The sequence below is a fragment of the Cololabis saira genome, chromosome 15 (genome assembly GCF_033807715.1).
Source record: "Cololabis saira isolate AMF1-May2022 chromosome 15, fColSai1.1, whole genome shotgun sequence".
NCBI classification, from domain to species: domain Eukaryota; kingdom Metazoa; phylum Chordata; class Actinopteri; order Beloniformes; family Belonidae; genus Cololabis; species Cololabis saira.
In genome coordinates, this window is record NC_084601.1 from 22,403,240 (window position 1) to 22,691,597 (window position 288,358).

The window sequence follows — 288,358 nt, forward strand, 5'->3', positions numbered from 1 at the left end:
ATTTCAAGATTGCCACAGCCATCAGATTTTGTTCTAACAGGTAAAAATCATCAAAAACTAACAAAAGAGTCACTTTTTTTGCTGCTTTTGAATTCAAAACTTGGCCAAAGCCCTAAAATCGAACAATAAAACCTTTACACGGTGAGCAGATATTATATTCAACACGTTGTTCTTCAAACCAGTTATAAAAATAGATTTGGCATTTTCAAATACATATTTACAGTATTAAACATGAATCGTCGGGATCAGAGCAGTTAATGGACAGAAAGGGAAAAAACAGCTGCCGCTGCTGTCAGTTTCTGCTGTGTGGATTTGTGAGCAAATGTGTGTGTGCGTGTGTGTGATATATAGTGTGTATATATATATGAGAGAGAGAGAGAGAGAGAAAGAGAGAGAGAGAGAGAGAGAGAGAGAGAGAGAGAGAGAGAGAGAGAGAGAGAGAGAGAGAGAGAGAGAGAGAGAGAGAGAGAGAGAGAGAGAGAGAGAGATTGTATCTGTCAGGAGAAACAAAGAATAAAGCCCTGTTAAACCGACCTCAAAGCAGCGACGGAACACCAGTCAGAAATGTGCGAGCTGCACCTTTAACTGTGGGAATTCAAACAACTGGACAGGTCACTGCACACACGGAATTCTAGGAAACAAAAGTGCACCCACATTGATGGGCTTAGCAGGATCTGAACAGCATCAGTAAACATTCTTTAACCTTTCTTCACACACTTAACATGAGCAAATAATCCGATTCTGTGGAACTGTCAGTACCACTTTTGACCACATGGGGGCACAGACAGGAAGTCATTTCAGACTTGGCAACCATAACAACATCTGAAACTACTGTCTGAGCTGGAACACGGACTGATGGAACATCACCGATCTGATGAAGCACCACTGCGACCCTCGACAAACACAGAGTCGGATCCCATTTGGCTCCACGGGGCTCTGTCTATGTCCTGTAATGCCAACTAGTGTTATCCTACTTTCATTCTGATCAAATTGGTTCACGCATGCTCGTTTCAGATATTGCCATGAAAACATCTGAAAAGAGCAGTGCTGGAGCAGAAATGAGGGCTGGCGGATTTACACAAACCCGCATAAATACGCTGTTAAGAGGTGCGATGAGCAGCCAAACCTACAGTGTAACGAGAAGCATAAAGTCATGCTAGCCAATCGGAATCCTGGAAGAAACATCAACTAATGACACGTGGCCAAACAAATTGTAAACAAAGGTCGCACACATGATGCTGGTAACGTTTCTGTCGCATAATGTGACGTTCTGAAGCCGAAATGTCCGTTTCCATCTGTTTACAAGCAAACGCGTGAAGACAGAGTTTTTGGAAATCCCCACTTTGGCCGGAGTTTTCAGGAATGATCGTTTTTTGTGACTTTGAGCTTCGTTTTCGTGTAAACGAATGGCCAAAACGCATGAAAACACCACCGTTTTTGCTACGTGTAAACGGGGCATAAGTAGCAGCTTTCACCATGGACTTAACGTAGCTCCTTTCTGCTGCTTAGCTAAGCTTCATTCTTGGACCCTTAACGACCGACGCAGAACTGGAAGGTCTGTTAGTCTGTTAGTAAAACTAAAAACACAGCAAAATCCATTATCTTAACAAATATTAATTATTATGTTCTGTCAGGTATTTAGTCACAGGTCAGACGTCAATACAGTGCTAAGTAGCTAAAGTGATGGCAGCTAGCCAGTAATCATAGCCATCCGTCAGTCAAAAGACCATGCCCCTAATTATACACAATTAAGTGGTTTTATATAATTTTACCAGCTGGTGTTTATAAAAACTATGGACACCAAGACTTGTTGGACAAGCCAGACATTTTATCATGGAGGTCAATGGAGATTAACTCGCTGTTGGATTCAGACCCTAGTGGTCAGAAGAGGGACTGCAGGTCTGGATCCAGCTCACAACAGCAAAGGTTTGGCACGCTATAACAAGTTTAAGGCCGGATATCCTATCGCTCCCCCTATTTGGTCAGATGGTCAGAGAAAACTTTTAACCTCATTAATATATGTGGCCTTTACGGAAGAGTATTAGGGCCAGGCAGGAGAAAAATAAAAATAATATTTTAGAGGAGGAAGATTTTTTTTTCATTATGCACTTCGAGAAAAAAGTCAAAATGTGGAGAAAAAAGTTGAAATGTCGAGATTAATGTTCAAGTAGAATTTTGGGAAAAAAGTCGAAATGTTGAGAATAATGTTGAAGTACAATTTCAAGAAAAAAGGTGAAATGTATTTTAACTTTATTTTCGAAATTTTGACTTTATTCTTGAAATTGTATTTCAACATTATTCTCGACATTTCAACTTTTTCAACTTTTTTCTCCCGCCCTTTCACCAACCCCACCCAGGGTGTGCGCGCCGAAGTCATGGGGGAACTTAACACGCACTCAGCACCCACAGCGTCCCCGGCGGGAATTGAACCCAGATTTCGAGGATTTGAGTGAACTTTCACATGTGTTAGTCTGTGTCAAAAACTCCACCGAAGCCAAAGAGCAATATAAACTTTGATTGGATAACTGCCTTGTGCTCGATGCCCCTATTTGCATAAAGCCGAGCAACGCTCAACTTTTCGACGTGCTGCGCAGATGCCCTGGAGCTCCGCTAGCCCTAGTTTCAGTGCTGGCAGCACTTGTTTTAGATGTAACTTCAGTAGTGGCACTTGAAATGAGGCTGTTTGGACAGATTTGATCAGATGATCAGATAATTGACATGAGATGGGCGTGTTCCAGTGAGCTTCCAGCAATGAGGAAAAAGAGGCTTGAAAAGCCTTCTTTAGGGACCTGTCACTGAGTATCAGTAAGATACAGTTAATGTGTCAGACATTTGAGTTGTTCTTGTGATATGCTGCCCCCACATGGTCAGTGGTGGTATTGTTACATAGAGTGGCTTTTATTTAGCTGTGCCCTCAGACTGCATGTACTTGTTTTAATAAAAACTCACCATAAGAATAAAACAACAGAACAAGACATTAAATAAACCACCTTGTGGTGAGAGGTTCCCATCAGTGTCAGAGAACATAAATAAATAAATAAGGATAAATATCAAAAAAAAAAAAGCAGGCCAGCTTTAAAAGCTGGCCTCACTTCTGTACAGAGCAACAAACATGACAGCAGGATCATGTTCCCAAGGACGACATCCTGTGGCATGATGGAAAAAGTGCACAAAGAAAACAGGAGAAAATAAAAAACACGAGGAGGAGCAGCAGCATTCGTCTGCCTGTAACATCATTGGGTGTGAAGAATAGCAGGCTGGAACTGGTGATAATAGAACACCTTTGTGAAGGCGGGCTCCTGGTCCTCTAGTTCCTCCCACCTGGGAAGCTCTGCCATCCTCAGCTGCCGAAATAAATGCTCCATCTTCACTAATGACTGCAGAAATAGTTCCTGTCCATCACAACATACATTGTAGGGAACATTTACCCAAACTAATCCAGACAGAAGCAGCCAGGTCGCAGAAGAGCATCACAAAGTCTCCCTGCTGCTCCCTGCCGCTCGCTTCCTTGGAGACTCTTTGAAAAAGGGAAGAAGGAATGAAGGAAGGCATGAGGACGTGAGGGAAGGAGGAGGAGTGCAGTCAGCTGAAAGACATGCTCATCTTTCCTCGTTGTAGAAGAGACCTCCCCTCTTCTCCAACCCCGTCCATCTGCACACCTGTACACCTGCGCGGGTGGGCGGTAGCAGCTCGAGTCCAGGTGAGTCCTCCGCTCAGACCTGCACACCGCGGCCATGCATCTGGATGACCTGGGCTCTGAGAGTCTGGATGGCAGCAAGGATCAGCTTCTGGTGCTCCAGGGAGGTGATGCCGAGGCTCAGGACGTCCCTGCAGACACAAATGTGCAAATTCAACATCAAATGGGACATTCTCCAAACTGCAGAGCGAGCATGTCCTGAGTTAGCTAATGACGCTTTTCCACTAGTACCTACTCAGCTCCATTTATCTCAACTTGGCTCAACTCAACTTTTGCCTAGTTTCTTTTCCACTACAATCCAGTACCTGGAGCAGATAAGCGGTTGGAGCGAAGCTGCTATGACGTACTTTTGAGTGTGTGACACAAACGAAGAAGAAGACAACAACACTAAAGATGTAGAACCTGGAGGAGATGATATATGTGCTGCTGGGTCTGTGACTTGTGTTTGATACCAAGTTAAAAAAATGAGAGTGAGAGAAGCTTCAAGAGGCGACGCTTTTTAATTTTTTTTTCAGCTCGTCTCGGCGCTGCTGAAAAGTCTGTTGATAGCCACGAGCAGCTATGGACTGAGAAAGCTTCTGGTAGATCTTTTCATTCCTCATCGCCCGTCCAGATCCCTTTGACTTCTCTCCTCAGCCACCAGGTTTATGAACATCTGCACCTCAGAGTTGGATCACGGAGCAGACTCTGACGTCTGACTCCAACCCCCCGACCAATCGGTGGCCTGTAGTGTGATGATGTCAGATACAGCCGACTCAGCCGCTTAGAACCTCAGCAGAGTAGTTACAGAAAAAGTATCTACTCGGCACGTTAGACCCCTAGTGGGAAAGAACCAAACCGAGGCGAGTCGAGTCGAGCGGGCTGAGTAGGTACTAGTGGAAAAGCGCCATTGAACACGGAATATTAAAGAGCATGTGAAATGAGTTCTGCCAGGAACAGCAGTGCTCTGCTTGGACCCACAGTTGTCAAACAGGGTTAGAACTGTTACAATCAGGCAAGTCTACTGGCATGAAGTCCTTGCAACGGATGCACTACCCCCCAGTGCTAATTAGAGGAACTGCAACTTTTGCGATTCTGCACTGAACTTACCCTGCGTTCACACTGAAAGCATCAAAAATCGCCTGACGCCAGCATCTCGCTGCTTGGTGCGTTCACACTGAAAGCTTCATGTACTGTCGACGGCTGCAGTGGGCGGGGCTTGAAGCTGCGCTGCAGAACTGGAGGGAACAGTGGAACAGCCTACACATATAGGGCCTGATTTACTAAAGGTTTGCTTGTGTAAAAACGTGTGCAAACTTGACATCACCCGCAAACCAAAGTGCCAGCTGATCTACCAACAGCGTGCAAAGAGGACTGCGCCTCTCAAATGCGCAAAATAGCACACGCAATTCATTTAGTACTTTTGCCCTGATGAATAATCAATATGGGGCGTACCCGCCAGAAATCGCTAAATACTGGGAGGGGAAGATGCAAATATCTCCATTTACCACGCGCAATGAGATTTACCAAGCCTGAAAGTAATTGCGGGGATTGTGATTGCGTCTGTATTTAATACGTTCGAAAGGAAGGGGCTAATCTCCACATGCAAAAGGAGAAATATTTTATTTGAATGTTAAATCGAGTATTATTCAGCAAAAGGTTGCCACAGGAGGCACATTCATTTTTTTTATTTGTGATAATAAATAAATCACGTGTTTTCATGGAGAAAAAAGTGTTTCTTATTGTGCGCCTATACTTGTTCTGCATTTGTCATACCCCGGTGTTGTGCCGTATTCAGCACCCCTGCCGTGAAAAGCACCCCCTCGTCTGACAAAAATGATATTCTCATTCCGTGTCACGTTCTGTTTAGCGTCCAGTTTTGTGTTAATGATTCATGTTTAAATGCGCTCATGGATTCCACAATAGTCATACTTTCCCACAATCATCCATCCATCCAGACTCTCCATGGCGCAAAGTTTGCGCCGCAAACCGTAAGACGCGCAACACCTCATTTAAATACTGAGGTTTGCACCTGTTATCAATTGCGCACGCAATCTTAGTTGATCACCCGCAAAACACACAACAACAGCACGCGCAAACCTTTTCAGTGCACACGCAATTTAGTACTCTTTATTTAGGATCTTAGTAAATCGGGCCCATAGTGTACACATCTTCAGTTTCGTATTTTACCATAGATCACACTTTGGAAACCTTCTTTATATTTTAGCGTTATTTCCGCGTACATAAGAGTGAGTTTGATGCTCCTTAACAAGTTCGGTCCGCGGATCAACATCAACCGCCAGAGCCCACTCCCGGTGAACCATGAATCCACCTAGGCTGATTTATGGTTCCGCGTCACACCAACGCAGAACCGACGGCGTAGGGTACGCGGCGACGCACACCGCACGGTGCGCGTCACCGCGTACCCTACGCTGTCGATTTAACGCGGAACCATAAAACCATAAATCAGGCTAAGCTGCAGCCTGTCTGCGCTGATCACTGACACACCGGGTCGGAGTGGATTTGTTCATGATGTTTAAACTGTGTTTTGTGATTAATAAGCACTGTTTTGAATTATTTTGCGTTGGATCAATGTAGCAAATAAAATCGTTGGGACCATCCAGCTCCTCAACCATCAGTTATTGTTTCACATGAGCAGTTCAGGTAAAAACGGCAGTCAAATCAGCAAAAATGTCAGTTTGCTGGATGAAATATATTAATTCCTGATAAAATAAGTTTGTTAGTGCACAGCTCTGCTCATGTGTGCATGTGAATGAGTGTACATTTGTGTGTACACGAAAGTACAATCTGCATTGAGGGTTCTTGCTTCGGGAATCCTGGTCTGTGATTGGACGCTGCCTCGGCGTCGCTGCTGCTCATTTGCATAAAGTTCAGATTTTTCAACTTCAAATTGATGCGCTGCTCCGGCTGCTCCCGACGCCTCCGCTGCCTCCGCTGCTCTCGCTGCTCCCGCTGCCTCTCGACGCGTGTTTTCATAGACAATGAATGGCAGCTGGCTGCCTATGACGCCCGTGACGCTTTCAGTGTGAACGCAGGGTAAGCCTGGAACCTGGAGCGTTGCCTCTTGAAGCAGTTATGGTACTCATGTGACCGGCTTCAGGTTGTGCCATAGTGTAGTCTCTTTAATGGTGGCATACTACATACTACGCACATTTAGTATGTACATACTGTGTACTACTTTGTGTGTGGTTTTTTTTGTCATAGCCCACAAGTACTTAGTACTCCAAGGTCATACAGTGTGCATTTTAAATGACGGAGTCTAAAGTCTTGGAACTAAAGATCATCTGAAATAATTCTGACCTAATCTCCGGACCAGCCAGTAAAGGTGATCCACCTTGTCTCGCTGATCGTGACTGGTATCACAATTTTCTCATTTGCTTCTTTTTTTCATTAAGTATTTCTGGCTAAAAAGAAAAGTTATAAATGAACTGCAGCTTTTTTTGTTATGCTTATTGTTGATTGTTAACTGTCACCATATGTTGCTACGCTATTCTACTTCCATCGTAAGTGCCTTCATGTTTATAAAATGTATCATGTATAATGTTTATCTCAGGTGTGGTGGTGGAAGTGTCATGACTGAGGGGCACATAGGATTGCCAACATGATTTTTTTTTTCTTTTTGGCTTTATTTTTTGTTCAAACAGGAAAAAATGATGCAGTGAAAGAACTCCATCTTGTTGTTTGTCTGAGGTTGTATTTGCCTGATACCCCCGACCAACAACTTTATTCTGGTTTTTCTTACTTTTGAACATGACTGTTCATGAATCGAAGTGGTTCTCCTGAGTCTTGAAGCGTGACGGCTAAAATAAAGGGTTTTTAACAATATAACAAAAGTGCTCAGACCTGAACAACAGTCTGAACCTGTCCGTCACGGACACATAGGTTTATTCCATGTAATAGTCAATCCACTAACTTTTCTACTTAGAAAATCTTTTTTTTTAATTAAGGGAATTGCAAAATTAAATCAATTAACTTTCCATTAATTATTTTGCTTTAAAAATGTATATAGTGACGATGAACCCCATTGATAATCCTGAAATCACCTCATGCAGTTTGTATGCAGCTGAGGTGGCATCTGGTTGACAGCAAAAACACCAGTAAGTAATTTTGATATAATTGTAAATCTATTTAGGCAGTAAAGGGTTAAAGAAAATCATTAAAGCTATGATTCTCATAAATCTTCAGTTATTTTCAATTGTGAATAAACAACGTGAGCATTTTTTGCTTCCTGAAAACCTTTTTTTTTTTAAGTTTGATATCAAAGATACAGACCAAAACTTAGGCCACACCCACAATTTTTTCTGCACATAACTTTGAAACAGATTTTCTTATAAACATTAAGTCAACTACTTGTCACCAGTATTGTCTGTAGATTAATTATATTACGTTTTTTGAGAACTGGACAAAACTCATTAGACTAGTTTATTTTACTTTCACTTTATTGAAAGTGGCAAAAAAAAAATTATGGAGAAAATAGCACAAAAAATTGGGATTAATCTGAGACACTTCACAGAATCAGAGGAAAGAAGAACTTTTTAATCCAGCCTATGCGATTCTTGAGATACGACACAAAACATACATTTTCGTACAGCGCCACCTGCTTGCCGGACGGTTTTCAAACGTGTCCACCTACGATCATGCCCCCTGTAGGAGCTACTCACTGTACAGTCATCCGCGCTACTGACTCCAGGTAGCAATATCCAGCCGCCGTGAAGTTGTCCTTGTATCGGCCCATGTCCACGGCGTCCAGCCACTCGCCCACCGAGTTGAAGGATGGGAACGTGGGCAGCGGCCGTTCTGCCAGGGTGATCGATGAGCTTAGAGTTCTGCAGGAGAAATAACCGAAGTTAACGCAGAGCCGGCCCAAGGCATAAGTGAACTAAGCGGCTGCTTAGGACCCCGTGAGGGTTAGAAAAAAGAATTATATTTAAAACCAAAACTAAAGTAGATAACGTGTTTACAGTAAATGGTTTATAAATGATCTATTTGATTATTTTGTTTCTTTTAGTAGGCCTACACTGTAGATGACACTCAGTATCACACTTAGTACAATATCACTTTAAATATTAAGGGCCAAATCCACAAAAGGATTGCGCGGCTTTTGCGGCCGCTAAACCGGTGCAAATGAGACAAAAAGAGAGCGTCTAATTCACAAAGCACCCGCAAATGGTGAATTGCTCCACAAACTGCGCTGCCAAGCAAATAGTGGCAGTCTGCGCCGGTGCCATTTGCATGCATGCAAATTAGGTAATATTCATACATTCGGCGCAAAATTGCCCCCTTTCTATGCAAATAAGCCTCATTGCAAAAAGCGCCTAATTCACAAAGGCCAGCGCTATTTGCCACACGCAAAAATAGTGGAGCAAATACCGTGTTTCAGAAGCGTGTATTAAACTGCGCGCAAACTCCTCACTCCCCGTCTGTCTCTGTTTCTCTCTCTCTTCAATGTCATTCAAGCCTGTGTGATACTGAATGATATTAAAGGTGAAATCTACAGTCAGACATGACTGTAAACAGTCAGATCAAGTGGGGTTGTGGACTTATCTCAGATTTGAAAATAAAAATAACAGGACGGAGCTCAGGATTCATCCATACAGTAAGGGGCTGCTTTATTACAAACAATTCCACCATATAAACATAATCTAGAATGTGTGTGTTTAACAGCTGACCTGTAGGTGTGTGTAGCAAAACACAGAACATGAATTACCGTCAGATCCTTATCTGGGACCTCATCTATAAAGCTTGCTTGCGCACAAAAAGGGCCTGAAAGATGCAGCGACGCGCACTGCATGTTGCGCGTCGCCGCGTAACCTACGCCGTATGCTCTGCGTCGATTTAACGCGGAACCATAAATCAGCCTTGAGCAGCACTGAGGGAGGAGGGAGGAGGGGGAGCGGGGCTCCCGTCCCCTCTTCGCACAGTGTCTTGAGGATTTACAGGCTGAGCCTACCGTTAGTTCTTAAACTGTAAAAAAAAAAAAAAAAACTGGGGGAGAGAGACAAAAGCATGAGTTTGAAAAGTGGGGGGGCATGTCCCCCCTGTTCCCAGTAGAAATTGCGCCCTTGCGCCTCACGGCGTTTTATTTTCACTCGCTTTATTTTTTATTTCTGCAGTTTTCATTATGGACCAATCTGTGTGCTGAAATATGGAGAACACTGGAAACGGCTCCGCTCGACTCAGACAAGTGCAAATTGCACTCAGCTCCAAAACTTTATGGGCGTGTTTGCGCTGGTATATCATTAGAGCAAAATCTTTTGTGAATAGGACCTTAAAGCGGGGCAAATTGCGGGCGCAGATGCAGCGCACTTCACAGCGCTATTTGCGGGCGCAATCTATTCTTTGTGGATTTGGCCCTAAGTGTAAATGAACCCCAGGCTGCTCTTGTAGCTGAATTTGCTACCATTTCAGATTAAAAATCATAGATGGGTAAAAACATGCCGGGCTGACAATAGGATGATGGAAACAACACTGCTGCAACTTTGCAGCTCTGTGACGTTTTATCTATTGCTTCTTTCTGTGGCCAGTAAGGGCAGTTGCTGAAAATATTAAATGAAAGATTTTTCTGCAAATTTGTTAATCTGTTGTCTGCTTCCATGGTCTAAATCACTGTGGATTACAATCTAACTACAACAAAAAGTTCTTACATCCAGTTTTACAAGTGTAAGAGAAGGGGGAAGAACATGAAATAAGTTTACTGTGGGTGTGTGAATGATAAATAATCAGGATTATTGGCAATAATAGAGGGCCCCAAAATCTAATTTTGCTTCCCCATGGAGGCTTGGGCCGGCCGTGGGTTAACGGGACTGAGTGCGCCCAGACCTCTGTTTTTTAAACTGTCTCTCCACCGTACCGGCGAGCCAGCGTGGACGACCCGATGCCATCTGGCGAGCGGATGCTCTTGCTGAGCGCGGAGTGGATCTGGCTGAAGCTGGGCCTCTCCGTCCGGTCCTTCTGCCAGCAGTCCAGCATCAGCTGGTGGAGGTGCGGAGGGCAGTTAACCGGGGCTGGCAGCCTGAAGCCGTCCTCGATGGCCTTGATGATCTGCACACACAATGACGTGAGTGAATCACGTGAGAGCCTGAACATGTGACTTGTGCAGGATGAATAAAGATACTGTGAACAAAAAAAGTAAGTGAACCACCCTTGTGATTAATTGATTTTCTGCATTCATTTGCCATAAAGTTTGATCTGCACAATATCAGACAAACACAATTCAGCAGGTACTTTCAGATCACTCAGAGCACTTTCACACTGGTTGACTAATGGCGCTTTTCCACTAGTACCTACTCAGCTCGACTCGCCTCGGTTTGTCACTTTTCCACCAGGGGTCTAACATGCCGAGTAGATACTTTTTCTGTAACTACTCTGCCGAGGTTCTAAGCGGCTAAGACGGCTGCATCTGAAGTCATCACACTACAGGCCACCGATTGGTCGGGGGGTTGGAGTCAGACGTCTGAGTCAGGAGGCGGAAATCAGAGAAAGAGCGACTCGCAATCACACAATCAAATACGTCACAGCAGCTTCGCTCCAACCTTCCTACTTCTGATCTGGGTATTGAAAAGAAACGAGGGCAAGGCGAGTCGAGGAGTGGCAAGTCGAGTCGGGCTGAGTAGGTACTAGTGGAAAAGCGCCATTAGTTGTGGAGCACATCAAGGCTCCATTTTGGGGCCCCATTCTCTTTTCATTGAATTAAATATGGAAGAGGGAAAAGTTAACAGATAGAAGTGAGACCTCATTTTCTCTGAGTTTGGAGACAACAGCCCTAACTAAGAGACAGAAAGCCGAGCTAGGCTTAGGACCGATGAAGATGTGATGAGCATGAATAGGATGGAGAGGATGTACATCATAGGATTAGCAGGATTAAACGTCTTGAAGGTAAAGTCAGAGTCTAGAGTGAGATGGTTTGGACACATAAAGAGAAAGGAAAGTGGATATGCTGGTGGAAGGAAATGGAGCTACCAGCTAGGAGAAAAAGACACAACAGGAGGTTTCAGGATGTGGAAAAGAGGAAATCTTCTCTTTTCCGTGAACAGGTGTGAAGTTAAAAGAGGCATGTTTTAATGAATATGCGCTGAGCAGGACGGTGTTTCCTCTCAGCCTGTGTCTGATTACCTACCTTTCCTACTGAGAGATCAGGAGGTGAGAGGTCAGGCTCCTAGATTGGCAGGAATATTATCCCACTTTAAACTGATAGATTACACCATAACGGGATTGTTGGCAGGCCTATCCACCTGCGATCCAATGTGCCCTTTCCCCACCGGCTCTGATTAAATGGAAAATGTCAAACGCTGAGAAGCATTTACGAATGCTCTTTAGTGAGATAGAAGCTGAAGGGCCTGGAGGCTGGGAGTGGGGGGGGGGGTTATGAAATAATGCTGCTGATGGATGTCATTTCTGTGATTGTACTCCAACTCTAATGCTTCCTTTCAGGAGATTGTATTTCTTAGAGTGGCTAATATACATATTTACATGACATGTTTCTGTGTTCTTTTGACAGAAAGTCTCCTGTGAGCTGTTACACCAAACACTTTCTAAATGGAGACAACATTAGTTTGATGCAGCAGAACACAAAAGATATCTGGATTTAGGAGGATTTTTAGTGGGTCAGGTTCTGCTGGGGCCTTTATCGTCATAGTCGCTTTGTTTCGGCTCTTATAGACCTGATGGGAAAACGCTGCGTCCAAGTATCACAGAATAACAGGACGTGTCGTCGTAGGTGTGCTGGATAAAAAGGCTGGAGTCGAGTTCGGAGGTGGTTACGACCCGTTTCAACCGACTAACCTGCAGTTGCAGCACCAGTGTGTCACCGAACACCACAGTCACTCAGAGGATCTGATCACTTTCATGCTTGAGTATCTGAAAGCTACGGAAGAGTATAAAGGCCATGCAGGAGAAAAAATATTTGAGAGGGGAAGATTTTTTTTTATTTTGCACTTCGAGAAAAAAGTTGAAATGTCGAGAAAAAAGTCGAAATGTAGAGATTAATGTTGAAATACAATTTCAAGAATAAAGTCGAAATTTCAACATTAATCTTGACATTTGACATTGTCGAAATGTCGATAAAAAAGTTGAAGTGTAGAGATTAATGTTGAAATACAATTTCGATAAAAAAGTTGAAATGTGGAGATTAAAGGGATTGTGACATGAAAAACAAATTTTTCTTGATTTTTTGTGTTTTGTTGGGTGTCTTGACATCAATTACACCCAAAAAACAACGAACTTTTAACATTCAGTGTATTGTGTGCTTTCTGGGATTTTCCGCATAACTATGCAAAAACGGCGCATGTGGTTTGGTGGCGGATCGTTACGTAACGATCCGCTAAATCACCGCCCCCTCCACCCAGCTCCCTGTCTCCTCTCCTCTCCAGCGCACCACAAAGGCTGATTTATGGTTCCGCGTTACACCGACGCAGACCCTACGGCGTAGGGTTACGCGGCGACGCGCAACATACGCTGAACCCTACGGCGTAGGCTCTGCGTCGATTTAACACGGAACCATAAATGAGGCTTAACACGCCTCTTTTGTTCTAATCCCCGGAGGAAAACTGCTAAGAAGACCCGCGGCCACTGACTGGACTTAAGATAAGGGGACAGTGCTGCTTGCATGCCTTTATTTTTATGATTGTTTGCTGTGGTTCGCCCTCCTGCTTTTCCGTGCATGCTTCGCCTGTCGCTCCGACGCCGCTGTGAGCGTATGGCTGGAGGAGGAGGAGGTTTGGAGGAGGAGCGGAGCAATGATTGACAGGAAAGGGGGGAAAGGAAGCATTTTTCACGGCGCAAAAAAACACTGTAATAAAAAGCCAGGAAAAGATTACTAGAGTGAAGTTTTTCTTGTTACACTCTTTTAGACACATTTGAGGGATGTTGCCCAAGACTTTTAATAGTGTTAAAAGCATGTTTAAAATGATGTCACAATACCTTTAATGTTGAAATACAATTTCAAGAATAAAGTCTGGGAATAAAGTCAAAATTTCAACATTAATCTCGACATTTCGACTTTTTTCTCGACATTTCGACTTTTTTCTCGAAGTGCATAATGAAAAAAAGATCTTCCTACTCTAAAATATATATTTTTATTTTTCTCCTGCCTGGGCCTAATACTATAATAATAAAAAAAGCTGTACACACTTGATAGGAGAAATAAACATCACTTCTGCTAAATTTGTCTCCAAAATTTGTCTCCAACATGGGAGACAAATCCTGTTTGGGTTAAGGAAGCTGATGGGTCACATGATTTTCTGCTATACCGGAAGTGTAGAATTCATTTCAATTCTGCATCACTGTATTGATCTTAAGACACTGTTCCAGAATCTCTGCATTGTGAAGCGAACTTCGCAAAGCAGAGGCAAAATAGTCAGTCTTTTCCTCTTACTACAAATACAATTCATAAATAGGTTGGGAAAAAAATGTTGGGGGGGCTCAACTGGGGCTCAAATCTGATTGGTTCAGACATGAACAGGCGTGAAAAGTGAAAAACAAGGAGGCGAAGCGTAAGTAAAAGACATAAAAGGAAAGTAAAAGAGTTTAGGACAAAAGAAAATACATCACATTAAAGACATTGTACAAATAACTAAATAAAATAAAAAATACATCAAAAAACCACAAACATTGAATTAAGAAGAAACTATATGGTCATTCCTTTGTGGCTTTTTGGTTTTCTGGACTTCTGGTAAATAAGAAAAAGTCATATTGATCCGATCGAAGAAAAGGAAAAAAGGAAGCTGGTGAAGGGATAAAAAAAGAGAAAAAGAGGCTTTTGAACAGATAAGTAAATAAAGAAAAAGCAGGCCGGTGAACTGATGAAAAAAGAGAAAAAAGATAAGAGTGAACTGATGAAAAATAAAGAAAACAGGCGGGGGAACTGATGGAGAAAGAAAAAACAGGCTGATGGTCCTGGTGATGGATGCAGGACTCCTGCTAGCTCACCAGGCTCTCTAATATAAACTAATTTGAATCTTTTGAAAGAAGTTCGATTTTCCAGAAGGGCTTAATCGAGAAGTATGGCAGGAGAGGACAATCGTTGGCCTCATGAAGGAGGTCAACGTGTCCTTAAACGGCAACAGGATTGGTCACGCAGCTGCTGCAGACTTATGGTAGGGGGTTAAACCCTGCAGAAGCTCTCACATGCACTGAGGCTCTGCTTTAATGAGATCCATGCTGGGTGGGTCTGCATGGAGAGCTCAGTGATGCAGGGGATCAGGGAGGCTGGTAAAGTATAGATGTTAATTTAAAAAAGAAAGGGAGTGAAGATTACTAAAGAGTAAGAAAACTCACATCCTGGTTGCCCATGTCCCAGTAGGGCCTCTCCCCGTAGGACATCACCTCCCACATGACGATGCCGAAGCTCCAGACGTCAGAGGCGGAGGAGAAGCGGTGGTACTGGATGGCTTCCGGAGCAGTCCACAGAACCACGCTCTTCCCACCGTGCTGCATGAGAGGAGAGGCGAGGAGTTAGAGCCTTAATATCCTCTTTGAAAAGTAAAGAGCACATTTCAGTTGATCAGGGGGAGGATTCCCCTGGAGGGAAAGAACATAATGGTCATTATTTCTACCAGAGAGCCTGATTTAACAATCACCACTTTCACGACTCCCGTTATTTCTTTGTGGGTCATTAAACTGGCCAAAATTCAGCTCATTTTTAGCTCATTTTAATCTGTGCTAGACCAAACGTTTACACAACAAAAGGTACTTGAGATTCATATTACTGATACGGAACAGGTTTCATCCAAGAAGAATGTACAAGATTCACATGATGGCCACTCAGTATGCTAACAGAAATAGTCCAGGGTTCAACTATGATTCAGCTCCAAAACACTCCAATGGACTGTAGTAGAGTCCAATGGCCTCTAATGGCGCTTTTCCACTAGCACCTACTCAGCCCGCTCGACTTGACTCGCCTCGGTTTGGTTCTTTCCCACTAGGGGTCTAACTTGCCGAGTAGATACTTTTTCTGTAACTACTCTGCCGAGGTTCTAAGCTGCTGAGTCGGGCTGTATCACACTACAGGCCACCGATTGGTCGGGGGGTTGGAGTCAGACGTCAGATGCTGAATTGTTATGGAAAAGAAACTTGGCCGAGTTGAGTTGAGCTGAGTTGAGTAGAGCTGAGTAGGTACTAGTGGAAAAGCGCCATAAGTGGTCTCCAACAGGCTCTAAAAGATTTAAACAGACTATAGTGTACTCCAGTGGGCCCTAAAGGACTCTGATGGGCCCCAACAGAGTCCAACAGACAAGTAGACTCCAGTGGGCACTGATGTACTTCATTGTACTTCCAACTAGGGCTGGGAATTGAGAACCGTTCCCAGTAATTCCATTCCGTGGAATCGTTAACCCGTCTGCATAACCATTCCTTTAACGGTTCTGCCAACGTCTGATGAATTTGCTTGATGACGTCATGTATATACGCTTTGTATTTTGGCTCAGAATGTTTACAACATTGCATGGAAGCAGAAACACACCAAAGTTGGTTAGATTTCACAAAGAAGGACAATACTAGGGCCAGGTGCAACCCTAGACCAATGGATGAAGCTTTTGGTCATGTGACCCATTGGTTTCTGAATATCTCGATACACCGTTTGATATATTGACTCGACGGTAAAATCAAAAATGATCATCCCATTTACTGGTTTCATACAAATGGATAGTTGCTTCGTGAAGGGCTGTAGCTCGACAATTACAGTTAAGGTAGTGATGACGGCCAGCGTTTGGCTGAGCCAACTGCCAATGTTGAAACAGTGTTGGGAAATACCTCCAACACTGAAACATTTTCTGCATAAAAACTGTTAATGTCCAAAAGTTGATAATTGCGATTGTATTTATGTCACAATGTTCATTTGAAAAGGTTCATGTTTTTCAGCTTAAGCCAGCTTTGATTTAAATGAAGTTGAGTGCAAATTAAATTGTTAATGTAACCAAAGTAATTTGTAATATATTTGTACCGTATATAACTGGATGACAACCGATAAGATAATCGATAAGGAACCGAATCGATAAGCGGTATCGATAATGGAACTGGAATGGGTAAATTCTCAACAATTCCCATCCCTACTCCCAGCAGACTTCAAAGGACACCAATGAACTCCAGCCCAACCAACCTACTATCCTCCAGATGCTATTGGACTGGACTGTAACAGACTGAAGTGGGCTCCAACTTCCAAAAGACTCAAATGAACTCTAGTAGACACTAGTCAACTCTGTCAGACTCCAGTGGGCTACAACAGGCTCCAAAAGGACATCAGCAGACTGCACTAGATTTCAGTCGGGTCTAACACACTTCAGTAGGCTTGAACAAACTCCAAAGGTCTCCAAACAACTCTAGTAGAGCTCACTTTTATTCCACACATAAAGAATATTACGAAAATAGGTTTTTACCATCTTAAGAACATAGCCAGAGTCCGCCCGTTTCTCTCTCAGGCCAGCACGGAGGTGCTGATGCATGCTTTTATCTCTAGTCGTTTAGATTATTGTAATGCCCTGCTCTCTGGTCTTCCTAAAAAGAGTATTAAGAACTTACAATTACTACAGAACTCAGCAGCTCACGTGCTGACGAGGACCAGAGGGCGGGAGCACATTACACCTGTTTTAAAATCGCTGCATTGGCTCCCCGTCCGTTTCAGGATTGATTTTAAGGTTCTTTTACTGGTTTTTAAGTGTCTTAACGGTCTTGGGCCATCTTATTTATCTGATCTGCTTTTACTGTATCAACCCTCACGGACCCTGAGGTCCTCTGGCACCAGCCTTTTAACCATTCCCCGAACCGCGACCAAAACCCACGGTGAGGCTGCATTCAGCCATTATGGCCCCGCTTTATGGAACAGCCTGCCAGAGAACCTCAGGACCGCAGAGAATGTTGATATTTTTAAAAGGAGGCTCAAGACACACCTTTTTAGTTTGGCTTTTATCTGATCTCATTTACCTATTGTTTTTAGCTATGTATTGTGTCTACTTCTTTAGCTGTTTTATCATCTCTAAAACTTTAATCCATTTTAGTGACTTTTTACTTTATGTTATTTATTATTCATCTTAAGTTTTATATAGATTTCTCTAAAATTTTACACTTTTAGGCATTTCTTACTTTCTTTTAATCTTTTAGTTTTTAGCTCCAGTGTTTCCTCAGGGGGGTCGTTCACACTGGGAGGTGTGCCTGCTCCGCCCATGGGGGTGTCGTCATGGGGATCCCTCAGGCCTGGGTAGCTGGGGGAGGGCTCCACCTTCTGTGTGGGGTCTGCCCCGGTCTGTCCGGGTTGGGGGGGTCTCTGTGGCGATGCTTCTGGTGGTCGTGGTCGGTGGAGCTTCTCAGTGTGGACGGCCACCCATAGGTAGTGTTTTCCTCACCTGGATCGTTAGTGCTAAGCCATGTCACCAGTCCACTTATTGTGTGTGTGTGTGTGGGTGTGGGCGTGTGAGTGTGTGCACATGTATATGAGTGTGAGTGAGTGTGTGTGTACGCGTGGGGGGTGGGGTCGTATGGAATGTTTTAAATTGTGTTTTTTATTGTTATTTTATTCTGCATGTAAAGCACCATGTGTTGCATTTTATATTGTATGATATGGCGCTATACAAATAAATAAAGTTTAAGTTTAAGTTTAGTAGAGTCCAATGGGCTCCATAAGAATCCAGCTGGTTCTAATGGTCTTAAGCAGACTTCAATGGACTCCAGACAACCTCAGAAGACCCACATTTAACAGTGCCCAGTCCTTTTTAAAGTTATGCTGAAAGTTTGGTCCTGACAACTAACCTGATCTCCTGAGCCGCGGTCAAAACATACTTGGTTGTTGCTGCACAGACAAAACCTTCTGCTTTTAAAATGATCCCTGATGCTCCTTCTCTTGTGGATGAGAACTGCCCTAACTCTATGATGTCATAGAGGGCTTATTTGAGAAATAAACTCTCCAGAAGGAAGTGTTCTAAGAACGCTAAAATCTGTGCATTCTGTACATAGAAGTAGCTACTAAACGTGGTAGTCTAGTGGCTACAGAGTCTACTGACTTGAATCTAAAGGATCCCAGGTTCAAGCCCCGGAATGGCAACCAAGATGAACCATTTTGGGCCCCTGAGCAAGGCCCTTAACCCTAATTGCTCCACAAATGGTGTGTTCTCTCAGATGTAAGTCGCTTTGGATAAAAGTGTCTTCTAAAGGACAGTAGTAGTAGTAATAGTAAACATGTTATCATGTTTTTATAAGGCAGTGGTCACATCTAAGATTAACATTCTTCCTAATAATAGAGTAGATGTTTCAGAAAACATAGAAAAACTGAATAAGGCCACTTTAACAAACAGTCCTGTGAGTAGGAGTAAATGGCAGTGAGGAAGAGAATCACGTTCAGGTCCCAATGATCTCACCAGGGTGGTGTAGATGGCCTCTATCTTGTCCTCCTGAAGTGGTCTGAAGCCAGACACCTTACAGCTCAGATTGGAGTTCACCAGCACCTGAGATAAAGAACACAAACTGATCATCATATGTGGAGGTGAAACAATGTTCCATCTTGTTGGGAGAGGTTCTAGTCCCTCTAGGGAAAAGCAACTGCTGATGAGAACAAATGCCCATCAATTTCTGGGCAGACGTATATTACTTTTGGGGGGATCCTATAGAAGATTTGTAAAACTCTTCTGACCACATGGGGAAAAAGTATTCCAAGGGAGCTCAAACAACAGCCTTGTGCTTCTGACAGAGCCTTTCGTAGTGGAACTAAGTGCAAGACCATCTCCACTCATTAGTACACTGACGGGTATCTGCCGGCACAGCAGATCCCATATGCCCCCATGTGGTCAGAAGTGGTATTGTTACAACGAATGTTTTTAAGATGATCTGTGATGATGTGTTAATTATGGAGGTAGATTTGTGTCTTAATTATTCAATCAAAAAAAAGATTGCTTCAATCAAAAATATATATTTTCAATAAAAATAATTTCTCTTCAATAAAAACAAAATTTTAATCAAAGAAAAAAAAGTGTTTGAATGCAAATAAATATTTGAGACTCAAAAAAATGCATTTGAACACTGTTTTTCTTTGATTGGAAATGTTTTCTTTGATAGAAGTGAAGCTTTTTTGTTTGAAGTAACTTTTTTGATTGAAGTAGTGTTGTTTTGTGTTTGGGCCATATTATGGGTAGGACATTTGTGTCTTTATAATTTAATCAAAAAAGGAGTTGCTTAAAAAAAAAAGATTTACAATCAAAGAAAAAAAGTGTTTGAATGCAAAAAAATATTTGAGATCCCAAAAATTGCATTTGAACACTTTTTTTGGATTGAAAATGTTTTCTTTGATTGAAGTGAAGTTTTTTTTATTAAAAATATATTTTTTTATTGAAGCAATCTTTTTTTTTATTGAATAATTAAGACACAAATCTATCTCCACAGTTACACTCTAAGAAGGAAGAAAAAACTCAAAGAAGCATGTAAAACTTCATGAATACAAACTAAAAATTGTGAATAATAAAAATGATGAAAGTGTTAATTTATAAGCTTGAAAATTCATACTTTTTATAAACTCAGGTTTTCAAGAAAAAAAACCCGAAAATGGAAAAACTCTGACTTGATCTAAAGAAATGTATGAATTACATGATTAAATTACATGGCTACTTTAACTTCAACTTTGTGGTAAAGGCTAAAATCTGTTATTTAATCAATCAAAAATTCTCCCCTTTTTTATAGAATACTTTTTTTTAGAAAAAAATAAAATATTGCGACCTCATCAAATTAGAAGTCCGAAAACAAATCTTACAATGTATAACTTAACAAACTTATAATAAATTAGAAAAAATAACTTTGAAATCGTGAATTAGTTAGACCTATGAAATTCTGACTTTATAGAAGTTTTCAAGAGAAATAGTGAAAAAAAAAATACAAACTCTGACTTGATAAACTCCTGTCCTGGCTTTTAGTGAAGCAAAGAATAATCTGATGAAAATGAGTTGGAATCAGACGGTGGCATTGAAGTAAATACCTGCAGATTCTGATACCAGCATTTCCAATACTGATATCAGAGTCTGAACAAGTCTTGATTTTGGACATTTTAGCAGCAATATCTGGATTCTGCTCCTCTGTAAACAATGCAGCCATGTTTCATCTTCTCCTAACGATCAAACCAGCAGTGAAGTGTTGAGACTGGCTTCCTTTACTTCAACATACAAGAAATACTGCTTTTTTCGGAGCCTGTCTCACCTTGTGTGCAGCCAGTCGTCTGTGGACGAAGCCCATCTCGGTGAGGTACTTCATCCCTGACGCCACGCCGGCCAGCATGTCTATCAGCTGCATCATGCTCAGCTGGCCTTCATGTTTCTGTGGAGAAAAAAAAAAAGAGATCTCACATCTGTTTTGACAGAAGTGTGGCCGCTCAGCTGTAAGATTTTATTTGGAGCATTAATTCACATCATTACAGTGCAGGAGCAGTTAGCAGCAAAAACTCTTCATTATGTAAAGTCTTATTACTGTAATGAGCAGAAGCGCCGCTGCTGCCCTCCCACTGCATAATTTGCAGAGACTTTCACTTATTACAACAAAAAGCCTTGCTGGTGAAAACTGGAGGTCATTATGGGCTTTAATTTTCTCAGATAACGAGCAAACTAATCTCCATATACATTCAAGCCCAGAGATGTAGCCCCACATACCCGGAGGAAAGAGTCCAGGGCTCCGTTAGACATGCACTCCACGATGATCATCATGGTGTTTCCTGCAGAGAGAACCACAGACGGAGTCATGAGACTCGGACAGGACTGCAGGAGCACAGGAAGGCAGGTGTTATCTGCCTCTTACAGATGCAAACATCTCCTGCACAGTTGCATCGTGAGGAGGACATCCTTCCTGGAGGTTGGCATGGAGGGACCTGGGGACAGCAGTACCTCACTTGCAGCAAAGTGTTAAGACTGCTGTACATCCGAGCTAGAAGCCGCTGCCACTGCCTGCTGTGGTCCTGGTACCTGCCCCCCCCCGGAAGTTACCAGACAGAAACATAACTAATCTAATGGCGCTTTTTTTTCCACTAGTACAAACTCAGCCCGACTCGACTCACCTCGCCTTTGCGCTTTTCCAGTAGGGGTCTAACGGGCCGAGTAGATACTTTTCTGTACTCTGCCGAGGTTCTAAGCGGCTGAGTCGGCTGCATCTGACATCATCACACTACAGACCACGGATTGATCGGGGGGTTGGGAGTCAGACGTCTGAGTCAGGATGTGACATCAGCGAAAGAGACTCTGACGGCGGCTTCTTGTTCATTTTATTCGACAGGCAACGGCAGCACAAAAGTCTGTTTGGTGATCCAACTCTGAGGTGCAGATGTTCATAAACCTGGTGGCTGAGGAGAGAATTAAAAAGGGATCTAGACGGGCGATGAGGAACGACCAGATCTACCAGGAGGTCTGTCACTTCATAGCTGCTCGCTGCTCCCAACGGACTTTTCAGCAGCGCAGAGACAAACTAAAAAAAATTAAAAAGCGTTGCCCAGCAGCACATATATAATCTCCTCCAGGTTCTACATCTTTAGTGTTGTCTTCTTCGTTTAGATCACACAATCAATTACGTCACAGCAGCTTCGCTCCAACCTCCTACTTCTGCTCCAGGTGCTGAATTGTTATGGAAAATAAACCAGGCTGAGTTCAGTCGAGCTGAGCTGAGATGAGTAGAGCCCAGTAGGTCCTAGCGGAAAAGCGCCATAACAGACCTCTGTGAGTGGTTCTGGTTTGGTGTGGACCATTATGAACCTTAGTTCATAATAACTTCTTTGACGTTTTTGTCCATCCGTCTGTCTACACGTCCCTTGCAGGTGTAGCTGGTGAACGGCCCTGATCTGAACAGAAGCTGGTTGATCTGCCTCTGTCTATCTTCTGTTCTGCATCTCAACTTCCGTCTTTCCTGGTCAGCTGATGTTCCCCTACCTCCCTCCATCCTCTCGCCCCTTCCCACTCACCGGTGGTGACCACGCCCTCCAGCCGAATGATGTTGGCGTGGTCGAACTGTCCCAGGATGCCAGCCTCACTGAGGACGGAGCGCCGCTGCTTGTCGGAGCAGCCGGCTCTCAGCGTCTTGATGGCCACCGGCAGCTCCCTCTTGCTAGGCAGCTTCAGGCAGCCGCGACACACCTCTCCGAAGTCCCCTGGAGGAAGAGGAGAGGACACTGCAGGTGAACTGCTGGCCAAACTGAGAAATCCTGAGAAGCTGAGATGATGAAATCTAAGACACTCAAGACAGCCAGACATCAAATCAAATCAAATCATCCATCCATCCATTGTCTATACCCACTTTATCCTTTGCAGGGTCACGGGGGTCTGCTGGAGCCTATCCCAGCTCATTACAGGCGAGAGGCAGGGGTTCACCCAGGACAGGTCGCCAGTCCATCACAGAGCCACATATATACACAGACAACCAGACATACTCACAGTCACACCAACGGGCAATTTAGAATCACCAATTAACCTACTAGCATGTTTTTGGACTGTAGGAGGAAACTGGAGTAACCGGAAGTAACCCACGCAAGCACGGGGAGAGCATGCAAACTCCACACAGAAAGACCCCCACCGGGCCTGGGAGTTGAACCCGGAACCTTCTTGCTGTGAGGCAACAGTGCTAACCACCAAGCCACCGTGCTGCCAAATCAAAAATCCAATCAAATCAAGCTTTATTCATATAGGACTTTTCATACAATGCTAACGCATTGTATGAAGAACTGACCAGTGGTTAAAAACACACATCAGGTCATTTACACGCACATCCTCACATTGATACCCACACAGCAGGGCCGCCGCAAGGGGTGTGCGAACCGTGCGACCGCACGGGGCCTCGCGCCCCAAGGGGCCTCGCGCTATGGGCCGTTTTTTTCTTTGTTTTTTTTTCCGTTTTTTTCTCCTTCTTTCCATTATAAATATCAACCGTCACGTTCCATTACAGACCTGAATGTGTACTAGTCTGTGCATATCAATAAATATATGTGCAATGATGCGCGTGTCTGTTGTTCAATACAACTGCGTCCGACCAAGCGCATTGACACAAGCTGCTCTGATCCAGACGTTGGAGTTGGAACAAACTGTCACACAATGTCGAGAGAACGAGACAGATTCAGGAAATTTCCATCAGGGAATGAAAAAAGAAAAAACTAAAGGAAGAGTTTAATGCCTCTCTGAAAGGCTCGTTTGATAAATTTGTTACAAAAATCACCGATCTGACCGGGTCTCAAGCAGCCGTGGGGCCCCGCGTCGAAGCAAGAGATGATGATGATGAGGCAGGGGAAGGTATCCAGTATTTTGCTAATTGGAGAGTTAAAATTGCGCATATAGACACCCGATCCGACCTGAAAAAACCGGCTGTTCCATAGATGAGGTTCTCTGGCCGGCTGTTCCACAGGTGAAGTTGTCTGGTCGGCTGTTCCATAGATGAGGTTCTCTGGTCAGCTGTTCCACAGGTGAGGTTGTCTGGTCGACTGTTCCACAGATGAGGTTCTCTGGTCAGCTGTTCCACAGGTGAAGTTGTCTGGTCGGCTGTTCCATAGATGAGGTTCTCTGGTCAGCTGTTCCACAGGTGAGGTTGTCTGGTCGGCTGTTCCACAGATGAGGTTCTCTGGTCAGCTGTTCCACAGGTGAGGTTGTCTGGTCGACTGTTCCACAGATGAGGTTCTCTGGTCAACTGTTCCACAGGTGAAGTTGTCTGGTCGGCTGTTCCATAGGTGAGGTTCTCTGGTCGGCTGTTCCATAGATGAGGTTCTCTGCTCAGCTGTTCCATAGATGAGGTTCTCTGGTCAGCTGTTCCACAGGTGAAGTTCTCTGGTCGGCTGTTCCATAGATGAGGTTCTCTGGTCGGCTGTTCCACAGATGAGGTTCTCTGGTTTGTTGTTCCACAGGTGAGGTTCTCTGGTTTTCTGTTCCACAGATGAGGTTTTGGGTCAGCTGTTCCACAGGTGAAGTTGTCTGGTCGACTGTTCCACAGATGAGGTTCTTGGGTCGGCTGTTCCACAGGTGAAGTTGTCTAGTCGGCTGTTCCATAGATGAGGTTCTCTGGTCAGCTGTTCCATAGATAAGGTTCTCTGGTCGGCTGTTCCATAGATGAGGTTCTCTGCTCGGCTGTTCCATAGATGAGGTTCTCTGGTCGGCTGTTCCATAGATGAGGTTCTCTGGTCGGCTGTTCCATAGATGAGGTTCTCTGGTCGGCTGTTCCACAGATGAGGTTCTCTGGTTTGTTGTTCCACAGATGAGGTTCTTGGGTCGGCTGTTCCACAGGTGAACTTGTCTGGTCGGCTGTTCCATAGATGAAGTTGTCTGGTCGACTGTTCCACAGATTAGGTTCTCTGGTCGGCTGTTCCATAGATGAGGTTCTCGGGTCAGCTGTTCCACAGATGAGGTTCTTGGGTCGGCTGTTCCACGGGTGAGGTTCTCTGGTCGGCTGTTCCATATATGATGTTGTCTAGTCGGCTGTTCCATAGATGAGGTTCTCTGGTAGGCTGTTCCGCAGATGAGGTTCTCTGGTCAGCTGTTCCACAGATGAGGTTCTCTGGTCAGCTGTTCCATAGATGAGGTTCTCTGGTCAGCTGTTCCACAGATGAGGTTCTCTGGTCAGCTGTTCCACAGATGAGGTTCTCTGGTCAGCTGTTCCATAGATGAGGTTCTCTGGTCAGCTGTTCCACAGGTGAGGTTCTCTGGTCGGCTGTTCCATATATGATGTTCTCTGGTCGGCTGTTCCACAGATGATGTTGTCTTGTCTGCTTTTCCATAGATGAGGTTCTCGGGTCGGCTGTTTCACAGATTAGGTTCTCTGGTAGGCTGTTCCACAGATGAGGTTCTCTGGTAGGCTGTTCCATATATGATGATGTCTAGTCGGCTGTTCCACAGATGAGGATCTCTGGTAGGCTGTTCCACAGGTGAGGATCTCTGGTAGGCTGTTCCACAGATGAGGATCTCTGGTAGGCTGTTCCACAGATGAGGATCTCTGGTCGGCTGTTCCACAGATGAGGATCTCTGGTAGGCTGTTCCATAGGTGAGGTTCTCTGGTTGGCTCTTCCACAGATGAGGATCTCTGGTAGGCTGTTCCACAGATGAGGATCTCTGGTAGGCTGTTCCATAGGTGAGGTTCTCTGGTTGGCTGTTCCATATATGAGGTTCTCTGGTAGGCTGTTCCATATATGATGTCTGGCCGGCTGTTCCACAGATGAGGAAGTAGTGGAACGAGTTCTCACCAAAGGTTTTTGCTCTAACTTTAGGAACAGTTAAAAGGCTGGTACCAGAGGACCTCAGTGTCCACGAAGGCTCATAATTTAAAAGCAGATAAGATAAATAATAAGGCCCAAGACCATGAAGACATTTATAAACTAATAAAAGAACCTTGGAAAAAGAGAAAAAAGATGAAACATCAAGAAGAGACGAGGTCAGTCCGAGGTCAGATCAGGAGACTCTGACAAACATTGATATGCAGATCAGTTTTATTTAGAAAGAAAGAGAATGCATTGTGAAACTACTGATGGCACATACCTGTGTGCACAATCCTCTCGATCTTGATGCTCTGGTTGTCCAACTCTTTAGCGAAGGCGTGCACTGCCTGCAGCAGGTCCTCGCATGTCTCTGGGTCGATGTACGTCCTCCGAGTTGGGATCTTAACTGGAATGAAGTACAGACCCACATAAAACAGAATGCTGCTGCCCGACCATAAGACCACATGATTTAAAGGACACGTGTCTGATCGTAGGAACGTGGGACGAGCGTTTGTGTGCGACACCAACTCAGATACTATTAAAGAAGCCACATTATGAGAGAATTATGATTTGTGACTCCCAAACTTTGAGATAACGCAACTGTCATTGTGACTGCAAACCGTCTGACTATGGAAGGATCTTGGAAAACCTAGATGGGGGCTCCACTGAAGTTTCCAACTGTCCCAACTGCTGCCAGGATAATCATCCCAAGACCTATAAGCTGTCCTCCAGTTCGTCCAGGCAGCAGCCTTTTACTGTGGTCTTTCACTTTACAAGGACTGCCAGAATGGCCCTCTGACACCAGGAGGACAGCCAAGGCTGGTCCACCTTTACACCTGGACCCTTCCAGAGCCACCAAGTTCACACCTGGATCCTTCCAGACCGACTAAGATCACACCTGGATCCTTCCAGAGCCGCCAAGTTCACATCTGGACCCTTCCAGAGCCACCAAGTTCACATCTGGACCCTTCCAGACCGATCAAGTTCACATCTGGATCCTTCCAGACAGACCAAGGTCACATCTGGACCCTTCCAGAGCCACCAAGTTCACACCTGGACCCTTCCAGACCGATCAAGTTCACACCTGGACCCTTCCAGAGCCACCAAGTTCAGACCTGGGCCCTTCCAGACTGACCAAGTTCACACCTGGACCCTTCCAGAGCCACCAAGTTCAGACCTGGACGCTTCCAGATCCTTACAGACTGACATATCCAGTCATGGTATGTTCATATTTTTTGCCTGGTATTGTGTATGTGTCAGTTGTCGTCTCTGTTTGCAGATTTAACCCCCCGCTGCACAGCTCTGGCTCATTATTCACCACTCTCAGTGCTCCAAACCTCTCCATTGAGCTCGGCATGCTGGGAGATTAAAGTACGCAAACAGATACACACGCAGACCTGACAAAAGTGTGTTTGCTGACATGAACAGGAAAACCGTGAAGACAAAGAAAGAATCCAGCAGGAGGAGGAACATTAAACTCCACTCTGTTGCCGTCAAACAAAGATCCCACAGAGATTTGAGAGCAGAGGCTGAAAAAAGAAGCATTTACGAGCTTGTAGAACACGATCGACGGCATTCAGCATCCTGTTGTTGACACATAAACTCTCCTGTTGTCTCATTTTCGACTGATCAGTGATCACTTACACTGGAAGTAGAGTTCCTCGTCTCCCTCCTGGGAGGCTTTGCTGTAGCCGCATTGTCTGGAAAAGAGAGAGAAAAGCTTCAGACTTCAATCAGAAGTGTTTCCTCCACATTCGACACCCTCCAGCCACACACTCTTGCAGGGGAACTACACAACTGTTTTCTTCTGAATGAGCAGCTGAATTATAGATGTCATGACCAACAGCCCACAGAGAGTGCTGGTCAATAACATTTTCCCTGACGTCTCTGTCACCTCTGACACTCAAAACTGCTCTCCACCCTTTCCACTGATGAGTGCAGGTCCACCCACCCGGACTATCTTCAGGTTAAGTATACGGACGACACTGTCCTCTCATCCCTGCTCTCAGGCCCCTCTCATCCCCACAGCTGAGCAGTCTAATGATTGGGGAGTGGTGCAAAATATCTTCCCTGGAGCTCAACGTAGAGAAAACCCAGGAGATGGTGGTTCCCATCTCATCATGAAAAGGGAGAGGCCAGAACACCTGCCACTACAATCCAATAGAGCACAGAAGAGACACTGGAGGGGTAAAGCTACTGTACCTGGGTACTACGTTTGAAAACTCCTTCACATTTACCTTGGAAGAGCCCCTCAGAAGATGCCACCAGCGGCCGGATCTACTGAGGAAGCTCAACTCCTTTATGACCTACCATAGAACAAGTCCTATTTTTACATTTTTGCATGCTATACTGCCATTTTAGTATTTAGTATTTAGTATTTATTTTTGTTATGCATCAAAGCAATCAAAGCATTAATAATCTGTGTGTTACAAGTCCATACTAACGAAATAAACTGCTAAAAAGTGCAAATAACTACCAAAAAAATCTGAATCGTTTTATAAATTTTACACATATTTTTCTAAATACAGAAATCCAATAGCTAGATCCCTCAAAATTGTCAATGGAAAAAAGTGACACAGAAGCCTTTCAAACCACAAGAAATGTATTTAGAACGAATTAATACTTTAGTTTTTGAAATATATCATTATATATATATTTTATATATTAGATATCGCGTCTGCCCCCTCCTTTTCTCTTCTGTACATGTTTGCAGGCCAGAGCTTCCAGAGCTGCAGCCTGACCTACAGTCATCCCTCTGACCACCTCAGTGTCTGCTATGTAGTTGTATCTGTAGTACACCATCTAACCAGGTATCAGTCATGTGTACATAGAACTCTTAGTTATCCTGCTAACAGATAATTATTATTATAATATCTTGTCTTTTCTACCTTTGACAACATATGTGTGCCTCTTCTCTCTCTATTCTTGATTCTCTCTCTCCTATCTCCCTTTTCCTGTTCTACCTGGCTAGTCTTAAGTAGGAGGGTCCCCCCTTATGAGCCAGGTCCTGTTCAAGGTTTCTTCCCTCGTAAAGAGGATTTTCTCCCACAAGGGAAGGTTGTTTCTTTTTAAAAAAAATATGTTTATTAATTTTCAGTATAGAGGAAAAAAAGAGACAACAATAAAGCAACAATTAGTAAAATGTATGTCCAGTTCCAGTAGGTCACTTAGAATTCCAGATTTTGATGGTTAATTGAACAGTTGGAGCTGTGGTGTTGCTGAAAGAAGCCCTGCTGTCTCAGAAGAGTATGAGCGATGCACTGGAAATAGTAATCTGTCAGTAAGTTTAAGAGTAGTTGACTAAAAATAAGACTGCTTTTGGATCAAAACTCAAGTCTCTTCAGATACACTAAGTCCAGGTATCAGAATTGGTACCCACACTTTTGGATAATGTACCTCCATACCATCAGAATTGCAGACTTTTAAACTAGGGGCTGATGGCAAGCTGGATGGGTCTTGAGATTCCTCCAGATTCTTGAACCTCTGTCCTTCTTTACCTCTGAAACACAGCCTCGCTAAATTATTTTTTAATACTTAATCATGTTACTGACCTGCTGGCAATTAAACTAATAAGCCATAAATGTTCCTCTAGCCTTTCTTCTCCATGACTTCACTTTTTTCGCTGCCATCAAATTAAAACATTTTCTGAAATTTGGGATGTCTTTTTTTTTTTGTCTGGCTCCAGGCTTTGGTCCAAGTAACCCATTTCTGGTCGAAGGACATCAAGTTCTTTGATTAATACTCATGGGGATCCACTGAATCCCGTTAGTCTGGCCCATCCTCCCGGTAAAAGTTCCCTTGGAAACCCCACCAGGGGCAGTTGCCCTGAACAACATGGGGCTCATTCGGGCATGCTAGGCCCTCCACCCAGATTAGACCCAGATAATAATTGTATTCGTTTTCTTCCCCCCTTTTTTTTCATTTTACAGTGTCTAATTTTATAAATGTTTATATGCAATAATTTTACATTTTAATCTGCTGCATACAAATGAGATTAATTAAATATGAAAAAGCAACAAAGCCTTTGAGTCCACAGATGCCCAGGAGCTGAAATAAACTGCTGTTTTTTAATAAAGCAGGCGTTAGTTCTTATGTAAGAGTTGCAGCTCCTCATCTTCTATTCGTGGAAACTAATTAGAGCTGTGAAGTCATGACTGCAGATAACAGACGGCCGTTCTCCTCAGCACTGTTATTAAACCATCCAGGTCCACTGTCAGGGGCGAGAGTGTGATCCTGACTGTCTGATTTCAGCTGTTTTCTCTGCATGCTCTGATCTGTGGATCAATTTCATCTGGATTTTGACGACACATCATGTGACAGGTTCATGTGTGACTGAGTAGATGAGGTGTTTCACATGTTAGCACTCAGACACGCTAGGAGAGGTGAAGAGAAGTGAAATGGAGGGCGGATGGCACGTACCTCCTCCAGATGAGCAGTCCAACTCCCATGGACAGCAGCATGATGAGGGCTGCCACGGAAACGACAACGATGATCACTACCGGACTCTGCTCGCTGGACGCCAGGGCCACTGCACACGCCCCAACGCCAGATCATAAACAAGAGAGAAAAAAGAAGACCACAGCTGGTGTCAGTATCTGACAAATCCAACCTCAGAGGAGGAGCTGAGGAGAGCTGGATAGGAAGAGGAGGAGGAGGAGAAGAAAAACATCTACTCACACTCGCCGAGAGTCTGTAGCTCCAGAGGAGTGCTGTATGCTCCGTAATCAATGGGCGGAGGGGAGGACGAGGAGGAGGAGGAAAGAGAGGAGGAAGATGAAGAGGAGGATGAGGAGAAGGCAGGGGAAGATAAGGATGAGGAGGGGGCTGGTGTTGTGAAAGGACGGATGAGGAAGACGTATGTGGTTCCAGGTTTCAGGTTGTTGACGCTGATCCGTGTAGCTGCGGTCTTCACCGTTGAGTAACTCTGGTCCTTCTGTTCCTATGGAGACAAAGGGAGACAGGTGAGACATAGATTAAAGACAGGTGAGAAGAAGGTTCGAGCTAGACAGGTTAAAAACAGATGAGAAACAGGTGAAAAAAGGGAGGAAACAGGTGACAGACAAGTTATGAGAGACAGGGCAAAAACAGGAAAGACACATGAGAGACACAGATAAGGAATAAGGAAGACACAAGAAACAAACAGGTAAGCAACGGGAGAGACAGGCGACAAACTTGTTAAAGACCAATGGAAACAGGAAAAAAATAGGTGAAAAATAGGGTGATGCAGGTAAGAAATAAGAAGGGGACAGGAGAGGGATAGAGGAGGAAAAGGTGAGACTCAAGAGGCGAACAGTTAAGCAACAGGAGAGACGGTTAACAAACAGGCGAGAGACACATTAGACATACATGAGAGACAGGTTAGAAATAGGCAAGAAACTGAACAGAGACAGGTGGGAAAGAGGAAAGACAGAAAAGAGATGAGTGAGAAACAGGTGACTAATAAAAGAGCAAAAGGAGGGAATCAGGTCAGCCCTAAAGTTAAAGCTGCTTCCCAGTCTTCAGTAAAGATGAAAAAGAGGATGCAAAATGCCACTAAAGAAATATCATTTAAGAGCTGCTGCTCGCAGAAAATGCAGAAAATGACAGGTTTACTGTGAAGACATGGTGTAACATGACAAACATGTTTACGGAGATTCATGATGCTGCCATTTATTACGACACTTATCAGCAAAAAGCAAGAGAAGCAAAGCAGGTTTATTATTTATTGAAGTGGCCATATTTTGCTTTTACGTGTGTTCTGACTTCTTAACAGTGTTATTACGATGGATCTGAGGTTTGAAGATAAATATGTGCCGTAGCAGTCCCATGAACAAATGATTTTTTCAGCGGTGAGATCTGAAGAAAGAGAGAGATGGTTGACAAACATTTCAGAAACAGGAAAGACACAGATGAGGCACAACAAGTGAGAGACAGGTATAAAATAGGGGACACATGGTGAGATGCCGCAAGGACACAGGTAAGCCATGAAAAACAGGAGAGATAGCTGAGGAACAACAGGTGAGACGTGAGAACAGGAGAGTGATTAGTGACAGACATTTGACACTAATCACAAAATAGGAGGAACAGGAAAGACACAGATGAGAAACAGGTAAAACAATATGCAAGACTTGGGTGAGATACAGGGGGACACAGGTGAGCTGTAAAAAATAGGAGAGAGATAGGTTAGAAACAGGAGAGACAGGTAAGATACAGGAGAGACACAGATGAAACCTGAAAAACAGGAAAGAGATGGGTGATAAACATTTGACAAACAGGTGAGACACAATTGAGACTAGGGATGGGCGGTATGGACTAAAAAATGTATCACGATAAATTCTGGCATTCATCCCGATAACGATAAAAATTACGATAAAAAAATACCAATTCAACTCCACCTTTTTTAACTATAAATCTATCCTTCCTTCCTTCCTTCCTTCCTTCCTTCCTTCCTTCCTTCCTTCCTTCCTTCCTTCCTTCCTTCCTTCCTTCCTTCCTTCCTTCCTTCCTTCCTTCCTTCCTTCCTTCCTTCCTTCCTTCCTTCCTTCCTTTCTTCTTTTTTCCCCTTCCTTCCTTCTTTCCTCCTGCTCTCTCCTTCCTTCTCCCCTTTCCTTCCTTCCTTCCTTCCTTCCTTCCTTCCTTCCTTCCTTCCTTCCTTCCTTCTTTTTTCCCTTCCTTCCTCCTTTCCTTGTTTTCTCCCCTTTCCTTCCTTCCTTCCTTCCTTCCTTCCTTCCTTCCTTCCTTCCTTCCTTCCTTCCTTCCTTCCTTCCTTCCTTCCTTCCTTCCTTCCTTCTTTTTTCCCTTCCTTCCTCCTTTCCTTGTTTTCTCCCTTCCTTCTCCCCTTTCCTTCCTTCCTTCCTTCCTTCCTTCTTTTTTCCCCTTCCTTCCTTCTTTCCTCCTGCTCTCTCCTTCCTTCTTCCCTTCCTCTTTCCTTCCTTCCTTCCTTCCTTCCTTCCTTCCTTCCTTCCTTCCTTCCTTCCTTCCTTCCTTCCTTCCTTCCTTCCTTCCTTCCTTCCTTCCTTCCTTCCTTCCTTCCTTCCTTCCTTCCTTCCTTCCTTCCTTCCTTCCTTCCTTCCTTCCTTCCTTCCAAAAATCAGCTTTACACAAAAACGGTCATCAACGGGAATTTATGGTTTTTACCGGGAGATGACAAATTCTTATCGTGAGGAATTTTTTTGACGGTATATCGTGAACGGTAAAATATCGCCCATCCCTAATTGAGACAGATGAAAAATAGGAGAGAGATTGGTGACAAACATTGTGAGAAACAGGATAAAAATAGGAATAAACAGGTTAGAAACAGATCGTATGGTGTGGTCCATTTACCGATGAAGTTTTAGCGTTCTTACACTTGTTTGGTTTGTTATAAATATCGACTGATTCTGTTCTGTGGAAGCAGAAAGCATTAACTCTTCTTCTTTTTCTTTACAAACAGCCAACTATACATCAGTAGTTGATTGTAGGAAATGATGACAAGTCAGTCATCAAAACATCACTAATCAGATAGACATTTCTGTACAAAGTCTTTTTTTAGACACTTTCTGTTCAAAGTTGACAGTTTGTCTGTAGGGGCCTTAGCCACTATCACTGAAGTGGAATGACATGTTTTAATATTGTCAGAGGATTAAAACAGACATCTATCTTGATGTAGCTCCATGTGTCCAACAGTGTAACAAGCTGCTATTTTGCTTCTAATTCTATTCTATCTCAAAACTTCTTCAGTTCACACACTTTTTGGTCAATAACAGTTTACACTCATTACAGAATAACAATAGGCTTGGTGTTGATTCAACTCTAGAATGTTCCTTGAAGACTGAAAACAGCATCCTCATTCATATTTTATATGCGAGTTGTTCTGCTATATATCTTGTCTTTTCCTAGCTTGTCCGCACTGTTTTTCCCCTCCATGTGTCAGGTCAGGTTTTTTGGATTTTGTCATGTTTAGGCGCTTTTGTTTCTTTTTTTTATTCCTGCCCAGCAGCATTTTAAAGGGGACCTATTATGAAAAACACGTTTTTTCTTGCTTTAACATATATAAAGTGGTCTCCCCTCAGCCTGCCAACTCAGAGAAGGAGGAAAGCAACCAAATTCTGCAGTGTCTGTACAGCCGCCCGGATGAGCCGTCCAGTGTGATGTGGCTTCTACAAGCCGTTCAGATTCTGCTCCCGTCGTTACGTAACGACGGGAGCGATTTACATAGGTTGGCCTCTGATGCGTGAAACCACGCCCACAACTAACTCTGCCGGCCGGAGCTTCCGCCATTTTTTCGTAGCGGTGTATCGCGTCATTCAGGCAGCCAATCAGCACAGAGCCTCATTATCATAGCCTCCCCACCCACTCAGAATCGATAGATAATGAGGTTAGAGACTGGGAAGATAAAGACATGGCTCAGAGGCTGAATTTCTAATTTATTTAGCAAAAACAATCAAAAGCTTGTTTTTAAGACATTCAAGGCCGTTTAAAATAGGTATTAGATGCCATAATAGGTCCCCTTTAAGTTAAAATAAATCACATTTTTCTGAACTGCTTAATGAATGTTTAGCTTGCTGCTTGCTTGCTTTTCTGGTTGTGTTCAGGGCTGTTCTGGGCGTGTTTGAGGTGGTTATGGTTCTTGGTCGGGTGGTTCTGTCTGAGGTGGTTTGGGGTGGTTAATGATTGTCAATGAACTTTCGGCCATTTTGCCTGCATTGCATTTTGTGCTGCCACTGGACTGCACATCAAAATAATAATAATAATCTAAATTTTTAAGCTGCTTCCCTGTTTTGCCACAGTGCTAAAATCTTCTGGTACTGATCCTAAAGACAAAAACTCACCTGCTATGACTCAGCAGGAGAAGACAACAGCAGTGAAGACCAAAGGACAGATCTTTTACCTTCTCGTAATACTTGACTTCGTACTCCGTGCGGCTGCTGTTTGGGTATGCAGGCTTCCTCCATGCCAACGTGATGCTTTTCTGCTCGATCTTCTCTGCTCGCAGCTCGCTGATCAGAGATGGTGCTGCTGACGAGGAACAGAGGAGCTCAGGTTAACTTAGACAATCTTAAGAGACAAGGGGTCAACTGTGAGGGGAAAAGTTGAACCACAGTCATGAATTCTGGTTCAGATAACAGGTTCTGATGCACTGCATATATTATGGCACTTTTCTGGAATACTGAAAACATACAGTACATCAGAGTGTCATCTGCTGAAAACTGACATTTATTTGAATTGACATGAGATGAAGCTGAGCATTAGTATGTGAAATTAAAAAATCAGAAGGCCTCATACAAAGCCATGTGGTATTCCTCAGTTAGTATAATATGTTTTCATGCTGGTGGTCCATCCAAAAGGAAATTTAGACATTTTTTAGGTCTGCAACAAAGTACATGTAAGAAAATACTGAAACAGGTTTTCCTGATTAAATTCACTACGTGACTACTTTAATCCTGAAGTAAACTATTTAATTCTGACATAAACCTCTGCTTTAATTCTGTGTTAACAGATGACAGCTTGTACGTGGTGCAATAATCAGTAAGCACCACCTATGTGTGCTCAGCTGCTAATCAAGCCGTTTAATACTACAGTACATGTTTACTACGTGAATATGATTCTGCTGTGGAAATAAATCCAAACTGTTTCTCCACAGAGCAGAAGCCACCCTCAAAGTTCATCACAAAGATACATTACTGCTTCTGGGTTCCACAATGAAACCTTCACAAGACACACCCACAACCGAGTGGGTGCCGGCCTGTAAACTAGAGAGACATGAAAGCCGAAGGTGAGGATTAGATGAAAGGACGCAGCTACAATCTACACGTTCATTCAAGAATGAACAGCTGAAGAAATCAAAAATCTTGGTTGACATTTAGACTAATCAGGATCTGGTTCTGCCATTGTTGGGAGTCTTTGCGGCTCTAAGTTCAGATCTGTGACGACACTCTCACTCAACGGTCCAGAGGCAGAGGTGCGACTGGCATCTCTGTGTCACTATCAAGCCAGACAGGTGGTGGGGGGCTTCTTCAGGGAGTGGTGCTGAACACATCACTGGAGACCCCAAAGGTCCCTCAGAGTCCTTATCAACACAGTTCTCTCTGCTGCGCTGCTCCAGGGGCTCAGTCCTCCCTGCACAAATGTCCGTACGTCGCTGAGATGACATTCATCTTATCGGGAGGAGCTTTATTTTTTTGCGATTCTCCCCGTCTCTGTTGTGTACAGTCCTCCTCTCTCCCAACGTGTCAAACACAGAGATAGTGTGTTCAGAACTTTAATTCTTCTGTTTGGGTTGGAGGTTCTGCCCAGTTATTAACAGGTGGTGAGAAACCAATCGGAGAATTGCTGGCTTTGATACAAAGAGTCAGTCTGGTTCCTCTGGATTGGACTTTAAGTTCCAGGGGCAGTGCCAACAGATGCCGAATAAACTACCTCAGGGTGCCATTCGAAAGGCATCCAACCAAATTAGAGAAAAAACGAGGAACCAGGAAAAGGTGATGCGACTGGAGGACTGGAAACTGACTCCACAGCTTTTACACGGAGAACAGGCTTCGACATATGCCTTATCACCTATAGTAAATGACAAAAGAGTTCACATTAGTGATCTAATAATACGAACCATAGCCGGCCGTGGAACAGGTGACAGCTTTGTTGAACAGTCGCTTCATCTCAGTGGCTTTTGGAAACTCTTGTTCTGCGCCTACCTTGTTTTGATTGGTGTGGCACATTTTGTACTGATAATAATAATAATAATAATAATAACAAGGGATGCCTTGAAAAAGGAAAACCAAGGAAGAACAAACAAAACAAAACACCATTGGGACAAAACGACAGGGGGGGGGGCACTAATGGGGAAAAGCCAGGGTGAAAAGGTGGGTTTTGAGATGTGTTTTAAAACTGTCCAGAGAAGGGGAGTCACGGATTACAGCAGGGAGAGAGGCAGCGACACTGAAGGCTCTGCCCCCAAACGTCTTCAGTCTGGTCCGGGGGATGGAGAGCAGACCAGCGTCTGAAGACCGCAGGTTCCGGGAGGGATTGTGGTGATGAAGGAGGTCGGACAGGTACTGGGGGGCCAGAGTGTGAAGGGATTTGTAGGTGAGTAGGAGGAGTTTGTACCGAATGCGGAACTTAACAGGTAGCCAGTGGAGGTGGATGAGGGTGGGGGTGATGTGCTGCCAGGGCTTGGTGTGGGTGAGAACCCTGGCAGCTGAATTCTGCACGTACTGGAGCCTGTCCAGGGTTTTACTTGGAACCCCAGACAGGACTCCATTACAGTAGTCCAGTCGGGAGGTGATGAAAACGTGGATTAGTGTTTCTGCCACAGAGTCAGAGAGTGAGGGACGGAGACGTGCGATGTTCCTGAGGTGGTAGAATGCAGATTTGGTGACCGACTTGATATGTGACTGGAAGGAGAGGGTGGAGTCCAAGATGACGCCCAGATTACGGACCTCGGAGGATGGAGTGATGGTGCAGCCGTCCACCCGGATGAGCAGATCTCCAACCTTCCGGAGCAGTGACTTGGGGGCCACAACCATGAGCTCCGTCTTATTGCTGTTCAGTTTGAGGAAGTTGGTTGTCATCCAAGATTTTATGGCTGAGAGGCAGTTAACCAAAGACTGTGGGGGGAGCTGGGAGGATGGTGAGGTGCTGAGATGGAGCTGGGTATCGTCAGCGTAGCAGTGAAAACTGAGACCATAGTGGCGTATGATCTGGCCAAGGGGGAGCAGGTAGGTGGTGAAGAGGGTTGGACCGAGCACAGAGCCTTGGGGGACACCATGGTTGACTGGGGCAGGGTGGGAGGAGGAGCCAAGGATGGTGACAAACTGAGTTCTGTTGGTGAGGTAAGACTGGAACCAGGATAAAGCAGAGCCAGAGATACCAAGGAGAGCAGACAGGCGTTCGAGGAGGATGGTGTGGGAGATGGTGTCAAAGGCAGCGGAGAGGTCGAGAAGGATGAGGATGCTGATTTTACCATTGTCTGCAGCAGTGAGGAGGTCGTTGGTGATCTTGATGAGAGCGGTCTCAGTACTGTGGTGGGTTCTGTAGGCTGACTGGAAGGGTTCATAGAGCTCATGGTTGGACATATGCTGGTGGAGCTGGGCCGCCACTGCTCTTTCCAGGATCTTACTGAGGAAAGGAAGGTTGGAGATCGGCCGGAAGTTATTGAGGTCCTCAGGGTCCAAACCCGGCTTTTTCAGAATGGGAGTGATGGAGGCGATTTTGAGACTGGGGGGCACTGTACCGGAGCCTATGGAGGAGTTAATTATGTCGGTGATGACGGGACAGAGGGTAGGAAGGCAGGCTTTCACCAAAGCAGTTGGCATGGGGTCCAGAGAGCAGGAGGAAGCTTTGGCTTTGGAGACCAGTTTGGTGACCAGTGCGGTGGTGACAGGGGAGAAAGAAGAGAGAGAGCAGTGGGGGGGGCAGGTTAGCTCCAGGGGCGCACCACTTAGTGAACCGCCGGGGGAGGGAGGGTCAGGTGTGAGGAGTTGCTGGTGAATGGTGTCCACCTTAGCACCGAAGAACTCCAGGAACTTGGAGCAGCGCTCCTGGTCCTCTGTGGTAGGGGGGGCAGCAGGGGGGCGGAGCAGGCGATTGATGGTGGAGAACAGTGTCCTGGGGTGATTTTGTTGAGAGCCAATGAGGGTGGAGTAGTACCTCACCTTGGTTCTGGCTAGTTCGTCCTTGTATGACCTTACATGCTCTTCAAAAGCCAGCCGGTGGACGGTCAGGCCAGTTTTTTTGTGGAGCTGCTCCAACCGGCGACAGGTGGTCTTAGAGATGCGGAGGTCTGAGGTGAACCAGGGGGCTGGACGGGCATAGGAGACAGACCGGTGTTTGAGGGGGGCCAGAGAGTCCAGGCAGCTGGATAGAGCCACGTTGTAGTGGTTGACCAGGTCCTCCGCCGAAGTGTCGGATGGGGCCCGGGCCAAGTGGGCCTCAAGCAGGTCAGACAGAGCTGGTGGACTCACCGACTTGACACTCCTGAAGGAGATGGTCCGTCTGGTATGCAGTGCAGGTGAGGAGACCGGGATGTTGAACAGGACAGCATGATGGTCAGATACTGCCAGATCCAGACACTGCAGATGGGAGGGAGGGGTGCCAGTGGAACACACTAGGTCCAGTGTGTGACCTTTGACATGGGTGGAGCCTCGTACATGCTGGGTGAAGTTAAGACAGTCCAGAACTGACAGGAACTCTGCAGCAAAGCTGCAGTTGGAGGAGTCAACATGAATGTTGAAGTCACCCAGCAGCAGGGTGGATGAAGCCTTGGAGCAAACAGAGGTCAGTAGCTCTGTAAGCTCAGCAATGAAGGTGGTGGAAGCCTTGGGGGGGCGGTAAATGAGGACACACTGTTGTTGTGCAGAACCAGTGAGTGTAAATGTGATACACTCAAAAGAAGTGGTCTTGGGTGTAGGAGTTTCCTTAACCCGGATATCAGCACGGTGGATGACAGCCAGACCCCCGCCCCGGCCAACAGAGCAGGGTTTCTGGAGATAAGTGTAACCAGGGGGAGTAGCTTGGTTCAGAGTCAAAAAATCCTGCTGATTTTGCCAAGTCTCTGTCAAGCACAGAAAATCCAATTTTCGGTCAGTTATGATATCATTAATCAATAATGCTTTGTTATTGAGGGAGCGAGTGTTAAGCAACATGAATGAGGCAGTAGAGGGAGAAGACAGAGTGACAGAACTGACACTGTCAACACAGACCAGTGACCTGAGACAGCCGGCACGCGGCTGCGCGCGCATGTTGTTGTGATGACGTCGCCCCACAACACGGAAGTGCGCCGCGGATGTCAACACCGGGACGGCGTTCATGGCAGTGGGACTAAACTTGTGCCGGGATGCTCTGTGTATGTAGCGGGGGCGCTTTAGGAGACCGAGTGATCGGATGGCATCAAGACAGATGAGAGCCGCGGAGCTTGAAAGCTCCCGCGGAACAAAAGAGTAGGATTTGAGCACCATGTTGATGGAGAGATCTAGCCAGCTAGCCGAGAGCCGGGAGCCGGGAGCAGAGAGCAGAGAGCCCCGCCACGGATAAAGCCAGCCAGCGGTGAATGACCGGAGAAAGGGCACAGGCAGCCCCCTAGGGCGCAATCAGAGTGGCAGGGAGGGAGGAAATCCAATCCGAGACCCGTGAAGATGAGAGAGTCCTCGATCTCCGGAGCGTGAGTAGCACAATAAAAAGACTAAAATGCACAATCTGCAAGTTGTTGTGGCAGGATTGTGGAAACGATGTCAATAAAAACAGCGTTAAAAATAAACGTTAAAATAGAAAATAGAAAATAGACCGGCGGAGAAGCGGCGACATACACGCCAGCGTCCTCTCACACCGGAAGTCAGATAAAAGTAACTGCTAGGGGAAGGGAACCAGATCCTTTTTCTCACAGTGAATGGGTATGGGTGGTCAAGATAACACTATGGGCCCGATTTACTAAGATCCTAAATAAAGAGTACTAAATTGCGTGTGCACTGAAAAAGTTTGCGCGTGCTGTTGTTGTGTGTTTTGCGGGTGATCAACTAAGATTGCGTGCGCAATTGATAACAGGTGCAAACCTCAGTATTTAAATGAGGTGTTGCGCGTCTTACGGTTTGCGGCGCAAACTTTGCACCATGGAGAGTCTGGATGGAAAGCAGGATATAGTCGCAAGCGCAAAATGAAATTTGACGAGTTGGAGTTAGAGATATTAGTGGAAGAGGCAAATTGTTGTGCCGTATTCAGCACCCCTGCCGTGAAAAGCACCCCCTCGTATATTCAATGATAAGTAGACCAAGAAAAAAAACAACACACTGACACTTCAATATATTTATATATACACACTCACACAAACACATACTTAGGAGTTTATATTATATATATTTACAAATATTATGGAAGACAACACAGTAAGCAGGCTATTAATTAATGACATCAATAACCATTTACCCGATTTTTTTTTTTTACCCGAATCCACGAGCGCATTTAAACATGAATCATTAACACAAAACTGGACACTAAACAGAACATGGACAACAGAACATGAACAGAACACGGAATGAGAATATCATTTTTGTCAGACGAGGGGGTGCTTTTCACGGCAGGGGTGCTGAATACGGCACAACACCGGGGTATGACAACTGCAGAACAACTATAGGCGCACAATGAGAAACACTTTTTTCTCCATGAAAACACGTGATTTATTTATTATCACAAATAAAAAAATGAATGTGCCTCCTGTGGCAACCTTTTGCTGAATAATACTCGATTTAACATTCAAATAAAATATTTCTCCTTTTGCATGTGGAGATTAGCACCTTCCTTTCGAACGTATTAAATACAGACGCAATCACAATCCACGCAAAAACTTTCAGGCTTGGTAAATCTCATTGCGTGTGGTAAATGGACCAATTTGCATCTTTCCCTCCCAGTATTTAGCGATTTCTGGCGGGTACGCCCCATATTGATTATTCATCAGGGCAAAAGTACTAAATGGATTGCGTGTGTTATTTTGCGCATTTGAGAGACGCAGTCCTCTTTGCACGCTGTTAGTAGATCAGCTGGCACTTTGGTTTGCGGGTGCTGTCAAGTTTGCACACGTTTTTACACACGCAAACCTTTAGTAAATCGGGCCCTATGTGGCTTAACAGACATTTTGGGATCAGGTCCTGATTCACAGGAACAAGCTCAGAATCAGTCGGTCCGGATGGGAGCAGCAGCCCTTTACCTGCTAGAAGCTAGCCTCTCCAGTTATACCTGTAAACCTCTGGAAGGTTCTCTCTGGGCCTGGACCTCACTGGGTCTGGTAATCCTCCCCTTCACAGCTATTTCCACCAGTACAGAATGTACTGCACGGATCACTACTGGGCGGGGGTTAATGCAGTGACAAGGTCGTCACATCATTCCTCTGATTAGTTAGACGTTTGTCCAATGGTGCCCTGAGGCAGTTTATTTTGTATCTGTTGATACCACCCCTTGGAAATCAAAGTGAGATGTATGAGAGATGACGAGTATCAGGGTTGGTAGCCAGACAACATGGCAGCCGGTTAAACATGCTTTTTCTTACATACAGAAGCTTCTAGTGTTTTCTTACTTCAGTTAGACAACAGAAACGGTGGGTTGTTTTCAGAGCCTGATGTTTCTCCACGGCTGGATCGTGTCATACAGCATGAAGCTCTTTGTCATCTCCGGCGCTCAGGTCTTTATTTCCCTCCTGACTGACACATTCAATCAGACCGACACTGAAGCAGGCTGAAGCCCCGCAACGTATAATTTAGCAGTTTAGATGGAAATGTGGTCTATCCAGGTGTCTCTCGGCACCGTTCTTCCTTCTCACAGACAAAAATAGTTGTTATTGTGCTGCGCCTCTTCTAAATTTATTCCCTCCAGACACGACTCCTACTGCATTCTTCCTACAGTGATATGAGTGACAATAACTTTAAAGAATATCTGCCTCTGAGTGCAGCTGATGACTTCTGACGCCTCGGTGGCTTGCTGTCATCCTTTCTACAATCATTTATTCAAACATTTGTCTCCAGCTTTGGTTATGTTGGTTGGTGCAGTTCGTTTGCTTAACGTTCACCAGAGCCCACCACTGAGCTGCCATCGCTGCTGGGGACAGACAGGTTGTCAGATTCAGAGGAATGATGTAAGTGTGTGTATGTGTGTGTGCAGCATTAGGCAACGAGCTGAACCGTTTTGTTCAGCTATTGTTGCATCAGCGACGAGTGTGATGCCATTCAAACTCTCCAAAACAAACCTAACATTCAAACATGAGGACCATCGAGCTCTCGAGAGCCCCCAGCGAAGTGACCATGAGGCATCAGAGAGGAACCATAAGGAGTAGCATTTGGAAACCTTTCAGCTGTGTTAGAGGTTTAATTGTGTTAGGACAACTTGACCTACTCAGTGTTTCCTCCTACTTTCTATGTTAACGGTGTTGCTCATTCTTTGATCTCAACTTTCATAACTCTAAAGCACGGCTGCTATACTCTAGCAAGCCACTGACCACAAGCCTCTGGCAGACCACTGACCGCTACGCTGTAAAAGACCACTGACCACTACCATTTAGCAGACCATTACACAACATGCCAAAGAGAAACGATTACAGGTCACCACCAGAGTTATTATCGTTCACGAAAACTAACGAAATAACGAAAACTAAAATTGAAAAAACAATTTAGTTAACTGAACTAAATAAAAACGAAAATTAAAAGACATAAAACGATAACAAACTGAAACTATATTGCGTGTTTAGAAAACTAACTAAAACGAACTGAAATTATGGATATAATTTCCTCTGTTTTCGTCCCTGTCAATATTAGTATGATCAATGTATTCTGCTCTGGCCGTTTATCTCCACCTGGCAGCTACGGCACCTGAACGCCTCACGGTCCGTGACGTTAAAACTAAAACTAAAACTAAAACTAATAAAAACTAAACTAAAACTAAAACTAATAAAAACTAAACTAAAACGAAGCATTTTTGAAAATATAAAAACTAATCAAAACTAGCAAACCCACACTAAAAACGATTTAAAACTAACTGAATTGAAGGAGAAAAAGTCAAAACGAAATAAAACTAAACTAAAATGAAAAATTCAAAACTATTATAACCCTGGTCACCACAGAGGTTCAATCTAAACACCTAAAAACCACCAACCAGGCCAGAAATCTGGGTGTGGGGATGGATTCAGACATAAATTTGGAAAAACACATTAAGGCAATAACAAAGTCAGCCTACTACCCTCTTAAGAATATATCAGGGTTAAAAGATCTGATGTCTCAGCAGGACCTGGAGAAACCATGAATTCATCTTTAGTAGCTTGATTATTGTAACAGCATCTTTACAGTCAACCTTAAAAGTCCGTCAGACAACTGCAGCTCATCAGATCTCTGCTGCTCCAGTCCTCACTAAGACCAAAAAAGTGGACCACATCAGTCCGGCTCCGAGGTCTTTACACTGGCTGCCTGTCCATCAGAGGACAGACTTTAAAGTTCTGATGCTGGTCTATAAAGATCTGAATGTTCCTGGACCAGAATACATCAGGGACCTCCTGACCCAGTATGAACCTTCCAGACCCCTCAGGTCATCTGGGTCTGGTTCTTTATCAGTTCCCAGAGTCAGAACCAGACGTGGAGAAGCTGCATTCAGCTCCTATGCTCCACATGTCTGGAACAAACTCCCAGAAAGCCCCAGATCACCTGAAACACTCAGTTATTTAAGTCCAGGGTAAAGACTCAACTGTTCTCAGATGGATTTGAGTAAAGCTTAAATCTGCAGTCTCAAAACTTAATCATGTTTTAACTACTGAGTTGATCAGATTTTTATCTATTGTTCTTATTTCTTTAAATTGTACTCTTTATTTATGTTTTAATGTCTCTATAAAGCACTTTGAATCACCTTGTTGTTGAATTGTACCATAGAAATAAACGTTCCTTCCACTCTAGCAGACCATTGAGCACTATTGTCCAGCTGACCACAGCAGTTTTGCAGACCGCTGGCCATTATGTTTTTTACACGTGCTGGCCAATGAAATTGCAAGGCGTATTATTGCCTCCTAAGTTGAGAGGAGGGAAGCAGCATCAGGACCCATAATCCGTGTAACAATCTAATGTGTTGGTGTGTAGATCACGTGTTATCCCTGCATTGGCAGACAGTGCTGTGCATGAACGTGTTCAATGAACATGTTCAATGAACACATTCAAATGAACGCGTTCAAATGAATGCGTTCATTGAACACGTTAATTTTTGTGAGAACGTTGAACTGAACTGAACATATTTGCAAATAAAGAACTTGAATGTGAAATTTTTCATTCTGCAGATCATGAACTGGAATTTGAACTGTTCAGTTTATGTGAGTTCCAGCTTCACTGTTTGGGTCCAATTACGGAATAATCCTTCTCATTTCACCAGCGCACATTTAAAATACTCGACGAGATGACGACTTCACACTACATTACCCACAATGCAGTGCACACACTAGCATAACAACGTGCACCAGCTCCATGGCAACCGCGGCCTAAGCCCGGTGCAGTCTTTACATGACCAGTGAAGAGAGAAACGTTGTGGACACAGCGTCAGTGAGCCGTCAGATGATGATCCGCTTATCATTATATGCAGGAATTTTACACATTGTCTCCCAAAGAGTCCAACGGTAAAAATCTAACCTTTCTGTGTCCACCTGCGTTGAGAAAAAACAAGTCTGAACGTCTGCCTCGTCAACTTCAAATTTGAAACGTCGTGTGGAGTTAAAGCATCCGTCCCCCAACAGCCCCAAACGACCCCAGTCCCACCTGCAGCCTTCAGGGGTTTGATTTCCCAGCAACAGGGAGACACATTGATAATGGACTACATTGTTGGAGATTTACAGCCTCTGAGTAAAGTTGAAAAGCCACAAGGACAATACATGACTGTGAACAGTTTTAGGATAGGGTGGCGTTTATTCGTACTTCTCACCTAAAAATATTGAAATGAACCGAATTTGAACTAGTTCAAAAGGAAAATGGTGAACTATGAACGTGAACAATTCATTTTTTAACTATTTGAACTGAACTTTGAACTAGTTCATGAGAAGTATGAACTTGCACAACACTGTTGGCAGGATGATGTCCGCTGTCAGTAATTTTCATCTGAGTTAAAGCTGGTGAACGGTGGGGTGGAGAACAGCCCTGTGCTGCTGTTAGACGGTGATGGTGGGCTGTGCTTTAGTGCAGGCCCGTCCATATCCAGTCAAGTTCTGCAAGAGAGTGGATGGGTCTGCAGGTCCAGATGCATGTCACAGAACATATTGCCCAACACGACATTTGTTCGGTCTGCTCCCGTCTGTCAGCCTGCTGTGCTTGTTGTTACTGGGATCAGCTGCTTCCTTCTTCAAGAAACTAACACAGAAATCTCCCCCTGGCTGAGGCGGTCACTCTGAGGTTACATCATCAACAAATCCCACTCAGGACGCAGTGTCCCGTGCCATTGTGTTAACATTAGGCCTGACCCACAATCAAGTGTACCCCCTGAGGCGAGTTATTCGCAGGGCAGCTCAGCACCGACCTAGTGCCCGTTACTGTAAAAGGGACAGGCGACACCCTGGATTCAGTTATTAAACGCAGGCTATCCGCTCATGTAAAAGGGGCTATCAACAACAATCTCCATACTCTGAATAACTCATTGACGTTGAGGCGATAGCTCAGGAAGTGTCCTCTACAACGAGAAAGCAGCTGTAAATCAACACAGACAGAACACACACAGTAAAGACTCTTTGTAGACTCCAATTATAAGCCAAGAGGCAGGCAATTAAAATTCCCATCGCAGGGTGACGGAGCGTCTTAAGTGGCTGGGCCATCGTCCTGAAAAGTAGCTTGATGACTCTATTCATTTGGTGCCTGCTGAAGCCTCACCTTCCCATCACTTCTAATTAAAGGGCCGAAAGGATCCAAACAGCTGTGTGCGGGAGGCTGGAGTTGTGTGTGTGTGTGTGTGTGTGTGCGTGGGGGCACTATTGTATTCCAACCCTTGATGAAGTCATTCAGAAAAGGAAAAAAACGAAGGGTATCAAAAATCAAGGAGTTTTTTTCTGATGACAAACTAATTCAGAGTAGGGCTGTTCGATTTTGCCCAAAAATAAAATCTCGATTTTTTTCTCTCAAAATCCGATTTTCGATTACGATTACGATTATTTTGTGAATTGACAAAAGGAAAAGAAATTATTTCAAATATGCTGTTTTTTTATTGAACATTTGCCCCATTGGGCTTTAAGTGCAAACTTTGCTCTTATTAAACCAAAAATGAATGAATAAAGTGCAAAACTCTGTAAAATAAGTTGAAAAAAAGTTTTAAAAAATATAATAAAATATAAAGTTTTATCTCTGAAAAAAAAAATCAGCAAATCAGCACTTGCAAACATACAGTAAGTTATATTTCCAATTAAATAAAACAAGACATTTTCAAATTAAACTAAACTGGGTCTTTGCATGCTAAATAATAATGCAACCCATGAAGGAGGTAGAGGTGTGGAATGTCAGTCATTACATTTGCTTGTATTGAGAGGTATTTCCATCAATCATTAATATGGTATCAATCATTAATATGTGTGCAGACAAGGTAAAAAAAAAAAAGTGAAAAATCGATTTTACGATTTTCACGTTTTAACATCGTTCTAATTACATAATCGCGATTACGATTTAAAATCGATTAATCGAACAGCCCTAATTCAGAGTTGAATTTGTAAAAGTTTAAACAGAAACCTGAGGATCAGCAGGTCCAGGACCGTCTTTGTCCTGATGAGAATCAACCGCCACTGTTCTCTGGTCTATCAGACATCCTTTTGAACCAGACACACTTAGTACTGTTAGTAAGTTCAGGTTGGACTGAGTTTCTTGTCCTCTGACCCAAGGCTGTTTATTGGTGCAGCTACTCTGAATGGAAACACTCAGCCATCTATCAATGCAGTCAGGAGAGATTTTGAAGCTCAAATATCCATCCATCCATTTTCTATACCCGCATTATCCTTTGCAGGGTCACGGGGGTCTGCTGGAGCCTATCCCAGCTCATTTTCAGGCGAGAGGCAGGGGTCCACCATGGACATCACAGGGCCACATATAGAGACAAACAACCAGACATACTCACACCTACGGGCAATTTAGAACTACCAATTAACCTACTACGCATGTTTTTGGACTGTGGGAGGAAGCCGGAGTACCCGGAGAGAACCCACGCAAACACGGGGAGAACATGCAAACTCCACACAGAAAGACCTTGCTGGGCCTGGGAGTCGAACCGGGGACCTTCTTTGTGTGAGGCAACAGTGCTGACCACCAACCCACCGTCCTGCCCCTCAAATAGCCATTACTGACATTATTGTGATGTCATTATTGATAGCTGAAAGTAGGGCTGCACGATTAATCGTTAAAAAATCGCGATCTCGATTCATGCTTGAACGCAATCTAATTTCCAAATGACGACGATTTAAATTTTTTTTTTTTTTTTTTTTTGGATATTTATTGTTTTTATGTTCAATGTCAGCTGTTACAAAGTTGATGCCAGTCTTTTATCAGGCACCATCATATTTGTATCGGCAGCTTCTTAATAGCAGCAAAAGGCATAATTCATCCCAGCCAGAGGAATAATTTGTTGCCTCAGAACTACAGGATCTGTTACAAGTCCCCTTTCTGAAAGGGTGTTCAACTCAGGGAGGAACAAATATTGTTCAAAATTGTTATTATTGTTTAAATTATTCAAAGGTTTGTGTAAAGAAGAGAAGAGATGTTTATTGTTATTATATTTTTGTTCAGCTGTTGCAAAGTTAAAGTAATAAGTGCAATAAATTTTATATTGTAAAAAAATCGTGAGAGAATCGTGATCTCAATTCTAAGCAAAAAAATCGTGATTCTCATTTTGTCCAGAATCGTGCAGCCCTAGCTGAAAGGCAAGAGGCCAGAAACTCCAACCCGGGCTGGCTGCATCCAGGTGTTTTATGCATACATTAACTTCCTTTTATCCAGGTTCGAGTTGTGACGGCTGCAGTCTCATCAGAGAGTTGCTGACCTCCTTCTCCCTAGCTACCTCCTAAACCTCCTTTGAGAGGACACCAATGCGTCATCCTGAGCTCTGGAGCCTTAATTTTTAGCTCTTCAAGGTATTGTGACGTCTTGCATTTTAGACTCAGCTGGCTCGGGACAACAGCACACGTTCACACTCTATACCGAATCACTGCTGGAAGGAGGTTTATAATCCTGTCATTGTTTCAGCTGACAGCAACATGGTTGGAGCCATGTTTCCTGTCAGTCAGTCAGCAGCGGCAACAGCTCATTAAGTCTGAGAAGAGTCCATTAAAGACTGCACACTCATTTGCATATTCAGACATGTGCAGGTGTTTGTTTAAGAAACACTAATTGATTCTATTTATTTCATGTTCACCGCGTACACATGATTTAATATTATTATTCAACGAAGCTTATAGTTCACATCTACAACACTTAAAAAATACAGTATTGTCTGGTGTTAGCAAGGAGGTGAAAGACAAGAATATCAAAGTTATTTCAAACGGTGGCTGTAATGATAATTTGGTTAAAGAGCAGGACCCAGAAGGGGCTGAATCTTTGAAGAGCAAGATTAAGATCCTTGTGTTATTGAGAGAGGACATCTCTGGAGTCTGAGGCATCTGGGATGGACCATCATCATATACACATGGATCGTAGTCACTGAGGACTTCTGCTTCTTTAACTCCACATGCACGAAATGGTCTCCGTACACCCGGACCAAAGTGGAAAAGAATCAACCAGACTGTTATGAGGAACCAGTCCAGAATCCAGTCTCTGTGGTGGTCAGGGGTTAATGCCTTCAAGACCGCATGTTTCAACAGGGCTACAGCCGTTTTGGACAAAGAGATCTCTGTGTAGGACACAGTACAGATTCACTCTTCTTTCCCCCTCCACTCTCCATGTTTCTGTTACACTTTTCCACAATTTCAGTTCACACAGCATTCATTTCACTATGATATGCTTCTGTTACAAACGCCCAAGGCAGGCAAAAAACAAGACAGTGGTTGATGTTACACCATTTTACTCCTGTGCAATTCACTCAGCAACACTGCATGACATGGTCTGGCGAGAAGAGGGGAGGATATGGAGTGGTCTGACTCCTAACCTGTCCTCAACAGAACCATGGAGCATTCTGAAACCAAAAGTAGTACAAAGACATGTTTGCAGGAAGAATTTAACAAAATAACAACTAAATCTCAGCCAAAACACATCTGAATACATCACAATACAAACTGGCAAAAGCTTTACTGTCCAGCGGTTTTAGTTTTGTTGCAGATCTTCCTTGTTTCCTTTTAGCTGTTCCTTTCAGATGTTGCCACAGCAAATCTATCTAACTATCCTCTGCATCCTCTTCTCTTACACCAACTAACTTCATGTCCTCTTTCATGAAATCCATATACCGTATTTTCTGACTATAAGTTACACCTGTATATAAGCCGCATCCGCTCTATTTAAAAACAAAGATATTTAGCCGCAGATATTTATGTTGTTAGATTAGATATTTACTACATGTACAGAATGATTTTGAACTGTAAATGATGTACATGTTTGTACCTAAATAGATCCTTCCCTAACAGTGTCTTTTAACATGGCAGCAACTTTGCTGATTAAAACGGGACAGAAGCAAGAGAAAATAACCGGTATTTATTTATCTATTTATCTGTTTGAAATCTGCTTCTACCTACTTCTATCTGCTAAAGAAGAAGTAGCATATTCTTCTTTGCATTTATTTTGTCTTAGTTTTTATTCTAATTCCGGTTAGCACTCCCCCTAGCGGTGGAAGAAAAATCCACAGAATAGCCGCACCTTTGTATAAGCTGCATGGTTCAAAACCTATGAAAAAAGTGGCGGCTTATAGTCCAGAAAATACGGTATCTCTTCTTTGCCTTTTCCTCAAGACGTGTCTCCTGGCAGTTCTGATGTCATCATCCTTCCGATATGTTCACTATCTCTCCTCTGTTCATGTCCAAACCATCTAAGTCCGGCCGTGCCGTCTTTCTCTCCAAAACATCTAATATGCCGTCCCCCTGATGTACTCATTCCCGATTCTAGGTTGATCAGGTTCATTTTGTCTTCTATAATACGAAGATTTTTTGTAGTTTTCTTTTCATCTGATAATCAAGGTTATAGAAGACATGGTTCATGCCTGCGACAGTTTCGGCTGTGAACTCAGCTGACCGGTCTGGCAGCCCTGACAAAATTGTGCTGGAGTTCACAGCTGAAACTGTCCTAGGAAAGTAACATTTCTTCTAAAACCTTGATTGTCTAGAGAAAAGAAGCTACAATCCTTCATGATTCTATTGATCCTTGTCACTCTCAAAGACAACCTTGAGATTTTAACCCCTGCTACTTCCATATCTGCCAGCTGTCTTTTCTTCAGCTCTCTTGTAAACATTGACTTTCATTCTTGCTGATACTCTGATTACACATCACCCCTGACACATTTCTCCACCCATTCCAACCTACTTCTTTACCTCTTTTCTATGCTCTCCATTGCTCTGGACTGTTGACCTGACTAACTTAAAATCCTGCACCTTGTACATCTCTGCTGCCTGTAGCCTAACAGTTCCACACGGGATTCCTCTCGACACAATGCAGCTCCCTCTGATCTCTCTGTTCTTCTCCGTCAACATCCTCAAAGTAAATATTGCATCTGTGGTTCTCTTTTTTTTCTGGCATGAAACCATACTACTATTCCCAAATGCTGACTTCCACCCTTATTCTAGCTTCCACAACTCTTTCCCATAACTTCATTGCATGGCTTGTCAACTTTATTCATCTGGAGTTGCCACAACCGCATTGTTTTTAAAAACTAACACCAGCACACTTCTCCTCCATTCCTCAGACATCCTCTCAGTCTCTAGGATATTGTTGAATATACAAGTCAAAAACTCTGCAAGCACCTCTCCGAGAGACTTCCATACCTCCACAGGTATATCGTCGGGACCAACTGCCTTTCCACTCTTCATCCTTTTCAGTGTCCTCATTTAACCCTAACTGATCTTTGCAAGCTCATCTGCAATCTTTATTCTCTTTCATTTTCCTTCTTCATCAACAGTTCTGGCACCAGTTGATATGTTTCCATCTCTATCCTAAATCACCCTCACCTGCTTCATGTCCTTCCCATCCCTGTCTTTCTGGCTCACCATCCTGTAGAACTCATTCTCTTCCTCATTGCTTTCCAAACTAAAATACAAATCATCCCACATCCATTGTTTGGCTTTTACCACCTCTACCTTCACCTTAAGCTGCATCTCCCTGAACTCCTGTCTGCCTTCTTCAGTGTGTCTACTCTGTGTCCCATTTCTTCTTAGCTAGCCTCTTTCCCTGTCGATACTTCTGGACTTCCTCATTCCACCACCGAGTCTCCTTGTCCACGGTCCACACTATTTATGCTCATACACTTCCGGCTGACTGCACTGACGTTAGATGCTAAACTGCATTGTGTTCCTCTGTACTGGTACATGGATAATTACAATAAAGTTGAATACAATTTAATCTAATCAATAGCGGTTGTTGTCAATTGAGGCATGGAACAATCCGGTATGGGGATCATGGGTCTTGTGATGTCCGTGTTTAGTTTGGCAAAGGCTTTATTGCTTTTACATCGGATGCCCTTTCTGACACAAGTGCATTTATCCATTCTTTGGGACCAGCTCAAAAAGACTCTGGCTTGTGACATCATGAGGCTGTAATGTTTTGCAGGTCTAAAATGCCAAAATGGAAACAGAAGAATGTTGCTGAATGAGCATCCTCAGGTCTCTGGAAGTCCATAGGCGCCAGCCATCTAAACCAGGTTTAGTAATCCTCTCAGGATATTGTAATGCCAATCCCTTCCCCTGACCCCCCCCCCCCCATCAATTCCTCGTTACCGTGGCTAAAGGGCCATCGCATTCACAAACATGAGCATTCACACATCTGTAATCCACAGCTGCTTGAGGAGCACCACTGGGTACAACTGATTCTCAATTCTCTTCATGACACTCCTGCTGCTCTCCTCCCTCTTCTCCTATTATCCATCTCTCCCTCCTTGACATGCCACATATAACTCCCCCCATAACCCTGGTGGCCTGGAAGGTCCTGATAAACCCTCATCTGCCCAGGAGGAATGTACTCTTCCGATGCTTTAAAAAAAAAGTCATTTCACGTCCGCTTTACCGTCACAATGTCCTCCACGCTGTTTCTGATGGCTGCGAGAAAGCTCTAAAGACATAAACTGACTCCCGGCAGATCTTTGGGCGCTTCTATGCACTGCTGGGCTCAGACAGAATCCTCCAGGCTTCCTCGGCCCTTGGCTCCCAGTTGACAAAACGACCCATTACTAACGGGCTTACACTGCCCGGAAAAATAAATATAGTCTCAAAAGAAAGTATGGAAAATGAGATGAGGAAGTGGACGGAGGCGATTAGAGACGGTGGAAACAGAGGTGGAGGAGTATATTCATGGGGAGAGCAGAGCAGGATATGGAGGAGGGAAATAAAGGTATAAAAAGAGAAGATGAGGACAGAGAGGAAAGGAGGAGGTGGATAAAAATCACAGAGTAATGTCTAGATGAACAGCAGAGAAAAACTGAAATTGAGAGAGACGGTGTGTTCTCCCTGATGCTTCCGGTATTAGGGTATTGATGACTGTTGTTGTTGGAGGAACCAACACTCTGATGTCTGAGCCGTGTTTCCACCTCACATCTGCATGTTTTCTCCAGTAAGGAGAAACGAGCTAAACATCTGCAAGGCATGGATACGCTGCATTCTGAGCAGATAAGGAAGTGAGTGGAAAACATTCAGGACTGTTTTTAAATCCTCCAGGAGTGGACGTCCCTACAGATTTACTGCAAAAACATCCAGCAGCTCCATCTCCGAGCCTCTAGGCCTCATTGAGCATGTTAGATGTTAAAGCCAATGACGTCAAAACTAGAAGAAGACTTAACCGGTACGGTTCGTTTTGAAAGATTCTCAGGGGAAAACAACTTCTGTATAAAAAGAGAAGCACGACTAAGGTTCACTAAACTGCATCTGAACAAGCCTGCAGATGTCTGGATCAATGTCCTATGGACAATTCAGAATCAGCAGTTAACCAGACATCCATGTTTGAGGACTGTGGGATGAAGCGGTAACTCCAGCTGGTGGGAGTCCAACCATGAACCTTCCAGATGTGAGGCAGCACAGCCATCAAGGAAAAATATTGTTGTTGATAAGACAAGTTACCTGTACTGTAAGTGTGAGATACAATCCTAAAAGCTGCTTCACCATCACTTATGAATTAACTCTAATCAATGTTAAATGTCGGCAGACTCTATATCTACCATATGTGAACCAGTTAATTTAAGTACGTTAATGTGTCATCAATGATCTCAGCTGGAGAGTGGAGGCCTCAGAGACCCTCTTCTTCTTCAGCATCATCACCATCTACTGATCCAAATGTCAGTCCAGAACCAGACCTTCAACAAACCACTTCAAACATTCCAGAAAGGTAAAGGAAACATTTGAATTCGTTTATCAAGGCTGCAAAGGGAAATAACCCAGGTGTCATGATGAACAAAAGTAGAGCTCTGACAGAAAAGCTGCCAATGTACATCTCAGTCTGGACTTCATTACGCAGCTCATTTCCTTAAGATAATATCCAATTAGTGATCCCATTCTCACTTCCTCTGTTTTCTTCCTCCCCTGCTTTGTGGTGCCACCCCTCCATATTTGATCTGCTTCATTATGTTTGTCATTCTGATTTCTCTCAACTTTTTCAGATGAAAGAGTTACAAACAGCCCCGTCTGTCCAGGACTTAGTTATTCTGCAGCCTGATGTTTGTTCAGGTAGAGGTTTGTGAACCACAGTCGAGCTTCAGGACAGAATCAGATTTGTCTCTGTCATGAGCCATGCTAGCGCTGGTGTCTTTAGCATACCATGATGCAAGACTTAGCCTGATTTATGTTAGGGTTATAATGAAGGTTGTTGTGTTGGTGTGGGGAGCAGTGCCACTGGGATGGGATCACTGTTTAGCCTTCTGGAAGTGTCATGGGTCTAACTAAAGAAACACTTGAAGCATACCTCCTTTGTATAATTGTAGCCACCTAGTTACTGGGCTCTCAAAGGAGGTCCCCACTTGAGGACCCCTAAGACATGTCAGCTATTGATGCTCACAGGTGTATTGTCCCATTGTGCCAAGGCCTTCACTAATCCTTCTTTGGAGCACATGTTCATTATGTTTATTTAAACCTACAGTAGCATACTAAGCGAAGACTAGCTTTAGCATGCTAAAACTCATGATCTATTAATAACATCTATAATGCTAATGCTATAATGTTGACTTTAATGTGCTAAAGTTTATGATATAATGTTAGTATCAGCATCCTAACATGCTGTTATTAGTGAATCATTATAATGCATTAGCATCAGTATATTAAAGCTCATTTTATTTCAATAATTTTTACAGAATATAGAAACCTGAGCATCCTTCTTCACAACACAGTTCAGTGAAGGAGCGACATCAGTCAGAGGCTTCTTCAGGTTCACTGCAACACAGATGCTGCAGGACATCCTTCAGACCGCTACATGAGATCCTCCAGACCTCTACAGGAAATCCTCCAGACCTCTACAGGAAATCCTCCAGACCTCTACAGGAAATCCTCCAGACCTCTACAGGAGATCCTCCAGACCTCTACAGGAAATCCTCCAGACCTCTACAGGAGATCCTCCAGACCTCTACAGGAGATCCTCCAGACCTCTACAGGAGATCCTCCAGACCTCTACAGGAGATCTTCCAGACCTCTACAGGAGATACTCCAGACCTCTACAGGAGATCCTCCAGACCTCTACAGGAGATCTTCCAGACCTTTACAGGAAATCCTCCAGACCTCTACAGGAGATCCTCCAGACCTCTACAGGAAATCATCCAGACCTCTACAGGAAATCCTCCAGACCTCTACAGGAGATCCTCCAGACCTCTACAGGAGATCCTCCAGACCTCTACAGGAGATCCTCCAGACCTCTACAGGAGATCCTCCAGACCTCTACAGGAGATCCTTCAGACCTCTACTGGAGATCCTTCAGACCTCTACAGGAGATCCTTCAGACCTCTACTGGAGATCCTTCAGACCTCTACAGGAGATCCTCCAGACCTCTACAGGAGATCCTCCAGACCTCTACAGGAAATCCTCCAGACCTCTACAGGAGATCTTCCAGACCTCTACAGGAAATCCTCCAGACCTCTACAGGAAATCCTCCAGACCTCTACAGGAGATCCTCCAGACCTCTACAGGAGATCTTTCAGACCTCTACAGGATATCCTCCAGACCTCTACAGGAGATTCTTCACACCTCTACAGGAAATCCTCCAGACCTCTACAGGAGATCCTCCAGACCTCTACAGGAGATCTTTCAGACCTCTACAGGATATCCTCCAGACCTCTACAGGAGATTCTTCACACCTCTACAGGAGATCCTCCAGACCTCTACAGGAGATTCTTCACACCTCTACAGGAGATCCTCCAGACCTCTACAGGAGATCTTCCAGACCTCTACAGGAATTCCTCCAGACCTCTACAGGAGATCCTCCAGACCTCTACAGGAGATCTTTCAGACCTCTACAGGAAATCCTCCAGACCTCTACAGGAGATCCCTCCTGCCGAGAGCAAGACACCTCTGCAATGACTCTTTGAAGAGACTTAAGTCATGACTACTGAAACAATTCATGTTCCTTTGCATTCATTTTCTGTAGCATTAACATTGAATTAAATAATGCAGTTCATAGACCTGTATGCAGGACTCACCTGGCAGACTTGTGGACACGTTGACCTGGGTGTAGAACCTCTTGTTGGGCAGCAGCTCCGACACTCCGTTCAGGGCTTCCACGGTGAATGTGTAGTTAGTGTTGGGGAGGAGGTTGACCATTGTCACTGTCTGCTCCGTTAGTCCAACCTGCTGGGGAACGAAGCCCACGCTGGACCCGCAGGGGTCACACTGCAACCCTGCACAGCGCCGGCAGCCCACACTGTATGTCAGGTCCATCCTGCCCCCCGTGTCAGAGGGAGGGGACCACTCGAGGATCAGCGTGGACATCTTCAGGGTGTACTGCAGGTCTCTGGGTGGAGAGGGTGGGCCTGCAGAATGGGAGAGCAGATCATTATTCCTGTTTAATAAATTGGATTTGCGGGTGACCTGCCCAAGGTCTACCACTGCCATTCACCTTAAGAGAACTGAGATGGAGCTATATTGAGCTGGGATTGAGCTGGGTTGACTCTGAGAAGACTCTAGTAAATGGTCAAACAACTCAGGCTGAGAAGCAGCTGCTGTGTGATGATGCTCGTACAGCCAGGGGGGGCTGCTGTTGACCTTAAAGAGGGTTCTTCTAAATCCAACACCTCTTCAACAGAGGGAGCCAAGTTCGTTTACTCTGAAGACGGGGCTGCTTGGTAAGTTGGACCTCATATTCAGGAGCAACACTGTGGGCCCTGGTGACCAGGGGCCTTATGTATGAAGAATTGTGCAGCTTTCATACTAAAAAATGGTGTACGCCCAAATCTGGAGAATGTGTGAATATGTGCGTATACTTGTCCCTGCACACATTTCCTGGATACGTCTCCTCTGACGTGGAATTGAGCGTCAATTTCGTGATCTATCTATCTATCTATCTATCTATCTATCTATGTATGTGTGTGACTAATGCAGGCTTAAAATTATCTGTAGGCCTGCAGTTATTTGTAATAATCACGGAGGACGTGTGATTTTAATCCCGCCCTAATGCGCCATGTCTGTGATTTGTAAAGTAACAATTCCACCGCAAATGACCTACCCTATTTCAGCAAACACAGCGGTCATTATATCATTTTAATCCGGTTGCACGTCAGTGATTTGGTGATTTGCGGGCTGGAATCTTTATTGAAAAAAAAATGTAAAAAGAATAAAAATATCCTCTCTTCGTCCTTTTGCTTCTTTGTGTAATTTTGGCAATTACAGTCCATCGTGAGATATTATATTACACCATCAGCCTATATCCACCCCATTAAGTTTAATCATCTGATATCTTTAGCTGCTAAAGATACAGAATGAATCAACATTAATCTTCATGCCGAGACTTATGAAACAGGACATCCAGATCAGCAGAAGAATGAGCTGAAGGATGCTGGAGTTAACCCGACATTAGGAGGTCCAGGGATGCTGGGGTTAATCTCACATGTGGAGGTCTAGGGATGTCTGAGTTAGGCATAGCCTGTAAAAACAGTGGAGAAAGTATCAGTCATGTGACCCCCAGGTTTGTGCAGCCACGTTGGAAGCTGTTTCTGTGGTGAAATCAAAAGTTATTGCTGAAGCTGGCTTTGTACAAACTGCTGTTGGCTCCCCTTAACTTCATAGCACGACAATTTTTAAAGAGGAAGTGAAAACAGCCAGCCATTGGCTGAGTCGACTGTCAATCAATCATATCCAAAATAAATGTTATGCTATATATAAATTCTCCTGGCCCAGTACAAACAAACTTCAGAGTTGTCATGGGTGTGAAATCAAGACCAAAACGTTTTTTTTTTTTTTTTTTTTTTTTTAACCAGGCTGTAAATATGTCTATTTTTTCTCTAAAGTTGGACATTTTGACTTGGGAGTCAATGGAGATTGACTCTTTTGTGATTGACTCTTCTAGTTGGACCAAAGCTGCCATTGTGAGTGAGAATGACAGTTTATTTTATTTCTACGTCTGTGCACCTCACAACCATCACCCGTGTGTTAACATCTTCACGTGACAGATACATCGTAGCAATCATTTTACGTGAGAAAATGAATTCACAAAGGACTTTGTTTCGCTGTCAGGATGTTAATCGTAAAAGCTCAGATGTGTGATAAAAATATTGTTTTCAACTCGTTCCTGACTTCAGGATATTTTAGTTTCACTAGTTTATAGTCGGTTTAAGTTTATCCTGTTGTTTGTGTGGAACATGACATCCACAACATTTTTAAGGGTATGCAGTGTTTTTATGCCTGTGCACAGTTATGGCGCTTTTCCACTAGTATTTACTCGGCTCGACTCAACTCGGCCAAGTTTCTTTTCCATAACAATTCAGCACCCGGAGCAGAAGTAGAGGGTTGGAGTGAAGCTGCTGTGACGTATTTGATTGTGTATCTAAACGAAGAAGACATCACTAAAGATGTAGAACCTGGAGGAGATGATATTTGTGCTGCAGAGTCTGTGGCTTGTGTTCAATATCAAGTTAAAAAATGAAAGTGAGAGAAGCTTCAAGCAGCAACACTTTTTAATTTTTTTCCCTTATATATTGTTATATTGTTTGTCTCGGCGATGCTGAAAAGTCAGCTAGGAGCCGCGAGCAGCTATGAAGTGACAGAGCTCCTGATAGATCTTGTCGTTCCTTATCGCCCGTCTAGATCCCTTTTTTATTTTCTCCTCTTTTAACATTTGCACCTCAGAGTTGGATCATGAAACAGACTTTAGCGCTGCCATTGCCTGTTGAATAAAATGAACAAGAAGCCACGTGTCGCTCTTTCGCTGATTTCCACCTCCTGACTCAGACGTCTGACTCCAACCCCCCGACCAATCGGTGGCCTGTAGTGTGATGATGTCAGATACAGCCGACTCAGCCGCTTAGAACCTCGGCAGAGTAGTTGCAGAAAAAGTATCTACTCGGCACGTTAGACCCCTAGTGGAAAAGCGTAAAACCAGGGCGAGTCGAGTCGGGCTGATGTAGGTACTAGTGGAAAAGCGTAAAACCAGGGCGAGTCGAGTCGGGCTGATGTAGGTACTAGTGGAAAAGCGCCATTAGTACATGAAGTTAGATTTTCACTCTGACCCCGTCCACACGTAGCCGGGTATTTTTAAAAACGAATATTTCCCCCCTCCGTTTATAAAAAAATTTGCATCCACACATAACCGAAGATCTGCGTTTTCGACCACATTCATAAGCATTCTAACTTGTAGATCATCTGCGCCTCCGCGGCTCCGCGGAGGCGCAGATGTGGGTGTTTCCACTGAGATCCTCCTGCACACACACACCTAACGCACTTCAAATATGTAGGCTATTCTTCTGTTGCTCTTTCATTTGGAGGTAGCGCCCTGCACGGGACTAAATGAGGGTCAATATTAACAAAATGAGCTTGTGGCGTGAGATCCCCACCTCACAATAAAACTGACCTCCATCAGGTTTGAGCAAACGTGCAGGGAGAGAGATGTGTCGTAGTTGTTGCGACGGGGCCGTGGAGTTTCACAAGAGATGTCATGTGTTTAACATCATCTTAAACCTTAATCCTCAGTTTATTTTATGACAGTGCTCCCGGGGAAGCTGCACCTCCGCGGCTCCGCGGGCACTGCGGAGCCGGGCAGTGCCCGCAGGGCAGTGGGCAGTGCCCGCAGGGCAGTGGGCAGTGCCCGCAGAGCCGGCTCCGCGGCTCCGCAGGGTGCGCGTCGCAGCGTACCCTACGGTGTAGCCTCTGCGTCAGTGTAACGCAGTAAACGGTGGTCAAGAGCAGAGACCATTTATTTAATAAATAGCTTGGAGAACAGATGCTGGATCATCTGTAGTAAACAAAAGTCGCACGTCAGAGCAGATTTGTTGTTGTTTTGGAGCATAATGTGACGTTCGAAAACGCAAAACTCCGGTTGTGTCCGTCTACACGCATCTACATAAACGGAGTTTTCAAAAATCTTCACTTTGCCCGGAGTTTTTTTAAAGCTTCGTTTATTTGCGTTTTCGTGTGGATGACAGGTCAAAACGTAGGAAAATATCTCCGGTTTAGCAGATATCCGCAGATATCCGGCTACGTGTGGACGGGGTCTCTGACTCAAGTCCTGCAGGATTCCAGAACTGGCCCTCAGGTGGGTCTGGTTAGGTCAGCCCAAAGCTCCATCATTGGAGAACCAGGAGTTCCACATGTGCTCTGAAGGATCACTGCTCTGTCGCTCTGCTGCATCTCCATACACACTTGCATAACCTCGGAAACATACACACACTTTATCTCCTGAGGTTTATCTCTAATACCCCTGTCAGAGAGGCTCTGATTAAACCGTCACCCTTCAACCTTGTCCACCTGTCTGGTGTGCTCTGCAGCTGCTTCTCCTGCTCATGGTAGCGAGGCTCTCGCGGATCCTACCTGGAATAAAAAGCAGCTGGACATCTTCTGGTTCTGGAAGATGATTGTCCTTCTTATCCTCTGATTTCAGCTCTAAGGCCTTCCCAAGTATATGTTTGGATTTGGAGATGTGACACACTGAATGCTGGCCATTAGCACTCAAACAAAATAGCAAAGTCACGGCATGTTTCACTATTAAAGAACCCAAATCACAAAAAAGTGAAATCCTTGCATTTACTGTACCTGAACTTTAATTTTTTTATAAACGCTATGCAACCAGAAATATTTCCTGTTGGGTTTTTCTCATCAACTTAATTTGATTCATTAATAAACTTCACTTTCACACTGCGGACCTACAACTCATTACCACTCATTTTACCATTTTCATAATGGTAAAAACATTTCCTTCCTTCGCACGAACCTGAAAGTTTGTTCCTGCATTTACGATGCAAAGTGATGAAGAGTTTCAGGTGTTATTTTGTCCTGTTCTTCGTGTCAACAATGGTTGGTTTTCCGGCTTCAGAATCCTGCAACAGGTCAGGACTGGTGGTATCTGACATCATCACACTACAGGCCACCGATTGGTCGGGGGGTTGGAGTCAGATGTCTGAGTCAGGATGTGGAAATCAGCGAAAGAGCGACTCTGACGGATTCTGGTTCATTTTATTCGACAGGCAATGGCAGCGCAAAAGTCTGTTTCATGATCCAACTCTGAGGTGCAGATGTTCATAAACCTGGTGGCTGAGGAGAGAATTAAAAAGGGATGTAGACGGGCGATAAGGAACGACAAGATCTACCAGGAGCTCTGTCACAGCTCTGAAGCTGCAGCTACCAACGGACTTTTAAGCAGCGCAGAGACAAACAAACAAACAAAAAAAGTGTCGCCAAGGCCAAGTTGAGTCGAGCCGAGTTGAGTATAGTCGAGTAGGTGCTAGTGGAAAAGTGCCAGTCTGGCGCTTTTAGAACAGCCCCTCCAGCAGGTGGAAGGCCCACAGGAGTGCAGATCCAAACATTTTGTCCATGCTATGCCCAACACAGCCCCAAGAGTGAAGGCCCGGCTACCAGGCGGTTGAACAAGTCTCTCCCAGAGGCCCGGTTCCAGCATAGGGCACTAGTAACTCATGGCCAGGTGAGGAACGCTGTGCTCCTTCATTTCTCTTGTCAATACAAGTTTGGTGGAATTATTCTTCGTCTGGCCTTTCCTCCAGGACTAATTTGTTTTGGGAAGCCACACCAGGGATGTCTGCTGGACAGAGCTTAAGGCATGGCCAGCCAGGAGGAGGCCCTGAGGCAAACCCAGGACACCCTGGAGAGATTAGATCTCTCAGCTGGCCTGGAAAACAGTGACTACGTTTAAATGCAGTCAAAATTCGGGTTACGGTCAATATGCCGCTTAGTGAAACATTCGGAAAAATCTGTTTACATGCGTGAGCCAACAGGGTTATCCCTGTATCCATGGTCATTGTAATCATTTGGGATATCTGGAATAAATCAGCGACGCACGGAGAACGTCATGACGCAATTCCCGTCATTTCCGCTTCTTCTTTCTGTATCCAAATCCAAAACAACAACAATAACAGCAGCACTATGGATAATGAACAGCTCAGTAGAAGTAGTTTTGTTTCTTAGCCCAGTAGTTCGCCTTTTTCAGCGTCTTCCAGTGGTGCTTGATCTGGTCTGTTGTTCGTAGAAATTCTGCTTCGCGCAACTTTTCGCTCACCTTTTTGTAAATCTGGCTATCCCGGTACTTTCTACTGTCTACAAATGCAGAAATGTTCATATCTTTCATTACATTTATGAAGTGATTAGTCTCCTCCTGGTCTTGCGTTTCTCCATGTTTTATAAGAACTTCCTGGACTCAAAAGACCAGGATTCCTTGCGAAAAGAACATGCGCAGAAAACAAATTCCAGTTCCGTTTGATGGGGATATCCCGTTAGGCTATACATGACCAAATATTCGGGTTAGAAAAGGAGTAACCCTGGGGTCATATTCAGGTTTTTAAAAACCGGAATATGAGCAAATTCCGGTTATTCAAATGGGTTATTGGTGTTTACATGGGCGTGCGCAACTGGGTTATTGCTAATATTCCGGTTAGAAAAGGGTTATTGACTGTCATTGGTGTTCTTCTCCACAAGAGCTGGAGGACGAGGCTGGGAGGAGAGGGAGGTCCGGACTTCTCTGATTATACTGCTGAATTTGCAGGAAGTGGATGGGTACTTTTACCTGATGAGGTACGTTTAAAATTCCCTTGTGCAGTTGTTGTGGATGTGAACACATCGTATGAAGACCAAAACTCTTTCTGTACCAGACTGTAAATATATTTACTTTTGCTGTAAAGCTGAACATTTTAACATGGAGATCAGTGAAGATTAACTCACTATTGAATCCAGACCCTGGTGGTCAGTGGATGAACTGCAGGTTTCTTCGTATTTGAATCGACACCAGACTAGGGAACCTTATCCTCTTGGGGGAATCAGTCATTCGATGGAGGAGTAACAGGCTCCACATCCCATGGTTCCTTTCTAAACCTGAGAAAGTGTCTATTTGTGCATACATATAAGTAAACAGTCATAACAGAAAGTTGTCGTCCTCACTGCGAGAGGTTTAATTGTGGTATTGATGGCAGAGCGCTCTGATCTCTGTGTGATAACACTCACAGCAGCTATTGGCTGCATTCATTACTCTATTGATCCAGTAATTACGATCCTCCCCGTGATCTGGATCATCCTCCTCACAGTACCGACAGAAGTGCACAGAGTCGGAGGACATACAGAGAAGGGAAAGAGATTTTGTTTTCCGGATGAATGAGGCAGCATGATGGCTGTGTAAATAAAGAAAAAAAAACAGGGATTTAATTCCTCACGCTGAAGCGTTTAATACAGTCGGAAGCTTCAGAGTCACAGCTGACAGAACAAATGTCTACGCTTGTGTTCACGCTTCCTGATGCAGCTAATTACCGGTGTTGATGACCCCTGCAGAAAAAAACGGTGCATGACAACCCGTTGTTGATGTTACTGGTCGCCCGAAACAGATGATCGGCAGAACGCCAGAACTGCTGGCGGGAACGCTTGAGCATGAAAGCAGAAAGACTTTAGCCCTTCATTTTCTACAGATGGAAATAAAAGCTGTTCAGAGGCAACAAACTGCATTTGGTTTGAAATTTCTAAAACACTTCATCTGCAAATAAAACTCAATTTAAGTCATTTAAAAGATTTAAAAGAAACACCTGTTAGTGTGAGGTTGGAACAACGTTTTATTCCAACATTTGATTATAATTGGACACGTAGACGTTATATTCATGTCGGTCCTTGGTTGGATACAGGTTGCACCGTTAAAAATGTTAAATAACTAAATATGTAGCACTGCCAAGCATCGATCTGGTCAATGTTAACTTACTATAATTAGACATCAAGCCAACGTTTGGTTTTTAAGCATAACCCCAATTTTCAAATCTGTATCTTAAATCAATTATAATATATAATATAAAATGTTGTAATACAACGTTGTTCCAACCTCACACTAACTTCAGGGGTCCGCTAACGCTGGCAACGATGAACCAATCAGGGAACAGGACGTAGTATGACGCTTATCTCCTCCACTTTTGATTGGTGGATTTGTGAAATGTGAGTGTATTTTTCTGTTTTAGTTACAACTGAATAATATTCTGAGTTATTGTGAAGAGTTGAATAAAGTTCAATTTACCAGACTGTTTTGTTTCGCTTTATATATGTTTTATCGTGAACCGTATAACCCTGTGCCCCTTATGTACGAATATAGACCCGTTCATTGATATTGCTCCTTGTAATGCGGTGCCCCTAATAGTCTGCAAAATACGGTGATTCATTAATTTATTTACTGATCAACTCATCGGACTGATTTGATCAGACCAAATGTAAGATAACAATAGTTAGCAGTAAGTAAGCTATCAAGCAAAAACAGCAAACTGGTGTAAAGTGGGACCGTATAGGAATGTAAGTCTTGCCATTGTAAGAATGAGATGTGTACTTGCTGTACTCTATTGCCCTTATGTTTTAACAACTTGTGGTTTCTATTTTTTTTACCTCTTTTATTATCATTTTATTTCATTTTTTTTGTTATTTACTGTTTAATTGTGTCTTGCCGCTTTTAATGTCAATGTAAAGCACTTTGAATTACCTTGTGTTGAATTGTGCTGTACAAATAAACTTGCCTTGCCCTAAACCCCCCTCCTCTGTTCTATCCCTGATCAGCTGACTTCACTCATAAACTGATGAAAGACAGGAGTTCTGTGCCATCCTTACGTGTGCACGGCGCAGAGGGGCTGTCCAGGGGCGTCCGGAAGTGGTCCTCCTCACACACACACACCACAGACCCCTCCTCATCGGCGATGCTGTTGGCGGGGCACGGAAAACACTCCTGCTGCCTGGACGACATCTTGTAGGAACCGGGTGGACACGCTGCAAGAGAAAAAAACACAAATAATCAGTCCGGATTCAGGCCCAGAAGTCCCGCCGTGTACTCGCCACACATCCCAGAAGACTTCGGGAAGCATCAAACTCTACGGAAACTAAAACCAGAAGATAACTGAGACTTTTCAGAGCTTTTATTAAACAGAAGCAGCGTCCTGAAAGGCTCTTATCTCCTTCTCTGAGAGGGAAAGTAAGATGAATGGAGGAAAAAAGCAGTAAGTGAATCCAAGAGGAAGTATAAAGAGTGGAAGATGGGATTAGTAGAGAAAAAAAGCTTGACTCTGACAAAGACAATTGCCAGATTATGTGTGATCATTCTGCTGCTGGATGGAGGCAGCTGGAAGACAACGAGCTAAAACGATGTGCTGGAACACCGCCGAATGCCCCCAAACTCCAGCTCACTGTCATTTTCCCTTCATCTCCTTTTATTAGATGCTTTTTATTAAATCTCTAGCTTTACAGTCTGGTGTATGGCAACCCTGACAGGACAGAAAATAACACCATGGTGATTTATTTTCTCATTCTGATTTAAGCACATTTCTCCCTGGAGTTAAAAACTTTCTAGTTATTTTTCCCCAAAAAGTATTTATTGACCTATTTATATATTCATGCAATTTGGTCATTTTTGTTTCCCTCCTAAGACAAAAACAACAAACACACACACACACACACACACACACACACACACATTAGGCGGGGGAAGATACACCATATCTGGTGTCTGTCCTGGTGTATAAACATTACCAGGAAAGTAAAATAAAATTCACCTGTTAATAGTTTCCTTAACCATTCCTAGCTTTAAAATAAAACAAAAGTGAAATCGTTTCCTCCTCTGTTTTCTCCTGAGGTTTTGTGTTTCCTACCCTGGCTACATGTTTCCCCCTCTTCCTGCATGTTTCCTCCTCTGCCAGGGTGTTTCCTCCTCTGTTTGCATGTTTTCCCCCTGTTTCCCCCTCAGGTTTTGTGTTTCCCCCTCTGTGTGCGTGTTTCCTCTTCTGGCTGAATGTTCCCTTCTCTGTTTCCTTCTCTGTTTGCATGTTTCTTTCTCTGTTTCCTCCTCCGCCTATGTGTTTTGTCCTCTGTTTCCTCCATAGGTTGTGTGTTTCCTACTCTGGGTGCATATTTCCTTCTCTGTTTCCTCCTCTGTGATACTGTAGTGTTTCCTTCTTTGTTTCCTCCTCTGCAGGTTTCCTCTTCTGGCTGCACGTCTTCTCCTCTGTTTCCTCCTCTGGCTGTGCTTGTTTTACTCTGTTTCGTCCTCAGGTTGTGTGTTTCCTGCTTTGTGATTGTATTTCCTCTTTTGGCTGAGTGTTTCCTTCTTTGTTTTTGTCCTCTGTTTGCATGTTTCCTCCTCTGGCTGCATGTCTTCTCGTCTGTTTCCTCCTTATGAGTGTTTCCTCCTCAGGTTGTGTGTTTCTTCCTCTGCCTGCGTGTTTCCTCATTTGCTTCCTCCTCTGCCTGCATGTTTCCTCATCTGTTTCCCCCCCTAAGGTTGTGTGTTTCCTCCTCTGTTCCACCCCCTTGTTGTGTGTTTCCTCCTCTGTTTCCTCCTCAGGTTGTATGTTTCCTTTTCAGGTTGTGTGCTTCCTCCTCTGCCTGCGTGTTTCCTCATCTGTTTCCCCCCCTAAGGTTGTGTGTTTCCTCCTCTGTTCCACCCCCTTGTTGTGTGTTTCCTCCTCTGTTTCCTCCTCAGGTTGTGTGTTTCCTTTTCAGGTTGTGTGCTTCCTCCTCTGCCTGCGTGTTTCCTCCTCTGTTCTCTCCCCTTGTTGTGTCTAGTAAGAAGCTTGTAATTGACTTTCTAATGTTTGTCATTACAGATAAAAAAGATTCTCGCTCTTAGTTCTCAGTCAAAGCTGAGGACTGACAGCAGAAAACGTGAACACACACACAAATACACAGGTTTGCTACGCTGCAGCAGACTGTCTTTGTTCCTGCCGCTGCCGCCACTCTCCTCCCCCCACCATGCCAACAACATGCAGCGTGAAGAGCTTTGGTCTCTGGAATCAAGGCTGAATTTTACGCTCTCCTACAAGAAACAGAAACGCTCTAAAAGCAGCCGAGTTCCGACCGGGACTTATCTCCTTGCTTCAGTGTGGCGCCACATTTGGCAGGCCCGCCTTGGAGGTGTGTGTCTAATGACAGGGGTGTATCAGACAACATGTGCAGCGCAGATAAAAGGAGCTAGGTTGGCTTGATGGCCGTCAGTGTCGGCAGAGACTGAACACTTGAAGGATGATGCCAGCCAGGGTCAGCCTGACCAATGGGAGGCGGAGAGACCCGAGACTCATTCAGCAGTGACTAAATGAAGAGCATCCAGTCCCCTGTGCTGGTTACCTTCCTGCTAAACAAAGCACTCAGAGAGAGGAGTAGTTTTGGGAGTGTTGAGAGTGACTGCTGGACAGACAAACACCAATAAACTGTTCATGAAGAACTGGACAATCCCTCTCTGATGTCATCTGCATGCTCTCTGAACATCAGGTTGAAGGCTTTTTTTCCCCCAGATGACTAGACAGCACCATGTTGGCAAGAACTGACACCTGACGAATCTTATGGCACTTTTCCACAAGTAACTACTCAGCTCTACTCATCTCAGCTCGGCTCTACTAAACTTTGCCAAGTTTCTTTTCCATAACAATTCAGCACCTGGAGCAGAAGTAGGAGGGTTGGAGTGAAGCTGCTGTGACGTATTTGATTGTGTGATCTAAACGAAGATGACAACAACACTAAAGATGTAGAACCTGGAGGATATGATATTTGTGCTGCTGGGTCTGTGGCTTGTGTTTGATATCAAGTTAAAAAATGAGAGTGAAAGAAGCTTCTTAATTTTTTTTTTACATTTTTTTTAGTTCGTCTCGGCGCTGCTGAAAAGTCAGCTGGGAGCCGTAAGCAGCTATGAAGTGACAGAGCTCCTGGTGGATCTTGCCGTTCTTTATCGCCCGTCTAGATCCCTTTTTAATTCTCTCCTCAGCCACCAGGTTTATGAACATCTGCACCTCAGAGTTGGATCACCAAACAGACTTTTGTGCTGCCATTGCCTGTTGAATAAAATGAACAAGAAGCCGCCGTCAGAGTCGCTCTTTCGCTGATTTCCTCCTCCTGACTCAGACGTCTGACTCCAACCCCCCGACCAATCGGTGGTCTGTAGTGTGATGATGTCAGATACAGCCGACTCAGCCGCTTAGAACCTCGGCAGAGTAGTTACAGAAAAGTATCTACTCGGCACGTTAGACCCCTAGTGGAAAAGAACCAAACCGAGTTGAGGCAAGTCGAGTCGGGCTGAGTAGATACTAGTGGAAAAGCGCCATAAGACACCCGGACACCGACTGCACCTCGCCCATCTTAATTAAGTTCACACAGGTTAGCTAATTTAGCTTGGTTGGCCAGCTCACTCTGACCTGTGATGCTAACTAACGATCCCTTCAATTAGTTTTAATGACATCAGCCCAAACATCTTCATCTTAGAGGAAATCCTAAACAAATGTTGCCACAGTTGAAACAGACACCAGCAGAGCTGCCGTCTGCTGCCATCTAAGGTTGATCGCGCTCGGCCAGCCTTGGCTACACATTGCTCGGTCATCTTGGCTGCTTGGCTTGGAAGACTAGCCTAGTTATCATCCAAGGTCCATGGCCATTCTTCATCCCGGTGGGACATGCCTGGAACACCTCTCCAGCGAGGCGCCAAGGAGGCATCCGATAGAGATGCCCAAGCCACCTCAGCTGACTCCTCTCAACGTGAAGGAGCAGCGGCTCGACTCCGAGCTCCTCCCGGGTGACCGAACTCCTCACCCTATCTCTAAGGGAGCGTCCAGCCACCCTGCGGAGGAAACTCATCTCGGCCGCTTGTATCCGCGATCTTGTCCTTTCGGTCATTACCCAAAGTTCATGACCGTAGGTGAGGGTAGGTGCGTAGATTGACCGGTAAATCGAGAGCTTCGCCTTTCGACTCAGCTCTTTCTTCATCACGGCGGTCCGGTACACCTACAGCATAACTGCGGACGCTGCACCGATCCGTCTGTCAATCTCACGCTCCATCTTTCCTTCACTCGTGAACAAGACCCCGAGATACTTGAACCTCCACCTGAGGCAGGACTTCTCCACCCACCCGGAGAAGGCACGCCACCCTTTCCCGGTGGAGAACCATGGCCTCGGTTTTGGAGGTGCTGATTCTTATCCCTGCCGCATTGCACTCAGCTTCAAACTGCCCCAGCACATGCTGAAGCTCATGCAAACAACCAGATACACAAAAAAACAGAAACATCACCATTACAGTTCCATCCTCTAATGAATAAAAAGTAAAAGGTCAAAGAATGTGAATATCATTGAGTTTCTAGATGACTTTAAAAGACTTTTGCCTTTGTGGGAGGAATCAATTTCCAGTTGGCCCTTCTGTCTTCTGCGCTCCTATCCAGCCTTAAACATGCTCATTAATAAACCATGAGGCACTTAATACAAGAGATGTGAGCAATGGATTGTTTCTTTGCCTCTCTGACAGCGTACGTTAATAAATATTAATAACCCTAAAAGAGCTTTCAGCCTGGAAAACACAGACCACAGATCCAGTCAAACATCGGGACTGTATTTGTTCAGGAAATGCAGAACAAGAAAGAGTCAGAGTGTTGGTGGGGGGGATTCCAGCTGGAAATCAAGACTTAAGGGACGTTTGGTTCCGACTGGTGGTCTCTGTGAAGCTGACTCGCTCAGCATCATTCCCATGTCTGGATCTGAAGGTTCCTCACATAACACTGCCTTCGTGGTCAGGCTAGAGAGAGAAAAAAACACTCTGACTGCTGCATTTCTGCGTCAGCTTGCTTTAAATTACAGCTGCGGTGAGCTTGAGCAAGTCGGACGGGTGGAACCAGTCCCTTCCCACAAGAATCCACTCAGTTGCATGATAAATTGGCTGAAGAGAATTGGATTTGGAGCGCATCCGGCCAGAACAGAAAGTTTCAAAACTCGCTTTCAAATGCAGACAATCTGGTCAAACAACAAATGAAGAAACAATAAGGATTTTCTCCTCTTTTTTTAAACATCAATTATTTATTTTGTCTTGAAACCAAAAAACCAAATGCAGGTTTACACTAGTGGCATTCACTGGACCCCACACACATTTCCAGCCTCAACGACTACAGACCAGTTGCACTCACCCCAGTGGTGATGAAGTGCTTGGAAAAGCTGGTCTGTAGTCACATCACAGCAGCGCTGCCCCGCACCCTTGACCCCCACCAGTTTGCCTACAGAACGAACCGATCCACGGAGGATGCAGTGGCCACAGCACTCCATGCTGCACTAGCCCACCTGGAGCAGCAGGGGAGCTACGTGCGGATGCTCTTTGTGGATTACAGCTCTGCCTTCAACACCATCCTCCCTCACAAACTGATGGTCAAGCTGGGAGACCTGGGGATTCCAGACGACACCTACACCTGGATCAGCAGCTTCCTCTTTGACCGCAGACAGAGAGTCAGGGTGGGCCATCACACATGCACGGCCCTAAGCCTCAGTACCGGCTCCCCCCAAAGTTGTTTGCTGAGTCCCCTGCTCTACTCACTCTACACGCATGACTGCACCCCCGTCCATCATACAACACTACAGTGGTGGGGCTCATCTCGAAGGGGGGGGGTGAGTCTGCATACAGAGACGAGGTTGTGCGGCTGTCGTTGTGGTGCAGAGACAATAACCTCCTCCTGAACACCTCGAAGACCTAAGAGCTGGTAATTGACTATGGGAGGAAAAAGACAGAGATTCCTCCGCTCATCATCAGCAGGGATTGCGTAGAGAGGGTAGCCAACTTCCGGTACCTGGGAGTCCACGTCGAGGAGAACCTGACCTGGAGTGTGAACACCTCTGAGCTGCTGAAAAAGGCCCAGCAGAGACTGTACTTCCTCAGGATCCTCAGGAGGGAGAACATCACACAGAGTCTGCTGGTGTCCTTCTACCGAGCCTCCATCGAGAGCATTATGACGTACTGTATCTGCATCTGGTACAGCAGCTCAGAGAAACGCACTCCAGAGGGTCATCACCGCCGCCCAGAAGATCATGGGCTGCCCTCTCTCCACACTGGAACACCTCCACCACTCCCGTTGTCAGGAAAAAGCCCAAAATATAATAAAAGACACCTCACACCCCGGACACTCACTGTTTGAACTGCTGCCATCTGGGAAACGATACAGACTCATGAAAACAAGGACAAACAGACTCAAACACAGCTTTTATCCAACAGAAATAACCTCTTAACAAAACAGGAGCTAATGTGCAATAACAAAAAAATTATTGTATGTTGATGAAGGTTCTTGTAATGTCCGTATGTTGACGTGTGTGTGGAGGGGTATCTAGATATATATATTTATTTTATTTGTTTTTATTTCATTTTATTGATTTATTTTTCAGTTATTTTATTTTTATATGATGCGCTGACTGGGGAGCACATTTAATTTCGTTGTACATAGTGATAGTGACAATAAAGATCTATCTAACTATAAAAGGAGCACACACCAGGTAGAAGCAGCTGTGACCACAACTGTACAGATGTGTTTACAGAGCTGTACAGATGTGTAACCTTTTTTTATTTCTGTCGCTACTGAAAAGACATCTGAAAAGAGTGCTGCTGAACCTGTAATGAGGACTGGAGGAGCTTTGACCTAGCAGCAGCGGGACCATCGATAGGCCAGCGTTAGACCTTTGGGTTCAACACCAAAAGACCAATCTTTTCAGTTTAAATGGTGCAGACCAGACTACATGGCTCAGCCAGAGGCCCCAGTAGGATAGCAGCTAATAATGGCCCCAGTAAGCATCTTCATCTGCTCAGTGGAACAAAGGTCCATCTGCAAACCCAACAGGAAGTCCAACCTTTTGCAAACCAACCTTTTGGGGAGTTGTATTGCCGATTGCTGTAAGGTGACGAGCAAGATTTGTTGTTCATTATTGTGTGTTGTGGAAGTTAGGAATGGCTGACCTGTGATCAAGGCTGTGAACACGGACAGGCTGCTGCAGATGGACACACCTGAACCTCATCACATCAGTGATAACAATCACCTGGTCTTCCTGCTCCTTATAATGTAGGAGCGAGATACCGGAGGAATAAACAGAAGAGGGCTGTTGTCAATGTCTCATGCCACAAGTGGCCGTGAGGCTCTCCTGTGTCAGTGCCGATTCCCTGCCACTCCTCTTCTCTCAGCGTAATATCGGGTACATGTGTGCAGATGTGAGTGTTGATTGTATTATTCCTTGTGTGTCGAGGATACCTGGCTTGGGTGATGACAGACCAGCAGCAGTGGTCGTGGTGGCGCGATTGGATCGCTGATTGGATCGCATCTGATTGTTTGAAGGGAAGTGACCAAACTTGGAGGCCAGATTGGGAGCGGGACAAGCTGGGCACTGATGCCACCTCACTCCTCTGGCGGCAGAGGTCCTGGCACAGAATTACAGCTCGAGCTGCATCTCGAGCCTTGTGGGACGACAAAGGTGCAAGGGAAAATCCCGAGCCTTTACAGGACCAGGCTGTTATAGTATTCAGAACCTTGCTGCCGAATTGACTGCTTGGACTGGGCTATGGTTTAAAGGTATTTAGCAATAGCACTGTGGTGTGTTTTTTTTTTTTTTTTTTTTTTTTTGGTTTATTTTTTTAATTTAAACCCATTTTAGGAATCCAACTATTTATGTAGGGGAATCAGAGCCAAGTAACAAACAAATCTCAACCTTGTTACAGCAACATTTTACAACCATCTATAAAGGATTCCCCTGAACTCTTTCAGTATTTTTTTTAAATGCGTCTGTAAAGACCTTTTTTTTAATGTAAATCATTGAAGCTTTTGCATGAGTTCAACAGTGTGGGCGTGGCAGCATAATGACATTGCTATTGCATCATCAAACATGAAGCTGATCTATTCTTACATTATCCAAACATCTACAGGTAAGCCTGACTAGATTTGTCCTTATTCTGGCGTAGGAGTGCCCCTATTGGCAAGGTAAAAGGACAGGTTTGACACATTGGCCAACTAGATTCTTATCTGAATTAGGGCTGTTCGATTAATCGATTTTAAATTGTAATCGCGATTATGTAATTAGAACGATGTTAAAACGTGAAACTCGTAAAATCGATTTTTCACTTTTTTTTTTTTTAACCTTGTCTGCACACATATTAATGATTGATACCATATTAATGATTGATGGAAATACCTCTCACTACCTGCGACAAGTGCCCCATGGGAGAGGCTCTTTAGTGTAGGAGGGGGCGTTGTAACATGCCACCGGGTAGACCGGCTCGTGTTCCTTGCAAAAACCTTGCAAATGTGAATAGCAAATGTAATGACTGACATTACACACCTCTACCTCCTTCATGGGTTGCATTATTATTTAGCATGCAAAGACCCAGTTTAGTTTAATTAGAAAATGTCTTGTTTTATTTATTGGAAATATAACTTACTGTATGTTTGCAAGTGCTGATTTGCTGATTTTTTTTCCCAGAGATAAAACTTTATATTTTATTATATTTTTTAAAACTTTTTTTCAACTTATTTTACAGAGCTTTGCACTTTATTCATTCATTTTTGGTTTAATAAGAGCAAAGTTTGCACTTAAAGCCCAATGGGGCAAATGTTCAATAAAAAAAACAGCATATTTGAAATAATTTCTTTGCCTTTTGTCAATTCACAAAATAATCGTAATCGTAATCAAAAATCGGATTTTGAGAGGGAAAAAAATCGAGATTTTATTTTTGGGCAAAATCGAACAGCCCTAATCTGAATTTTGGAAGTTCTCACAGGATGTAGGGGTGTCCATGTGGCGATTTTTGAGTTGGACTGATAAGAGGGAAAAAACACACCCTGAACCCCACAGGAAGTCAAAGCTGCGAGGGTACAATCAGCTGATTGTAGTTTTAATATTGTGATAAGAGTTGTTGTTACATTGATTAGCCACTAGGTGAAACTATGAGCTTTATGGCACATAACACCAACTCATCACCACCAACATTCGTCCTCTGAAATTCTCCCACTATTTTTCAAACCAATGAAGGCCTCTTTTGTGACTATTGTACATATTCTGACCATGCTGTGGAAAATTTGTAAAAAGCGTTTTTATATTGGGCATTCATTATTTCAAATGCCAATCAACCTGGTGGGAGTGGCTAAAACACACTCCAGTTTGTATCTAGTGATGTCATAAATGAAACTTGGTCCTGACAATCACATTTTTACATCTTTAGATTTTTCATCAAAGGGGGTGCTACCACTCACGTGTCAATAAATTAGGACCCAATTCATCTAAAGATCTAAAATGTGGTCTACTTATACACAGATTAATTTATAGATGGGACACGATAAACAGCGGTACAAGTTTCCATCCATCCCCATTCTTGATCATGCAGATCTGCTTGCCCACCTGTCTCAGGGCTAGGTGGACAGCTGACCGTGTCAAGTTTCAGAGAGTGTGAGTTTTTAATGCATGTGAATGAATCATGTCAGGAACTGTTTGAAGTTGGTCATGGCATTTGGAAACAGTGGACAAGAATAAAGCCAACTGGCCAGAAGGGAATGCTGAAAAAGGAACATTTAAGATTTTACCTCTGTTCTTCTATAAATTTTGTCTAAAAAAAAAAAAGTTTTTGAATCACATTTATTTTCCCTCTGTGGCTCTTACAGGGTCTGTTTGATAAAAGTAAAACCATCACCTAGAATTAGCTGCGCGTCATCTCTAAACAGAACTGAAAAGTTATCAAGATAACTGTATTTTTGTCAAACTGTTACAGGTCCATTATAACTGAAAGCTCAGTGGCTGATATGTTAAACCTTTTCTTCCAGACTGATGACAAACATGACTGTGGGAGTCTGTTCTGGCTTCCTCTGGGGAGAAGCCACCTTTGTCTTGCATTTCACACTGTGTCATAACCTGCATGTGTGCACCTCGCTGCTCCTCGCTGCTCTGATGACACGACCAGACCTCGATTTACAGCATAAATCCCTGTTATTAGCTCACAGTAAAGACCTCGTTCACAATCTCACCCGCTGACTGGCTGCTGGCTCACCGGCTAATCGGGAAAGAAGCCGTGAGCCGTGTCGTTCAGGTCAGCGCTCTGCTTCATCATCCTCCTCCTCTGTTCTGCCCTGGTTACCACAGACGGACACCTCACGGAGCTCACAGGAGGATAACTGAGCAACAGCTCAGCGGGGCACCGATGTCAGCAGACATGAACATGAACGGGCTAGATGCTCGAGACATGTCTGGGTCTGCACACTAAGTAAAAACACAACAGGAAACACAGGGGGTACATAGTATTGTGGGGATTCTACCTACAACATCCTTCTGGACATCCGACCAAGGCTACTCCAAAGACACAAGAATCCCAGTGAGGTAAAAAAAAAAAAAAACATAAGTAACAGCTGAAAGGTGGAAGAAATCACTGGAAACATAATTTTTCACATTGAAGTCACTGAACAGGCAGGAGGTTCAAGGAAAACAGCAAAGAGGAAGCTGCTTAAAGTTAGTATCTTGGTAGACGAAAAGAAAAAGCATTTTGTTAAATACCAGAGAGCTTTGCGTCACTTCAAAGGTGGGGCACAGTTGAGGGAGCATCATGTTATGGGCCTGTCTTGCTATCTTGAAGTTGACAGAAGATCTCCATCCATCCGTTTTAGTTTTGCCCAGCTTCAGGTTGTGGATGCAAGAACTGGAAGAGGAGCCACCTCTTCCATACCTCCTGCCCAGGGAGGCATCCAGGACACATCTTTACCAGATGAACCACCTCAACTGGTTCCTCTGGATGTGTAGGAGCAGTCACTCTACTATGAAGCTCTTCTGGATGACAGAACTTCACCTCCACCTCATTTATGCGACTTGTATCCTCCGTCTGGTTCTTTGAGTCACTACCCACAGTTCCATAGGTGAGGGGAGGAACATGGATCCACCAGTAAACCGTCTCAGCTCTCTCGTCACAACAACAGACCAGTACAGAGTCCACATTACTGCGGATGTCAATCTTCTGCTCCATTCCCTCCCTGACTCACAAACAAGACCACAAAATATTTGTACTTCAGAATATCCTCCAGGATAATGACCAGGTGTCTGTACACCATCTGAAGCTCAGTAAAAGCTGGATAATGCACCAGGACAGTGACCCTAAACATGGAAATACATCCATCTTAAGAGTCCAGACCTGAACTTCAGAGATGTTCTGGAATGAGCTGCAGAGAGCTTTTCACACGAGACAAATGTGCCTGACTTGAAATAATACTGAAAGATCCTGTTGAAGTCACTGCTGAATGGGGCTTCAACAAGCTGGTAACTACAAGGAGATGCTTCATTTTTTTAAATGGAAAATGAATGCAGTAAACCACCAATCATTGGTTTCACATGCTTTCTTCTGACTGCAACTCTGTGGATTGTTTGCAATTCTCCAATGGAAGATACCATAAAAAGAGAATGGGACCCCAATATGGAGCCTTGTAGTACTCCAGCCAAAAACCTGAAATGATCGGAACCACCTACATGCTACATGTGTTTGTAGATCAGATTACATTTTATGCCAAATTAATTTAGAAAACCATTCCAATAGGTTCACATTCACACTTTTTACGCTTTTGCATTGATCACTGTCACAAGGCAGATTCTCCTGCGGTCCAATTCAGGGACTTGAAGGTCTTCCAGCACTGGTTTCTGGTCTTAGGTTTCCTTAGAGACCTAAAACCTGTCTGCGAAATCATTATAGTCTGTAGATGTGGAATGACCAGGCAGGATGTTTGAAGCAGCTAACATGAGCAGACACGTGTTGTCAATGTATTTTATACATGTGTGGGAGTAAATATTAACACATGACTCAAAAAAACATCCTGGTTTTATTGCAATATTGAAGGAAACAGATGCACGGTGGAACAGACAGTTGTCTCCAGGATACATATCTGTCTTTAATGTACACAGGCAGAAAACTGCCAGGCTCTTTCTCGTGTTTTATCTTATCTCCTGCAATGATTACTGTGTATGACCCGTTGCCTTAACTTTAGCCCAGGTCTAGGATCCTGGTGCCACTGGCTCAGAGTTCGCAAGCTCATTTCACAAAGTCAGTAGTGACATGAGGATGGTTGGACAGACTCAATTTTAGGTCTAAGCTAAAAATAGCTAAGGTGTGGTGACAGAGGTCAGGTGGGTGTGTTCCAAGCAGCCTCCAGACCTGCCACCTGTCCGTCCATTGCATAATCAAGCCAGATTGGGCAGAGTCAGTTCCTCCAAGATAGCGATGAAAAACAAGCTTCATAATGACTCTTCAGAAATCTTTAGCTTATGTCACAGAAGGTTGTCCAGTTTTCTTTATAGTCTCCGATCGGTACCGCTGCTTGTGTTTTATGCCTGCGCGTTTCCAGTTATCTCCATAATATTTATATCAAACATGCCTCTCTGTGAATGTCAGCCAGTTTCAGGTTTGACTTATGAAAAAAGGAGATTGTGCGAACACCAGCTATTGTGTCCCTTGTGTCACACTTCTAAAGTACTATTCCTCCTTGGAAGCAAGAGTGAGCACGGCTCAGGTAGGAGGGGTGATGCTGATTCGTCATGCTGCTGAAGGTTACACTCATCCCCCTTTTCACCACTCAAATGTAACAGTGTTTTTCTCTGCCAGCAGTGTTTCATGTTAATTTACGCGTATTGTGGACGTCCAGCAGCCACTGAGCCGATTGGGAAATAAAAATGCTGCTCTGGGAGTTTTCTTCTCTATAAAATATCAGAGGATATGGAACTGGCAGCATCAGGGAGAACGTGGACAGTTTTTGTTGACTTGGAGACCTCTGTTTGTGTGTGCTGGAGATGGATATTTACCAGCTTAATCTCCAGCCTGAAGTCTTTAGCATCATGCTGATTACATTTGACTCAAATCTGCATTTGGACTTGAATTACCCTCCCCTTCCACTGACATTCCACTTTCATTTTTGCATCTGTAGCCAAGATAGAGATAAATTGGCCGGATGAATCTGATGTTTCTGTAGTAGGGAGGATAAATGAGCTAGAGCTACATGTCCTTAACTACAGCAGAGAGGGTGGGGGAGTGCCACGTTGTTCATGAGGGAGGAGGGGGAGGTCAAGGGTAATCAGACGGCTCCTCAACCTGGAAGACATGCCTATTAGAGTCACTTAGATAGCTGCTGCAGAGAAAAGTGCATGTTATTCATGTGTAGCAGTGCGTACACAAGGGGTGGAGTTTCACAGCATTTTACTCACTCATGTCAGTCACTGGAGGAAGAGTGTACTCCTTACATCAGCTCAACATTATCACTCATGTGTTTGACGTAAAGAATGTGAGTAAAACTAAAGCTCTCAACAGCAGGAACCTTTAGACAAATTCTAATTTCCTTTGTTTTCCTCAGAACGTGCTAGGAGCACCAAACAGTAAAGAGCAGCAAGAAACAAAAGCAAACTTCTTGGTTTTCTACAATAATTTATCATAAAATGTGATCTGAGCTCCATCTAAGTAACAACAGCTGATAAAAACTCATGCAGGTCAGAGCACTTTAACTCTTTAGTTTCCTAAACGCGGCATACCTCAATGCTCCATGTTGGGGACCCATTTTGTTTCATCACACTTGTTTCGCCTGGAGTGCATTTTAACCTCCAACGGGTTTAAAATGTTTACCGTATTTTCGCGACCATAAGGCGCACATACATTTTTTTTTTTTTTTTTTTTTTTTAAATGTGCCGGGTGCCTTATGAAACGGTGCGCCGTGTCTATTGCCTGAATTACGTTAATGTAAGGCCGGCCAGCATGAGAACGGTAAAAAGAGAAGGGGTCGGGTGAAGCCTTGAGTTGCGGACGTGAATGAGACCATCCACTGAGCTTTTTAATGCGGAAACAGATGATGAAGACTTTTAAGGATTTGCTTGATGTGTAAAGTGAAATAAAATACAATCAAACTAAGTTTTGCTCCTGCTATATTTTTAAATAAGCACACTTGTGTGTGTGTGTTCTGCAGCGCGTGTGTGTTTTGCATGTCGGGAACCGAGGATGCACCTGCCGTGGGGTTGCGGGTCCGATCGCCGCATCCCCGTGGCAGATCCGGCTGAAATGCCGCTGGTCTTTCCCCGGGAGCCCTTGCTACCAGTCCATGTGGGTTCCTCCGGTCCCGGCCGGTCGGAACCGGTCACATTCCCCGGTTAAAGCCGCGGTGATGCGCGCTGCTCCAGCCCGACTTCCTGGTTCCCAAAGCGGGATCCGATCGACCTGGTTCCCGCCCGCTTTGGGAGCAGAAATTTCTGGGGTACGTCCCAGGTCTGATCAGCTTCCCCCTCCGAGATTTTCAGCGAAATCTGTCGGTTACAAACCCGGTACCGGATCTCCGACATGTGCGTGTGTGTGTTTCGCGGCGCAAAACACACACATTCTCATTTATGTTGTGCTTGCCTGCCACGCTGATGGACAGAAACTGTATGGTGATTTTTAAAAGAAAAACTTTGCATAAGACGTTTCCAGCCAGAGTCATTATAAGGGCGAATGAAAAGGGTGACTGGATGAAGGGATGATGATCAAGTGGCCGAGACAGGTCTGGAAATTCGGACTGGCGCAGCTGAATTAGCGGAGCGGAGCTCCTGTCGGATACAAACCCCGGTACCGACATGCGCGTGTGTGTGAGCGGGACCAGCGCGGGGGAGCGGAGCGGGACCCGGGACCCGGGACCCGGGAGAGCGGAGGAGGACCAGCGCGGGGGAGCGGGACCCGGGACCGCCGTGGTCGGGATCCGCAGCACAACGGGGTATGAAAAGTTTATTTACTCTTGTGCTTGCCTGCCACGCTGATGGACAGAAACTGCAGGCTATGGTGATTTTTAAAAGAAAAGCGTTGCCTAAAGAGACTTTTCCAGCCAGAGTGAAATGTAAAGGGCTGGATGGATGATGATCGAGTGGCTGAGACAGGTTTATGTGCGGCGACCCAGTGGTTTTTTTAAATTCTTTAATGCGGAAACAGAAGATGAACCTTTGAAGGGTTTGATTGATGTGAAAAGTGAAATAAAATATCAAACTAAGTTTTGCTCCTGCTCTACTTTTAAATAAGCACTCTTGTGTGTGTGTTCTGCAGAGCGTGTGTGTGTTTTGCAGCGCGCGTGTGTGTGCAGCTCCGTGTCTGTAGACTGCGCCTTTTGGGTCGGTGCGCCGTATGTGTGTTTTAAAACCAAAAATGACACACAAAACTGAGGGTGCGCCTTTTCACACGGTGCGCCGTATGGTCGTGAAAATACGGTAAATACAAATTATTATATTTTTTTCTTTCTTTATTGAACACACGTTTCATTTTCAAAATGGTATTCAGTATTTTATTGTTTCTGATGCAGTTTTTCTTAATAGTTATAGTATATAGTTGTCCCACCTCATCTAAAAGGCTTTCCTAATTTTTTTAGCTGTTTTCAGAAAACAAGTTACATATAGCTTTTCAACATTCAAACACACTTTCATGTCACGATGTTCACATTAAAGGAGATGCCTTCTTTAATAACTAATACAGGTGCTCATGTTTAGTAATAACTGCTTGAAACCAGGCCTCAGGCTGATTAGCAGCGTTTTCCTGCTTAATCATGTGTGTAAGTTGATTAGGTGAACACTTGGAGGATTGAAATCAGATTTGAAAATGTGGTCAGGCTGTGGATACTCCATGTCACTGCTGTTAGAGGAAGACAGCATGATCTGACAGGTGAACAACGTCTGGAGACATCAGCCCAAAAACATCTCAGCATCTCAGGAAGCAGACAGAGGGGGATAGGGCTGGACCATACGGCTGATTAAGTGTTGTGTTGGGGGTGGTCACGACCGGAGACCATGACAGTTTAATTGTTTTCAGAGGTGTGTTAATGTGCGTGTGTGTGTAAGAGAGAGAGAGCCCATGTGATGAGGAACAGTTGGTTGATCAAGGAGATGGATGAGGGGGATGAACCATCAGTCCCCCCAGTCCTTCACCAGCAGGTTTCCCTGTCAAGCATCCAAACATTAATGTACTAGCCTCACACGCATGCAAGTGCACGCACGCACGCACGCACGCACGCACGCACGCACGCACCTCTGACAGAAAATGAATATCTTATCAAAACACAGACAGACATGACAGATATTTTATTATTAATAATAATAATATTTTTTTTTTTTTTTGTTGTTGCTGCTGTTGTTATTATTATAAATTATTACTGTTGTCATTATTATCATAAAAAGCTGTTATTCGTCCATTTTCTACTTTGCAGAGCCGACCTGTCACATAGGTGGTAAACCCAAATGCTGGGGGCCCACGGCATTAACAGGGACGCCCAAAAACTGGGTTATTTTCTTTGCAGACCCGTTTCTTCACATACTATCTACAATCTACCGTTTGAACATCGTATAGGAACCATAATACAATGACTATAAAATCTGTTTATTAGTTTTAGTTTCATCTGCTTCAACCACTATTCATGACACATCATGTTAATCACCTTTAAAGTACAACTTCACAACAGTCTTCTCAATGCAGCTCACATAGAAAAAACAATGAATTTAATCAAATTATGTCCACATTATATTCACTATTCAGCCCAGTTTAGCGTAATTCACTAATATTTCCGATTCCTTTAAACTCGTAATCCCTATTCATTCCTCAGCCTCCAGGAGAACCAGTACCAGGGAGCGGGGACATCTGCCTCAATGTCAGAAGTAGCTGGATGATCTGGAACTATGAGCCCTTTAAGGTCAGAAGGACCTTGGACCTTCAGGATTTGATATGTGAGAAGAAAAAGATCACAACAAATATGGATGCACTGAAATTTAAATCAAGACACAGAAAACCAAAGCTGCTTGGTGCCCATAGAAGAAAAAGGAGGAAAGATAAGGAGGAAAAAACAGCTAAAAGACGGATGTTGCTGTGATTAATAGCTCATGCGATAGAAGACTACCAGTGACTGGAGCAGAAGACTGCGAGTATCTACCTTTCACTCTCACACAAACAATCTGATAGTTTATATTTATTATTGTCATCTTTCATCTATAAGTTGTTCTGCTCATCTGCTGGTAACCCGTTGCTGCGTTGTGGATGCAGCAGCTCCACACAACAGACGTGGGGAAAATTTTCAACGGTTTCCTGCTTGGAGGCAGAACCACGCAGGCCAAGTATCTGATATAACAAAGTAAAAGAGTGAAAGAGTCGTCGGCTCGCTTGGATCGCGGCTGTAACGACCAAACACACAACCACAAACACTCACGCAGACCGGGTCGAATCAAAACACGGGTTTTATTCCCCACTTCGCCAGCTAAACGCAGTTGCTGGCCAGCTCTCTGCGGTGCAATTAACCCCAATCTTCAGATAAAACTAGTTTGTTGAGGAAAAAATATTAACTCTTATTTGTAGCTGCAGAGGAAAAAAATAATCTCACGAGGAAAACAAAAATATTGCTCACGCCTCGGAGCCTCTTCAACATAATATAGCAGTAAAAAAAAAAGAAAAGAGAAGTAAGAGGGATACAAAACATGTACTGTATGTTGTACCATTATACAAATTTATTGAAACACATGGTTCTTCAGTAGGGATTTCATATGGATCCAGACTGTTAATAATCATTATTTTCTCCATATACCGCTCCCTGGCTTCCTTGTTTAAGGTATCCCGGTAAATTCTAGTTCCTTTCCAGCAGTTTAACATCTTTTTTTTTGTGTTCAGTCTGTTCACTTGGTGAAACAGAAAAGCGTCCCGTCTTCTCTCAAAACAAATGCAGCGACAGGACAGGATCTTTCCGGCAGTACGTGCTGGTGCTCATGGGAAACGTAGTGTTCTTTCTGGTAAAGCACTACCGCTTTTGTCCAAAAGATGCCGCCAAACTCAAAAAGCTGAAAGTTACGTTGTGCTGCTTTAAAATAAAGTTGTTGCAAACAGTTTGTGATGTGTGAAGTTGTTAGTATGGGAAGAAAAAAAAGCTATCATTTTCCCTGCATCTTATGGAAAACCCCCAAACCAGGAGTCCTCCATCCTGGACTATATTAAAACTTAGATAATAAAGACTATCTGCAAAGTTTGGTGATGTTTGAAACCTTTAATGTTTGGTCTGTATGGTAACTACCAAAAGCCCAAGAAAACATCCCTCTTTTGTATTTTTACAAATAGAATAAAGACATGATGTGGAAGAAAAAAAAGTGTCTATGGTAACAGTCAGTTTATATGCAGATGAGACTCTCGATTTATTTTTTTGAATCAGTGCTCGAAGTCTTTTCTTTAGAAATTGTGTCTGAGTGCTCCAGACAAAAGAGGGAAAAGGATCATCCAGACCCTTATCAGGAACTAGCCCAGAATCCACACTCTGTGGTGGTCTAGTGGTGGTGCCTTTATGACCACATCTGCTCCAGGAATCTCCAGAATTTTTTTTACAACGTAAAACCACATTCTGGACATGTCATAAAGACATGGCCGAGGAAGACAGGATATAATACTGGACTGGTATGACTGATGGAGGAGAAATTGACAATGATGAAAAATGTCTCACTGGAAGACTTGGATAAAATATAAGACATTGCAAAGTGGTCAAAAATTTGCTGTCACAACTTTCTCTTACTAAGGGTTAGATAAAAGGCTTCAGAGAAAGAGTTCCATAATTAAAAAAATAATAAATAAAATAAAACAATATAGAAACAAACAGTCAATAGGGAAATTACGCACTCGTCAAAAAGCACAGCTTCTTACAACACACTCTGGATGCTGTTTGGACTAACAAACAGGACAATCAGAGACAACATTTAAGCTAGGAGATAAAACGACCTTAACCTTCCTGTGTAATTAACAGACTTCTCTTTTATCAATCCTGCCCGGCATCCTCTCTTCTCGATGTTCCTTCCTTCACTCACTGCCTCCCTCCTTCCTAGCAGCTGTTTAATTACGACCTGCAACCCAGTGTCATGATGAATAACCCTCTTTGGACTCTCCTGTTCCTGAACTTTTTATTTTAAGACTCTGAAATATAATTTTTCCCATGATCCTGTTTCAGATTAGGTTTTTTTCATAGGAACAACCTCTCCTGGATTCTTAAAAAAATGATTTCAGGTTTGCACCGAGAACGTCTGAATCATGACCCATCGCAGATGCAAGAATGCAAGCCTTCTCAACTTGTAACCCAGAAATTACTGGTTACAGATTACTGGTGTGTAGTACAAAAACCTGCAGTTCCACTCACTAATAATACTAATTAATCTCCACTGCCCTTGATGTTGAAATGTCCAACTTTACAGCAGAAATAAATATATTTACAGTCTGGTATGAAAACAGTTTTGGTCTCCACAGGAGACATTTTGATGTACCTCATCAGGTAAAATTATATGTGCTGCAGCTGCCCGAGGAGACGCTGACTCCAACTGTCATAAAATACCATCGACTTAGATATTTTGAGTGGGTTTTTAACTACATATTCCCCACTGTCTGCACAAGAAATGTCAAGCTTCCCTATTTTTAATGCAATATACATTGCTTTAATCTGACAATTTTTTTACTATTTAAACCTTTAAAAAACTAATTTTTGTACTCCATACTGAATTATGATGGTCAGCGGTGTATATGGAAGTGTTCTGGGTAATGTTTAAATGTTTACTAATTATTTCAAAGCCCACAGTCAGAACAGTTCTTATGCCTGATTCTGGCAACTGTTGAGCTGCTCACTGCTTCTGTAGTTCTGCTCAGAAATGCTTTCAACCTGTTTATCACAGTTTCCCCATTGTAAAAGCGTTACATTATTCAGATCGCACAGAAAAGATACAGAGTGGGGCGGGTCTTCATACCTATCCAGAGCACTTAGCCACAGCTCAACCAAACTACCGTTGCCTGGAACTCTGCCAGGACCGAGCTCTGTTTAAACTCTAGGGATCCCCGTCTGATATCGGCTAGTTGAGGGTTGGCTACTCCGGGAGAGCTAGGTCAGGGATCCCCTAGTCTTAGTTTCGGTTCTGCTAGTTCCAGCTCGGTCGCTTGGTGGTTAGCACTGTTGCCTCACAGCAAGAAGGTTCCTGGTTCGACTCCCTTGCCCTGCGGGAGTCTTTCTGTGTGGAGTTTGCATGTTCTCCCCGTGCTTGCATGGGTCCCTCCGGGTACTCCGGCTTCCTTGTGTAGTAGGTTAATTGGTGATTCTAAATTGCCCGTAGGTGTGAGTGTGTCTGGTTGTTTGTATCTACAGTATGTGGCCCTGCGATGGCCTGGTGACCTGTCCAGGGTGAACCCCGGCCTCTCGCCTGAAAATTAGCTGGGATAGACTCCAGCAGACCCCCATGACCCTGCAAAGGATATAGCGGGGAGGGATGGAGGATGGATAGATGGATGGATGGAGCCGGGTTCAGTTCTGCTTGAACTAGTTTCAGCTTGGCTAGTTTAAGCTCTGGTTCCCCTGGTTTCAGTTATAATGTAAGGTAACTTCAGGCAGCATCATAGGTTAGCATAGGCTAAGGCGAGCTAAAACAGCTTTCTGTTAATGAGATAAGGTGGCTGAGTGCAAGTAAGCTTCCCAATCTGCTTCTTCCGCTAATTTCCCCATTTTTTTGGTGGACTAGGGGGGAGTCAGTTTCTCCACTGAGGGATGAATAAAGGACTATCTAATCTAATCTGAACATCTCTCCAATGATCCAGCAACATCCCCTCAATGGTCCTGCCAATGATCTGGCAACACCCCTCCAAGGACCTGGCAACATCCCTCCAATTATCCAGGAACAACATCTCTCCAATGACCTGGAAATATCTGTCCAATGATCCAGCAACATCCCTCCGATGATTCCGCCAATGATCCGGCAAGACCCCTCTAATGATCTGGCAACATACTTCCAATGACCTGGCAACATCCCTCCAATGATCCAGCAACATCTCTCCAATGACCTGGCAACATCCCTCCAATAATCCAGCAACATTTCTCCAATGATCCAGCAACATCCCTGAAATGTTCTAACAATATTCCTTTAATGTTCCAGAACCTTCCAGTAATATGCCAACACTGTAACAGCAACATCCCTTCAATATTCCAGCTTCATTCATACAATGTTTCCGCAATCTGAAATATGCCTACAGCGTACCAGCAATGTTCCTGCACTTTAACAACATTTCTGCAGTGTTCCAGTGCTTGATACTGGCTCTGCTGATATGTGGTGAGTTTTTTGACGGACAACACTGTGTGAACGATGTCCCACACAAGCAAACAAACCTCTCTAGAGCTATACACACCTGTTGATGATTTGTTCATCAATGATGGTGATTAGCAGTACCTTACTCCACCCCTAAAATATCTGGAAGCAGTGAGGAGGGTAACTACACGTTTTGTTTTTTTGCTTTTTGGCTACATTTTTATCAAAATAAATAGTGGTACGATGAAAAATGTGTCCTTTGTTTAATACAAGACCCACCACTGAGCTTTTTTCTTTTTCTTTTTATACAAAACCGGGTACAAATCAGCTAATCAATCAAAGACACTGAAAACACAAAATGTGAGTTCCTTGTAAACAAGAAGCCTCTAAACAGAAAGAAAGTTGACAAAAAAAAACTTGGACTATTAGTTTAAAATTTTGCAAAACAAGAATCAAACTTTTTTTTCCCTTCAGTATAGGATACAAAGAAGACGAGAGGTCATGGAGGCTGCAGCGTTTCCAGCAGCAGCAGCAGCGTGGGAGTCGGTGGGAGTATTGATCTGTCCCTCCCCTGCAGCGCTGCAACTTCACCCCTCCGTTTGCTTTCCCTCCCTCAGTCTTTCCTGTTGGCTGGCACCCTCCTCACTCAGAGCTTTGCACTGTTTGTGTGAGAGCCGGAGGGTCAATACAAGCCTCTCTGGGTTTTAACCAAGCCTGGCAGTGATTACTTCACCGTTCCACCTCTTGTTCTCCATGTGAGGGGAGCTGCAGCAGCATCGATCCCCCAGCACGCCGCTCTGTTTATTCTGAATATTTCTGTACCAAAACCTGCATCAGACACGTGGAGCGGACAATTCATTGTGCTTCTTAACAGATGCTTTTCTAAGTGAAATGGCATCATTTCTCGACACTTGAGGCAGCAAAAATATTTGTCAGAGCTCAGCAGACCGCTCTGATGTTTGCGCTGGACTGCTGTGACATTTATACGGATAGATGGACCAGTCTGAGGATAACCTACATTCATTCTGATCAAACTGGTCCAGCCATCCTCATCTTAGGGTGCTTTCAGACCTGTGGCCCGTTCCTTTTGTTCCGATTCAGGGGCTAAATAGATAGTTGTTTAGTTTTTCCTTTGTGGCGTTTGTGTTCACAAGGCAACTGTCTGTAGCGGTTCAAAGCTGTTAACAAATGCCATGCGCGAACCAACTGTTCTCTCATTGGTCAGAAATGAACGCGGAAGGAGTTTCCTCTTCCTTACCCCGGGAAAAACAACAACTATGCAGCATCGTAAGCGAGTGTGGCTAGTTTGTTTCTGTGTGTTTCTGTGGTTAATGTACCAGGGTTCTGAAACTGAACATATTCAGTTCTACCGGGAATCCAGACTGCGCAAGGAAAATAATATCCTATTGCATTTACTCAGAAGAACTGCCCAAAGAAATTTTCACTTTGAAGCAAATTAATTGACGCAATTTGGAAACATAACGGGCCTCAATATAAATAAACAAATGTATCATTTGCTCCTCTTTTAGAACGGTGCTTGCTGGGTTAAAGACCATGTGAAAAACATTCTACTAGCCGTATTGCATGACCGAACTCATTTATGAATCAGAATAAAGAAAAAGAGCAAGGGGACACACAGGCAGGTTTTTTTCTGCTCAAAACACCCCTTCAAGAATCCTGTATAATGGTCTTACCCTGCGTTCACACTGAAAGCGTCAAAAATCTCCCGACGCCAGCATCTCGCTGCTTGGTGAGTTCACACTGAAAGCGGCATGCACTGTTGACGCCTGCAGTGGGCGGGGCTTAAAGCTGCGCTGCAGAACTGGAGGGAACGTTGGGAACAGTCTACACATCTTCAGTTTCCTATTTCACACTAGATCACAGTTTGGGACGCCTTCTTTATATTTTAGCGTTATTTCCACGTAGATAAGAGTGAGTTTGATGCTCCTTTAACAAGTTTGGTCCGCGGATCAACATCAACCTGCCAGATTCCACTCCCGGTGAACCATAAATCCGCCTAGGCTGATTTATGGTTCCGCGTCACACTAACGCAGAGGGGTAGGGGTCGCGGCGACGCACACCGTACTGCGACCCTACGCCGTCGATTCAACGCGGAACCATAATTCAGACGAAGCTGCAGTCTGTCTGTGCTGATCACTGACACACCGGGTCGGAGCAGATTTGGTCATACAGAAAATCGAACTCTATAACCTGTCTGAAAAAGAAACAGCCAATATTTTAGAGCTCCCCCTAAATTTCACAAAGCAGTCTTTCAGGGGAGCCAATGTCCTTCTTAGGGGAGCTCAGCTCCCCTTAGCTCCCCCCCAATTCGAACACTGATTGAAGCTAGGTCTGCGTGAGCGTCGATCGCGCACCAGAAACGTTCAAGCAACAGCAGTTTGTGGATCCTCAGGGTGTTTCAGAGCTGGGTCCCTGCGGAGGTATGAGCATAACTCATCAGTTCAAAAGGTTCCAATCCAACCACGCAGGTGGCTCAGCTGCCTTCAGCGGTTTCCCATGGTGCATCCATGCAGGGATGAAGCTCGGTCCTCGAACCCTCCAGACCAGCCGTCATCACACAAACAGTCAGGAAAACCCGTGAAATATGAAGGAAGTGGTGCGCGAGCAATATTCTATGTGTTTCAGGGATTTATAAAAATGTTGGTACTTCCAGATGTTTCGTAGATGCAAACTAAATGTCCTTCTGCGTCCAAATGGCATTTGCTGCTGCAAATGAATTTTTAAAATTTTTTAATCTGAACCACCTTACCTTACCGCTTAACATCTCCCATTGGTATTTTACTTTTCTTGACATTATCTATCTGGAAATATCTACAGCCCGAACCCATAATGCAAAACAACAAAATGTTTTATTTTGGTATGGTAGCGGATATTGATATAGACTACCGTGTTGCAGCTATCCTTGTCCAGTTTTTGATATTATTATGTTTTGCCTTTGTTTTACATTGTCCTTTTTCTTGTTTGTTTGTTTTTTATTGTTGTATTATCTTTTTTTTTCCTGTTTTCCTTATTATTAATTATTAATTGTTTTCATCGAATGCTTAGGTCCGAGGGATGGGTTTGGAAGGGGGTGAAAATATGTGTATAATGTTTGTTTGACATCATTGTGGATGCCACCGTTTTTAATAAAAAAAAATGAAATATAAATAAAAACATTTGATCACAAAAAAAATATCTTAATCTGAAGACGTTTCTTAGATTTAATCTTCATTAATGGTATCCTCAAACATCCGCAGGTTGATTGAACAAAATTTACATCCTGACACATGAAACTCATTGGTGACGTCAGGAGGACCAGGTGGCTGTGATTGGACGGTGGCAGCCCCGCCCTTCTCTGTTCAGCCATCAGGTGGCTAAAACAATATTATCTTGTTAGCCATCAAGAGTTTTTGCTCGCAGCCTGGGTACCCGGTACTAGCAAGCTGTTAGCTGGGCTTGTTTCACTTCATTTCTTCATGTTTATGTTAAAAATATTTACAATATTCCAGCTCCAATATTCCTATATTCCAGTTCTTTGATGTTGTTGTTGTTGTTGCGTACTCTTAAATTAGATAGTTATGATTTTTGAAAACCGTGCAAAGTTACACTAGTGATGGATAAGCCCTGAATGCAGGCATTGTGACGTAGAATTGTCAAATTGGTTTAATTCACCGTACAAATTGTTACAGATTACTTTTCTAATACTGTATTTGACCCGGTCTTTGTAAGTTTTGACCGTATAGAAACGTAATTCCTGCCATTGTAAGAATGAGATGTGTACCTGCTGTACTCTGTACTCTGCTGTACAACTGCTTTTTTATTATTTTACCTCTGTTCTTATCATTTTATTTGTTATATACTGTCTAATTGTGTCTTGTCGCTCTTAATGTTGATGTAAAGCACTTTGAATTACCTTGTGTTGAATTGTGCTATACAACTAAACTTGCCTTGCCTTGTCTTGTTTAACCAACTCCGTATCAGTACGATGATGACTTAGTGTAAATAATGCTTTTTCTAATATTTAACCAAATAATAAGAAGTAAAAGCAGAGACTACAGGCTCAGACGGAAGCAGGAACCGCAGGTTTCCTGAACAATGTGATCCGAGGACAGAAGCTGGAGGATGGGCAGATGGCGAACCAAAGTTTCATCATATGATACAAATCAGGATGAGGTTTGACTGCGGGCTGGTTGTTTTGGCCCCCTCCCTCAGCCTCCGCTGACCTCCCCCGCCCACTCCCATCGACTCCTTCACCCCTCCATCCGTCTCAATACGACAAATTCTGGCTCAGTTTCCTCCCAGAGTCTCGGCTGCCTGAGGGAGAAGCAGGCAGCGAGTGGGATCAGGCCGACATCGAGGAAAACGGCCAACATCCAAGCGGAATATGAAAACACGCACACAAGCTGGAAAAGACCCGGCGGCATAAACACCCACTCCCGACTAATAAGCTGCTAACTTTCTGCAAACATGCTCCCAACTCTGGTTGGAAACAGACAATTAACAGGCAGCAGTTTGTTTAATGCCATTTCCTTTCCTCCAGCAAGCAACGTGTTTATTATCACGATGGTCCACGCTGAACTGCAGTTGTCATGGCGATGCATTTAAGAGATTTCAGAGTGACAGGCTTTGATTAATTTCTGCTTCCACAATGATCTCCAGGAGAAACTCGTCTCCTGTTCCTGTTCCCATTACAGAATCATCAGGATAAGAATACATTTCTATTCAGAGTAGGTGATGATTTTTGGGTCAGATGTTGCATTTAACTGGGATTAACTTCTTTTTGGGTTTGCGCACTCTGTATCTATGGTTGTGGAATCAAGACACCTGTTTGGTTTGTTAAGTGTAGCTGCGCGAAAAGCTATTACCAAGAAGTGGCTTGAGCCAGATGCTCCTTCATTAGATGATTGGTACGACATAATAAAATATATTTGTAATGGAGAGGATAACATTCTCTATGAGGCTGCAACAATACAAATTTGAAGCAATCTGGGAAGATTGGAAAAGTCATATTTCCCTGAGACGCCCTACATTTTTTTTAGATGTATTTCATTTACCCATTTGTCTTTATATAAACTTTTTGTTTTTTCTCTCTTTATCTTTATGAAATCACCCCATGTTTATGTTTTTGTTCTTTTTTATGTTTGCAAGAAAAAGAAAAAAGAAAAATGGATTGCAGTAGAGATATAATGTTGGTATGTTAATGCTATGCTGCTGCAATGCTTGTGTGATTCCGAATAATAAAAAAAAAAAAATACAAACTCCAACCCCCTCCCACAACAAGCAGTGAACTGATGCTGCGTTAAGGTGGAAGGACACGCACGTGCACAGACGCGAAGCTTCACTTCTCCTCCCTCCATCTGCCCGCTGGAGCTTCTTTCCCTCTACAAAAGCTGAAACAACAGTGAGTTTTAACTTAGGAACTCGGAGTAAAAGCAGCGAGTATGTGCTCCTGGTGGGCGGAAGACTTTTCAGACCTCAGCTGTTGTTCATTTACATAACTCACCACCACCCACACACTTCCATCAATTCGCAATTTCAGGTTTCCTGCCGCGTTCATGCTCAACAATTAAAGCAATGGAGCCAAATCTGCCTCCATCACTTGAGCTCACAGCAGAAGTGAAGTTAAAACCAGGCTTCGGCGTGAGCTGGGTCTCTTCTGGCGGGCGGTTGGAGTGCTTCCACCGCTCTCACATTAACTCATTTATGCCTCTGATTGAATGGAAATTCATGGTGACCCTGAACGGATGCTTTTTATCCCACTTCTCTACAACCAATCTGTTGAAATTCTGTTTGTCCCCAGACAAACAGAAAAGCAAACAAACACACTCCTCTGCAGCCGTCGGAGCTGCATGGACCCTCAGAACCACTGAAGTTCTACTCAGCCGGCATCTCAATGAGATGGAGGTCAGTTGTGAGCATAGTTGTTACGAGGACGGCTCTCTGTGCTGGCAGCTCTGGTCCCGATGGAGCGATGGGGCCGTAAACGGAACACATTTGACTGTACAAAAAGAACTGGACAAACCCTCTGCAGACAGTGATATATAAATACACTTTATGAAACCAAAATGGAAAAAAAAATCCTGGCGGATCCCACCCATCCTGACCATGGAAAGTTCATGGAAAGTTCACCCTCCCGCCCTCAGGCAGAAGGTTTCTGAGCGACAGGTGCAGGACAGTTTTTTGTCTCGGATAGATGGATGGATGGACGGATGGACGGATGAGTAGTTGGACTGTAGATCCATAACGGAAGCACCTTCAGAGACAGTTTGGGGGACTTGGGTATTTAAATATTTTCAAATCTGTGACATGTGAAGTTCACTCACGGCAAATCTAATAAAAGCAGTTTTGAATTCCCTCGCCTCCATCCTCTGATTCCAGATCAGCTGCCACGGTTCAACCCATCGGTTACTTCTGCTGGGGCGTAAGATCTTTCCTTCATCTTCTGGTCTACGTGGCCATATTTGTCATCTCCTAGTAGCTAGCTCACAGTAGTGGATGGATTTTCGGTTTAGGCCACATGATCAGAGGTGATGCCAAGTCAGGCTAACAGCCCAATGTTTCCACCAGCAGGCGGAGGAGACCCCATGCAGAGCAGACAGACGGGAACTACGCCCGCAGAAGTAGCTTCATGACCGTACGACAAGCACAAATTACAGACGATTCCTCAGAAGAAAACAAGGCTCAATATGTTGCCATGGAGATGGGAGGAGCAGCTGGTCGGCTCCCACACATGACATCACAGTCGTGGCTGAAACTGGAACTGGCAGCGAACACAAACAATTAGCATAAGCTGCAGCGAGCGTGTTGGAGCGAATTACCGCTGACGGGAGACGTGAGCTGATTACAGGCGGCGAGCCGCCGCTCGTACGCCATCAAACAGCCTTCAACAGGTCTCGTGGCAGTTTCAGAGCATGAGTGCATTCTGTAACTGCTGCTGTGATGTTGTTAACTGAAGTTGCTCTTTTCATTTCATGCAGCAGACGTGCCAGGCGGAGCTGCTCTCTGCGCTCCAGCAGCTCCTTCAGGGCACCAGCTCCAGTGTGTGTGTGTGTGTGTGTGTGTGTGTGTGTTATCTTCCTCCAGACACTTGTTGTGTTTCTATGACACCCGCTGAGAGCTGCTGTAATTGGACTTGAATGGGATCTGATGACTCTAAATGGGCTCCGCTGAGCTAAACGGCCACAAAAGCCTGCTGGGTATTCTCTCAAACAAGGGAAGGACCGCTTGGCTGCGATTGGATACAACAGGTAGCAACTCCGTCTCAATTAGTCTGAATGTTTTAAGGCTCACACAGAGACACACACTCCTACAGTGCAGCGCTGGGCATAAAAGATGACTGGAAATAGTCATGGATGTCTATCAGATGGAACTCCTTTATGTTTAACCCAATCAGCTGAAGACATTCCTCCTTTACTTTTCCTTTATTTCGTTGTCCGAATCTCAACTTTTTAGACGCGTGTTGCTGCCGTCAGCATAAAGATCTTTTCATGAAATTTTAAAATGTCTAATTTTAAATGTTTTCTATGTTATACGGCCCTGCGATGGACTGGTGACCTGTCCAGGGTGGATCCCTGTCTTACGCCTGAAATTGGCTGGGATAAGCTCCAACAGACCACCATGACCCTGCAAATGATAGAGCAGGTTTAGAAAATGGATGGATGTTATACCGTGAAAAAATATTGAGTGAATTTGAAATGGTGGTGGTGCATCAATGTTCCAACTAAACAAGAACACACACAGATTGATAAAAGAAAGCATCCAGGGTCCAGGTGATTTGCTGCAGGTGGGTGGAGCTACCAGACCCGCACCACTTGCCAATTCGATAAATAGAGGTTATGCATTGATGTCACTTTCCCACTGGACCACGCCCCCTTACTCGCACTGAGTGGCAAAAATGGCTGCAACTAGTGGAGAGGACGGGATAACAGCTGATTATGGGCTTAAATTAAAGGCAGTTGGACTTGACAGTGAGCCGTACAGTTACCTGAGGAACCAGTGGTCCATGGACATTAATATTTGGCCACGAATCCAGTTTGCTGATATCTATATGTACTTAATTTCTACACCGGGGAAATACACGAAGCAAAGCTTGAAGGCAAACAAAAGTCTTGACGCTTGGTCCTACATCAAGGCAGGATTTCTTGGTGAAATTAAAGTGAATAGGACACCGAACTTCATTATTTGACCATTTAACGTTAGCAACCCAAAAATCCAACATTACCTGATACAAAATGGGAACTGCAAAATCCACATTTCGGTGCCTGGAATCCAGTTGTTTCTGGGATTGTGACATGAAAAACAAATTTTTCTTGATTTTTTGTGTTTTGTTGGGTGTCTTGACATCAATTACACCCAAAAAAAACTAACTTTTAACATTCAGTGTATTGTGTGCTTTCTGGGAGTTTCCGCATAATTATGCAAAAACGGCGCATCTGGTTGGGTGGCGGACCTATACGTATAGGTCCGCTAAATCACCGCCCCCTCCATCCACGGACGGGGCGAAAAGAGCAGCTGCCTGCGGGGCCGGAACGGGTCGAGGAAGGAAACCGGGCCGAAATGCGGTGGGAGGGAGGCCGGGCACCAACACCCCGATGCCGGCGGCTCCAACCGAGGCACCCGCTGGGACCGACAGAGCCGGGAAGCCGAGGATCCCGGCGATCCGGTTCCAAGAGCCCCTTCCTCCGCTGGCGGTTGGGGCTGCTGAAAGAACATCCTTCGGTGTTGCTATGGCAGCGTGAGATGCTGTGAGGAAAAAAACTGAGGAGGAGCGGGGCAATGATTGACAGGAAAGGGGGAAAAGGACGCGTTTTTCACTGCGCAAAAAACACTGTAATAAAAAAGCCAGGCCTGGAGTACTGGAGTGAAGTTTTTCTTGTTACGCCTTTTTAGACACATTTGAGGGATATTGGCCAAGACTTTTAATAGTGTTAAAAGCGATGTTAAAAATTATGTCACAATACCTTTAAGCTTATTTTTCGACAGTCTGTAAAACGATAACTCCGATTTCTTGCTAAATCTATGAGTACAGTTGATCACACGACAGCTCTTTTCCATTTTAGATGTTTTCCATTTGCTCAAACTGAAAGTCTACGTTGCCACTCAGTCTTTCTGCCACTAAGTGGGCGTAACCCGCTGTGAAGTTGCATCTGTGACGCCATGCGCATTCCCTCCATTCTGGAATGATAGGTACAGTAGGTACACAAAAGGTACACAAAGGTTACCATGGCAACAGCTGGCAGGGATTCCTCTGCAGTTAATCTGTTGTGTCTGTCTGACTTTGCAGGAGGTACAGGGCTAGTGTGAACATCTCTCTTTCACTCACACACACACACACACACACACACGCACACACGGACACACACACACCTCAAGAGGTTGACTCACAAACACAGGGCTGTTGATACGATCTGAAAAATTCACACCTAATTGTGTTTGATCCTAGGTTGCTGCCGATCAATACCAGCAGACACCACCCATGCATGTTTAAACACACACAAACACAAGCAAATCCACAGATCAACTTCTTCAACTTATTTTTAAGAAGATGAAGAAAAAACCTTCATTTCAGAATAATGTGTTTCCCTGTGACTGTGGGCGTACGACTTTGTGGGTTTATTAGTTTAGTCATTTGCATTTCTGTGGGTTTTGTTTAAAATATGCAGGAAACCTCCATATATATCTACAGTAGATAAAACTCACTTCCGATGATGTGGAACTGAAAAAAGCAGCAAATAAAAGCAGAAAGCTGAAGTAAACATGGTCATTGTGGCTACAATTCTCAGAGCCGAGGGCACGTGAACCCCCCCCCGTGGTCGTACATAGAGACAACGGATCTGGTTCTGAGCCAGAAACAACTCGTGTCTTCGTTTTTTTCTAGACCAATGGTTCCCAACCTTTTTTGTCTTGTGTACCCCCTGAGCTATTTTGCCATGCCAACTGTACCCCCTCACTAACGCCAGTTAATGATTCTTAAAAATATGTTCATTTAAACTCATTAAATTTAGATAATGAAAATCATTTCAATGAGATAGGTAGGGAGATGCTGAAGAAGACACTGTTGAAATAGTTGGGTAACAATTAGATTTTTTATAGAATTTATAAGTGATTTTATGCTAAATATATATTTCATAATCCAATTAAAAACAATGCTACAGGGGGCACGGTGGCGCAGCAGGTAGTGCAGCCGCCTCACAGCAAGAAGGTCCTGGGTTCGATTCTCGCCAGGGACGCTGTGGGTGCTGAAGTGCGCGTTAGTTCCCCCATGAATTCAGTGCCTTTCTGTGTGGAGTTTTGCATGTTCTCCCTGTTTTCCCTTGGTTAGCAATGTGAGCTACCCTCACAAAAACATGCACACAGTCCTGGGCTACACATGCCCCTCTGGCCAGCCAGGGCGCCAGATGGGGTGGGGAGGATCCGGACGGAATAACATGATCCTTCCACGCGCTACGTCCGGCCAGAGAAACCCCACCCTGTCTGGTGAAAAGATGCGGCCTGCTCACTCCTCAGGTCAAGGAGGAGACCTGAGCTCAGTGCAGGTGACCAGGACTGTCACTTAGGTAGAGCACTGGGTGATGAAAATGGGAAAAAATCGGGGATAAAAGAAAAAAGAAAAAAAAACACAATGCTACAGTGAAAATCATATCAGGGGGGGGGGGGGGGGGCTACTGATGAAGAAACTGTTGAAATTGCTTTATAATATTTAGATTTTAGGCTTTAATGCTTTAACAGACGCTTGAATGCAGCATTAAGACCGGTGCCTTCACTGTACCGTAAGCCCCGTGGTCATCGCGCAGCTAAATTCTAAGTGGGGATAACGCAGCCGTCAATTTCTGAAGTGGAGATGGCATGACGCAGTCGTGTGTGTGTGTGACGACCTCACAGAGTTGTGTAACAGTTGACACCTGATGGGAGAAGTAATTGAGTCGCGCAAATATGTTTTCGTAATCAGTTGATAAAATATTTAATCATTTGTTTTTTGTTTGCATTTTGGAATTTTTTCATGTACCCCCTGAAAGCAGCTGGCGTACCCCCAGGGGTACACGTACCCCCGGTTGGGAAACACTGTTCTAGACAGTTGGTGCTGATGAGACTGATCTCATGATGGATCGGCTGCCTATTCACTCCAAACCAGTTGATGGAGATGACTCTGACAAGCGTTTGAGTATCCTCCTCCTCAGAGGACGTGGTCAGCTGTTGCGTTGGTGCCTCACGCGTCTGGACCAACATTTCTATCCTCCTCCACCTCACGCAAGACCATTCAGCTGTCCTCAGTGGGGGCCGCCGAGCCCCTCGTCCCTCTGCAGCGTTGGGGCAGCAGCTACTCGCCAGCGTTCACAGACACAGCAGCTGGCTGGGTTTCTCATTTATTGTTATTCATTCAATCTTTGGATACAGCCTTGTCCTGTGGTGGTCTGTGGAGCACAGCTGGGGCGGGAGGCCCTCGAGGTTTTTTCTCCCAAGTTAGCAGAAGGATGCTTCATCACAGTGTATCATTGTGTAATGTTGGATGAACTGTTGTCATGGTCTGATCACATTGATAGTACTGTGTCCAAAATGGGAAGAGGCTTAGCAATGATTAGAAAGTGCTCTCCTTATTTGTCATCCTCTATGATCAGTCAGGTAATACAGTCGTTTGTTTTCTGTCATCTGCAATACTGCTCCATTATATGGTCTGCAGCAGCAAAGAAAGAAATACATAAATTGAAACTGGTTGAAAACAGAGCGGCTAGACTGGCACTTCACTGCTCAACACGTACAAATATAGCGGATATGCACTCCCGACTTTCCTGGTTCACAGTTGAAGTTAAACTAAGCTACAACATCCTGATGTTTTTTAGAAACATCATATTAAATCAGACACCTGAATATTTTTCCAACCAATTACTAAATACTAGAGACAGACATAACCATTACACCAGAAATGGCAGCTCTGGATACCTGATGCCTCCAACTCCGAGAACTAATCCACTCAAACACTCAGTTATCTATCATTCAATAATGTCCTGGAACTCTTTACCTCACATATCTCCCTCACACAACACATTTTTCTGCTGTTAGTTCTCTAGAAACAAGCTCCAGATCCCAACAGGACAACACTAACGAGCCTGCAGCCCGTTTATGAACATGTGCAATTCAATGCTCCAAAATCAACTCACCAGACACCTTAAAATCCCTTCCTGCCACCTGAAGTGAGAATATTCCAGAGGAAACCCCCTACTGAACCGCCTTTCTGTCGCACAACAATGTTTTCTTGCTGAATATTCACATTAATCAGGAAAACAAGTGTGAATTGCAGCTGGCACTCAGAGGTTTCCATGGCGACGAGATCTGACTGTCAGTTAAGAGCCAGCGGTCATAACAGTGTGTTATTACTGTGTATTTATAGACTACAAGCCCTAAATGCACAACAGTGTACGTTTAAGCCAAAATAAATAATTAACCGCTTGTGCGCGGCTGACACGGTTAAGCTTTTTATGGTAAATATAATCTTCATATTTGCTGCAGTTTGAGCAGCCAACAGAACAAACCCATATAAGATGTGGTGAGGGAAGAAATCCTGTTTTCGTAGCTCAACAGTCCAGAACTTCAAGACATCTTTTCCTTTTGTTCCAGTAAGAAACCACAACAGTCTCTAAACCAGACCTTAACTTTAACTTGATGGCTTATATCAGATTTAGCCACGTAGCTGAAACTGAAGACTGTGATTAAACGCAGCGAATTTGTGTGGCGGAATATTTTAAACTTTACATCATTAAACATCTTCAGGCCTCGTGGCTGGGTATCTAAAGATGAGGATGAAGACACTCTTAAGCCGAACATGTTACATATAAATGCAGTGAATGAAATGCATTGATATGTAAAATAACACAATTAAAATGAAATGGGGCTTAAGAACAGAGGGGGAAATACACTATACTGCCAAAAGTGCTTGCTCACCTCCCTGACTCACATATGAATTTAAGTTACATCCCATTCTTAATCAATAGGGTTCAATATGACATCGCTCCACCCTTTGCAGATATAACATACAGGGGCCAGTGGCCCAGGTGGTAGAGCGGGTCGTCCAATGACCCAAGGATTGGTGGTTTGAACCCCGCTCCCCCCCGGTCATCTGCCTTTGTGTCTTGGACAAGACACTTCCATTCATCCATCATTAGCCCTCCCTGGAGATCAAAGTTTACCGTGAACATGCCTAATTAATTGTTAACGAAAATAAAAAAAACTTTAACCCCAGCTACTTTTTGCTACCTGCTGTAACCGTCAAAAAATATGTAACAGTTGGTTGTGGTCATGGATACATTGTTGCTTCCCTGATGCGGAATGATAAGCTGTGGTAAGGCTTTAGAATAGAAGCCGTGGTATATGCTCATTATACCACAGTTAACAACCAATCAGATTGCAGGATTTCACCTTTCCATTTTATAATGGTATTTTTATGTCTCAGAGAGAGCAGGGAGTGAGGGACGGGGCAGTTGATGTGTGCATGTGTACGATGTGGCTCTTTGCAGGAACAATGTAACCAATTGTGACTCTTGGCCTCGAACTGGTTGGCCACCCCTGTACTACATTCTTTATTTTCCCCTAAGAGAGGAAGAGCGAAGCTTGTAAAACGTGCAGGAAAGCTGCAGTGTGGAGTCTGTGCGTGTGCATCTGTTTGTTTGGGGGGCTGTGTGTCACCTGCAGCAGGGTCAGATAAGGAGATGGGTGCAACATGAGGGGAGGTTGGAAGATGGAAACGACCTAGAAAGAGAGTAAAGCAGGAGGGAGAAGCAAGACTCATGAATAATTCATTCTCGACCAATGACACACACAAGCACACACAGGCACGCACTCCGGCCGGCCGCTGCTCCTGCGGCAGGTCAGTTCGGATCCAGACGAGGTGCCTGAGGCTCAGAGGAGCAACGGAGCGAGAGAAGACAAAGAGGCAGAGATGGAGGACAGACCTGCTGGAGACACCCGGCAGCTCAGACCGTGACATTTCTCCTCCGTAACCGCATCTTTTGTTGGCTTTTTTCCCTCCCAGCCCTCTAAATCTCGCTCTGATGTCAAGAGCCTTTCTTTTCAACATGAAACGCAGAGATGAGGCGGCGGCGGGGAGAGACGGTGTGATCGTTTTGATGCCGAGCAACAGGCGTCACTTGTAAGGCGCATGTAAGAAACATGAGCGGCGGAGGACGCGAGCGCCTCCTGAACTGCCGCCGTCCGTCACTAACTGCCAGCAAATCTGCCTTTATGCTAATGCAAGGCTGTGGAGGCAGCTGCGGCCTTCATCTTCTCCGTCCAGACGGCAGCGGGCGACCCTGGCTCGGTAAGAGGCGCTCAGATCTGCTACCACTGACGCTTCAGATTCTGAGAGCTACTTGAAAGGAAATGCTGCCACTTCCAAAGATCACTGCCACCTCCCCGGTGTCCCAGCCGGCCTTCATCTCTGAGCGTTACACAGGGCCCTCGCGGTCCCCGCTCTCATCCGTCTCCATACAGCAAATGGATGATAAAGGGTTCATCTGAGTTGATGCTAGAACATGTCCACGCATATGAGCATGGAGGGTGGAGGGAGGAGGCAGCTTTCCTCCCACAAACATTTACATCCATGAGCATGAGCCCAGGAATCTGCTGGAAAACTGGGAACGACAAGGGGTGAAAGTAAGCCGGATCGGTCCGTAACGGGGATCCGGAAAGAAATATAGACCCGGATCGCACAGGAACACGTTTTGAGCAGAGTGGGAGGAGAGAAAAGAGTGGAGGATAGATGATCCACCTGTGTTATTCCGAGCTTAATGATGCTCACAACATGAGCAGAAACTAAGCAAATGTTAACTAGAAGACAAATGTATCCCTTTATCCAACGCTGCCAGTTTGTCCCTCAGATGAGCAAACTACACTAGAGCGGCGTAACGTTACATACACACCGCTGTAACGTAACGAGCAGCCCACACGGGCTCCTGGTGGCAGAACACATGGGAATATACAGTGAACACATACACAGAATTGTCATCAAAATGCAGAGAAAAATTTATGACATACTTAAAGGAGCTTGAGGCAGGATTTATAAAAAAAATTCCTATACGTTTTAAGTTTTCTAGTAATAATGTCAGATGAAGCGTTCCAAACCCAAAAGAATGAGCCCTCTAGTGCAGTGATTCTTAACCATAGGGCCGCGGCCCACACTTGGGCCGCGAGCGCCCCCTAGTGGGCCGCGAAAAAAATTCTGTTTTGTAGGTTTGGGCCGCGGGGGCCGCGGGACTGCATCCCGACCATGTGGTGGCGCTAATGCGTTAGTCAGTTGTTACTGACTGCCAGCCGGTGGAGGAGGGAACCAAGAGGAAGAAGCGGGGGAGCTCTATTCATGGGTTTCAGTCACGTGACATTTTTTGTTGTCACCGCCATCTTGAGGACCGACCGAGGACCTTCACGTCGCGCAGCCAATATGACGTCTCACCTAATAACTCACTTAACTCCCGAAGAACAGCAACGGTATCTACAGAAAATTGACACTTTAGGTTTCGATCCGTATATAATAGCTAATCAATTACTGACTCCACTCCAGTCTGCCAAAAACCTGCCAGATTTGTCGTTTGCGGACATATATACCTGGTCCACAATCCTTCTCCATACACCGGCGAAGCTCCAAGCCGTTTCCCAAATCCAACTCAGCCTGGATCATTTCTCGTGTCCTCTGCTTTTTCCCCACATCTCAGTAATGATCGGACATGCTGACATGTTTGCTGCATTTAACACCACACGCCGCTCATTCCACGCTGTTTGCTGTTTGATTGCGTCACCACACGTAGTTATTAATGCCGCGTTCCATTTACCTCGGAAATCGGAAATCGGAACTGGGAACTGGGAATGGCAGCCATCTTGGAATGGTAACTCGGGGGTGGTGAAGACTCTCCCACTTTCCCAGTAGGAAATCCCACTTCGAGGGGCATTCCAGTTGAAAATTCCCACTGGGAACTGGGAAATTCCGACTTCCGAGGACAAATGGAACGCGGCATTAATGTTGTTTTTTTTCCCCACTTACAGGACCTTTTCTCTCCCTCCCGTCCGATGTTCCGGGACCTATATAATAATAGGATATTATTTCTTTCTGCCACTTTATTGGGGTTTTTGTGGTGAAATGAGGAGGTATCATAGAGATAACTTCTCATGTCAACTAACTGGATCAGCCGTTCCTCATCATGACTGTTTCCTACAGCGCTTTCAACCGGCTTTCAACACGAGTGACAGGAAGAAAATAGAAGAACATTTAAATATCACAATATCCCACGGCCCACTTAAAGCACTGGTAAAAGGTCAATCCCGTTTTTTTAGACTTATTATTGTCGCATCCCACGGCACAACAGATAGACGGCATGTTGGAAGTCGGTCCTCAAGATGGCGCTGCGAGTACTGTGTGACGTCACATGATATCTATGAATAAAAGAGGAGAATAATGCCGCGGCACGTTCCATTTACCTCGGACACTCATCTAGCTGCACGTGTTATATTAAGGCCTGTATTTACGGAGAAGATCCTTTGTTTTGCACAAAATAGGTTTAAATCCGCCAGGATAAGGGATCGTTTACTTGGTCTGCGCTCAGAGTCGGCTTGGATCTGCCAGTATCAGGGATTGATTACTTGGTCTGCGCCCAGCAACGGGGGGAGCGAGCGCGGCGTGATCCTTTATTTTTATATTCTCCATCGTGGCCACAACTAAGCCCAAACGGACTCAGAGCAACGCTGCATGCTACTCTGAGAGTGAGCCTTTCCCCCATTCCACCCAGACTGGACCTGATTGTGTCTCAGAGGCCCAAGTTTCTCATTAAGAGCTGCAGATAAAAAGGAAATTGTATTTTTTTTAAAATATGTATATGAAAGAAAATAAAGATTCTTCTGGTTCTGCTATGCACAAATATAGTTTCATTTGCACTTTATTTCAATTTTATTTACAGTTTATTTAATTTAAAAACATTATTTTAAATGTATTTATTTTACTTTTTATTAATAATAATGGCTTTGTTTTATATAGGGCCCTTCAAGGCACCCAGAGTGCTTTTTACAGAGACCATTATTCATTCCTACACATCCTCACCGGTGGTGGTAGCTACGTTTGTAGCCACAGCTGCCCTGCAGACTGACGGAAGCGTCAGTCGGCCCTTCCGACCACCACCAAACATTCAAAAACATTCACACGGGGCAAGGTGGGTAAGGTGTCTTGCCCAAGGACACTACGACAGCAACTGGGACGGAGCGGGATTCGAACTGCCGACCTTCCGATCATTGGACGACCCGCTCTACTGCCATCCATTGATTGATTTATATGTATATATATTTTTTATTCTGAGTCCTTCCTTTTTTATTTAAGTAAAATCTAATTATTGATCTTTTTTTATTAATAAGCCTGAACTGATTGATTTGTCCTAGTATAAATCAAGCTTGACATGTGCATGTTAACATTGACATGTTTCATAAAAGTCCGTGATGATCATTTTATTTGACAAGGTTTTTACTTGGGCCCTGGGCCGCTCTATACTGAAAAAAATGGGCCTCGAGGTCAGAAAGGTTAAGAACCCCTGCTCTAGTGTATCTCTCTGTTGCCTTGAACAGGCTGTGTGCTGCAAAATGTGCTGCAATTCGGTCCCGAATTTCCCGCGCTGGGCTGCGGATGTGACGTCACATGACGCTGCATGCGCGTTCTCCCCGTTCTCCCGTGCCGGCTTCACTGTTGGCTGCAGTACCCCCGACGGCCGCCGTGGTGAAGGGTGGCGCTAGAGAGTGTCATTTCTTAAAAGGAGCCTCATGCTCCTTTAAGAGAAAAAGGGAGTCTGACTCCAAAGTTAGAGATGAAGAAAAGAGGGAGGAAGCAGCAGCAGAACCAAAAAGATCGGGTAGGGTATTGGCAGAATAAAGGGCCAACTAACTAAATAATGTTAAGCCTAAAATTGTTAAACTTTACTGTCTCAGAACACACACACATAACATTACACTGGAAATTATATAAAAAAAATGTTTTTAAATGTATTTAGATGGGACAATGCATATTGATAGCCAACACAAAGCAGTGTAAATACATCGGATTTAGCATGAACATTTTAATTTATGTAGGCTATTATCTGGCTCTGTGCAGCTCTCATCTAGAACATTACATTTGAGATTAGCCTTTTTACAGTTAGGGTTACTCTAAATTAGGTAAACAAGACTAGTTTTAGTATGCTTATAAATTATAAGCATACTAGTCTTGATTACCTATTGTGAAAAAATCTGAATGATTTGTTCACAAAAAGAGGTTAGTTCCTACAAGAACTTCCTACTTTCACCCCTGGGAGTGACCTGGAAGTTCAGCGGCCGTCCACCCCTGTGAGGAGCTGCGCCATCCGCCCGGGTTCACGTGGAGCAGAGAAGCTCTGAACCACTCACAACGATGTGGAAGCAGACCCAAGGTTTTTGGAAGGATTTTACATGAAAAAATACTGCTTTTAAAATGTATTCATGCATTTATTTGAAATCGATATATAATGAATAAATAAATAAATAAATAAATAAATAAATAATATATACCATTGATCACATTGTCCACGTGTGGAGTGATGGCTTCAACATGTGAAGCAGACTTCATCCCGCCAACGCCGCCATCTACTCACATAACAGTGATGTCAAAGACGGACGGGAGGCAGCCTGCCAGCTGAGACTGAAGTCGTGTCAGAAAACATCACATGTGCATCTGCTTTAATACCGTGGATGAAAGTGAGCCGGTCCAATGAGAAAAATTACATTTTGTACCATTTGAGCTTTTCAGACGTCCAAACACCAGATTTTGGCTGCAGCATGAACAAAACCTTGGAGCATGTTTGCAGAAGGAACATTTGACATGTCACCATAACCATAACCATCTATAGTGTAGCTGATTGATACATGTGATCGGAGACCCCAGTGAAGCTGATTGATACACGTGATTGGAGACCTCAGTGAACCTGATTGATACAAGTGATCAGAGGCTTCTGAGAAGCAGCTTCTCCATCTTCAGGCACGTCTCCTCTGTTTGGCGGCTGAGGTCTGCTGACACTCAGCCGAGCTGACGGCGCTCCGGTCGTCTCGTCGTCCATTAGCAGCCTAGCAAGGACACGAGGACGCGACCGAGCCAGTCATACTTCAGAACAAGACATGTGGCCTCGCGTCTCCGAGAGGCGAGTTACCTTCACAGCTGGATGGCCGAGGATCAAAGTGATGAATGTTTAATGGCCATGATGAGAGTAGAGTGACGTCACACAGCCTTCACACACTAGAGGAACTGTGAGACTGGATCCTGATCCAGGTGGTCAGTCAATCCAGACCCAGGTGGTCAGTAGGTGAACTGTACCAATGGGGTCAATAAAAGGGATGGGAATCGAGAACCGGTTCTTGTTCGGAACCGGTTCACAGTGTTTCAATTCCTTGGAATCGTTTGCAAATTTTTAAAACGATTCCCTTTTCGATTCCAGTGGGCACAAATGACTTCATCATGCACGTTGCGTAAGCCAGCAGTCAATAGCAAGCATGGCGCCCAAGCGATACAGATGCTCGAAAGTCTGGTTACATTTCAGTAAAAAAGACAACAGGTCAACTTGCAATACTTGCCAAGTGAATATTTTGTGAAAGTGAGGAAATACTACCAATATGTAAAAATATTTGTGGACACAACATGCAATAACAATCAACGAATGTCGCATTTTCGATCCGCTCCAGACTAACATCAGTCATTCTCAACCCAGCAGCAGCAACGTTAGCATTTCCTTGGCTAATAATACTGCAGGTAACTAATTAACTAACCAACACTGCCTAAGGGAATCGATGAAGAACCAAATCGTTAAGCAGAATCGAAAATGGAATTGGAACCATAGAAATCTTATCAATTCCCATCCTTAATCAATAAGGAGGAATTCCTCCAGAACGTACACCTCCAACCACAACCTGAGCCTGATGAGGAGCTCTGATGTTGGGATTCCAGCTCAGACAGTGAAGTAAACGTGAACACCAGCCTTCTGCTGAGAGCTCCCTGAGGACAGGGTTCGTACCTGCGATTGTTTATCTAATAACGCTGCGGTGCGACACCAACTCGATCCACTCAGGGGTCACGCTCTGCGTCTCTGGAAAAGCTCAGAGGGACAATTTGCATTGTAAAAGATGTTATTTGAATTGAATGATGGTGTTTGTCCTGATGCTGTGATGAAGGGGAGCTTCAAGGACGCTTGAGCCGAGATAAAGACACGGTGAACGTGACCACTATCCTGGAACGACAGCCATTAACTGACGAGTGTCTTTCAGGGCACAGATTGATGACGAAGGTCTGTGTGTACTGCGCTGCAGGAGGAGATCTGGGGAGGATAACAGACGCTTGCGACGACGGCATGGAACTGCTCAGACACAGCTACGGACACGTCCACGCGATCATGGTGAGTCCAGAATGAGAAAGAAAAGAATGAATGTAATAGAAGGTATGCACTGACTGACGTGAAAAGATGGGTTAACAGCCGATTATCGGCTTAAATTAAAGGCAGTTGGACTTGACAGTGACCCGTACAGTTACCCCAAGATCCAGTGGTCCATTGACATTAATATTTGGCCACGAATCCAGTTTCCTGATATTTATATGTACTTAATTTCTACGTTGGGGAAATACACGAAGCAAAGGTTGAAGGCATACAAAAGTCTTGACGCTTGGTCCTACTTCAAGGCAGGATTTGTTGGCGAAATTAAAGTGATGAGGACACCGAACTTTATGATTTGACCGTTTAATGTTAGCTACCCAAAAATCCAACATTACCTGATACAAAATGGGAACCGCAAATCCACGTTTCGGTGCCTGGAATCCAGTTGTTTCTGTGAATTGCAATGATCCATTTGTCTCTCTTAAGCTTATATTTCGGCAGTCTGTAAAACGATAACTCCGATTTCTTGCTAAATCTATGAGTACAGTCGATCGCACAACAGCTCTTTCCCAATCTAGATGTTTTCCAGTTGCTCAAACTGAAAGTTTAAGCTGCCACTCGGTCTTTCTGCGGGTGTAACCCGCTGTGAAGTCGCATCTGTGACATCATGCACTTTCCCTCTATTAGGAAAGAAATGGAAAGACAAATGAAGAACAGGGAGCTGTTCTAGGTCTGGTGGAGGCCTGCGTCCTCACTCATACCACCAATGGTTGATTGACTTCAAGACCAATGTCCATCAAGAAAAGAGGGACAACACATTTCCATTCATTATTTGACTTTGCAGCAGGTAATTTCTCTTCTACCATTATCAGAACATCGCTCAATTTTTTTCACAAAGTAAAAAATACATAAAATGCAGACTTTGAATTACTTATCCTCCCGCATTTTTAATGGTTAAAAGTGATTTACAGAACTGTTTTTTCATATTTTATGTTATCTTATTGCCTGTTAAGTGGAACACAACTGATGAATTAATCAATAAACATGACCCAGCCTCAAAACATCCGATTTTAGACATTTCTTCATGATGTCAAGATAAACCAGCTTGCAGACCAGAGACTGTACTTAAAAGGAAATAGCCACATGATTTGTTTAAAATGATCCAAACAGGACTCTTTATGGGACAATCACAGATCAAAATCAGTTCAATGCTATTCTGCACCACTAAAGAGATGGATCAAAGCTGGCAGAAGACAACCGGACAGGATGGTGAACCGTCACTGACGGTGATGGACCAGATTAATACCCTGCACAAGCCAGAACCTCTGACATCAAAGCTGTGACTCATGAACTGCAGGATCAAACTAAATTATTTCCAGAGAAGAATAAGAGGAGCATCAGAATGAACCCACATTATCACCATGGCAACACAACCAAGGAACTACAACCGGCTTATGGATTTGAACCAAACCAAGAAATGAATTTAATTGCAGTTCACTTTCTACCCACTGGATCCAGAACCCTAGTGGTCAGTAGAGGAACTGCAGGTCTGGATCCAGACCCTGGTGGTCAGTAGAGGAACTGCAGGTCTGGATCCAGACTCTGGTGGTCAGTAGAGGAACTGCAGGCCTGGATCCAGACCCTGGTGGTCAGTAGAGGAACCGCAGGTTTTTCTTACTGCTGTGTTAATGTTAGACTGGCCACCCGGACGTTTTTCATTGTTCTCTCAGCAAAAATTGCAGCTTAAATTGGAATCTTATCGTCAATATTTTTTGGTTGGCAGTCTGAATGTTTATGAGGCAACCTCTGAGTCCAAGAGTCACTTGAAAGGGAAAGCAACAGGAAGATGGAGAGTAAAAAAGGGAAGGAGAGATATGAGAGTTTTGACAACAGGAGTTATTGTGTTTCTCCTGCTGTGTATTGACTCGGCCTGTGGGGGGGGGGGGGGGGCTTCTCTAAGTTTTGTGGCTGTTAGTTAGTGATCAGCTCCTCGACACAGGGGCACGGAGCAGCGGGAAGCCGGACTATCAGGTGCTCATGTGCTAATTGGACGCTCCTGTGAGTTGAAGCGCAGATCTCAGACAAACAAACACAGAAGTGCATCTGAAGGACGCGAGAGCCTGAGAGAAGCCCAGACGGGCGGAGGACAGTGGGGGGGAAGCATCGGATCGATCAGAGAGATGGAGCGGCTTAAACCAGTGAGAGGAGGAAGGGTCAACAAGAAGATGGAGAGGAACGAGGCGTAATCCCCTCACACAGAGTTTAATGGTTGGACTCAGCGGTCAACGGCACCAGCTGGGTGTCCAGGAAGATGGATCGATCCCAGTCCTCCAACAAGGGGGAAAACTTTTTGTCTCTGAGGGAGGAGACGGTTGGAGGTGGCGATGGGGGGGAGAATAACTCAGAATAACAACTTTTTCTCTTCCTCAAACTTCAACACTCACTCTTCCCAGCAGCCCTTCACCTGTCCTCCCTCCCTCCTTCCCTGGCCCGCAGGGCAGGGCAGGGAAACCCTCCTCTCTGAGGGGGGAGACAAGGACTCAACTGGACACAGTCAGAGCTCACAGCTGTTTCTGTGTCACATGAACGCGATGTCAGTGGTCCTGATGCAACGATGCAACAACAGGCTGCGCCGGTATCCATGTGGGAATGCAAAGTCTATAGAATGTAAAAACTGCAGAAGAAGTGGAGCAGAGCGACGCCAGCAGCCCTGTCGACACTCCAACTCCAGGAAACAGAAAATGGAAAATAAAATAGAATCATCATGGATGCATGCACTTGGTCATATAAAAAGGGAAAAATTAAGAAAAATAAATTAAAAAAACATCACAGAGTCAGGTCAGAGTAGAATTACCCAGCATCCCCATCTCTGCAGAATCACATCATTCCCATTCCAATTTGAAAAACCCAGCGACAAATTTGAATTTTTGGTTGAATTTCATGTTTATTTGTGGGGCGGCAGTAGCTCAGGGGGCAGAGCGGGTCGTCCAATGATCGGAAGGTCGGCGGTTCGAATCCCGCTCTGTCCCAGTTTGCTGTCGTAGTGTCCTTGGGCAAGACACCTTACCCACCTTACCCACCTTGCCCCGTGTGAATGTGTATGAATGTTGGTGGTGGTCGGAGGGGCCGTTAGGCGCGATATGCCAGCCACGCTTCTGTCAGTCTGCCCCAGGGCAGCTGTGGCTACAAAACATAGCTTACCATCACCAGAGAGAATGTGTATGAATGAATAATGATCTCTGTAAAGCGCTCTGGGTGCCTTGAAGGGCGCTATATAAATCCAAGTCATTATTATTCGTTATTATTATTATTGATGATGGAAGCAGCATCTGGGAATCAGCCAGACTTCCTAAACATTTTCCTATTTGATGCAAAAAATTTGTCTGGTTCATCTGGGTCCTCAGTAGGAGACACTAACAGATCCAGAAGAAACCTCTTGAAGCCATCAGACAGAAATCCAACCAATCAGTCAAATAAATTATGTGACGTAGGCAGAGCTAGATTGAGACTAGTATGACTAGAGCAGAAACGCAGGTGAACAACTGTTTTTGGTTTTAAAGTAAAACTAGTAGATCAAAGGTGTTTTTAGTGACTGTGCCTTGACTGTTCTGAATAGTGGGTCTTGGACGCTCCTGTATGTCATCATATGAAGCCTCTGGCTCTACTGGGATTGACTCAGTACATTCTGTACCAGTGGAAATGGCTGTGAATGGGCGGTAACGGAACTGGTTCACCTGAGAGAACATTTGTGAGCTGATTGGATAGGTCGGCTAAGCTAACCTCAGGCTCCACCAGGTGCGCTTCAGAAGCTTCAGTCTCTTCAGTTTATTCAGATAAATTCAAGTTTCTCTAAACCTTTGTGATCATGTGAGAATTACATTGTCACCTTTATTCCTCAACATGTCCCTTTTGTCTAATATTATCTTGATATCAGCTTGAAAGCACACATAAACAACTTGTAGAAGCTACTGTATATTAACAACATTGAATTGAATATTGAGGTGGATATCTTGTGCTTGGGGGAAATCTCCACCATGACCCTCTGAATTTCTTTACCCCTGGTTTCCAAGGGTTGAAATAATGAGCGGAGCAAATGGTCAGTTCTACGTCCCTTAAACCACAACACGACACTTCCTCTTTAGAATAAGAACCATTATGTTCTATTTGGTCTTTAGTCACAGCTCAGTCAAAACAGCTAAAGTCATGGCAGCCTGGCTAGCTGTCAAATCATTCAAATCAAATCGAGTTTATTTATATAGCCCTGTATAACAGCCAGAAGGTTCCCAAAGTGCTTTATATGAAAGTCCTAAAACAAAAGCCTACATAAAAGGGATAATTAAAACTTAAAAATGTGTAAAAATAGTCAAGTAAAAGATCAAATTGGACATACATTTGTGGTTCGATCAAATTTTACTTGACAATAAAATGCACTTCTGTTCAGTTGTCCTGGATGTGCAGGTCATCTTGGCTCAAACTTGGACCCGCAGATGGAGAGTGAGTCAATTTAGTTGCCGACCCCTAGTGGCCAGTAGAGGAACTGCACGGTGCTGCTTTAGCCTCAGCAGCTGGATGAAGCTGGCTTTTCTCTCAGACTTCTTGACATGGATAATAACTAAGATGACACAAAGAATGGCTGTCTGGTCTCTGTATGATCGGAGCAGGAGTTTGGTTCGCATTGCCAGCAGTAAGTCAGACTTGTTCCCGGTGCGTGTTGGACTTCGGCAGGGCTGCCCTTTGTCACTGGTCCTGTTCATAATTTTTATGGACAGGATTTCTAGGTGCAGCCAGGGGCCGGAGGGGATCCGGGAACCACAGGATGTCATCACTGCTTTTGCAGATGATGTTGTCCTGTTGGCTTCATCGGACCGGGACCTTCAGCATGTGCTGGGGCGGTTTGCGGCCGAGTGCAACGCGGCAGGGATGAGAATCAGCACCTCCAAAACCGAGGCCATGGTTCTCCACCGGGAAAGGGTGGCGTGCCTTCTCCGGGTGGGTGGTGAAGTCCTGCCTCAGGTGAAGGAGTAAAAGTATCTCGGGGTCTTGTTCACGAGTGAGGGAAAGATGGAGCATGAGATTGACAGACGGATCGGTGCAGCGTCCGCAGTTATGCGGTCGATGTACCGGACCGTCGTGGTGAAGAAGGAGCTGAGTCGAAAGGCGAAGCTCTCGATTTACCGGTCAATCTACGCACCTACCCTCACCTATGGTCATGAACTTTGGGTAATGACCGAAAGGACAAGATCGCGGATACAAGCGGCCGAGATGAGTTTCCTCCGCAGGGTGGCTGGACGCTCCCTTAGAGATAGGGTGAGGAGTTCGGTCACCCGGGAGGAGCTCGGAGTCGAGCCGCTGCTCCTACACATTGAGAGGATCAGCTGAGGTGGCTTGGGCATCTGTACCGGATCCTCCTGGACGCCTCCCTAGGGAGGTGTTCCAGGCATGTCCCACCGGGAGGAGACCCCGGGGAAGACCCAGGACACGCTGGAGAGACTATGTCTCTCGGCTGGCCTGGGAACGCCTCGGACTCCCCCCGGAGGAGCTGGAGGAAGTGTCTGGGGTGAAGGAAGTCTGGGCATCTCTGCTGAGGCTGCTGCCCCCGTGACCCGGGAATGGATAAGTGGCTGAAAATGGATAGATGGATGGATGACACAAAGTAGTATCGAATGTCCAAGTACGCGTCATTTGGGCAACTGCAAGGAGACTTTTATGACTGAGCCGGTGTTGAGAAACCATGCAATGGTGCTCTAAAACTCTGGTCTTCAATTCTGGTCCTCGTGGGCCGGTGTCCTGCATGTTTTAGATGTTTATCTGCTTCAGCACCGTGATACAAATGACTGTGTCATTATCAGATTTGTGCAGACCTTGATGACATACTCATGACGACCATCAATTACAATCAGGTGTGTTAGAGCAGATAAAACATCTCAAAGGTGCAGGACACCGGCCCACGAGGACCAGAATTGAAGACCAGGGCTCTAAAACATAAACTACATGATTACACAGAGGAGGAACTGGATTCTTCAGGAATTCTGGTCTCAAACCAGTCCAGCACTCCTGCATATCCCCAAAACAGGCCCGTGAATCATTCTGGACTCTGGCCAGCAATATCACTGAAACCCAGTGTACTCTATTAATAATTCAGGTAAAGCGCTCCAATTTTAGCTCTGGCCTCTGCTGTTTCCATGAGTAGAAAGTTTCCCCGCTGAAGTTCAGAGATTTTTTTTAGTAAGTAAGCCTCTGCGGGTGGTTTCTGTTATAGCAGACCTGAGCATCGCCAGGGTTGTCTGCTTTTACAGCCTACAACTTACCTAGCTGTCCATGGAAGAACACCATGAAGCAAGATGAAGTTCATTAAAAAGCACTTCTTTCACCTTGACAACATCCTCAAACTCCTGAACATCTGAAGGTCCCACATACTGTGGCTGCCTTGTGCACGTACATATGTGTGTGTGTGTGTGTGTGTGTGTGTGTGTGTGTGTGTGTGTGTGTGTGTGTTTAGGATTTTTAATCCTGTAGCATTTTGAGAGTTGTTATGAATTAAAAGTACTTTATGAGTTATCATTATTACCATTATCCGGCCAGAGTCCACACCTGAACTTCACAGAGATGCTTTGAAATGACCTCCAGAGAGCATTCCACAAATGCATCTGAGGCAGTTCTGGAAAGAGGAACGGTCCAGAATTCCTCCTGAATGTTGGGCAGCTGTGATTCAAAGATCTTGGAAGATCTTGTTGAAGTCACTGCTGAAGGAGTTTCAACCAGCTGGTAGCTGCAAGGAGACACTGTGTTTGCGATTGGGACTTAGATTAAGTTCAAATCATATTTTGCATTAAATTAACCCAGGAATCCGGTTAATAAAAGGGGTTCACATACTATTATTTGCCACTGTAGGTCAGGATATGTCTCCAGAACGATGAAATTAACTCATTTTGAAGGGTGAGTCTGGAAGGATGCAACAGGAAAAGAAAATGGGGCAACCTTCTTTCCCTTCGACTCCAAAACTAAAAAACAAAAGAGTACAATTCCGTAATAATTAGAACGTCTTCCTGAGGGAATAAGCTCAAGGTTTGCAGCAAGCATGTGGTTATGTTGCTCTAATACCCCGAGCTTTCTTGACAACCCTTTTGTCCCAGAGGGAGGGCATATCTTCCTGCTGCAACCCAGTTATTCTGGAACACACCCTCACAATATTGTTTTTGTTTCTTACACACATGCCATCAAACCAAAAGATTAATGAAAAAGTGAAAAGACTTTCAATAAACGATTTCTAGAACAAGCACTGTATGTTCCTACTTACATTAAAAGAGTTTAGCTTCCTAAGAAGATGGGTCCTTTGCTCTCCTTTCTTGGCAATCACCTCTGCACTGACATCAAATTTTAAAGTCGTGAGTCGAAAACGGTTGCTATGTATTTATGGGACTCTACGAACTCCACTTAAAGTGCTCTGAACCATCTCCAAGACACACTGGATAGTTAGGTGAAGATCACATTTTGCTGTAAATTAATGCAGAAAGCCAGTTAACTCTTAGAAGCTTGCACAGTTTTTCATGACTCTTTAAATCTTTGTATAGTCGGGAGAACAATGACAGGAGATCTTGTTAGATGGACTGCAAAGGAAATGCCTATGTTGAAAAGAGAATGGGGCCTCAACGTGGAGCCTTGAGAGACTCCACAACAAATAAAAAGAAAGGGTTAAAGTGCTGTAATTGACACGCATGGTACATTCTGGTACATGTCTTTTATCTTGACTTAGATGAAGAGCAGCTCTCGTTGTAGCACATTAATGCAGAAAAAGCAGTTCAGTATTCGTGGTTCGGATACTTGTGTTGACACCGAACTGCAGTGTTTTGAAACTAGTTTGTCTTCAGGTGGACGGGTGAAACACTGTTATAATGCAGCAGTGAAAATAAGATCACATTCCCATGGAGGGCAGACACCAAACAAGTGTGAGCTGAGGAGCAGGGGAGGCGCTGCTGGCCGGGTCCTCCTCTGGCTCATGATTCACTGCAAATGAAATGTCACCCTGGCAGCAGAAGCCCCGTCCCCTGCAGCCTAACTGGATTTTACAGCCGCATAAACAAGAGCGAGGCAGCACAGAGACGCAGCCACAACTTATCGATGCTGCTGTTTATAGGCGGAGGCTTGTGATGTGCCATCAGAGAGAGGGGGAAGGGCCTCCAGGGGCCCGTAACACAAAGCACACAGATGGAGGGGATGCCAGCGCAGGCCTGCTGCCAGCATGGCTCCCCCGGGACGGGCGCAGGAAGAAACATCACCGCGACACTAAAACTGAACTTCCTTACAGGTCCCTCCGCTCCGTTTCATCGAAAAGATCAGATTATGTAACTGTCAGGAGAACGGTTCCTGGAAAAGACTCGAGAGCCATTTTTCAGATCACTGCGGGTCAAATAAACAAACAGGAAATCCACTTCTGTGGAGTTAAATTACAGCAATCACCAGCGCTCCTTTAATAAACACTCGGGAGAATTTTATGTTCTGAAATCTGCTTGAGTTTATCTTCAAACCCGCAGCAAGAAAGCACTCGTCGGTGAGTTCTGCGATCAGCATTTCAGAGTAATCTGACCCGGATCTGCTCCTCCTGCTGGCCCAGTAAGATGTGCCGGCCGAGCTTTTTCTGCAGCCGATGGAGACACGGGCCCCAGGGGCCAGGTCAGTCTGTCCCGACAGAGGATGCCTGCGTGACAGCAGACAGGCTGGCGGACTCCAGCTCTGCACAGCAGCAAACCAGTGCAAGTAGCAGGGCCGGGGCTTCTGGGGGGATGGTATTCCCCCAGCCCGGGGCCCAATGGGGCCCGCCCATGAGATTTTTTCTTTTGTTTGTGTTTGTTTTTTTTTGTGGCACCCCTTGGTTTTCATATTAGGTATAAAGCATTGTATAATATGATTTTCACACTCACTTTTAACTAGGGATGTTAACAATTAATCGATTTTCGATTAATTGCCGATATGAAATTACCCGATTAAAATTAACGATTACAATTAATCTATTTATTTATTTATTTTTTTCGTTTAATTTCACCAGCTGGTATTACGCCCGGACCACATTTAATGCGACACAACGCGCTGCGCCGAGCACATAAAGTAGAAGAAAGAGACGGATATGTTTGGTTTTAGTAATATCATGCTCAGGCAATGAGTCTGCAATGGCCCAGACGGGAGACACATGTAGCTCTGTGCTTAACTTTTATTTTTAATCCACTCTATATTCTTCTGGTTGTTCTCCGATAGTCTCCCCTAAAGCCTATGGTTCCGCCTTAAATCGACGCAGAGCCGCCGCCGTAGCCTACAGCGTAGGCTCTGCGTTGTTGTAACGCGGAACCATTAATCAGCCTTCACCCGGTACATACATAGGTTTCTCTAAACATCTGTCCCCGCTACAGTTTTAACTAAAAGAAAATGTGCTCCAATACAGCAGGTCTCATAATTTTATTTTGAACACTGCATAAACTCTAACTTAAAACGTAACTAGAACTTAAAATTTGCTTGACACAAATGACACTATTATGGCTGCTGCTACTACTAATAGCCTTGAAGTGCACTTTATATTATATTCCTTGTGGTACAAAAATGTCTTTTTGTTACTTTTGTATCAAATAAATATTTGATTAAGGAATACATTAAAATGTCCTTTGTATTTTATATAAGCAAAAAAAATTATGTTTGTATCTCAGATGGGGGAAAAACGCAGCTTATCAACTAATCGATGATCGATCGATAAGGTTATCAACTATCAATTAATGAAATAATCGGTAATTTGTAGAGTTGTCCCGATCCGATCACGTGATCGGAAATCGGGGCCGATCACGTGATTGCAGACTCGATCCGGACTCGGACGTTATGAGCCGATCAGGAATCGGATATATATATATCAGGGTTTCCGTTGTCCGGTAATTGCCGGACTTTGTCCGGTAAAATATGCCGAAGTCCGGTATTTTATAATCTCTCCGGTCAAAATGTCCGGTGAAAATACTCACTGACGCCGACATCCACGTGTGCGTTGATTTATGGTTCCGCGTCGCACCGACGCAGAGTCTACAGCGTAGGGTTCGCGGCGACGCGCACCCTACGCCAGACCCTGGACCCTTGGAGCGGCAGCCATCGGTTAGTTTTTTCTTTTTAGATCCGAGGCTTTGCGTAGATGGTGGCTTCCGCAACTTTCAGGCGTTTTTTCTGCGCAAGCAAGCTTTATAGATGAGGCCCCTGGACTGAAGCGGAGCTGCGGCGCCGACATTATGGTTCCGCGTCGCGGAAGGCTCTGCGTTGGTGTGACGCGGGACCATAAATCAACGCACACGTGGAGTAGTGGGCTCGGAGCGGCAGCCATACACCGCATGCGCGCAGAGCACGCCTGTTTGTTTTGAAGCTGAAGCAGCCCTATGCTAAAAAAAAAAAAAAAAAAAGAAAAGAAATTTTTTTTATACTGACCTAAGAATGTTCAAGCTGCCTACCTCCTATGTGCTCAGTTTACAGTACACATGTTAAAATATAATAAAAGGGTCATCCTGCATAATTTTCTTTTCTCTTCTTCATTTTTTATTGTTTTATAAAAGTATCGGATCGGGACTCGGTATCGGCAAGTCCTCAAAATCAAAGGACTCGGACTCGGACTCGGGGGCAAAAAAACCTGATCGGGACATCCCTAGTAATTTGCATCCCTACTTTTAACATTAAAACAAAAATTGCAAGCGAATCTCCAAATGTATTTTGGGTCGTCATCAACAGCCGTCTATCAACGTCATCATCGATCACTTCCTACAGTCCTAACATGAACGGGAGTTATAAACACAAATGTGGAGCGATAAAACGCAAAGAAAAAGAAAAAAGGGAGCAAGAAAAAGCCAAATTGCCCAAGCTATACGCATGTTTTGTCCGCCCTAATCCTCCTCCTGTGGGAGATGAACCTGACGTTAGTGATTCATCCCCGGGCCCGGGCCGCCAAAAGCTGCATCGTGGTCAGGGAGAAGGTTTACAGGTAGCTGCAGTTCTAACAATCACAGACACACACTGGCAGAAGAAAATGTGAGTTTGTGGTAAATTGTTGATAAAGTAGCCTGGCCGCCTAACTTATTTCCTTCTCCATCTCTCGGCTGTAGCGATGATAATAGGGACTCAGCAGCTCCCGGGGAGGTCATGAGACGAGAGGCTCCAGGCTGCAAAGGGGCCCGGTCATATGCTCCGCCCCTCGGCCCGGCTCGGACATGTTACGCTATTGTCAAGTAGGTTTGTCCAAATGCAGCGGAGCCACGATCCAAGCCTGATCACCGTGAAACTGTGGCGCATAGGAATGTGCAAGAGTTACAACCTCCTCTTTTAACCCTTTTTTCAATTCAAATCTTCTGAGGTAATAGGCAGCCTCAGGTAAACATCAACAGATGACTTCTTTCACCATTAAATGCTTTAATGGGTCAAATTCTGACAAAAATGGAGAATTATCACCTCACACATGACGGGGGGAACTCAGGAAAACGAGAAGAAAAAGCAGAGCAGAGGATGTTTAAGAAATGGAAAATAGAACTGTTCGAGAGCTGGCTTCATCTTGTGTATTGTAGAGAACTTCCTTATGAGGTTGTGGTATCCAGGCAGGAAATGTTCCTCCAGCAGTCAGAAGATGCTTGGAGACATGAAGCTGAGTGAACGGCTAACAGAGTCCTGCTTCAGGAAGAATCCTGACATTTCTGGAGCTTTCTCTACTTGTAGTTGTCCTTCTGAAATAATTACAATCTTTTAGAGTTCTATCTGGTGAAGATTTACTCTAGATCAGGGGTCGGCAACCCGCGGCTCTAGAGCCGCATGCGGCTCTTTAGCGCCGCCTTAGTGGCTCCCGGAGCTTTTTCAAAAATGTTTGACCTTTTTTTCCTGTTTTTTCTTCTTTTTTTCCCTTTTTCTCTTCTTTTTTTCTTTTCCTTCTTTTTCTCTTTTTTTCCTTTTTTTCTTCTTTTTCCTTTCCTTTTTTAATCTCAACATTTTGACTTTTTTCTTGAAATTTTGACTTTTTTCTTGAAATTTCAACTTTTTTCTAGAAATTTCAACTTTTTTCTCAACATTTCAACTTTTTTCTCAACATTTTGATTTTTTTCTCGACATTTCGACTTTTTTCTCAAAGTGCAGAATGAAAAAAAAAATTCTTCCCCCAGTTATAACTAATATAGAAACATGCAGCATGTGTTGCCTTCATTCTAAGTCTTATACATACAAGACTTTTCATTTTTTGCGGCTCCAGACATATTTGTTTTTTGTGTTTTTGGTCCAATATCGCTCTTTCAACATTTTGGGTTGCCGACCCCTGCTCTAGATGAACTATGGATACGCATAAGTTGGCGGCGAATTAGCCAAATAACAAAAATGATCAGCCAAACTTCAGTGGAACTGTCTGAATATTGTTTGATAGCCGTTTCCAGATCATTGGAGACCATTGATGATACTTTTCCCTCTTGGCATTATGTTAATATACAGCTTAGACATACCTGCTGATGACAAAGTCCTGAAAACCTGGCTGCAACTCTGAAATAAGCGGGTACTTAGGATTGCCCACAGGATTTTGTTTCTCTCTTTTTTGCTCCATTTTTGTTAAATAAATGATGTCACTTTTAAAATTATTATCAAAAGATACACTGTACCAAGTCTACCACAAACACCTCTGACTTTTATTTTCAAAACTACCCACATGAATGTGCGACATGCAGGATAATCACAGTCTAAAGACTTCAGTGAAGAGACGTAGCCCTGCGAGCCAACGGGAGAATGACAAATCAGTAAAACCTTTGACAAATTCTACCTGACATCGCCGCTCCAGTTGTGAGCGGAGTGAAGCTTATCTAACCAGGGTGGATTTCTTCCCTGTGGAGAACCGAGAGACGAGCAGCAGCCGGCGGGATGTCAGGAGATCCAGGGCCTTCTGACAGCTCCGGCTGGATCTGAGCTGGACTCGGGACTCGTTACTTCGTCAGCTCTGACGATGACGCAGGTCTGTGTCTCATCGGGCTGCGATACATTACAGGAACAGAGGGAATACACTCGTTTAAAGACAAGACTTCAACATCTCTAGGGAAACGGGAAAGTCCAGTTATGAAATGCTGAACTGCATTTCTGAGACATCGAGGACGTCTCTAAAGTAAATACCAGCAAAATAATATTGTTTATCCTGCATGATTTATTCATTGGGGGTCATTGCCATCCCTCCATCCCTCCACCCACCCAACTATCCACCCATCTCCACATTAGGGTTGCCAACTCCCTGAAAAATAAATAAGGGACATCTCATCAGCAGGTCCGACCAACCCGATTGCCTTCACCCTTCAAGGCGTGGTGAATTTTATAGCCCCTTTTTTTGTGAGTGAAACGATTGTTTAACTATTTGACTTGAACCTGAATTGAATTAGATGCATATTTTTGAATGCCATGAACACATGGAAAACAAATTATTATCCAGCAATTCACTTTAATACAAAATAACAAAATGAACTGAATAAAATAAGTATCTTTCTTAAACAGAAACTTGTCCTGCTTAACTTAAAATTGTATAAATTAATATAAAACAATAGAAAGAAAGCAGAACATCCATTCTGTAATAGTGCACATTTTTAGTGCAATAACAAAAGTGCAAACAGAAAGTCTGTAGAAAACTTGTAAACATATTTGTGCCTCAAAGGCCATGACTGTAGGCTACAGTTGTAGTAAAACACAAAAAATAACTTATGAACTCAACAGCTCAATTCCATTTTCCATTGGTATTTAATGACTATTTTTTGACTCTCACAGTAATACAGGACAAAGTGCGTCCCTTTTCAGCTCAATACGGGACGCGTACTTTAGTTTATAAATACGGGACAATTCAGTCTTTCAAGGGACGGTTGACAACCCTACTCCACATCCATATCGGTCTTCCTGAGTTCAGGCTGTGAGAGATGTCCAGACCTCCCTCTCTTCACCTCCATCAGATCTTTGGGTAGTACATTGAGGCTACTTTAGGGACTCCTCCTGGTAAGACATGCCTGAAACACCTCCCTTTGAAGCTTCCAGGAGACATCCTTCAACCTTAAATCACCTTTTGCTCCAACTGCATGAGAAGATCCCAGCGGAGCTGCATTTTGGGAAGCGTTGCGCGTCTGTCTGCTCTCCTCTGCTGCTGCATTCATGCTCCCGTCTTCCACCTGCCAACGCATCCCGTTTACTGCTTTTTGTTCTCCTCGGCTTAAAAATGCATCAGTGAGCCTCTTTCGTCCGTCATCTGTCCCACTTCTGCACATCTTTCCGTCTTTCCAGCCGTCTTTATCTGGCTCACCCAACAGCTGCCTCGTAAACCGCTGTGAGATTTATCCTTGTTCCAAATGAGAATAACGACTTCAGATAGATGCGGAAGGCTGAATGAAGGGACAAATAAACGCATGTGCATGCGTGAGCGCGGTAAATCATGCAGCCATGAGCCATCACTGGCAGGAAAATAAACATCTATCACACGCCTTCACACGCAGCTGATCATCAGCTGCAAGGAGAGCGTGTTTTCAGGCTTGAATGTCTTGGATTGGAAATAAAAATGGAAAAAAACAAGTGAATAATAATAATAATAATAATAATAATAATACATTTTATTCATAATGCACTTTACATTACTGGGAATCTAAAAGTGCTACAGTTTGATAATTAAACAGAAATAATAAAATCAAGATAAGAGATAAAAAGAGATAAAGAGTCAAAACATGGCAGAAAACAGAATAAAATTAAAAACAGCAACTAGGGAAAAAAAAAACAATAGCATTGTTTAGGGATAGGGAAGTGTGTGTTTGTGTGGCGTTCAGGCTCAGCAGGACTTCAGGCCTCCCGGGTCCCTGTGACCTTCCCTCTCAGCAGACAGCCCTGCTGCTCTCATTCCCATCTCTATCCCCAAAGCCCTCCTCCTCCCATCCAGCATCCACCCCTACCTCCACCCCAGCCCTCACCAGCGCTTCATCAGACAGGATGACGCCTGCAGTCCTTGATCCTGAGCTTCATAATCCACCATCCATCAGTGTCGGCAGGGCCGGTTGGAACCTCACAACACACGAACCAGAGAGGTTCAAGTGACCAGACAACATATAATATACACAGTCCCTGAACAGAGGACGTAAAATACGAGACGTCGAAGGATCTGGCACTCAGACTTCACCCGAAAGAGCTCCAGAGATGGCCGAGCGCTCCAGCGCTGGGACACATGAGCTCACAACGAGTCTACGTGAGCTCCATGTGTGTTTAGCGTCACGCATGTGTGAACCCCGTGTTTTCTCTGCATTTGACTTTCCAATCTGTGCAAACACAGCAACGCTTGGCTGCAGCACACGGCCTCTGTGTGGCGTCCTGCGTGACAGATGACAGGAAGTTAAATAACTCCTTCACAAGCAGATCTGAACTGTTCTGGATAGAAAACAACGACATCACAGGAACACGGATAAGTGACACGGAGAGGTTGGACCTGTCGTTTTAATTTTTGAAATGGAATAATATAAACACATCTCCCTCAAATTCTTAGGTTTTCACTGACCATTAGGTTATGCATAAAAAAAGGATAATGAACTCGTAAATCAATCACATCCTCAACCCTCCGTGTAGCAATATCACTTCTGACCAGGGGTGAAAGTAGATTAAAGTTCTTGCTGGTACTACGACCCCAACATTCATGGCTTGTTCTCCTCCCACCACCAGCTTCTTGCATCCCTGAACACGCATTCAATTTTTTAACGCCTGTATGGTGTAGACATTAGAAACACTTGACACTGTGTAGGCCAAGGCAAATTCATTATTTAAATGGTGTAAATAAAGGCCAGTCCGGACCAAGGATTGTCACAGAATAATTTGTAAATGTTGACAAAACTTTCAAAATGGAAAATAACTTCTTAAGCATTTTTTCATCAAAGCAAAACACTTAAAACATTAAAAAAAAAAAACGTTACTTCAACATTTTTGACGCTTTTTTCTTTTTTTCCTGAAACGAGGAATGAGAACCAATCGCAAATATCATATTTGTGATTATTCGGAATGTGATTATTTACCAGCATATTTGAAATATGCTGGTAATGTGTCAGCCAACCACAAAAATCTTTGGAATTTTGGTGGAATCATTTATTTTTTGTCCTTGCCCGGTGCAAATGACATACCGTAAATAAAGTGCGTGGTTTGGTTGTGAAAAAATAAAAAGTAACGTTACGTGAACAATAAATCAAACGCTCCCTTCCATGCAGTGTGTGTGTTTAGGAAGTAAAGACTGGAATACGCTATTCACAAAAATACAAATAGTGGGGTTTTACTAATATTTATATCGTACAAATATTTTAAAAATTACGAAAAAACTGGTCGGGACTCGGTTAGATTATATCGCTATGTTCGTGTCTCCTCACTCAGTCAGTCAAAAGCAGAGCTGAGTCTTGGCTGTGAGGTAGCGTCGCCGTCTTTGGTGTGAGAGATCGAGGGTTTGAGACCTGCTGTATGCGAAGATTATTGTCAGCAGTTCGTGTTTTTTTTCCTGGTACTGCGTACCGGCACAGAATCTTTTGGTGGTACGGAGTACCGGATCGTACCGGCTTACTTTCACCCCTGCTTCTGACCACATGACAGTTCACGTGTCAGCACCAACGACAGCCGCTTTCTGGGGGTCAACAGGAAAGAAAGAAAAGGTGCAGTTCCTCTACTGACCACTGGGGTCTGGATCCAGACCTACAACTTCAAATATCTTCATTTCAACTATATTTGAGAAAAAGTTCTAATTCATCTTGTGCGAGTGAAACAAACCCAGCGAGCTACCAACGTGTATCAAAGGGTAGCTGAGCTAGCATGGTGAACAAGAACACCTGTTATCTTTTAAAATAAGAGTAATTACTTTACTCTCAGCTCAGAAGACAGTGCTAAGTAGCTAAAGTGACGGCAGCTAACCGGTTGATCCATAAGGCCAGGGGTAGGGAACCCACAGGACTGTGGCTTTCGATGACCAGGGTTCCCTACCCCCGCATTAGGCTCTAATGCAGCTGTTACTCATAAAACATAATTATAAACACCTTTTAGCTTTAAAGGGATTGTGACATGAAAAACACATTTTTCTTGATTTTTTGTGTTTTGTTGGGTGTCTTGACATCAATTACACCCAAAAAACAACGAACTTTTAACATTCAGTGTATTGTGTGCTTTCTGGGATTTTCCGCATAACTATGCAAAAACGGCGCATGTGGTTTGGTGGCGGATCGTTACGTAACGATCCGCTAAATCACCGCCCCATCGGAACCATAAATGAGGCTTAACACGCCTCTTTTGTTCTAATCACCGGAGGAAAACTGCTAAGAAGACCCGCGGCCACTGACTGGACATAAGATAAGGGGACAGTGCTGCTTGCATGCCTTTATTTTTATGATTGTTTGCTGTGGTTCGCCCTCCGGCTTTTCCGTGCATGCTTCGCCTGTCGCTCCGACGCCGCTGTGAGCGTATGGCTGGAGGAGGAGGAGGTTTGGAGGAGGAGCGGAGCAATGATTGACAGGAAAGGGGGGAAAGGAAGCATTTTTCACGGCGCAAAAAAACACTGTAATAAAAAGCCAGGAAAAGATTACTAGAGTGAAGTTTTTCTTGTTACACTCTTTTAGACACATTTGAGGGATGTTGGCCAAGACTTTTAATAGTGTTAAAAGCATGTTAAAAATGATGTCACAATACCTTTAAGATGAAGAGGTTCATAAAAATCCCACGTACAGTTGTCATTAATGTGAAATCTAAATACTGAGGTCTAGTGGTCAGTAGAGGAACTGCAGGTCTGGATCCAGACCCTGGTGGTCAGTAGAGGAACTGCAGGTCTGGATCCAGACCCTGGTGGTCAGTAGAGGAACTGCAGGTTTCAGGACTTTCATGTTGATGACAGGCTAGCGTGCTGGATGGGTCAGACTGCACTGCAGGTTTGACCCTGACTTTTCCAGGGCCATCAAGGAGGATTCCAGGGACGACTCGGTCCAGGAATCTAAAGAGAGCGCTTGTGTGTTTGGGAGCTGGTTGTCTCACTAGGTTAGACTGAATATCTAAGCGTTACCTCCAAATTATCCCGTCCTTCCACACAACTAAATTAGCTCCGATCGGATCGTGTCTGCCAATTTATTTGTTGATGAGAACGTCAATAGATGTTGTCATACTTTTGTCCTTGTCCATTAGGTTTCCTTCCCCGCCACGGTGAAAATCATCAAATACACTAAAAATGTCTTTAAAAAGGAAAAACAACCTCAGATAAACCATTAAAACATGACACATTAGACGTGTCACCATTTACTGCACAAAAGGATTTAAAAGTTGCAGCCAGGTGCTGCTGATCCTCATACTTGATGAATTGGTCAATGGATGTACAGACTACATAAAAACAGCAACACAATGCAAAGAGGGAAAGACATCAGCAACGATCAATCAATGTTCGATGACATTATACACCCCCCCCCGTGTTCTCCAACCTGCATCCCACCTCCCGCCTGCTGACTGATAGCGCAGCGGTGGTGCAGGAAACACTGCAAATGTCACCAATAACACTCGCATCGGGACGCCAATCACTGCACCCCCCTCCCATCCCACAGCGCCACCACAGCTGTGTTGTTGTTGATGCATGTGTGTAAACAGAGTATGAAACCTTTATTGACAGTGTGACAATCCGGTCGCATCTCCGCCGGAATAAAAAGTAGATTCAGCCAAAGTTTATCTGCAGATTTGTGCTGGGCGATAACGAGTCCATCTGAGAGGATTATGAGCTGCCGAGTCAATACGATGACTACAGGTGTTTGCGGAGCGACTCCTGATTACACATCAAAACAAAGAAAGAGAGTGTGTGTGTGTGAGAGGTAAACAAGCCCTGTTAGGCATGGAGGCAGAAACAGATGGAGTGCGTTATAGATAAATAACACACAGAAGCCTGCGAGGCTGCGGGTGTGAGCGTGCATACGCTATGGAGCATCACTGGGCGTGCACGTGAGCGTGTGGGTGTGGGTGTACGCATATGTGGAGGTGCATGTGAGGGCGTGTGTGGGGGAGGGTTTTGGAGCGCAGAGGCGCAGGTGTCCCTGGAAGTGCCATCTATTTCAACGTTCTGTGTGTGTGTGTGTGTGTGTGTGTGTGTGTGTGTGTGTGTGTGTGTGTGTGTGTGTGTGTGTGTGTGTGTGTGTGTGTGTGTGAGGTTGTTGATGACAAATGACAACAAAATGAGGGAGGCAGGGGGAGGGGGAGGCAAGCTGGCCAATGTTGGCACGCTGATGGCCCAGAGGAGGGGGAGGGGTGATCTGTCTGCTGATGGCCAATCAGCTGAGCTGTAAATACAGAGGCAACGGCCGGAAAACACAACGCCACGGTAAACGCCACGGCAACGCTTACGGCAACCCAGAAGACCAGCATGTGACGAGACATTTGTTTCTGTAATGGCGCTTTTCCACTAGCTCCTACTCAGCCCGACTTGACTCGCCTCGGTTTGGTTCTTTCCCACTAGGGGTCTAACGTGCCGAGTAGATACTTTTCTGTATCTATTCTGCCGAGGTTCTAAGCGGCTGAGTCGGCTGCATATGACATCATCACACTACAGGCCACCGATTGGTCGGGGGGTTGGAGTCAGACATCTGAGGAGGCGGAAATCAGTGAAAGAGCGACTCTGGTGGCGGCTTCTTGTTCATTTTATTCGACCAGCAATGGCAGCAAAAGTCTGTTTCATGGTCCAACTCTGAGGTGCAGATGTTCATAAACCTGGTGGCTGAGGAGAGAATTAAAAAGGGATCTAGACGGGCGATAAGGAACGGCCAGATCCACCAGGAGCTCTGTCACTTCATAGCTGCTCGCAGCTCCCAGCTGACTTTTCAGCAGCGCCGAGACAAACTAAAGAAAAAAAAAAAAAGCGTAGCCGCTTGAAGCTTCTCTCACTCTCATTTTTTAACTTGGTATCGAACACAAGCCACAGACCCAGCAGCACATATATCATTTCCTGCAGGTTCTACATCTTTAGTGTCGTCTTCTTCGTTTAGATCACACAATCAAATACGTCACAGCAGCTTTGCTCCAACCCTCCTACTTCTGCTCCAGGTGATGAATTGTTATGGAAAAGAAACCAGGCTGAGTTGAGTTGAGCCGAGTAGGTACTAGTGGAAAAGTGCCATAAAAGAGCAGCTGAACAGTCGGCTTAATTCTTCCCTAACGAGGCGTACTCCTGACGATCCTGACATATCAGAAAGTAGCAGGTATTTGTGAACTTGTCTGATAGCTAAACAAAATGAAAACACATGAGGTTCCAGGTGTAAAATTAGGTAGAAATATCATCAGATCTGAGCAAATGAAAACAAACAGCAGAACGCTGACTAACTCTTTCACTTTCCTTTATTGGATTTGTGGAGTTAAAACCTAAACGTCTCACCATTTATTGGACCAAGACTGATGTTCCTGTTGCGGAACACAGTTTTAAGAGATTTTTGAAGAGAAATGTTGAGAAGGACTTCTGCTACCTTTAGTCGGTCCGGTGTTAATGAAGTGTTTCAGGACCCAAACTAGAAAGCTGCATGTGATACATTTATGTCCCCAAATGTATTAATAGAGGGAATGCGCATGACGTCACAGATGCGACTTCAAAGCGGGTTTCGCCCACTGAGTGGCAGAAAGACTGAGTGGCAGTGTAGACTTTCAGTTTGAGCAACTGGAAAACATCTAAAATGGGAAAGAGCTGTTGTGCGATCAACTGTACTCATAGATTTAACAAGAAATTGGAGTTATCGTTTTACAGACTGCCGAAAAATAAGCTTAAGAGAGACAAATGGATCACTGCAATTCTCAGAAACAACTGGATTCCAGGCACCGAAACGTGGATTTGCGGTTCCAATTTGTTGGATTGAATGTTGGATTTTTGGGTAGCTAACGTTAAACGGTCAAATCATAAAGTTTGGTGTCCTCATCACTTTAATTTCGCCAAAAAATCCTGCCTTGAAATAGGACCAAGCGTCAAGACTTTTGTATGCCTTCAAGCTTTGCTTCGTGTATTTCCCCGGCGTAGAAATTAAGTACATATAAATATCAGGAAACTGGATTGGTGGCCAAATATTAATGTCCATGGACCACTGGTTCTTGGGGTAACTGTACGTGTCACTGTCAAGTCCAACTGCCTTTAATTTAAGCCCATAATCGGCTGTTATCCCGTCTTCTCCACTAGTTGCAGCCATTTGTGCTGATGTTTTGCCACTCAGTGCGAGTAAGGGGGTGTGGTCCAGTGGGAAAGTGACGTCAATGCATACCCTCTATTCCATTCAATAAGAACAGTTCTGTATTTGTTTGGATCAGTAACAGTGGTAACGATCAGTGGAGATGGAGAAGCTCTGTGCAGGAGCCGGATCTGGGTGGAGATGGAGCAGCTCTGCGATGGGTTGCTGCTGCCTATGACACCGATGGAGTTTGATGGACAGACACTACAAGACTGCAGACAGATATAGTCCTGCTTTGATTAAACAGAGTCTGGATAATCTCGGGGTAAGGTCATGTGACCTAACGACTCCCGCCTCCTGAGCTTGCTCATCAGCGTGTTTGAGAGCGGCTCTGGAAATCCAGCTCCCTTTGACTCCGACGGATATTTATTCCTTTCTGTGGACTCAGAGACTTAGAGCGCTGCTGCAGTGACGGTGTGTGTGTTTATGCGTGTGTGTGTTATTGTCTGTGTTACGTTCACAGGCGCACGTCTGTCTGAGGTTAAGTGGGGGCACACGGATCCATACACTGATCCTGCATCAATCTTGGACGGATGGAAGTGAATCAGTGGAGTCTGGACGGAGATGGAAAAGGAATTGCAGTGCAGCAGGGTAATTGCTTTGTGTCTCTTCGCAATCTAAAATATTATTTTTTCCTGTGTGTTTGGTATTACTTTTAAAGGCTTGCATCTGTGTGTGTTTCTATGTAATCCCCAGGCTTTCTGTGCTTTCCGCTAGAGGCCAGAAAGAGAGGAAACGTGAAAACCTGATTCCAGCGTCTGACATGAGCGAGCTAGTCTTGCAGCTACACCCTCCCCACCACCACACACACACACACACACACACACACACACACACACACACTCCGGGTGATTCATCATGGATTCATGTGGAGTGATTTGTGGGTTGTCAGAATCTGACGAGTCAGTGAAGGTGTCCAAAACTTAAAATCTCTGCTTCATCCATCATAACCTGTCACTGGAAAGAAACTGCCTTTACTAAGTCTTTGAAATCTGATCGGCTCTGATTCCCAAATCTAACTATTTTGAACTACAGTCACAAGCAAGTGTTGAACCAAAACAGACAACTGCTCTGCAGAAATATGAGACAGAAAGCCATTTTGGAAGCGTTTCAAAGTAAAAGTAACGTATGTGAGATTCCAGCAGAAGTGTAAAATTAAGGAGCAGCAGCAGAAACCTGCCTCACACGTTCACAAATCAACCTTTTATTCAGCTCGCTCTAAAGTTCTCTCAACAAACCTCAAGCTCCCAGGAACCACTGGTCTTGGCTTCTTCCAAAGTCCTTCCTAACCAGGTCTACTTCCAAGATTTCTGGTTTAATACTGTCCAATGAGAATAAAACAAAGAATGAATGTATGTCTGGTAGATGCCAGGACGCTAAAATCCTTCTCATGACACCAGACGTAAATTCCCCTCCACCTCTCCAATGCCTGAACATGGTAAACCAAACATCCCGTAGTTGTTCTGGGTTATTTCAGCCTCGTATCTTTCCTGTCCGACATTTGATAACAGCACAAACTGTCATGGTTTGGTTATTTAGGACCCAAGTGCAGGAGACAGAGGGAGGCTGGAGACAGGAGTTCTCAAAACAAAAAGGATTTAATCCACAAAAAGGCAAAACAAAGCGCTGCAGAGCAGGATGAACAAAAAACCAGGATCATAAAAAGGGTACGAGGAGACATGGAGGAAGACACAGTACGGACCGACAGGGCACAAAGGAATGACAAGACAAGATATACTGTGGGGATAACGAGACATGACGAGACACAGGTGCAGACACAATCAGGGCAGATGGGACACAGGCGGGGCAAGACAGAAACTGAAGGCAGGGGGGAATGTCAACCGTGACAGAACCCCCCCCTCAAGGGACAGATCCCAGATGTCCCAGTCGGCCTAACACCCAGGGCGGGTGGAGGGGGCCTGGAGGAGGGCCCAGGCCAACACACGGCCAACGTTCCGGGGGCCGTCCTGGGGACCGTGCAGACCTGCGAGACAGCTCCGGGGGTCGCCCATGAAGCCGGGCAGACCGGCGAGAACGCTCGGGGGGACGTCCACGAGGCCGACCAGACAGCTCCGGGGGCCGCCCACGAGGCCTAGGCCTGGGTCTTGGCGTGGGGCTTGGCGGTCTTGGCGTGGGGCTTGGCGGTCTTGGCGGTCTTGGCGTGGGGCTTGGCGGTCTTGGCGTGGGGCTTGGCGGTCTTGGCGTTGGGCTTGGCGGTCTTGGCGTGAGGCTTGGCGGTCTTGGCGTGGGGCTTGGCGGTCTTGGCGGTCTTGGCGTGGGGCTAGGCGTGGGGCTTGGCGGTCTTGGCGTGGGGCTTGGCGGTCTTGGCGTGGGGCTTGGCGGTCTTGGCGGTCTTGGCGTGGGGCTTGGCGGTCTTAGCGTGGGGCTTGGCGGTCTTGGCGTGGGGCTTGGCGTGTGGCTTGGCGTGACGGGAACGTGACATGGCTCTGGAACGTGACATGGCTCTGGAACGTGACATGGCTCTGGAACGTGACATGGCTCTGGAACGTGACATGGCTCTGGAACGTGACATGGCTCAGGAACGTGACATGGCTCAGGAACGTGACATGGCTCAGGAACGTGACATGGCTCAGGAACGTGACATGGCTCAGGAACGTGACATGGCTGCGGGGGTGCCCGGGTCCGAGGCGCCGGCTGCGGGGGTACCCGGGTCCGGGGCGCCGGCTGCGGGGGTACCCGGGTCCGGGGCGCCGGCTGCGGGGGTACCCGGGTCCGGGGCGCCGGCTGTGGGGGTACCCGGGTCCGGGGCGCCGGCTGCGGGGGTGCCCGGGTCCTCGGAGCTGGCTGGGGGGGGACACGAGTCCTCGGAGCCGGCTGGGGGGGGACCGGAACCATCACCGGAGGAGGGGCTGATGCGTCCGGGACCACCACAGGAACGTGGGGAGGTGCATCCGAGACCACCACAGGAACATGGGGAGGTGCGTCTGGGACCACCACAGGAACAGGGACAGGTGCAGGAGCTGGAGCCGGAACAGGCTGGGGCTGGCGCTGACGCCGTCGCCGTTGCATCTGCAGGCTCCTGGGTCCACCCAGAGCCAGGCGTGTTCCCCAAAAGGGGTCCCAACACTCACGCACGTTTTTAGCCGCTTCACGGCAAAGGAAGTCCCACATGGTGAGGTACTCTCCCGCTGGGTCCACCTGGTCGGTCCGTTCTGTCATGGTTTGGTTATTTAGGACCCAAGTGCAGGAGACAGAGGGAGGCTGGAGACAGGAGTTCTCAAAACAAAAAGGATTTAATCCACAAAAAGGCAAAACAAAGCGCTGCAGAGCAGGATGAACAAAAAACCAGGATCATAAAAAGGGTACGAGGAGACATGGAGGAAGACACAGTACGGACCGACAGGGCACAAAGGAATGACAAGACAAGATATACTGTGGGGATAACGAGACATGACGAGACACAGGTGCAGACACAATCAGGGCAGATGGGACACAGGCGGGGCAAGACAGAAACTGAAGGCAGGGGGGAATGTCAACCGTGACACAAACAACACATCCAAGTGCATCCTTGGAAACCAGGAGAAAGCCAATCCTCTTAAATGCAACGATCATAAATCAGTTCCTGTACGTGATATAAGTGCATTTATTTTTAATTTGAGTGGTGCTATCTTCTCAACACTGACATTCAACTTTTTGGGGAGGTTAGATCGCAGCCATTAAACATACGTTTTTTATTATGATCATTCAAAAGATAGCAGCAGAGACAAATCCCTTTTGGTTCTTTGGAAATCAACCCTGGGTCTGTTATCAGACGGTCAGGAGGGTAAACTTTCATTAAGAATCAAAGCAATGTGAATTAAAACAGTGCAGATTTAGAAATCTGCAGCAAAATACAGTAGTAATTAAGGTTAGCAGAGAGGGACAGTCTGCATGGGTCGCCTACCAATGTTACACAAACTAACATGGCAAGTCGTAAAAGCACGAGAGTTCCCTCAGCCTGCAACAGTCCACTGTTTGGTCATAAATATCTATGTTCTGATCCAGTTTTATGGAAGCTGAGGACATGAGGGATCCTTAAGGGTCAGCTAGCTTGGGCCTTGAATAACTCATGTAGGTTGGAGTCCCGGGCTTTCACTCTTTGCTCAGTCTTCCCTCTCTCCTTATTCATTTCCTATCCACCTACTTTCCCAATAAAGGCCACAAAATCTTTGGTCAAAGGAGTGTCTGCTGGCGTTAGTTTGTGTATCCTACTGTAGCCTATGTGGTTTCTTGCTTGTGTTGATCTGTAAGTCGCTTTGGATAAAAGTGTCTGCTAAATGAAAGGTAATAGTAGTAATACTACTAGTAGTAGTAGTAGTAGCCTAGTATTAGTAGCAGCAGAAGTGGTAGCGGCAGTAGGAGAAGCAGTAGTCGCAGTAGCAGTAGTAGCAGTAGCAGCAATAGCAGTAGTAGCATTCACAGCTGCAGTAGCAGTAGTAGCAGTAGCAGCAATAGCAGTAGTAGCATTCACGGTTGCAGTAGCAGTAGTAGCAGTAGTATCAGTAGCAGTAGTAGCAGTAGCAGTAGTATCAGTAGTAGCAGTAGCAGCAATAGCAGTAGTAGCATTCACAGCTGCAGTAGCAGTAGTAGCAATAGCAGTAGTATCAGTAGCAGTAGTAGTAGTAGTAGTAGTAGTAGTAGTAGTAGTAGTAGTAGTAGTAGTAGTAGTAGTAGTAGTAGTGTAACATCGGTCAACTTGTATGCTTATAAGAAGCTGACAGGGAGATTCCTGCACAAAGACGTTTTCATCCACTTTCTGTTCACAAAGTTAAACTGTCAAGAGACAAAGTCAACACAGGCATTGAACACGTGTTACAGACGTGGACATTCTGTTTTACTTCAGTTTTCAGATTTTGTTACTCCCTCTTGGGAAGCTTTAACTGAGCGATAAATTGTCAAACTCCTCCATTGTATTTCTTGCTGGGAAAAACATCAACAAATCCCGCAGACCCCACCACCCCCACAACCTCCCAGATCCCTAAGACCTCCCACATTATTAGTATCTTAACTGAAAAAGTATTCTATTCTAACCGAGAACTGCTTCGATTCACGTCGTTTCGGTCATTTTTAATATCCAGCGCCAGAGCTAGGGGTGATTTACTCCTGCAGTGTTGCTTTAAGTAGGTCTCCAACTGAGGAAGATTAAAGACTTGGCAGTGGAGGTTTGCCTGGATGATGTGTTCTCGTTGCAGACCAACATCATGCTGCTCTTTGCTTAGCACTCCGATTTATGCAGTTCACGCCTGGGTGACGTTTCGGGGCCCTGCAGAATCTTTGATCCCAGTTGTGTGACGGTCATAACAGACCGAGGCCGTCACCTCACCAGATTAAAGACAACCCCAACCTTTTCTGGCTCCGACGCGCGTTGCTGATGTTTAATTCATGAGCCTGACGTGGAAGACGAAAGGGAAGATGGAGGACTCATCTTCTCTTGTCTTATTTGATTCTTCTGGTGACATTTTCATCAGTGAAACACTGGATCCAGATCAGGAGGGTCACTTTTTCAAGACTCGCATCTCAACTTCAAGCATGTTTGTTGTATTGTTTGTAAAAGAAACTTTGAAGTAAAACCCTGCATATATTGAATTTTGAGGAACTCTTCCACAAGATGGATTCAGGATTTTTATTTTATTTTTTTTAAGAAGAGGCTGTTTGGATTTGGACGCAGTAAAATACTTAAACACGACAGTTTAAATTAGGACTCCAAACAAGGTGTAAGGTCTTCAAACAAATAGCTCCAAAATCTGTGAGGCTTCTCTTCATGCACTTGGTATCTATGGATACACCAAATAATGAATGTCAAATGTCAGCGCCACCAAGTCTTTTGCAAATATTCTCTTGCAAAACTCTCAAAAACATCAGCTCATTGACTGATGTATGTGAAACGATGTTTACATCTCCTCAGCAGTTCTACAACTTGTCATTTTGAATTCAAATTGTTCCTGGTGTTTATATTAGTGCATTGTTTTGATCACATTAAATGAACGAATAGGTTTATTTGTCATTGAACCAGCATCCCGACACAACAAAATTACCTACCAAATTAAATATTTAAATTAAAGACCATTACAGCATTTCATGAACTTTTTTTTCAGACTCTTTTTTACAGCAGAGCTTTCCCAGACCGTGTTACTAGATCAGTTACACTGAAGTGTTGAAATACTGTGGTTAAAAAATGTGAACCTGTTGGAGTTAACTGTTTTTCTGTATTAATTTGCAATTCATTTGGGCCTACTGTGGTGCAGCAAAATGTGAACCTGTGTTCATCTAAGTGACAAAAACTGATAAACACAGCCCAGCCTACTCATGCAGAGGCAACAACCTTAAAGCACTGACAGTTCTGGAAGTGACACTAGGTGTCTCCTTGTAGATACCAGATGGTAAGGTGGTAGAACCTCCTTCAGCGATAACTTCAACCATATCTTTCAGGGTCAGATTTAATTAATATTCAGGAGGAATTTTGGATCATTCATCTTTCCAGAATTGTTTCAATCACGTTTGTAGAATATCTGGTGTGAGCGGCTCTCCAGAGCTCCACAGCTTCTCTCTGAGCTCAGGTCTGGACTCTGATTGGATCACTCCAGAAGGTAGTTGGATGTCTTCTTTAAACCCTAACAACTTAAACTCTGTTTCTTGACTTTGTCAGCCTATATTAGCCTCAGCTCTTTTAAATCTTATAATTTGTGCATTCATCTGTGTTTTGTACTTACATTTCCACCTCTGTCTTTCTCTATGAAGGTGGAGTGGGGCTGGGGTGAGCATTTCCACCCTAATGCACATTCTTAACAATGCAGTGACACTTGTGGTGCTTGACCAGTGGTTCAAAGAAGCACTTCATATGGATGGGGCTCAGTGCAAGTGGGCGGTAATCACTGAAAAGGAGGGAAACAACCTCTTCAGGTCATCTCCCTTCTCTTCAGGACTGGAAAGATGGTGGTGGGTTTGAGACATGAGGGGACCACCGTTTGAGATGTTGAAGATGCTTGTGAAGACACCCGTGTTCCTCTGTGGAGTCTCTCAGTACATGACAGAACAGTCTGTAATGTGTGTGTATGCATCACACTATTTTTAAAGAGCAAAACAAAATAAAACGCATAAAGTGTTTGTATGATATTGCATTCGTCTAATACTATGACTATGATTTTACGAGAAAAAAAAAAAGTAAATTGGTTTAAGAATGGGTACTAACCTTTGCACATTGCTGTACAGCAGGGAGTAAACCTGAATAAATGAACAAAATAAACCATAAGAGGAGGAAAACAAACCAGACTTGTGCTGGAGGAAGGCGTGAGAGACGGAGTGACTTCAAAAACATACGATCGGCCAACGGAGGCAGATTTGAAGCTCATTCAAACACAGACGTGAACTCTGCAGTCTTCACTGGCAGATTTCCGCCGCCTCACCCTTCTCACCCTGCCACATGGTCCCAGCGGGAGGGCTGGGACCAATCCAAGAAAAAAATGTGTCTACATAATGTCACAGTTTCATAATAATGTGAATTGGTGTCTCTGCCCATTCCCTGTGCACCGGGCTCAAGGCTGAAAATCCACACCGAGAAAGACGGCAAAGGAGGAGTGGCGTTGTGAGCAGAAATCATGGAGCGCTGCAGACATTAGTGAGATGGAAATGAAGGAGCAGAGGGAGGGGCGTGGAGTAAATCACAGCAGGAAGGTGTGGAAAAGGAATGAACATCAGGGTGGTAAATGTGCTGCACACATTCACACAGATAACTACAGGATATGCTGAAGGCATCGGTAATTACTGAGGAAGAGAAGTGTGCTTTAATTAGAGCAGGACGGAGCTCATGAGTGTCTCTCTCACACGCACACATGTGAGATGCAGCATTTGTGAGGTGAGTCATTACATAATTTATCTCCACTCCCAGTGGGTTCCTGCTGGTGGCATTTCAAAATGAGACTGAAAGGACGTGTGCGAGTATGCTGCTCTACATCACCCCGGCCGTCCCGATGGTTAAACGCTTCCCTCTCACAACTGCAGCTGGCGAGATACCATCAGTTAAAAACCATGAGACCGTCTGCTGGACTCAAACCTGCATGTCTTTCAAGAGAAATTTGCAGCCTCATGGAAACCCACAGATCAGAGAAAAAACAAGTAGACACACCCACATGACGACTCTGAATGAGTCAATGTTTTGGGCCAGCTGAAATCGGTGCCGTGAAATCTAACAAAGGAGACCAAAACTGGTTTATAAACCAAGTTAAGAATGTCCTGATCACATTTTTTGGCTTCTGAAAACAAGTCATTTGATTTGGAGTATTGGCTGATACCAAGTCTAGATTCAATACTTTGGAAAAAAACAAACTCCTCTAGCACTGCAAAGGTCATCCAATTGAAATATTTATATTACCATATTTTCTGGACTATAAGCCGCACCTGTATATAAGCCGCATCCGCTCTATTAAAAAAAAAAAGATATGCAAGCCGCAGATATTTATGTTGTTAGATTAGATATTTAGGGTTAAGCTGTGCCCCCTTCTGCCACCACAGGAAATGTAGTCTCTGATATGACTTCTTCACCAGAGAGGAAGTGCGTAGGGCCCAGGACAGACCCACCTGAACCCCTAGGAACTTGGTGCTCTGTACAGTCTGGAAATCCACTGATGTAGACTGACTCATGAGTGGACTGTCTTCTTTCTGAAGTGATTCACCAGTTCTTTTGATTTTATTGAAATTCAGAGCAAGGTTGTTATCACCGCACCAGTCTGCAAAATCTCCACCTCCTTTCTTTAAGTGCTCTCCTGGTTGTTTTGGATTAGAGCCACCAGGGTAGTGTCATCAGCGTGATGTGCTTTGTGTTCCACTTTGCAAAAACAGTCATGGGTCATCAAGGTAAACAGGAAAGGGCTTGGAACGCATCCATGCAGATGTTTTATTCCCTCCCCGTACAAACTGTGAAGAAAATCTAAGATCCTTTGCACAACGGGGTGTTCGGCCAAGCCCACTCAGTTTGTAGATCAGATGCTGAGGGATTATGGTGTTGAATGCTACGCTAAAATTGTCAAACTGCATAGGAGTTCTTTTTCTCCAGATGTGCCAGGCTCAGATGCAGTGGCAGAGCTACAGCGTCCCCTGTAAAGCGGTTTGAGCAGCAGGCAAATTGAAACAGAGGAACGAGCGGGGTGTGATATGCTCCTTGGCTAGTCTTTCAAAACACTTCATAATGATGGATGAAAGTGCTACTGGTCTACAGTCCTCAGGACTCGAAACTCTGGGCTATTTTGTGACTGGCATAACGGCAGAAGTCTTGAAACACAATGGCACAGCGGCTTGGCTAAGGGAGATGTTAAATATGTCTGACCGGACACAAGTTTATCCCCACATCTCACAAGCACAACCCCGGGTAATTCTCATAGCTACTTATAATCAGCTGAGAGTCCAGAACAGTGGTTCCCCACTATGGAGGTTGCAATACATTCAAAACAGCGCTGCCAGGATCCTGATGAGAGTCCGGAAATATGAGCACATAACACCCGTTCTCCACACACTCCACTGGCTCCCTGTCTCAACCCGGATTGAATACAAAGTCTTACTCCTCACCCATAAATGCATAAATGGATATGCACCTCCGTACCTACAAGAACTCATTACTCCCCAAACCTCTACCCGCACCTTCAGATCTACAAACTGCTCACTCCTCCGGGTTCCCAACACCAAGCTCCGCACCATGGGTGACCGGGCCTTCTGCTCAGTAGCGCTCCGCATATGGAACAGTCTCCCTGACTATCTAAGGGCGGCACAGACACCGGACTCTTAAGACTGGCCTAAAAACCTTTTTATTGAGGAAGGTGTTTTTGAGTTGAGTTTTATGACTTATTATTGTTAGTTTTAACTACAGTATGTACTGGCTCTGTGGCACTCTGAGATTCTTGGATTATTGTTATTATAAGTTTATATAACATTATTTGACATTTCAGAAATTATGACAAAAATACTAACCAACTACAACTTTATCTCTTTATAACAACCAAAATGCTGCAAAATCACCAATATCACCTCAACAGGTTTTTACTGTTAAACCCACAATAGTCGTTCTCCAGTTCTCCACTCAGATGATCACACTGAGGAGGGAAGACAAACACACCATCATCAGTTTACACTGCGGTCCTGCAGATTTACATACATTAAGGATCACAGCAGATCTTCAGGCTTATTTTCCAAGCCTACAAGTAAGTGTTTGAGACATCCCAACACACAAACTCCCTTGATGTCACCATCCATTTCCATCAGGCACTCACTACGTCCTCTGTCACGCACGCACGCACGCACGCACGCACGCACGCACGCACGCACGCACGTTGTTTTTTCGGCAGCTCAAGAGGACATGTTTTTAGAATAATCATAAAACCCTCCGACTTCATCCCAACTTTCTGATTTTAGGGACAACCCAAAGAAACACGTTCACCTGAACTCAGAAACCACAAGCTGAAGGAATCGGTCCATCCATCCTCATTTCAAATGTTGCTGCTGAAATGACATCTAAAACAAGTGCTTCTGGAACTGAAACAAGCTCTGCTGGAGCCAGCCGAAACTCACCAAGAGCTCACCCGGAGCTCAACCGGAGCTCACCCGGAGCTCTCCTGGACCCATGACCGCTCAGTCACATATTATCCCTGTGGTGGAAAATTATAGCAGAGTTAGCTACCTTGTGGTTCTTGGTTAAGCTAGTTCAGCTAGTCAGCCCAAATGGTTTCTGTTATGAAAATGTATGTAAATTATCTATGTTTTATGATGTTTGTAACTATCATTATACTCACAGCATTACAACTGGAAAAATCCTGCGACAAGATGAGTGTTGAAAGCAACTTTTGACCTATGGAATTAAACTAGAAGAGTGTTGGAAGAGGCATTTTTGCCCAATTGAATTAACTACAAGACTGCGATTGATTGTCACAGTAGTAGTCATGATTGAATCAGATAAACCTTGCAGACAACTGAATGCTTTCAATATGATTGATTTGTAACTATGGAGTATATATATATGGCTTACATCTGTATTAACTTCAGTAGCCAGGAGGAAGCTGATGCTTATGTTAAGCTGCCTGACTACTCCTTGTACAAGTAACAAGATTGTTGAATCTAACCTCTCTCTCTCGTGTCTCATTCTTGCCGCTGCATAGTTGGAGTGCAGAAACAAATTTCTCCAACAGTTTCTGTAGTGGTTCAGGGTGAAGGTCACCATGGCATTTTAACTGTTGAACCTGGAATGACTGCACCAGAACTGTAGCCTCCACCCATCAACACCTACTCAACCAGGACAGCTTTCTACTACCAGGTGTTTTTACACTTCTCCTGAGTTACCTCTATTTTGATGCCATATTTATTCTGATACACCTTGTAGTTACAGAGATAAATGTGCCTTTAAATTAGTGATAAGTTATTTAAAGCAGGAATCTTAGACGTCTTGTCAGAAAGGAGTTTTCCTGCTCAGCCTAGAACGCTGACGGTTAGGTTAGGGTTTGGCTCGAGAATAGTAAATCTAAGTCAGTAGAATATCCTCACAATGACAGCTATGCTAACGCGCATGTGTTGATAAGCAGTCCCAGCACAATAACCTCAGTTTAGTGGAGCATTTCTGCTGATCAATAGCTGTGGTGCAGAGAGAGATGTCGGGCTGCATATTCATCCCCCTCCAGCGAGAGCCAGAGTGTGTGTGTGTAGGCCACTGTCATGGATAATGAAGTCCTCTGTCATCTGCTGAATCTCTCAGTAGAAGCAGCAGCACGACAGCTCAGGTTTTTGTCAGTTTGACTCCTCGTTTTCTTTGCTTTTAGAAAAGCTCCATCTCAAATGTTCCTGTCCCCCCGAACACACCGCTGCCCTCCTCCGTTGTCTTCGAGTTTTATCATCGGAAAACCTTTGTTGGTACAAAAACCAGATCAAGTAACACTTGATATCAATGAATGTCTTGACAGTCAAACGCTCCTCTGGAGCAGAAACTTTTCAGAGTTGGGAAGGATGAGCTGCGCTGCTGCTTCCATTTTTTTAAACTGAGGAATTTGTTTCAGTCAGATTGTGATCATCAACCAGATATGGCGCGTGTTGGAGGGAGTTTATTCCCATGTAGATAAAAAGAATCTTCGCATAGAAATGAAAAATGTATGAAACTTTCCCCTTCGTGTCTTTGAGAGGTTGCCTCTACCTGGAGGTTTCTCTGCAGACATTTTCTGTCCCTGATGATGTCGTTATTCAACAATAAACAACTTTTAACAGGGATCTGGGGTGCTTTGTCTTACTAGTATTACTAGTACAACTACCAACAATAATAATAATAAAATAAAACTAGAAAGAGGTGTAGAGCTGTCATGTGACCGCAGGCTGGTTTTATTTAGACTGGACTCGTCTACGTCTGACTGAAGCTACATTTCCGTTTCACTGAGCTCCTTTGCACCTCAGTTTACTTTGTTTTTAGACACTTTAATCAAAATCTGCCTGACTACATTGTTCCTGTGAGGTTTGAACTGTCGCAGCTGTAAGTCAGGAATGTAAATGCACTTACAGTTCATTTCAGCCATCCCATCAGCTCGCATTCTGCCGTCAACTCACGGCAACTCCCACGCTGCATTGCACAACAAAACAAGCTGGAGTGTGAACGCTCTCGCAGCATCAGAAGCTGCTGCTGTCGTCTGAGCAACCATGACAGAGACTGCACAACCATTGGCTGCATCATGGATTTGTGTGTGTGTGTGCGTGTGCGTGTGCGTGTGTGTGTGTGCGTGTGTGTGTCTACACCAGCCCGGCTATGGTCATCAAAAGTGTTTTTCACAGATTTAGTCATTTTGTTACCACTCACAGGGCCCAGATGACCAAATGTCTGACGAAGCATGGCACAAGGTGACATCTGACATCACTGATGATGTCTGTAAAAAGTCTAAAATGGAGCTAGAAAACAAGGTTCCAAGTCTCGTAAGCCCATATTTTACACCGAAACAGTGTCAGTTGTTTGAACTGATGAAATGAAGCACAATTCTAACTCTGACCACAGCAACATGTCTCAAACGTGCCTCGAGTCGACCTTGGACAAGAAAGGAGGTAAATAAGCATGTTTTTGTTGTCAAAAAACCTGAGAATGTTGGGACTCAATTAGCCAAAGGAAAATCTGCACCAGCTTGTAAAACCAGGACATCTGAGAGGCATTTCAGCCCTGCCAACTATAGCCAGCACCCTACCCGGACCCACCCAGCAGTGGCGCCACCAGGGGGTGGCCAGGGGTGGACGCGGCCCCCCCTACAAATTTGCTGGCCACCCCACTGGCCTCAATAAAAAAAAAACAAAAAAACTTGCCGGTCACATAGATTCTATCGTCAGTTGTGCATTTCATCCCAAATCATTTGGGCCAAATGCACAGCCAGCCAGGCCCAGGATGCCGCTCTTGATCTGCCATCACTCACAGGAGTACTATTAGTCTATGCACATTAGACCATTAGTAACATCAAATGTAACACAATAAACCTAAGCATATCAGTAGGCGTTTCTTTAAGTATTTCTGAACCTGTATACTACAACAGTATAATAAAATCCTGTAATGATGGCTTTTAGTTTTGGTGTTCACCCCAAGAATTTAAGTGTCTGATGTCCGGCCACCCCTATGAATAATTTTTGGAGGCTCCCCTATCCAGCATCCTTCCATTTCTAATCAGATCGGTTTCATCTGATCCGTCAACTTGTCTGGGGTCCATACCAGAAGTAATCAAACAAGTGACAGCCCTGCAGGAAGAACCCAGACTGCCACCTGGTGTTCAATGGTAGAATTGCAGACACAGACAAGCAACAAATAAACGGCAATGATGAACCTGCACAAACGTAGGGCCACAAGTCAGTTTTACTTGATTCTTTCACTATGTCTTGCCCTTGTTCTGTCCGTATATAGTTTCTTACCTTCACAGCTGCTGTGACCTTCCTCATATCCGGCGCTGCAGCTGCACTTCCCGATCGGCACCAGCCACTCGCCCTCGGCGCTGCAGTGCATCCTGGGAGGACTGTCCATGTCCACCTCAGAATTGTTGACGCAGGAGCCGCGCACCTCCACCAGCGTAGCAAAGGCAGCTTCGGCCACGGTGTCGGGAAACACCGCCAGGTTCTGGACCGTCGCTAGGCAGCGTTTGTAGTAAACCCGTACGGCGACCAGCGCCACGCAGGCGCCCACGTCCTGGAACGCCAGGTGGAAGCCCTTGCGGTTGAGGTGGCCGATCTCGCGCACCTCCGTGTTCAGCTTCATCTTCCTCTCGCCGAGGTCGCCCTGCGTGAAGCTCTCGTCGGCGGCGATGGTGTCAATCTTGGTGTAACGGTCCTCCCGGGTGACGCCGCCGAGGTTGCGATCCGACTCCACGTACAGGAGGTTGAAGGTCTCTTTGCAGGTGCCAGCCACCCCGGGGATGCTGTTGCAGTCCCGCAACGTGAACTGCAGCTCCACGAAGATGCGCTGGCCGCCGCGGCGCGCCACCCAGCCCGTCTGCAGCCAGTTGTTCTGCTGCGTCGGCTCCATCACGTTACACACCTGGTACGTACGGATGGGCTTATACTTCTCATCCACGCCGCTGATCTCCTCCCACTGAGACACCGAGACAGGAGGGGGGAGGACAGACAGCAAAAGAGGGGTTAGTTTAAATTTGTTCTATGGAGCAAAAAAAGATTAGGATTTATTATATAAAACCTTTTGTTTAGTAAAGTTTCTAGTTAGTGTTTAGTAAACCTCTAGTTAGTGTTAGTAAACCTCTAGTTAGTGTAAACTGTAGTGTATTAGACTCAGTAATCATAGCTGCAGCTATAGAACAAGACTATAATAGACTATAATAGATTTTCGATTACGATTAAGATTATTTTGTGAATTGACAAAAGGCAAAGAAATGATTTCAAATATGCTGTTTTTTTATTGAACATTTGCCCCATTGGGCTTTAAGTGCAAACTTTGCTCTTATTAAACCAAAAATGAACGAATAAAGTGCAAAACTCTGTAAAATAAGTTGAAAAAAAGTCGAAAAATCGATTTTACGATTTTCACATTTTAACATCGTTCTAATTACATAATCGCGATTACGATTTAAAATCGATTAATTGAACAGCCCTAGTCTCAAACATAGCTTTGTGGTTGATGTGCTGCTAAAGAATATCTCCTAGCCATCATTCCTGTCCATTGTTCTGATTAGAACTGGCCAAGATCTTAAGAGGGTCACAGCTTCTGTATCTGTAGGATTTTGTTTTTGTTGTTTAAGGACAGAGAAAAGTAGATGAAAATAACAATTATTACAAAATCAACAGTTACAGCAGGTTTGCTGCTTCTACTCACAAAGATTCCAAAAGGAAATGTGAAGAGAGAATAAAAAATATAACAGAACTCAAAGCAGCGGTTTATGGTCTCCTGACATTGTTTGAGGACTCAAAGTGTAGCCAACCTCTGTTCTCAGTCTCTCTCTCTGTCAGCAGCTTTATTTCCATATCAATCTCCAACTATTCCTCCTCTTCATGTGTCCATTGTCACACCGTGGTGAGGTTGTCTTGTCTTGGGTTTGTTCTGTCCTGTCATTTCTTGTTTTGTTTTGAAAAGTAATTCTCTCAATTCAGGTCCCTTGCCCTTCCTCATGTGTCTCAGTCTGATTGTCCTAAGTGTTTCCAACTGTCCCCTATTTCCCTCCATGTGTTTAAAAAGTGTGCGTTCCCCTTATCTTGTGATGGAGTGTCTTCATCCTTGTCCTGCACCAGAGCCTTGGTCCATGTCCACAGCCATAGTAGTCGCCATAGTAAGCCATATGTTCCTCGTGACGACTGATTTTTTTTTTTTTTTTGTAATTTTTTCCTTAGCTAAATTTCATAACCCTTCGTTTTCCTCGTTCAAGAGTGTTTTTTGTTTTGTTTGTAGATTTTCTACCATAGCTTAGACTCGTAGCCCTATGTTTATTCCTCGTTAAAGAGTGATTTTTGTTTATAGCCATTTGTTTGTCACTCGGTCCGAGGTCTCCGGTGAATTCAATAAAAGCTTTGTTATCTAATATCTCTGCATCTGAGTCCTGCTTGGAGTCTCGGTCTGACATCCATCATGCTTACAACTCCTACAGGATTTACACAACAGATATTTTGTGATCAAAAAGACGGTGAAAAAGTTTAAGAACCACTGACCTGGTCCAGGTCCCGACAAACTACCTGAAATGCTCTGGTGGGATCTGAGGAAGCATTTAGGGGGCATACTTAGTATTGCCCCCAATTTGTTCCCCTCTATTTGCTTCATTGTTGGTTATATTTGTTTGACACCAAGACTTCTGTATCAGTTTTATGGGTGAAGGACATCTGAATGATCCTATTAGACTGATAAATGTGAATTTATCTCAGTCACTCAAACAAACAAGCTCAGAGATGAGCTGATGAAGTAGACATCTTCTCTCTAAGCCAAGAGGTGTATCAGAGCATTAATCTGAGTGCTATCTGCACATGTGGTCCAGAAAGCTGTTGACAATGATTCAATGGCCCCACTAGAGCACAGACATCTCAGGTGAGTGTGCACAGAGAGGCCCACGTGGGCGGGATGTGATAAAATGTTACGGCAGCAGGCCACTCCTGAAAACAGCCCATTAATCTTGGAGCCATAACTTATCACAAACGATATTGATCGATGGAAGAGAGCATTTATCTGCAGCAGCATCTGTGGGGTTGGTGTGGAGCCTGGTCTGGATCAGAACCCCTCGTTTATTACAGTGATGAGCTCCGGTGTGAAAAAGCTGTCGGCTGGAGCATAAAGCACTGGAGACAAGGAACGGACAATTCAAGCACACTTACTCCATTGGGGGGATACGAAGTCCATCCCAGCTCCGCCTGAGTCTCCTTAGAATTCAGGAGCACAACTGCAGGAGAGGGGGGGGCAAGAAAGGAGAAAAAGGAACGTTAGAGTTTGAGACACAGAGAGAAGGATCATATAGGGTCATTTTTTTTAGTTGATGTCACAATGAATCAAAAGGAGGTTTGAAGAAAATACAGACCGGTTTTCTTAAGTACTTAGCCAGGCTTGTCAAAGATCAAGTGCATTCACAAGAACAATTTACTATGTGGATAAATAAATGCATTAGCAGGAAAAATCATTCTGTCCTCCTCTGGGTTCAGAAGTAAAAGCATAAACAGAACAGAACAAAAGAGCCCTTAAGAACAAAACAAACCCTGAGACGCACAAATATGGGGGTATTATTGTTCCAATATTATTTGTGTGTGCGTAAAAAAGATGTGTCCATGTTATAACAATTCGTATTCGTAATGATAAACATTTGTATGTAAATAAAAAAGTTGTACCCAAAATTCTGCTGTCACACACATGAGTGATAAATTATTAGGGTTAGGATTGTTTTTATGTGAGTATGAATCTAAAAGCTGTGAGTGCAAAGTCTTGTGAATACAACTCTAATTTCTACGACTACGAGTCTTCACTGTGAACACGAATTCAAGTTTGTGGGTACGAGTCGAAAAACTGTTGTAATGACGTCACAGACGTCCTGGCTCTCCAGTCCTGGCTCTCCAGTGCTCCTGGGCCAAAGGAAAAGCAAGAAAGTTTTCTGGAAAACTTGTTTGGAACAGGCTCAAGGACTGGCCTAGCACCAGCAAATGGTAACAGCACCGATTATGAGTTGGTCAAAAAGAGGCAATGGACAGAGACGACAGGCATCTAGTGTGTTAAGCATAGACTGTAGGAATAAATCATGGCACTGTTATTTACTATTTTGAAAATAAGATTAGGGCACTGATAGTGCACAGGGTCATCAATAGTAGTTCTGAAGAGTACTTTAGAAGACTTCTTTCCCCTGTACTGCACAGCACCATGACGCAAATTAACTAAATGAACAGGGTTGAGAAGCTGTCTGGAATGCGACAACCTAAGTCAATCAAAGTTAGTAACCAGCTCTTTCAGCCAATCCACACCAGAGGAGCAGTGAAGGTGGAATTGGAAGTAGACTATGAGTCTATTTCAGTTGCAAAATCAAGAAATAACCACTGTGTTTAGCAGAAGCTGGATTAGTACAAACTGTGTAAACTGTAAACTAATGAGGAGTGGTAATGGCAAGCCACAGACCAACGTGACAGTTGATCAAGAGGCTATGCCTGATATTACTGTATGAAAATAATGTATATGTGCATGTAATAATGTATCGCTTTATATAAGTTCACCTTATGATGTACATACAAATACCCCACCACAACCATTTGGTTGTCATGGATGTGAAATCTAGCTAAGGAGACAAAAACTTTTATTAATCAAGCTGCAAATATGTTCATTTACGCTGCCAATTTGCACATTTTAACATGGAGGTGAATGGAGATTGACTCACTTTTGGAGCCAGCCCCTAGTGGTCAGGTGGATGTATGGAATAAATTAGATATAGATTTGAAATTATGTAGAACTTTAACTTTATTTAAAAAAACATTGAAAAGAAGGATGATTTCCTTATATTAAATTAATGAGTGGCTTGATGTTGATTTGGGTATTTATTTATTTAATTGGTGATTTGCTTTGATTTTTTAAGGATGAAGGTAACATGTAGACTGCACCTTTATTTTAAAAATCTTTTATTTTTTGAGGAATGTTTGTTATCCCTACAGAGGCAATTTGTTTTACGGGCAGTCTTTCTCTTACTTTTTGCTTTTATTTTATTAATTTAATTAATCTTTTTGAGGGTGGGCAAATAATAAGCTTTGCTTCAGCCTACCCCTTTTTCGGTCTAGATGTTATTTGTTTATTTGTATACTGGAAACTTTTTTGTTATGTTTTCTTTGAACAATTGAACGTTTTCTTGTTGTCAGTTTTATTCTTGGTTTTTTATTTATTTTTTTGTGTGTCATGACCGAAAAAAAAATAAAAAAAAATAAACTAAACTAAAGGTGATGAACTGGATTTTTGATACTTCCATGTTGGAAGTGTGGACAGAGGCAGGACCATGGGAAGCTACACTACCCTTTTACGTTCAGCACCATGAACAGAGACACACTGAGCTGCCAGTGTGTGACGGCTCTATTTGCATGTTCAGCACCATGGACAGCTGCAGCACCAGTGCAGAACGCTGGATCTCAGGATTAGAAGCAGCTGCTCAAACAAACAACACAACTGATATATGGGGTCTTGATTTGATCAGAGGATGAGCACAGCCACTTGAAAAAAAATATATATCAGGAGCTGCATTTACCTAAATAATCTAAAACACTTACATTTCTCCAATCAGAAGGAAGCTGGAGAGAACTGAAGTATCAAGTCTGATAGAGGTCAAATGTTAAATAATGTTTACTGCCACCAGGAGAAAAAATACAAACAGAGACAAAAGAAAATCAGAATGTGCTAAAGAATGAGTACTAAAGTTACCGAGTAAATATAGTCTTAAAATAGTAAAACGATTTCAGAATAATATTCCTTTGAATAAAACTGAGAAAACTTTGCACATTTCATAATATAATGAGATTCTGAGATTCAGGAGGAAGCTGTGCACAGAACGAGGCGGACGTGCGTTAAAAATAATCTAAATAAATGAAATAAAAATGGAAAACTGCTCTGAGGTCCAGTGACTCACACCGTGGACGTCATGCCCTCCAGACAAAACAGGAGAAGAAAAATCCAGCTTGTTATCAACACTAAGTTCATAATAACATGGTGTTGCATTCAATTCAATTTTATTTATATAGGATATATTACAACAGAAGTTGTCTCTAGGTTCTTTCCAGAGACCCATTTATGTTGCAATGTGTATACAAGTTTAAGAACAACTTCAATGGCCTCATTTATAAGGCCATTCCTGGCCTGCTACCAGCTTATTTGGGGAGCTATCTCTCTCAAAAAGGAAGGGGAGTCAGCATCTTTGGTCGCAGGACTTATTTTTATTGACTGTACTAAAGGTCGGCACTGGACCAGGTAGCAGGGCTCTCAGCTATGTTGCCCCCTCTGCTTGGAATGAGTTGCAGGGAACCTTAAAATTGAATAATCTGGTGTCACTTGATGCTTTTAAGGTTCTTCTGAAAGACTTGGAAGCAAGTACAACTGGCTGTAGATGCTTCAACTGCTGATTTTGTTTGTGATCTGTGTTTCTGATTTGTTTTTAACTGTTTTGTTATTGTTTGTTTGTGCAACTTTGTGTTTGTGCTGCTGCCTGTCTTGGCCAGGACTCTCTTGTAAAAGAGATTTTTAAACTCAACAAGACTTTTTTTTTCTGGTCAAATAAAGGTTATAATAATAAATGTGGATTTATGAGCTTTAAATTGAATCATGGCATTGTTTTTCCTTCATATCTTACAAGTTTTTGGGGGCAGGGGTCTGGGGTTGCAAATCAGAAATCAGAAAGAAAACAGCTGATATTTTTTCAACCTGCAGCTGTTTGTGAGCTCCATCACCATCATGCTCATCTAAATCACTAACATCTGAGGAGAGGTGTGGCGAGCTGCTTCCCCACATCATTTTTAGAGGATTTTGCAGAAGCCCACCCTGAGCTCCCCCAGCCAGATGATCACTGCTTAAAGATAAAATTCCTTTCCATCCTCCCCTGGAGAGAGATTTTAATTTCACTGTCAGTAAAAGAACCTGCACGACTCAGTCTGCTGTTGGGAGTCTGACCTCAGGTCCATTGCAATGTGACAAATATTTACCTTCATTAATAACAGGAAAACAGACTTTCTTAGGGGAAGTAAAAACCCACGCAGCTTGTAACGTAGTGATTGAGGACCTACCACTTCTGACTCACCCTCAAAAACTCATAAAACATGTGACAAAGCACAGAAAGCAAAACCTGAGTTTTTACTCCCAGAGCTGCAAATGTCCAAGTAAACCCGCCACAAAAATAGGAAGTCAGACGGATGCTGTTAGGGGTTAAAAACAGAAGTCAGACCGAGTCCAGAGACGGTGAAGAGATCATTTTCTGGGATGACACCAGTGAGCCCCGAGGCTCGGCTCTGTGGTTTCACTGATAAAAAGGAGGCTTTGGGCGAGATTAGGAAGGAAGAGGGCAGAGAAACAGAGACAGAAAGGACATAGAGAAAGAAGACAGAAAGTAATCAGACAGTCTGGAGATCAAAGAGAAGCTAAGACAAAAAAGTAAGACACATACTGTACAGTAGAGTCACAATCAAAACGTACTCCACTAATCTGAGGTGTGTTTTGGGTCAAATCATTATTAGTAGTGCCAATATAGGCTAATACAATATCAGTCAGCCCACTGTGAAAAGCAAACACGGCAAGTTGGATTTGAAGCAATTTTTTAGTGTATCACACTGTAATCATATCGAACTGCATCGTACCACACTGTAATGAGGAATATATGCTAGAACAGGGGTCGGCAACCCGCGGCTCTAGAGCCGCATGTGGCTCTTTAGAGCCACCCTAGTGGCTCCTGGAGCTTTTTCAAAAATGTTTGACCTTTTTTTTTCCTTTTTTTCTTCTTTTTTCCTTTTTTCTCTTTTTTTCTTCCTTTTTCCTTTCCTTTTTGATCTCGACTTTTAGAAATTTTTACTTTTTTCTCGACATTTCGACTTTTTTCTCGACTTTACGACATTTCTCTCTACATTTCCACTTTTTTCTCGACATTTCCACTTTTTTCTTGACATTTCGACTTTTTTCTTGACATTTTGACTATTTCCTCAACATTTCGACTTTTTTCTTGACATTTTGACTTTTTTCTCAACATTTCTCCTTTCGCCATTTGCCTTCATTCTAAGGCTTATACAAGACTTTTCATTCTTTGCGGCTCCAGACATATTTGTTTTTTGTGTTTTTGCTCCAATATGGCTCTTTCAACATTTTGGGTTGCCAACCCCTGTCCTAGAAGATAACCAGCTCGTGTCTTTGAAACGTCATGATTCAAGCCTCTAGTGGAGACACCACAGGGCTTGAGTTTTTAGTATTACGTCAGGAATCACGTATTATTTAATGCTGGAATGATCATCGCACAAAAGGGTTTCCAGAGGCAACACAAACGCTGCCAAATGTAACAAAAATGACTCTTTTAAGGTCTGTGTGCTTTGTTTCTGTAAGTAAGTATCCATCATTTACAACAGCAACAGGAAGTCAAATGGGAGGAGAGATAAAACTCGCTCACCCAAACAAAGCCAGAAACCAGAATCAGCATGGCCAAAAGTGAAAATGCTGCTGAACTATTATAGCGCAACAAAGGCAAGCGCTTCCTGCGGGTTTTTTTTACAGCAAAAGAGGAACTGAGTTAGACACAAACAAAGCTGTAAGTACGGCTGGATCGAGGGCTGATTAGTAAATCTGAGGCAGAATGCCGACACTCTTCCTTAATTTTGCAGTTCTGCTTGAATCTCATGTGTTTTCTTAATTTCTAAATCAGATTTATTTTAAGGAGGCACCTTCACTGCAACAACTCTGTTAAAACCCCAAGTTCAACGACCTCCTCCTCCTCTTCTGCATCAAGAAAGCTGATCAAGGTCTCATTTCAAAGTGAAAATATCTTTCTATTCAAAATAACCCTGAATTTCGTTTTATCATCTGGAAGTTTATGAAAGTGCATCGACATGCCCTTGTGTTCCTTGTTACTCTGCAAGTTTCTGAAAAAATAATCACTCTTTACTTTATGATATCTTTTTAAATTGAGTCTAATGAGGCAATCTTGGTCCCTTCACATGTTCACTGACTTCGGAGTCCTGAATGAGCTCGAGGACGAACCAGTGAAAGTCTAATTCACGGGCAGATATTGTCTCTATAATGAAGGGCAATTATTTATGAAACAGTTTTAGAATTAGAGTTAATATGAAGGTTATTGAGCTGCAGCCTCGTGGAGCTGGAGATTGTTTTTCCTTTTATATTCCTATGGCTGTTCATTCACTCGTGTTTCCTTTCTTTACTCAGCTTTTGTTCGTCCTCCTGCGTTTTTTCTGTTTGTTTCTTCGTCCTGCCCCTGCAGACCCATTAGTGGCTTTAAAGATGCCATTATTACGCCACAAACACACTCAGGCTGTGATCACTGAGCTTCTGGGTTTAGCCGTGTACAACCTCAGGTGTAATCTAAGCAAAAGATCCCCCTTTTAATCTTAATTTCTTTTTTTAACCATCTCAGGTTGTGTTTATATTTTCAGACCAAGTGAGGGCCAGTTAAATTTCCTGCCCTGATGTGTAACTCTGAAGCGGAGATCTGCCGTGAGCCGTGGACCAGATCATCGTTCCAACCTCTGATGTTCTACGTGGTTCATTAAAGGTTTGTGAAAGAGAGAAAATTTGCCTGAAGTTGCATTAAATTTGATTGTTTTAGTGCTGTATTCCTTTTGTGTCAGGTGTCTCTGGAGGTTTTCCAGACGCTGTTACTTCTTATAAGGCGTTTTGACAAATGAGAGCTACGAAAGTGTCCCAGAGTCCTGGAAAGCCTTCAGGAGACCTGACAGCCCCGTCACAACCTCATGCTTGACCGGGGAGCTAAAAGCGATCATCTTCCTGCTGTTCATGGTGCCCATTTGGGAACAAAAAAGAGAAGAATTTGTTGTGTGAGTGTGGGGACTTGTGGATTTGTGGAGACAAATGCTCCTCATGATCAGGTACAACCATAACTGGATCTTTTTCTCTGCCTGAGGCGTCCAAATCAACCGGTCCCATTGTTCTCTCTCTAAAGTCTTCTCAGCTCTTGTCTGCTTTTTTCTTCTGTTTGTCTTTCTTTTTTTTGCCTCAAACACACACTCCACTTTGACTCCTTCAATGGCTCTTTTATTTCGACCCCTGAAGCTCACACACACATTTACTCCTGCTGAAGGAATGTGTCTTAACAGGTGGTCATTCAGATTCAGGACTAGTGCTGGAGGACCTCTGTTTGCTGCCCTGGATCTGTTTGATAATTCTGCCCCACAATGTTTCTGAAAGCAGTTCTATCAGCATTCTGGGAGGTGATTGGTCCTTACAGCATCATTAACTGCCAAAACTTGCTGTTGAATCTCAATATTAATATGTTGCATAACTACACTCTATACTAACTACACTACACATACTACACATACTAACTACACTATATAATTCATGCAACAGCTCAAAAAACAGTTTTAATAACACTGACCCAAATCAATATCGGAATCGAATCGGATCTAATCAAATCTTGATAATCGATTCTGAATCTTAAGAATCGGAATCGAATCGATTCTTGACATTTGAATCGATCCCCAGCCCAGGATGTTACACGTACTGTATGTACTATATTGAGTTTTTATTACTGTGGCAGCCTCCTGCCTCTCTGATTGATCCGAAAAACTTCTTTGGATCCCATTGAGAAAGACACATATCTACCATAGAAGATGACTCCAGGAATTGCCCATATGGAGATTGTCAAGCTGAGGGGACGGGGAACTTTCAGGGCCTCCAGTTTGGTTGGGCACGGATATTAATCCATGGTAAATACAAACATAAGCTTCATGTGGATTAGTTTTCCAGGCGAAGACCAGTATAACCATTAAAGATGGTGAAGCTGACAGAACCACAGACAGAAGGAACATTTCAGTTTGGAAAAGTTGATGATTAAATCCCAGCTGTCAACGAAGCAGTGAGTTAACCGCGATGATGCGGTTAGCTGCCAAGATCAAGATGCAGCTAGCCATAAATCCGATGACGCAGTAAGAGTCAATTAGCTGCAATATGGCCTTCATGTACATCTACAAATCAAATCAAATCCTCTGAAAAGTAGGCAAGATCCCTGAAACATACATCAGGCTAACAAGCACTGACACTTTAGTGTCCATGAATAATCTAAAAACAGAACTAACACAGCGTTGCTTTAACCCCGTTCAGAAAACCGTGGCGACGGTCGTGTCCTCCATCAGTCCGTAGGGATCATGGAACATGTCTGACCAACAAGAAACTGTAGTTCTCTCTGGACGTGCGGCTTCAGGACCAGCTAACAGCGCAAACACTGCCTATGGTGGACAGCTGCTGTCCACGTAGGCCTGGAAGACTTCAACAAGAACATACCGTATCTGGGACGGATTAAATAAACAGCTGTTATACGTGATGCAGGCGCGTAGCCAGTAATGGGCCTGCGTGGCACTGGCCCACCCACATTACTCACTGGCCCTCCCAGCCAACTTTGATCAAAATACATGTTTCACGTAAACATATTCTAAAAAATTATATGAGAAAAGGTATAAATATAAACGTGATTTGTTGTTGACTTGTGTTCAGCCTTTATTTTTTTTCTTCTGATTAAAACAGAGCCTCGGGACATAATTGATTGCTCTGGTTCCGACAGATTGAGCTGCTTTTAGCCAGCAAGCTAGCCGGCGTTGCAGCCGACTTTATCACCACAACAATGACTAAACAAGTCATTTTTTAAAAAGTTATTATTAAAATAGTTATTTAAAAAAAACAAAACTTGAAGAAGACACGCCACTGCTGGTGCCTCATCGGACTGAGTCCACCCAGCCCACTTCTTCACACCCCAGAGGAGGTTAGCCCTGCCGCTAGAGGAGGTTACCCCTGCCGCTGGCTCGCTAGCACCAGTGCTCTCTCCCGATCAACCTGCGCTACCCCTCCATTTATCTGCAATTGATGAACCACCTTCACAGCCAAATGTGGGTGTATTTCCAAGCACAGTCAAGGATGGAAAATCAAGATGCTTCTCATCAAAGTGGTATGGACAGTTTTTTTGGTTGGAATAAGGACGCGATTTTCTGTCAAATGGGCAGACATTTCCCCAGCGGAGCTGGCCTTTAATCTAGACTGTTTGACATGTTTTCTGCTTAAAAGTTTTTATAAGTCTGCTTTTTCTGGGACAATATGGCCCACCCATTTTTGCCCAGGCCCCCCCCAAAAAAACATTTTTGCCTATGCCACTGATGTCCTGTATTCTGCTGTAAACTACAGCTAACCGGCAACCAGTCAGTGTTAGAGCCGGTTAAGAAACTACTGGCATTTTTGTTGGAGGCCACATGATGAGGTCTGAGAGGCTCCTTCGGCAGCCTCGGCAGAGCGTTTAGCCGTTCACGCCTTTGTCACTTATCATGGCGGTAAGTGACTGATGGACCCAAGAGCACGGCTCAGTCTCTTTACTCCTCGTCGCATTAATGAAGCTGAAAGTTTAATGAATCTGTTAAAGCAGGGAGCTCTGACGTTGATGTGCTGAGGTGTTACAGTCATGGTGTGTGTGTGTGTGTGTGTGTGTGTGTGTGTGTGTGTGTGTGTGTGTGTGTGTGTGTGTGTGTGTGTGTGTGTGTGTGTGTGTGTGTGTGTGTGTGTGTGTGTGTGTGTGTATGCTACAGCCAGGACAGGATTCGTCTCAGAAGCACGTACACAGCATTCATCTTTAACCTTGCTGTTTGTGTTTTTATGTGACACTTCATATCCCCGTCCATTTATCCTTTTTATCTGTCCTGCAGCAGCGTCGCTCTTGTTTCTGTTGGACTGTATATTACGCCCCTCCCGCCCCCCCGTCCCCTCACCTCCTGTCTCTCAGCAGCAGGGCAGCCAAGCAAACAGGGAGACCATTCTTCATATGAAGTGCAGCGATTCAGGCTCTCTCAGTCCCTCATCCCCACTCCGCTGGAGTGTCCTGGAGTGAAACTGTAAATCCCAGCGCTCTGCAGAAGGACATTCACGTTTCTGCAGCCAGTTTAACTCTCTGGAGATCTAAATGTGCTGCATGCGCATGAAGATGCAGCTTTGCTCTGACGTGAACCTCACCAACACGCCATCGTTGCAGAGGTGCACTTGTGCAAAATTCAATTCCTCTTTTATACCTGTCTTGGCTTTTTTTTCTTTAGTTTCTTAGAGTATATTGAAAAACTTGATTGTGGCAGGTCCTGACATTAGCCAAAGTAAGGAAAAGAGCCATGCAGGAGAAAAAATATTTGAGAGGGGAAGATTTTTTTTTATTGTGCACTTCGAGAAAAAAGAGAAAAAAGACAAAATGTCGAGATTAATGTTGAAATACAATTTCAATAATAAAGTCGAAATTGTGCCTTTTTACTCAACATTTCGACTTTTTTCTCGAAATTGTACTTCAACATTATTCTTGACATTTCAACATTATTCTTGACATTTCGACTTTTTTCTCGAAATTGTACTTCAACATTATTCTTGACATTTCAACTTTTTTCTCGACATTTCGACATTTTTCTCGAAGGGCATAATTTAAAAAAAATCTTCCTCCTCCTGGCCCTAATACTCTTCCGTAGACAAAGACATTCTCAGATGAAGATCTTTTTTTTTTTTTTCACCTTGCCATTATTAATTTAACACAACTGAAACCAAAAGCAAAATACATAAATAACTACATAAAACCAAATTTGCAATCCAAAGTACTCCAGTGATTTGGTTTTCTCCAAACATGGTTCTGGACCAAACATCTCCGCTTTAGTGGTATCTGTCCATAGGGCTTCGTTCCAGATCTCTGCTGGTTTGTGTCTGTGGGATTTCTGAATTTCTCAGCGTTGTACAGTCTGATCTTGGAGTAAATCCACTGGAATGTCCACTGGGGAGAACTGTCTTCAATGTTCTCCACCTTTGAGAAAACTTTTTCACCATAAAACATGGAACTACATACAGTATACTTTAGAAATGGTTTTATAACACTCACTCACACCAGATTCCAGATGCTCGTCTAAGACCAATGCTGATGTCGTTCCTGAATGTTCCACACCTGGAAACATCTGCCTTTTTAGATGTCTGCACACTTGCTGCCTGTCAAGTTAAAAAATGAGTGAGAGAAGCTTCAAGCAACGATGCTTTTTTTTTTTTTGTTCGTCTCGGCGCTGCTGAAAAGTCAGCTGGAGCCGCGAGCAGCTATGAAGTGACAGAGCTCCTGGTAGATCTGGTCGTTCCTTATCGCCCGTCTAGATCCCTTTTTAATTCTCTCCTCAGCCACCAGGTTTATGAACATCTGCACCTCAGAGTTGGATCACCAAACAGACTTTTGTGCTGCCATTGCCTGTCGAATAAAATGAACAAGAAGCCGCCGTTAGAGTCGCTCTTTCGCTGATTTCCGCCTCCTGACTCAGACATCTGACTCCCAACCCCCCGACCAATAGGTGGCCTGTTGTGTGTCGACGTCAGATACAGCCGACTCAGCCGCTTAGAACCTCGGCAGAGTAGATACAGAAAAAGTATCTACTCGGCACGGCTAGACCCCTAGTGGGAAAGCGCAAAACCAAGGCGAGTCAAGTCGGGCTGATTAGGTACTAGTGGAAAAGCACCATATGAAGCAGTGAGGGGGAACTTTTATGCATCTTAAGAGTTTTATATCTTACTATATATAGGTTTTGTCCTATAAATAAGTATCCGGTGGGACATGTCACGTGTATATGGACCAATAATCTGTCCAGCAAGAACCCGCCCCCACACACCCACCCTGTGACCATGGACAGGAAAAAGCAACCTTACACAGATGGAAGTCACACATAGTTAATCGTCTGAGGTTGTATTTAGAGAACTTTATGTACCGTGCATCAAACTCTTACAGCACGACAGACACTATATCAGTGCACTGCTGGTGAGTCTCTGAAGTTTAGGTAATCAGTGTTGGTGTGCATGACTGCAAGGCTCACTGAGGCAGTGGTAAACGTGCTCGCATAACACGAGAGTGCATTTTTCATGGCCACACGTGATCAGCGCATAAAAGTTTTACAGAGCAGTCTTTGGGATTAACTGTATTTCTGTACATGAGGACGGACAGATGTCTCTACAGCAACCTCCTGCACAGTTCTTTTTTTTTTACACTCACACACAAAAACAAGTCGTATATATCCAAACAAAGTGGAGCGATGTGCATTATGAGTGCACTGTTTTTAATGTTGCTCAAACTCAAGCTGCAGTCCTAAATGAGCACTTTCACAGCTTACTGAAGCTCAGTTTGGTCCCTTTGAATCCACATATGTCATGCACAAATGCACCCACACTCTCCATGAGCAGAGTCATAAACAGCTGTTATAAACTTAGTTCCCCATTGTTTTAATCCTTATTAAAAAAAAACACACAAAATAAACAGAAAATGATTGGAGCTGATCATTGAGTCATTATCTATTTAATTAAAATGAAGTCTAAAATGTCTCACGACTAGGAGGTTCCTGGTTGAAACATCAACTGGTTGCCCATGTTGAAGCTCCATGTTCTCCCCACATGGAGCTCCAAGTTCTCCACCGATTGGGTTTTCTGCATGTCTCTGGTTTCTTCTAACAGTCTGAAAACATGGATGTTAACCCAATTAGTGATACCATAGAGCCCAAGGGGTCAGGTGATGGACAGGAGACACCGCCAAGAAAAGCTAGAATAAGCTCAAGCAGACCCCCTCAACATGAGGAAGCAGGTATAAGTAAAGCATGACTGGATGGAAGCCAAGAAGAAAAAGGACAATTCTGGGAATCCTATGTTCCTCCTCACTGCTTCCAGATTAAAGGATTAAAGAGCTGAGGCCAGTGCTGCTGATCATCATCATGGATGAGCTGATCATCAGCAGACCCCTGGAACAATGTCTTATGGACAGATGAGACCAAAGTCGAGATGCTTGGTCTTAATATCCAGAACAATGTTTGGAGAAAAAAAAAAAAAAAAAAACAGTATTTCCGCAGAAATATGTAATTCCCCATTGTAAAGCACGTGATAAAACTCCAAAAATGAAAAAAATCACAATTATAAAAGTAAAAAAACTATTGGAAAAAAACCTTCAACAATAAACTGGAAGAAAAAAAATAATACTCAGTAATGATTAAAAAGGTGCTAAATGGGACACAGATCTTAAATGGGGTGGACAGTTGCTCCATAATTTTAGTCCAAAAACTTGAGAAGCTCCATTAGCTTTGCTTTAAAACTAGTTCCAGGTGCCTCTAAAAGCAGCTGATTGGATGACCTCAATTCTCTGGCTGGATGGGGAGCATGAAGCAGCTCAGACTGAGGTGTTCACAGCTTCAAAAGCTAATCAAGTTTTAAAAATCTGTCCTACACTGAAGAGGAAGCCAACACTGTGATGTGGTTCTTCCTCCAGCTGAAATGAGAGAAGCTGCCTTCTGCACCAGAGCTGGATGGATGAGTGCTCTTCCATCCAACCGGCAGAGATGTTTATCTATTTATTTTAGGGGTGCAACTAGTTACTCAATGTTGTTGAGAAAAATCGAAAATAAAAATGGTCACCAACAACTTAAATTGTGGTCTATTTTTCTGCAAAAAATATACTGTAGCACAGTTTAAAACAACCAAGGTTGACCAAAGTGACTAAATAAACAATAAGAGTAAAATAATTGACAATTAAAATATGTTTGAAATAAGATTTTGCCAAAATCCACTAAAAGAGAGAAAAATTCTGTTTTTAAAGCTGATTTAAAAACCTCAAGTGATTGCTCGGATCGAAGATGAAACGGCAGGTTATTCCAAGATAGAGGCCACTGCCGCCGCAAAGGCTCTGTCAGCTTTAGTCGTGTTTTGGGGGCGACCAGTAGCAGCTGACTGGAGGATCTCAATGACCTGGCAGGGTTGTGGGTATTGAATGGCTCAGTCAGATATTGGGGGGCTAGGCCATTAAGAGCTTTAAAAACAATCAATAACATTTTAAAATCTATTCTAAAAGCAACAGGGAGCCCGTGCAGCGCAGCTAGGACCGGGGAAAGTCGGGCAGCTGCGTTTGGTACCAGTTGTAGGCGGTGCAGTAGTGAGTTGTCCAGGCCAGAATAAAGAGAGTTGCAGTTATCCAGTCTGGTGTTAATAAAAGCATTGATTACAGTCTCCAGATCTATCACAGTATCCTTTTACTTTTGATAAAATCCTTAAATGATAAAAACGTTTTTTTTTATAACTGAGCTGACTTGGGGTTCAAGTTTTAGCCTGTCATCAAATATCACCCCAAGATTGTTTACAGGAGACTTAATGTTGAGTGTAAGTGGACCCAAAAAAGGCAGAAGGAAAGTCTACTGGACCAGATCCAAACATTATAATTTCCGTCTTGTTTTTATTTAGATGCAGAAAGTTTGAGGTCATCCAGGATTTAATGTCAGCCAGACAATCAAGCAATGTGTTCATAGTGTTACTGGATTTAGGTGTCAATGGCAAATAAATCTGCACGTCATCGGCATAACAATGAAAAGAGATATTATGTTTCTTGAAAATTGGCCCTTAGTGGCAGCACATACAGCAGGAAAAGAACCGGTCCAAGGATGGAGCCTTGAGAGACCCCAGGAGGTGAAGTGGTTGAGGATGAGGTGAATTCACCTAACTGGACAATAAAACTCTGATCAGACGGACTTGAACCATGAGAGAGCAGTGCCTGTAAAGCCCACCCACTGCTCCAGTCGTGCTAAAAGGATCTTGTGGTCCACTGTGTCAAAATCAGCTGTCAAATGTAGCAGCACCAGCACAGCAGGGTTTCCTGAGTCAATAGTTACCATTATGTCATTAACAACTCTCAGCAGTGCTGTCTCTGTGCTATGGGACGGCTCAAAGCCAGACTGGAATTTTTCATATATATCATTGGCCAATAGGAATAATTGGATCTGAATAAAAACCACCTTTTCTAAAACTTTAGACAAAAAGGGCAGTTTAGAGATAGGCTTGAAGTAAGATAGCACAGAGTGATCTAAATTTTAACTTTTTGATAAAATGCCGCACAACAGCATGTTTGAGAGCAATTTGTGGGTCGTAGATGCTGAACTATATTTAAAAAAATTGCATTTAAAGGAGGAACTGTGGAACTGTGAGATCAGAGCTGGGGCCTGCAAATGAGAAAGACCTGAGAGCAGAGATTTTTTCAATAAAAAAATCTAAGAAAACTCTCACAAACTGAAGCGTTATCACAAGGATTTACAAGGGAGTTCAAAATGTTAAAAAGAACTTGGGGCTTAAGGATATTACAGGAAACAAGACTGTAAAAATATTCCATTTTAGCAGCCTTAACAGCACTCTGGTGGACAGACAGACCTTCACAAAGAGCTTCTTTAGAAACTCGGAGCTTATCTTTTTTCCACTTTCTCTCAGCGTGCCGACATGAGCGCCTGAGAGCGCGAGTGGAGTTGTTAAGTGCTTTTGTGCGTTTTGCTCTAATAGGAGCAATAAAACCAAGGATGTCCGCACATGTAGAATTGAAATTTTGTAGAAGGCCTTCAACAATAGCGTGATTACCAACCAGAGAGCTTACATCACCAGAAATAGTCATACATGGCTGAAAACTGAGATGCAGTTTGACTGTTAATTATGCGCGGACGGCATGTAGAAGCGTGATATTTTGCCCTCAAACAGGGGATTGAAACAGTAAAAACCAAAGGCAGATGGTCAGAAATACATGCTGATTCACAAATTTCATTAACACACAAAGATAAATTATAATAACCATATCTAAAATGTGCCCTTTATCATGAGTCGGATCTTTAACACTTTGAACAAGATTAAAAGATTCAATAAGGTTTAAGAAATCAGTGACCAGTGGTCTTGATCCACAGCAGACATGAATATTGAAATCACTCGAAATAAGAAAATTATCGTATTTCACAGTGGCACCTGACAGAAAATTGGCAAAGTCACAGATGAAGTCCTTATTATATTTTGGAGGGCGATAAACAACCACAAACATAATAGAGAAAAAGTACAGCGCAAGCTCAAAAGTTTGCTGTTCAAAGCTGGAAGGAAACATGTACTGATGTTACCGCAGCTGGGAAGCATTTACTGAGAGTTACTGCTGTAGGCGCATATACAAGCTGTTGAATCAAGTACTTAACCCTTATGGTGGTTATTTTTGTTTCGACTCCTTTGTGGCTTCATTTTTATTAAATAACTTTCAATTCTTACTCCGTCAACGAAAAGCGAGGATTAGGGGAGAAGAGATGGGTGCCCACATGCCCATGTCTGTGGTACAGACTCAGTCTTGTTTGAAGCGATTCAGAGGAGTTTTAAATAATAGAGGTGTGTATCGTTGCGCCATGCCAAGTCCCCCCTCTTCCTCCAGACTGCATTATTTAAGGAGACACTGGTTCAGCTGCAGCAATGGATGAAGTCTTCTGACGGAGAGTCTGATGTGAAAACACGGTGACACGGCCAGACACAAGAGTGTGATACAAGGAGGACGGTTTCCCTTGTTGTGTTCGTCCCATCTGCCCCCCCCACCCCCCCCATGTCATCCTTACTTGTTGTCCAGTTCAGTCCTCATCTGTCCTCCCTCACCTTCCTCGTCTCTACTCCAGTACCCAGTGACAGAAGCGTTACGTAAGAACAGCCGTGCTCCCAGTTTTTCTGCTGACTTTGTTTTCCCTCTGGTTCGGTTTGAGAGCCACTTCAGATTAAATTAGGTCAAGTTATTCTTCACTCTTTCTCTTTCATTCTGAGCGAGAAGCAGCTGCAGCGGTGCAGATGTTCGCAGGGCTGACTGGAGGTCAACATACATGAAAAAATGTGATTGTGCACACACAGAGCAACCCGTGCCTGAGCCCTGCCGGTTTTCCTCTCATAGGATGTACATGCACATGTCTGCATCCTCCTCCCCTGATGCATAAAACACTGTTCTACACAAAACTCTGCTTCCAAAACATGTGCAGAGTTGGAGGAACATCTGGGATACATGTGTTTTCCACAGGAGGAGACGCTACAGAGCCCACAGCACTTCTACTGTCAGAACTGGCTGCTAGCTTGCATTGCTGCTGTATGTCACACAAACAAGCATGATAAACACATTTTTCCTGAACGCAACAGCAAAGCTTTCACAATCTTCAAAAAAAAAAAAAGTCTCTTTAAACGTCATGTTCTCCAGATGGCACCACTAAATCTCTGAGATGAGTCAGACTTGACCCTGAGCAAAGGTCTGGAACCAGATTCCTCTGACATAACAAGGGGATTTTGACATTTCTGATTAATTCACCAACAAGCCCACTACTACTCTGGGGTTAAGACAAGTTCATCCATCGGCAGAAAAAAATTAAAATAAACACAATAAACACCTGGTTTTAAAGTTGAGTTTAACAAAGAAAAACTGCAGTTCCTCTACTGACCACTAGGGCCTGGATCCAACAGTGAATTAATCTGCACTGACGTCCATGTTAAAACAAACCTATTTACAGTCCGGTACAAACAACAGTTTTGTTCTCCATAGTTAGATTTCACATCCATAACAACAGAATGGGAACATTTTTATGAGTCTCATCTGGTTAAATTAAAGTACCAAATTTATGCATAATGAGGCCCAGGGGCATGTTAAACACAGACAAAAAAGCCAACATTCTCATCCCGGGCGTGAAATGATCTCAGACAGGATGATACAAGACTGTTTGATACTGTTTCTTGTTAGGGATGGGCGGTATGGACTAAAAAATGTATCACGATAATTTCTGGCATTTATCCCGATAACGATAAAAATGACGATTAAAAAAAAAACTAATTCAACTCCACCTTTGTAACTATAAATCTATCACCATATTCAGTCTTTGGAGCCCCCAAAACACTGCTCTAAAAGATACTAAATGCTACTAAACTACACCAATTAAATTGAATTGATAAAAACCAATTAAATTAGTACTTCTTTCTTTCTTTCTTTCTTTCTTTCTTTCTTTCTTTCTTTCTTTCTTTCTTTCTTTCTTTCTTTCTTTCTTTCTTTCTTTCTTTCTTTCTTTCTTTCTTTCTTTCTTTCTTTCTTTCTTTCTTTCTTTCTTTCTTTCTTATTTATCATTTTTACCGCGAAATGACAAATTCTTACCGTGGGGAATTTTTTGGACGGTATATCGTGAACGGTAAAATATCGCCCATTCCTATTTCTTGTGGTATTGGAGTTCAAAATTAAGTAATTTCCAATTGAAAAACTCCAACATACCTTTAAACCTTACACTCCTGGATATCCTATTTGGGGAGCAGATAATGGCAGTAGCCTAGTTTTGATTCAGTTTCAGGGACCTGAAATGGTTGCTGTTTGTGTCTCTGCCTGTTCTCGTGTCTGTTCATTTGTTTTCTCTCTTGCAGATTCCAAAGGCTTGTGTGCCCGTTCTCAATTCTTCTTGTAGTTTGTTGTGCAGGTCTGCCGGCCCCTTTTCTCTTCTGTACATGTTTGCAGGCCAGAGCTTCAGGAGCTGCATGCTTACCTGCAGTCCCCCCTCTGACCACCTCAGTGTCTGCTGTCTAAATCTGTTTAAATAGTTGTCTCTGTAGTCCACCACCTAACCAGGTATCAGTCATGTGGACATGGAAGTCTAAGTTCTCCAGCTAACAGATAATTAACACTAATATATCTTGTCTTTTGTATCTTTGACAATATACGTGTCCCTTCTTTCTGTGTTCTTCATTCTCTCTTTCTGATCTCCCATGTTCAAAAACTCCAACATACCTTTAAACCTTACACTCCTGGATATCCTGAATCTGAAAACCTCAGATCTGCAGGGTTCAGTGAATCACATACCAAATCAGAGGAGAATCCATTTTTAACTCCACTTCATTTCAACTCCTATAGCATTCACTGTATCTCAGAAGGGGGTATATTGAAAATGTGATACATATAGAAAATGGAAATAAGAAAAGATAATGCACACCCCTCACTGCAGAGGTGTGGAGTGTGGTATTTGATGCCACCACCTACAGACCTGAATCACAACTACACACTTCAAAATAGATCTTAAAGCCACCACAAGGCCTTTGTTCAAGAGGATGATTCAACACTTGATTAATGTTCTTCCTGTCTGTAAATGTTCAATGGTTCATTCAATTCAGTTTCATTTATATAGGGTCTATTACAATTCAAATTATCTGTGGGTGCTTTCCAGAGACCCAGATCATGACCCTGCAGCAAATATTGAAGAAACAATGTCAAGTAAAGAATCCCCTTTAAGAGGGAAGAAAAGACTGCAGCACAGCATGCAGTTCCTGAAGCTCTGGCCTGCAAACGTCTAGAGAAGAGAAAAGAGCGGGCAGACCAGCACAACAAACTACAAGAAGAATGGAGCACAACTACATCATACGTAACAGGATTTTGAATTGAATCGTAAATTTTACGGGGGTGCCAATGCAGGGAGGCTAACACAGGAGAGACGTGCTCTCTCTTATTGATTCCTGTCAGCACTCACACTGCTGCAGTTCGGATCAGCTTGAGGATATTCAGAGAATTACTTAGACACCCTGCTAATAATAAATTACAGTAATCTAGTCTATAGGTTATAAACCCGTGAATTAGTTTTTTCCGCATCACTCTGGGAGAGGATGTTCTTAATCTTTGCAATATTACGGAGATGGAAAAATGCTGTCTTACAAACCTGATTAATATGCTATTTAAATGACAGATCCTGATCGAGAATAACTAACAAGGTTTCACACAGTTGTACTGGAGGCCATTGCAGCATCATCTAATAAATCAATAAACTTTTTTTTATCAGGATTTAGAAGCATCAAGGTGTTAATGTCCTTAAGACAAGTCTGAAGTTTGGCTGACAGTTATGTTTTATCTGGTTTCATAGACAAATACAGCTGCATATCATCAGCATGGCAATGAAAACTGATGCCCTGGTTCTGGATAATATTCCCCAAGAGCTGCATGTCTTGAACATTTGGAGCCACAATAAAGCTGAATGAAAGGGAAATGTAAGTGACGCTATGGCAACAATAATCAAACCGTCATTCAAGGTTAGTAATAATATAATTTTTTTAAAGAAATTCTAAAATAAGACTGGTATTGGATCAGTACTTTCTATCGGCCAAAGTTTAGGTATTGGAATCAGATTTAGATCTACTTTTTTCATGAACGCATATGTTTCAAATAAATCCAAACCTCTGCAGATAAAACTACAACACTGCATATCAGCGAGACTAAATTACAATAAAGACCGGACTAATCCTTTAAGCTTTGTAGGAGCACTGCAGAAAGCATCAGCGTTCACAGTGCATGTCACCCATACAGGTCAGAGGCTTTGATACGAGCATGTGGTTTAGTGTAGTTAATTCTGTACAAGCTGCTTTCACAATCTAATTTCAAAAGAATATGAATAAAACATAAATAAAGGATCCATCCATCCATGCACCTATATGGGCAGAAATATGTGCCACTAGAAACTGAATTTGAATCATAGAAACTGAATTTGAATCATTTATATTTGAATTTGAATTGCTCAACTTGAATAATTGCATTAAAAAACTGAATCTGAATCACATAATTTGAATTTGTATTGTTTAATTTGAATCATTGCATTGAAAAACTGAATCTACATTCCGAAAAACTGAATCTACATTCAGCTCTCACAATTCAAATTCAGTTCTTGAAATTCAATTTCAATTCTACTGTGCCAGACATCCGGGTCTTCTGGAGGAACAGCAATCGAGTGCAGATACAAAGAACTCGGGTATCAGTCACGTGACGTTTTTTGTTGTCAGCGCCATCTTGAGGACCGACCGGGGACATGTGTTTAATGCGTGTGTTTTATAATAGATCCATGGTTTAATGGTGCCTGTACTGCTTAAACAACCTTAACTTGCTCAATTCTCAACAGATTTTCAAACAGTTTGGTTTGTTATGAACGTCGGAGATGTAGTTATGACACTGCATACTTGTGAATAATTATAAACATTGAAAAACGTACTTTTGTATGAAAATAACAAGAAACAGATAGCTATGACATGGTATTTATATTAAATGAACATTTCTATAGTATTCTTAGTAATATTTATATTTACATTATCACATATATTATTACCTTATAACATGTATGTATATATATATATATATATATATATATATATATATATATATATATATATATATATATATATATATATATATATATATATATATATATATATATATATATATATATATATATAATGACATAACATGTATTTATATTATTACATTATAACATATATATATACACACACACACATGTTATAATGTACACATATACACATATAATACACACATTATGTCATAATATAAAAACATCATAATGTAATAATATATAAACATGTTATAATGTAGTAATATATATATATATATATATATATATATATATATATATATATATATATATATATATATATATATATATATATTATAAGGTAATCATATATGTGTTATAATGTAAATATAAATATTACTAAGAATACTATAGAAATGTTCATTTAATATAAATACCATGTCATAGCTATCTGTTTCTTGTTATTTTCATACAAAAGTACGTTTTTCAATGTTTATAATTATTCACAAGTATGCAGTGTCATAACTACATCTCTGACGTTCATAACAAACCAAACTGTTTGAAAATCTGTTGAGAATTGAGCAAGTTAAGGTTGTTTAAGCAGTACAGGCACCATTAAACCATGGATCTATTATAAAACACACGCATTAAACACATGTCCCCGGTCGGTCCTCAAGATGGCGCTGACAACAAAAAACGTCACGTGACTGATACCCGAGTTCTTTGTATCTGCACTCGATTGCTGTTCCTCCAGAAGACCCGGATGTCTGGCACAGTAGAATTGAAATTGAATTTCAAGAACTGAATTTGAATTGTGAGAGCTGAATGTAGATTCAGTTTTTCGGAATGTAGATTCAGTTTTTCAATGCAATGATTCAAATTAAACAATACAAATTCAAATTATGTGATTCAGATTCAGTTTTTTAATGCAATTATTCAAGTTGAGCAATTCAAATTCAAATATAAATGATTCAAATTCAGTTTCTAGTGGCACATATTTCTGCCCATACACCTATCATTTATTGCACCTTGTTTTTGGAAATTGATACCATGTCAGTGCTGGATAAAGTCATTGTTGTAGAAGAGTCTGAGTGATGAACTGATCTGTTAGTCTAGACTTTTCACCAACTGTAAACATCTGGAAAAACATGATAGGAAAATTGGACCAAAGACAAAACAGGATTGTTGACCGCTCTAGTCCTACATCAGACCAAAATGGGACAACAACATTCCATTCCCAAAACTCCATCAACTGGTCTCCTCAGTTCCCACATGTAGATGGACTACTGTTGCTGCCAACAACTTAAAATCCTTAAGATCGCATACTTCATCAAACTAAACATCCCGTGTGTATCTATGTTCTACTGTGAATAAGACCAGGATTTAGTAATGAACCTCAAAGGAAACATCTTCCTGGCAGCCTCAAGGTCTTCCAGCTGAACATTTCTTCTTCCTAGTTTTGCCATTCTAGACATCACCAGCTCAGATCTTCTGGCAAAGACTCATCCTTACTAAGCTCCTATCATCACATCTGAGAGCTTCTACAGCCGATTCTCCTCAACATTGATCCACACTACACCAAAAGTCGGCAGCATCCGTCAACAGAGGAGATGGTGAGAGAGGCCGATGGATAGATGTATAGACACATGTAATAAGGTGAAGTGATAGAGAGGGTTGGCAGGAAAACACCAGTGAGTGTAGAAAGGAGGGTGAGGTGATGGAGGGAGGGACGGTGTGCGTTGTTGGACCATTCATTAATAGCCAGCAGTGCAAGCTCAGGTTCAATGAAGCTGACAGCCCATCATTCAATAAACTTCATAACTAGCTCTACTTGATGGAAGCAGAGAGACAGACGGGGGGGGGGGGGGGGGGGGGGTGGGCGGGTCACTGTCATAGCAGTTGAGCAGAAAACCAGGCCGACTGTCGGATAAGGCAAGAGCAGGCCAAAATTAGAAATCAGCTGTCAGTTGTGGGCCTGGAGGGTGTGGACCTCTTGGCCACATGATCGGCCTATGCCGGGTGGCTGGTGCTGGGTCCTGTTCCATCACCGTGGGTTTCCTGGCTGCCTCCTCCACATGGTCATGGTCGGCACTGGGAGGGGGCGGAGCTTGCTGGTGGGGGATTTCCTCCCGCCCTCTTCTGGCCCTCTTCTGGCCCTCCGCGGGGCGGCTGGTGGCCTGGGTTCGGGTTTCTTCCTTGTCGACTTCTGGTCTCTCAGGTGGCGTGGTTGTGCCCTCTCTCCTCCACTCTAGTTGCAGTTCAGGTAAAACCTTGTTTTCACTTTGCACACACACAGTTACACAGACATACACACCTGCTCACTCACCTACATACTCACTCCACAGTTTTGGGGGGCAGATAATGGCAGTAGCCTAGTTTTGATTCAGTTTCAGGGACCTGAAATGGTTGCTGTTTGTGTCTCTGCCTGTTCTCGTGTCTGTTCATTTGTTTTCTCTCTTGCAGATTCCAAAGGCTTGTGTGCCCGTTCTCCATTCTTCTTGTAGTTTGTTGTGCAGGTCTGCCGGCCCCTTTTCTCTTCTGTACATGTTTGCAGGCCAGAGCTTCAGGAGCTGCATGCTGACCTGCAGTCCCCCCTCTGACCACCTCAGTGCCTGCTGTCTAAATCTGTTTATATAGTTGTCTCTGTAGTCCACCACCTAACCAGGTATCAGTCATGTGGACATGGAAGTCTAAGTTCTCCAGCTAACAGATAATTAACACTAATATATCTTGTCTTTTGTACCTTTGACAATATACGTGTCCCTTCTTTCTGTGTTCTTCATTCTCTCTTTCTGATCTCCCATGTCTTGCTCTACCCAGCTGGTCTTCAGCAGGAGGGTCCCCCCTTATGATCCAGGTACTGCTCAAGTTTCTTCCCTCTTAAAGGGAGTTTTTCCTGGCACTGTTTGGTTTAAGGCATTGTTTATGTAATAATTGCTCTGGGGTCATGTTCTCTGGAAAGCACCTAGAGTAGTTGTATTGTATACAGACACTACTGTATGTAAATAAAATACAATTGAATTGAAACAAAGACTAGCAGAGCTAAAACTAGGACTAAGAAAGCTAATACCAGGACTAACTGGGGTCCGTTGACCTGCCCTCCACGAGGTTAGAGTTGTTACCGTTGGGTAAGCCTGCTGGTGTTTCAAGCTCAGAGACTGTAGGTCCCAGCAGACTTGATCCTTGGTGGCTCCCAGATCCATGCCGGAGAAGCTGCAAAGGTACTGCCAAACATCTGCAAGGACCTCCAGCACTTGGTGGGCACATCGAGTCTGCTCTTAGCTAAGCCACATCCTCAGATCATTCCAGACAAACCCACAACTAGTCACATGCTCTAATACTAAAATTAACAACACAACAAAGCATATTCTCTTCAAAATATGAATGATTATGTTCTGTTAGGTCTCTAGGCTCAGAAGTAGAGATAGGCTATAAGTATCTAAAGTGATAGCAGCTAGCCAGTGACTGGCCTAATTCTACATGAATTCATCCATTTACATAATTTTACCCAATGGGGTTCATAAAATCCCCCGTACAGTTGTCATGGATGTGAAATCTAACTATGGAGACCAAAACAGATTTTGTAGCAGACTGTAAATGGAACAGAAACCCCCAAAAAGTGGGTCATCATCAGTCAAGTTGTTCAATCAAATGTGTCAGTGAGGCCAGCTTTTCTGAGTCCGATTTCCCTCCTTTAACAAGGCCCAGGGCTCCTGCAGCGGAACATGATGGACCCTTTAATGATCCGGTTCTGATATGAGATTCAGGTCAGAAGCTCATCAGCTGCTCCAGAAGAAATCTGCTACAGAGAGAAACCTGGACGGCTGAGCTGAGAGGCTTCTCCGTCCGCTCCCAACAAGAACGCACACAAACACTTGTGAAAAACAACTCTTTGGGAAATCACGGTTATTAATTATCAAGCCGGGGTGATAAATAAATAATTCAGCAGCAGTGAGTGGTTAGAATGGCAGATTAAACCAAACAGCAGCAGAAGCAGCAGCTCAGTAATTAATGGACTCAAAGAACACTAATGAGAGCCAACGAGCTCTTCCCTCACTGATGACCCCCCCCCTGAGTCAACAAGTACCCACCAGGAGAGCACACACACACACACACACACACACACACACACACACAGCCTGTGTTTGCTCATCACCACGGCCCATCTTCTTCCTCTTCATCCTCCCACCAGCCATAATCCCCATTTCATTTCTGCTCCGCCGACTGTTTGTTTACTTACCACCATGCGGGAGAATTAATTTGCTGATCTTTTTTTGTTTGTGAGGTAACCGTTTATGTAAATTGTAGAAGGAAAAACGGGCCACACCGCTCCAGTTGACAGCACGGTTTAATTATCAGGACTGATTACTTGCGTTGTTGGAAGTGTTAACCAGGCAGCAACTTCACTTCCTGCAACAGCCGCTTTTTTTGGCACCACAACAGCAAACCAGGAAATTTCCTCTCAGTTTTCCGTTTCAAACGAAACACTGAGTGTCAAAGAAACAAAGAAAATGTGAGGAAAGTAATTGTCCAATTATATATTATTATAACAAGGTTCATAAGATCCAAGGCCAGATTACTGTGAGTCATCTTGAGGAAACGTATAATCATTCTGATTGAATCTGTAGAATATAGATCAATGAAATCATGGAATTCTTTACCACTGCCTATGACTAAATTAAAACAGAAATTAAAATTCAAAAAGCAAATTAAGAAACACCTTGGAATATCATATGTATAGGATACCATACACGCACACACACACTTATACAAATACATATACATACCGGAAATGGTGTGTTTTTGACCAGATTTTCATGGCCTAGATGATGTTTTACTGTATATTGGAATGTTTCATGTTTGTTTTTTTTGCTTCAAGATAATGATTTACATGTACGGTAAAGTTTAATGTAGGTTTGTCGTGTTATTTCATTTTCTTTCTTTATGTCTTGTCTTTAACTGTATGTTTTAAATGTATAGTTTTTTTTAATGTGGACCCCAGTAAGACTAGCTGTGTTTAAGGGTAATAGCTAATGGGGATCCTTACAAATAAACAAAACAAATCTCTTTTGTAAACTTCCTATAGAGCTCCGGACCGTGACATCAGAATTCCCAGCGTGCAATGCTGTAGAATGTTACCAACGCTGAAGACGGCTGGATGGATGTTCCTGGGCCAGTAAACGATGCCCGCTATCAGTGATGCACCGGGATGCCAGAATATTAGAAAAAAGGGAAGAGATAGAGCTTTTTATCAGATTCCTAAAGATCCAGAGAAGCGAGATAAACTTGAATTTATGCTAACAAATGCGAAAAATACAGCCGACACGTGAGAGCAGCTCTCACCGAATCCAGCTGTGCAGTTGCTGTGGGCTCCAAGCTCAACACCATCCTCTCTGACATCTATCCATGCCTTCATATGAGGGTCATTTAGTCTGTGCCCCCGCATGATAACTATTTATCATAGAAATGAATGCAGGAGGTGGTGCATCAAATTTTCATTCAGTAATGACAGTAAACAGTAAAAACAGTCTAATTTATCCGGTGAAAATTCACGGTAACATATGATTCTGATGAACATGCTGATGACATTAGCCTGCACTGACTGTGTTGGTGTTGTGCCTTTATTTAGTGCTTTCGTTAATTAAATGAATGAAGAGCCACTTACCCTTCCAGTGGTGATAAAATAACCCATTGCTGAAAGAGTCCAAAGCTTAATGTTATTCGCAAATTCAGGACATAACGTTCATTAATACCCCTCCAGGCTTTTGTAATTTTTGAGAGAATCCCCAGAGAAGGACGAAGGAAGGTTGATCAGGTCATCGTAGATGTTGGATATTGGATACTGGCAGCTCCATTACAGTTTCAATATTTTTAAAAAGTCCTCCTGGAGCTTTGTAAGGGTCATTCATATTGAGTCTTTCAAGTTTAGCAACATAGTGTTATTTATCTTTTGGGGTTAAATGCACGGAAAACTACAGTATGGCGCTCAGAAGTTCACGATTACACCATGACATTTGACGATCAGGTTCTCTTTCCTGCCACAATGGCGCTGTAAACAAACAGCTCAGGGAGGCTCTGGAGCCATATTGTTACTTTTAACTTCCAGTTAATAAGATATACTTATTTGAAATTAGACATGTTTTAGAGCAGGAATCTCAGACACTACAAAAAGACAATATACCACATCAAAAACATCTGGTTTTTCACATTAAGGCATAAAGAGTCAGATACTCAGGAAATCTGTTGAAGGGCTTATTTTTAAACCTTAGATGAAGATTGCTCCCAGTTCTTAGTTTTACACTTCCGTGTTAATCTTACATTTATTTTGATATCAATTCTATTCAAAAACACTTTGCAGTTGCTAAAATATAATCATTTTAAATTAGCCATATTATTTTAGAGAAAAATCTCAAAAGTAGGCCTCATTAGAAGGAAGGTAATTTAGTGCAAAAGGTTGATCCCAGATAAGTGGGTTACAAGGGTTTGATGACTCAAAAAAAGCCAGGACACTCAGTGACAGAGGTGTCTGTAAAGCAGTTGGATCGTCATGGTAACTGAACTGAGCAGTTTCTAATCATAGTTTTGGGTTTAATCTTCCGTTCAACTCTGGCCTTTTTCTTTTAATGATTATATTCCTGCTGAAACATCAATTAAGCCTCAGATTGGAGAACTACTGACACAAATTAAAAAAATCAGGTGTCAAAGTCATTCAGTGCATTTTGTTTAATTTGACAATTGTAATCAGATAACAGGGTAGTTTCATTCTACAAAATCTAACAATAAATTCATTTAGGGAATAACAGAATGTGAAAAATTTACTTTCTGCTTTGATTTTCAAAAGCCTACATTTAGGTTTGTGTTAATACCATAATTGATTTGCTTCGTCATTGACTTTTCAGTTTCATTTATTTATCCATCCATCTTTTTATACACCCGTTTCATCCTCTACAGGGTCAGGGGGTCTGCTGGAGCCTATCCCAGCTCATTACAGGCGAGAGGCAGGGGTTCACCCTGGACAGGTCGCCAGTCCATCGCAGAGCCACATATACACACACTGACGGGCAATTTAGAATCACCTGTTATCCTAACGTGCATGTTTTTGGACCGTGGGAGGAAGCCGGAGAACCTGGACAACCTGGAGAAAACCCACACAAGCATGAAGAAAACATGCCAATTCCCTAATTTATTTATATATCCCTTTATTTTTATGCTCGTATTTATCCCTGGTTGTGTTTTTGCAAATACTTAGTCATTTCAGCTGAATTATTTCCATAATTTAATTTGATGTAACCACGCATTTTTAAGTAATTACGTTTTTCTTCATTTATGTGAGACTAATAATTATGTTTTTCCTCATGTTTTCCGCTCGTTATATTTATATATGTGTCTGCTTGTTATGCACGTTTTAATGAGTGTGTGGACAAAGATTCAGATGTAACACCTGTAAACACACACACGCACACATATACACACCCACACCAATCTCTAAACTCTGCCAGCAGCCCCTTCGTGACCCGTTGTGCATTTCTGCTTGGTGGGGGTTAAAACACAAAGGTTAACCGTCTCAACCTCGTCGACATCTTTTATTGAGCGACTGCAGCCCCGCGCACAGCACTCAAAGGTCGAGTCCTTAGGGGGGGGGGGGGGGGTCAGGATTGGTGTGAGTCTTGTGTTCTCCGTTTAGCCCTTACGGGCATATGATCCCTTTTTCTTGAAATTCCCTCAGTCCTCTCATAGTGGACCAAAAGATGAGCCCAGGTTTAAGGTTCCCTTGTCATTTCAAATGCAAATTTATACATAGAAAGATGAAAGGATGTTGTGTTACAGCACAGACATAAAAAACTGGACGTCTAACAGACCAGAAGCTCCTCGGAGGCTCGCGCCTCATTAGATAGGTGGGGCTGAAAGGACGACTTGAGGGAAGGTTGAAGGTACCAAAAGGAGGGGGGCAGATGGGTGAGATGACGAGGGGCGGACGGCAGCACTAATGAAATCTGCAGGGAGGGGCTGGGAGAGGGTGATGGCGGAGAGAAAGCAAGGAAAAAAGAGCCGTGGAAGTACGAGGAAGTGATGAAGAACTGACACGGAGGTGGGATGAGTGATGGAGGGGAGGAGGGGAGGAGGGCAGGAGACAAAGAGGGAGGAAGCTTCATCCCTGATAGCGGCCAGATTTGAATTTAGGGCTCGTCGCTCGTCCGCCAAGCAATTTCACCGAAACACCAAACACAAGGCCTGATCGGGGGCAAATTAAAATGCAAATGCAACACTTCCATTTCTCCAGATTTCACCCACGAGATAAGAGCAGGACCTGTTTCTTTCAGCACGAGTGTGAGACTTCATGAATGCGTGTGTGTGAGAGAGAAAGGGTGTGTGTGCGAGTGTGAGACTTCATGAACGTGTGTGTGTTGGGGGGGCCACCACAGGTGAGGTTGTATAAACAGATTAGATTCAGTTCTCTCGTCTCTGAGCTGCATGTCAATCGTCATGGTTACAGCCTCTTGCCCCCCTCCCCTCGGTGTCCAGACTCCCAGAATGCTTCAGTCCAACTGACAATGAAAATGAACATAAAGAACAAAAGCATCCGCTCATGCCTGCTGCTGTTAAATCAAAAGTTTGGATCACGGGGTAGAAACTTCAGAAGTTTACGAGTCGTTTTACAAGCTGGCATAAAAAGGGGTTTTTATGTATGTGAAGTGTTTAACGCTCGACGGATCCTCGCTCCGTCTCAAGCAGACACCGTCATCCCTCCACCATATGTGTTCACAAGCTTTCCAAGTCACGGGCCCCGCAGATTCGGCTGCTGTGGTCACATGGTCTCAGCGAGCAGAAGGGTTGTGGCTCCGGCCAAGAGGAGGGCACATGTTCGGGGCGAAGCGCTGCCGAGCCAACAACCGTTAAAATCAGGCCCGAGTTGTTTTCCCTTCACCACAACGGCTCGGTGAGGCGTTTTTTAATCATGCACGAGGCAGGGAGATGAAGGAACTAAGTTAGGAATGCAAACCAGCAAGGAGCGACGGCAGCAGAGACGCCGCTTTAAACCACTTTTTGACTCTCTGAGATGAATTTTTCATCGGCCTCCGCTCTCGGGGGAAGTTACGCTGAAAGCAGGTCTTTGCTGCAGCTTCACGCTGCATTTGTATGAACATATGCAGGAGCAAATTCCAGTAATGACCATCACACACGTCTGTCATACGTGCTCTGTACAGGAGGACACGTAACAGCCTGACCACGGAGAACAAACGCGTGTTCAACACTATCTCAGCTGTCAGGCTTTTCCCGAGCTTCTGGCTCAGACTCACATCAGTCAGTGCGGTTACATGCACATCTAAATCAAGCTATTGGCAACAATCTAGCTAAGGATTAAACTGGAGGATCAGAGACATCCAAGTAAACCTGCGCAAGAAGACAATCGATTATTGGCATTCCTCCGGTACAATTAGTAAACAAGCGCGAAAGAGGACAACAACATGCAAATAAAACAGATGCTAATGACGCAGCAGCTCTGTAAATGTCGTACATACTAAGCCTGGTCATGTCGCAGGTAAGATGCAGCAAAGTCTCCCTCTTCTTCTGTTACCGTGTTGTTGTGATGCCATGACTGTTATTATTCCCGCTCCCGCGGCTCGTCACTTCTGGAAAGGGGAGTCCCGGGGCAGTCTATAGAGGGAATGCGCATGACGTCACGGATGCAACTTCACAGCGGGTTACGCCCACTTAGTGGCAGAAAGACTGAGTGGCAGCGTAAACTTTCAGTTTTAGCAACTGGAAAACATCTAAAATGGGAAACAGCTGTTGTGGGATCGACTGTACTCATAGATTTAGCAAGAAATCAGAGTTATCGTTTTACAGACTCCCGAAAAATAAGCTTAAGAGAGACAAATGGATCGCTGCAATTCGCAGAAACAACTGGATTCCAGACACCGAAACCTGGATTTGTGGTTCCCATTTTGTATCAGGTAATGTTGGATTTTTGGGTAGCTAACGTTAAACGGTCCATTCATAAAGTTCGGTGTCCTCATCACTTTAATTTTGCCAACAAATCCTGCTTTGAAGTAGGACCAAGTGTCAAGACTTTTGTAAGCCTTCAAGCTTTGCTTTGTGTATTTCCCCGGCGTAGAAATTAAGTACATATAAATATCAGGAAACTCGATTCGTGGCCAAATATTAATGTCCATGGACCACTGGTTCTTCTGGTAACTGTACGGGTCACTGTCAAGTCCAACTGCCTTTAATTTAAGCCGATAATCGGCTGTTATCCCGTCTTCTCCACAGTTTCTCCTACTAGTTGCAGCCATTTTTGCCACTCAGCGCGAGTAAGGGTGCGTGGTCCAGTGGGAAGGTGACATCAATGCATACCCTCTATAGCTCGGCTAAGCGTGGGTTGCGTATACATGCCGGAATAAATCGAATTAGGACGCATTATCTGGCACTAAAAGCTCGATTTCAACAGCTTCAGTTCGGTTCGACTACAGCCCGGCTAAGGCAGTGTTTCCCAACCTTGGTCCTCGAAGCACACTGTCCTGCAGGTTTTGGTTGTTACTCTGCTTCAGCACATTGTGATACAAGTAGCTGTGTCATCAACAGACTTGTCCAGACCTTGATGACAAGATAATGAGGACCATAGAATCAGGTCTGCTAAACCAGAGTAGCATCTAAAACACGCAGGACGGTGTGCCTTGAGGACCAGGGTTTGGAAACACTGTATTAAAGTCTTCTCCAATGTCGTCGTTCTCCAATGGACAATAATGTATCTGATCAGGAAAAAGTATCGGAAATGTTTTGGGAGCCAAAAAAAGTGATCGGATCGGGAAAAATCGGGATCGGCAGATACTCAAACTCAAGTGATCGGGATCGGATTGGGAGCTAAAAAATCCTGATCGGGACAACCCGGGTTGAGAACAGCCAGTCATCACCATACAGTTTTGACTTTCACGTCGACACAATCGGTAAGAAATCTAGCTTTTATTGGAAACAGTTGTTTTAACGTTAACCAGACTTGCTTGATGTTTTAAAAAAAATCACTTCTTCTGCATTTTTTGCTGGTTTGAGTCACTTTCCTTCAAAAACAGATTAGACTGCAGTAAAACTGCTGATACAGCACCATCCAACCCTTCTCCCATTCATCAGACGGATCCTAGAGCAGATCCAGGTCCACTCTGGATAACTCTAGCCATCCACTCCTCCCGTCAGGTCCAAGACTCAAACGGCCAAAATGGGGATCACACAGACTGACCTTTGTTTTTGCCACAGTAAGGTGTCTTAATATGTTTATGGGATGCTATTTATTTGTCATTGAATTGTTCTTTTTTCATTTTATGCCATGCAAACCGCTTTGGACAAAAAATATAAATCTTGAACCTTTTCAAGATCCCGTAGGACACAAAGGTGAAATCACACACCTGATGTGGGTGAAGCCAGAATCAAAGCCACATGTGGAGCAGAAGCTGCAGACATCGCCTGGAGTCAGGTTTGGCTCGTCTGCAGCAAGATGAATGCCAGAACTGCAGCATCTATGCCAGACACTAATTCTCAGCACAGAAAACAATTAGCCTCCACAGAACTGGTGACCAGTTTCCATTCACATGTAAATCCCACTACAATCGCAGGCTGATCAATGGGCCTCCCTGAGAGCTTTAGTGGCATTTAGTGATTAAGCGTCTGACTCCTTCAAATGACCTTCCAGCAAAGTGCAAAAACACACACAAGACTACAGAGGCAGGCAGGTAATTCAGTATTAATCTAAACCACTCAGTCTTTGAAACTCTGCCAAGTTTAATTGTTGGAGAGAGTCAGACAAGCTGAGAGGAGGAAAGGAGGACACAAAGTGATGAGGAGGGATTTTCTCTGCTACTTTCTGTGGAAACACTTCCTTAAAGAAACAGACAGGAAAAAAAATAAAACTGTCAACATCTGCATCACATTTGAAGAGTTAATGGGATGTTTGCAAGTCTAAAGGCAGGATTTTCAGCAACGTGAAGGTGGCTCTCTTGACAAGTCTCCATCACCGTTGTCTTTCATGCCGCCTACTAACGTGGCCAGAGCACGCTTCGTTTTATATCAGTTTACTGCTGCAGCTTTGCAGAGTTTAATATTCAGACTCTTACAGCAGATTCTGCTCATCATCAATCAAGCTGCAGCTACACGACTCTGGATTAGGTTTTTGTGCTTCATCTCTAAGCAAAGTTTTGTTACAGGTGTAAGGAATCCAGTTGCAGAACAGAGCAGTCTTTCTTCATAAACCGGGTGAAACTTTAAAATGGTTCAATATGGATCAGCTCCATCTTGAAAATGGTAGAAAAACAGCGCAATAAAGTCAGAACTAATGGCTGCTTCTGAGTTCACATTTAAATCTGCCAAAAGTGACTGATGTGTCACACGACTGGAAGCAACGAGAGCTGAAATTAAACGATTCATTTACAAATCCAGTGATTTGTAATTCCCTGCCGGTGTTTCTCTGTGTTTGATCAGTGCTCTCAGCATCTACGACTCATCTTAAGCTCTTCATAGTTTTTCCATGATGAAGGGGACTGAACTGCACATTAACACTCCGTTATGTTTGATGGAACCCAGAATGATGCATGGCTACCCCTTTTTTGTTGCCACCAGGGTTAATTAAGACTCTGTAGACGAGGAATGGAACGCTGTGTCCATGCCTTCAGCCGCATCCGTCACACGCAGAACCTAACCCACGTGGCCCCTCCTGCAGGTGGGAGGCTCAAACACTATTGGTTCAGGCTAAGACAGAACAGCCCCACCCCAAGGCCTGGCTCCATGGTGGTCCTACCAGGTGGGTTCCCCTGGCAACACAGCTCCTAGGATCATTTGGGCCCATTCCGGTCCAAACCTAAGTGGGGATTAGGGAGGAGCTGGTTGAGGCTAGTTGTTCAGGTGCTTTTAGGATGCTTCCTGGATGTACAGAGGTGTTTGAGATACAGTAATCCCTCATTTTTCATGGGGGTTACATTCCAAAAAGAACCCGTGATAAGTGAAATCCGCGAAGTAGCAACTTTTTTTTTTTACAATTATTATACAAGGCTTCAAATTGCGGAGATCAGCCCCGACCCACCACGACTGGATTTATTGGCTTTGAACAGGAGAAAATGAAAAATTATTATGAAAAAAATACAATAAGTTCAGTAGGACAAATTGTGACTGGCGCGTATTTCACTGCTCTTCTGACTACAGCTGCATCCTGACTTTAAACGCTCTGTAGCGTCTTTTCTTCTACATTCTTCTCTTCTAAGAACATAGTTATGGATAGTTGTTGTCGCTCTTTTTTCTTCTGGGCAAAAAGATTCTTATAAAGCGACATGCCACCATCAATTATATCTGAGAACTGTAATGAACGATTCATCAAAAGGTCCCGTTCTTGAGCTGCTCGCTGAAGCTCATTGGCCGTTCTCAGCATTGTTGCTAAGCGACCAACGTTATTGACACAGGAAGTGAAGAAGCGGGGAGACTGTTTAGCCAATCAGAATGCAGAACACAATGCACAATGCAAATCCGTGAAGCAGCGAGACGTGAAAGGTGCACCGCGTTATAGCCAGGGATCACTGTATTTCCAACCAGGTGAAGACCCCAAAGCCGACCCAGGATATACGGCTCTGTTGAAGAAACCCTGGGATTTTACGGATCCAACATTTGGTGTATTAGAATCAGCTGATTTTCATCCAATCAGTACTGATCAGTATCAACTTTTGTTTTTGCCAATATTGGCCCATTTTCCCAGCGGTCCCTCCACCAACTTAGCCCATCTTGTATGATTAGCTGTAATGATTTTAAATGAGTCCAAGTCAGAGCAGGATGTTGTGATCGGATGATAAAATAAATATGTTTTTTTAAAATTCAGTCATCATTCAGAAAAACTAAAAATTGGCTGCAGGTCCAAGTGTCCGCCATAAAGCGACTGTGGCTCCTCTGTCAGCTGACATGACAGATGTCCTGTGATGGTCTTGAATAGTTTCAGAGACGTCTGACTCAGCCACCTGAACCCAGACTCCAGGTGGTCGTTTCAGCAGTAAAATCAGATATTTTTCAAGATTGGATGGTCATCTAGGATTATAAATTCTACAATTTCATCAATCATCTCTGTTTCTCTCTGCCTTTGGAGGAAGTTGTCTCATTTCAGAAGATCCAGGGATTGCTCCTTTTAGAAACATTCGAGCCGTCCCCCGAAACCGGAGCTTTGCATAATGAACATCGCCATCATAAGATGATGTCATGTCATGTCAACTCTGTGTTGGCTTTTAGAGCAACTAAGATGAAATGGGAGTCTGTCTACAAAATGTAAATGCTACTATCTGGTAACGCCAACAGCATTCCTGCTGCTGATGTTGGAATCAGAATAACTTCAGGTGTTCCAGACTCAAAAACCTCACCAGCAACCATCTCAGCTCAGAAGACCTCAGACAGGCCATAACCAGTTCAGAACAAGTCCAGTGCTAGTTCAGAGATGGTAGATTCACAGATGACTTCAAAATGTACAGAAGCTCCAAACTCCCCACCAGTCAGTCTGAAGAAGCTGCTTGTGGATGGAAGAAGAAATGCCATCAAGAACCAAGAAAAGGAAGTTCAGTTTGAGGACCCCCAGGAGCTGGACTAGAGTTTACACCACCATACGTGTTGTGGACAGTACATGGAAGATCTGACAAGAACGCGTGCTCAGAAATCACCAAGAACGCGGTAGAACTGTACATCTGTGTCAGTGAAACTTCTGTTAAATCTTTTAAAATCTGTCCATCCGTCCATCCGTCCATCGCACGCACGCACGCACGCACGCACGCACGCACGCACGCACGCACGCACGCACGCACGCACGCACGCACGCACGCACGCACACACCACCCAGCATATGTATAAAATGCGAGGTTAAACCAATTGTAGAGGATAAACTAATACTCGCTCACACACACACTCACACTCGAGTCGTTCTCAGCAAAGTGGGACAACAATAACCAGCTTTTAGCTGCAGCGGCACTAGAGAGAAATGCTGAAAACCATGAAATCATTTCAGAGTTTCAGCTGCACTGAAAAGAAAAGCTTTTAAATATTTAACATTAAACATTCTGATATATTTTTTGGTGCGTGGTTTATTTACACCACAAGTACATCTCAGTCTTGCTATTATACATGTACCTAAGAGCACCTTTGAGCTGCAGCATTTACATCTGTAAGCAGCTGCTTGTGTTTACTGAACTGTAAAAACAGGGGAAAAAATTACTTTCTGCTCCATAACCTATGACAACGAGGAGAAAATAAGTATTTGAACAGCTTTGCAAATCTGTTAAGGATGTAGGGACGAGCTGGTTCATTTAATTTTTAATCTATATCCATGTTTACATTTCAGTCTTACAACCCAAAAACCTCTGGACGCAGAGGCATATGAGATGGACCATCACCATAGAAACTTGGATTGTACCGAGGAGAACCACAAGGCTGTGTATGAGGACCACTGTTTCCTCAACTCTACATGCTCCCTCTCACTGCCATCTGGTATAAATATATTCAAATGTCAGTGTGTATATGCAGACAACACTAAGTTATCTTCTCAATCAGTAATCAAGAAGAGGAAAAGGATCAGTCTTCATCAGCTGTTATCTACAATGCGAGAACAATTTATGTATTGTGATAAGAAATGAATACATTACAATGTGTGGTTCATTCTGGTTCATGCTTCACTGGAGAGTTTCTGTACCAGGATTCTGTTTTTCACAACATGCCATGTTTGGAGTTTAGTTCAGCCTTTAATAACTCCATTTACATTACATTTCTTAGGTATTTCTGAGGATTGGCAACAGATCAGCCAACCACAGAAGAGTCCTATACTGGTCACAAATGTCAATTTTTGCAGATACTGAGTTCACAGAGCTCCAGCATCTTTCACAGCTTTAGAATCTGGTTTCAAAAGTTTTTTTTGTTTACCTTCCCATAGCTCTGTTGGAGAGTTTTTGGATTCTGTAGTGGATACTTTAATTTTTTTGTGGTGGGGTACCGAATCAAAGCCAATATTTCCACATCGAGTCATGTACAGCAAACATTTCCATTCATCCAACAACAAAAACACCTCCACTCCACAATCAAGTGTTTTTGTTACTGACAAATACAACCAAATATTATGGTAATTCTCCTTCCTGAGGAAAATGCTTGTATTTAAACTTCAGTTTTGCAGGTTGTCCAGGCTCTCTGCTAATACCAGGTTAGGAACGCAGAGCGCCAAATTTAGAGGTCTGATTTCTGTCCTGGGGTTTTTATTTTGTTTCTGAGATGGAGAATTGTGGCTAGAACACGGAAGAGACATTCAGCTTAAATTTGCAACAGTAATTGTTTTGTTTTTTTTTTGCTTGTGTAGCTCTCCTTTGATATCTGTTGGAGCTTTGAGCTGATTAGCCTCTTTTCAGTCTGGCTGCACATGTTGAGGCTGTTGTTCCAGATACACACTGACGATATCTGACAGATGATCTCTGGCTGCTCTCTAAAATTAATCAACATTTTCTGATTAATTAAACAGGACCCTGCTATCTGATTGGCTGGCTCACACAATGACAAAAAAACATGACTGACTCCTAAAATTGAATGCTGTAAAGCGTAGACAAACAGACAACACAATGGTTTGTAAATCTCATACAACCAAATGTAATTCACAATAGAACACAGAAAACATATTGGGTGTATAAACCCAGGAAATTAGGATTCATCTGGGAACCGAGGAAATGTGATGTAGGACTGGAGTTGCTTAACAGTCCTGGATCTTCTTTGTTCCATTTTTCTTATTATGATTCTCCAAATGTTTCCAGTTGGGGAAAATCTGGACTGCAGGCAGGTCAGTTCTGATCCACTACCAAGAATATCTTACATCAAGTGAGATTTTGCAAAAAAATAAAGATGTAGAATTCTGAGAGAAACTTGCCTTGGGTCAAGAGGATGATATGCCACAACAAAGAGGTGGTTTGCTTCTGTAATAGATTCAGCATATGGGTTAGCACTGCCCTAACTCTAACCCTTGCTGGAAGATTCAAGACCTTCCTGAAGAAGACGATGTCAGGATAGGAGCAGATGTTGCTCTTAAACCTGGATGCCTTTCTGCATTGATGGTTCCTTTCCGTATTTGAAAGCTGTCTTTTTATTGACCCTAATGCACCTCCAGACCATCAGAGGCTGTTAAACTGAGCACTGACAACACGTTGGCTGGTGCCTCTCTACAGTACCTACAAATATTGTTATTGGTGTTTATACTTCTTGAAGGTAGCTCAGACATGACAACAGATTAAATGAAGCAGATCTGATGTTAGTTCGAGCTGATAAATGTTGAGCATCGGCCATTTTTAATAACACAGAAGCAAACTATCTTTCTGCCCACCTTGAAAGCAACGGAGGAGAAGCAGGAATTAGAAATAATTAAAACCACACCAGGTGAAAAAAAAAAAAAAAAAAGAAGAAGAAAAAGAAAAAAAACAATTTTGTTGCCGTCTGAGGTGTGGAAATGTGTTTCTGGAGCAGGGCACATCAGGCAACAGCATAGCCTGTAGTGTGCGCACTGCAACGTATATACAACAACAAGGTAGAAACAAAAACCAAACTCCAGTCTGGAGGATCCAAGTTCAATCAGCCGCTTGGTCTATTTTTAGATGTAATGAGTGATACCTTGTAATAGAGACCAAAACGGAGTGAAACAAATCGCTAAATATAGATTGAGGAGGACAGTTGATGGCCTTTAGTATAACAGCAATAGGTCAGTACATGGATATTAATGACGGTTCTCTCATCCACATTTTGCATCTATATAGTATTACTGTATATTAGGGCTGGGGATCGATTCAAATGTCAAGAATCGATTCGATTACGATTCTTAAGATTCAGAATCGATTATCACACTTTGATTCGATCCGATTCCGATATTGATTTGGGTTAGTGTTATTAAAACAGTTTTTTCAGCTGTTGCATGAATTATACCGCTGTAATACTACACATAAATACAATACATATGAATACTAGTATTATATTGAGATTCAACAGCAAGTATTTGCAGCTCAGAATGCTGATAGAACTGCTTTAAGAAACATCGTGGGGCAGAATTATCAATTTTTCCCATTTTTGAGAATTTGGTTTTTAGCATTTTATGCAAATGTAACCCCAAGACAGTATATAAAGCAAAGAAATATAGACAATTTATGCAATTATAACTGAAAACTTTAATGTTTTCATACTTTTAAACATATTTTAAGACAAAAACATGGCACTAGTTATTCTCGTGTCCAACAAAACATTCCTTTTTTGGGCATAAAAAAAATACCAAAAGTTGTAATGATGGAGAAGAAAAAAAAAAAAAAAAAATCGATCTTTAGACATATGAATCGAATTTTAGGAATGAATATGAGAATCTATTTAGAATCGGAAAATCGATCTTTTCAACCCAGGCCTACTGTATATAATATATTCAGTAGTTTATCAGTACGAAGTTATTATGGTGGAGAACTGGAAGGGATGTCAGGAAAAAAAAATGTCAGAATGACCTCAAGTTATCTGCATAGACACTATCCTACTTCCACTTTAGTGGAATGACATTTTTGAGTTTTGTCAAAGGAATAAAACAGCTATTCATTCTGACATTGGATAAATGCCCTCTAGGTTGTGGTTTTAAACAAATAGTCTCACTTACTGCAGCCTTAAAATGCTTAGGAAAGTTTATGACGGGTCTATTTTTCCTTGGGGAGCACCGGCAGGTGAGAGAGGGGGTGGTTACGCCAATGTGTGTTGTTCTAATTATCAGCAGTTGTCATCCAGAAATGGCTTAGCCCCGCTTTAACCTGCATTTGTGGATGGAACTGCGCACCGTGATCCCAGACAGTGACTTGTGGAAGTGTCCACTACGGATTCATGCTGCCCAACGGAACCCGACATTGATCTTGAGCCTTGTCCCTGGTACACAGAGATTCCTCCGGATTAATTCAATTGTTTTTATGTACTTTAAATAACGAGGTTATTCAAAGTTTTCAAAAATGTACTCTGATTAACATTTTCTGAAAGTTTTCCACAGAATGGAGAACTTTTGTCCGTCTTTACTCCTGAGACTCTAATGTTCTAATGATGATCTTTTATACTAGATTTCATTTTGACTGATAATATTTATTCTAATAATTTTTAATGTCAAAGCTTTAATTGTGATTAAACAAGGTAGCATCCTTTCTAGATAGAATGAGACCATGTTGAAGGGAAACTACTTTGTTTAATGACATTAAAGCTTTTCGTCTAGATCTTAACCAATCACTTTTCTTTCTGTTAGTGTCCATGACCCAATGTTTTAAAAACTTCTTGTTATCAATAAGAAGTCATAATTTAAAATTAGCTCACATTTTTCATGACAAAGGTATACATGTCTCACTTTCATGGTCTGAGGTTTTGTGTAGAATAAAACATTCGGATCATTGCAGTCTCTTACTTTTGCAGGATTGGGGTGTTAGCAACATGCTAACGTGATTATCCATTAAACAGCTTTATTTATTTATTCAGTCATTCATGTATTTATTCATGTATTTATTCATTTACTTATTGATGAGCTACTGGAATCTATCAAGGTCCTCTTGGCTAGCAGTTTTAGTTTTTCCAGAAATGCTGCAGCAGCGCCTGACTTGTGAGGAGGAAGTAGGCGGTTGAAAGTGGAACCAGCGGGAGCCTCGTCACCATCCTGCACTGATCACTCTGATTGCAATCATGACCACAAATATAAAAATATACATGCTGACGCACAAACAAACTCAAAGCCACACGAAGGAGAAGAGTCCTACGTGCATAACTAAGAGCAAAAAGATACAGTGCGCGAACACACACAGACACAGAACTTTACAAAATCAAAGAGGCGCTGTCAATCACAGCAATCAACCATCATTCATTCCAGAAAGCAACTGCAGAATCAGGACACAGAGCTGCTCTCTTCTTCACATTAACTGGGTTTAATTTCTTATTTTTTTATAAACAGTGAAGTTTAAAAATAAAATCAATATGGTAAAAGTATCGTGATGGATCAGCTGTGTGCTCATCGACAATACAAAGAACTGGACAAACTTCTTGTGACATCAAGCACGAGTGAACTTCTGAAGCATCTAAAACCCCAAAATAATAAAAAAAATTAAAGCTGCAAGCAGCGATGAACGGGCCCTCGCACTCACGGCCACCGCCCCCCATAAGCATATCAGAAATGACACCACCCACGACCTCCTATGTCAAACCATTCAAAAGTTATAGCAGAAAAAAGGGACAACCAATCAGAAGAAGGGGCGGGGCTAATTCAGGCCAATGAAGCTTAAGAACTCATTACAGAGTCCCATGACACCACCCACGACTTCCTATGTCAAACCATTAAAAAGTTATAGCAGAAAAAAGGGACAACCAATCAGAAGAAGGGGCGGGGCTAATTCAGGCCAATGAAGGTCAAGGACTCCATAAAGAATCTGATGACACCAGACACGACTCTCTATGTCAAACCATTCCAAAGTTATAGCAGAAAATCGGGACAACCAATCAGAAGAAGGGGCGGGGCTAATTAAGGCCAACGAAGCTCAAGGACTCCATACAGAATCTGATGACACCACCCACGACTCTCTATGTCAAACCATTCAAAAGTTATAGCAGAAAATCGGGACAACCAATCAGAAGAAGGGGCGGGGCTAATTAAGGCCAACGAAGCTCAAAGACTCCATACAGAGTCCCATGACACCACCCACAACTTCCTATGTCAAACCATTCAAAAGTTATGGCAGAGAAAAGTATTCTAGGGGGCGCTGTTGAGCCGTTAGGCCACGCCCATTAATGCAAACCATGAAATATCAAATTTATCGCCAAGTCTGTATTGCATGCCAAATTTGGTGACTTTTGGAGAACTATCAAATATGGACCAATCAGATTTCCAAATGGCCGACTTCCTGTTCGGTTTCGGCCATGGCTCCAAGAGACTTTTCTTTAAGTTGTGCCATGATACAGGTGTGTAGCGATTTTCGTGCATGTACGTCAAACCGTATTGTAGGGCTTGAGGCACAAAGTTTTCCGGGGGGCGCTGTTGAGCCATTTTGCCACGCCCATTAATGCAAACCATGAAATATCAAATTTATCGCCAGGCCTGGCTTGCATGCCAATTTTGGTGCCTTTTGGGGAACTATCAAATATGGACCAATCAGATGAAGGGGGGGCACGCTTTTTGGCGTCTAGCGTCGCCACGGTAACACTTTTGAAAGAGAAGAGTAATGCGTGTAGTCGCAGGATGGAGACGCACATTTGTACGTATAACACATCTGGGTTCACGATACGGTTCGGGCCGTATTAATTCTCGAAGGAATGGCATATATTGCTCCAAAATTACGTGATTAATTCAGAATGTTCAAAATGGCCGACTTCCTGTTCGGTTTCGGCCATGGCGCCAAGAGACTTTTCTTTAAGTTGCGACATGATACAGGTGTGTACCGATTTTCGTTCATGTACGTCACACCGTATTCTGGGGCTTGAGGCGCAAAGTTTTTTCGGTCTGAACCAACCAGATGAAGGGTGGGCGCGCTTTTTGGCGTCTAGCGTCGCCACGGTAACGCTTTTGAAAGAGAAAAGTAATGCGTGTTGTCGCAGGATGGAGACGCACATTTTGATGTATAACACACTTGGGGGCACGTTACGGTTCGGGCCGTATTAACTGCCGAAGGAATGGCATAAATTGCGCCAAAGTGACACGATTAATTCAAAATGGCCGACTTCCTGTTCGGTTTCGGGCATGACTCCAAGAGACTTTTCTTTAAGTTGCCCCATGATACAGGTGTGTCCCGATTTTCGTGCATGTACGACAAACCGTATCGTGGGGCTTGAGGCACAAAGTTTTCCGGGGGGCGCTGTTGAGCCATTTTGCCACTCCCATTAATGCAAACCATAAAATATCAAATTTTTCGCCAGGCCTGGTTTGCATGCAAAATTTGGTGACTTTTTGGGCACGTTTAGGGGGGCAAAAAGGCCTTCCTTTTGTCAGAAAAATAATAATAAAAAAAAAAATAATACAAAGAATTCCTGCAAATACAATAGGGCCTTCGCACTGAAGGTGCTCGGGCCCTAATTAACAAGTGGGTGTAAGGGGAAGGCCTGAAGCTGGCTGGAACACCAACACTTAGCCATTTTAGCTCAGCATAGCTCATGCTAACCCATTGACCTTAGTTTACATTCACTCATTATTTCACAAAAGGACGCTCTTTTCAGTCTCAGTGGAGGTCCAGGCGAAGTTAATCCCACCAGGTACCCTGACAACGACAATAGCTGCTCTCTGCCGCTTAGCTATGCTTCATCCTTGAACTTTTCCAAGCCAACTCACATCTGGTCATGGTGGTCAACAAAACATACTTTTATATAGAAAATAAGAATCATTTCTGTACATGAAGTCTTTCACAGCTTGGAAGTCAGAGACAGCATTAAGTAGCTAAAAGGATGACAGCTAACCATTAACTTAGACAGCTGCCAAGGGAAAGACCACACCCCTAATTATGTAGAGATTTGTTGTTTTATGTAATTATACATGATGGAGGCCATCAATTCTCTGCGACCCCAAAAACCATTAAATTGATTGATAAAACCATAATAGTTCAGCCAGATGACAGGCAGATGTTTCAGCTGAGCAGTCTCGTGGATGTCTGCATGTCTCTGCTGGAGGAGCAGATCAAGCTCCTGAACTGAAATCTCAGAAGAGCAATTCGACGAGCAAAGATCCAACTGCTCTCTGGGAATACTGTTGATTCTTTTATCAACTTCACAGGGAGAATCAATAACGCCTGGAATTTTGTAACCCTTATTGCTTGACTCTAATTTAGTAATCTCCTGTGTAAATATCTTGATTGGAAAATAATTGACTAATCAATTATCAAACTAATGGTTAGCTGCAGCCCTGATGGAGACCAGTCTGCTGCTCTTTACACCAAAGTTTTGCCTTTAATGTCACAATATTTCCAGTAGGGCTGGGGGTAAACGATTATTTTTAAAACGATTAATCGGATGATTATTTGTCGACTAATCTAACGAGTAACTGGACGATTATTCTAATGATTACTTTTTCTGTTGTTCGATTAATAAAAACCATAATGTATCAAATACATATAAAACATCTTAAAATATAGTTCATTAAACAACCCAATTTGGCACAGCAAAATAAAAATATAGAATAAAATGATATAAAATAAAAAGGCCAGCCTGTTTACTCTTACAGTCAAAAAAAGATTTAAAAAAGGCAGTGCACTGCATATTATCCAAATGTGTTATAATAAATAATACATTAAATATAACATATTTAGATAAAACAGGGCACTGTTTCATACTAAATTATATATTTTTATTACATGAAAAAAAGTCACCAAAGAAACCCTTCTATGGCGGATGGAACTAAAAAAAAAGGTTTCGGTAGGAATCATTTTTCGGTGCAACTTTAGCTTCTGCTAACTGGTTAAAAAAAGAAGAAAAAAAAGTCATGCCGGTAAACTGAGTTTACCGGCCTAATTTCCAGTGACACACTCCGAATTTTCCAAATTTTTCTGCGCCTTCACTCTCTTTTATTCCCCACCATTTCTTTCTGGATAATTTCCTCGTGTCCTCCCTCGCTTGTTCCAACAGTAACCAAGTGGAGCAGGTTTCATCCCTTCCATTAGCCTATTATAACCTTTCTCTCCCTCTTGTAATAAACCCATATCTGCCCCCCCCCCCTCCCCGATAAAGTAAGAGGGGCCGCTCCTTGCTGTCATATTAACCTGCCTCGCCCACTCACCTCATTACATCCCCCGCCATCAACGCTGCTAACATGCTGCCCTCTGCTTCGTCAATAACACCCATCCATTACAGACAATGCTCTCCACAGGGCGCCGTCGCTTCAAAGATACCACATTTTACCACCCCCATCCGCTTGGAGAGCGAGCTGATGAGGGGTTGTCAGAGGAACGGGGGGGGTCATAGATGTGAGTGAGCTGCAGGGATTATGAATTTATTCATAACCCTGGAAGCTGTGCATTAAAAGGTCGGGCAGCCAGGTCAGTGACCTGGCTGTGTGATCCACAGAGAGAGGAGAGGGGAGGGGACAGAGGGGGGGACACAGGGGACCACAGAGCCTCGAAATCATGTTGACCGAAGGACAGACATCAGTACATCTACACTTCACCTGCGTGTGTGTGTGTGGAGAGGGGGGGGGGGGGCTGCCAGCTCCTTGACTGTTATGATTAACGAGTCTAAAAGGTCAAACGCCTCTCAGGAAGATTAATGTGCCACAGACAGACTCATTTCAAACATGACGGTCGTTACTGCCATGCAGACACGGATCACAGGGGCTAAGGAGGACGGGGACACCAGGACGACAGAGTACAACCATGACAAAGGACAGAAAAGACAGAAGAAAGGGGACGCCAGGATGATGGAGGACAGGGACAGAGGACAGGGACGTCAGGACAAAGCTCTGGACCTCCTGTTGTGGTCCGGACCTCTGGGTGATGACACCAAGGAAGAAGCTGACTCCGCCCAACATCAATTAACCCAAATACGGGCCAATGGGGAGAGAGAATAAAGCTAGCTCAATTACCCCAAGTTAGCTCTTTTAGCTCAGCTCCTGTTAGTCTGTGATGTTAACTGGAGTTAGCTTACATTCATTCTGATCAAATCCATCAATCCTTGATTGAGACGTTGCTATGGAAACGTACATACAATGTAGCTGCAAACTGTGCTAACGAAATGACGTGCAACATATAAACAAATACTTCAGTGTATGACGATTATTTGTTTCTGCTTATCTGCTAAAACTGAACTATAAAGCTAAAATAACTTCAAAAAGAACCACAAAAACCCAAAACTCTGTTCCAGTTCATGTAAATTAGCATCTAAATAAGCATATTGAATTAAATTAGCAAATTAGCATCTCAGACAACCAGGTTCCGTTTGATTGGCCAGATACGCTTGTGAGGTTTAGAGGATGGCTATAAAGTAACAGGGTAGTCTGTGATCCGTCTCGGCAGTATTGATATTGTTCAGACTGTTATAATGATCATTTTTTAGCTTAGCAGCTGCCTGGCTGATTCCGATGCCACCTCGACCCCCAGTAAAGGGCGTCAGCCGGCTGGTGGGGTTCTTTGAATCGGGAGCTTTGACGGCTGCAGGCCAAGTTGGTGAACTTTTACTCCAGGACTTTTCCAGGCCAACCCAGACCCAGCTATAGAAGTCCATTCATCTACAGGACAACAACAGCAGCTTTAAAACAAGAACTGCTCTGTTACATCACAGCTCAGAGGCAAAGGCAAAGTGCTACGAAACTAAAATGAAGACAGCAGCTCTTCATCATCAGACTGTCTCACGTAAAACCAGAATTTTCATGTCTTAGTAATAACTGACTGGTCAGCTGCCTGTTTAAAACGGGACGTGTAAAATATTCTCCTCTGGGAACATGTTTGTTTGGTTAAAGCTAGTTTTCAACAGTTCTAGCCCACTTTACAATGGGAGACACCCCCTATGTAACACCTGAATCTAATGGCGCTTTTACACTGGTACCTACTCGGCTTGACTCAACCCGGTCAAGTTTCTTTTCCAAAACAATTCAGTACCTGGAGAAGAAGTAGGCGAGTTGGAGCGAAGCTGCTGTGACGTATTTGATTGTGTATCTAAACGAAGAAGACAACAACACTAAAGATGTAGAACCTGGAGGAGATGATATATGTGCTGCTGGGTCTGTGGCTTGTGTTCAATATCAAGTTAAAAAATGAGAGTGAGAGAAACTTCAAGCGGCAATGCTTTTTTTTTTGTTCGTTTGTCGTTTGTTCGGTGCTGCTGAAAACTCTGTTGGGAGCAGCGAGCAGCTATGAAGTGACAGAGCTCCTGGTGGATCTGGTCGTTCCTTATCGCCCGTCTAGATCCCTTTTTAATTCTCTCCTCAGCCACCAGGTTTATGAACATCTGCACCTCAGAGTTGGATCATGAAACAGACTTTTGCGCTGCCATTGCCTGTTGAATAAATTATACAAGAAGCCGCAAGATGCTCTTTCGTTGATGTCCGCCTCCTAACTCAGACATCTGACTCCAACCCCCTGACCAATCGGTGGCCTGTAGTGTGATGACGTCAGATACAGCCCGACTTAGCCACTTAGAACCTCGGCAGAATAGTTACAGAAAAAGTATCTACTCAGCACGTTAGACCCCTAATGGAAAAGCGCAAAACCAAGGCGAGGCGAGTCGAGTTGGGCTGAGTAGGTACTAGTGGAAAAGTGCCACAACGTGTCACCTGTCCTTTATTACATTAACCGAAACTGGGTCGCGTGTCGAGCTGGCCCCGCCACTAACTACCCAGGGTTACGGGGTGGGTGCGATTTGTTGACTAAGACGAGGATGTGCACGAGCGCCTCATCCTCAGAGCTGTAGACGTCATGAATATTACAGAACCCTAATCTGCAACTGGCTGCTAGAATAACAGACCGCAGCAGGGGGGCAGAGGGAGGCTGCTGGTTGTATTCGTGAAACACAATTTGGGCAAAGTCACTCCGCAAATCCCGTTGCTATTCAGCGTGGATCCACCACCCGCTCCATCTCCTGCACCATCCAGCTCTTCTGATGTTGATGAACAGACATGCTACATAGTACCACGCCTCCAAAGTGGTCTTTCCTCCCCTCAATTCGGCCTCAGGCGCTCAGGCAATGACACACCATATGGGGTCTAAACAAAAAAAAACTGCTAGGCCTGCAAAATACTTTTAAAGCATGCCTCGGGTCTGAAAGAGTTAAATTTAGATGAGCGGAGGATTAACTCGGCTTATTACGGCTGTGCCAGGAAGATTTACAAGAAATAAAAAGCCCAAATAAGAAAATGCGGGGAAGGAAATGTATTAATGAGACTGTAGATCTTATATTTTTCTGCCCCTGGCATTTGTCTGGAACAGCATTACATAAAAGGAAAAAATAGAGGCTCCACGTGGAAGAATATTAGTCTGCTGAGTTCTGGGAGACGGTTTTAGGAAGCGTTCATCTTTGGAAATTTATTACGAAGACACTTGGAGATTTATTTGACGGGGCTAAAAGCTCAAAAGCCCTGCAGTATTAAATGTAGCCGTGCAGGTGATCCTCATCAAAAGCTGCTCGTCTTCATGACTCCTTCCATCTCTGCACTAATCTGACATAACTGCAGAATCATTGAGAATGAACGTATGAAATATGAGATTTCCATGGATGTTCCCATCTGCATCAGTGAGGAGGGAGAGAAGATGTAGACGGACATGAAGGGATTAGTCGTGAGTGACATGAGGACGCGCTGGAAGCTTCCAACAGAAGTGACACGAGGACATGAGAACATTCAAACATGGAGCCGTTGGCTGGCTGCCGCCGTCTGAGCTGGCGAGACCACAGGGATGAGAGTAGAAACTCCCAATGTGGCACATGGGATTTCTCACTCGTCCTCAAATCCAGAACTATTGGGCCAATCTGGAACATGAAACCGGACCCACTCCCTCACGCCAGTCCCAGTTGAAAGATGCCGACATCGGTGACAGGACTCGGGGTCGCCAAGTATTTTTCAAGTCTTTCAACAAATGACTCTCCTATATACAGTAGACTCAATTTAAAGTAATTATGTGACTCAGGACTCTGAGGAGTCGCCTTGTTAAGGCGGGTTTGGGACCAGTTGGGCGATACACCAGAACAAATGGCGCTTTTACACTAGTACCTACTCAGCTTGTCTCAATTCGACTCGCCCTCATATCTTTTCAACATCCAGATCAGAAGTAGGAGGGTTGGAGTGAAGCTGCTGTGACGATTGCAGCCTTGAGCAGACATGGACTGAGAAAGCTCCTGGTATATTTTTTCATTCCTCGTGGGCCCATCTAGCTCTCTCTGGATATTTTCCTCAGCCACCAGGTTTAAGAAGGTGTCCACCTTGGAAATTTACCACGGAACAGATTTCTGTGCTGCCATTGTTCCTGGAAAAAAATTAACAAGAAGCCGCGAGTCGCTCTTGAAATGATGTCACATCCTGACTCAGACGTCTGACTCCCAACCCCCCGACCAAATCGGTGGCCTGTAGTGTGATGACGTCAAAAAGTATTTTACTCGGCACGTTAGACCCCTTGTGGGAAAGCGCCAAACCGAGTGGAGGCAAGTCGAGTCGGGCTGAGTAGGTACTAGTGGAAAAGCGCCAAAAGACAACTGGTGCCTGTCATTTTCACGTTAGGTCTTAGAAACAGCTGTACAAACGTCTGGGTCAGATGTGCGAACCTGAGAGGCAGGTTGTTGCCTTTTTCTTCCATTATTTTACCCCTCTCCTGTAATCTCACACGTGCGACCTTCATTTTGACACATTTATTCAAACTCGCATCGTACCCGCTGATATAGGCCCATTTTAAATGAGCTGTTATTTTAAAGCAGGAACCTCAGAAATAGGAACGCAGTCAATAATTAATGCATGAATGTTTTAAACTCCCTCTCTAAAGTTCCAGGAGCTCCGGCACCTTCTCAGCAGTGTGACGACACCAACTTAAACAGGCACGAGGCTGATGGTGTCCAAACCTCTCCTCCGCCTCTGCAGCAGAGTCTTAAACCTGCTCATTGGAAGTTAACTGAAAATAAAACCAGCTCTGAAAGGTTCTTTGGCACCTTTGAGGGAAAGTCAAGGGTCTACCTGAGATGGAACCCCATCAGACTTTTGTTTTTGTTGCAAAGCCACAATGACAAGCTGATTTTGTTGCTGCTGCTCTGAAAATGGCGTTCGGGTGACAGACCGATTTCACAGAGACATCAGTCAGCTCAGGTCCGACCACATACCCCCCCCCCCCCCCCCCCCCGCATTAATATTCTTACTGCAGAACAGGGAGATAAGCTTTACATAAACAACATTTATATGTATCCTCTTCACACATGAACCGTGGTTGTCCCCACAACAGCAGGGCCAATAAAACCGTAACCACAGAAATCCAGTTTCAGCTCTCTGCGTGGGCGGGGCAGACTTTTTTAATTTCACTCTTTTTCCTCCTTCAGACTTTCTTTGCATATAACCTTTGAAGAACCTTTACAGAAAACACCCTTGAGCTTTTTGCATAAAATTCCAGCATGAAAGCAGATGAATATTTCCTGCAGTGGCTCAGGTTCGGTCTCTGCATGACCCCCACCAGACGAGCACCTCTGATCAGTTTGACACAAACGGGCCGATCGCTGAGTCCGTGGCACTGATCCGTCAGGACACGAACACATAAGTAATTGATTTTGGTTTGTAAAAACATTATTATACACTATGAATGTGAATGAATCAATAAAATGTATTTATTGCTGATCCCGGTTTGTCAGTGCCGCTAGCGTTCATCCCTCCTCAGTCATCACCTTTACTCACCTCCAGCTGCCGCTCCAACTCCCATCAGTCCTAGCTCCTGCACCTGCGTAGCCTCCATCAGCTTCCTACTTGGAATGCATTGTTTTGTGTTGGCATGACATTTCCCCTCCCCCTCTCTCCACACCTGCGCCTTCGCCCTTCCTCCCATCTTCGCCCCTCCTATACTCTTCGGTGAAAGCGACAGTCCCTGAGGCTTCGACAGCTCGATCCAGCATCTCAGAGGTCGGAATCACGCCATCAAACACATGCAGGTGCAGAGCCGTCCCCTTCCAGCTGATTACGGCGGTCTGAGGCCACAGCCAACGCCACGTCCCAGTGTCAGTCAGGACAGTTATGGCGCTTTTCCACTAGTACCTACTCGGCTCGACTCAACTCAGCCAAGTTTCTTTTCCATAACAATTCAGCACCTGGAGCAGAAGTAGGAGGGTTGTAGCGAAGCTGCTGTGACGTATTTGATTGTGTGATCTAAACGAAGAAGACTACAACACTAAAGATGTAGAACCTGGAGGAGATGATATATGTGCTGCTGGGTCTGTGGCTTGTGTTCGATATCAAGTTAAAAAATGAGAGTGAGAGAAGCTTCAAGCGACAATGCTCTTTTTTTTGTTTGTTTGTCTCTGCGCTGCTGAAAAGTCAGTTGGAGCCCCGAGCAGCTATGAAGTGACAGAGCTCCTGGTAGATCTGGTCATTCCTTATCGCCCGTCTAGATCCATTTTTAATTCTCTCCTCAGCCACCAGGTTTATGAACATCTGCACCTCAGAGTTGGATCACCAAACAGACTTTTGCGCTGCTATTGCTTGTTGAATAAAATGAACAAGAAGTCGCGAGTCGCTCTTTCGCTGATTTCCGTCTCCTGACTCAGACGTCTGACTCCAACCCCCCGACCAATCGGTGGCCTGTAGTGTGATGATGTCAGATACAGCCGACTCAGCCGCTTAGAACCTCGGCAGAATAGTTACAGAAAAGTATCTACTCGGCACGTTAGACCCCTAGTGGAAAAGAACCAAACCGAGGCGAGGCGAGTCGGGCTGAGTAGGAGCTAGTGGAAAAGCGCCATTAGCTTATGTCTGGGGGGTGGAGCGTTACCTGATCATTTTTTATCTCTGATTAGGGTTGCAAAGGGGTGGAAAATGTCCGGTAAATTTCCGGAAACTTTCCGGAAACTTTCCATGGGAAGTTAAGCTGGGGAATTTTGGAAATATTCCAAATTGGAAACTTTCCATGGGAATTATGGGAATTTATGGGAATTTATGGGAATTAACTGGAAATTGGGGGTAATTTAAACAAACTGTATCATATACAAACATAAATGTAAATATTAATTTTGTCATAAGCAGATATCCATGCAAGATAATACAAAAACATGACATTTCAACAGATTTATTTGAGTAGAACTTTAGTTTTTATTCTTATATGAACAATTATTTTAATGAACAACAAAAACATGAATGTTGAGTAAATACTAACTCACCCCACTCCCCCACCCAATCAAAAAGTAATGCAAGTTAAACATTAATACCATTATAGATCAAATATATTTACCCCATAATATTATCAAAACTTACTTGACTTTATATAGTCCGTGGGCTCAAATGTGTGGCTTCAATAGTCTTGTGCTTTGAGCTCAAATGTGTGGCCTCCAGGCTTCAAGAAATCACCTGTGCATGTGATGGAGGAATGCACAGTGCATGTAGGGGGTGTGGCCTCAATAGCCCTGCAGTAAGCAATGTGCTGTGTGCATGTGATTGAGGAGTGTACTTGCATTAAATCTGGTTGTTTTAGCCAAGACTATGCTACAATATATTTCCCCCAACTATATTTAAGTTCCCTGTTAAGGGCCAACCTTCAATTCTGTAAATGTCTTATTTATTCCCGTTAGTTCCCATATATTCCCGTTAATTCCCATATATTCCCGTTAATTCCCATGGAAAGTTTCCAACTTTGAAAATTCCCAGAATTTTGCAACCCTATCTCTGATACATCTGAAAACCAGCAGATTTGATTTGTGTTCTGATCAGTCAAATTCCAGAGCAGTACTCCAAACTCCTACAACTACAAAGTCCACAAAGCACATCTGGACTAGCTGGTCAAACTCCCATGATCCCCCAGCATCCGGGTGAGGGTGTAGGGGTCCAGCATTCAGAAAACTCTGGAACAGAACATTTAATGGTGCTTCCACTAAACCACCTCAGACTCCAGCTACACCGACATGCAAGCTCGTCGTGGTCTTTGCGTTCCTCATGGTCCGGTAATCAGTAGAACTGATCGCTTTTTCATGAGATGTTTTAAAGTGAATTGATTTTTGTTTCTAATGTGAAACGGAGTAGCGAGGTCTGAAGCCACTGCCTCTGAACACACACACACACACACACACACACACCCCACCTTGTTTCTGTTGTATTTATTTATTTTTTGTTATTATTTTGTATTTTCTTTCTTTTCTTTTTTTGTTTAAATTTTTATATTTTCTATGGCATATATGATATTGTGAGGAAGACCTTATTTTGCTGTTGTTCTTTATTTCTGGATGAGACTGTTAAATTGTTTTGCTTTTTTTTGATATTTTGACGCTTTTAATTTGATGGTGTTTTGTTTGAGATAAAGCTAACAATAAACAATAAAATAAACCTATTCAGTCCAAGAGGAACGTTTGCAGATGAAAACATTGACATGTGTTTACTTGAATTGTAAGTCGTCACTTAAAAAAAACACCAATCATCGGCACCGTTTCTCGGGACTCGTATTATCCTCTGATCCCGTCTGTCATCACAGCGTCATCATTTAATATCAAGACTGATGGCCAAACAACTTTTTTTATTCCCCATTCCAACGTTTTAAAATCCAGCTGTCAGGGTGGAGCAGATTCTGCTGCTCGGGTTGTGATGTTTGGAGTAAACTCTGCTAACCTGTTCTCATCTTCATTCCACAAGACAAAAATCTGTTTATGATAAGTTTATGATAAGTTCAGTTCAGTCTAGAGAGGAGGAAACCGCAAGACCCGGTCCAGGTTTTACCTCTGACCTCCACAATCAAACAGATATAAAAACAAGTCCGTCTTTGCTGAAGCTCACCCCGGCAGTTATTTGCTATATTTACACACGAGCTGCTCTTGGAGACACTCAACCAGAAGTACGGCCTTTAAAACCTCCACAGAGCAGATGACAGTAGTCCAAAGGAGCAGCATCGCACTCCATCTGGAGTACACTCATCCTCCACGAGGACGGAACGCAACCAGAACAGCATGACTGTCGGACGGAGGACCTTCTGCGTGGACTCTGGAGGAACAGGGGTGTCTGGAGGTCTGTGTGAAGCTGCGGCTGCATCGTTGTGACAGGATTAGGTGGGTGACGCAAATGAATAGGTATCAGATGACATGGAGTTTTTCACTAATGGCGCTTTTCCAATAGTACCTACTCAGCCCGACTCGACTTGCCTCGCCTTGGCGCTTTTCCACTAGGGGTCGAGGTGTGTCGAGTAGATACTTTTTTCTCAAACTACTCTGCCGAGGTTCTAAGCGGCTGAGTCGGGCTGTATCTGACGTCATCACACTACAGGCCACCGTCGTTGGTCGGGGGGATGGAGTCAGACGTCTGAGTCAGGAGGCGGAAATCAGCTAAAGAGCGACTCGCAGCTTCTTCATTTTATAGGACAGGCAATGGGAGCGCAAAAGTCTGGTGATCCAACTCTGAGGTGCAGATGTTCATAAACCTGGTGGCTGAGGAGAGAATTAAAAAGGGATCTAGACGGGCAATAAGGAAAGACCAGATCCACCAGGAGATCTGTCACTTCATAGCTGCTCACGGCTACCAACGGACTTTTCAGCAGCGCAGATACAAACAAACAAACAAAAACTCATGAACAAAGAACCGCACACTCGCACTCCTACGGTCCATTTAGCATCATTGATCAGCCTCCCATGAGTGGGTGATTTTAACCACGAGGCCAGGTGGAGAGAAGCCACGGAGACGAGGGGAGAACATGCAATCTAACCCTGATCCTAGTCCAGCAGGGGTTCAGACCAGGAACCTTATATCTGCGAGACAACAGTGATGGTGCCCTGCTGCCACGAGGATGGACAGATGGATGTTTAAAAGGCCATACTGCTGGAGCTCCGTTGTTTACAGCCTCTTATAGATTAACAGACTTATTGATCACAAACAGGTGATCATGTTACCGCTACCAGTAGGCCTGTGCTGAAAAAAATGGATTTCCCGATTCTAAATCGATTCTCATATTAATTCCTAAAAATCGATTTATATGTCTAAAGATCGATTTTTTTTCATCATTACAACTTTTGGTATTTTTGTGTTTATGCCCAAAAAATGATTTTTGTTGCACACAATGTTTTGCCTTTAAATATGTTTAAAGGTATGAAAACATTAAAGTTTTCAGTTATAATTGCATAAATTGTCTATATTTCATTACTTTATATACTGTCTTGGGGTTACATTTGCATAAAATGCTAAAAACCAAATTCTCAAAAATGCAAAACCCGAAAAACACTGAAAATGGAAAACATAAAACCGATTTCATACGTTCTCTGTTTGCTGCCCTGGATCTGTTTGATAATTCTGACCCACACGATGTTTCTGAAAACAGTTATATCAGCATTCTGGGAGGTGATTGGTCCTTACAGCATCATTATCTGCCAATACTTGCTGTTGAATCTCAATATAATATTAGTATTAATATGTTGCATAACTACACAGTCATAATTAATGCAACAGTTCAAAAAACTGTTTTAATAGCACTAACCCAAATCAATATCGGAATCGGATCGAATCAAATCTTGATAATGGATTCTGAATCTTAAGAATCGGAATCTAATCGATTCTTGACATGTGAATCAATCCCCAGCCCTGGCTACCAGGTGTGGCAAAATCAAGATTTTTTTTTTGATTTCTATGACAACAACACACGAATGCAGAGAAGTCCGCAGGTCTGAGCGCCTCTCAATCACCGCCGACTCTGCCTCCTTTTGTTCTGAGGCTGCGGAGAGGATGGATGCGGGAGGGAGGGGCAGTAAATGAGGTCCCAATGAGATGCCAAGGTGTGTTAGCGGTGAGGCGCTGCGAATGAGAAACAACGACCTGAGGGGAGGAGGAGAGGTCGGACGGGGCCGTAGCCCAGCTCAGAAGGAAAGGAAACAAGAGAACAAAAACGAAGGAAGAAAAAAACAAGACCCAAGAATAAAACTTACAGTAAAAAAAGCAGTGAAATGAGACAACGGATTGTAACCAGAAACTCCACGGATTAAATACCAAAACTGGATCAAACGGGAAGCTGGAACAGACCTCAGAGTCCCAGAGTGGACGTGTTAAGATAAAACGCTCACATACTGTACACTCATGATCAAAATGCGTCTCTCTCACCGCTGGCAGAGACAGGAGGTAAGATCTGTTACCTGTTTAAATCTCAACATCCGGACGCTTTCACAGACAATTACCACCATCACAATATCGGTTTCACAGGAACCAGAGTCCAAATGTACCTCGTTCCGAGGAATGTGACCAGAGAAGACATGTCTGACCTGCAGAGCTGCAGCATCCATCACGACTGAGCAGGTGCATCAATGCAGCCACTTTCCTCCAGCTGTGCACATCTGCATCCCACATCCACTCATCTGTACTCCATCAGGGGTCTGTCACAGGTCTGTTATAGGTCCGTTACAGTTCTGTCACAGTTCTGCCAGAGGTCAGTCAGAGTTCTGCCAGAGGTCAGTCAGAGTCCAGGTCCGTCAGAGGAGTGAGAACCAAAGTTGCCCCAATCTCGGTGTGGCTCAGGTCGAGCATTCATCCGTTTGTGGGATCTTTGGCAGACTCCTGAGTGCTGAAAGTATTTATATGTGGCAGTCAGGCAGGCCACATGGACCCCTGCAGCTTTCTGAAACACCTCTTTGCCGATGCAGAGGAGCAGCACCAGCCCCGATCCAGATCCCGATCCCTCATCCGCCTTTGCGCCAAGTCTAGATGATGCGCATCACATTAAGAGGGAATTAAAACTAAAATGTTTGGAGGAATGTGTAGTCGAAGCAGCAGCCTGTCCGCTACCGTGAAAGGATAAAGAGACAAAAGTGGCGTTTTTTTTTCAGATGAACTAACAGACCTGTAACTAAAGGTCAGCTCCGGGAACAAAGAGGGAACACTTCGGACCTCAGAATAAAAAACAACCAACCACAAAATCACAATGATTAAACTATGTGTTTACAGCATTTAAACTCAAATATCGCTTAAACTGATTCCAACTCAAGAAAACTTACACAGCAAACAGCAACAGAAAAGCTCGAGAGACGGATTTGGAAACACAAACGCGTAAATTTGCCAAATTAAAGACACGCATCTCTCCGCCACCATCATCATGTGGGACAAACGCTCAGAGAAATTCCACCACTTCTGATGAACATTAAACATTAAATCTCGCGCCTTGGAGAACCTGCTTCTCCTTCCCACGGAAACCCCTCCACGGCGCGGAGCCGCGGTGCGCCACGGAGAGCCGCGTCCACGTACCTTCCTCTCCGCCACACTCCTCCACGTCCTGCAGCAATAAAATCCACAGCAGGGACAGCAGCGTTTTTTTGCGGGGATCCATGTCTGCTCGTCCAGCTCCGCGGGGATCTGCTCATCGCTGTCCAGCCTATGCGCAACGACGCACCGCCGCCGAACGCACTCGCAGCTCGGATGGAGCGGACGCGGACTGGACAGGCAAGTGCTGGAGCCCGCGACGCACGCGCTCTATTTGATACCTCTGAGGGGGGCGGGTTCAGCTCGGTGATTGACAGCGGACGGAGCCAATGGGGCGGGTCGTGGATAAAAACCTTTACACCTGGTGATTCCCGTCGGTTCAGAGTATTTTAGAGGATCTGCGCTCCTGGACGGAACTGAAAGATCCTCGTGTTCGTTTGTCTGGTGCACCATAAGAAAACCAGTGACCAGAATCAAAATACTCTGCCAACAGACATTATTTCATGTAGAAGTCACCACACCTTCTCACATCTTGCCAAGCGTTGGTTAATGTCAAGACAAGTGTGTGTACATTATGAAGTGTGTGTGTGCAGCCTAGCTTTAAATCTTAGCTGCCAATATCTGACAGATCCCATGCTCTGTTGACTCTGCTTCCATTTTTTTATTTATCTATTGTCTCTTTGCTTTGTTCTGCTTTTTTACTTATTTTTTCTTTTTTCTATACTAATTTTTATGTACTATTCCATCAACCTGCCCAGGGACTACAGGTAGAAAATAGCAAGCTGCTACAACCTGGCACAATGCATATTCTCTTGTACAAGATTAATGTCTTATTGTGCACTGTTCCTGTTTTGAAATAAAGAAATAAATTACAAAGTTAATAAAAGCTTTTATTATATCATGCACAATGTTTTCCAGCCGGAGGTACACTTTTCTCAAACCACAGAGGTAGGAGAGATATGCACACTGTGGTCATCAATCCAGTCATATTTAAACTGAAAAGGGGAGGTGTTTTGTACTTTATAGGAGCTGATGTTGAAACTTAACTGGGAGGCCAACTGCAGTGAAAGAAACTTAAACATGTCACACTTTCAGAATATATTTTCTGTTGTGTATCTCTAATCCACATGCCAACCCAACCACTATTTTTTGATAATGTTTCTGTTTAATGTTTGTAGTGCGATGTGACTGAATAAAGAATTTCAATCAAAATCAATCAATCAAACCCAGCAAAGATCTACGACAACCAAAACCCAGAGAAAAACAGGAGGGGATCCATCAATCTTAAACATCCGTTCCTCTTTACCATCCTCACATAAAGAAGAACTCAGCTAATCAGTCTGGTCATGAAAACAGGAGGTGGTTCTGCGCTGAGAGCTACCATCAGTGTACAATCTTATAGAAAAGAACCCTCATACTTTCATTTCACAATTTCATAAAATCCTAACAGAACCGATCGGAGACTTTGCTACTGGTCACACGAGGATGCGCTCACATTTTCACCTCTGGTGCTTTTGGTCACAGAAGACCTTTTTCTCGAGTAATTAACAGAGAACAGGTGACTTTGAAATATCTGATCAAAGTGTAGACTTTTCCTGAACCTTCAGGTTCAGGACAACTGGGAGGATTCCGTGTCACACTAATTTGACCTCTGGTGCGCACATATAAATAAGTGAAGTGGCTGTGCCTGGTGCGCCCTCGCACCCTGACGCTGGTGTCGTTAAAGGATGTGATGCGCACCGCGGTGTCCGAGCAGGTCTACATCACAAAACCAGAGAAACAGACGCGTCCCTCCGATCCAAAAGTCGGCAGGAACTATTGCTGGTCAAACTATTTTTTCACGTAGTTGGTTTGCGCCACCAATCAGAGCAACGGGCAAGTATTCAGGAGTGTGTGTGTGTGTGTGTGTGTGTGTGTGTGTGTGTGTGTAAAACTAAATGATCGGTGGTGATAGTGATGTCTGAGATCTAAACCCTAAGTTCATATCTTTGCTTGAGAGCATAACTTCGTGTGTCTGAGAAAGTTATCAAATCAAAAACCGACTCAGCACCACACACTATCCCTATCACCTGGGTTTAGACAGCCTGAGTACGAAAACGCCTCATTCAGTAAGCAGTTCAGATTTGCAGGTACTGTGGAATCCAAGATCTAGATCAGTGCTGCTTTCAAAAATGCCCAAATCTGTCAGAAAAAAAGCATTTCCTGCCTTGGAGAAGTGCAGTATCGGCCACTAGACTCAGGACTTTAGTTTGAAAACTTGAAAAAGGCTAAAGTCCTGACATGACATGTTGGCATTGTTGACTTCCACCGTGGACTGGATAGCAGCAGAACTGTCCAGCTTCACCGTGTTCGGTTCTACCCAGTGTTAGGAACGCAGTTGGAGTCGGACCCAGATGTAAGAGAGCAGGAGGCAGGAGTTCCAAAAAATGTGATTTATTTAACTTAAACAAAACCAAAACGGGATACAAAAACCAGAGCTTAAACTAGAATCCAAAATGACAAAAACCTGACTTGGAAAACACGGAGGGAGGAAACAGTACAGACCAGCAGGGAGCAAGGGAAAAACAAGGCCAGATATACAGAAGGGTTAACGAGACACAGGTGCAGACAATCAGGGCAAATGGGAAACAGGAAAGTCAAACCAGAACTGAAACACAAAGACACAGGCTTCAAAATAAAACAGGAACTATCAAAACCACTGAGGCTCAGAAGTTGGAACCACAAAGCTTTAACAGCAGTTTCTAAAGAGGTCCACCCAGCATACCACAGGTGGAGTCAGTCGACTGCAGACTTGTATTTCTCTAGTCCAGGGCACTGAACTAGTTCTATGAACTTGTGACTTGGCTCAGACTTGATCTCTGTAGACTTGGACTTGTGATGTCAGTTCTGGTGTCAGTTCTACACGTTCTGGATTCATCTCTACCAGTCCTGGTTTCTGTTAGTTCAGGTTGCAGACCTGACAGCTCTTTTACAGATGTCGCTTAATTAGAGACACTGAAATGTATTGGACACTAATTGGAAAGCAGCTCACGCTTAGAATTTTAGCAATATTTTTGTCATATTTAGCTACAACTAATGTTGTTAAGTGTGTTGTAAATTGTTGAAAATCCCTTTTAAGCACATTTACAACAGTATTACAACATTATTTGTTCCCTTAGAAATATCTGAAATGGTTACATCTAAGTAGGAAATGTTACATCTAAAATGTACATGTTAAATCTAAATCTAAATGTTTTGGCTGTTTGAGTCTTTGTGGAAGTAATACCATGTACTGTAGGAATGAGCCATTACTCAGTCTTTGTTTATTGTGGTACTTTGTATATCTTGTTCGTGTCACTCTGAGTTAAGTCTGTATGTGTTAATGACCAACCCTGTACGTGTCTTCACTGATGTAACGCCGGTAGTAAATGTGAGCTCACAACATATGCAGGGATTTTTGTTATATTCCCCAGACTGTTGTTTAACAACACAAATGTATTTTGTAAAACATCATCATCTATAGCGGTGAACTGGTATAATGCTGGTATAAAGTTCCCATTTCCTCAGATCCGCAGCATTTTGTTTGTTTGTTTTTTTTGGTCCTTTCCAAAATAAGAATTCAAATTCAAAAGAAATGAAAGAAAAGAAAACAACATATAAACATGAAGTTAATACTAATATGGCATTAGACCAAAATCTATAAACAAAACAAGAAAAGTAGGCTGAAGCTTAGCTTATTACGCCTAGCCTTTTCTAATCAATTTCTGTCAGCTCCTACATATACCGATACAGAGCAGTAAATCAATTAAAAGACAAACATTTCCTATACGTTTTGTATATTGAAAACATTCAATATACAGCATAGACCTATTATCTATTTAAGTTCTGACACTTACATAAACACTGATACAATATGATCATAATTAATTAGCATCTTGTTCTTCAATATTTTTTTTAAATATTTGGTATGTACTGCACTCTTTAATTTCCATTTCCAAAATATTACACAGATTAACCCCATAAACTGAAACACATCTATGTTTGACATCCGTTCTGTCCATTGTTTTATTGAACATACAGCTTCCTCTCAGTTCATATATACTTTATTTTTGCCGAAACAGCTTCTGGATACAGTGTGGTAACAGATTATTATAAGCCTTGTACATCAACAGTGATATTTTGAAATCAACAAGTTCATTAAATTTGAGCATCTGACAATTAATAAATAATTTATTTGTTGGTTCCCGATAATCAGATGTTGATAACTCTGATTGCTCTTTTTTGAAACAAAATAATTGGATTTATGATTGTTTTGTATGAATTCCCCCAAATCTCCACACAGTAAGTAATGTATGGTAGTATGAGAGAATGATAAAGTATTTGTTATGTATTTGTATTGAGAAATTCTTAGACTTAGATATTTTCCTTTTGATATAATCAAAATGCGGTTTCCAACAAAGTTTATGGTCAATGGCCACTCCCAAAAACGTATTCTCGTAAACTCTTTCTATTTCAATTTTATCTACTGTATCTTGATTTGAACCATTTTATTGACTTTACGATTACCAAAGATTATATATTTAGTTTTATTTACATTTAATGACAATGTATTAACACTGAACCAATGTTTCACAACTAACTCTTTGCATTTGGACGCATGTGGACGTGTACCTGAGCGATGGAGGACAAGACCACAGATTGTTTTTTTTTTTTTTTTTTTTTTTTATTTATTTATTTTTTTTTTTTTTTACGACCACAGATTGTTTACAACAATGGACCAAGTATTCAGTCACGTAACCCACGCCAACCCAAACCCGCGCATTTGAAGCCCATTTTTCTTCAAACAGAGTGGAGCCATGTTACTCAGGCAACCGACCAGAACACTAAACCATATGTCAATCAAAGTTAGCTTTGGCTACCACCTCCTTCAGTGGATCAAACGCCTCAAGAGCTGCCAGAAGACGTTTACAGCAGTATATAATTTAATTAAATTAATGTTTAAGATGTCGACGCAACGGCAAAATCTAAATTTACTGTTGTGTTAATATTTTTAAATTTCCTTCGATAATTTTAGATTTTTTTTCTTTTCGTTTCCATAGAACTGTATTTGTAATAGCTGACATCCAAAAGCGTAAAACTCATTAAAAACACATCTTATAAAGTAATCATTAGAAAAACTTTAGTGTGAGCAATATATGGTCAATGCTCAGTGGTATTAATGTTTAGAGGTTTAATTCTTACAACAAATTAAAACGTCGAATTTTTTCCAATTCATGTTAGCCTGTTAGTCGAGTTGTGATGTCATCAAGTACACAAGTACACTGCTGTTACACCTGTAGAAAGACAGATGTGTACTTGCGTCATACAAGAAATGTGCTGGCCAAGTACGAACTACCCAAATAAAAAGTCCAGAGTTGGTGAACTTGGGACTGAGTAATGGCTCATTGCTACAGTACATGGTATTACTTCCACAAAGACTCAAACGCTCCAAGAAACAGCAAAAACTCAAAATACAGGTAAAATAAAATGACTCCATGCATGTTTTTGTTATCTAAACAGTTAATCTCATGCATCATAGCTTGCCATAAGTTAAAGGGGACCTATTATGAAAAACACATTTTTTTCTTGCTTTAACATATATAAAGTGGTCTCCCCTCACCCTGCCAACAAAGAGGAAAGCAGCCAAATTCTGCAGGGTCTGTTCACCCCGCCCGGAGGATCCTTCCAGTGTCATGTGACTTTTACCGAGCCGTTCAGATTTGCGCATTTTCGTTACGTCACCAAAATGCAAACCACGCCTCGGTCTCCTCTGCTGCGTGAAACCACGCCCACAACTAACTCCGCCGGCTGGAGCGTCCGCCATTGTTCCAAAGCATTGGGGCGGCAGTAGCTCAGGTGGTAGAGCAGGTCGTCCAATGATCGGAAGGTCGGCGGTTCGAATCCCGCTCTGTCCCAGTTTGCTGTTGTAGTGTCCTTGGGCAAGACACCTTACCCACCTTCCCCCGTGTGAATGTGTTTGAATGTGTATGAATGTTGGTGGTGGTCGGAGGGGCCGTTAGGCGCGATATGGCAGCCACGCTTCCGTCAGTCTGCCCAGGGCAGCTGTGGCTACAAATGTAGCTTACCACCACCAGAGAGAATGTGTATGAATGAATAATGATTTCTGTAAAGCGCTCTGGGTGCCTAGAAGAGCGCTATATAAATCCAAGTCATTATTATTATCATTATTGGCTGTTTGAACAACGAAGGACAGTAGAAATTAGGTTTTGCATCGACACTTACCCTCATAAAAGGATCAGTACCAACAGTACGGACCCGGCAACTGCACACGAGTCAGCGGTAAGTGACGTTAATTTTTTATGTTATTTATATTTGTTTACAAGTATGATCTTTGCATGGGCTAAGTATTTAGCTTAGCTCCGGAGCACCGGAGCTGCTCACCGGACCGGACAAGTGAGTGGCTCACCGGACCGGACCAGTGAGCAGCTCCGGCGACTCCAGTGTTACCTAACAGAGCCACTCACTGGTTAGGTAACACCGGAGCTCTATTAGTAATAATTTTTTTCTGTCTGGTTTCAGATCTTCCAAGCACCTGAAGCTGTTCAACAACACCTTCAGAAGATGCGGCCCTCAACTATAGTCTGAGCAGCTGAATGTTTCCTGGCGAACCGCAGCAGGACCAGATTTCAACCCTCTGAAGGAGTTTCACTGGAGCAGTGGAGCCATCAGCACTGCCTGGAGCAGGGCTTGTTACCCCAGTTACCAACCAAGCTGGTCTTACAGGCAGGTGAGAAATGAGCGAGCGTTCATGTTCATATTATTAGATGTGTAACAAACCTGTTTGTATCTCTGGTCAAGTAAAACCTTCTAAATGAACACTTGACGGCTGGAGGACGGACAACGAATGGATGCGTTTCCAGTCCGCTCAGGGAAGCGCTGAAAGCTTCTTCTGTTAATTCTTTATTTCAGGCATTAGTGTTCATGTGGAAGTAGGAAGGTTTTTCTACTGCAGCATGTTCATCCCATCAAACACGCGACAGGCAGTGAAAGAGATCAGAGGGTCCATCCTTTCATGTACAGTCAGCAGTGGACAGCTTCAAAAGCACTTTTCTGGTGTCTGCGTGGGTTTGGATGGTTTAGTTGCCCATTAGCCACTTCAGAGAACACCCGGGGGCCTGCCACATCCTCTGAGAGCATCATATTGAGCAAAATTACCATCCACAGGACTTTTTATTGCAGTAATAAAATCCTAAATCCATGCTGCCCAGCAAAGTGGACAGGTATTGAAATGAACCAACTGTCAGTTAAGTCTTTGGGGACATCACTGTTGGTCTGAAACCAATTCTCCGGGCCTGGCAGCAGTTTGGGATAGCCCACCTTGCCTTAGATCAATCATTATTTGTATAACACTTTCAAACAACCAGAGTTGACCAAAGTGCTTCACAATTAAATACAAAAAAAACATGGTCTAGCATTGGAGTATAATCACAAGACATATAAAATAATCCAATTAAAACAAAAGAGTAAAAAAGTCACAATCCTCTTGGAACAGGGGGGTCTTTAGTTCAGATCTGACCAGAGGCAGGTCAGTGAGGTCCGTAACCTCACTAGTATGTTCCAGAGTTTAGGACCTTGCAACAGAAAAAGAACCGTCACCCCGACTTTTCACCCCCTGACAACTGTTGCTGATCAAAAAGCTCCGCTGAATTGACGAAAACTAAAACTACAACCTTGCATAGACAATGAAGGAGTGAGGTCATTTATAACGCAAAAAACAAACAAGAGCTGTTGGAATCTAAATTCGACTGGGAGTCAGTGGAGAATACAGGATAGATGTAATATGGTTATGTTTATGAGTAGTTGTCAAGAGACAAACAGCAGCCTTCAACAAGTTGCTAAAGATGCATTAAAGTTTGGTTGATACCAAAAGAGAGAGCTACTGTAATTGAGCCGCATGAATGGCTTTGTCAAGGTCAACGCGGCTCAGGAAGGGCTTGTTTTTGGGAGGAAGCTGCCAGAAGCTCGCCCTGACAACAGAGTCAGTATGTTTGTCAAATCTTAAACTGTAATCAAAGGTCACACCCAGATTTCTGACTACATGTGAGGGGTAAGTGAAGACACAGTACTACTGGAGGAAAGAATGAACAATGAACAAAATGCAACTACCACTGGTTATCTATCTCATCTTAACTTGCCATTGCAACAGAGAGAATTGAGGATTTACCTCTTTTTTGTTGTTTTGTTTGTTTTTTAAGATGGTGTGACTCTGGTAGCCTGTACTGAAAGTTGTAGAAACTTGATGCAGCTAAGAGTTAACCCAGAATGTCCACAAAAGGACACCAGCCTGTGACTCTGGTGCGCCTGCTCAAGCACGTGAGCTACACGGCCGTGATGGATGAGTCTGTTTAAACTGGACTGCATCTGGGGCGTATTTTTGCTGACTAACAAAAGCTTAACTAGTTAGGTGGAGATACAAGGTTGTGACTGATCATGTGATACTGGCTCCGCCCTCTTTCATTGTCTGAAACAGAACCTCTATGTGAACACTGATCAAGTTCCCGCTTACACTTCAGAATCAGTCATCCCTGTGCTCACCTCATCCACACACACACACACACACACACACACACGCACGCACGCACACACACACACACACACACACACACACACACACGCACACACACACACACAGATTACAGGCCATCCCCCTGATGATCCTCCCCAGTGGGTGGGCGTGCGTCTGTGAGCAGATGAACATGATCATCTGTACTCCTCTGTGGTCATTACTCGCAAGGACACTGGCCGGCAGTTGCCCTCTCTCTTCCTGCATCCGTTCATTCATAGAGGACTGCAACACTTCCTGTCCGGTTTTATCCTAAACGCTCCTCTGAAGGCACAAATAAAACATATTGAAAAAAAAGTATTAGACCAATGGCACCCTAGATGAACAACACTTCTCACATGGCGCCACTCCTCTACTGACCACCAGTCTCTGGATCCGGACCTGCAGTTCCTCTACTGACCACCAGGCTCTGGATCCAGACCTGCAGTTCCTCTACTGACCACTAAGGTCTGGATCCAGACCTGCAGTTCCTCTACTGACCACCAGTCTCTGGATCCGGACCTGCAGTTCCTCTACTGACCACCAGGGTCTGGATCCAGACCTGCAGTTCCTCTACTGACCACCAGGCTCTGGATCCAGACCTGCAGTCACTCTACTGCATGTATCTGTCCGCTGGTCTTCATTTCTGCTCTCACAGCACTTGTTCAGATGTCTTTTCCGTAGCAACATCTGTAGGGTTGCCACCTTTCAGAAATAGAAATAAGGAACGTCCCGATTTCAGCGATTTTCGCGAGTGCTAAAAAAAAGGGACATTCCCAAAACGTCTAAAATGCATAGAAATGTATATATTTTATATAAAAAAACTAAATGCTGTAATAGCATTGAACTTTCATGACTGTACAGACAGCCTGAACCTGCGCATGGTCATCGTAAATTAAACAAAGTCTGCCTACATTGGGCAGTTAAACAGAACCGCACCTAAATTAAATGACAAAAAGACAAAAGACAAGCAGCTCCTTGTCTTTCAGAACTGTGGTGTGGAACTCCGAACAGGTCTGCTCAAAGTTCAGTGATGAGGAGCTCCACTGAACTATTTGTTATCATTTTGATTATTTAATTCTTTATTGATTTCATAAAATATTCAAATTTTTTTAGATTAATTTGGGGTTTTCATAAGCTGTGTGATAAGCTGGCCATAATCATCAAAATTATAACAAATAAAGGCTTGAAATATCTCACTTTGCATGTAGTGGGAAATAATATATTTGTTTCACCTTTAACGAATTAAATTTAGCAATATATTGTAATTTTCCGACCTTCACCTGTATATTATGACCAATAAATAAGAGCATAATATATGTCCCGTATAGGGTTGCCACCTTTCAGAAATAGAATTAAGGGACGCCCTGATTTCAGCAGCGCAGGAGCCAAAAAAAAAGCCCTAAAACTTCTAAACTGAATAAAAATGTGTTTATTTTATATGAAAAACAAAATGCTTTGATTTAAAGTTTAAAGTGCTTTAATAGCATTGAACTTTCATGACTGTAGAGACAGACAACCATATAGCAACTGAAATAGCCTCATATTCTATGTATGTCCACATCAGCCCAGATGTATAATATAGCTACAGGTGAAGAATATGGTGTAAAAGTTAATTTATTTCAATAATTCAACTAGAATAAGGTGTAAAAGTTAATTTATTTCAATAATTCAACTAGAATATGGTGTAAAAGTTAATTTATCTCAATAATTCAACTAGAATATGGTGTAAAAGTTAATTTATTTCAATAATTCAACTAGAATATGGTGTAAAAGTTAATTTATTTCAATAATTCAACTAGAATATGGAGTAAAAATTAATGAAAATACGGGACAAATCGCGTCCCGTATTAGTTCAATACGGGACGCAACATTTTTTTCTCAAATAAAGGACAATTCCGTATTTTACGGGACGGGTGGCAACCCTAAACATCTGAAACAAGGATGTTTGGACATATTTGATCAGAGTTAATGTTTATAGTTTATATCAATTAGCATCAAAGGTTAGCATGAGCTAAGTAAGCGCTGAAACAGTTAACTGTGACTGAAAGTAGGTGTTCCAGCTTACTCTGCTCCCTTATGAGAAAAAAGAGGGTTCAAAAGGGTTCTTCAGAAAACTTATGGGTGACATCACAGGGGGTTGGACCAGTTCATTTCATGCAGTCTAACACGCACACACACAACCAGCAGAGCAGAACCTGGAGATGTGAAGTTCTCACAGCTCCATGTGCAGCAGCAGCACCTTCTACTTCCAGGCTTGAATTATTGATCAGGAACATGACGACCTCAGGAAGTAGGAATAGATATAAATCAGTGTGGTGTGCACGGAAGGAGCACTGGAGCAGTTAATACTTGTAAATTTAACATTAGCTGCAACTCAGCCCTGCAGGTTCATAATCTCCCCAACACCCTGCTGACAGGTCCTCTGTGAACTGCAACCCCTCTCACCTGAGAGACAGAGGGGTCTGAGGAACAGAGGGACAAGTCGGCTGACACCTGTTCGGTGTCAAAACAAGATGAACGTGTTGAGAGTGGTCCTCCAAACATCTGAACACGAGACACAGCTACACGCACGAGGCGCTCGCACGGTCACAGTTTGTTGCAGTCGTACGGAAGAGTATTAGGGCCATGCAGGAGAAAAAATGTTTGAGAGGGGAAGATTTTTTTTATTGTGCACTTCAAGAAAAAACTTGAAATGTCAAGATTAATGTTGAAATACAATTTTGTGAATAAAGTCGGAATTTCATGAATAAAGTCGAAATTTTGTGAATAAAGTCGAAATTTCAAGAATAAAGTTGAAATACAGTTCAACTTTTTTCTCGAAATTGTACTTCATCATTAATCTCGACATTCCGACTTTTTTCTCGAAATTGTATTTCAACATTGATCTCGACAATTCGATTTTTTTCTCGACATTATGACTTTTTTCTCGAAGTGCATAATAAAAAAAAATCTTCCTCCTCTGAAATATTATTTTTATTTTTCTCCTGCCTGGCCCTAATACTCTTCCGTACAGTCGTCTTTGCTTTGTCCGTCAAAAGAAAATGCCTAGAGTGGCTGCATGAACAGAAGTGAACCTGCTCGTGCTGGAAGGACTTATCGCACAAAATCCAACATGACATCGTCGTCAACGTAAGCACAGCCGTGTTGGGTGAATATTTGGGATTCAAGTTTGACAGCTCCGCTGACCCCGTCTCTCTCCTCGTCCTTGTGAATTATGTTTTGACATCTTCAGGGCTTCGGGGGGGATGGGGGTGGGGCAGTGGTGGGGGAGGGTGTCATGTAAGAGGTGTGTTTGTGTCCCAAAGGCGTTGTAGCTTAACAAGATGGAGCAGAGTAAATGCTGCTGAGTGAAAGGTGTTAATGTGTCCATGAATGAGCCGTACGCCCACGCACACACACGCACACACACACACACACACACACACACACACACACACACACACACACACGAACACACACACACACACACACACACACACACACACACACACAGTAGTGGGCAGTGACAGTGACTCGGGCTCACAGCCGCAGATGTCTGTCCCTTTAAGAGGCGATTAGCTCCCAGGCGTTAATCACATCAGCACGTCGTAATGAAATTAGATTACAGATCAGCTCCAACAATGTCTCTGTGTTACTTTTTATTGCCTTCATTAGCGTCCCGGCAATATCCTGATTGTGATTCGTCGGTTTATTACAATCATACTTTTCTTTTATTAATACAAACGAGAGGATACGTGACTCGCGTGGGAGGAAGGCATTGATGCACCGATGGAGCTCCTGGATGGAGGTCAGAGAGGTCGTGACTGGACTCAACCTCTGCACTTGGCTGTTTGACCTCGTACAGTCATGTAACCATGGTAACAGAAATGAAACAGGACGGCACCGGGAGAGGTTTTCAGTGACGGACGGCTTGATTTTACGGCAGCAGAGTGGAAGTGGGTGTTGAGCGTGTGTCGAGGCAGATAGCTGCTGCTCTGGAAGCCTCCCCGAGCAGCTGTGCACACTGGCCCTCTGGTTTATATCCACACATCAGCATGTTATGGAGCAGACAGGCTCTCCTTTCATCAGATCGTCACTCGTCCTACAGCCGTGATGCGGTCAAGGATTCGGCGTTGGGGAAACCAAACCTCTTCTTTGTTTGTGCTTTAATTCTCATGTTTTTCTCTGCATCATGCGAACAGAGGATGTCAGTCATGAACTGTCAGAACCAATAATGGCGCTTTTCCACAAGTCCCTACTCAACTTGACTCGCCTCGGTTTGGCGCTTTTCCACTAGCGGTCTAGCCGTGCCAAGTAGATACTTTTTCTGTATCTACTCTGCCGAGGTTCTAAGCGGCTGAGTCGGCTGCATCTGACATCATCACACTACAGGCCACCGATTGGTCGGGGGGTTGGAGTCAGACGTCTGAGTCAGGATGTGGAAATCAGCGAAAGAGCGACTCTGACGGCGGCTTCTTGTTCATTTTATTCGACAGGGAATGGCAGCACAAAAGTCTGTTTCATGATCCAACTCTGAGGTGCAGATGTTCATAAACCTGGTAGCTGAGGAGAGAATTAAAAAGGGATCTAGACGGGGGATAAGGAACGACAAGATCCACCAGGAGCTCTGTCACTTCATAGCTGCTCGCGGCTACCAACGGACTTTTCAGCAGCGCAGAGACAAACAAACAAAAAAAAAAGCGTTGCCGCTTGAAGCTTCTCTCACTCTCATTTTTTAACTTGATATCGAACACAAGCCACAGACCCAGCAGCACATCTATCATCTCCTCCAGGTTCTACATCTTTAGTGTTGTTGTCTTCTTCGTTTAGATCACACAATCAAATTTGTCACAGCAGCTTCGCCCCAACCTCCTACTTCTGCTGCAGGTGCTGAATTGTTATGGAAAAGAAACCAGGCCGAGTTGAGATGAGTCGAGCCGAGTAGGTACTAGTGGTAAAGTGTGTAAACCGTTCTCAGATCACAACGTGCATGTTTCCGCGTTCACAAGAACGTTAGTAGTTCCAGATGTTTTGTAGGTTTGAACAATATCTGCTTCTGCGCCCAGAATGCCTTTCAGAAACCTGGATGACAACACCTTTGCGGTTCACGAGTCAGCGGTGACGCCATCATCCCGGCTGAAGTCACACCACCATAAAGCCTGGATGGAGAAGACTTTCTCACCTTTATTGAAGCTCTGATGAAGTTTGACTGTTTGAAAGACCAGTTTGCTCCGTTGACGACAAACTCTGTGTTCCATCCTGTTTTGTTTTGGGTTTCTTTTGTCCAGAGGATGGACAGACTCGGGATTTAGGAAAAGAAAGGTGAGGAGAAAAGCATAAATATAGGCTACAGAAGACTTTAAAGGAGTAAGAGAAAGAGGGGCGTTGAGGTGGAGAGGAGGATGTAGAACATGTGCCATGTGGCAGTTTGCAGATAAGGCCGCGTCTCAGTCGTCGGGAGTGGACGGCGTGATCAGCCGACGCCGTCCGGGTCCGGCGCGCGGCCCGCCGCCTCATCTCCCCGCCGCAGCGGGTCCATTCCGAGGCGACTCGCTCCGCAGGGACTCGAGCCGATATCGCTTTTCCAAAGGACTCCAGTTCCAGGCTGCGCTGGATTTTTAAATATCAGCGCAGATAGCGGGAACTTATCGTGGCTCCAGATAAAGTTCAATTATCCAGTTTACACAGACGGAGCGGCGTGCGCCCGTCCTCTTTAGCGGGATCAGCCTTTTATATTTAAATGTGTGCGTGAGTGTGTGCGGGTGGTTTATCTCCCTCTGAATGCACTCGGTGCAGGTGATGGGAGATTAGGGAACGCCACTGTTTCCAATTTTTCGAGCTGACTTCAGACAGCTGGGAAATGGAACAACTGTGACTTCTTTTTCTTCACCTCTATTTTCTGCCTTTAACCATTTCCCTCCTCTTCTGCGGTTTTCAGTCATGTTGGCCTCACGTCTCCATCCCTCCACCTGGCTGCTCCCAGGTCTCTGATTAACAGTCCGTTCAAATCCCACTCTGATCCTTCCAGTGGGGACCCTTCAGGGCCTTGTACGCTTCTGCCTAAAAAAAAAAAAGAAATAATAATAAATGTAATAATAATAATAATAATAATAATAACAAATTATTCAATAAAACTTTTTTCCATGTTTTTCTGTATTTTTTTCTATATTTCTATCTAATTTAATTTAATACAATATATTTAACAGATTTTCTCTCATCTTTGTTCTAAAATTAAGTTTATTGTCAAGTTCATGTCCTGAAAACCTGTTATCCAATCAGAATCGTCTGTCTCTATTAAGGCCCGGTTAGCTGCTCATTCATTGGTTAGGACTTCACAAATCCCGGGGAAGGCCAAGCTATGTGTTTTGGTGTGGAGAGTGATGGGCAAATCAACCAATCACGGTTTGATTTCAAATGGGCGGGAATAAAACACAAGATCGTAGGCCTTCATGAAGTCTGAACATCAAATCTCTGCAGAGTGGTGAGAATGGCGGAAGACAAGACTGACAATTCATTGTACTGTTGCTTTTTTCCGCGATGATTTGTTTTCTCTGTGATGAGGTGAAAGCCCAGTGGTAGTGCTCACAGTTCGCCACTGGATTCTTCCTCGCAGAATATACATTTATGCAATAGGCGTTGTAAAAGATTATATATCAAAAAATTCCCTTCAAGACATTGGAAAAGAAGAGGCAGAAATGGAAAGGAAGAAAGAATGTTTAAGTTTCCAGCTGAGAAAAGTAAAACCTTGAGCTGCAGCATCAGTCCGTGGTCTTCAGAACCGCAGTGATCCAATCAGCTTCATGGCTGCGCAGGTATCACTCATCCGGGAGGAAAGGTGAGAAATGGGAGGACAAGAAAAACCCTTCCAGCAGCACGAGAGAAGCAAAGAGGCAGCGAGGGAGAGAGAAAAACGTGTTAGTTTTTAAACGTCTCAGAAGACACAGACCGGAATTCACCACAGCAGACTGCTGATTTTACTGAGGTGGGTTTGTTTGTTTTTAACCACATCACCTCTGTGATGTCATACATACGGAAGAGGGCCATGCAGGAGAAAAAATATTTGAGAGGGGAAGGTTTTTTTTTATTGTGCACTTCGAGAAAAAGTTGAAATGTCGAGAAAAAAGTCGAAATGTCGAGATTAAAGTTGAAATACAATTTCGAGAAAAAAGTCGAAATGTCGAGATTAATGTTGAAATACAATTTCAAGAATAAAGTCGAAATTTCGAGAATAAAGTTGAAATACAATTTTGTGTATAAAGTCGAAATGTCTCCTCTGGCCCATCAAATCCAGTTAAGAGAGCGACTGACAGCTATGCAGAAGTTATGCAACTGCATATGTGTGATATGTGTTTCAAATCAATATCGTAAAGCCAATCTATAGGCCTACGAGGCATTTAGTAAAGACAGTCACATGTACCTTGTTAGTCTCAGAAGGTTGAATTTATTCTCGAAATTTCGCCTTTTTTCTCAACATTTCGACTTTTTTCTCGAAATTGTACTTCAACATTAATCTCGACATTTCGAATTTTTTCTCGAAGTGCATAATGAAAAAAAAATCTTCCACTTCTAAAATATTATTTTTATTTTTCTCCTGCCTGGCCCTAATACTCTACCGTACATACGCACCCCCACCTGAAATCAGCTTAAATAACCTTGAATGTTTTTTTGATTGATTGAAATGTTTTATTCAGTCACTTCACTCAACAAACATTGAACACAAACATTATCAAAAAAAATAGTGACTGAAAAGGCACAGGCAGAAGCATAGTGCTTATTTTAATGCCTGTCCTACATACAAACAAACAAACAATAGCAAAACTAATCCAGAAAAAAACAGAAAAGGAGGACCAATAAGGTTTACATATATAATAGTAAATACTTTTTATATATATACAGAGGTGGGTAGAGTAGCCAAAGATTGTACTCAAGTAAAAGTACTGTTACTTCAGAATAATTTGACTCAAGTAAAAGTAAGAAGTAGTCATCCAAATAATTACTTGAGTAAAAGTAAAAAAGTACTTGGTGAAAAAACTACTCAAGTACTGAGTAACTGTTGAGTAACGTCTGATTTATTTTTTTAACACAACCATTCAAACAGACAAAAGTACAAAATAATCATCTTCAGGCAAATTAAATCAATAAAATAATAAAATAAATTAAAATTAATAAAACATAGCTTAAATTAAAATAATCTTAAAGTAAATTCAAGTACTTATATAAATAAATAAAATAACAGAATAAAAAATAAATTAAGCACAAGTAGCACAAAATTTCAAGCCTTTGTACTTTTCTTTTTTAACCAGGCAGAACTAGAACAAGCCCATGAACTCATAGAAATTCTGTGTGTGTGTAAATGTGACAAAACATGCAAAAACAAAAAATTTTCCCAAACAATCCCCTAGTGATGTCATGAGATTGACGCGTACGCGGATAAAAGGGATAAAACAAAAGTAACGAACTCAACGTAGCCTAATGTAGCGGAGTAAGAGTAACAGTTTCTTCTTCACAAATCTACTCAAGTAAAAGTAAAAAGTATAGTGATTCAAAACTACTCCTAAAAGTACAAAATTTCCCAAAACTTACTCAAGTAAATGTAACGGAGTAAATGTAACTCGTTACTACCCACCTCTGTATATATATATATATATATATGTATATATGTATATATATGTATAACATATGTATATATATGTATATCCTTCATACATATCCTTTTATATTCTTTCATATATATATATTTTTATATACACATAAAAATATACAAAATATATAAAAAATATATACATATATACACATACACAATACATACATACATATATATATACACACACATACATAAATATATATACACATATATACACATATATACACATATATATACATACATACATACACACATACATATCTCCTTTTAGTCTCTTTTCTAGCTTTTTGTATTACAAATTTACAAACAAAACGCAAATTATATTTTGACTCATATACTGAGAAAAAACGTTGTACACAGACAGGGAGTAACTTTAATCTAACTATATACATTATTTGCATTATTTTATAATAAACCAAATCATAAAATTTAATAATATGGGATTTTATAAACAATGGATTTGGATGTTCATTAATATTAGTTTATATTCCATCCGAGCAAACCTGTCCAAACATGCTCGGCCCTGATCATCTGGACAGCTCAACGTTGCCATGGAGAATTTGGTTTAAAGTTTAGTTGAAATTAAAACTAACCTCCCTGTTCCGGTTCTCTCACGGTTCTTGAGCATCACTCTGGTAACCCGGTAATCCAACGGCCTGAGAGGCCGCTGGGTTACTCCCTGCTCAGCTACTGCAGTGACAGGTTCCAGGATCTGGGCATGTGGGGATCATTGTTTTTGATGGCTCTCTTACATCAGAATTTCATTTTTCTATCAGTTCATCATCAGCAGGTTCCAACAGTTTTTTTTTGTTTTTGTTTTTTTTTTTTGTCTAACAAGACAGACCCAAAGAGCTGCTTATTTATTAGAGAAAGGGATTAAAAACGAGGGAATTTTAGGGAAAACCAAAAAGGAAAATACTTTAATGGTTTGGCTTCAGGAACTCCTGAACATCTGGTCTGGGATCAAACCAATAACGTGATTACGATATTGTGAGCTGGGATTTATCTTTTATGCACGAACATAACAAATACACAAAGATGGTTTTGTAAATAGGCGATAAAGCAGTTCTCCACCACCCCCTCTCTTCGCTCAGTTCGGGAATAACTGCTCCTCCGTTTCGTGAAACATTTTTCCAGACTTAGAAAGATGCCGGAAGGATCATCCAAAGGAAACCCGCAGAGACACCAAGAGGACTTCCACAGTTCTCCCCCCAGGAACCAGAGCCAGGTTTCTGCCAGAACCATCCCGGTGCAATGCAAGGCTGCAAGATATACTCTGATGTAGATGTAGGTTTGCTGCAGTGTTGAGGATCATTTCCTGTCACATGACCCAGTTTCAGACCAACAGCCGCATGGACAGCAGATTTGCTGGTCCTCTGTTCTAGTCGTCCACCTCTTTGATCTTCACATCAGGGCCTCTTATGTGTCCGGAAACTTTAACTCCAGGGGTGACTTTTAAAACTTTGGAACAGTATCCAGCATATCTGCTGAATCTGTGGCACTGGAGAACAGGCATAGAGTTACACAGAAACATGTCTACAGGTTTTTATAAATTAACGTTTATTGAGTATTGTAATGATGGACGGATTGGATTCCGGAGAGTGCACAGCTAGTTGGGTGAGCCGACAGCTTCCTGTAAGAAATAAAAGTTAGTGTTTTGGTGTGAAAGGAGTGTGACCTGACCTGTCCTGTCCTTGTCTTTTCCAGGGTAAAGGCTGAGTTATGGTTCTGCGTCAAAACGACGCCGTGCCTACGCCGTAGGGTATGCGTCGACGCGTACCCCACGTCACTGACGCCGTCACTGACGCGTACTTCCCAAAAATTGTAACTACGCGTCGAGGCGACGCAGACCAAATGCAGACGAGAGGGCTGTGATTGGTTCGCTTGGTAGCAACGCATTTCCGGTTTCTGGTTTGAAGCAGTCATGAACTTTCAGCGCTCTTTTCTTCGTGTATGTGTGATTTATTTATTTTTTTGGTTTTTTGCACAATAGTTGTCCTTATCTCTTTGATTCACTGTGACCGGAAAAGTCGGATAAACCATTCAGGAAAAGATTGCAAATTAACGGTCGAGGGGGGTACTGCACCGCGGCGAAATGGAGTGACGGAGAAGTCGTTCCTGCTGCATTCTGCAGCCTACCTGGCAACCTCTGGTCGGGGGGAGGAGGGGGAGGGTACACGCCGCTCAACAATATTTTGAAAGTGACTGCAGTACCAGTTTTGGCCATTTCTTACAGACGGCTCCTTTAAATGCCATAATAGGTCACCTTTAATGTGCAGGTTTCAGTCCTTTTTACACTGACCGACGCGAGGTGGCGTGTCGAGCCGCACCCCTAGGGTAGTCGAGGGTAGTTTTAATGGCGGGGAAGCGTAGGAAGCATGTAGCTTCTGATAAGATGTGACTGGGTCTGAGGACTCATGAGGAGGTCCGCAAACTTCTACTGCTGCGCAATCAAGTATCAACTAAAACAAAGTGCCCAAATCTGTTTTTTCCCTAAAGCTCCCTCTCCCACAAAAAAAAAAGAAAACTGCAGATTTAAACCCAACATTTGTCTCCATGCAACACATCGGCACACATTCTAATCCCAACAGAGGGGAAAAAAAGTTCAGGCAGAGTTCGAGGAATGATTTTTCATTCACACGCTGTAAGGAATTCTGCTGACACCCCGATCAGTTCGCATGAATATTCTGCCTCCAATCTGCATCCGTTTAGCTCTTTATCCTTCGGCCTGCTCACCTTACATGGCAGCTCGCTAATCTCTCCGACAGCTCGCTCTCCTCTCAGCAGAACAAGTGCCATCGTAGGGATGTTTGCTCTTCTTCTCTGTTTGCGCTGCGCTCCACATGCTGCAGCTGTTATCAGCTATGCAAATGTGTCATTTCTCCAGAGGAACAGAGGTCCATCAGTGAGATGACGAGGATGGAGGTGTAGGCCGCCGCCTCCTCTTCTCATCTGACACTTGTGAAGAGGGCAGAGTTTCTAACAACGGTGTGTGTCTGGTGGCGAGAGACCAAGATCGAAGGCTGGGGGTTGTAGTTTCTTCTCTTTCAGGAGAGCCAGATTGGGTCATGGCAATGTGACGTGGCGGATTGAACGAAGGGACAAGCCTCCAGGACCAGCCTCCACCCATAGTCTCCACCTATAGCATAATTGTTTTCATGCTAGCCATGCGGTGGTCATCTTTTTATTGTATCTGGCGACAATCAGTGTTTTATCACTTGAGGACGAGTTGTTGCTGACCCATGAATTCATGATATTCTGTACAATAAACTCCCAGGCCCAGCAGGGTCTTTCTGTGTGGAGTTTGCATGTTCTCCCCGTGCTTGCGTGGGTTTCCTCCGGGTACTCCGGTTTCCTCCCACAGTCCAAAAACATGCATACTAGATTAATTGATGATTCTAAATTGCCCGTAGGTGTGAGTGTGTCTGGTTGTTTGTCTATACGTATATGGGGCCCTGATGGACTGACGACCTGTCCAGGGTGTAACCCCTGCCTCTCGCCTGAAAATAGCTGGGATAGACTCCAGCAGACCCCCGTGACCCTGCAAAGGATAAAGTATAGATATAGGTATAGATAATGGATGGATGGATGGAAGTTCCTTGACAGAGAATTTCACACAGTGACCAAGTAGACCAAATGAAATAAAGCGAAAATAAGTAGACACAGGATAAGGTGAAGGGGTATCTTCCAAGTGTTAGGACTATCACATTCAACCTGATCTATCGAATTGAGTGATCATCTTACATTCATTCAGTACTTTATGATTAATTACAAGTCCATCCGGAGTCGTAAACGTGTGGTTATGATTTCCATACAGTTCACGGCTTTAAGTCTTTGAGTCCATTGGTGTAAGGTTGGCGGTTCACAGTGATAGTTTTGTGGACAATTATCACAGAATCAACTGCTGAGGATCGACCAGTCTGTCCAAATTTAAGATTCCACGTATTTCCTCCATCACCTCCTCCCAGAATTTCAGCAGTTTGGGGCAATCCCAGAAAATACGTGAGAAGTTTCCCACTAGGCCGCAGCCTCTTCAGCAGAGAGATGAACATCTCCTTCCAATTTTTAAACACGCGGTCAGACATTCTTTGAAAAAGTACTTTGACAACAGTCGTTTCTGTGATGCAGAAAGTGTCTGAAGTATCTATCTGCAGACCCTACGAGGTCTGGGGCTCTTGGCTCGTCATCCCATGATCCGTTCTGGACCTGGAAAACTGGACCAGCTCAAGCCCTTGCTGCAGTCCTGGAGGGAGCATGGGAGTCTGGCCAACTCGTCCACATGTGTTTTGGGAACTTGGAGAAGAACATGAGCTGGATATCTGGTAGAGTTTCTGCAGGAACATGGTGGCCATGGTCACGTCCTGGCGACATGATACGGTCCCAAAAGTTTTCAGAGCAATTCTTCAGAAACCTTTGTCAACATCCCATCCAGTTCTTTGTGCACAGTCTGCACTCCAAGCCAGTGGATGGAGACAGACCTGATGAATGTTTCTTTTTCTTTATGAAGCATCACAAAATATCAAAAAGGACCCATAATGGAGATGGCAATCCAGTCTGAGTGGAAACAAGGCTACTGCTGGTTTAATCTCAGATCTTCTGACTGAACACACTACGTGCTTCTCATATGGGGAATCACAGCAGCTTCTTGCTCTTGAAGGATCATATGCTGCTCTCCTGGGAACATGAGGTAACAACCCTCATGTTCATAGTCAGAGCTAATCCACCGACGAAGCTCCTGCTTTTCAGACAGAAATGCATCTCTCTGGCGACGCAGTAACTACCGTTTGTTCAGAATGCTTCTGAGAAATCATAGCGCCTCTTTCATAATACAGATGTGGACATAACTTTCAGCCAGAAGACTATTTGAACGTCCCCTGTGTCATCACACAGCACTTGCGCTCAGATGGCTTTGTTTTGCCCGAGGCCATCAGCTGTAATCTTCGCAAGATGATTCTCTGTCTGAGAGCCACTACAAAACCAAAAACAATCTGCTATTTGTTAAGATAACGGTGATGAAAGTCACCATCTCTCACAGCGGCACCATTGATATGAGATTGGTTTTTACTCCAAACAGACAAACCTGTTGGACCTCTGTCATCATCTCCCTACAACCACTACATTCAGATTCACTTCTTTCAAGATCCAATCTTTGTGCAATTTGAAGCTGTTATCTTCCAGCAGAAAGGCATTAAACAGAGGTGATGGAGGCAGTCGGGGTGGGGGTGAAGATCTCTGGGCCTGGTCAGGTGGACGTCTGCCCTCCGGCCTGCAGACTCCACAGGAACCCCACAGCTGCTCTAGCACCAGTTACACCCATTATGTTCCCATGACTTTTATTGTGTTTACAGAAGCAAACATCAGATTAAAAGAGGCAAACAATAAAAAACATATCAGTATCTGTTTACACGCTGATATAATTTCCTGTCAAATTTCAGCGGGCCTCCTCAGACATCGGCTCGCCATCTCGTCTCCAGCCGCTACTTGCTTCACTGAAAATAATCACATCAATACCTGCAAAAGTAGAACTGTACTTAGAAATAAAGGATGCTGATTTTGTTTTCTAAAGCAATCTGAGTGGCTGAAACATTTCTACATTTCCAAATCTTCTCAGAGTGATTGTGAGAAATGTTGAGATCATCTGACGTTCTTTGTTGTAGTGTGATAAAATGTTCCTGTCACACAGTTGCACATGGCGAAGTGAGTCAGCGTGTCCACACAAACACACACACACACACACACACACCTGAAGTAAGCCTCCCAGCACACATACACACACACTCGTCCTGCCTTGCTCTATCACATTACTCTTCCTCCGGGCCAGAACATGCATCTTCATTGAGAGCTGCAGGACAAAGATGGAGAGCTTGGTGGAAGCTACACAATGACTGCAGTGACTCGGTGCTTGTAATGAGATTTGTCACTCCCTCCACTCGCTCTGATGCGATTACAGCCGGGCTGTGACGGGCCGTGTCGATTCAGATGGTGGCCTCCGATAGAAGACCGGAGCAGAAACCGGGAGGAACACTCCGTCAGCAGACCCAGGTAGGCCGCCTTTGAGAACTGGGAGCAGATATCGGAGACTGTCGGCTCGTAGATCAACGTCTCCGCCATACTCTGGTTTGTTTGTGCGGTGACCTTCCTCTGAGGATTGTAAACGTTTACATCATCAGACAAAGAGTCTTGTGAAAGTGTATCAAATCCCCACATCAGCATTCAAACCGCTGATGCCTGGTCGCTGGACAGTTGCTGGTTCAAATCCAGATTCTGTCCATAAGTAGCATAATTCCCGAGGTGTCTCTGTGGATATATGCTGCATTTGGCCGCCTTTTTCTTTTCAAACAAGACCAAGTCACAAAGAAACATGAAAAACTTAAACCTTCTGGTTGAGGGCTACCTGGGCTTCAAATACAGCTACCTCTGCTTCAACCACAGCTGCCACTGTAGCTAATCTCAAGTCACTTTAGATACAATCCATACTGATTTGAAATGCTGCGAAATCTATTTTTCTACTATGTATGTTTTATGTTTGTTCCCTTGTTTGATTGTATTGTTTTGACTGAGTTGTTTTTATGTTTTCTGTGGGGACTGCGGGTGGAAACTAGCATTTCTAAAACCCGGTGTATTTACACTGCTTAATGTAGTGTTCATTAATATGCATTGTCCCGTCTAAATAAACTTTGATTTTGATTTGATCGATTTGAGGGACACGCAGGCTCCTTCTGGGGGTTTTTGAACACCATGAGATCCAATACTCCGATTGGTCCGATTGGTAAAGTGGATGTTTCCGGATCAGCGTCCTCTCTGAGACTGTAGATTGGACTCCAACCATCCTGAGTCCACTTCAATAGGAGCTCGAGACCTTCGGCTGAAACATGAAGATCTACAGAACAGAATGTGGTGCCAGCACAGCCAGTAACAGAACCCGTCACATCTGGCGTCGACAGTGGCGCCGATCGGCTTCTCCTCCTTGTTACTGAACTATTTTCCACCTAGTTGGTGCTAAGGCAGGGCTGCCAAGTTCATCTATCAAGATTTTGATTGAAAAATACGGGAAATTTTACGCCGCTGTCCCACCAGCCCAACTGAGGTCCAGTATTATTTTAGAAATTCAAAATAACTACCTGTCAACCAACTTACAAACTACAATTATGTGCTCATAGTTCTACCTTTGTTGACACTGAAATGCTGTGGACATTCCTATGTTTGTAATTCCTATAATAGAGCCTGAATGAAAACACAAAAGTGAACTAAACCACACTTATTTTTTAAAATATTTTCAGTTTAAAGTGAAACATTTACATTTTCTTTTAATTTGTCATTTTCACTCATGTGGCTCTCTGGCGCTGCTGACGGACATCGGTCCTTCACCGTGAGAGACACTAAAATCACCCCATCCTGCTCCTCTTTAGGAAAGTAAATTTAATATACCATTTTAAAGATATTTATACAAAGTCTACGATTTTTGGGCAGAAATGTCTTCTCTCTCGTTACATCCATCCATCCATCTCTGATTTGTTGTTCCGAGTTTGCTCCCGGTGTCGCCACTAACCTCACAAGAACTGCCACTCAGGCTGCAGCAGGGGGCAGTTCTCGCGAGGTTAGTGACAATTCAGTTTGCAGTTTAAAAATGATTATATTCTAAAACCGTAAATTTACGGGAAAATACTAATACGGGAGGACGGCGGGAAAGAGAGGTAAAATACAGTAGTTTCCCGGCCAAAATGGGAGACTTGACAGGTATGCAAGTTTCACAAAAATTAAGAGCAGGATTATGGATCTCGTTAAAACTCCAGCACCCCAGTTCACACAGAACTATTCCTGTGACTTCAAAATGAAAGAAGAAGAAGCCCTGTTTGTATCTGAGGTCCCCTGATCCCTGCTGAAGTGCATTACTCCATAATCTGTGCTGGGAACAATAAAGGGAACTCATCAGCAGACGTTTTCATACAATATGTTTGTAAAGCATCTCACGTTGAAAACAACACCAGCACTTTGTCACATTTAACTTCAAACAATCTTTTTCTTCTCTTTTTTTTTCCTTTTTTCCTCTCTTTGGATGATGTCACAGAAAAAAACCTAAAACAATCTTAAACAAAGTGGTGGGAATTTTTGAAAGTCTTTTTTTCATTACATTAACAACAATATTTATCAACTTTATCAACATTTAGCCCCCCAAAAAAGTAAGCTTTCTGAATTTTTTCCCATCTTTATGGGCAAAAATGTAAATCCAAATATTTTGGGTCAAACTACACTTTTAGTTAATATGGGAAGTCATACCGTTGGTAACTGGGAGTACCAAAATAAAAACTTATACTTATACTGAATTAAAATCAACTTATAAAGGAAGGTGTAGGTGAGGGCTCAAGGTATAAGTCAAACACTAGTCAAATAAAATGACCTCAAATATGTTCTTTGTTATTTTATCACAGAAATGTCCAAGTGTTCATTTTCCCTGATGTCCATTGTAATTAATTATTCAAATCTATAAACACGGTCTGTAGTCCTTGAGCTTTAATTTTGGTACTTCATGTTGTCATTAAACAGTGTTTGAAGCTGGATGAGACAAAATATTGCTGTTATTTTCAGTGACAGGCGCTTTACAAATGGCGCCCCAAAATCTACTCCTACATTTAGTCATTATTGTTTTCCACATAATTACTTACATGGTTGCATGATTACAAGCTTGTGTCATTTTATCCACCTTGCTTGAACTAACTTAAATTAAAATTTTCCTCCCAGCTCAAAGATTTCTTTCTCCAGTGTTCTACATGGACTTGCAGGTCATGCCAACTTATTATACCTAGAGACATTTTTTTCAGTCCAGCTGCTTGTAAAATCAAATTAAATCAATATATAAATGAAAATATTTTATAAATTACAATAATGAAATATCAAAATTGACCAAAAAATCTATACCTAATGGACAAATATCTGTAGTCTGGTCTAGAAATCCGATCTTCCTGTCTGAAAAACTAATATTTTGGTCTGTACGTCCAACATTCCAGTCTGGATATTCAATATTCTGGTCTGGATATCCAATATTCCAGTCTAAATATCCAATATTCTGGTCTGGATATCCAATATTCCAGTCTAGATATTCAATATTCTTGTCTGGATATCCAATATCCCAGTCTAAATATCCAATATTCTGGTCTGGATATCCAATATTCCAGTCTAGATATCCAATATTCTGGTCTGAATATCCAATATTCCAGCCTATATATTGAATATTCTGGTCTGGATATCCAATATTCCAGTCTAGATATCCTATATTCTGACCTGGATAAACAATATTTTAGTCCAGGCCTTAAACACAACAAACAGTCAGAGTAGTTTCTGTTCTTAGCTGGTACCTTCAGCTCTGTAACTGACCAGATCTAAACTATTGTTTATTTGTTTGTCTTTTCAAGGATCATGATTAGTGTCATATTTGAGACAAGTTATTGTTTTATTTTGCTTCTTACTGTCATAAAGGAGTCTTTTAGTGGGACAGAATATTCAGAACTGAGAACCTAAAAACGGATGGAGCTGAAGCTCTCTCTCCACCCCCCTTCCACTTTTTTAAACTCATCCTCCCTCCTCCACCTTTTTTTGCCATAAATCCTGTATTTTAGTTTTCAATCTCCCAGGCTTCTCATACCATCTCCCAACTTCTGCTTCCACTTTATTTCCTCCATAAATCCTTGTTGTTGCAGATCTCTCGCGGTTGATCACTCGATGCAGCGTACTTACTAAGCCACCGGCCGGAGCTCGGTGGCTTAGGGCAGCTGACAGCTGGTAGATTGGACATGTGGGGGAAGGGACTGGTTTCGGCTGGCATGACTGGTGCTCTTGGCGCAGGCAGCGTTGGGTGAATTGGAGAGGTAACCTGCAGCCAGTGCCAATGTTCAAGGTTAGGTTAGTCCTGCATGGGTGCGACCAATTGACCCCCATCTGTTCACCAGGGGTAAGTTGACCCCAACTCAAGTGCTACTGCCTAAACCACAAACTATGGAGACTTTCTCGTATGCATGGCCTTGTTTTCTGATGCACGTACCACTGGCAACATGAAATCACCCACTGACACAAATCCACTGGAAATGATGCCATCTTTTCTTCAGCTTCAGCTCTTACTAATCATTGCATCACGCACATGTTAAACCCATTCAGCTTCCACTTGCTTCATCACAACTTAATCTTCCTCTGTTGGGATGAGGACGACTAATCTCTGATTTTTCCCTTTAAAAGGCAGTAGCAACCTGTTTTCATTCCCTGTACAGGTGGACAATTGTATTACATTACATACAGTATATGGACTGAATTGGAGCGTATTGAGCTGGTCACTTACGTTCACTGTAAAGTGCCTCAAGATGACTTGCTGTGTTCGATCGAAGTCCTCCAAACTCTCCCAGAAGTGAGGTTGGAGAAAGTCACAAAACCTCAGAATCAAAAAAGCTTCAGAGAAGTTTGGGATTCTTAAAAAGTGAGAAATCAAGACTTTTGCTTTTATGCTTGCTTTTTTACGAGTGAGGTGTTGGATGACACATGATACCAGTGTGTCCAAAGTGACACACCAAAGTATTCAATAATTTTTTTTTTCGATCTCATTTAATTTAATACAATATATTTAACAGATTTTCTCTCATCAATGTTCTAAAACTAAGTTTACTGTCAAGTTCATGTCCTGAAAACCTGTTATCCAATCAGAATCGTCTGTCTCTATTTATCAGGATTTTACATTTCCCTGTTTTATATTGAAAGCCCATGTCCTTGTGTTTCAGTTCTGTCTTGACCTTCCTGTTTCCCATATGCCCTGATCGTCTGCACCTGTGTCTCGTTAACCCTTGTGTATATCTAGTCTTGTCTTTCCCCTGCTCCTTGCTGATCCATACTGTTTGCGCCCTCCATGTTCTCCTCGTCAGGTTTTCCTAGTTTTCTTATTCATGTTCTGTTTTTTGATCCTGCTCAGCAGCGTTTTTGGTTAAGTTTTTGGTGAATAAATCTCAGTTTTTTGGAACTCCTGCCTCCTGCTCTCCTGCATCTGGGTCCCCACTAAAACCTTTCCTGACACTATTAAGGCCCGGTTAGCTGGCTCATTCATTGGTTAGGACTTCACGAATCCCGGGGAAGGCCAAGCTATGTGTTTTGGTGTGGAGAGTGACGGGCAAATCGACCAATCACGGTTTGTTTTTAAGTGGGCGGGTATAAAACAAAAGATAGTAGGCCTTCATGGAGTCCGAACATCAAATCTCTGCAGAGTGGTGAGAGCAGTTGAGAGACGGAGTTAAATGGCGGAATGCACTTGTTAAACCCTTTCAATTCATCGTACTGCTGTACTGATGATTTCTTTTGTCTGTGATGAGTTGAAGGCCCAGCGGTGGTTCTCACGGTTCGCCACTGCATGACACAACATTCAATTTCACGTCCATGTCAACTGTAACTGTAACTGTATAAAGCAGCTCGCTATCACTCTAGTTACCTCTGAGCTGTGAATAAAGACCTAACAGAGCACAGTAATTCTTATTTTAATCTGCTCCACTCCAGAGTCACCCGGTTGGGGGACGGCTAAGACCAGTTCTGGATTGGATGTATCAGGGTTTTGACATTTCCCCCAGTTTTTTTCAGTTCTGTCCCTCCTGTTTCCCATCTGCCCTGATTGTCTGCACCTGTGTCTCGTTATCCCCTGTATATATCTAGTCGTGTCTTTCCCCTGCTCCCTGCTGGTCTGTACGGTTTCCTCCCTCCATGTGGCATGTCAAGTTTTTGTGTTTTTTTGATCCTGTTTAAGTTCTGGTTTTTGGTCTGCCGTTTTTGATCCGGCTCAGCAGCGCTTTTGGTTTTGCTGAATAAATCCTGCTTTGGTGAAGTCCTGCCTCCTGCTCTCCTGCGTTTGGGTCCTCAACAAACCTATCGTGACAGAACGGACCAACCAAGATGGACCCAGCGGGAGAGCTTGTCACCCACTTTGGGTTTGCCTGTCGGGAGGCACAGTGGAACATGCTACGGGTCACGGAAGAAGGGTCCCCATTCCGGGGAACGCGTCTGGGTTTCCCAAGCCCGAGCCAGCAGCTTCAAGGGAGACGACGCCAGCGCAAGCCCCGGTCTGCTCCGGCTCCGGCGGTGGTCCCGGACGCATTGTCTCCTGTTCCGACGGTGGTCATGGCTGCATCAGCCTCTGTTCCTGTATCGGCTGTGGTCCCGGGCGCATCAGCCCACGGTTCCTGCTACTGTGATGGTCCCGGACCCCCCGCAGCCAGCGCCGAGGACCCGGGTTCCCCCTCAGCCAGCTCAGAGGACCCGGGTTCCCCCTCAGCCAGCTCCGAGGACCCGGGTTGCCCCTAAGCCAGCTCCGAGGACCCGGGTTGCCCCTCAGCCAGCTCCGAGGACCCGGTGTCCCCCGAAGCCGGCCCCGAGGATCTTTTGTCTCCTCGGGTTCGGCCTGCCTCCTGCTCTCCTGTGTTTGGGTCCCCGACAAACCTATCGTGACAGGATGGGAGGTTCTGGGTTGGTCTGGAGGGTTCGGGACTGAAGTTTAGCCTCCAGCAGCTAGCTCTCAGCTGAAGGTAGCTAACCAGGACTAACCACAGTTCACCAGCTGGACTTCTCTAGATCATCAGCTTCTACCTCTGGCAGCAGCTGGATCCTCCAGTCTGGCAGTTTTCACCTCGGACCGCTGGTAACTCTTTTCTAGAGACATCGTCCGTCTTTGATTGTTGATCCTGACATGAACATCTCTTCCAGATCCAAACCTGGATTAACAGAAGTTAATGGAAGGATTTCCATCATTTTCTTCGCCAAACTTTTTTTTCTACTCCTTTGGGGTTATTTTTCTGCTCCGGTTGGCTTCTAGGAACTGACCCATTGTAACCAATTCTTGTGTCAGATTTTATAATTCATCCTTATTTCTAATATAATTGTCAATCTCAAACCCACATCACATTTGTCTGAGTGTATTTTTCTCCAGATGTTTTCCGACCTACATTTTTTCAGTCACTGTTTGTTTGGGAGATGACATCTGAACCCAGTTTGGCTGACTGGGCTGGAACTGCCTTGAAGGAAATGCAGGAATCCCTCTTCAACCTGGTTAACACATGTCCGATGCTTCTGACATTCTGCTGCTCTCTGCAGTGAACAGATAACGCCTCGGCCAAATATCTCCATCAACAAGCCTCATGTGATGCACGACTGCAGAAAAATGTTGGCCTCACTATCAGCATGTCAGCCCCCCCACCCACGCCACCCCCGGGCTGTGTCCTCGCCATCGCCTCCATGACCTCCATGAATGTGAACAGGACCATTATTCTCAACCCATCAGAAAAAAAAAATCCAATAGGATCAGAGAACAGAGGGAGGAATCCCATTTTCCAGCTGCCGTTCCCGGCGTTGGCAGGATAATAGCAGGCATCCCGGCGTTGGGATAAGCTGCGATAACAAATAGCTCAATCTGCTGCGTGTCCTCATCTGCTGCTCCATCTCTCTCTCACATGAACCCTCGGAATGATGATGAATTTCCAGAGCTGAGGCCTATCAGGTGAGCGAATGCCGCTCTGTCGTAGATCCTTTTCCAACAACAGTGGCGCCCAAACAAAAGATGAGAAGACAGAAGGATATTTAGATGTCCGCAGCAGGTGGAGAAATTCACCACAGTTGGTTTAGTGAAAACACTCCTGAATGGCTTCTGAAATTGTCGGCATTAAAGATGAGAATTAAAAAGCAAAGCTCATTGCAGTTCCATTACGGTGGAGGGATATCCTGGTGCGAAGCCGGCTGTTCTCCTCCCTGAGTGGAGCAATAAAATTCTTCTAACAAGGCTCTTTTATTGCCTTCCTACTGTTTTCATCTTATTGCAGACCCTCGCCTCGCTCTTAATGGCCTCACATTTAGATTCACCCTAATGAGGCGAGCTGGGGGGGGAGGTAGTGGAGCGGAGGCCTTCCGATGGTACGGCGGTGGAAGGTTAAGGTTTACCATCCACGAAGGACAAACGGAGTCATTCAGAGGCAGTTATATATGCAGAAAGATGCCAGAGAGGTTCTTGAAAGGCTTCATCTTAAGTCAAGATCTGAAGCAGTGAAAGCAGTTTACTGTTAGTAAACCTCTAGTTAGTGTTCAGTAAACCTCTAGTTAGTGTTTAGTAAACCTCTAATTAGTGTTTAGTAAACCTCTAGTTAGTGTTAGTAAACCTCTAGTTAGTGTAAACTCTAGTGTGTTAGAGTCAGTAGTCATAGCTGCAGCTATAGAACAAGACTATAATAGTTAGTCTCAAACATAGCTTTGTGGTAGATATGCTGCTATATGCCTGTGCTGCAGGGGGACACCAACATGATCCACTGGGCGATGCCCCTCACCCTTCTTGTCTTCTCCTCTTCCATTTTTTATTTATTATAAGTATCTCCTAGCCATCATTTTTGTCCATCGTTCTTGTAGTTTGTTGTGCTGGCCCCCTTTTTTTGTGTACGTTTGCAGGCCGGAGCTTCGGGAGCCGCGTACTGACCTGCAGTCCCCCCCTCTTATCATCCCACTGCTGCTTCCACCTGTCTGTGTAGATGTCTGCTATATGCTTGCTGACATCCTGGCCTGCCCCCTCTCCTTTCTATGTTCTTCATTCTCTCTGTCTGTTTTCTCTTTTCCTGCTCTGCCCAGTCTGGCCTTCAGCAGGAGGGTCCCCCCTTATGATCCAGGTCCTAAAGGGGAGTTTTTCCTTGTCACTTGTTTGGCTTAAGGGTTTTCTCCCACTAGGGGAGTTTTTACCTGCCATTGTTTATGTACTAATTGCTTGGAGGTCATGTTCTGGGTCTCTGGAAAGATCCTAGAGACAACTTCTGTTGTAATAGACGCTATATAAATAAATTGAATTGAAATTAATTGAAAAAAAAATCTAACTGCCAAACTGCAGCAGTGATTATTGATTATAACTTATACTGGTGATTTTTACAGTCGTGTGAAAACGATCGTTCGACTTGCTTTTTCTGTAGGTTCTGTCAGCCAATTGCAGTTCTGCAATTCGGCAGTTGGATGAATTTAAACGATCAGTGTACAGGGACACAGCACTAATCTGTGATCAAATGGCGGTAGGGTGGGCGTGAACCAACCAGTTACTGGGCCTTTTCATTGGTCACTTATGGATCAATTGTGACTGGCCGGAGTCCAGATGGCGTCGACCAGAACCTCAGCAATAAAGGGCTCAAAAGCAGTCTTCAGAAACCAGGGGGTGACGTCTCTGAGGGTTTGTCCAGTCCTTTTATCCAGTACGTGACAACAGCTCAGTGAGCCAGCAGATAAAGAACAACAGAAACATCAACTACACTTCCAGCCGTAGTGGCCTCTGCTCCAGCAGTCAGTGTGGGTGGAACCAGGATCAGAATAACCACAGCAGTAACTGAATGAAACCTGGAGAATTTTGTTAGTTTCCTCTGATCATTGGTGAGCAGTGGTGTTCGGGGAGTTTCACCTCAGATGGCAGTAGGGAGCAGTGGAAGATGTAAAACTAGCCGAACTTTCAGATGAATATGGTCCATACCAGTGTTGTGCAAGTTCATACTTCTCATGAACTAGTTCAAAGTTCAGTTCACATAGTTTAAAAATGAATAGTTCACATTCATAGTTCACCATTTTCAATTTGAACTAGTTCAAATTCAGTTAATTTCAATATTTTTAGGTGAGAAGTACGAATGAAACGCCCCCTTATCCTAAAACTGTTCACTGTATACAATCATGTATTGTTCTAGTGGCTTTTCAACTTTACTCAGAGGCTGTAAATCTCCAACAATGTAGTCCATTATCAGTTTGCCTACCTGTTGCTGGGAAATCAACCCCCTGAAGGTGCAGCAGTGGGACTGGGGTCGTTTGGGGCTGTTGGGTCTTCTTGGTCTTTCCTGATGACTTTTTTTGATTGTCAAGGACTTGCAGATATTTTCTCACACTGGACGGATGCTTTAACCCCACATGACATTTCAAATTTGGAGTTGACGAGGCAGACGCTCTGACTTTACTTAGCGCAGGTGGACATTATTTGTACAGAAAGGTTAGATTTTTACCGGCGGACTCTTTGGGAGACAATGTGTAAAATTCCCGCAGATAATGATAAACGGATCATCATCTGACGGCTCTCTGACGCTGCGTCCACAACGTCTGTCTCTTCACTGGTCATGTAAAGACTGCACCGGGCTCGGTCCACCGTTGCCATGGAGCTGCTGCCTGTTGCTATGCTAGTGTGTGCGCTGCATTGTGGGTAATGTAGTGTGAAGTCGACGTCTCGTCGAATATTTTAAATGTGTGCTGGTGAAATGTATTCTGTAATAATTTGACCTAAACAGTGAAGCTGAAACTCACATAATCTGAACAGTTCAAATTCCAGTTCGTGATCTGCAGATCTGAACAAATATGTTGCGTTCAGTTCAATGTTCACACAGAAATGAACGTGTTCAATGAACGCGTTCATTTGAACGCGTTCATGCACAACACTGGTCCATACAATGTCCTGCAGTCAAACGTGGATGCGTCATCGGCCAATTGTAAAAGTCCTCCATCCTGACATCTGATTGTTAGCCTCCCTGGTGCTCATTTCTCTAACCTTGATAACTGATGTGTCTGTACTGAGCAATTTCACCTGTCTTACCTACTGACCGTTGGTGTGATGTCGTCAGTTGTTGCAGTAAAAACACCTTGGTGTATTCCTGGAGATCAGTGCAGATGTCAAACACGCCTAAACCTCTATTACACTCCCAGCCTTCCAACAGTTGGTTAACCAATATTCATTTCTTAATTTTCAACTAATCATTCAAGTATTTTTCAATCCATTTCAGGTTAGAGTCCATCATTCTGGAGTGAGAAAGTTTATTCCCACGTGAATATCTCAGCAGGTTCATTCTGAGGTCAACGTCTGTGAAATGACCCAGCTGCTCCATCTCAGAGCCTCCAGGGCTCACTGAGCAAGTTCATGTTAAAGTCCAGGACATACCTTACCTTCATTTACTATGATCAGATTTGACATAAACATCCTCTTTTCACATGTTGGTATCTTAAAGCAGCACAACGGAACTTTCAGCTTTGTTGAGTTTGGCGCCTCCTTTGGACAAAAATCGGTAGTGCTTTACCAGAAAGAACACTCCATTTCCCATGAGCACCAGCGCGTACTGCCGGAAAACCCCCGTCCCCGCCGCTGCATTTGTTTTGATGAGAGAAGACGGACTTTCAAAACGACTTTTCTGTTTTCAGCGGTCGTTTGCAGGATGGATAATGAAGAGGTAATGTATCTATTTTTGGCTAAACAATATAATATGACGATGTTGAAAAACACTAAGTTCAAATTGGTTTTATTAAGTTGTTTCAGCGAGATAATGCGCCCTACAAACTCATACGCTCTGCACCTTTTTCCTGTCACGTTTTTTAGAGGGACTTCGTCATAAATTAGTAGTCCAACATACTTACTGACAAAATAAAAAAATACTTTATAACCTGTGAATAACTGAATGCCCATTCCTTATATTTTGCAGATCAGCCCTGCACAATTTTACAGCTCTCAGGAAAAATACTAGAAATGTTCTATACATTTTCTTCGCATTGCATTATTTCCTCTAGTGCTGTAATTCTATTCAAATGTATTATTATTTTATAAAGCTTCCTCATTGCGAATTACACATTTTTATGATCACTATTATTTCTCTGTCTGTTGTTGATATTGTCAGTAATTTTAGAATTACCAAAACCCAAGACGAATCCCCAGTATGTGAAAACATTCTAATTTTGATTCTTATTGATCATAGAATTCTACATTTACATTTGTATCATAACAATTCTGTCTCTTGTTTTATCAGGAATCTGCTGTTCGTGAGAACACCTCTACCTCTGCATCATCAGAGTTTGAACCCCCACAAAGACAGAACCGACACGCAGCATATATATCATATATATATATATGCATATATATACATATCGCCAGTTTGTGCTCTGGCAGCATGATGTTTGGAAAATAAGAGACACCTTTCCAGACCCAATGGGACAGTACACTGGTTTCAGGGCTCCCCGTCTTCTCTAGAATGGAACCTTTATGAGGATTACTGCAAATATTTTGATATTGTTTTTTTTTTGTTCCATTTTTTCCTGTACAGTTGTTTTTGTGTGTTTAAAATAAAGACATTTGTGCAAAACAAGACAGACTTTTATTTACACACCTTTCAGAAAATAGAACATTCTTGAATTTTGTCATTTGCATAGTGACAGCAGTTATCCCATACATTATTATAAACAATAAGTAATCTGTATCACAGTAGCAGTAATGAACAACTGTATGACAGGATACATTACTGTGAATAAAGTAAACAAGTGTAAATAGAGTAGTAGAAAAATAAACTAAAAATAATGAACTGATAAAAACTGAACTATGAAACAGCGTAAGAAGTTACTTTAAATAAATACAATGACTATAGTAGCAGTAGCATCTTGTGTCCATCCATGTTTCGTGCTGGGAGAGTCCGCGTGTGATTCACTGCTGGAGTGTAGGAGAACCTTCCCTGCATGAGGATGTGATTCTGGAAGTTTTCCAGATCTGATGTAGTCCTGCAGAGTGTGAGAATAAAGATACAAAAACAGTATGTCTTTCTGATAATTACTGACCTATAAATCATTCAACATATTTTGTTGATCACAAGTTTGAATTTTTTTCTTTGTTGAAGTCACTGTAATTATGCAGAAAGTAAAAGCAAGTAATGTATAGCTATAGAAAAATTAGAGAAATGTATATATTTATACACTCACAAGATAAAACGACACATTATAAACACCATATAAGGTTTCTTTTACTACTCTTGTTATTATTTTAATATAATTCCAACAAAGTCGATTTATTTTACATGCTTATATGGTGTTTATATTGTATTTTTTTCATCTGGAAGTGTATACTTTGCCTATATATTTCATTTTTCTGGCTATATTTTACTATATCTACAAATGTGTTGCTTTTACCATCAGTGTATAAGTATCTGTATATACAGACCTGAAGAGTCAAAAGGTTTACATAGATATTGACATTTGATACAGTAGCAACACTTACAGCAGCTGTAGTAGTTTCAGGATAATTGTTTTTGTAAAACACACTGACATAAGTGTTAACAAAAGTGCATACCTGGAGGTGATGAACGTCTTTACATCCTTCAACCATCTCTTGTCCAAGACGACGGCTGCAAGGGCTTGTAGCGAGAGAACGCCGGGCCAATGTTTATTCTCCACCGGGCATTTAGCTTGTTACTCTCCCGCTTTCTTTTTTTCGCCTCCTCCGCTCCGTTAAAACTTTTATTTTCTTCGTTTTTTTCGCTGCTTCGGCCATGATACCAGCTCCTCGTTTAGCTCAACACCAGCTTCTGCTGAGCTCAGCTTCTGCGCTCCAAGCCCCGCCCATTTTTGTCTCGACTACGAATCGGGAAGGAGGGGGAAGTGACGTATGTGCCGTAAAGCAGTCAAAGTCGTAAAATTTGTAGTTTTTTAGTGTGGCAGGGTTCCTACCATGCTCCTCAAAGTTACATAGTGCCAGTGAAAGCGATACAGACCCCCTCAGATCATGACAGAGGTGTCATTAAACCTGTTGGAAGTTGATGTACCATCACAATGACTCTGGAAATATGATATTAAGGTGGAAAAGTTACGTAGTGTCGCTTTAATACCATCCAAAATGAGTGCGGTGGGAGCTGAACTGGAGGACACGCAGTCGCTCAGCGGAACCAGTCTCTACTGCCAGTGTAGACCTGGTGGATCTAGACTGCAGAGCAGGTCTAGACCTACAGTCTAAACCACAGGCATCAGCTGGTTCAGCTGCTCGGTCACTAAACTGGGTCTAGGTCAGTTGGGTAATTGGTTGCTAAGTTGTGGGCTATATGGGGGTCAAGATAGCTGCTTCAGATTGCTTAGCTATGCATCACCCCCATACTTACCTCCCCAGAACTGTCCTCAGTGGCGTATGTTTAACAGCACAAGACACTAGAATAAGATTAAGAGTAGAATAAGAGTTTATGAATAAGAATGCTATTAGATCTGTTAGGATAGGCAGTACCCATTACCACACCTGTAATCAAACATACATTTGATGCTTTATATAATTTTACCTGATGATACTCCAGGAGCCAGTCACCGCACTCACGACCAAAATATGCCAAGGTGCCAGAAAACCATGTGTAGACTATATAAAAAAGAGGATCTGCACACTTGTAACAAAGCAAGTATCTTTAATTAACCAAGCTTTCGGTCAGAAAGACCTGATGATACTCGATACGACGATGGTCGTTTTAACATGAACGTAAATAGGGATTGACTCGCTGTTGGATCAAGACCCTAATGGTCAATAGAGGGACTGCAGGTTTCATCACTTCCTGGTCTGAGTCAGACTTGCATGCGAGGTGCAGCCTCTCGGATGCAACCTTGGTGAGGTTTGGGTTTCAGGAAATTGATGTGATGGAGTTTAAAATTCGTCACACTGTCATGTTGGATGCTGACACAGAAATGCAGCGTTTCACAGTCTTTTCCTGCTGAAAACTAACACAAACTGACAGAAAATGTTAGAATATGTCAAAGTTAAAACAAGATTTGTCACCAAATACATCATCTGCAAGAGAAAATGGCAGTTACAAAGTTGATTGGAGGCAGATTTTGTGAGTGGACAGCAGGGATGCTGACAGACGTGGACACTGAGCATTTGTCATCCATCACGCAGCATTGAGGACGGCCTGCTGTCATCACCTCATGAGGCCCATCAACTTCATTATTTCTGTCCGTCTGCCGCTTGTCTGGTGTGCTGTGTCTCTCTCACCGACCTGAATATCTTCTCCAGGCTGCTGACGAATCCACATCACAGAGAAAGAGGAAAAAGGTCAGAGAGAGGGAAAACACACCCACGCTGCCTGATCCAAACACACACAGAGCAAATGTCCTGGAGAAAATTCACACTCCCACCACACACACACACACATCTCAGTGCAGCACAGGCACGGTCCAGGCTGGAGGTAATCTCCCATGAATACTCCATCCCAGCAGCAGCCAGCCACTTTAATTATCAGCCCCTCCCAGCCCCTCTGAGGGGGCTGGCGCAGGGAAACCAGTCTCGGCAAACGTCCGACTTCATCACCACCACGGTCAAATACCATGTCAAGTGGTGCAGAGCGCTCCCGGAGCAGGAAAAACAAGCACAAGAGACCCTGTGGAGTGGAGCTGGACTTCCACCTGGGAACATGTTTCATTCAGGCCCAGGATGAACTCCTCATCACATGACCTGGAGCTAAAACTCAATATTTCACAGGTACAGTCACGGGATCTGTGTTTGTGCTACCACGGGTCAGCTGATTGATGAAAAGGCTTTAATATCTGCAGAACCATCAAAATAATGCCCAAATGATGAGTTGGAGCCCTACGGGTGTTTTAAATGTGTCTATTTTAACTGAGAATTGCCTCGTGCTTATTAAGAATGCAGCGTTAGCAACAAATCTGAGAAGCTGGGACCGGATCCAAGAACTATGATCTCTTAAACTAACATCAGAATGCTTCCTGCTGTATTTCAGATCAGCTGGAAGATGTTCAGGCTCATTGGAGGACATCCTGTGCAGCAATCCAGTCTTGAATTAAGACAGATCACACAGATTCAGAGTTTATTAAGTCAATATTAGGAAGAAGAAAGAAAGCACTCCTAGAAACGTGCTTTATGTGAAATTTAAAAGACAAACCGTGGTTTAAAACACCTCCCAGGTTCCTCACAGCAGGAGGTTGATGTGTATAAGGTGTTTTTCCATTATCAGGAAAGACCTTGGCAAAGGGGCGTTCCGCTCTGTCGTGGTGCAGCGTTGCCCCTGACTTTTTTTGTCTATCCCCTTCCCTCTATCAAGATAAGCTGCCAGCACACACCTGAGCCATATTCTCATCACTGTTTCTATATCTGAGGTTTCTATATCTGAGGTCCTGCCCTCCACTCCTTGCCAGCATGTTGCACTTCCTCCTTGTAACTCTGAAGTATCCGCCAAGTCCCACTTTTCCGATGAGTTTCTGATCGCCCTGTAAATTTCTAATCCTGTTTTTTTTATTGTTTAGCTTCTACTGCCGATGGCCATTGTTTGACTGTTTTCATTTTCATTTCATTTTTTATGCCACAATAACATTGGCCCCTGAGCCCTGCCTCTCCTCCATCCTTGCTCCTCTGATTTTCTGAGCCTCCTTCACCTTCAGGAGCTTTTCCAGGAATACAGGAGGGAGATCGGCCAAGAGGAACTCCGTTCAGCCCTCTCATATAAACATAAACCAGGTGAACACAACTCAACGCGCTCACCCCTCCTCAAGTTTGGTTCTTTTAATCAGTTGGTACCACGGTGATGTTCACTAAAGACCCAACAAAGATGCAGAACTATCTCTGTTACATCCATGTTAACTTCTTTCTTTCTTTCTTTCTTTCTTTCTTTCTTTCTTTCTTTCTTTCTTTCTTTCTTTCTTTCTTTCTTTCTTTCTTTCTTTCTTTCTTTCTTTCTTTCTTTCTTTCTTTCTTTCTTTCGGCCCTGTAAGAGGTTCCTATCTGCAAGGTCAGTGGTGCCCTGACCCTCAGTGATCGATATTGCAAGGTTTCCCAGAACCCCCTCCAGGATAATCTGTTTGTCTGTTATTGTGACTTAGATGAAGGTGAGATCAAATTTTATGGCAAACTGATACAAAAAAAGCCATTGAATTCCAGCATATTCACAGACATTTCTTTTCTTCACCCTAAATGCACAGTGTCGGTGTCTGTAATGGAAAAATAACAATGTATTCTACATTTCGGACACATGGTAATACTTTATATGATGCTCTTGGATTCCAGACTTGTACTTTGAATGAACTCACTGTCTGAGTCTTGACTGTTTACAGACTTGATGACAGTTTGGCATTATACCACACCTATAGATTATTATACATTTACTTACACAATCTTTGTCTATAAAACACACCTACACCTTGGAGCAAACCATCAGTGTGCAGTTATACTTTGTTGTGATTGTATGCTGATCCCTTGCAAGATTTTCATTAAATGACATAAAGACCATTTGGTTATTTTGTCAGTCTTTATTTTCAGATTTCCACCACATGTCTTTGATGTGTAAACAAGGTCCTGGCTGCGTTTGAGCAGTTGTGAAAGTTCATCAGAGCCTATCCAGACCTTCACAGGTCTACGTGTCATTGTACATTAACATGCACGCCCCCGACTCTACCTTAAAATATTCAAGCCTCATGTTATGCATGCATGTGTTACAGCTCAGAGGTGTGAACCCAGGGGGGCCCACCATAATGAGTGGGAGTCCGACAATGAGCCGTGAAACCCCCTGCACCTCAATAGACTACAGACCCAGAGATGGACCTTCTCCGAATCCGAGCCTGGACAAAGAAGCAGCTCGTTGCGGTAAACAGCTCCAGAAGAAGCTGCAAGATTTCACTTCAGCTGCATTCCTTGCATATGTTGACCCATAAAGTGCGATTCAGACATCAAGTCAGGAAGAAATACAAACATGGATGAGCTTTTGTGAAGTGACCTGAGTGCAGTTGCAGCTGCACGTCTCCAGTGACCCGAGCAGGTCTGAGTCCACAGAGACACCTCAGGTGCTTCTGTTCCAGCGTTATCAGATGTGCTCTGAGACTGGAGGACACTGATAAAGCTGGCCGTGCTGCAGGTCCATGTTTAGAATGACCTCTGATTTGGAACCAGCTGCAGGAAATGTTTGCATGTCCACTTTTGTATTTAGGTGAATCTGATATTTCTATGTTTAATAAAATTAAATAAAACTTATTAGACATGGTGGGTCTTATTGTTGGATAAAGACAACCTCAGACAAAAGAAAAATCATGTGAGCAATCCTAAGTACCCCCAACATTCAGCAGCTTGTAAATCCACCTCCAATAACCTGAAGGAGTGTTTCTTTTTTCCCCGTCTAACTTCAGCAGTGTCACATGGTGGAGGACCTTTGGAAAGAAGACGGTGGTGCACTTTTAGTAACATGTGTGAACAGTTCTGTTGTACAGACGGCAGCAAAGCGAAAGTAATAAGACGAAGAGAAAGAAGAAGAATTAATTCAGAATTAAAAAACATCATGTAACTGTGGCCAATGTCAATCTCTCTTGGCATTGTGTTAACACTTTTCTCGAGGTCGGCACACCTTATGACGATAAGTTCATTGATGATGATGAGTAGGGTAGTTGCATTTGACTAAAACTATGCATTCAGTGAGATTACTTACTTTTGTGTTTTTGTTTGTTTCATTGAAACAGCATGATTTACATCAATACAGGATTGATGATTGTTTTAAGTGAGGTAGGAGAATAGAAATGTTGTAGTCCGCTGATGTCACCCATCTGCAGAGACGCCTCCCCCAGTTCTGCCTCTGTCACCTCCGTTTCCTTCATTTCTTGTGTATATATATCGTTGAGAGCAGATCCGAGTACACAGATTTAACAAATTATGCAGTTTTCACGCAAACTGCAGCTGCACATGATGCCTTCCAGAAGCAGTTCTATGTGTGTGCAGTAAGTGAAAAACCATCTAGATCCAAACCGTGTGTTAAAGTCACAGAGGTCCCTGCTCTTAGACTCGGTAATGCGAGGTGTCCTGGTTCTGCTGCAGCTCTGCACCACATAATTCAAGCCTTACCTGTCCCAAGTGACTCCTGCGAGTTATCATAAATATGTTCACATAAACTCATGCATTTTTATCTGCGGGAGGTGTAGCGAATCATGCAAAACCGTCCGACTGCAGAGTTAGAAAATGTATGTTTTTTTTGGCCTCATAACTCAGCAACACCTGCAGGGAATTTCCTTAAACATTCACCTGGAATCACAGCAGAATTAACTGCAGTCTGGCGGTCAAACATCAGCAGAAATGCACAAAACACATTTTCTTTGGCTCCGACTTCAGTTTTTGTGCAAATTATGGCAAAACTTCATACTGTGTAATGAGGACAAATGATGAGGTTTAAATGGGCAACAAAAGATGAAATGGATGTAAAATTCACAGGCCACTTAAGTAATTGTTCTTAATTTGAGCACAGTGGTGGTACGATGGACGATGAATAATTCATGCGACGTCTAGACAAAAGTTTCTGGTTGTGAAAGGGGAATCAGAAGTCAGAGGAAGCAGACGGAAGAGTAGCTGCAGCCCGAAGACAAGCTTTTGGATAATCCGAGATAATCCTTGAGGCAGAATCTCGGTCAAAAAAAAGGCAACATATGTCATCAGAGAGAAAGAGCGTGAAGACTGGCGGGAGGGCAACTTCACAAGAGGAGTTCAGAGAGCGGGAGCTGACATCAGACATCAGTTTTATAAGTCTGCTTCAACTCCACATCAGAAAAAAAAATAGGACGTTGTTTGAAATACAAATTACATGGACAAAAGCAGTGATGAAGATATCTTATGACCTTTCTTCCAGTGCAGACATTACGATCAAAATATATCTCGTGTTTTTTTTGTTTTTTTTTTGTTTTTAGATTTCAGACCTAAAAACATGCATAAAGAGCTGTGATGAAGGCTATGTGGGACCAGCAAAGAGGTGAAAAACAACAGCAATGACACTTTCAAACAAGGAGATTTAGTCCAAAGGCAGCATCCATGACAGATTGAGACTTCATGGAGCAAAGAATGGCAAGTAGAGCTCCACTCGGACAACAAAAGTGTGAGAAAATCCTTGACATGTTTGTCACAATGTTCAGAAAGATTGGAATATCAGATTAGTTTCACATATTTCTTCTTCTAGGAAGCAGAATTTCCTGAAACCATTCCATGGATGAGTTTCAGTGTGTAATAGACTAAGCTGGATACCCATGATCTCTGATCCTTTAGATGACACTGACTCAAGAACAAACTAGCGTTCTAGCCCCACTTAATCCAGGAGGTGAAGAAAACTGCAGTTCATCTACTGACCACTAGGGTCTAGATCCAGACTTGCACCCATCACTGATCATCAAATCATCATTTAAAAACCTAATGTTGTGTTTACTAAGGTTTTTTTTACTGCAGATATTAAAAATATTTTGATCCAAAACATGTAAGTGTGACAAACAAGCAAAAACACAAGAAATCTGTAAGGGGGCAAGTCATTATTTACAGTCCTGTTTGTGTGTACCATGACTGGTTCAACTGACCTGAACAAGTTGGATACAGTGGATAAAATTGTTTGATCGTTGGGATTCACATTCACATTCCTATAACTTGTTAATTTTTTTAATAAAGTTTAACAAGATTACTTTATCATCAACAGCCAAGAAGTCTACTACTTCAATATAGAAAAAGTTTCAAATAATATTACTGACAAAATAATGAGGGTTATAGATACAGTATCTGAAAAAGTTGATTCTGGTTTTACAAAATGATTTTTTATATTGGGAACAATGAAGGTGCAGGGAAGTGGCCCTTTGCTGCAGTTTCATAAACAGAATAAAGGTTTTACAAATCCAAGTCTCTTTTTTTAGATTGTATTTAACATCTCAGAATGTACTTAATTCAAGTTTGAGCAGTGCAATTGTGGTTTTTGACCTGGACCTGGTCTTAGGTTTCATTGCTCTAAACTGTAGTGGACTGGTCCTTCAGCTGGTTCAAAAACTAAAATCATCACTGTATTAACCTGCTAGTTGAGATATCTGCTGCTTCATTTCAAATTGGGAAAGTTATTAAACTCACCAGCAGACTCAAAGATGTTCAATACAAACTCTGATGCTGATACTCGTTAAAGGTCCTCTTTTCAACAATGTTACTCAGTTAGCCATAATCTTCCTGTCGACTCTGTAACTGACTGAAACTGACAACAGGTGATGTCTCTGATGCGCTCAAAAAAGAAGAACGGCTTTGGTGATGGCTGGACCCAAAAGCAAACACAAAACTGTAGGATGAAGGACTTAAGGGGATTTATTTGGGTAGAGGGGGAGTGGAGGCAGCAGGAAGTCACGGGTGTATTCAAGGTCCAGGACGAAGGTGGGCTGCTGAGCTGGGTTAGGCGAAAGCTGAGCAGGCAGTAGCAACCAAGACGGCTTCTGTGTTCCGTCCAAAAGAGGTAATAATCTGGCATCAGACTCCAGGATGGTGCAGTTTTTTAACCGTGCCTGATTACCAACAATCAGGAGGTGTGATGCTGACAGACTTCCAAAGACCCGCCCAGCCTGAAACAGAAAGCACAACAGCTAGCAGCCAGGGACCAACAACCCAACAGAAAACATAACCATCACACTAGAATATTGATCCTATTGATATTGAGACTTTTAATCAAAGCGCTGGTAAGCAGAGTTCTTAGTGTCCGTTACTCCACATAATTTACACATATATTTACACATAAAGAGTTTCATTGTCTGAATCGTGGAAAATATTGTTTTAATTATTCAGAACCAAAGATCATGAGAAACATATATTGTTTTAGATGTCTCAAGATGCAGCACCTGTATGCTGGGGCTCAGCCCCGGCCCAATTTCCCCCCTGGCTAAACGTTGCTGGCTCCTCCAGCCAAGCCTTCCATGTTGGCCTGGGAGGTCCATAGTGGGGGCACACATGTTTTGGTGCCGACATCAAAAATAGGGATGGATGGACATATCAGTCAGAATGAACATCAGCTGACATCTTTTAACACCACAGCTCAGCACGACCTAATCACAGGTAAATTAGCTAGCTTGTGGCAAGTGAGCCACAGAGGGCTTTTTCCGGCTGGCTTCTGGGCCTTTTTGCTCCACCCATTTCCCATGTTTGAATTAACTGGGGTTAGATGGAATCAGTTCCCACCAACGTGGCCCCTCCCAAATGTCCTAGAAAAAAAACAACCTGTGAGTGTATCAAAAACCTCAATAGGATGGGTAAGGTTACCAAGGAAACCTTCGTCAACACTACAATACAGAGATATATATTCAGAAATGACATTTAAAACTTTAGAGTCCAGAAAATAAAACCTTATGTAAACTTTTTCCAGAGGAGACATCTCTGAGACATCTGGGATGGACCATCATCTTGGAATCCACAAGTACCACAAGGTTTCGTATGAGGACCACTGCTTTTTTTAAATTTTACGTGATAACTCTGATGTTAATTAATACAAAAGTCTGTTTTAAATGCAGATACCAATCTGATTTATGTTCTTAATCAGTTTTCTAGATCTTTTTCTTAGGAATAAAAGGATATTTAGTACTCTGGACCAAAGAAGAAAAGGATCATTCAGACTGTTATCAGGAACTACTCTGGAATCCAGACTCTGCGATGATCTCAGATGATCAGAGTCACTGATTTGGCTTCAAGGCCACATCTGTTCCAGAAATGTCCATTAAGTTTTCAACAGGGCAATAGAAACCACATTCTGGACATGTTACAAGGACATGACTGAGGAAGAAGAGGATACAATACTTGACTTGGACTGATGCAATCCTGACCTGTCCACAACAGAGAATGGTCAATTTTGTCACAAAACAAAACAAAAATGTTTGGAAGAAGACTGGAATAAAATAACAACTGGAACTCTTCATCTGTGGTTTGCAGGAATGTTTACAGTAAAAACAAAAAAAAATGTTTTATTTCTAATTTGTCAAAGGTCTGAACTGTAATGATGGATGTGAACAAATGAAATGAAACAGTTGAGGAAAAACCATGACATATGTTTGATTCCTTCTGTCTGCAATGAAATAACAATGAAAGTAAATGTGAAGTTTTCCGGCTGAAGCTTCTCCAACGTGTAATTCACAGCAACACCAGCAGAGATGGTTGAAACAGAATTCACAATTCCCTTTAAATTGAGCTGAGTCTGGATGAAGTCTCTCTGATTCATTTTAATCTGTGAGGAAGACTGAACAGAACATTGGCAAATAGCAGACAGATGAGACAAGACGTGCTTGGACCAGCAGAACCGGACCTCAGGGCGGTGTGGGTGGTGCCGCCTCGTTATCTGTTTCTCACAAGAATCACAGCTCTCTTCCACCCACCCATGTTCCACACCATTCACCTTCATCAGATTGTCCCGCTTCTACCCTCCACATCTCTCTCACGCCCTTCCTCACAGAGCGACCTTCCCTCGGCTAATCCTAGCAAGTCTATACAGCTACCCGTCTGTGGCTGAGATTAAGACGGACCTCGTCTCATTAGTGTCTCATTAACACATCAGATAGCAGTCTTCATTGCAGGCTGGAGGAAGGTAGGGAAGAAAAAGAGAAGAGATTAAAAGGACATGCATGGAAGTGTCTTTTTTTTTAAATAAAAGCCTGATACCCTCAGTCAATCTAAATCGAGCTATTGGCAACAATCTAAGACTTAACTGGAGTTTCCGAGAAAGTATACATGCGCTGGAAGAGAATCAAATTACCCAGGGAGGTGCGTTCGACTCTGCATTGGCATTCTTTCGGTAGGTTAGAACAATTAGTAAACAAACGCAGTACATTTGAAGCAGACGCATAAGGAGGACAACAACACACCAACGATGCAGCAGCTCTGTACATTTCGTACATACTAAGCCTGAACATGTGGCTCTTCTTCTTTGTTGTTCCTCATTTTCTTCTTCTGCTACTGTGTTGGAGTCCCAGTGGAGTCCAAGCATGCCGGAATAGCTCAAATAGGAACTGCATTATCTGGCTGTAATAGCTTGATTTCAAGAGCTTCAGTTTGGTTTCGATTACAGCCCGACTAAGGTGTATACATGACTTTTAAAACGTAGGTATCAGTTGGACTAATAATTCAACTTTCTCTTAGTGCATGTAAATGTACTGAGTGGCATCCTTTACTGAGAGAACATCCACTGTCCAACAGCTTCTCATAGAGAACACAATCAAAAACTCTCATCCTGGATGGGCTTCTGGGACGAGGAACTGTGGAAAGCATGGAATATTTATAGTTGGAAACATTGCATGCAGTGATTAGCATTGTCTTGACATCTGAGCTGTGAATCAAAGCCCAGAAGAACATGACCTTTCTTATTTTAATGATAATATGTCAAGCCGTGCTGTTAACCAGCTCTGGGTTGGTCTGGAATGGTTCTGGGTTGTTGAGGTGTTTGAGGGTGAAGCTTTGATTGATTGATTGAAATTCTTTATTCAGTCACTTCACCAAACAAACATTGAACACAAACATTATCAAAATAAAATAGTGACTGAAAAGGCACAGGCAGAAGCATAGTGCTTATATTAATGCCTGTCCTACATACCAACAAACAATAGCAAAACTAATCCAGAAAAAAACAGAAAAGGAGGACCAATAAGGACCAATTATATATATCCTTCATACATATCCTTTTATATTCTTTCATATATATATATATATATATATATATATATATATATATATATATATATATATATATATATATATATATATATATATATATACTTCTATATACACATAATAATATACAAAATATATAAAAAAACATATACATACCCATACACAACATATACATACATATACACATATATATATATATATATATATATATATATATATATATATATATATATATATATATATATATATATATATATGTATATATATATATATGTATATATATATATATATATATATATATATATATATGTATATATATATAAATATATATATATATATATATATATATATACATACACACACATATATACACACACACATATACACACTTATATATGTATACACATAAACATCAAAGAACAGCAGCAAACAAAAACAAATGTTAACCTTTGTAACTTTGAAAGATTGCTCTACAAATCTTTTTTTTATAAACTGAAAATGAGCTGCACATTCGTAAATCTATATTAGCTTCATTCCAGAATTTAACTCCCACAACAGATATACATCTCCTTTTAGTCTCTTTTCTAGCTTTTGGTATTACAAATTTACAAACAAAACGCAAATTATAATTTGACTCATATACTGAGAAAAAACGTTGTACACAGACAGGGAGTAACTTTAATCTAACTTTATACATTATTTGCATTATTTTATAATAAACCAAATCATAAAATTTCATAATATGGGATTTTATAAATAATGGATTTGTATGTTCATAATATCCTACCCTATTTATAATACGTATGGCTCGTTTTTGTAATAGCACTATAGCATTTACTGTTGTCTTATACGTCGAGCCCCAAACTCCCACACAATACGATATATAAGGTAATATTAATGAACAATAAATTAAATGTAGTGCTTTATGATTTAATATATTTCTAAGCTCATCAAAGTAGCCATAAAGCAGGTATCTTCAGTTGAAAACTGCTAAAAAGGACTGACCAGGAGACACCAGCTGGACTGCCTAGAACATCAGCATCTACCTCTGGCAGCAGGATCCTCCGGTCAACTGATCTCCTCCTTGGATCATTTCAGTAGGCTACGTTTCCATGTTGACGAAGTAGACCACTAGCTAAAAGCGTCTGAAATTATATTTTATGATGTTGCTGACAGAGCTGAAAGGAGGACCAGCAGAGCTCTGCTCTTCCTCGTTTTAGCTGTGACAGGAAGTTGTTCCGGTAGTGACATTTGAAATGAGAATGTTTGGACAGGGGCCGCACGGTGGCTTGGTGGTTAGCACTGTTTCCTAACAGCAAGAAGGTTCCCGGTTCGACTCCCTGGCCCGGCGGGAGTCTTTCTGTCTGGAGTTTGCATGTTCTCCCTGTCCTTGCATTGCTTCCTTCTGGTTTCCTCCCACAGTCCAAAAACATGCGTAGTAGGTTAATTGGTGATTCTAAATTGCCCGTAGGTGTGAGTGTGAGTGTGTCTGGTTGTTTGTATCTATGTGGCCCTGCGATGGACTGGAGACCTGTCCAGGGTGTAACCCCTGCCTCTCGCCTGAAAATGAGCTGGGATAGGCTCCAGCAGACCCCCGTGACCCTGCAAAGTATATAGCGGGTATAGAAAATGGATATTTGGACAGATTTGATCAGAATGAACATTACTTTGTGTTATACCAAGAGTGTTAAATTCATTTTATTTTAAAAGGGACTGGGTGTGTGTAAGGAAAAAGAAAACCAGGAAATTAGTCTCCACCAAAAAGCTGGTTCCTCTGCTCCTGACTTAGCTCATGTTAACCAGAGTTACCTTACACTGGACGGAACTTGATCACAATGATTAATTTTCAAAGGAAAAACTAAGTGTTTACATGTTAAATGATACAGAAAATATAACAGTTTCTAACATAAAAAAATAAAAAAAAATAAAATCATGAATAACATCAGCTGAAAAACAATCCAAAAGTGGTGATCAAAGCCCCAGCAAAGCTCAGCTGTAACCTCCAGAAATAACGATTTAATAAAGTTCATTTTGTCCATAGCTTTACAATTTAATTTGCTGATTCTTTTCATCAGACAATAATATTTAGGTTTTTAAATACCTGACATGTTTCGGCGATTACAGTCGGACTTGTCCTTAAGATGAACCAGTAGCCTATCTGGTTATCTCAGTGTTGTGTTTGCTTTGACGGGTGTGTTGATGTATTTTTTCATTGTTCTTTGAATGCGTTCTGTGATTCGTCTTATGTATGACAGGGTTACTACGCCTCTGTATTCCTGTTTATTTGTTTGTTTCTTCTTTCCCCCCTGTGCAGTGGTGTTTCTGTTTCTCACCTGTGCTGCTCCTTTGGTTATTGCCCACTGTGGATCCGCACTGAACAATCATTCAAAAATCATATTCCAAATAGAAAGGATCTGTGGCCCAGACTGACCCAAAACCTCCAAGAAAATCCCAGGACTTTTCAAGTTGACTCAAAATTCATCTCAGTGTCTCTGTTTTCACAGTTAATAGCATAAAAAGACGTATCTCTAAATCTTAAAAATATTTTTTATTCCGACAAAGCTATGTGGAAAAATTGATGTCCGCTAAGCGTTGGCTGTGGTGGCCTTTAGTCAAAAGACCACATTTGTACTTAAACATAAACTTGGGGTTTTATAATTTTACCTGGTGAGGATCATAAATACATGTATGATAATACAATTACTCATCTACTGTATTTCCACTGAAAGCCGCCCCTCCCCAAATCAGTTGCCGCCAGCTTTATTCTCCCCCGTTCAAACAAAATTTTCTCTTGTGCAATTATTAGTGGAGCCCTAATTCCTGTGTCCTCGGCTCCCTCCACCAATCCATTTACCCCTGGAGGCCAGTGCTGCAGCCGACTCTGATATAAGTCAGCAGGCTGCAGTCTGCAGGCTCAACGTGGAATAAATCCTCCACATATCGATGCAGTTTAAGCCGAGTGGGCTGATATATCTGCCACTGCTGTCAGAGGTCATGCTGCACTGGAGCCATGCCAGCTGAGCCGAATGTGGAACTCACGATGACACATGAAACATTCTCGGTTTCATATCTGACAGTATTTACTGCAGTAATTCCTGCTGTAGAGTAGATAACGCGGGGCTAAAGCCCTTAATATATGGGAAGTATAGATGCACGGAGCTCTGGGTTTTAACCTCTACCTCTATTTCAAGGTTTATGGAGTTCTAATATAGTGAGTACAATAAACCTTTTCTAATCAGATTTAAGGACTGCGGGTCAACAGTGTGCCTTAAATTCCAGTTGGGGATATTTAAGGCACCGTAGCAGCAGAAATGAAACATTTCAGCTCAGTTTTATGTGGAGCCCAACTGAACTGAATACTCGGGCCTCAACTTCAGCTGGTTCCACGATGACCCATGAGAACTGCAGTTAGGTTCTCTTATGTGGTTGATCCAAGTGGAACCCAGATAAAACATTGTTTCTTGGTCCATTCATCACCCAAAAACCTGTGCAGAACGACGACCCCACAGGAGAATCCAGCTTTCAACTCATTTAGATATCAGATGGACCCCTCATATAGATGCTGGCTGGGATAGATCCATCCATCCATCCATCCATCCATCCATCCATCCAGACCTTGGCACCTCCTCCAGATCTTCCAGGAGTACTCCAAGGCTTTCTTAGGGTGCTTTCACAACTGTCCCATTTGGAGCAGTTGTTCCGAAACAGGAAGCGATTCCCCCTAAAGATCGGTTCGTTTGGTATATGTGAACACAGCAATCGCGCTCGGATGCGGCACAAAACAACCGAACCAGGATCTCCTAGGAGAGGTGATCTCGGCTCGCTTCCATTCAAGACTTGGAGCGGTTTGTTTGCAGTGAGAACATAATCGACACAGAAACACACAGAAACAAACTAGCCATACTCGCTTACGATGCTCCATAGTTGTTGTTTTTCCCGGGGTACGGAAGAGGAAACTCCTTTCTCGTTCATTTCTGACCAATGAGAGAACAGCTGGTTCGCGCATGGCATTTGTTAACAGCTTTGAACACAAACGCCACAAACGAAAAACGAAACAACTGTATCGATTTAGCCCAGGAATCAGAACAAAACAGACGGGCCACAGGTCTGAAAGCACCCTTAGATAAACTTAAAACTCCAGTGTGTTCTGGGTCTTCATCGGGGCCTCCTCCTGGTACATCCTTAGATGTCTCCTCAGAGGTGTATCCAGGAGGAATCCTATCCAGATAAACCACCTCTTCTTCTTTGCATGACAGAACCGTAAGCTGCATCTATGGATTGTACGGTAAACTGTGTTCACAGACAGGGATCTCTGGAAGTGTTCCCAAGTCCATGCGCAGATCTTGGACCCCCTCGAAAACGAGATGATTCATCTCAAGGGGCTATCCGTTAATAAAAATTTAAACAAGATCTCCAGTAGAGAATCGTGTCTGTTTTTAATGTAGTGCTGCCTGAGGACCGGAAGATCACAAGATCTGATTCAGACATTCAGCATCGTCCCTGGAACACAGAGACTCCTCCTGGTTTTCTGAATCTTTTGATGATATTTTAAACTGTAGATGATGGGATCTTCAGAGTCTTCACTATTTTATGTTGAGGAACATTTTCCTAAAATTGTTCCGCAATTTTTTGATGCAGTTTCTCGCAGATTGGTGAACGTCTGTACATTTTTACCGCTGAGAGGTCCTTCTTCTCTAAAGTGCTCCTTTTATATCCAGTCATGTGACCAACCTGTTGACAGTTAATTTAGACACCTAATTATTTGTCAAATGTTGTTTTAGCTTGTTCCCCCTATTTGAGCTTTTTACAGATGTGTTGCTGCCAAAATGAGCTAATCTTTCCATAAAATGACAAGATGTCTCGGTTTCAATAACAAAGTATGGATTTATGAGAATTGTAAATCATTGCATTCTGTTTTCATTTATAATTTACAAAGCAAACCAACTTTTTTGGAAGACGGTGGTAGTTGGAGGCGCATGAAGGGGTGAAACAAGGCATGAGTGCTGTAAACTGCTGCAGGATATTATATGCACCTGTCTGCAAGACGCTGAGTGACGGCTCAGCGCGTCCAGGTCGCTGTCAAAATGGAAAAGAGAAACTACAGATCATAGCAGAGATGCAGGGACTGGCTGAAATAATCATTACGAACTTTGTCACTCAACATCGGGATCTGCTCACTCAGGGAATGCTGCTTAGAAACCAGCAGGAGCCTCACCCAGCTGACGTCTGTCCGGCTGAAGCTCCGCCTCCAGCTGGGGTAACATCACAAACCCCATCACGCGGTGCGTCCGAAATGCCATACTAAACAGTATACTCAAAAAGTCTACTTAAGTTCGGCACACTTTTGAGTAAATATCAGTAGTATGCATTAATCCGGACGTGCTACTCAGAGCGCACATGGCACTTCCTGCCGTTGGGAGGGGAGTTGTTACCATGGTAACAACTCCTGTCACAGCAGCAGTGACAGCGCCCCGCACTGCTCTTTCCCGTTTATCCTGGCCAAAACAAGATGACATTTCTCCTGTGCTGTGTGATTTTATTCTTGGTAAGATTAGCACTAGCTATCATTGGCTGCCTGTAGCTAGCTCAGGGGTCGGCAACCCGCGGCTCTAGAGCCACATGCGGCTCTTTAGCGCCGCCCTAGTGGCTCCTGGAGCTTTTTCAAAAATGTTTGACCTTTTTTTTCCTTTTTTTCCTATTTTTTTCTTCCCTTTTCCTTTCCTTTTTAATCTCGACATTTTGACTTTTTTCTCAATATTGACTTTTTTCTCAAGATTTTGACTGTTTTCTTGACATTTCAACTTTTTTCTCGAAGTGCATAATGAAAAAATCTTCCCCCAGTTATAACTAATATAGATACATGCAGCATGTGTTGTCTTCATTCTAAGGTTTATACAAGACTTTTCATTTTTCGCGGCTCCAGACATATTAGTTTTTTGTGTTTTTGGTCCAATATGGCTCTTTCAACATTTTGGGTTGCCGACCCCTGAGCTAGCTCATTCGTAAACTTTGCAAATAGATCTACCCACACAATAATGTGATAAATGATGAACTCATCTGGTTAATATCTTATGGAAACTGAAGCAAAATCACACCTAATTACTCTCATTTGAATTGTAGCGTGATGGTGATGGTGGTGGTGCTGCTGCTGCAGCTTTGCTTGGTACCAGTAACGTTATCCTCCATTTTTGTTGGTTGCTAAGTATCTGCGCAGCACTTAGCAACCAAACACAGCTGCATTGTGGGAAGTTTCTGTATAGCTAGTGTCCATCAATCCATACTAATACATTTCTCCGGAATGAGTATGGATAGCACATACTATTATGTACGTACTAATGTTTTGAACGCATTAAAAAATCTCACATACTGTTTTTGCATAGGTTATTAGGGGGAAGTATGGAATTTTGGACGCAGCTAGTGACAGGGAATCTGAGGCTACAGGTGTGTGTCCCAGCAACAACCAGGCAACAACTTTATCTATTTATTTACTCTTATTTGCACCAGCAAACACACTGGAGAGGGTATATTGCGTCTTCATGGGCTCACTGTGAGTGAACAGCGAGATAGTGGGGCCTCGCTGAGAAAATGCTGGCAACTTAATGACGATAGGACAAAAGTTTGTTTCTCATGCAGCTGGCGGACAACTCACACCCCTCCTTCTCTCTGTTAGACAAACAACTCATGTTAATGCCGCTCGTAGAGGACAGGCAGTAAAGTAAATGATGGTGGATAATTTAGCAGCGGCACAATAGCTGCCAGCCGGCCTGATTTCTGCTGCACCTGTTAGCGAACGAGGACAGAAGTGAACGTTTCACACCAGCTGCAATTCATCATCATGCATCGACAGCTGGCAAAAATATAAGAAAGGAAGAACCAGAGAGAATGAAAGGAGAAGGTGGAGGAAAAACACAGAGGCATGAATAATGGAGTGTGTGTGTGTGTATGTTTGTGTGTGAGAGTGTGTGTGTCTGTGTATCTGGTAGAATAACTCAGTTCTCAGCATTTAATCAATGACTGCTTCTATATATCAAATCTCTCTCCTCCTTCTGAGCCTGTATTCATTTAATGGAGGTGGGGGGTATTTGTGCAGTAACATTGATGTCTCACAACACACAAAGACACAAACACACACCACGCACAGATATAAAGACACAAAGACACAAAAACTCGCACTGAGGTCGAGGACACTGCAATGAACAAGCTACCACGATCCAGGAACTAAAAAACTGCAGTTCCTCTACTAACCACTAGAGTCCTCTCCTGATGACAGTGAACCGTTAACTATAGACACATGACGATCAAAAGACCACACCCCTCATTAGAATTAAATTTGTGGTTTGACATAACGTTATCTGATAAGGCACATGAGATCCTCCGTACAGCTGGCATGGATGTGAGCTCTATCGATGGAGAACAAAACTGTTTTTGTACATGACTGTAAGGATGTTTGGACGGCTGCGTTGGACGTTCCTCTCCACATGTTTTGACTTGAGCAGCTCTTGTAGGACACGTTCAAAGAGAAAGAAGCAGAAGTGCCAGTAGGCCTGATCCTGACTGGGACGAGGACGTTGCAGGGAACAGCTGCTGCTGTTAACCACATCTCAGTTAACGAGGCTTCCACTAATTAAGACGTTTATTGGTCCCTGAAGAGTTGCTACTTCTCATGAAACCTCCACTCAGCCCTGTTTATGTCCCTTTCTTCCTCATGCGTGTCCCTCCATCAGGGAATGCGCAACCTTCATCATGTCGGAGCGTCAGTATGAGCAGGATGTTTCCACAGGGATCCACAAATCAGTGCAGACGAGGATGCTGGCTCAGAATCCAGGACAAACACACTCACATGCACACACCCGACCTCATGCAGCTGGTCCAGGTTCAAGACCCAGTCCAGGTTTAGGTCCTCTTCCGTGTGTCTTCCTCCTTGTTTCAGAACTACGTTCCTCCGAGTCCAACTGTGAAGACTAATTATTTAATTATTTTCATAGATTTAGATAAAAGTCTCTGCATGCTGGGGACATGATGGAAAATACAGACTGGGCATTTGAGATCTTCAGGTGGCTCTGCATGAAAACCAGACACAACTGTGTGATGAAACCACTGGATGAGCTCAGGATCCCTCCCAGAACCTGTCTGGAGCTCAGGAACACTTCCAGAATAATTATTTTTGTCTGCATATATATTAATGGTTAATACAAAGTTGGTAAAAATCTAAGGCATATTAGATTAAATATATATATATATATGTATATATATATATATATATATATATATATATATATATATATATATATATATATATATATATATATATATATATATATATATATATATGTGTATATATATATATGTGTATATATATATATATATATATATATATATATATATATATATATATATGTATATATATATATATATATATATATATATATATATATATATATGCATTTTTAATATATCATATATATTTATTTTATTAATAAATATATATATATATATAGTGTAAGCGGTTATTCCGGTCGCAATATCGACCGTTAATTTTCTTTAACCGGTGAAGCTGAGCTGGTGAGTTTAGTATACAAAATCATTTTAATTTGTGTTAAATATCATAAATATGTCTGTGAAATTAATATAGGAATGTTTATATTTATTCAGTTTATATTTATATTTTTCAGTTGATTGCCTGCTGACTGCACGATCGCTGTTTAAGTTAGCATGTGTGGAGTTGCTAACGTGGAAAATAAACCCGTGGAAAGACGGTTGTGTGTTGGAGCTGAGTGTGACACTGTTTCGCCGGTCAAGCGCACCCCGTGCGGTGGGATTTATTAGTCATAACAGCATTAGGCTGGTAAAAACCGTACATATATACATATTGTCTGAAGCTCTTCACACAGACGCTTCAGTCCACCTGGAATGCTCTGTGAACAGGACGTGGAACATCTCACTCAGCTGCAGTGTTGTTGGAGGTCATAAGAGAGGCGTAATAGGAAGAAGAGTGATCTGTGGTTTTGGACAGAGGTGTAACAGGGACAGATGCAAACTCAATGAGAGAAGATGAAATAAGTCAGAACGGTGCGAGAAGTCCCACTTGGCCCGACAGGCAGCAGTCAGGTGGAAAAAGGATGCACTAAAACAACAAAAACAAGCTGTGTGACAGCTTCATTCAAGCAAAAAAAAAAACAACAAGAAATACTAGGCCATCTGACTGAAGCATCCTGGGAAAAAAATAAGAGAGAATATAAAAGGCATGAACAACAACAGAAAAAAAACAAACAAGACAAAAACAGCACTGGACCGTCAAACTGTCGCATTCACACAACAAATTTATAAAAAAGATGCAGCAACATAAAAAAAAAGGAAAAAACTTTTTCTTTTCACATTGACCCTTTCCTACGATGCAACATATGACACGCTGTTTTTATCTTATTGACATGTCTTTTTGTAGTTGTGGGTTGTACCGCTGCAGTGGCTGATGGTCCACAACACTCCTCATCCTCTCTCCCTCACTGAACTTAGGTTTTGGAGACTCCTCCTCCTTCCTCTTAGGTCTTGCCTGTTTACTTCAAGTTCTGATGGTAGGATGACAGGAAGGAGATGAAGGAGGAAGGATGGAGAAAAGGAGGGGGCCGGCAGTGATGGAGAGGGGCGGAGCATCCAGGGAAGTGCCAGTCTGTAATCAGATCTCAGCAGGAGGCTGATTTCTTGTTTGCAGGAAGACTTCCACCAGTGTGTGTGTGTGTGTGTGTGTGTGTGTGTGTGTGTGTGTGTGTGTGTGTGTGTGTGTGTGTGTGTGTGTGTGCCATCCTCTGCTGCCAGTCTTCGAGAAACTAATGATGTCTTTCGGGCTCTAATTCATTTGGATTTTATTTCCCTTCAACCACTTTTATTAGTCTGTTTTATGACAGAATTTACTGGATTTAAAGAATAAAGCTGGAAAAATGTGTGTTATGCTGAATTTCGTATTTGTTTTCCTCTAAATATTACATTAGATTAGATTAGATTTAACCTCACTGTCACTACACGTCAAAAGTACAAGGCAGTAAAATGCAGTTAACCTCTAAGAGCTACCGAGGAATATATGAAAAAATGTAATTAAATCTATGATTATGAGTTATAACGGGTGTAATGTACAATATGTTCAGCCAGAAAGTACCAACAGTAGTGCAATATTAACAGGATTAAAGATAAAATGTATGGCAGGTTATTTACAGTATATGGATTCCATAAAGTGCTAAAAACAAACATTTGTAATGTGCATACATTGTAATATATCAATAATACTTTATATCCATGCAATGGAGTCTGGAGGGGTGGTGGTGGACAGTGGTGTCAGGTGGGTGTGGATTAGTCAAGAGACAGTTGTGGGGGAGAAGCTGTTCCTGAGCCTTGTAGTCCTGGACTGCACCTAAAGCTCCTCCCAGAGGGTTGGAGGGTGAAGAAGATGCTGGATTAGAGGAGTCCTTCATAAGGCTTCTTGGGCCGTCCTCAATGGTAGGTAGTGGAGCACCAACAATCTGTTGGGAAGTTCACCAGGATGCTTGAGGAAAGGTGTTTTTTTGTCAGTGTCCTCAAAGAGAGGACACACTGGTGAGCCTTCTTACCAAAAAGAAGTCCAGGTCAAGTCCTCCAATATGTGCACCCCTACAAACTTGAAACTGGTCACTGGTCTTTCTCCTAAGGTCCACAATGAGCTCCTTGGTTTTAGTAGTGTTAAAGAGCTGGTAATTGTTGGTGCACCATGATATCAGGTGCTCTACTTCATCTCAATAGGCCGATTCATCGTTGTTTTTGGCAAGATCATTGTCAAGTCCACCTCTTTTTCCCTCCAAAGGACGCAAGGACAACTCAATTCCAATTTCCAACTCAAACTTGTATTTCTCTTTAGGTTGGTTGGTCACTTCATCACAATAGATTGTAAACCTTTAAAGGGGACATATTATGGCATTTAATGTATATTTTAAACAGGCCTTGAATGTCTTAAAAACAATCTAAAGCTTGTTTTTTCTACATAAATCAGAAATCCAGCCTGTGGGCCCTGTTTCTAGTTTTACCACTTCTAAAGTCTTTTTCTGTGCTTCATTTTAAGGGCGGGGGGGGCTATGATAATGAGGCTCTGCGCTGATTGGGTGCTTGAATGACGTGTAGGAGGGGAGGAGAATAAGCCTCGCTCCGGCCAGAGCAGCCAGGTGCGTCGTACACAAAACGTGTCCCATGCGAGAAGCTTCTGCGACAAAATCAATTCCATGGCTTTATTTTTTTTTTATTAGACTGTCCTAACTGGCCGCGAGTTTAACAGTTTCAGTGTGGACAGAGAGCGTCCGATGTCACGCAGCTCGACGTGATAGTCGGACGCTCTCATTCAGTTACACGCTGTAAACGCCTGATTTACGGTTCTGCGTTAAATCGACGCGTACCCTACGCCGTACGCTCTGCGTTGGTAACGCGGAACCATAAATCAGCCTTTAGTCACCTCGTCTTCACACAGGAAGATTTCTCATCATTTCTTATGTTACAAGACAGATGAATCATGTTAACTGTAAATAAATCACAACACTGAATTTTCACAAATGGCAACTTTATTGTTAAAAAAATTAAATATGAGTTGTATATAAATAACATTTATGCACTATTGCTGGCTCAAGGAAGGACCGTGCGTTTTCTGAAGGTGTCGTTGAACAGCTTCAGGTGCTTGGAAGATCTGAAACCATAAACAGAAAAAATGTATTACTAATTTACCTAACGAGTGAGTGGCTCCGTTAGGGAACACTGGAGCCGGGCCGGTCCGTGAGCAGCTCCGGCAGCTCCGTATGCGGCGCCGGTGCTCCGGAGCTAAGCTAAATACTTAGCCCATGCAAAGATCATACAAATATAAATAACATTAAAAAAAAAGGAACTTACCGCTGACTTGTGTGCAGTTGCCGGGTCCGTGCTGTTGGAACTGATCCTTTTATGAGGGTAAATGTCGATGCAAAACCTCATTTTAACTGTCCCTCGCTGTTGAAACCGGTGGAAAACAGTCACCGCTGCTGAACAATGGCGGAGCTCCAGCCGGCGGAGAGAGTTGGTTGTGGGAGTGGTTTCAGCAGCTGAGGCCGACCTATGGAAATCTGCTCCCGTCGTAACTCATGACGGGAGCAGATTCTAATCGGCTCAAAAAAAATCACGTGACACTGGGGGATTCTGTCGGGCGGGGGTCACAGACCTTGCAGAAATTCATGGGATTTCGTCTCCCCTCTGCTGGCAGGGTGAGGGGAGACCACTTTATATATGTTAAAACAAGAAAAAACTTGTTTTTCATAATAGGTCCCCTTTAAAGACAGAAACAAAAGTTAACGTCTTAAACATTTTAAACAAATCAAATATCTTAAAGGGATTGTGACATGAAAAACAAATTTTTCTTGATTTTTTGTGTTTTGTTGGGTGTCTTGACATCAATTACACCCAAAAAACAACGAACTTTTAACATTCAGTGTATTGTGTGCTTTCTGGGATTTTCCGCATAACTATGCAAAAACGGCGCATGTGGTTTGGTGGCGGATCGTTACGTAACGATCCGCTAAATCACCGCCCCCTCCACCCAGCTCCCTGTCTCCTCTCCTCTCCTCTCCAGCGCACCATAAAGGCTGATTTATGGTTCCGCGTTACACCGACGCAGAGCCTACGGCGTAGGGTTACGCGGCGACGCGCACCATACGCTGAACCCTACGGCGTAGGATCTGCGTCGATTTAACGCGGAACCATAAATGAGGCTTAACATGCCTCGTTTGTTCTAATCACCGGAGGAAAACTGCTAAGAAGACCCGCGGCCACTGACTGGACTTAAGATAAGGGGACAGTGCTGCTTGCATGCCTTTATTTTTATGATTGTTTGCTGTGGTTCGCCCTCCTGCTTTTCCGTGCATGCTTCGCCTGTCGCTCCGACGCCGCTGTGAGCGTATGGCTGGAGGAGGAGGAGGTTTGGAGGAGGAGCGGAGCAATGATTGACAGGAAAGGGGGGAAAGGAAGCATTTTTCACGGCGCAAAAAAACACTGTAATAAAAAGCCAGGAAAAGATTACTAGAGTGAAGTTTTTCTTGTTACACTCTTTTAGACACATTTGAGGGATGTTGCCCAAGACTTTTAATAGTGTTAAAAGCATGTTAAAAATGATGTCACAATACCTTTAAACATTTTTAAACTAATCAATCTTTTAAGCCTTTTAAATTGAATAACGAAAATCTAATTTCATGAATTTCCCACATTTGAAGCCTTTTAAACCTTTTAAATGGAAGAAAGAAAAATCTTATTTCATGAACTTTCCACATTTTTAGTAAAGATTTAACAGTCAACCGAATTGTAACATTTTCACCTTTGTAGGCTATTATCCTTCTGTATTCTATACTTTTAATTTTTCAAACTCAAAATGAAATATTTCTTACTGAAAAATGAAATATTATCTTAATGCAAACTCATTCAACACAAAACCAATGAAGTCAATGCTGCAATGCTTTCATTAACCAATCTACACAGCAGTTAAACATAAACTTGACCATATTAAGCACAGTGGTTAGCACTGTTGCCTCACAGCAAGAAGGTCCCCGGTTCGACTCCCAGGCCCAGCAGGGTCTTTCTGTGTGGAGTTTGCATGTTCTCCCCGTGCTTGCGTGGGTTTCCTCCGGGTACTCCGGTTTCCTCCCACAGTCCAAAAACATGCATATTAGGCTAATTGGTGATTCTAAATTGCCCGTGAGTGTGTCTGGTTGTCTGGTGTCTGGTCTATATATGTGGCCCTGCGATGGACTGGTGACCTGTCCAGGGTGTAACCCCTGTGACCCTGCAAAGGATAAAGCGGGTATAGATAATGGATGGATAGATGAAAGCAAATAAAACATTTCATCGACCATTGACGTCTTTGGACTAAATCCATGAGTGGGGTTGGAGCTTCTTTCCTCTGAAGTTTGTTTTTATGACTAACTGAGCTTCCCCCAGTCTTTCTCAGGTGCTCAAAATCAGTGATAATGACTGATCAGGTGACCAGCAGCCTGCTTGCTGCTACTGGTGCACTCTGGGAAGTGTAGTTGGGATCCATTCCTGAGATTCAGCTCAACAATCATGATGTCATATTCAAACTTAATTATGCTGTTGGGACCATGAGCAGGTCTGCAGGATAATGACGGGAGAGAGGGAGGGGGCTTACTATCCAAGGCTTGTGTAAGCCATTGTTCTGGATGGTGGTTGAAGTGGCGGTGTTGCCTGAACTAACATGCTGGAGCCTGTTGGTCAGAAAGTCCAATATCCAGATAGAGAGGGTGGGGTTAATGGGGAGTCCTCCAAGTTTGAAGACCAGCTGGGACTGGATGAAGGTGTTAAATCCTGAGCTGGCATCAACAAACAGCATCCTGTGTATTAAGTTGTCATTGTACAGGTGTGTGTACACAGCGTGCAGAGCTATGAAGATTGCGTCCTCTGTGCTCCTGTTTCTGCGGTAGGCCAGCTGCATGAGTGGGTGGGGTGCACGTCTTAATCTATAGACAGGTTAAAAATATCTGGAAAAACCCCGGCCTCTTGTTTAGCACATGCCATAAGCACTCATCCACAATTAGTTTTGGCTCAGTATTGCACAAACTTCATTGGTGGAGAATATGGCTGGTAGTCTGCAAGAGGTTTGGTATTTTTGTGCGTTTCCTTGTTATATAGAACACCATTTAATCTAGCAGCTGAACAATTTCAACCAGCTGAAATTGTTCAGCTGGTTGAGAAAAGTCTAGATTCTTATTGGATACACCAAAAACGTCTGAAGCAGGCTGCGCCCTCAACACAGATGATTATTTTCTTTTGTTGTTCTTTGTCAATTTTATTTTCTCTGCATGTCAAGGACCTTAAGGTGACCTATGTTGTTAGCTGATATGAGACAAAGTAGAGTGAAATAGCTGCTGAACATGTCACTTCCTGTGGAACCGGAGGACAGTTGTGTGTGTATCTGTCAGGGTTATGATTTTTGGGTTGGCTTTGTCTTTTCCTGTGTGTTTTTATTTTGTGTATGTAAGGCCCTGTTTACATGTAGCAAAAACGGTGGTGTTTTCATGCGTTTTGGCCGTTTGTTTACACGAAAACGAAGCTCAAAGTCACCAAAAACGATAATTTCTGAAAGCTCCGGCCAAAGTGGAGATTTGCAAAAACTCCGTCTTCACGTTTGCTTGTAAACAGAGGGAAACGGACATTTAGGCTTCAGACCGTCACATTATGCGACAAACGTCACCACCGTCATGTGTGCGACCTGTGTTTACAATTTGTTTGGCCACTGTAGTTACTTGTATCATTTGTTGATGTTTTTTTCCAGGATTCCCATGGGCTAGCATGACTTTATGCTTCTCGTTACACTACCGCCTGTAGGTTTGGCTGCTCATAGCACCCTTAACAGCGTATTTATGCGGGTTCGTGTAAATTATGGTATTTTTCAAAACGTAGAGGGGGAAGTATCAGTGTTTGTAAATACCCAGCTATGTGTAAACGTGGCCTTAGACCACTGGATCCAGATCCTCCTTCCTGGTGGCCTGCTTCTTAATCGTCCACACCTGTGCTCATCTGGTAGCAGCTGCATATAAACTCTATAAGCTACAACTTACTCATAGCCAGATTCTTCGTTCCATCATGCTGTACAACTCTGGCAGACTCTCAAGTACATTTCTAGAATACTGCCTTTGAATCATTGTTCATAATAATTATTCAGGAAATCTATATTGAGGCTTCCAGAACACATTGAAGCCACTCCAGGACGATTACACACTCATCATTAATTGACCTGACACTCGTCCATGTGTTTACGTCCAGTTTCAGAGTGATGTAAAATCACAATGCTCCGCAACATCAGCTCACCACCAACCTGCAGGCCTGCTGCACACCAGCCTTAAATACTGTTGCTCCTTTGAGAAGGGGGTCTTTAGCCAGAGGAACTACACTCCCTGGTATAATCCACATGCTGAAACAAAAAGCGTGAAATATGGAAAGGAAGTGGTATTCCTTATTAATAGAAGATAGTAAAAATAACCCATATTTTCTGATCAGCACTGTAGCCAGGCTGACGAAGAGTTATACTGTAACTCTGTTGAGCCCTGCATTTCTGAAGATCTCAGTAGTGAAGACTTTATGAGCTTCTTTAGCAGTAAAATCATCAAACAGCAAGAAGAAATCAACCAGGCCCATACGGCAGCAGCTGTGGGTGTTTTTTCAGCTTCATTGACTTCCTCAGGAGAACCTGACTCTAAACCAGGGTTTATTTACCGTGGTCTTTGGGGCCCACTGTCCTGCGTGTTTTAGATGTCTCCTTGCATCAACACACCTGAATCTAATTAAAGGTCCACACCAGCTTGTCATCAAGGTCTGGACAACTCTGTTAATGACACAGCCCCTTGTATCACAATGTGCTGAAGCAGGATAGCATTTAAAACATGCAGGAAAGTGGGCCCCCAGGACTGGAGTTAAGAAACCCTGTTCTTTGTTCCTAAAGACCTCCCTGAGCTGACTTCAGTCGTGAATAAAGCTAAATCATCCATATGTCTGTTAGGCTCCATCCAAACTCAAGATTTGAAGGCCTGAGTGTCCACCAACATTTTGCTTTTAGGTTCTGTTGAACAGAAGTTATTGTCTTTTTGGTCCCAAACACCTTAAAAATAGATTAAATGGTGTTAAGATGTCCTCCGGTACAACTGTGCGAAAACTTATTATTAAGGCTCGAGCACTGACAGTGCGAAGGACCTATTGTATCTGTAGGAATTTTCCTTCCTTTTCTTTCTTTATTTTCCAACGAAAGGAGGGCCTTTTTGCCCCCTAAACGTGCCCCAAAAGTCACCAAATTTTGCACGCAAGCCAGGCCTGGCGAAAGATTTGATATTTAATGGTTTGCATTAATGGGCGTGGAAAAATTGCTCAACAGCTCCCCCTAGAAAACTTTGTGCCTCAAGCCCCACAATATGGTTTGACGTACATGCACGAAAATCGGTACACACCTGTATCATGACACAACTTAAAGAAAAGTCTCTTGGCGCCATGGCTGAAACCGAACGGGAAGTCGGCCATTTTGAATTAATCGTGTAATTTTGCTGCTATTTATGCCAGTTCTTCGGCCGTTAATACGGCCCGAACCGTAACATGCACCCAGGTGTGTTATACATCAAAATGTGCGTCTGCATCCTGCGACGACGCGCACTACTTTTCTCATTTAAAGCGTTACCGTGGAGATGATAGACGCCAAAAAGCGCGCCCCCCCCTTCATCTGATGGTCCGTTTTTGATAGTTCCTACTTTCTGCCATAACCTTTGAATGGTTTGATATAAAGAGTCGTGGGTGGTGTCATCGAACTCGGTTTTGAGTCCTTGAACATAATTGGTGCAAATTAGCCCCATCCTTTCTTCTGATTGGTCGATATTTGATAGTCCCTATTTTCTGCCATAACTTTTGAATGGTTTGACATAGAGAGTCGTGGGTGGTGTCATCTGACTCGGATTTGAGTACTTGACCTTCATTGGCATGAATTAGCCCCGCCCCTTCTTCTGATTGGTCGATATCTGATAGTTCCTGCTTTCTGCCATAACTTTTGAATGGTTTGATATAGAGAGTCGTGGGTGGTTTCATCCGCTAAATGTCCAGGCCTGAAGACATCTACATGCAAGTCATACAAGCGCTTCCACTGCAGCACGCCTGAACATGCACAAGGGTGCGGGGGCCCGTTCATCGCTGCTTGCAGCTTTAATTGATGTTATTCTTTCACTGTCCTATGGACTCCAGCTTTTTCAAGCTGCAGCGCTTGCTCATCTGGCTAATATGCTGTTTTTCTCGCTGGGCTGGTGATCAGCACCTAAAATCTGCCAAAAATATTGTTGAGGTCATTGACGAGGTCAGTGTCATCCTTATAGGAAGCTTGAGCTTGCTGACCTTAGAGTCTCTGCATTGCCAGATTGAAAACAATGTGTTTTCAGCATAGCATGTACTTGTAGTGATCCAGGGTATGTGGTTGGTCCGGGTAGTGATGTTCCTGATGGCGCTGACGTTCTCTGTGCACTTATGTATGTATCCTAACCCAGACGTTGCATATTCATCCACATTGATGCTCTGCTTGTATGTTGCTGCTGCTCTGAACATGTCCCAGTCTCTGCACTCAAAACAGTCCTGTAGTGCTTCCATAGCACCATCAGACCACACTCTCACATGCTTCACAGAGGACCTCTATCTGAGCAGCAGAGGCTTGTATAATGGGACAAGCATGACTGCGAGGTGATCTGAGTGACCAACGTGGGGGCGGGGTACTGCTCTGAATACCTTTCCGATGTCACTGTAGGCCAGCTTCAATGTAATCTCTCCTCTGGTGGGAAAGTCTACATACTGATGAAAATGGGGTAGGACAGTTTTTATAATAGCCTGATTAAAGTCCTCTACAATTATGAAAAATCCCTTGGGATAAGTGCTTTTTAAGTCACTGGTGGAACGGTGGAGAATACTCAGAGCCTCCTAGTGCTAGCGCTGGGGGCGATGTATACAGCTGTGCTGCAAACTGTGGTAAACGCCTGAGGCAGGTAGAATGGTCTGCATTTAACAGTTTACTCGTAGTTCCTAGAGTATCCAGATGTAGATTTGGAGGACGGGTCTTCTGCTTCCAGGAACCGTTACTATGGAACCAACTTCCAATCTGGGTTAAGGAGAATGACACCCCCTTTAAAACCAAACTTAAAATGTTTCTGTTTAGTAAAGCTAGTGTTTAGTAAACCTCTATTTAGTGTTAGTAAACCTCTAGTTAGTGTTGTGTGTTTGCAGGCCAGAGTTTCAGGAGCTGCATGCTGACCTGCAGTCGCCCCCTCTGACCACCTCAGTGTCTGTTGTCTACAACTGGTTGTATAGTCGTCTCTCTAGTACACCAACTAACCAGGTATCCGTAATATGTGCATAGAACTCTTAGCCAGTGCTTAATTTGTCCATGAAGAGGTCCCGGACCATCGAGAGGGTACCGGGGGCAAATTTTTTGAACATAATGCATTTAAATGCATCAATCTGGTGCACTTTGGAAAGCTAGGATAACAATAATAGGGTGTCTGCTGCCTTAACTTAACTTGGAAACATAGATTTCCTCTCCGGAGCTTCTCTACCCGGCTAAACTTATTCTCCACTCCTCTGTTTGTGTGAGCACAGAGCATGCACAGCCTTCACCGCTGATTGGCTGTTTCCCGTGCCTGTCTCTGTGTGTAACCAATCAGATGGTGCTGTGGGCGGGGGACATTGCTGGACAGTGCAGTGACTGCAGGCAGAGAGACGCGGCTGCATCAACCCCAAAATAACGTGTTTTAAATTGTACAAACACAATATTGGTATCGTTGGAAAGGGAAAAATGTCCTCTTAATATTGGGGGGGGGGGGGGGTGAGATCAAATTTGGGGGGGCTTCAGCCCGTTTTTTTATTTGTAGTGAATTTCCAAAGTTTTTTTGGTCAGGGGCGTGGTTTGCTGGCCCATCTTTTCATTGCATCAACAAATCTCAGACTCTTTCAAATGACGTTAAATCTTTATAAACAACATGAAATTCTTGGGATTTGTTCTGGAAATGAATTTATGCATATTATTATTTTTTATACATTAAAAAAAAACTTTTTTAGATTATTATTGTTTTATATATATACGAGAGGTGCCGGATCTGCCCAAATAAGTCCCGGAACACAGGGAGGCCAAAATCGAGAGGTGCCGGATCCTGTTCCGGCAGGATCCGGCACAAATTAACCCCTGCTCTTAGCCCTCCATCTAACGGATGATTAATACTAATATTATTGTGTTAGTACCACTGACAATATATTTGTCTCTCCTCTCTCTGGTGTCCCTTTTCTTGCTTTGCTTCTCTCTTTTATAAATCTCTGGATGTTCTTGGACCAAAATACATCTCTGATATCCTGGTCCATTATGAACCAACCAGAACCCTAAGGTCTTCAGGGTCACGCCTACTTTCTGTACCCAGAGTTAGAACCAAACACGGAGAGGCAGTGTTCACCTTTTATGCTCCTCACCTGTGGAACAAACTCCCAGAATGCATCAGGCCTGCTAAAAATCTTAGTTGCTTTAAATCAAGGCGGAAAACCTTTTTATTTACTTCTGCATTTCAGTAATCCACCATAATGCACTGCAACCTTTATTTCTTGCATCTCATTTGTTAATTATTTCTAACTGATGTCTGTCTTTAATTAAAGCCTTTAAACTATTTTCTGCACTGGTATTTTTAAGTTTGAGTTTCAAAATGTAATCATATTTTAACCACCTGTTGGGTTAGAGTCCTTCAAGTTTGAGTCCTGTTTATGTTTTAAAGTCTTTGTAAAGCATTGTGAATCACTTTGTTGTTGAATTGTGCTAGAAATAAACTTGCCTTGCCTTGCCTTGCCTTGCCTTGCCCAGCTGGCCTCCGGCAGGAGGTTCCCCCTTATGATCCAGGTCCTGATCCAGGTTTCTTTCCCCCTAAAGGGGAGTTTTTCTTCCCCTTGCTCTTGGGGAGTTTTCACCTGCAATTGTTTATGTAATAATTGCGCCTGTTCTGGGTATGTGGAAAGCGCTTAGAGACAATTTGTAAGAGATGCTATATAAATAAAATTGAATTAGAACCAATCAAACTCTCAGTGACATGTTAGATTAGTGTTAAACGGACTACATTAGTGACTATCTCAGTTCATTTTTTTTCACTGTAAATTAGATTTTAATGTTTCAGACACAGTTTAATACATTTTTTCTATATCTGATGTCATCTGGATTCATCATCTCACACAGCCTTAACTGTCAGTTTAGGGATGACAAAGATGCCCCACATGCCAGCAGCTCACGCTGAAAGTCTTCTGTTGCCATAGGAACCAGTGTGGTGAGGACTTGTACTGGTACTGGCATGGAGCCAGTTCTCCCCATTCTCCCTCACTAACTGGAACCAGTTCAGAGATACTGAAGGATCCTCTGGGTAACCTAAATCAGTTGATAGTCGTCATTCTGAACCAGCAGGTCAGCGTTGTCCCTGAACACACCTTTCCTCCCAACTGTTCAATGTCTTGTAGTTGGACCAAAGCTGCCATTGTTGCATAGCAACACAACTTCATGCAGTCATTTATAGAACACGCCTGTCATTATCTAAGCTTGTTGAATTTGGCACTAATCTCACCTGACTCGTTCTTGATATCACTGTTTTCTTGTCAGTGAGAATGAAAGTTTTTTCATGTGTGTGATGGACATCTGTGGCCCTCACAACTGATCACTCATTGATGTGTCAGCATCTTCACCTGACAGAAACACAAAAGTTTACTTTGGATTACGTTTTAACAATCATTTAGATATGATATATGAGTGGAAATTAGGTTGCATGCAGTGTTGTGCTAATTACTGAAAATAGTAACTAGTTACCGTTACTAGTTACTTCATTAAAAAGTAACTCAGTTAGTAACGCAGTTACTTAGACCAAAAAGTAATGAGTTACTATGAAAAGTAACATTTAACTCCCTTTTATCCGACCATTACTTAATAACGTTTGAATTTAATTTTGTTGATGTTGAAGTGCAAAATAGGAGGTATTATTTTAGCAGATGTTTGTCTGATGAAGTTATTGTTAAATTTAGGGAGGCCATTGCTTATCTTACGACAGTGCGAAATAGTGATGTAGTCGAGGCCAGTGACCTGGGTTCTACCTCTGCAGATGTTGATTTCCTTGCTAGTAACACTGCTGATTTGTTGCATTCAGCTTTAGATGAAGTTGCTCCTTTGAAAAGGAGGGTTTCTAGCCACAGGAGCTTAACTCCCTGGTATAATTCAGATATCCGCATGTTGAAACAAAACGTGCGTAAAATGGAAAGGAAGTGGTACTCTTGTAGGTCTGTAGACTCTCATCGTGAATGGAAAGATATTCTAATAGTATATAAAAAAGCCATTCGCAAAGCCAGAACAGCTTATTATTCAACGCTGATAGAGGATAACAAAAGTAACCCACGTTTTCTGTTCAGCACTGTAGCCAGGCTGACAAAGAGTCACAACTCTGTTGAGCCGTGCATTCCTGCAGCTCTCAGTAGTGAGGACTTTATGGGCTTCTTCAACAGTAAAATCGCGAGAATTAGAGAAGAAATCAACCAGCCGGTTGTAGGTGTTTCTTCAGCTTTAGCGACTTCCCTAGGCTCTGACTTGTCTCTAGACTGTTTTGATCCTATAGACCTCCCTGAGCTGACTTCACTCGTTAATAGAGCTAAGTCAACCACATGTATGTTAGACCCCATCCCGACTCGTCTATTCAAACATGTTTTTTCTCTTATTGGTACGACAATACTGGACCAAATTAACCTATCCCTAAGTTTAGGATATGTACCACAGGTTTTCAAAGTCGCAGTAATTAAACCTTTACTTAAAAAACCTTCTCTTGACCCAGACACCTTAGCTAATTATAGACCAATTTCCAACCTTCCATTTGTGTCTAAAATTCTGGAAAAGGCAGTTTCAAGCCAGTTATGTGACTATTTGTATAGAAATGATCTGTTTGAAGTCTTTCAGTCAGGGTTCAGAATGCATCATAGCACAGAGACAGCACTTGTTCGAGTCACGAATGACCTCCTTATGGCCTCAGATAAGGGATTAGTGTCCATACTGGTTCTACTGGACCTCAGTGCTGCTTTTGACACTATAGATCATGGCATTTTACTGCACAGGTTAGAGCATGTTGTTGGGATTAAAGGGACAGCTCTATGTTGGTTTAAATCATATCTATCTGACAGGTTCCAGTTTGTTCATGTACATGAGGTTTCTTCAGAACAGTCAAGGGTCTGTTATGGTGTTCCGCAGGGTTCAGTGCTAGGGCCAATCTTGTTCAGTTTATACATGCAGCCGTTGGGAAGTATAATCCAGAATCACGGCATACACTTTCATTGTTATGCTGATGATACGCAGCTCTATTTGTCTATGAAGCCGGATGAAACAGAACCGTTAGTTAAACTTCAGGCATGTCTTAGGGACATCAAGGACTGGATGTCCAGAAATTTCCTGCTTCTAAATTCAGATAAAACAGAGGTTATCATTCTTGGTCCAGAGCATCTTAGGAAGGGATTAGATGGTGTTGCGATGGCTTCCAGTGCAACTGTGAGAAATCTTGGTGTTATTTTCGATCAGGATTTGTCGTTTAAACCATATGTCAATCAGGTTTGTAAAATAGCCTTTTTCCATCTCCGTAATATTGCAAAGATTAGGAAAATCCTCTCACAGAGTGATGCAGAAAAACTAGTTCATGCGTTTGTATCTTCTAGACTAGATTACTGTAATGTGTTGTTAGCAGGATGTCCAAGTAATTTGCTGAATAGGCTCCAGCTGATCCAAAATGCAGCAGCACGAGTACTGACAGGAATTAGCAGGAGAGACCACGTCTCTCCAGTGTTAGCGTCGCTCCATTGGTTACCCGTAAAATTCAGAATCCAATTTAAAATTTTATTACTTGCGTATAAAGCCCAAAACGGCTTAGCTCCGCATTATTTGCAAGACCTGATAGTGCCTTATGTTCCTGTCAGAGCTCTCCGTTCTCAGAGTGCAGGTTTACTCGTAGTTCCTAGAGTATCTAAATGTAGATTTGGAGGGCGGGCGTTCTGCTATCAGGCCCCATTACTTTGGAACCAACTTCCAATCTGGGTTAAGGAGGCTGACTCCACCTCCACCTTTAAAACTAAACTTAAAACCTTTCTGTTTAGTAAAGCCTATAGTTAGTGTTTAGTAAACCTCTAGCTGGTGTTGGTAAATCTCTAGGTAGTGTAAACTTTAGTGTGTCAGAGTCGCTCCTGTAGTTTCTTGTGCTGGCCCCCCCTTCTCCTCCCTTTTCTCTCTTTTGTCCATGTTGCAGCATCCTTTGCCGGACACCGGAACCTGCAGGTGGTCGTGGGTGGCTTGTAGCTTGCATTACGGAGCACAAGTCTTTCCCTGACCCTGCACCCCAACCTGGGACTTGCTGATTGGGCCGGAGCTTCGGGAGCTGTGTGCTGGCCTGCGGTCCCCACCCCTGGTCATCCCGTTGCTGCCCCCCCCTTCTCCTCCCTTTTCTCTCTTTTGTCCTGCAGGTGGCCATGGGTGGCTTGTAGCTTGCATTACGGAGCACAAGTCTTTTCCTGACCCTGCACCCCAACCTGGGACTTGCTGATTGGGCCGGAGCTTCGGGAGCTGTGTGCTGGCCTGCGGTCCCCACCCCCGGTCATCCCGTTGCTGCTTCCACCTGCCTGCTGTGCTGTTGCCGTCCCTGACCCACCAGTCTGGCCCTCGGCAGGAGGGTCCCCCCTGATGAGCCTGGTCCTGCTCAAGGTTTCTTCCCTCCTAAAGGGGAGTTTTTCCTTGCCACTGTTTGGCTTAAGGTTTTTCTCCCACTAGGGGAGTTTTTTACCTGCCATTGTTTATGTAATATCTGCTCGGGGGTCATGTTCTGGGTATGGGTCTCTGTAAAGCGTCTAGAGACAACTCTGTTGTATTAGACGCTATATAAATAAAATTGAATTGAATTGAATTGAATTTAGTTATTTAAAAAAAAAACATTATTTTAAATGCTGTGTCAATAACGTTAGTCGCTTAGCATCAATGCTGACAACGGCCAATGAGCTTCAGCCGCAGGTCAAGAACGGGAGCCTTTGATGAATCGTTCATTATAGTTCTCAGATATAATCGATGGTGGCATGTCGGTTTATAAGAAGAAAAAAGAGCGACAACACCGACCTATATCTATGTTCTTCTCTCGAAAAAACACACCTGCACCGCGGGCTTTAGAAGAAAAAGACGCTACAGAGCGGAGTCGGGATGCAGCAGCAGTCAGGAGAGCAGTGAAATACGTGCCAGGCGGTGCTGATCTCCGCAATTTGAAGCCTTGTATAATAATTGTAAAAAAAAGGTTGCTACTTCGTGGATTTCACTTATCACAGGTTCTTTTTGGAACGTAACCCCAGCGAAAAACGAGGGATTACTGTAATGACAATATCTCCACGTTGCGAAACTCGCCTTCTCTTGGCTCGCCATGACCGGTCATGTTTTTGAATGCAAACACACGCCCACTACATTTCCTCTGGTCTCCGCGTGTGGGGAAAAAAAGCTTCACTGTAGCTGGCCAGAAATAATGGAGTAACGCACCGCTTGGTAACGGTAATTGAGTTACTGATTTTAAAAACGAATGCATTAGAGTATTAGTTACCGCCAAAATTAACGGTGTTACTGGATCGCGTTACTAAATAACGCGTTAGTCCCAACACTGGTTGTATGTGTACCCTCAATCCCCAGATAGTGGCAGTGGCTCCTTAAGAACTAATGTGGCGATAGTTTTTAAGAAGAAACATGATATTAATGTCCATGGCAATAATATCCAGATGAAAACGGTTCAAGAACAAGTGTATTCAAATGATTATGGTATTGTATGAGCACATGGAAAGCCAAGTTGTGGCTCGGAATGAACAAATATTTAATTTGGCACATGGCATGAATCGTTCTTCACTCAAAATGGAATCCTGGGAACAATTAATCCTGCTCATCCTGAAGAATGTCCCTCCTCTGTTTAAATGATTTTTATTTTGCCAAATTGAGTATTTTAGTTGAACATTTACAGCCCTCCACTTGCTATACAAATGTTTGTGTACTTGTGCTCCATACCATGTGATCATGGTCGTGATTTAAAATAAATTATGATGATGATGATGAAAAAAAAAGGAGGAACAGGAACTGTCACGGAAGTCAGGCAGATTGGCTGGATGGTCACTGAGAGAAGCCACACGATCCAGCAGTTTGTGGTTGAATAGAACAGGTCATAAGCACTGGGGGCGGACTGATTGATCGTTATTAGTAAAGCTGATGGAATAAGAAAAAGAATGCAGGAATAAAAGCCTGGAATATTATGATAGTAGTTGGTTAGAAAATGTAGGTTAGAATGTGAAAATTCAGAACAGATTTTACAACTTCCATGAAGACGGTTTCACCTCACACTTGACCTCCAGGCATATCGGAACCCTGACAGATCCTTAAATAATTTGAGCAGAAATAGTTAATAAAAAAGTAAAAAAAAATGTTTACGAGTCATGCTCAAAAAAGTATAATCCTTATTGATTGATTTGATACTCATTCTCAATACTATGGGTACAGTTGTAGCGCTTTGAAGGAATGCACAGTTAGTTGCGCTGTCCTCAACTGTTTTGCAGGAAAAAAAATCATCAACACGTCGACTTGCGGGCTCGATTTATGGATTTGCTGAATGTGAGTCGTTTGACATTCCTATTTTCCACCTTAGTGAACTCTTGTAAAATATCTCCTGTTATGTGTTCCTCTCTTTTACATGTTGGTCTGCTCCCGTCTCTCCATCACTTTGACTCCCTGCCTCAAGCCCTTGATATCCCTGCAGGGCATTAATGTATCTACAGCAGACAACAATTTATATATGGATATACAATATCAGTATTTGACTTACAAAAGCAAAAAAAGTTTCTGTTAAGGTTTTTATGATACAGAATAAAGATTTGTAACAACTGATCTGCAGATGTGTATAGGCTCAGTTTACAGCACAACCTAACCCTCACAGGCCTCACCTCCAGCCCTGCACCATCCTCTCCTTTTCCTGTTTCCTTTGTGCTGCTACATGGCTGGTCCTAAACATACATCATGGCTTCAGAAATGTGGATCTAAGGTACAACTCTAATCAATAAGACCTCACCCTAGCTTCCTCAGTCTCTCCACCTTTCATTGCTTCAACTGCCTCACTACTCCATGTGCTCTCATTCACAAGGAGCCCCAACACCCAGCCCTGGGGCACCCCTGTGGTACAGTGATGGGGTGAAGGTGTCTGCCGTTGTCATGACTCACTGAATTTGGGTCCAGATCAGTAGGGTTGAACATTCTGCGCTTTCTGTCATGAAGGCAACTGGCAGTGGAGAACGGTTGAGAACTGAGTACTGAAATGTGGCTCAAGCTGTTCTATACCCTCTGACAGACATTAGAAAGTTACCTTCGGTGAAACCATACGTGGTTCTGGGAGACAAACTCAAATACTTGTTTGAAAACCATGGTAAGGGGGTACTTGGTATGGGCCACATGTTTTTATTTTATTTTGGCTTCATTTTTGGTAAATAAATAATGGCATGGTGGAAAAAAGCACAGCATTGTTTCAAGCATCTCATCTGACTTGATGCTCACTGTGTTGCTCGGCTCAACTTGAGGGAGATGAGGGGAAGAAAAGGTCAGGAAACAAGGGTTCAGAAGAAGAATGAGATTCAGGCCCCATTTACACGTAGCAAAAACGGTGGTGTTTTCATGTGTTTTGGCCGTTCGTTTACACGAAAACGAAGCTCAAAGTCACCAAAAACGATAATTTCTGAAAACTCCGGCCAAAGTGGGGATTTGCAAAAACTCTGTCTTCACGTTTGCTTGTAAACAGAGGGAAATGGACATTTAGGCTTCAGAACGTCACATAATGCGACAGAAACGTCACCAGCATCATGTTTGCGACCTGTGTTTACAATTTGTTTGGCCACCGTCAATATTTTCTTGTATTTTACTTGTTTTATATTCTAACGTCACACTTAAAAGTAACTCCACTTCTCTGTCCCTCCAAATAAAAGACGCTCGTTCATCTTGGAAGTAACTGGAAGTTACTCGTGTCATTTGTTGATGTTTTTTTCCAGGATTCCGATTGGCTAGCTTGACTTTTGCTTCTTGTTACACTGCCCCCTGTAGGTTTGGCTGCACATAGCACCTTAACAGCATATTTATGCGGGTTTGTGTAAATTATGGTATTTTTCAAAACGTAGAGGGGGAAATATCCGTTTTTGTAAATACCCGGCTATGTTTAAACCTGACCTCAGATGGCTGCGCCCCGCTGGAGGAGGGAAGTCAGCTAAGACAACGTGTAAAAAGACTTCTCCCTTTATCCCGCTGTGACTTCTGGATGAACTCTCTCTGTTTGTGAGACTCCACGAGGACTCAGTGCTTCAGGAAAAAAGACAACAATTATGCTCCCAGGTTTTTATTCCCTCCTCGTCCTCCTGGGAGAAAGCGCCGTCTCTTCCCTCGCTCTGGTCCGTCACACTTCCCTCTCCTTCCCCTTCTTCACTTATTACACCTCTTATCTCACTCCCCTTCTCGCCGTCTCCTCCATCTCATTTCCTCTCACTTCCTCCTCATCACTTGTCACGGAGAGAACGTGCCAAAAACTTAGATGATGTAAAAATTCTTCCTGCTCGTGCAAGAGCAGCCGCTTAGACTTTAGTATCACGTCTAACAGCCGTCATTACTCGGAGATTAACGAGTGTGCCGCTCCTCGACTCCTGCAGAGATCCCCTGAGCCACGGCGGGTTCAGTCTCTTTGTTCAGAGCTGATAGATGTGGAGATGTTTCTCTCCACGTTAACATCTCTGTTAGCTCTGCTTCCTGCTGGAAGACGCACGACTGTGGGAACAGAAATCGTCTTTTGTCTTGGGGATGCTCCTGCTTCAGAGAGCGGCCAGGACAAATATAACCATGAGCGAGGGAGCGCTGTTTCTTTTTGTTGTGTGGGTGTAAAGCCGCCGTTTTCTGGCTGCGCTGACGAGGCTCAGAGGGTTTCACTGGAAAATTAAGCGTTTCTAATACCAGCTAAGCTCTTAAGCTGCTCATTTCTCTTTCTTTTGTTACCTTGGATTCTTACTCCTTCTCTTCCTTTCATTCTCTCTCTTTTTCCTTGTTTTCCTTCATCTTTCTCTTCGCTTTCCAGCCGTCTGTTTCCTGTGTTGAGTCTGATAACCATGGGTTCAAGGATAAACAATACAAATAAAATGGATAAATAAATAATTGCACTACTCTACCCTTTTATTGCTTCCGTGGGATTAAAGTGTCGCAGCCAACTGCTGATCATCATCGCTGATGAGCTGGTCATTGGCAGGTGTGCAGACCTCTAGAAAAACAGATCGTTGAGCAGTTTGCTGGTCTGGAACATTCAGGTGTGTTAACACAATGAGAAGAGGGAACGACATCAGCAATGCTCCGTATCATTTACAAAGGGATGTGAAGCAGTCTTTGAATTCTGCTGTGTGCAACCACAAATTATAGAGGGAATGTGCATGACGTCACAGATGCGACTTCACAGCAGGTTTCGCCCACTGAGTGGCAGAAAGACTGAGTGGCAGAAAGACTGAGTGGCAGAAAGACTGAGTGGCAGAAAGACTGAGTGGCAGAAAGACGGAGTGGCAGCTAAACTTTCAGTTTGAGCAACTCGAAAACATCTAAAATGGGAAAGAGCTGTTGTGGGATCGACTCTACTCATAGATTTAGCAAGAAATCGGAGTTATCGTTTTACAGTGTGCCAAAAAATAAGCTTAAGAGAGACAAATGGATCGCTGCGTTTTGCAGAAACAACTGGATTCCAGGCACCGAAACGTGGATTTGCAGTTCCCATTTTGTATCAGGTAATGTTGGATTTTTGGGTAACTAACGTTAAACGGTCAAATCATAAAGTTCAGTGTCCTCATCACTTTAATTTCGCCAACAACAAATCCTGCCTTGAAGTAGGACCAAGCGTCAAGACTTTTGTATGCCTTCAAGCTTTGTTTCGTGTATTTCCACGGCGTAGAAATTAAATACATATAAATATCAGGAAACTCGATTCGTGGCCAAATATTAATGTCCATGGACCACCGGTTCTTGGGGTAACTGTACGAGTCACTGTCAAGTCCAACTGCCTTTAATTTAAGCCCATAATCGTCTTCTCCACTAGTTGCATCCATTTTTGCTGATGTTTTGCCACTCAGTGCGAGTAAGGGGGCATGGTCCAGTGAGGAAGTGACGTCAATGCATACCCTCTATTTACAAGACAGATGTAAAGCCTGATTTAAGGTTCTGCGTTAAACCAACGCAGAGCCTACACCGTTGCCGTGACGCCGTCGTGAATCCTTCGGACCTTTCGCCGCGGTGCAATACCCCCCCAGAACGCTAGTTGATACTTTGTTTAGTTTTCGGCTATTCCGGTCACAGTGAATCAAAGAGATAAGGACAACTACTGTGCAAAAAACCAAAACAACCAAAAAAAAAAAAAAAAAAAATCACACACACGAAGAAAAGAGCGCTGGAAATTCACTACTGCTTCACGAACCGGAACCGAAAATGCGTTGCTACCAAGCAAACCAATCACAGCCCTCTCGGTCTGCGTTGGGTCTGTGTCGCCTCGACCCGTAGTTAAATTTTTTGGGAGATGCACGTCAGGCTACGGCGTAGCCGCGTACCCTACAGCGTGCGTTGATTTAACGCAGAACCATAATTCAGCCTTTGGTCTCCCCAGGACAGCAGGTTCAAGCAGATTCAGAGATATAAAGTTCATGACACCACAATCAGGAAAACGCTGAACCAGTGTGGTTTGTCTGGAAGAGTTTCCTGGAGAAAACCTCTTCCATCTAAAAAGAAAATGGAAGCACGACTGAGGTTCCCAAAACTGCATCTGAACAGACCCGCAGACTTCTGGACCACTCAATCAGCCTTTTCGGTAAATGTGGTGGGAAAATGAAATTCCCTTCCCTCTGGTGTCGGAGGGTCAGATATGTAAAAAGCATCTTTAGTTCTGGTTAAAATCAACAAAAAAGTGCAATCATAAATATTATATGTCCTTGCCTTGAGGTTCTAAACAGGTTTTAATTATTAGTAAGGTGTTTTTTCTTTGCTTTTTATTTCTTTATTTTTATTCAGCCCAGCCAGATATTTTTTTAGGGTTTTAAAAACTGCTGTCAAATCACTATTTTCTTTGTTAAATACAAGAGATACACATCCCCGTGTTTTTCTGTAGTTGTAAATCTTATACACCACATTTATAATTTTGACATAGATTTTCTGTTGTATTTTATTCGGATGTTTTGTTATTTTCTCGTCCATAGTTGTCATGTCCATGTTGTGTTTTCACCAGCGTATATATCCGTCTCTCCTTCCAGCATCTACAGAGGCCAATAAGCTGCCAGCTAACTGCTGCTAAATGTTGTGCACCGTCTCTGTCAAACAAAGAAAGAAAGAACTCAAAAATTCTGTTCATGTCAAGGACAGTGTGGGGAATTTCAACCTACGGCTGCTGAAGCTGGGTCATAGGGGTTCGTAGGATTACCCTTTTCATTTGTTTGTCTTTTTACCTTCATCTTGGTTGCATAAACAATGGCACAGTGAAAAAACTTCACTGTATTTGTATAGTATTAAGATTACAATCAAATGATTTCATAATGTTTTTGCATAAGAGAGTGACTGAAAGGGGGGCTCTGACTTTTGCAGAACAGAAGAAGCATCAGCACTACAAAGACTTTACCTGAGAAGAGAGCGAGAATATCCCGGCTTCAAGATTAGAAACTCTTACTTTCATGTTGGTAATTCACTTCCTTTCCAGCAGTAAAAAGGCATCAGAAGAGAGGCAACAGAGAATTTGAATGACAAAGAAGGAGACAGTTTTATCAGAACTTCTCCCAAAGGTCCTTCCTTTTCCTTCACTCATCAGCCCAGCGCTGGGATCTTAGTGAGATCCGGGGGGAACGCCGTATGTGTTCAAAAATCCACTCAGGAAGCAGATAACACACAGCACCTGCAGCGTTCCAGAGTCCCGTTCAAAGGCTCCCTGTGATCCTCCTTCAGACTGGATCGCCGAGAGAAACGAGCTGGCTGAGAGACTCAAAGCTCGTTTGAGAGGCCGGACAGGTGGGTGGATGGAAGACAGACGGGAGATGAAAGAGGGGTGGCGAAGAATGGAAAGGAGGACAAGAGCGTCGGAGTGTAGACTGAATCCCAATCCAGGAATCCAGGGAATGAGGGATGGAGGGCATGTGGAGGTCAAGAAAATGGAGAGAAGGGTCAATAAATGTAGCGAAGGTGGACGCCTCATTAGACTTGATTTTTTTTTTTAAGAAACCATAATAATTGAATTGAAGCAGTTTTGTGTTAGAATGGATGACTTGTTTGCAGAAATATGACTGCAAATTATCACATTTAACCTAGTGTGAAATAGAAGTTTATGAAAAAATCGGTAATCTGCCATTTTGTAGGAAGTCTGTACAAGAAGAGGGATGATTTTAACGTGGAGGGCTGTGGAGAATGGGTCACTTTTGGATCCAGACCCCAGTGGTCAGTAGAGGAACTGCAGGTCTGGATCCAGACCCCAGTGGTCAGTAGAGGAACTGCAGGTCTGGATCCAGACCCTAGTGATCAGTAGAGGAACTGCAGGTCTGGATCCAGACCCTAGTGGCCAGTAGTGGAACTGCAGCTTCTCATTGGCTCTAAAGAAGAAAAGAAGCCTCCAGCTTTCCAAACTACCTTATTTCATAAAAACACCACAACAATGTTTCAGTGCAAATTTCTCCTCCTCCAACTTTAACAGTTACATTTTTGTATTTCTAAATCTTGAAACTGTAAATGATGCATTGAAGTTTTTGTGGGGGTTCTTTTTCATGTTTGGGTTTATAATAATGTTCAAACTCAGTGGTCAGAGTTGATGAGACCCTGAACCCCAGGAACGCTGCAGAAAGACTGCTGCTCTCAGATCTGGTCACAACCAGGTGGTCCAGGATTCACCTCATCCAGATCCTGGCCTGGTCTGAAACCTGCTAAATGCTGTATCTCACACACATTCTAACGTGATCTCTGCCCTAGTTTACAGGAGTCTCTTTTTTTTACTGCAGCACACACATGGCTGGAATGTGTGTGTGTGCCCGTATGTGTGTTTGAATGGCCTCTTGTTGTGGGAGCTGCTTGTCAGAGAAGAGTGTTAGTTCTGCACGGTTAGCTGGGTGACCTGGCATTTAGACACCACTGATAGCAGCCTGCTGCGGCAAGCCGTGTGTGTGTGTGCGTGTTTGTGTGTGTGTGCGTGTGTGTGTGTGTGTGTGTGTGTGTGTGTGTGAAGCTGGAGAGATTTTCTGATTATTTCCCATTTCAGTTGGAGCAGACTGAGGTCATTACCAGCTTTATAACAACTCTTAATGTCAATATAATCATAAGTGCGTGTTCACGTCCAAATCCAAAAGCAGGAGCAAATGTGTAAAATGAAAATGAACAAAAGAGATTTACAAATCTCATAAACAGATATTTCACTTAAGATTGAATACCCAAAATGCAGCAGCAGGGTTAGCCTAAAGTTGAGGGAGTGGTCATACTGATGCTAACACCAGGATCGCAGCCTACATCAACCTACCTCAACGAACCCACAGTCATCTGGACAAAGCAGCAGTACTGTGAGGATCATGTTCTTTGATTTCTCCAGAGCATTTAAAACCATCCAGCCTGAATTACTACGTAAGAAACTCCAGAAGTTACATGTAGATGCCTCCACAATCACCTGGACTACCTGACAAACAGACCTCAGGTTGTGAGACTGAATGGCTGAGTGTCTGACCAGGCGGTCAGCAGCAGAGGAGCACCACAGGGAACTGTACTCTCACCACTCCTCTTCACACCGTACACCTCAGACTTCCAGCACAAGTCGGAGTCATCAGCAGAAACATTTTCCTCCACCAGTTTTCTCTCTCTCTGATCTAAAGATCGCTATGTCATCTGCAAACATCATAGTCAAATAGGATTCTTGCCTGAATTAAACAAGAAAGAGTTGATCCTTGATGAAGCCCCACCTCTACTCACGCCTAACGCACACATAATCTCCGTCATACTGCCGTCATACATATTCTGCACCATTCTAAGTCTACCTCCTCTCTTATATGTGACCCTGTGTTCCTCCTTCTCTTTGAAATATCGATTCACTACAGCCATTAAATCCTTTTAGCAAAATCAACTACAATCTGTCCTTCCAAGGTCTTTTCCTTAACACCAAACCTGCCTATTAGCTCCTCTTGACCTTTGTTCCCTTCCCCAATATCTCCATATCTTCTCCAATCACCACACCACACCACACTACAGAATATTTTTCTCTTCTTGCAACCTACCTTAGATCATAACCCCAGACAACATTCAGCTTCAACACTCCTTCAATTTCCAGCTGTAGACTAATCACCTTTTTTTTTTAATCTCCAGAACATTCTTCACCAACTCATCTTTCAAGATGGCATCAGGTCCACTTTCCCCCTGATCCCCCCAAAAAAAGAAACTCTCCATGCAGGACTTCCTTCAAGCTGAGGCCGCCAAAGAAGACAGAAGATGTCAAAAAAATGAAGAACACATGGACAGGTTCCTGAACCTTTTAGAGAAAATGATGGACCAGACACCTCATCAGCAGTAGCACTACACTGCAAACTTTTTTTTTTGTAAATATTTCTGTGCACATTTTTTTATATGGAACAGCACCTTTCTTTGTTTTGCGTGCAATGTTTACTTTTTTCTTTTTAAAAATTGTATTTGAATATAGAAAATAAAGCCTTTTTTACAGCAGATTCTCTCACTATCCTTATTTTACTATTGATCTCGTTGTACAGTTTATAATTTGAGACATTACCTTACTTTGAGAAACCCCAGAAGAGAAAACTGTTGTGTAACAAGTTTTATTAGACAATTTAAAAGTATTTCCAAGTGAGTAAAACCACACAAGTACAAAACTATTTACACATATGCACGATATGAGCAAAACCCACATAACCGAGCATTAATTTCAGCAAATTTCTTAACAGCCGTTATTTGGATAAACTGAGCCCCGGTTGCGGATCTTAAGGTTACCTTTATGCCTGAAAAAATATTAAAACTTAATAAAGTGCCATATTAACAGCGCTACAGCTGAAGTTAAAACAGCTTTTAGCTCTGGGCTTCCTGTTCAGGTTAGGGATGAAAACGAGGGGGAGTAGGAGAAATGGGACAGGCACCTGGGCCAAGTGCCCTAGATCTCAAGTGCCCTAAAATCTCCCCCTTCTTTTTTAGGGGTTAGGGAAGAAAAGAAGTGCGAGTGGAGAAAAGAAGGGCGAGTGAAGTTGAATTGGGATTGGGCCAAAGTATTCTAGGGGGCGCTATTGAGCCATTAGGCCACGCCCATTAATGCAAACCCATAAATATCAAATTTTTCGTCAGGCCTGGCTTGCATGCAAAATTTTGTGACTTTTGGGGCACGTTTAGGGGGGCTAAAAGGCCCTCATTTCGTCGCAAGGAAAACAAGGAAAAAAAAATTCCTACAGATACAATAGGGCCTTCGCACTGTAAGTGCTCGGGTCCTAATTATGCTTGCAGAGACTCAGAACTTTTTTTCAGACTTTCAAAACTTTAATTCAGGCTTTCAATTTTCAAACACTGATTTTCAAGCTTTCAAAACTTTTTCTTTCAGTTTCAGATGACTGCAGTATTATCACCTCATAATTTTGCACCTATTTGTTTGAAAGTAAATAAAATCTCTTGAATTAAAAAATCAGCACATTAAACTATGTTTTCATGGATTTTTTCTTCTCCCATTAGAGGTTTCATGCATCACTCAGTTCAACATATTTTCATGCTCATGTGGCGCCATTGTGTGTGAAAGCCGACATTCCACCGACAGCCCGCCACCATTGTGTTCACCACCACCTGAGCAGTCACAATCTCCTCCGCTGTTCCAATCTTTTTAAAAATCTTTGTCCTTTTGTCAAAAAAATGTATTTGCAGCATATGATGTGCTACATAAGGAACATGGACCCCCCCACCACCACCCCCACCATCACCACCACACACACACACGCTGCTGAGAAGGAGCAGTGAGAGGCATCGTGATGAATTTGTGAGCACAAACGTTGCTTTGATGAAAGTTTATCTCACGGCTCATCTTTGAAAATGACTGTTCCGCCTCTGAGCGTCAGTTAGTAATGACTCATATAATGAGCGTCCTAATTTGTTCCAGCTACTGTGAGTAATGTAACATCTTATCAGTCGTTAGGAGCTTTTATCCAAAGCACCTTTTTTTTGCAGCCAGGAGGAATATTTTTAGCACGTAGCTCTGGTGGGGATTTAAAGGGACCATTAAGGATGTGGGTCAATGTTTGTTGCTGCTTTTGATCTGTAACGGAGGAAAGCACTGAAGACGCTCCAATAGAAAAATGCAAACAGAACCGAGTACAGAACGTTTCTGCTGCTGTTAGTTGGAAGGAAGGAAGGAAGGAAGGAAGGAAGGAAGGAAGGAAGGAAGGAAGGAAGGAAGGAAGGAAGGAAGGAAGGAAGGAAGGAAGGAAGGAAGGAAGGAAGGAAGGAAGGAAGGAAGGAAGGAAGGAAGGAAGGAAGGAAGGAAGGAAGGAAGGAAGGAAGGAAGGAAGGAAGGAAGGAAGGAAGGAGGGAAGGAAGGAAGGAAGGAAGGAAGGAGGTTTTTCAGCAGAGTGGCTCAGTTCTGTTTAGAACAGGAGCGTAAAATGAGATGAATGAAAACTGGAGGTTCTGACAAGTTCAAGGACCTGGTACTGGAGCCAAACAGGTCTTTAGTTAAAACAGCAGTCATCAGAAAAGTCCTTTTAAAGCCTTGAATAATTAAAACTTTTAATCGTATTTTGTTTACTTAAACTAATGTTTATCTATAGATAAATAAGAGATAAATCAATTCAGAAACTGGATTAAACGTCCTGCTATTTGTCACTTTCAGTTACGTTCACTTTTAATCTTTTGGAACTTCAGCTTGTCTTTATGTCGGCTTGTTTCCTGTGTTGCAGCTCAGGCTCAGATTTAGAATCTCCAGTCCAGTCTAGACCAGTTAGACCAGTTTAGACCAGTCCGGTCTAGCTGAGTCCAATGTAGTCGAGTCTTGTCCAGACCAGTACAATCCAGACCAGACCCATCCGGTCCAGCTGAGACCAGCTGTAGCCTCAGTCTGTGCTCAACTTTCTGCACTGACCCAGAAACCAGGTTAAACTGGTCCTTAAACTTTGTTAAAACAGACCTAATCAACAGTGAAATTAGTTCCTACAATTATTTTATTATTTTGTATGAAATAATGGACAATGACGCGGCTTAATTAAAATACAAACATAATTTATTAATCCCTGAAGAGGGAATTAAATATTGCAGTAGTTTTCATGATTTAAGTCTTAGAGATTCAGCGATTCATTGTAGAGTTATAGGTGTGGGGCAGGAAGGATCTCCTGCAGCGGACCTGAGGAGCTTCTGAGCTTTTTCAGGGCAACTGCCATGGTAACTGAAAACTAGACTTTTCTCGCGACACCCACTGCTACATACGGTTTCTAGTATGACACAAACCAGCAAGTGAAGAATGCTGCAGTTTATAGAATCTGGGCTTAAATCCAACACAACGTTAACATCACCAGCAGGAATCCTGCAGAGATCAATATCTTAGGCCAGAATACAAACGTGTTGCTCTGTGGTTGTTCTGTCAGGTCATGATCTGGTTTTCACCCAGCTGATGCAGCTTTTTACGTTATCTGGTAGAAGAAGGCCCCGGATGATGTAAATGGTAATTTGTGCACTTTAAAGAGACGTATATGTAATTAACTCCTTTTGTCACACCAATGAAGGTCACAAAGAACCTGGCTGTCGTGTTTGATGACCAGTTATCTATTTCTGACCATGTTGCCTTACCGTTGTCTTACCGTGGATTCACACCAAAAGCGTCACATAGGCGTCATGCAGCCATTCATTTTCTATGAAAGCGCGCTGCAAGAGGCGTCGGAGGCCACGGAGGCATTGGAGGCGTCCAGAGTGTCAAGAGCGTCAATATGAAGTTGAGGGAATCTCCACTTAATGCAAATGAGCAGCGACGACACCGAGGCAGCGTCCAATCACAGACCGGGATTCCCGAAGCAAGAAGCCTCAATGCAGAATGTACTTTCATGTACACACAAACGTACACTCATTCACGTGGACACATGAGCATAGCTGTGCGCTAACAAACTTATTTTATCAGGAATTCATATATTTCATCCAGCAAACTGACATTTTTGCAGATTTGACTGCCGTTTTTACCTGAACTGCTCATGTGAAACACGTAACTGATGGTTGAGGGGCTGGATGGTCCGAATGATTTTATTTGCTACATCAATCCAACGCAAAACCAACGCAAAACAATTAATAATCACAAAACACAGTTTTAATGACCAAATCCGCTACGACCCGGTGTGTCAGTGTTAACCGCAGACAGACAGCAGCTTAGCTGGCCTTGTCCTCTCCTCACACAACGAGACCCTGTTCTTCCACATGGTTCATCAATGTTGGAACAAGTTACCTGTCTTAAAGAACCACCTTCCTGTCCTCTTCCAAGAACACCTTCTGGCGTGAACTGCTCTCCCCCTTTAAGTTCCCCAGATGCACTTATTTAAATACTGTTTAAACTACACTTACTTGGTGATCTACAATGTTACTTTAGCATCATTGTAATGCTCTATCGAAAGTCACTTTGGATAAAACTGCTAAATGTAATGTAATGTGATTAGGGACATGGGCTTTTGATTAGCAGCGAGCATAACCAATGAGGAGCTGTCATTGTCTCTGCTACTTGGCACTGTATTACCCTCTGATCTGTGAAAATAAACCAGTCAAAATCATTTGTAGCATGGTGGTATGAGAAAAAAGAGGCTGTGTGTGTGGGTGTGTGTGTGTGCGTGTGTATGAAGGTCTTGTCTTTCTCTTCTTCCCTGCTAATCTGTGTTGTTTCATCCAAGATCGTGTTTGCGTTTCTTCTTCCTGCTTGCTATCCATCAGTTGGGTTCTGGGTGGGTACTATCATCGGTTGCGTGTGAAGCACTTGTTTTTTAGTTATCTTTTTTTACGCATCATCATTGAACAGTCAATTGAATGGAACACGTCCTTGTACATCAAGTTTATCGAAGGCGTTTGACAGTCTAGACAGGGCAACACTATGGCAGCTATTGGACCACTATGGTATCCCCACCAAGATCATAAACCTAATCAAGTCTAATGAGGGAACCTCTTGCAAAGTTATGCATGCAGGCCAGCTTCGAGGTCAAGATGGGCATCAAGCAGGGATGCCTGCTTTCACCATTCCTGTTCCTCCTGGCAATCGACTGGATCATGAGGGAAACAACTGCAGGCAGGAGAAATGGAATTCAGTGGACAATGTGGGAGCAGCTGGATGATCTTGATTTTGCGTAGGACATAGCTCTCCTTTCACATACACATACACAGAGGAGAATACACAGGATACACAGAGAAAACGGACAGACAAAATGCAATAAAACTCGGTCTTAACCCCAATATAGCAAAAACACAGGTAATCAAGATCCATGCCAAAACCACCAACCCTATCCTTATGAACAACACTTCTCTAGAGGAGGTACAATCTTTCACCTACCTAGGCAGTGTTGTGGACAACACCGGAGGGACAGATGCTGACATCAAAAGCAGAACCAACAAGGCTAGAGTGGTGTTCACGTACCCAGGAAGATCTGGAGCTCAAATAACATCAAACCAAAATGTGCATCTTCAACTCCAGTGTGAAACAGGTGCTGCTGTATGGAGCCGAGAAGTGGAGGACAACAACAGTCACAACGGACAAGTTGCAGACTTTTATAAACACCTGCCTCGGGGGAATCCTCCACATCTGGTGGAGGGACAAAGTAAGCAATGTGGAACTGTGGAAAAGAACAAGCCAGGATCCAATTGACTTACAAATCCGAAAGAGAAAGTGGAATTTGATTGGGCAACACCACCAGACAAGCCTTGAAGTGGAACCGCCAAGGAAAGAGGAAACGAGGTGCCCCAGGAACAGCTAGAGAAGAAGCACTGAGACAGAAATGGTAGAGAGCGGGGGGACTGGGGGGATCTCGAAAGAACAGCTAAAAGCCGAGTGAAATGGAGGACATTTGTCAACGGCCTCTGCACCCTAGAGGAGCAAATGGCTTAAGTCAGTCAAGTTTTAGTTATCTTCTCCTGTATTTGGCCAGCGTCCATGCCTCATATGCCAGAATGATGTTTTAACTCAGTACATCCTGTCAGAAAGCTGTGAGGTTATTAAATCATATCTTTATTGATGAACTGTAAAAGATTTTTTTCTACATCTCTGCGACTCTGTGACTTGGTGCTCAATGAGTGTGTGAGTGTTTGAAGCTTTCCTCCAGTGTCTTACATCGTTGCTCTCGCATCATCTGCCTCATCAGTTCCGTCTGGCTCGCCGCCTTGTAAGCGATCCACAGCCGACCGCAGTTTCCTTCTAAATGGATGCTTTTCAGCTTGTTAGTATCCCACAACT

The 288,358-nt window shown here is 43.3% G+C and overlaps 1 protein-coding gene across 2 annotated transcripts; it reads right to left on the reverse strand.

Annotated features, from left to right (window-relative positions):
* Positions 1-2,812: 2,812 nt before the first annotated feature.
* Positions 2,813-201,131, reverse strand: LOC133460505 (ephrin type-A receptor 7-like). 2 transcript variants are annotated; one of them, XM_061741090.1, is made up of 18 exons: positions 200,943-201,131; positions 144,299-144,363; positions 141,410-142,082; positions 64,663-64,818; positions 56,085-56,414; positions 34,714-34,838; positions 30,543-30,804; positions 30,285-30,393; positions 27,510-27,565; positions 26,146-26,271; positions 22,602-22,787; positions 21,307-21,368; positions 20,861-20,977; positions 19,039-19,125; positions 14,972-15,124; positions 10,548-10,738; positions 8,359-8,523; positions 2,813-3,828 (listed from the first exon to the last, which is right to left on the reverse strand). In XM_061741090.1, exons 1-18 carry the CDS (start codon positions 201,022-201,024, stop codon positions 3,714-3,716), a joined length of 3,060 nt encoding a protein of 1,019 aa, XP_061597074.1. In that variant the 5' UTR covers positions 201,025-201,131; the 3' UTR covers positions 2,813-3,713. The 2 variants fall into 2 exon arrangements, with proteins under 2 accessions (XP_061597074.1, XP_061597073.1); XM_061741089.1 differs by having other exon boundaries at positions 34,714-34,841.
* Between the last annotated feature and the right edge of the window lie 87,227 nt (positions 201,132-288,358).

Bases quoted from the DNA above. Each gene is read 5' to 3' on its own strand.
- LOC133460505 (XM_061741089.1), bottom strand. From the start codon at position 201,024: ATGGATCCCCGCAAAAAAACGCTGCTGTCCCTGCTGTGGATTTTATTG. The intron at 142,083-144,298 runs GTAAGTGTGCTT...TCGGTGTCTCAG, and splicing joins CTTCGTATCCCCCCAATGGA to TGGGAGGAGATCAGCGGCGT. The intron at 20,978-21,306 runs GTATGTGGGGCT...TTTTCTCCACAG, and splicing joins CCCTGGACTCTTTCCTCCGG to AAACATGAAGGCCAGCTGAG.